Consider the following 288,358-nt stretch of genomic DNA (forward strand, 5'->3'; position numbering starts at 1 on the left):
AATAAATTATTAAAAGTATGCTGTGATTTGAAGTCACTGATCAAACTTTTATAAGTTATAAAATCTTGCTGTTGGATGGTTGTCGACAAATGAATATGTCAGTTTTTTGTCACAGGACAGCTTATTATCAGGAAATTACCTATCTTAAATGCAATAAAATACTAGCCTAGTCATTGATGTATTTTTACATTTGACCTGTGCCTAGCATGACTATCAAGTTGATAGGCAGCATTGATCAATAATTTATTTCCTCGTTCTTTCAATTGAATTTAAATATGCAATTAAAGCCAGAACGCCTCAGTGGAATTGCACCTTAAGTAAAATTCGAATGTACGTACATCATTGATTTCAATGAGAGTTATCAGTGTCAAAGAGCGATTTCTAATCGCTATCAGTTTGTTGTGAAGCAGAACAGAAGTAAACACTCAGGCGAGTTGTTTCTCCCCCACCAAGTAACTTGGTGAATCTCTTGCGTTCAGTTGTTTAAAATGGCGGCCGCAGATCAGAGGTGAGTCACAACATTCCTAATTTTAGATTTTTTAATTACTTTATTTACTAACTTATTGATTCGTCAATTGTAAAAGGTTGAAATAAGTTGTATTTTCTTCGATTCAGTGTTAGGTTATGTTGTAGACTGTAGTAGCGATATTATTACTAGCTTTGACGGATGTCAAATGTTTGTATTAGTGACAGTATGCATATAAAATATTTATAGTCAACTTTCAAACTATAGAAAACTACATTGTTCAACTGAAATATATTTCTCGATTTCCGAGGAGTAACTCACTTAATTTTTTTAATTTTCACTTTGAATCTGAATACAATGAAGGCTAAATCAACACAACCAAAACAAAGCTCATGTGGATCAGATAATATTGATAAATAATTATGAAGCTATGAAAAATGTTTTCTTTATGGAAGGTTAATCTTATTAATTATGTATTTCAATAAATCATGTCGTAAGTTAATGGTTTTAAAACCATGATTCTATGGATGAAATTTGAAAAGTTCGTTGAGTAGCAGCAGACTGAAGAACATAACCTATTTGGAAATAACGATTAGTGAATACTTTGCAAATTGAATTTTCAAGTAAACAATTCTAATAGGCATATTATAAAAAACACTATTTATGTCATGAAGGAACACTATTTTGGTTTACTCGAGAAAATAATAAAGAACAAAAATACGTTTTATTTTGACAGTCGAATGCAATTTAAGGTTATGTTACTTTTAGCAAAACAAAAACAGTTGCTTCAGTTTTGAGCAAAAATGTTTTTTATTATATTTGGATTAACAAGCTTATACTTAACTTAACTTTTATACTATAATAAAGGAAAGAACTACTGGTTTAGGCCAGAAAAAAGAAGTAAGATAACTATATTCCTATAAGTTATACACTTACGGAATAGGAAAATCATGTTTGACCTCTGAACTACTGGACTGATTAACTTGAAATTTTGCATAATTATAGATAGTTAACCGGGGATGGTTTTAGGCGTATTTTTAATTCTTCAAGATTTCATTACGTCAAGTTTTCAGTTTGTCAATTTTAAAAATAAACCCTTGCGGAACACGGGTTTCCTGCTAGTATTAACTATAATTATCATTATTGTCATTTATTACGGTTCAGTAATTTTTTTCTTATGCCAGTATTTTCATTTCCACCACTTCGTGGGTTTTGGCTGTGGTCTTGGTTTGTGCATAAACTGCCGACGTCTACCAGGACAGGCATTGTTGTCGGGTACCATTCTTAGTACCAGACTGCCAGTTGCACAAAAGCTGGTTAAATTTTAATCGTTATTAGTTCCACAAGAACCAATCAGAGAAGCCCTCTTTTCTAAAATCCTTCTCTTATTGGTTCTCGTGAGATTACCTATGAATTCAATACCGTTGTTCAATATGAATTACTGTAGGCCTACTAGGTATCACACATTGAATAAATTTGTTTCAATTATTAAAATCATAATTGATTGATTAACAAGAATGAAAAAACGGCCTTATAATCATCCTCGGTAAACATTGAGAATCTACGGTATCTATGCAAAATTTCAAGTTAATCAGTTCAGTAGTTTAGACATGATGATGTGTCATTTGTGCACTTCCTATCCCGTATGTATAAGCCAATTCTTTTTTATTTTAAATTATAGACTATAGTGAGGTCCACGTTATAATGGCAGTGTAGGAAGATAGGAGAATAGGGTTGCCAGATCTCAGCCTTGCCACCCAAACAGCTGATATTGGTATATCTGATGAATTTTACTATAATTATTGTTGAAAATAGTTAACATATTTTATTTGTCAAGAAAATATATTTTTTTAAAATATAATAATTCATGATTGAGATTAAATATTTTGTCAATTAGCTGGATTTCTACATTGTTGATAAAAGATGTGGCAATATCGCAAAGCGTGAAAGAGATAGCGCCATCTGCTTTGTTGAATGATAGACAAGGATAGCAACACCATTGCAAATCACACACTGTCATTATAACGTGGACCTCACGTATAGCAGGTAGCCCGTGCTCCACAAGGGTCCAATAGAAAACTTGACAAACTGAAAGCTTTAATTTTGCATAGAATAATAATGTCTGTAAGATGCAGATTTGCGAGATATATGCGAGAAACCAAAAAGTCGTACTTTTGTATCAACTTCACCTTCTTAGCACAGGGGGTTCGAGTGGGGACTTTTGATATGTTTGCAGTACCTCCTTACCACCCTAAACAGAACTGTGGGGTCAAAAATATTATTGTCTTCTCAACATTTACTTCTATACCCTTTATTTGAGCATTCATTGCCTGTACTATAAGTAAAGGCGCGTTTACACCGGAGTTTGAAACACGAGTTGCAAACAGAAGTTGCAAACATCTCTAAAAACGCGCATTTTTAGACAAAACATTTCGCTGTTGCAAACAGTTTTTCAGTGTTTGCAACAGAAATTTTTGTTTCCACCTGAAGTCGGTAAAGATCAAAGGGAGTTGCAAACTTTTGTTTGCAACACTAGTTTCGGTCACTATGTGCCGTTGAAACACGAAACAGAAACATTTCCCCGCCATCCCCTACGCTGCCACCTCCACTCTCACTCACGTGATCACTCGAACCACCCTGTCTCGACTCAAGTGTCAGTAACCCAAGATTTTGATATCTTGAACAGGTAACTCAAGCTTGTGTATGAATCTCCGGTAGCTAAAAAACGCAAGGTTACGGCTAGTTTTTCCGTTACAGAAATAGCCTTTCGGTAATTCGTATCCATTTTCGAAATTTTGTGACCAATCATTAAAGTTATAAGTAGTATAAATTTGGCGGTTCTGGTGCACGAGTGCACCAGAACCGCCAAATTCTCAAGGTCACCCCAGGTGATCAAACCTAACCTCAAGGTCACCCCAGGTGACCTAACCTAACCTCAGGTCACCCCAGGTGACCTAACCTAACCTCAAGGTCACCCATGACGTCATAACCTAACCTAACCTAACCTAACCTAAAAAAAAAAAAAAAAAAAAAAAATTAAAAAAAAAAAAAAAAAAAATTAAAAAAAAATTTAAAAAAAATTAAAAAAAAAAAAAATTAAAAAAAAAATAAAAAAAAAAAAAATTAAAAAAAAAAAAAAAATAAAAAAAACAAAATTAAAAAAAAATAAAAAAAAATAATAAAAAAAATTAAAAACACATAAAATCGGGAAAAAAGGGGAGAAAAAAGGGAAAAAAAAATTCCCTCCAGATCCTGAACTGGGGTATAAAAGGAGTTGTTCTACAAGGAGTGGGACATTGTGTCTTGTACAGTCGTGTCCCAATACATGTGTGTGCCACCAGTACGTGTGTGTGTGTGATTTTCATGTATTTGTTTGAAAGAAAAAATAAAAATAAAATAAAAAAAATAAAAAAGAAAAAAAAAATTAAAAAAAAACACATAAAATTGGGAATAAATGGAAAAAAAAAATGAACTCAGGGCTATGAACTCTGAACTTGGGGCTATGAACTCTGAACTTGGGGCACTGAACTTTCTGAACTTGGGGCTCTGAACTCTGAACTCTGGGCTCTGAACTCTCTGAACTTGGGGCTCTGAACTCGGGGCTCTGAACTCAGGACAAGTGGTGGTGGTGGTGGTGATAACCTTCCTTGTCAAAAGGTCTATGACAATGCCACCCCATCATGACTCACTTCTCAATTCTTCGTTAACATTAGTATGAAGAAGTATCATATTTCATATAAGTTAAGTCTTTAAACATAAATCCTCTATGGTGTAGTGGTTAGCAAGTCAGCTCATCAAGTTGGAGGTTCTAGGCTCGAATCCAAGGCGGTAAAGGTAAGTATTAAAGGTCAGTATCAACAGAACCAGAGGATATATTTTTTGTATGTAGTGGGTAGACTGGCCCACCACTGCCAGTCGCCCCGCCACCGGTCGCCCGGCCGCCACCAGTCGCCCGGCCGCCGCCGGTTGCCCCACCGGTCGCCCGGCTGCCGCCGGTCGCCCCACTATCGCCGCCAGTCGTCCCACTATCGCCGCCAGTCGCCCCACTATCGCCGCCAGTCGTCCCACTATTGCCACCAGTTGTACCACTATCGTCACCAGTCATCCCACTATCGCCACCAGTCGCCCCACTATCGCCACCAGTCGCCCGGCCGCCACCGTCGCCCCACCACTGGTCGCCCGGCCGCCGCCGGTCGGCCACCGCCGGTCGTCCGGCCGCCGCCTGTCGCCTGGCCACCAGTCGCCCCACCGGTCGCCTCACCGGTCGTCCGACCACCACCAACAGTCTACCTGCTGCGGCTGGCATTTGTCCCGCCGGCTGAGCATGAGCATTCTCAATGACCCTAGCTCCTCCTGCCACATGGACCATGCTCACCAGTATTCATCATGTCTGTGGCAGGATGGTAGGGTCATCCACTCAGTGGTCAGTCAGTCACTGTTCAGTCACTGATCAGTCTGATCAGTAACTGATCAGTCACTGTTCAGTCACTGATCAGTCTGATCAGTAATTGATCAGTCACTGTTCAGTCACTGATCAGTCTGATCAGTAACTGATCAGTCACTGTTCAGTCACTGTTCAGTCAGGAGCACTCAGCACTTGTTATAGGTCCAAAATGTATAAATAGCTGAGCTCAAACTCTCAGACCTCAGTATACTGATAAACACTGACCAGTATGTATATCAAACAAAGGAACCATAAGCCAACATTGGAGGAGGTTGCTCCTACCATATTGGAGATTGCTAGGTTGAAGCGTGAAATCAAAAGGAGGCATAAGGAAATCATGCTGGGTATACGGATTGCAGAAGAGAAACATGTGGAACACTTCAAACCTCTAGCTGAGCCACTAGTCAACCTAGTCGAAACCTTCCAACAGATGCCAGTTCAACAGCCACAACTACCTCCATCAAGAGCATCCAAGAAGCGTCCCAGGTATCTGAAGCCTAGAATAAAAATGCACTCCAGGCATGTGAGGGTAGGCAGAGACAATCCAAGCCAGAGTTGTTATCATCAGAACATCGTCCTTTCTCAACAGCATCAACACACCACACATATCCTACTCCACCAACAACACCATTTGTTAAAGATGCCACATATACAAGGCGTGGACTTACTGGTGCAAGTAAAGCAAAACATAAGCTCCAACTCTCCAGCATTGATGAAGAGTCACCAACATTTGAATCATATGGAACTGGAGAAGTTTCAAGTCCAATGGCAGGCACCTCAGGAGTTGGACGGCAACTATGGAAAGCAGGAAAGCAGGCATTTGAAGAGGATGAGGGTGAGGAGTATAATATGAGTAGAGGATATGATGATAGCAGTGATGAGGAGCTGTCTGGAAATGGACAGGATGATGATAAGAATGTTGAACAATTATTGAATGAAAGTCATGGTACAACAGTTCAGAATATCCTTGATCAAACTGATCTAGCTGGAAAACTTCAGAAGCGATTAGCACAAGGTGATCCAGGAATCAACAAACTTGATCAGGCTTGTAAGGAGCATGATATTGCCTATTCCAAGAGTGGTGATACAGCAAGCAGAGCAGTAGCAGACAGCATCTTGGCAGAGAGAGCCTGGGACAGAGTGAGATCTGATGATGCGGGGGTGTTGGAAAAAGCTGCAGCACTAGCAGTCACCAACATTATGAAGGCCAAGGCAAAATTTGGGGGAGGTATGAAAAGATCACTGAAGGAAGTCAGCAGGGTGGTTGAGAAGGGGAAGAAACAAAAGATTCAACCATCGAAGAAGAAATCAATGAAAGGAGGTTGAGGTCTTTACTTGAGACATCAGAAACCAAAGGTTGGTACAGGTCTTTACTTGAGACAGCAGAGATCAAAGGTCGGTCAAGGTCTTTACTTGAGAAAGCAGAGAACAGCAACACCTTAGACATTATATTGAGGTACAATCAAAATCATAATGCTATACAAATATGTATATATATTGGATACATAGCAGATTAGATTCATTGTGCTGAATCATCTGTGGAGAATAGACATTTTGTCGATCAACTGTGTATCTAGAACAATAGAGAAGATGGTACTCCTATTCTCAAAGTGGGCCGACTATGGTGAGTCAAATTTTACCATCAATCTCCCCATTTGATCTGAAGATGGTTGAGGATCATGTAGAAGATGAGGAAGAGGAAACTGATATGGAGGAGGACAATGAGGTAGAGGTGGAAGAGGAAGAGGAGGAAGAGGAAGAGGAGGAGGAGGAGGAGGAGGAGGGAGAGGAGGAGGAGGAAGAGGAAGAGGAGGAGAAAAAGGAAAAGGAGGATGATGTAGTGGTGAGAAATACTACTACACCTATACTTTTGACTCGAAGGAGCATCAATTACCTGAAGGAAAGAGATTGTGAGGTGATTCAACATCAAAGACAGGGTATCGTCTCTAACTGGAACAGTGTTCTAGAGGTATCACTGAATATCATCCGAAGACTATCAGACAACATAGAAGACTTGCCAAGGACTAGTGCTGGAAAAGGAGTCTACAAGGAAAAGGAATCTATGACATCACCTGCTTGACTTGGACCAAGGAGAAACATCATGGATACATCACTTTTCTGCATACTCAATATGATAAACAACTTGGATTTTGGAACAGAGATATACCTGCTTGTAGTAAACTTTTCAATGAAATGGATGTTGAATTGATCAATAAATAGCTAATTGTATTCCAAACTGTTTACTTATTACCTACCATCTCCTTAGATATAGTTTAGCTATAAGTATATTCTGAGTGCCACTGACTGCGCTCAAAATGCCCATGCTCAGCCGGCGGGACAATTGCCAGCGGCAGCAGGTTGACTGTTGGTGGCGGTCGGACGACCGGTGAGGCGACCGGTGGGGCGACCGGTGGCGGCCGGACGACCGGTGGCGGCCGGACGACTGGCGGCGGCCGGGCGACCGGTGGTGGGGCGACCGGCGGCGGCCGGGCGACTGGTGGCAATGGTGGGATGACTGGTGACGATAGTGGTACAACTGGTGGCAATAGTGGGACGACTGGCGGCGATAGTGGGGCGACTGGCGGCGATAGTGGGGCGACCGGCGGCAGCCAGGCGACCGGTGGGGCAACCGGCGGCGGCCGGGCAACTGGTGCGGCCGGGCGACCGGTGGTGGGGCGACTGGCAGTGGTGGGCCAGTCTACCCACTACATACAAAAAATATATCCTCTGGTTCTGTTGATACTGACCTTTAATACTTACCTTTACCACCTTGGATTCGAGCCTAGAACCTCCAACTTGGGGAGCTGACTTGCTAACCACTACACCATAGAGGATTTATGTTTAAAGACTTAAATTATATGAAATATGATACTTCTTCATACTAATGTTAACGAAGAATTGAGAAGTGAGTCATGATGGGGTGGCATTGTCATAGACCTTTTGACAAGGAAGGTTATCACCACCACCACCACCACTTGTCCTGAGTTCAGAGCCCCGAGTTCAGAGCCCCAAGTTCAGAGAGTTCAGAGCCCAGAGTTCAGAGTTCAGAGCCCCAAGTTCAGAGAGTTCAGTGCCCCAAGTTCAGAGTTCATAGCCCCAAGTTCAGAGTTCATAGCCCTGAGTTCATTTTTTTTCCATTTATTCCCAATTTTATGTGTTTTTTTTTTTAATTTTTTTTTCTTTTTTATTTTTTTTTATTTTTTTTTATTTTTTCTTTCAAACAAATACATGAAAATCACACACACACACACGTACTGGTGGCACACACACGTATTGGGACACGACTGTACAAGACACAATGTCCCACTCCTTGTAGAACAACTCCTTTTATACCCCAGTTCAGGATCTGGAGGGAATTTTTTTTTCCCTTTCTTTTCACTTTTTTCCCGATTTTATGTGTTTTTAATTTTTTTTTTTAATTTTTTTTTCAATTTTTTTTTTTTTAATTTTTTTTTTTTTTTTAAAAAATTTTTTTTATTTTATTTTTTTTTTAATTTTTTTTTTAATTTTTTTTTTTTTTAATTTTTTTTTTAATTTTTTAATTTTTTTTTTAATTTTTTTTTTTTTTTTTAATTTTTTTTTTTTTTAATTTTTTTTTCAATTTTTTTTTTATTTTTTTTTTAATTTTTTTTTTTTCAATTTTTTAATTTTTTTTTTTTTTTTTTTTTTAGGTTAGGTTAGGTTAGGTTATGACGTCATGGGTGACCTTGAGGTTAGGTTAGGTCACCTGGGGTGACCTTGAGGTTAGGTTAGGTCACCTGGGGTGACCTTGAGGTTAGGTTTGATCACCTGGGGTGACCTTGAGAATTTGGCGGTTCTGGTGCACTCGTGCACCAGAACCGCCAAATTTATACTACTGTTATATATTCAAAATCCTCACTGGTCATTCTTACAAAGTTTTTAAAACTTCCGTCCGTTCTCAGTTCACCTGATAGAGGGTCGACATCATCTCTATTTAAATCGTCCAACAGGTCGTTTCCACTGTACGTAGCTCTGGAATTCAGAGACGGCCTCACCCAGTATCGTCTCGGCCTACGTTGCTTTGACAACACGACACACGCCGCCGCGGCTAAAATGACATCCTCGACACTTGACATCCTCGGAAGGACTGATCCCAGGAACCAGAACATAGGCGAGTAAGGTCCCAATTATTCAGGCGTCTTTAGACGCGCTTAATATATTTCGCTCGTTAACCAGATTCATTGTTTCTTACACGAGCTTACGAGCCGCTCCCCATACGAAAACATGCAATCTGACGACACACGAAATAAATTCAGCGCGTCCGCTTCTAAAGCCGCGTTTACACCGGAGTTGGCACCATGATTGCCGACATTTATCGGCAATTTTGAGTTGCACGCATAAAACAACTGCAACTCGCATTGCAACCGTAGTTGGAGACCGATTTTTGCGAGTTGGCAACCGAAATTTGGTTTTCCGACCGGAGTCGGTAAAGATCAAAGGCGGTTGCCAACCCCGGTCGGCAATGCAAGTTGCAGCGGTAACTTGAGCTGCAACTTGAGTCTGCAACTACCCCGCTACCCCTCCCGCCTGTTGCTCCACGTGGTCGCGCTGCGTCAGTTCCTCAGTTCAAGCAGGCTAGTCGTCGTGAGTTGTTGTGTTTTGTGTATGGTTGTTGTTTGTGCTAGTGCAATGGAAAATCTTTCAAGTGAAGTGGAGTGGACAAATGATCAGGTCATTACTTTGATAGAGTTGTTTAGAGAGAAGCCTGTCTTGTGGAACCACACCCTTTCGGATTTTAAAACAAAAATTTTAAAATTATGCTTGGAATAAAATTCCCAGGAAATAAAGTAAACAAACTTGAAGTCCAGTCTAAAATGAGGAATTTGATTACAACATTCCAACGAATTAATAAGAAGGGAAAAAGTGGTTCTGGAGCCTGAGGGTGATGAGATGCCAATACATTAACTAAGCTATAATGTAAGCTAAGCTATACATTACTCAAGCTAAGTTATACACTTACGGAATAGGAAAATCATGTTTGACCTCTGAACTACTGGACTGATTAACTTGAAATTTTGCATAATTATAGATAGTTAACCGGGGATGGTTTTAGGCGTATTTTTAATTCTTCAAGATTTCTTTACGTCAAGTTTTCAGTTTGTCAATTTTAAAAATAAACCCTTGCGGAACACGGGTTTCCTGCTAGTATTAACTATAATTATCAATATTGTGATTTATTACGGTTCAGTAATTTTTTTCTTATGCCAGTATTTTCATTTCCACCACTTCGTGGGTTTTGGCTATGGTCTTGGTTTGTGCATAAACTGCCGACGTCTACCAGGACAGGCATTGTTGTCGGGTACCATTCTTAGTACCAGACTGCCAGTTGCACAAAAGCTGGTTAAATTTTAATCGTTATTAGTTCCACAAGAACCAATCAGAGAAGCCCTCTTTTCTAAAATCCTTCTCTTATTGGTTCTCGTGAGATTACCTATGAATTCAATACCGTTGTTCAATATGAATTACTGTAGGCCTACTAGGTATCACACATTGAATAAATTTGTTTCAATTATTAAAATCATAATTGATTGATTAACAAGAATGAAAAAACGGCCTTATAATCATCCTCGGTAAACATTGAGAATCTACGGTATGTATGCAAAATTTCAAGTTAATCAGTTCAGTAGTTTAGACATGATGATGTGTCATTTGTGCATTTCCTATCCCGTATGTATAAGCCAATTCTTTTTTATTTTAAATTATAGACTATAGTGAGGTCCACGTTATAATGGCAGTGTAGGAAGATAGGAGAATAGGGTTGCCAGATCTCAGCCTTGCCACCCAAACAGCTGATATTGGTATATCTGATGAATTTTACTATAATTATTGTTGAAAATAGTTAACATATTTTATTTGTCAAGAAAATATATTTTTTAAAGATATAATAATACATGATTGAGATTAAATATTTTGTCAATTAGCTGAATTTCTACATTGTTGATAAAAGATGTGGCAATATCGCAAAGCGTGAAAGAGATAGCGCCATCTGCTTTGTTGAATGATAGACAAGGATAGCAACACCATTGCAAATCACACACTGTCATTATTACGTGGACCTCACTATAGCAGGTAGCTTGTGCTCCACAAGGGTCCAATAGAAAACTTGACAAACTGAAAGCTTTAATTTTGCATAGAATAATAATGTCTGTAAGATGCAGATTTGCGAGATATATGCGAGAAACCAAAAAGTGTTACCTTTGTATCAACTTCACCTTCTTAGCACAGGGGGTTCGAGTGGGGACTTTTGATATGTTTACCTCCTTACCACCCTAAACAGAACTGTGGGGTCAAAAATATTATTGTCTTCCCAACATTTACTTCTATACCCTTTATTTGAGCATTCATTGCCTGTACTATAAGTAAGGTCCCAATTATTCAGGCGTGTTTAGACGCGCTTAATATATTTCGCTCGTTAACCAGATTCATTGTTTCTTACACGAGCTTACGAGCCGCTCCCCATACGAAAACATGCAATCTGAAGACACACGAAATAAATTCAGCGCGTCCGCTTCTAAGACGTCCGTATAGTTGGGGACTTGAAGTACTTTTAAACACTATCCACTACTCTTTAACTTTGCAGCTCCAGTATGTTTTGACCCTAAGTTTGAATAAATAGGAGTATTTCAAAACTATAATTTTGTTGTGCCTTATTCTCCATCCCGGGACCCGGGGCTCACTAGTCACCTTAAGTGGAAAAAATCCTTTCAATAGCCTATTGTTACAACAGTTTTTCCCTTGAGTTAAGTTTAATCAGTGCATTTGTACTGCACATCACCAAATACTGATAGCCTTAAGGCAAATGTACACAGCAACAGCTCATGCGCATCCAATAAACTTCTAGTATCATTCAAGTAAGTATGCAGAAAGACGAGGGAAGAATCCGTCTCCAGGTGTTCGAATGTTGCCACACACACATACTTCCGTCCGTCTGTCTGCATAATATTTCTGCTCATGTCTGCATGCGGGTTTTTGATTTTTTCTCCGTCTGTCTGTTGCTGTTTGCGTTGGCCTTTAACTACTTGTCTTTGGAAAATTGATTCAACAATGAAATATAATTATTCTCATAATTGGTAATATAGCCTAATCTGAAGGAGTTAAGTAAAAATACATGAAATAAAAAATCTCATGATATCGCACCTCATAACAGTTTTATCAGTTTGGTACTTATCCTCAGTATAGGTGCTCTAATAGGATAAGGGGTAAAACTATCCTAAAAGTTTGCTTATTTCGAAAGAAATTAACTAATAGTCTGTACATACTTCAGTTTGCAGCATTGATCTTATGGAGTACAGAGCTGCCAGATTTCACAGAATCCAGAGAGCTGATTGTGTGAGAGAATGAGCAAAAAAGAGAGCGTATGCACTTTTGATAGAATCATCAGCATGAAAATGGTATTCTTATATCGAAACGTGGGTTAAAGTCCCGTGCTGCAATCTAGGTTTTAACGGAATATAGTTTTATAGCATCATATTCAAAAATTTTACAATCGAAGTAGTCCAGTCAAGGAAAGGTTATAGAGGGAAAAGTTGGGAAGACAATTTTTGACCCCACAGTTATGTTTACTACCCTAAACAGAGAATTTATCAAGCTTTATTTTTGAATGGTTAATTATGTCGGTTAAACGCATTGTTCTAAAGATATGAGAGTCGAAGCAAAACGCTGAAAAATGCAACTTTTAAACCACCCTTATCCCTTAGCACATCAGTTAGGATTGGGGATTTTTTATATGTTCTCCTCCCAACTAGTCTCAACAAAGCTGCAATGTCAAAAATTTTGATTAAAACATTCCCTCCAAATTCCTTTGTCAATATTGGTCTATTGTTGCAAAAATGGAGATTTCACACTCAACACTAAAGCTGCGGCAAAAGGTGTAGGGCAATACGTAAATATGTGAATTTATACATCAAATTAAAGAGAATTCAATTATCTATAAGCTCATAATCAGTATGGATTTTTTCAATCGATTTTTAAAAAAGTTATAAGAGCAAAAATAGAAAAAATTGTTTTTTTTCAAACTTGTTTTTTTCAAAAATGTCACACCTTCAAGAGCGGATATCTTGAAAACTAGAGGAGATATGAAAAAAGTTGTAGAATGAATATTGTAAGAAATTATGTAAGCTTTAATTTGTTATATGACAGTAAAGTCCTTAGGATACATAGTTTTTGAGTTTTATGCGAGAAACCAAGAAATGGTACCTTTAAATCACCCCCACCCTCTTTGCACAGTGAGTAGGGGCGGGGACTTTTGATATGTTTACCTCCTTACTACCCTCAACAGAACTGCGGGGTCAAAAATTGTCTTCTCAACATTTCCCTCTATACCCTTTTTAAGCATTCATTGCCTGGACTAAAGAGAGTTGAATAGGTATTCAAATGATTAAAAAGCAGTTGTTTTCAATAAAATCAATGCTAATAATTAACTCACAAAAAAGTTTTTTGAATAAAATTCAAATCAGAAATCTCACTGAATTTTCACTGGATTCACTATATTGATGGAATTTAAAATTTAATTTAACTTTACAATTATTCGATTTCGAAAAATTATTTGTTTGAAATGATGAAACAATATTAATTGAACTTCTTATCTTTTATTGGATTGTAATTGACGAATTTCGAGTGCACTTGCAATAGAATGATAAATAGTAGACAGTGCAATAGAATTTTCAAGTGTGTAACAATACGTATTTATTGAATTAATGTAAGTAATTACTAAAAACGTACATAATCTAAGATTTATACCGGCACTTATTTGGGTTTATTTATTGAAAAGCGAAATTGAGATTATAAGGAATCATTATCAGGATGAATAATTGACGTAAGGGTCAGAGCTTTATTATTTCACCAGCAGGTAACCCGTGCTCCGAAGGGTTTAATCAAAAACTTGACCTACTGAAATCTTGAATTTAAATAGGCCTATAACTATCCTTGGTAAATTGGGAATCTGTATGCAAAATTTCAGTCCACTATAAGTTAATCTGTCCAGTAGTTCAGACGTGATGATGCGTCATTCGTGAATTTCCTATAGATTATCTAAAATAGAGTCAGTGTCTTATAATAATAATAATTTTTATTATCTTATCATTCTGATTAGTTGACTACTGTGCTCACAGTTCTTCCATTATTGTGGCTACTCGAGAACAGACCTATAGCTAGTAGTGAGGCTGAATAAGCTGTTTTGCTGATTCATGGGTGATGAGTTTTGACAGGAAGTGATGAAATGTATTTTATTATAAAAACTAAAATCTATTACCGTGTCTCAACCAGAAAGTATAGATTGTAGTATAGAATACGATCTATAATTTCTGGTCACAACTTCCTTTATTTCTTACTTTTTCCAGTGTGGAAAACATTAAATCTTGTTTCAATATCTCTTGCAACGATATTCCATTGTTTTCTATCTACTACTCTGGTTTTCAAGGAACACATCAGCTAATTGTACATAGAGGGAAATTCATGTTTATTTGTACTAAATATTTCTTAGCTACCTATAATTAGACCATCATCTCTAGTAAGATATCACGTTTTCATATTAGGCTAAGAAAGAATCAGACGTTGGATACGTGTTTTGCCCTGGGAGGGTTTTCTTTCCACACAGCTCCGGGAAAGCCCTGCTGTCATATTGAATTGGCCTAATTCCTAATAGCTGAGTCTACATTAAATATTTTCCACATTTGTTGCTATTTTTCCTTCGTGTAGTGCTTCACCATTCCATATTTCACAATTTTTCATATCCCTCGAACAAATTTGACAGACCATTGATCCAAATCTGGCTCTTTGACATCGTACTCTGAGTTGTTTCATTTCCCTTAGTTCCATGAAACTTGATGAAATCTGGTCTTATTTCTAGTGATGTCTTCATTAGATATTTTTTTGCTGAGCATGAGGGCCACATGAACTGGGTAATGAGGCGGTTATTGATGAGAAATGTGTGAACCTGAAGCTTTAGGTGGGATCACTGGGAAGTGATTTTTCAAACTCATAAATGGTGTTTAGAGGAGTTCGGTTCTTAGGCTCTAAGGCCAAATTGACCATGATATTATGGTCGTAATATTGTGCCATAATTATGACCATAATAATGTGCCATAATATTATGGTTAATTAAACTTGTGTTAATCAGGCGCTTCGGCTCTAAGGCTGTGGGAGCGGATTGAAAAATCCTTTTTACTGGTGATATTTTTCAAAGTTTTTCTATTTATATACTATCAAGTTAACAAATTAAAAAAAGTTTCTACAGGAGCCTTTATTTTCGGACTATTTCATTTGAGATACGAGTCATGTTTATCACTCAGATTAAGTTATTTTCAGTCATTTTTTTGAAAAATGGAATAACTTCCTCAGAAATTGATATTTTGAAGAAATTTGACTTTATTCAATCAACAATGTCATGAAGAATATATCCTCGAGATTGCATGAATTTATCTCTTACCAAATTTAAATGATCTGACCCAAAAATTAAACTTTAGGCGCTATATCTCAAATAGTAATCAACGGGGAGAAAATTTCATGAGAAAATTTATTCATTTTGATAACTTAATAGTAGGCCTATATTAATCAAAAAACTTAAAAAAATTATCACCAGTGAAAATCGTTTTTATAGCCGCTCACAGAGCCTTAAAGTTGCCAACCTTAAAACGGGAGTGGTAGGCACATCCAGCTCAACTTATCTCATTGAAACCATAAGATGACGTTACCAAAACCGTTTTGTACATGACGTTACCAAAAGCCAAATCGCTTCCCTTAGTTGATAGCTGTTTTCCGTTGTTGTAGTGCGTTTTTCTCGATGGGTGATCACACCCTGCAAGTGCCGATGCAGCTGTTCGCCGAGAACCGGCGTCGTCTCGCTGACAGACTCCGCGAAAAAGCCCCGCACAGCATCGTTGTGCTTCAAGGCGGCAGCGACGCTCACCACTATTGCAGCGATGTTGACTACAAGTTCCAGCAGGTGAGTTATTCTCATTCAATTACTAAATATTTTTAATTTTCAACAATGAAATGCATTTTCCATTTTCCTAACTAAGCAGTTCTTTCTTACACAATTTTGCATTTTCGTAGAATAGGCGGTTCTTGCTCTTATTGTCTCAACTTGTTCCACATGATTTATATTCTTAAAAAATCTGTAATAATCTATATAATCCAATCTATAATCTATATAACGTGATAATATATCTAATCTTTATCTGTAAAATGTATGATTTTCCATCGGACTAAAATCTATGTATTTTTGAACATTGATCACATTGGATTTTAAAATACTGGTAGACCCATTATTGAAGTTTTTATATTGCCAGACAGACAGAGTACGACAACGAATTCAGTTGAATTATATTTTATAAAACACAAGCAGTTAACCAGTGCTTTGCACAGGGGAAAATTTTGTGTTGTAAAATGCGATCTCCTTATGCCCAGGAAACATGAAGAATAGAATAACTATTCATTATTAAAAATTATTTGGATAATCTTCATCAGAATTGAAAATTTCGAACAAAAAAAGAAATAATTAGTTTGATTGGCCTCGAACCCGCAACCTTTCATTGATGAGTCGTTTGTGCTACCAATTAGGTTACGGAGTCTTTTGGGGGAAGCTCTTTTTGGTTGGGCTTTCATTGTTGAATCACGATTTGGATAAAATTGTTTTAATTATTAAATTGAAATTAAAAGGTTAATAACAATGAGAATAACCCTATCTATAATGGTAATGCCCATCCTCGGTAAATTCATAATCTTCCTGAAAAATTACAAGTTAATCAGTTCAGTAGTTCAGACGTGAAAATGCGAAACGTGAAACGAGTAGAAATCGTTTATTTCCTAACCCGTACATGTATAAGCCATTTTTTCCTTGATAATATTGTAGATAGATGGATGGAACAATACATAGAAGAAGAAGAGGAAGAAGAAAAGAAGATGATGATGATGATGATGAAAAAAGATAGAAGATAAAACCATTGAATACACTATTTTTATTTATGACCACTCAAGCAAAGAATCACAAACTGGAAACTTGAACTAAAAATAGGCTTACAACTATCCTCGGTTGATGAAGAATCTTTATGCAAAATCATCAGTACAAGTTCATCAGTATAGTGGTTCAGACGTGATGATGCGCCATTCATTCCTGCATTTCCTATTCTGTACTCGTATATAAGCCAATTAATTCCTTTTATTATTGATAACATCAGTAATTAACACGTCAACAACTTCATGTAATCATTAAGTTTAATAATCATCAACGTATGACCATAGTTCTGTAGTTAGAATACGTTTTCAACTAGGGATGAAATCATTGACCTCGTGTTGGAGCTACATTATTGGTTGGAAGAATAATTAAGATGATTTCACACTAATTAAAAACAGATTAAAATAAACGTTACAATCATTTCAGAAAAAAAATGTTGGGGACATTGGACAATGGAAACAATGTTATTGTATTTCATGTGTTCAAGTTATTATGAAGCTGAAAATGGCCATTCTATCAACTAACGACAGACCCTAAGAAGCTTTACAGTGTTACCACTTCAAACAATATTATGTCTGGTAGCCTACATCTTGTCTGATCAGTTCGCGTTAATAATTAATAATTATTATTATGAACAATGTAAATCATTCGAGTGTGTAAAATTTGAACTGTGAAGCTGAAAAATTACCCATTCCATCAGCCATGATTGGTGCTCAACATGAACCAAATAGTGTTGTGACGTCATAATGGAAACAGTACCCTTTGCATCCGCTGCCCGGCTTATTCCGCTGTATCGATTGTTGGTGGTTCCTGATTGTTGTTAGATAATTAAATTGATGAATTGGAAACGCAGCAGCGTCTGCAACAAATTGTGCAGTGCATGGGCGGGTATGTGCGTGCGTGTGTCCTGATTGTGTGTTTTGTGTGTCAGCAGTCTGAAGTTGGGCGCTCAATACACAACATAGCGTTCCACCCTGTTGGTGGGGGTGTACTGCTGAAGGGTGGAACGTGGAAGGGCTTGTCACAATGAATAGAACCAACAATGCCTTGCATTCAGCAATATCATTTCATATTGAAAACTCGATTTCTCACAAGAATTTGTCAACATACCAAATATGAAAATAGAAATATTTTGCAATGTTATATTTTTAACCAGTTATTTATTCTGGAAATATGAAAACCAACTGAAATTTCTCTGTAGTATTTGCAAGAACTTCAGCACTCTTCAAATTCCATACTATCTTCGCATTCGTGAAGATGTGGCTTGGCCTGTATGTTCAATAACTTGTTTAATCTTTGAAATTCATTCAAAGTAAGGTTTTCAACGATAATAAACAGATCTGGAGTCTGCTTTGTTTTATTCAGACATATTTTTTTGCCATTGTAATATGTCCTATAGGTCGAATCTTTTGCTTTCTATGTTTTCCTTGAACTCAACGGAAACAAATTTTTACTGAGATCAAGCAATCCTTGCATTTTCAAGAGCGGCGCCAACCTCTATGACACATTTTTATAATTGTTGTTGAATAAAATGACAGCTTATTGCAAACCTTTCGAGCTTTGTTTTATGTAGGCCTGTTTACTCGTTTCAAATGCGATGTCATATCATGCCCGATCACACTTATCGATCTGAGTCACCACCCTAACCAACTGCGTATCAACCCTTCAGGCTTATCACTATAAGCCTGAATTATGAAATAAATGTTTCTACGTTTCCATAATGTTCCTTCGTGACACATGTTTCTTCTTTGCATAAAACTATCTCGAACAACAAACAAACAAACAACTTCGAACTGAAAAATTCATTGATAAGAAAGGGAGGTATATATAAAACTACTATAATATGAAGGATAAATAAATTGTCCAATATTCTTCAATCAAGAAACTTGTATTGCTCGTTCTCATAGAACCAAATAATGCATTCATCTCATAATATTGTGAAAAAACAATATAGCAAATATAGACTAATAATTATATTCAAAACTAATTTATTGTAATCATCTCCGTACATAATAAAAATGAAAAAAAATTCTGTTTTACTGGAAATAAATTTACGATTTTAATTTTCATATAAAAAAGTCATCGTTTTTATTTTATTATTAACCTCAGAAAGTCATGCTTGATGCTTGCTGGTTGAAATCGTGCTTGAACACAATTCAGTAGTTTCTCTCAAGGCAGACATTTTCTTTCTCTTATTCCTTTATTTCTGGATTTCTTTCTCTGCTCAACTGAGCCTGAGCAGCTGTCATCTGGTCAGCAGGTGAGGATGCAATCATGTGCACATGCCTCTTCCTATTATTTTATTGTAACCTCGTTCATGAGTCACAATAAAATTACTCTTATTCAACGATCTTCTGGTCCTGTTGTTTTACTTATACGACAGCTGCAAGTCCACGTTATTCCTAGATCTAGAGACTCATGTCTTCCAAGGAACAATGAAGTAATACTTGTTCTTCGTAGATTATAAATCGGATTTCCCATGTAAGAAACTTCTTCTCAATTGTAGCCTATTTGCTGTACCTGTATCATCATCCTATTTTACTTTATAATCAATCCTTTGTTAATCTAATGATGTATAGCTATAGCATAATTTCTAGGGATCAGGTATTTTTGTTGATCAGCAAATATTGACTGTTTAGCGTACAATGCAGTTCTATTGAAATTTCCAATTCTTTGGTTTAATAATATTGGTATTTGGCAAAAAGGTTGACAGGTATATTATTGAATATTTTTTCATCAATAATAAAAAAATATAATTATGCGGAGACTCCGCATAGTAGAGGGACTCCGCATAGCGGTATCCGCAGTAGACAACTACTGCAAAGGTAGTGTGGAGTATTATAGTACACGAAGTACTTGAAACTAGAAAATATTTAACATTGATGTAGTTTTGACACTGTATCTTTGTAAATATTTAAAAAAATGCATCCCTCATTTCATCATAAAAAGTATTGTTTAAAAATATTTACAAAGATACAAAAGATAGAAAGATACAAAAATAAAATCTTGTTCTTTAAGTATTTACAAAGATACACAGTGTCAAAAATACAACAAAGTTATTTATAGTGTTTCGTTATGGAGAACAGCAAATATTTATTGAAGTACGCTTCACGTAACAGTAGCAATATTCTTGACACAGTTACTAGAGTAATAACAGAACATTCAAATAACAATGTATTCACATTGAATAGAAGGGCTTATTACTTTCTGTTTAAAGTAACGAAAATCTTATTTGGTTGTTTGTTAACTTCACAGCACGATCTCTAGTCACTATAATGTATAGTTTCTTATAGTGACAATTTCTAATCTCATACGATATTACACCACAATTTCTCCTTACCTCCACTGCAATCAAAAATAATTAACTATATTATACCCTTCCCAGAAATTCTATACTCATTTAAAAAGTATTCATTTGGCGAAAAGAAAGGATTCTTTCTTTTTCTTCTATTACTGCTTGCTATTATTGATTACAGAAGGGGGAATTTTTCAGAATTTCTTATCATTAGATTTTTTTTGCCTGCTTCAAAAACTAAGTTTGTCTCTTCGAGTTTGTTCCATTGTTGAAGGGCCATTGTCACAAAAACATAACGGAATTTGAAACCTGATGGGATTGTAAGAGAAAGTTGAAAAGAGGCAAGGATACCATAGTTTTTGTTGTTTCGTTAACCAAGCCAAGTTCACTTTGGGTTTGGGTTTGGACTTACTTGATTACCTGAATGGACATTTTCTTTGTGGAAACAGTTTCACAGTCACAGGTAGATAGTGAGTAGTAAAAGGTATCTAAATTAGCCGAGAATTCCGAGAAGGAAAAGGTATGATAATGGCTCTCCTATAATGCAGTCAGCAAGCGCTTCATTGTTGTTGCCCCTCGCTCTGTCTATTTATAGCTGTGTTATTTGTGGTCGCCTCCTGGAACGATTCATTGCAAAGATGCAAAGATTATTCACATGTCAACTTGCTAGTCGAAAATCTTGATTCACGATTCCTACATTCGCACAGATATCGATAAGTTTAGCTTGAGGCATTGCATGCTTCTAAATAATAATTTCGTGTGCTGCTTTCGCCCAATACGTCGAAAATTGTCCAAGAAAGGCATCGTCGTTGAGTGGAGTTGTGGAGGACATAATTATAACGAAAATAAGATGTAGTGTTGTTCTCATTGCACACTTTCACTCAATTTGCCTACAAAATGTAAACAAACGATTGTCATGTCCAATTTTGTACAAGTGAATGATAATTTAATTTTCTTACTCTTTAGATTTTTTTATGTTTGCAGGCTTTTATTTTGTTTATGTTTGAAAATGTATGGAAACTTCAGAAATTGAAAAGAGTTAGCTCTGCAGCTTGAAAAAAATGATGTTGGGCCACTTTGTTATTGAAAATAAACAAACTAGGAGTAGGTACTCTGTCTATTGTCTAAAATTTTTTTGGAAATTAAATAGATTAGCTCCACATCTAATGAACATTTATAAAATTATTCTTGTTCTTGAAGATAGGCAAACTATTCTTTCTATAATTCTTTTGGAGTAATGTTTCCACCTGAACTCTATTGTACTTCAGTTTACATCGTTCGTCTACGTTGTACGTGCATTTTAACAGATATGAACACTATCAATGAGTAATAACAATAAAACTTGAAAATGGTCATAAAATTCAATTCGTGTTATTAGAATCGTTCACCAAGTAAACTTGTTTACTACTATAGAAGGTTGAGTACTAGTTCAAGGACAAACTGAAATAGATAATCTGATGTGAGCAATATGGTTACTATCGGTTGCTTTATCAGTTTCAACTTTGATAATAATTTATTCTTATCAGTAGATAACAAAGTAAGTAGTTATTTCGTTTATGAATTTAGAATAGAGTGAATTATTCAATGCTTTGATGTTGTTGTATTCAGTTTATAATCTTGCCTACTGAAATTGAATTTAATATTATATTAATTTGGATATTAATTTTACATTGTGCCTGAATATTGAAAGAAAACGACGAAGATTCATATATATATTTTGAATGTTCCATTATTAGGTTACAGATTTTTTGTGTCTTTTTTTCAAGATTGGAAATTCATATTTCATGCAAAAATGTTATACTTATACAGTCTTTCTGCTGTTCAGGTTCTCCCAGTTATTACCTTACATTTGAGATTGGACAGTGCTTGGAATAGAGATAAATGACTGCAATTTGCCCTTCCATTCATATATGGTTTATTGTATGGTATATTTATTGGCATTGTTGAATGTCCAATTTCTAAGGTATAGATCTATTATTAGTTGTAAGATTTTGTCCTATTAATATTTCCTGCTATAGGCCTTCAAGTAGTCGAAGTAGAGGTCGATGAACTGTGGGAAGCAATGTTATGTTGTTATAATATTTACTTTCCATTGTTAGAAATGTATTGAATGGTAGGTGTTCCTTAGTTTCACTTTTACATGGTAGGATGCTACGATAAGAGTACCCTGAATATCCTGACGAGCAGAATATCCTGACGAGCAGAATATCCTGGTACTATCACAAATTTTCAGCGGTTATAAATGGCCGAAAAAAGATTCACTAGAACATAAAACAAGTCTTTCATTTTGTGGTTTTCCAAAATTGCTTTCAATTTCATTCTCACGGTAAGGAATGTTTTCGACTGAATTTCTACAGTACGAAAATTAGTGACTTGTTTCCGGCCTAAACTCTTAAATTATTTTTATTTAAGTCGATAATCAAGGGGATAATGCTTTTTTATTTGTATATTAAATCAATTAACTCAAAAGTTGTAAATGGTATGTTGTTCCACCCTTGGACAATCTTGATTTTTGGTCTCAAGAAAAGTGTATGTTTTGTAACTCTATCATAGTATTTTTTCTTATCAATTATTCTATTATTAGATTCTATTATTTATCATTATGTAAGAATCACTTTAGGTTTTCAATCTCCTAATTGCATGTAACTCCATGAAGTTACATGTCTCATACTTTCTATTTTTTATTTTGAATAAATAAGTGAACGAACTATTTTCTTATTATTGGAGCTTTATTTTTATTTATGCAGTGTATTAATCTACAGCTTTTTATTTTAAAATTCTAGGATTTTGTTACATTACAGTACATTTACATAGCAGTACTTCAGGTCTCTGTAGAAAACACTTTGTTGATTCCAGCATCTAGTTGAAAGCTATTTCCTGAGCGAAATAGCGTGAATACTGCGTTGCCAACTCTCGTTGTAGACGTGACGGTTGATGGTCACTTGTGACCTTACTATTCATGCTATCAGTGAGATCCCGTTTTTCCTTGCCTACTGCATTTATTTCCTTGTTTGAAGGCAGATGAGGGTGACCCTGCTCACTGAATACGTCACTTTACCCTCAGCAGACAACTTTCGAAATACTATAGTAGGGTGGTTTCTCAGTCTTGAATTACTTTTAGAATTCTTCACTTGTCTGTTCATACAGAGTCAATTTACTTACTCTTCCTGGTACGTGGCTAGTTGTACTTCCCTGTTTCAAACACCCCTGTTGAGGGAGAAATCACCCTTATTTACCACCCACTTCATCCCCCTACTACCAACTCTACCAGACCGACCGTTATAACATTAAGGGGTACAGCTTTGGAAAGTTGATTTTCTTCACGGATTTTTTTCACACGCTGCTATCATTTGGGTTACTGTTCAGATTTTGTGTTTAGAGTTTAGACATCTCTCCCACAGAACCTGAAAGCACAACAATACAAAAGGCTTATCAATAGGATGAATATACAAAAAGTAATTAGAAACAGAACTTCTCTTCACAAACAAAGATTCTCAGAACTCATCATAGAACTTGAAAGTCCTAAAATGGAGAATGATTATTAATAAAATGAATATACGGGCAGTAAATAAATACAGCCAGTTAAATCACATGCATTATATGCTATAAGTTTTAAATTTTACAGATCATACTACTCAAAACTACAGTTACTGAATAAAGTAGCTGTACTCAAAACTAGTTATGTTTTTTATGAAACAGCCACTTGACCTAGCCAGTTATCAGTTTTTGTATAATAACATTTGAACTAATAATCTAGTAATCTTTCAATTAATATTAACGTTGTAAAATTCTCCGTAATGGAAGAAATTTACTTGAAGTTGTCAACCACTATTATTATGTGATTGATAACAAAAGATGGTGGCTTGTTGGATGGTTTCATCATAAGAGTTATTTCCAACTTCCAATTCGTTTCATTCAACATTTGAACCTCCACATTCTCCATTCCTTTATTTTTCTAAAAATAATTATTGTTTATCTCCTTTGTCGATGGAAGGAGCAGATTATCGGCTGCTTGCAAAAACGTCAATCAATCTGATTGATTACTGGCATTTCATGAGAACTGCTGCTCATCCGATTTTGAACTCATGATACCACACTCACGGTATCGAGAAGAGAATTTCCCTGTTACCCTTAACCCTAAACAACTAATTGAGTCAATACAGTACTAAACTATTCATTCACTGTACATTTAATTCCAGCTCATTAAACTTTCATGATGTATTTTATTCCAATACTGTATCTTCAGTGCTATACCAAATTATAAAAGCTATAAACTAAAATTTATTCACTTATCAGAGCTGTATCCTAAAATCAGCTCGAAGCTGGTAATTGTTTGAACAATTGAAAAATAATACGTAAGTTACAGTACCTAGTATCTTTACAAGTAGCCTATGGAACGATTTTACAACAATTTATGAGTAAGCCTATTTTTGGACTTAGGTTTGGTGTTGCGTAGTTACTCTTTTCACTGACAATTTTAATAATCTTTTCCTTCACTTTCGACAATAAAACCGGTTCAGTTGTATTTTACTTTATTCTAAAAACATTTATTCATATTGTTTGGCTGACATTAAACTAGAACGAGAATAGGAAATAGAGAATAGGTTTTGAACTTTCCTATAAAGAAAAACATTCAACACAGTTGACAGTTCTTCCCCTTGTTGTTAATTCCTTTCTGGCACTCTCAGTCGTTTGCTACACATGGTTTGTGTCCTTCGACGTGTTTGTTCATTTCAAGGAGAAGAACTGGACGGCTTTGTTTCCTTGGAATTTTTTCAGATCAGGTCGAAGAACTGAGTTTTGTTGCCCCCCTGACTGTGATGGTCCTGAGCAAGGTCGTTCTCTGTTGTCATAAGCCACAATATGGAAGTTCGGCTGTTGTTGTTGTTTTCGTCTCCATTGTTCCATCTTGAACATGATAGCTTGGTTTCTCTTCGTGAGAAAGAAGCCCTGCCACTTTGTAGTTCAACGCCACATGATTTAAACTACTTCTCTGCTATACTTTACAAAGGATTTGGGAGAATTGATTTTATTTGCTTCTCTTGGGGGTTTCTCTTCACTTGCCTTTTCTAAACTATAGTATCATCAACCTATAATATAGGTAATCTATTTATAAAATAGACATTATAATAATGTGTATATTCTTTTTTTCAACAAAAATAATTAACGATACAGTAACTATCAACATTATTTGGGAGAAGAAATAAGGTTAACCTCCTACTACTTCTCTCCCGAATTTCATAAAATGACAAAGTCCAAATAGGACTTGAGGTTTTCACTTCAACCTAATTTACAGTCCAAAAATATTCATAAAAACTAGAATTTAGATGTATTGTATACCAAATAATCAAATTTGAATATTCCTCTCAACTCTAAATTAGATTGACGTTTTTAATAGAACTTAGAATCTGAATATGAGAAAAAAGTTTTATTGAAGTGAGTATATATGCAAAGATTGATAACATAACTTCTATTTATTCTCAATCTCATATAATTATGAACAGCTGAAGAGGACACAGTTTCTTGTGCTATTGAAGTGTTCCAATAGCAGAATGCTTATCGATTGATTGATAAACGAATTAGGCGGGAATTTTTTATCAACAGTTTCCCCACAGGCAACTGGGCAACTGTGTGGCATTATTATTCGCCTATGAACCGCATTCCCAAACACATCCTCGGGTGTGATGATGATGATTGTAACACTTCCTAGTTTTTTCTCTCGAATATCCTATTGTCCTTTTTAATGTTATCTTAGTAATCTTATAGTGATATAGTTTATGGAGTTTGTCATTGTAACGTATTAAAAACTCTTTGATATTTCCTATATATTTTTTCTCTATAGTTTTTCCTTAATAAGTAAAAATTTATTTCAGTACACAGGCCTGTTTGCACAGTCAAAGCTTAAGGCTGTGCAAAGGCTAAAAATAAACTTTCCACTCGTGATATTTTTCAAAGTTATTCGATTTTTAAATCATCAAGCTATCAAAATGAAAAAGCTTTCTCAGGAAAACATTTTTTTCTGATCATTACTTTTTGAGATATGAGCGCCTTAAGTTTAAATCGTTGGGACAGAACATTTCAAATTCGGTAAGAGATAAACCCATGAGATTTGGAGAATAGATTTTCCATGGTATTGTTGATCGAGTAAAACAACAATTTTCTGAAAATATCAATTTTTAAGATAGTTATTCAATTCATTAAAATAACCAAAAATAACTTTTATTTTTTTGGTAAAGTTATTTTTGGTAAATTGAATAACTTTTTCAAAAATTAATATTTTCAGAAAATTTTTGTTTTACTAGATCAACAATTCCATGAAGAATTCATCCTCTAAATCTCATGCCTTAAGGCTGTGCAAAGGCTGAAAATAAACTTTCTACTCGTGATATTCTTCCAAGTTTTTCGATTTATATATCATCAAGCTATCAAAATGAAAAAGTTTTCCCAGGAAAACATTTTTCCGATCATTACTTTTTGAGATATGAGCGCCTGAAGTTTGAATTTTTGGGACAGAACATTTCAAATTCGGTAAGAGATAAATCCATGAGATTCAGAGGATAAATCCTGCATGGTATTGCTGATTGAATAAAACAAATTTTCTTGGAAATATCAATTTTTGAGAAAGTTATTCAATTTACCAAAAATAACTCAACTGAGAGATATTTTTGGTCATTTTTAGTAAACTGGAAAGCTTATATTGCTTATAATTGGAAAGCTTGAAGAAGATAGGCTTAGAATTGTTTAGTGAGATAATTTCATTTGTTTGCCACTTAGAATTTCCGCCGTTAGGTTCAAACTTTGTTGTTCCCATTATTGACAGGGTCTCATCTGACAGGGCTTTCCGCGGGCAACATAAAATCTGCTCGCTGGCCGTATGCTTGAGACCCCTGCCCTAGAATATTGGTAGGAGTTCTGAAACACTCTCTATAGGCTACTAATAATATTATGTACTTGATAATACATATTAATAGGTGCCATAATTTTAGTACCGTATGGCAAGCGTCGAGAGTTCGTGCATAGTGCACATAAACTGATTTTTTAAGATTATAAGATGTTTTTGAAGTGTAGGTTAACAATTTTGATTTTTAAGTGTAGGTTACAATAATTATCTCACTAAGCAATTCTAAGCCTATCTTCTTCAAGTTTTCCAATTATAAGGCTTTCCAATTTACTAAAAATGACCAAAAACAACTCTCAGTTGAGTTATTTTTGGTAAATTGAATAACTATCTCAGAAATTGATATTTCCAAAAAATATTGTTTTTTCCAAAAATCATATATTTGATTTAGTTCTTGGAATGGGCTAAAATTCTTATTAAAAACATTTTTTGTTTGAACATCAAACAAAAACGTTGATGAGGCTTTAAAAATTAAATGTCAAAATTCTACTTTTTATCATTGTATTAAGCAATAACTCCTGAAAGCTCATATTAATTGCGTAAATCAATTGAAAAAAATTCTATACTATTATATTTTTAATACAATGGGATCAAATCTATAACTGAATTAGAAGCTGAGATATCAACAATCTAATCAACCTTAGCAGGGTGAAACTTAGGGGGTTATTTTAGTAAGACGGGTTAAACTACGTTTAATAGTTATCGATGAGGAAAGAATTGGCTTGTTCCGAATTCGTTCCCATATCAGGTTTTTTTGGCACTGCCACTGGACTGTAGTGAGGTGCACGTTATGGGAGCGGAGGAAGGTCGGAGAACAGCGTTGGCGATAACGTGGACCGCTTTGTATACAGCGAGTGATAGCGAATGTTGAAGCAAGCGGATGAGAGCTGAGCCAAGTCTCTGTCGTCTGCTTGCCGAGCTTCTCTTTTCTGCCACGAGTATTCGCTACATGTTCAGGCCGAGCATCGTCGAATGTTGATCGAGTCAAGGCGACGCCATTCGCCATTGTGGATTGTGTTGTGGCTTGAAGCTCGCTCGTCTCGTGTGTGCATCAAACCTTGACGAGTAAGTTTATCACTTATTATCAAACTTACTTCACATTTAATTAAATTAACTGAAGGGATTATTTCAATAATCTATTGATCTTTTAGTTTTTATGAAGAAACACTTTTGAGGGAGAGCTCAACTATAATTTGTAGCCCGATTTTTGGTTATCAAGTGTTGGCGTTTAGACTGTAGACTGTAGACTCGGTCAGCGCGTTCTCTCTGGCTTACTCGCCTCAGCTGTGAGATACGGCACAATGGCACTGAATAGGACAAGTATGTATACTGTGACAAGGGCACGTGCTAGCTAGCCTACCGTTACCGTACTCGTTCTCCATGCTCCAAGCAACCACGTGCTCTGCTCTGTGGATTGCCCTACATAATAATTATTATTTCATTTTTGTTTTCAATTAACTCAATCAAAAACTTAATTATGCTTAAACTGTTTTCATTATCGTTGGCTTATATTTGGTGGCTGTGTTGGTTTTACATTGATGAATTTTCTTTAGCGATTACATTAAAAATATAAGCCAACGTTGTCATTTATTATTTGGTGAAGATATTTTGGCACATGTCGCTTGCCATGGTGCATACAAATGACGACTAGCTTGAGAGTGGATGGCTACTATGCAAGCGCTCGCCTCACTTGCCTGTGCCTTGGCTGTTTATAATGAAATAATGCATCACATCACTACGGTAAAGCGAAAATATATTCACCAATTATTGGAGTAATTATTACAATCCAACGTTGGCTTTTATTTTTAATAAAACACATAGCACCATAATAATTTATTTATTCATTTAAATAACGAGAATATTCGGCCGTTACACAGAGAATTTATAGAGAATTAGCGAATTCATTTACCTTTCACTTTAAATTTTACTTGAATTTTGATAGGTCGGTGGAAGTTTTGCTCTTGCTATACACTGTACATCTCATCCTAATAATTCCTATAATATGTGATATAATCTGCATCAAATGATAGATTTGGCTTTTCATCGAATTTTGTCTTTGATATATTGGTTAGGTATTATTTTTTATAACTGTACTTATTCTACAACTGCAGCATTAGCAAATATCAGCCTTATAGACATTTGAGCTTTATTATATAGTCAAATAACATTCTTACGTCGATTTCTCCCAATTTTATTCATTGTTTTTATTCTCATTTTAAGGTTTTGGGGGAAGTTCCCCCTTTTCAACCTTTCCATTTGGATACGCCATTATTTCTCTACTTATACAGAATCTCTTCCACGGAAATTCAAGCAAATTTAACCACCGTACATGTATAAATTATATCATCAGTAGAACTTATACTATGAGAACCAATAATAAACGAATCTGATGCCAATACAATACTGCCATTTTACTCTGGTAGCATGCAATTGAATTTTTGTACTACTGACCCTTTTTAGATTAGGAAGTTATTTTATTTGTAAAATTTAATTTCTTTCTTTGCAGTTAATCATTGCTTGCGGACTTCTGTAACGTTAAAAATCTGTCAGTTTAAAATGACAAGCTTGGACATTATATCTTCGGAAGGCCTCTGTGATTTATTATAAGCTTCATCGTTTTTAAAAAGGATTATTTCTTTTATATTGTCAAGTTTCCGACAACAACATGGCGTTTTACGAGGGTAAGATTCTTCACTATCGGTAGCGTGGACTTTCGCATAGTTGCAACCAGTATAAATATTGGTCATAACGTGGACTTTCGTATAACTCAAATTATGATGGTGAATTTTCGTACACTATTGTTCTGTTGTTGTCCTGCTCTTTACCTGTTATCGGTATCTTTTATTGTGTAGTGAGCACCATCCAGTCAGTTACTGGCATTCTTCTACTTGTAACAGTTAGTTATTGTACTTGGTACGCTACTCCTAATTCAGTTGATTAAGCTCAACTAAACCCCAAAGAAATGTTGAAGTTATCTATGTAGATGGCTTGACAAAAACACAAATTCTCGTGCTCATATCGTTATTGTGGAACGTTTTAATAGTTGAAATTTTCTGATTTTGTTCTCAATTTAACTTCATTATTCAACACAGATATTTTTCTCGGGCCACTCCCGTGTTTCGGTTGGTCACGTCCAGCCGTCGGTCCCGGCTGCCTGAAAGCAGTCGTTAGCTCATGTCAGAAGCCCTGAAATTAATCAGGTGCGACCTGAAAACTCTGACACCAGACCTGAGCCAGCTAGATCACTCGATATTATTATTATTAATACTTAAAATTACAAATTGCAGTTTCGTTTTGAAACGAACACATCTTCAGCTGTTAGTTTCAATACGAAACTGAAATCTCTTAAGTTGAATTAAATGAGTTAAATTGAACGATTAATTGGATTTGACAACGAATTGTATGAGAAGAAACAATAACAACCCTAATCATTCAGTAACATGAATTGTTTATAAGGACAATTCAAACTACAAGTTTGGCTAGTAAACTACAAAGTCGCCAAAGAATTGGTGAAGAATGAAAATATTTTTTCTCTACTTTTCTACGAGTCTACCACTTTTTTATGACAAAATTGTTTTAATCTGTACCAATTCATTGTATCTCTTGAAGTTGAACAGAGACAATTGGGAATTTACTCTTGATTGATTTACAACTTGAACTAGCTTAGGATAGTCTTGTAGCAGAAAGCATTGTAGCCTTGTACCAGGTAGGGTAGGAGAAAATAAATGTAACAGATGATACCCCGATACATTATCATCAAATGTATTAATTATAAATATATTTAACTAAAATATGAATAATGAAAGTATCAAGTACGTATAATGGGATAATAGAGCAACATAACTAAGCCTTAACAAGAGAGTAGGCCTAAGTATACGAAATTTGAGTTAAATTTGTTATACCACTTATTTGTTGAATTTGTAGAAGATCTACCACTCCCATTGAAATGAAATCGAGGGACCTTATAATATGACATAATTGCATGACATGTTACTACTCATAATTTGTGATTCGAGTTATACGACCAGTAACACAATAAATATGAAAGTCCACGTTGCCTCACTATACCTAATCATTATGAATTAGTTACCTTCAATTATATCGAAATATTGATCGATGAATTATCATAGATGAAAATAATTTATTTTATCTTCAAATTACATTATATATTTTATATTCAAATTACAAAATCAATGCAAGCCTGCTTTCATTGAAAATTCCCATTCATGAACATTCCGTTCTATGGCTTTGACCATTGTTCCAAAATCAGAATTGGAACCATCAACCATGTTAGGAATCTTATTCACTTTTTATGTGAATTCTTGGCGATTTTTTTTTGAGAATCCAATGATAATCTATTTAAAAAATGAGCAACAACTATAGCCATTTGAATCTTGACCAAAAATAACTTTTACTTACCGATTCTACCCAATCTCTTCGTCAAGTGTCTTCCTTTCCTGTTTGCAGTAATAATTTTCTGAATGTTCAATCCTCCAATAGTTCTATGAATCGCGTGCATATTTTACAGATGAAGAAGACTCTGAAATGAATTGGTCAAACGAAATGACTCGAGAGTTCTTGGAAATTTATGAAAAGTATCCGATTCTGTGGTTCCCCGGTCACAAAGATAATAAAAATAGAAACGCTGTTAATAATGCGTGGCTGGGAATTCAGCAAGAATTCGGAATTGATATTTCGGTAAGAACTCTGCGAAGGAAAAAAGAGTCAATTATGGCAACCTACAGGAGTCTACGGAAAAGAGTTGAAAAGGAAGAAGCTGAAGGACGCAGTTATCAGCCCACCTGGTATCTCTTCACTTTGGCCGACAGAATTATGAAAAAAATCCGTGCCAAAGATTTGATGTACAATGATGAGGTAAGGTTACATTTGTTCAATTCAAATTACAAACGTCTTATATTTTATAAATAATGCATGACGTTTAAAATTAGGAGTTATCAGACTCCATAAAAAAATGTTGTCCTTGTTCTGCTATTCATTTATGTTTACGAAAATAATGAAATGAATCGAAACAATAGATCAAAGCTATCTCTTCGATATAACAGTAGTCAGAAAAATGGTGTTTTCAAAGTACGCTTAATATAATCTTTAGTATATGGTACGTAAATATTGCATGTATTTGATATGCATCAACGATCTTTCAAGTCCTTAAAAAAGCTTTTATCATTTTTTTTAATGTTGAATCTTTAGGTGGATAAATGAAATGGGTGGAATAATTCAGAATCTTTATTTGAAAGTTTTTACTTTCCTTGCCCTATTACCAAAGGTAAGGAAAGTATTGCCATAGATGAAGGATAAGTAAAGTACTACATTATTCTTGTCTCTGGTATTGCTTTCCGAAAAAAATTAAGGTACCCCAATTTTTAAATTTCTATACGTTTCAATGTCCCCTGAGTCCAAAAAAGTGGTTTTGGATATTGGTCTGTATGTGTATGTGTGTGTATGAGTGTATGTGCGTCTGTGTACACGATATCTCATCTCCCAATAAACGGAATGACTTGAAATTTGGAACCTAAGGTCCTTCCCCTATAAGGATCCGACACAAACAATTTCGAACAAATCCAATTCAAGATGGCGGCTAAAATGGCGAAAATGTTGTCAAAAACAGGGTTTTTCGCGATTTTCTCGAAAACGGCTCCAACGATTTTGATCAAATTTATACCTAAAATAGTCATTGATAAGCTCTATCAACTGCCACAATTCCCATATCTGTAAAAATTTCAGGAGCTCCGCCCCATCAATGCAAAGTGTGATTTTAGATTCCCAATTATTAGGCTTAAGATACAATATTAAAACAAAAAATTTCAAGTGGAAAAGATTGAGCATAAAAATCTCTACAATTAATGTTTAGTGACATTTTCAGTTAAAAATGAAAATAAGCTCGAAATTCGAGAAAATGAGTTTATTCAATCATGCAAATTGTTGGCAACTGTTGATTCTATTAAATCATTCACTATGAAGAGATAGCAGACTTCGTGTGTATCCAGCGTTATAGTCCTGTTACCAGCTAGCAGATCTTTGAATAGTAGACTTGAGATGTGCGTGTACACTTGCGTCAGGTGATAAATTTTCAAAACGGCAAGGAAAGTTGTGTGAGTGCGCCACACCAGATTTTTGTATTTTTAAAAGAGCATTTGCCTCTCTATTCTCTCAAAATTATCTATTGTACACTTAGTTTTTTTTTCAAACATGCTAAAGTCTAAAGAAAGGCATTTTTCACAAAATTGTGATTTCATAATTATGAAATCATTCGATTTCATATTGAGAATTATATATATAATTATAACGTAAGCAAACTGGAAATTAATGTTCAGTACATTGAAGAAAATTTAGAGTAGGTAATGTTTATCGAAGTTTTTGAAAAAATCACTGAATATGAACAAATCATATTCTCTTTCAGCCAGCTGAAAATGTTGAAGCAGAAAATAATCATGATGTGCGAGTCAAACGGTCTTCCGCTAAGAAACGATTGAAACTACAAGAACCTGTACTAGAGGTTGATGGAATTGTTGAGGATGATTCATCAAATCAGCCCTTAGGTACAGTCTACTATTTTGATTCTCAATTCGAAATTCATATTGATTTAACATAATATTTATTATATAATGTTAATTTTGAATGAGTGATAGCTTTTATAAATGATTTAATACCCATCCATAAAAATTCTAGCACAAGAAAAATCACACTGAAAATATTCAACGTGAGACAAATGATTGAGGTACTTGTGTTGTACCCAAAATTTGTGTTTTTGTTGAGTGATGCTATAATGAGAGCCGTATTCTAGATGAAACATTACTGCGTTCGTCTAGCAGTACGATTTGTTGACAATCAGTACGATTCGTTGACAATCAGTACGATTTGTTGACAATCAGTATGATTCGTTGACAATCAGTACGATTTGTTGACAATCAGTACGATTCGTTGACAATCAGTACGATTCGTTGACAATCAGTACGATTTGTTGACAATCAGTACGATTTGTTGACAATCAGTACGATTTGTTGACAATCAGTACGATTTGTTGACAATCAGTATGATTTGTTGACAATCAGTACGATTTGTTGACAATCAGTACGATTTGTTGACAATCAGTACGATTCGTTGACAATCAGTACAATTTGTTGACAATCAGTACGATTTGTTGACAATCAGTACGATTTGTTGACAATCAGTATGATTCGTTGACAATCAGTTCGATTTGTTGACAATCAGTACAATTTGTTGACAATCAGTACGATTTGTTGACAATCAGTACGATTTGTTGACAATCAGTACGATTCGTTGACAATCAGTACGATTTTTGACAATCAGTACGATTTGTTGACAATCAGTACGATTTGTTGACAATCAGTACGATTTGTTGACAATCAGTACGATTCATTGACAATCAGTACGATTTGTTGACAATCAGTACGATTCGTTGACAATCAGTACGATTTGTTGACAATCAGTACGATTCGTTGACAATCAGTACGATTTGTTGACAATCAGTACGATTCGTTGACAATCAGTACGATTTGTTGACAATCAGTACGATTCGTTGACAATCAGTACAATTTGTTGACAATCAGTACGATTCGTTGACAATCAGTACGATTTGTTGACAATCAGTACGATTCATTGACAATCAGTACGATTTGTTGACAATCAGTACGATTTGTTGACAATCAGTACGATTCGTTGACAAATCCGTACTCGGCTACTAACTTTGATATTGAAAATAGGTACCTAGTTCATGAATTATGAATACGGCCCAACATATTTGAAACTTGAATTTTAACGCTTATTAATCAATCAAAACAAATAGATTACGCTAATCAAATGAACTTTGTAACTAGCAACCATAAGACTACTTATAAGGAATGGGAAAGGTCTCTAGTCTACCTACAAGTATGTTGAAATGTTGAACATATTATACATTAATATCTTTGAATGAATTACTCATTCATGAATCATTACTCAGATATGAATCATTCATATTAGATAATTGAAAGAAATCAATAATTTTCTACTGTATGATGGTGAATGATCTCATTGAAAAACCAGTCTGACCACTGACGAATGTTCCAACATGCCAATTCAGAATACAACAACCAGAATGTCCTACGATTGGCTGTGACCTGTGAATCAGGAGGAGGTGAGAAGTAAGCAATCGGATGATATTCTGGCTTGTTGGACCGCTTGTTAGGCAGCCAGATTCAGATAATTATTTTTGAAAATAATTTTTTAAACTAACAAATAAAAATTCTAACTTTTATCATTTTGCAGAGTTTGTGAACGGAAAATCCGGTAGAGCTAGCTCCAGAAAGTCAGGAACCAAAAGAAAAAATCGTGAAAATAGGAGCGAATCGAATGTTATATTTGATACCGATTATACGAGCTGTGATCCTTACGATGTAATGGAGCAGATTCTACCTCAATCAAGTGCATCGGAATCGTACGATTCTTGCGCACTGTACTGTCAGCTGCTCGCCGATAAACTTCGAAGTTTGAGCAGTCGAAATCGAATGATTGTGCAGAATAAAATCGACAACTTGGTTTTCCGTGCTTGGATGGATGAAATTGGCGCTTCCTCCAGTGAACAAAGACCATTTTCCAAATCCGTGAAAGGAAGTGATGCTGAAGATAACCAACAGAACGAAATGCCTGTTATTGATTCTGATCCAATTGCTAAAACTACGGTTAATAAGCATTCAGATGCCTTGGATTCTGATTCAACTGCTATTAACTCGGTTACCAACATGGAAGATCAAACTGAAGATACGATTAATGAGCATTCAGATGTTTTGGGAAGTGAGTTTATTGAAGATCAATAACCAAGAAGTGCTCTTTTTTATTCAATAACCTAAACTTTTTAAAGGTGAACCAATGAATTTACTTTAGATTTGACTATATATATATATATATATATATATATATATATATATATAAATTAAAACAGGAGACACAAGATATAAATAGATTGAAAACACTTAAAAACTTACATTAGAAATAGGGAAATTTTTAATGTAAGTTTTTAAGTGTTTTCAATCTATTTATATCTTGTGTCTCCTGTTTTAATTTATATTACAAACTTTACAGTGTCTTCTGTTATGTGCTATATATAGGGATGTAATGGTGTGTTTTTTTTCATTAAACATTCTGAATTTTGTGTTTGAATAGAAAATATCTTGTACATTTAATCACGAAATATTGTTTACTTCTTTCCGGGTCTCTTTAATATTTTTTCATTATCGTCAAGTGAGCATTAATTGTGCAAATTATACTGCACGAAAATATTTGACTATAATCATCATTCCAATCGGATTATTTGCAATAATTGTGAATATATACTAAAAATCTATTGTGATACTATTGTTGATTATGGATATTATAAATTTGTAATTCAATTGAAAAAAGTCTTACTGTTCAGTAGCCCAACACCTGAAATATAAGATTCATTAATATTTAAATTTGCTGCTACATACTAGCTTATGAAACACTATAGTCCTTCCAACTTTAGTGGGGTCTTATAATATTCTTCTGAAGTTCTCATTCATGAGTTATCTTAATCTTCCACTTATAAAACTGTCTCATTTGGATAATTGAATGTAGACCCTGAAATAAAAAAACCTAGACTATAGAAATTGAAATAGACCTTTCATCCCAAATAGAGATCACAGTTCAGTCCTCAAAATGATTCCGAATAAACTGAAAAATGTTGCAGATTGACAAGGTATACATTTCATAATATGAATGTAACATTGGTTTTGATAAACAGTAAGTAATCTCAATTCTTTCGAATTTTGATCCATTGCAATTCCATCCTCGGAAGTACTGAACTGTTTAACTTGAAATTTTTATTCTTGATGCTTCCAAATTTTTTGTTCTTAATTTTTTCCCTCGAAACGTATTATTATCAATTATTTTTTGAAGGAATTTGTTTTCATTACAATTGAACTTGGATTTTATCAAATAATTATTTTTAATGTAAAATTTTGCCACCAGTACAAATGAAATGCACATAGTCTTCATGCTGTAGGCCTATCATTGGCCTTCGTTTGTAGCATTCGTGATGTAGGAAAATTATGTTTGACACATCATCACGTCTGAACTACTGGACTGATTGATTTGAAATTTTGCTTAAAGATTCTTCATTAACCGTGTATGGTTATAGGCCTATTTTCAAATTTCAAATTTTTTATTACGTCAAGTTTTCATTTTGCAGTTTTAAAATAGACCCTTGCGAAGCACGGGTTACCTACTAGTATGCAATATTTTCTCTATGTTAGTAAGTACCTATTAAGATTGCAGCTGTTGATTTGATAAGATGCTCTACTGTTTGTATTATGTGTTTTAATATCATTTTTACTTAATTTACATTCAAATATTCTTTCGATTGGAGTAACATTAGAATTACTTTTTCGTGAACAATAAATAGGCCTATATATTCAGAAGAATATAATCATAAATGATGCTGTATTTCCTGTATGAAATTACCACAACGTGCATATCTATCTGAAATGCATGCAGTTTACGTAATAATATATTTCAAATGAATAGGTCCTAGATTCTGAATTGTTTATCTCAACGGATTGAACGGAATATGTGTTATGAACTACTTAGATTTCATTCAACAAACTCACGTTTATACTACTCGTATTATGACGTGAATAATCTTGGAGATTCTAGGAGAGAATGCTTGATCAGTTTAGGATACACAGTTCCCAATCCAAATAATTCGAATGATCTAGAAAATATTGCGTGAGCTGTTCTTGCTACAACTAATTTTGACTTTGGTTGACACCAATTGAATTCTGAACAAAAGTATCTTGATTTATTCTCTTTTTGGTTGAATTGAGTTTTCCTTGATAGGTAGGAAGGATATTCTCATTTCTCAATTTCATATCAATAAACAAAATGTAGGATGCCTTTTTTATGAAAAATTTTCTATTTTAAGTGAGTCACTCTTCAAGATTATCAAGGTGAAAAGCTTAATTTCTAAACTTCAATAGGAGTAAAATATTCAACTATAAAAAGGTGAATACAAGAAGAAACCATTATAATATAGACCTGTTTCTTCTTCAACTATGACAATAAATTCCCCTTCAAAATTATTGTTTATTGCCCTAGTTAGTGTTCAGTCTATGATAATTGAATTTTTCACAATGAGATTGGAACAGTATCTCAACTTCTATTATATTATTAAATAATATCAAGCATAGAAAATCACATAATCTTTTTTAAATTTGTTAAAACTCCTAATATTTTAAATATGACGACGTTAAACTGTGTGCTTGTGTAATAGTACGGTAAGTGCACTGTGTTGAATGAATTAAATTCTTATTCTTATGTCTAATATCACTTTCCAGTAGAGACGATGGTGTAATGAACTTTTGCATTTTGTTTTTGACATTTTTATCAGTAATGATGAGTTTTTTACTACAAGTAATTAGTAAATATAAACTATCAAAAACAAACCCACACTTATGAAAACAAATTTCTATAATGTTGACAATTTTGTCACGTTTTCGCATGTAACAAAATTTATCTCTGTAATTCTGAGATAACAACGACTCATTGTTTCAAATGAAGAACGTTGTTTGTATAGCCTACTACAGTATCTAATTCTACTGAATGAGTGATGAAAATGTATCTTTAATGACTGCTCTTAAATGAATGACGCTTCGTAAATTATTTCCAATTAAGCTATTAATTATTTATACATTTATTTATATTTAATTTATTTGAAATAATTTTTTCTCATTGATGGTTATTTTAATTAGAAATTCTATCTCTAATGAATGCTAATTTCCCTAATGATAAAACACTTGAAATATTCTTATCTACATTTATAATGTTTTACATATTTACTCAAAACCCAATTCATATTTTGATCATCAAATTTTCAATATTGATATTATCAATAACTGAAGGATACAATATCAGTAGACTAATGGATGATATTCCCTATACCAGTACACCAGTAGTCTGAGCAGTCAATATTAATCCAATCTTCATTCATCATTCTATTTATTAATAAAAAAATAATAATACAATATTGATGAGAAAAAATAGTTGTCAACCAAGATATTTCTTTCCCAAAATTTAGAACTGATTGTGGACATGTTGTAGAAAAGTATTATCAAAATAATACAATATTGTGGGTCGCCCACTTGAAATCTAGTTCTTAATTCCATGCTGGTAGCAATTGTTACACATTTCAAAACCCGATAATCTTGGTTGACATCAATGTTCGATAAATTACGCCCAAATGGAGGCCTGAGGATTAGAGTGTCATAAAACATAATTTCTGTTATCAGTAAGAATGTGCACTCTAAATCGACCGAAATGTACAGTATTAATAAATAGATCCGCCTCCGAATTCATTACAAACACCGTTATCTTTTCGGTTTATGACTGTCGGCAGCCTTCGAGTTGACAGTTATTTTGCTGGTCGACTGTGATGATGTAACGGACATGCTTTCTTCCCAATCTAGCCATTCATTATTGATGTTAGCATGTCAACAATGACACCCGCTGCCTGATAGCGGTGGTCGGTCGCTCCCATCCAGTTTTATCCAGGAAATAGAAATTTGATTGTAGGATAAACTGTTAATGCACTCGTTTGCATATCAAATAACACAGTGGGAGTTTTCGGTGTATAGTGGATCCTTGAACAATCGTCAACTTCCAAGAGTTGTGATGGATACATTATAACATGAAAATAGTAATGATGTTTGATAAATGAGTACAATTTATTTGATACTACAATCCGAATACTATTTCCTTGTGCGTATTATATTTTTTAGCTGGTATTAGTAGCTTATGATTTTCGCTATTAAAATCCTTGGGATTTTTTATAGTATTTTACCAATATTGGAGTTCTGGGGGGAAATTTCTATGAAAATTCAGAAGTCATGTAACTCAATTCAGATGTATAACTGAATCGAACCTAGTTAATAGAAGGAGGTCTGAAAGAAAAATATTAGTCAGTAACAAGAAAATTGTTGTCAAGAACAACCAAGAATTAAATTTGTACATAATAAGCAGAAATATTATATTTGAAAGAATAAGACGTTGATGTCCATACCATATTATACTTTGGTATATATAGTGATAGCTGTATTTGAGATGCATAATGATATTGACAACATCAACGTCCTATTCTTTCAAGTATGGAGAAATACCACAACATATTTTCACATGCTATCAAACAAATTATAAGGTAAAAGAAGAGTTTTCAAAATGTTCCTGAGCTTTCATGTATGCATCTTGTGTTCCCAAATCTTGCGAGCTCCCAGTAAAAAAAAATAGATGAAATGTTATCATTAACGTAATTCAGAAAATACTGGATGCAGCTTTGTGGTTAACCGCGATATACTTTTATGCATGTAAGATTGTAACTATATACGTACTCACCGTGCACGTATTTCCTGTTATATTCTAAAAATATCCAACATCTTGCTCCGTTACTTGCTTTTTGTTATTCTATTCAGATATGTCTCTGGTTTTCATAAACTTAATTATTACAGGGCCAATATATTTTAAACTGGCTGTGAATTCAGGTCATAAATTGGGGCTCCCAAATATTCTGCAGTTCTATCATCATTACAAAAAATATACGTAACAGGTATCTGATTTTATAAGAATCCTATCACTACCTCCGTAAACAAAGCCATAGTGAATAACAGGTGGTTGATGGTGACGTCAGCACAGGTAGGGCTCCTACACCAATAAAAACACTAGCTGATATAGTTCAGCTGAAATCAACAAATTTTTATTGGTGTAGGAGCCCTACCTGTGCTGACGTCACCAGAATGCACTATGGCTTTGTTTACGAAGATCCTATCCAATTTGAATATCTTTTCTGTTGATGACACTCGTTTACTCTATTGAGAAACAAAGATATTGCTGAATTTTATAAACAGGGTTATTACAGGAATAGATGACGGATAGATAAAAGCCTTTACTGTTTCACTTTTACACTAACTTAGGACAGGAATGATTGCTTCTGAACAGTCAATAACTAAAGATCATTAATTTGTGCTCCTGAATATCATTCAGTTTTATAGGAAAATTTTGTACTTAACAACAGGAGTAGATAGAGGCGCATTCTTGTATCACACTTCACACAATTAACGTGCTCTTAAAGTGGCTTCATCAGGCATGAAGAGACATTAGTGAGAGGCTGACGCAAGCAAGAAGAGGCTAAATAGAAATCGGGAGACAAGAAGGTCCTAGTGAGATTCACTTTTCAGTGCCAGCATAGCTGAGCGGGAACGGGAAGCATTGATGTTTAGATGAGGTAGGGATGCTGACAGCTTAAAGTGATCTCACTATAGTCGATTTTTGACCTGAATTTCTCTAGTCACTGACAGACACTCCAGCCTGCGCCCAGCAGATTCAATTTTTTAGGCTGTCAGCATTCCTTATGAGTGGCATCAATGCTTTCCATTCAACCAATGCTGACTGGTTTAAGTGAATCTATCACTATAGCGGTTCAGCTTCGCGACCTTTCATGATCTTGTTCGGCAAATCGAAAGCGGATTTACATTCTGTTACAATGATAACTACTGCTGAAAATATTGACACTGATTCAAAGTCGGCAGTAGACCGTGGAGGAGGCTATACGATACGCCTCTCTCCTCCCACTCATATCCTGATATTTTTTATGTCATTATTCCATAGGTAGATGTTGTGATAACTACTGTCTGCTATAGTGAGGTCCACGTTGTAATGGCAGTGTTTGTTTAGCAATGGTATTTATTGCTATCCATGTCTATCATATCTCTTTCTCGCTTTGCTCTGTTGCCAGATTGTCTTTTAAAAATGTAGAATTAATCATTAATTAACGAAATATTTCATCTCAATTATGAATATCCATTATGAAATTATAGTAAAATATAATTTCTTGCTTAATAAAATATAATTGATCATTTCAAACAAGAACGAACAGTAAATCAAATCAATTTATTTTCTCATTGATGGTTATTTTAATTTGAAATTCTATTTCTAATGAATGCTAATTTCCCTAATGTTTAATATATTTAAATATATATATATATATATATATATATATATATATATCATAACCTATATTACAATATTAGATCAACAAACCTGTATCAGCTACCGTCTATAGAAGGCATTGACAAGACAGTGGATCGGCAACGTTGTTCTCCTATCTTTCTTCACTGCCATTATAACGTGGACCACACTATAGATATCTAGATAGGTGCTTCCTAAGCATGAATTATCTTGAAAGATGTAATATTATTTATTATATCAATCTGCATACATAAATGTAACAATGAATTAGATACCTGCAACTGCAAGTCACATTCTGAACTGCAACAACTGATTAGCCAATCGAAGCTTGGATAAACTGTCAACTAGTTGATAATGTTTTAATCAAATTTTTCAAAACTCTTCCCAAATCTATCACATTATTTATTTGTTATATTCATGAACACCATTATCTTAAAGAAAATAATACTAATAGTAATATTTAATCTCTTTTCTAATCCAATGCGAATTTTAAATAGAACGCTACTATTTACTGTTATAGTATCTTGCTTCACTAGATTGCAACCAAGCCTTTCAAATGATTACCGTAGATTTCACAGCCGAAAAAAGAAACTATGATAAACACGGAAGTAGGCTCAGCTGGAAGTTGGAAAGCAGATCGCGATCGAAACGACTGCAATGAGTGAGAAGGCAAACTGGAAGGAAAGGGGGTAAGAGAGACAAAACGAACGTTCAGTGAGAAAGTAGAAGGAGAGGAAGGAAGATTGCAGCAGGTAGAGTGAGAAAGGAGATAGATTGTCGGAGAGAGATGAATTGAGAGGTTTCAGCTGGAATGGAAGGGTTCGATGTAAACAGAAGAGCGTGTTGTGATGATATCGCGAGGGTAGACGTTTGAGAGAGAGTGGGAATATGAAAGGGAGTGAGAGAGAATGACTTCCGACGACTCCAGGGTCGTCAACCTGGTCTCTACTTTCTCAGGATTCGATTAGTGGCTGGTGTTGTGGTGTTGGCGATGGCCGTTGCTGGTTGGAGGGGATTCTGATCCTGATGAGACAATGATGCAATCGCTCTGTGCATTGGCAACATCAACAGCCATTCTCACTAACCACTGTCATCCATTTTCGTGCATCCTCATCCTCATACAACATTGGAGAGTCTTCAGCTTTCGAAAATGCTATGAAACAAGTGCCTATTTGCTCACTGTTTCGGTCGCTTCTGTGGAAGATAATTGCATATAACAATAGATTATTAATTTTCAACTTCTGAACATTATCCACATGAATATGACAATATAATAAAAAAATGTTTCTATTATTTTTTCCATGTGAATTTGAGTATAACGCTTTCATTGATGAAACACATTGAATTCAATATTCATCTTCACATCACTTTTATAACAGTATTCAAATTTATGGTTCAGCCACAGATTTTCACTCGAATTCTAATGCAAATACAGGATATTTCTTACATCAGTAAACAATGTTTCCATAAGATACATTGCTGTATATTGTCAATTTGTGGAAGAATGATTACAAAAAACGATATCCACCTAGTAGAAGTTCTGTAATGTAGAGTTTTGGAAAGAATCTTTCCAATGTGATATAGAGATAGTATGAACATTCAAATACTTGGTTACATAATAAAAAAAATAATTCATGTTTATAAGTAGACCTAAACAGGACTGTACTAGAAATAGAGAAATAGAGAAATACAGAAATCGTTACTTATTGGATGTGAAGACTACATAATAATGATACTTCTAAAATATATTTTTAATAATTTTGAAATACGTATATAAACTCTATATATTAGTAGTCAGTTGGTATTCTATCCGTACTGCTAGTTTAATAATGTGCATGTACTTATGCATAACACCTATGAGCTTATGAACTCTATTCGTCTGAATACTATACATCTTCTTTGAACAGATTTTTACTTGCAAATTTCCTTGTAACAAATCATTTCCTTTTTACAGTCATTCTATGCCTACAATCTGATGCAAGCAACAAATTTAAATTCAAATAAGCTCTGATGTAGCTGTAGTATTGAGTGAAGTCACAAGCGCAGAGGCCATACTAAAATAAGAACAGACTGTTACTGATGAGTTCACTACGTGAATTGAATGTTTTTGTAAGTCTGCTGTCGCAAAGCACCAAAAGTTGCCAGACTTTTCAATAACAAACTGCAATAAATCACATCCCGTGCCCGAACTCCTTGTTTGAACTCGAGAAAGGCTTATAATTAGTGTACTTTGTCTTCCAGCTCAAACTTGGGAAGAATGTAACCGAAAGTGAGGGGTGCTACTCGACCATTTTTCAAAACTATCGTGATCAATTAGTTGAAATTAATCCTTCTAGTTCTTCTCTAAAACTACAGTATAGGCAATAGAATAGGTACTTGCTAAATATTTTCTGTTTTTAATGATTCAGTATGCAATTTTTATAACAAAATATTGAATTTTAATGAGCAGTTACGATTTTTCAGAATTACTCTGTATAATTATAATACTGCTTTTATGACATGAAAAGCCTTCTACTTCGTGATTAGAATTGAATCTATTGCTTAAGTAGAAAATTGTTAACGCAATTATATAGACAGCAAATGCTGAAAGACTTGCATTATTTTTTCGAGAATGTAGTTGCATACTGAACTTGTTCAATACCTACTATTACTAAGTAATTGTTTATAGTCGAGTACGACGAGGTATTGTGCTAGCGCTAGCATATAGCCAAAAATAATATTGTAAATAATGTTTGTTATATTTTGACAACACTCACACAACAGAGAGTAAAAGATAGTATAAGTAAGTATCTCCTTAGGTAAGTGTGAGCAAAGAGGATCGAAATATTCCGATCTTCTTTGGTTAAGAGGCTGAAAAGTAGTGATAGGAGGAAGAGAACAAGGAGAAGAGAAGGAGTTGGAGAAGTTCTGGATCTGCCACTTTTTGCGTTCTAAGTTAGCTAAATGCATTAACTTAATCTCACTGCATGAAGTTGCGTAATCTATGTTCAACATTGTGCAACTGAAGATGGCATCAACGCTTTCAAAACTGAGTACCCACTGTACTTTCTACTCAACATCTCAAATGTATTATAGGAAAGAAATGTGATTATTTTTCAAGTATTCATTTCTCAAGTACTGTGCTCTTCAATATATCATATTATTGATTTTTCGTTGCAGCAATCATTACAGATAATGAGGATAAGTCCCATTTGCTTTATATATTGGAATAAGAAGTTTAATAATCTCAATATACAACAATTTCAACACAAACAGTAGTATTATTTTTAGTTTTTCGTAGTCTACTCGTGTTGCGAACAAAAGTTCATAATTTTCTTATTGACTCTGCCTTCAAGTTTCTTTAAGACTTTTTAGTCCTTTATTTTTACTTCTACTTCAGAATTCGACAATATATGTATAACAGTGTTTCTTTGATTGTGGAATACCACAATATCAACATAAATCATTGAAACTTCAATATATTATTATTTGAAACAATTGTTTGATAAGCCTAGCTTCAGTTTACTTTTCCCATTTTATTCCTGCAAATCCCTCAAGGTGTGTACTAGTGTACGTACATACTTATGCGCCGCTATGATTAACTGAAACAGTAAGATACAGATATCATAAGCATCAGCAATCAAGATGAAAAGCGAAATGTTTGTGTTCGTGGCGCATAAGTCTGTACGTACCTTGAGGGTATTGCAGGATTAAAATAAGAAGGTCAACTGACGCTTGGCTTATCAAACAACTATTTCAAAATGCGTTGCCAAAAACTGCAAAAAGGCTGAATTGTTTGATGTAGCTTTTTCAAAAGATTGACATTTTCAACATTGTTGGAGGGCGTTCCAAGGTCATAGTAGAACGCAGTTCTACAACGTGGCTGTAAAATCTGAATGACATTTTTATTATTTGTGTGAAGCGAAAGAGTGTGGAGTGGGGATGGTATTCGACTGGAAGTGGCCGTCTACAGTGCATTCATCTTTCCAAGCAGGTAGAACAACTTCGGTGTGAGACAAGGACAGGATAGCGAAAGTCAAGAGGAAAGACAGAGATGGTAGACCGGTTAAGAACGAGACAAAACAGACCGGATGGTGATGGAGATGGAGTAGTTGTAAACATCCGCTGTAGAACTCGTTGATAGCAATCCTCTCGTTCTGTCACTCTCTCTCTCTCTCTCGTAAATACTCTCATCTCTTTCAAGGATTGTGGCCTATGTTGAATCCCTGCGTGCTTATTGTGTTGTGTCATCATGTATGTTCTCCTTTTATGAGTCAGAATTCACGTTTGAAAATGTGGGTGTAATAATGTTATAAATAATATTTTTGTTTTTCAATTATTTTTCAATGTTCTATGATTTATTTAATATACTTCTATGATATTTTTCCGTTAATTTTTGTCTTTTAGGATTCAGTTGTCCTCGCAAGATAATGAATTTATTCCTAATTGTTGCAATTTGTTGAAAGCTGCGCTAAAGGAAGGGATTCCGAACTCAGGGGATTAGATTTCATATTTTCTAATCAATGGAAATCAATAAGGAAAACATAAACAATTTGAAAAAAATAAACAATTTAAAACTGTATTCCACACTGAAATGTACTGCATCAGTATTCTTATATTCATATATAATATTTTTTCTTTGAAAAATATTATAATTGTACTATCCGTGATATGAATGTTCTTAATCTTCTTATAGTACTGAATAATTAAATTATTATTGTAAATGAGATTCACTGGATACTCACTTGTAATACGGTTTTTACTCTTGTATTAGATACAAATTATATAGTATTTTCTATAGTGACTAATATTGCTTTGGTATTGGGAATTGGGGTAATGAGCAGGTGGTTGATAACCGTTTGGCTTCTGACTTTGGTAGGCTATCACATAAAGAGTAGAGGATATCCTGTGCCCCGTGCTTATTGCTTTGTTTTCAACAGTCATATGGGATCTCATCACCTGCCTTTTTCTTACTCCTCCTTGTCCTTGCATCGACTTTAAGTTGTTTTTCAAGTTTATCTTTGTAGTCGAGTATTATTCATTTTCTTCGTGTTACTTCGATATTTTTTCTACATGTATCATCCATTGGCTTGAAACGATTTTGTGATTTCAATGTTAAATACTACTATAACTCATGGGGTACCTCTAGACCTTTATTGTAAAAAATAATAAAAGACTGATGCAGACTTTCGTTGGGTAATATTTTGGAATGGACAATTTACAGGCTACCTACAAACTGAACAGTGGATATACTTTCACTGCCAGTATTGTTATGATTCTACTGTGTGCCCAGATCCTTCGATTTAAATATTGGTAGAGGCGACAATTCAACAGATTCCCCTAAGCAATAAATGCATCGTGTGTCCGGGGTCTAATTACTATTGTACGGTACTGTATGTATAAGTTTATACATACAAAAAATATCAAGTACAAGTTTTTTCATAATTTGTTACCTTCTAATTACCGTGAAAGTTGTTCATTTTCGCCATAAAAATGATATTGAAAAAATATCATATTGAATTAAATCTCAAACATTACTAATCCTGTCATCCCATAATTTTATATTCAATTTTTCCTGTAGCTTCCTTGTACACTGGCCGCCTACTAACCACTAGGGCACCAAGTTTCAAACCTCAGTAAATTTTTCATTGTAGTCAATAAATAATGATGTTGAATATATTCTCATTCTATAATATTGGTAATCACAAGCTATTAGTCTTGATAGGATCAATTTTTCATTCAATTCTGAAATCAATTTAAAATAGCAAATTGCTTGTACATCGCACAGCGTTTTCTCTTGTTATGTGTGAAGTCACCATGATGTTGATAGGGAGGGGCAAGCGGGGTTTTTGCCCTGCAAGGTTATGGTACTATGGTACTGGCTGTCGGCTGTCGGCATGTGGCGTTTTTTGTTCAACAAAGTTGGAAAAAATGAAAGCATGAAGGCGGATGGCACAAGAGAGACAGACCGATGGAATTTTGTTTTTGTTGTTGTTTGGGTTTGGACGTTGGCGGTTGGCGCTCGGCATGCACAAGTGAGACAGAAACACATCGCTACACACAGGAAGCTCACAATTCTCTCTCCAGTTACATTGTTGCATTGAACTGTAATTTGTGTGAAACTGTATTGTATTGATCAAGTAATTTTTGATAATAATACAATATAAGTGATTGTAGAATTTCAATGATATGATTACAAGAACAATTTTCAAAATACTACAAATTGGGGCAATTTTAATTTTGCACTTCTATAATATTGAGTAACTTACCTAGTACTGACAGTAAGTACCGTACAAGATGACAAGATAACATGATGTACAATTTTAATCCTAGAATGAATATTATAAAAAAATGAAAATTAGGCGTTTTTATTCATCAATAGCACCATACTTATGTATAATCTGTGCTTTAAAAAGTTTATGGCGGATGCAATACAGAATAAATTCAGCGTAGCCAAAAGCCTACTGGGAAGTGCGAACTTGCAACATAGTGGCATGCTAATTGGCCGAATCCCATTCGGCCGAAGAGCTATATTTTCCCAAACAGCCGAAAAATATTTTTTCCATTAATTTGATCGAATTGATGAAATATTGAAACTGGAACTTTCCCATTCAACCAAATCCCAAATGATCGAATATTCTCATTCGACCGAAAACGTTGTTAGTCGCATTGAGCCGAAAGTGTTCAGATTCTCTAATTCATATTCAACCACCATAAGATGATGTCTCATTTGACTGAAAGTGATAGGATTCCCATTTAACCGAAAATTTCTCTAGTTTGTCGCAAACGGTAGAAAGCATTCAGCCGAATGGGAAAATCAAGTTTTTGGCTGAATTGGAATTCTATCACTTTCGGTCAAACGGGATCCAGTCGATTGGCAATCACATTGAATTTCTTGTCAACTGGCAAAAGTTACCGAACTCTTCAGCATTTGTTTAGAGTATCAAAAAATTTTATTTCAAATTTTATTCTAGAAGTATGCAGTGAAGTATACGAAAGCCTTAGCAATTTCATTAACGTCAGTATTCAATACCAAATAAAAATAATATAAATTGTCACAACCACATATTTATGAGGCATTATTCTAATATCTTTATTAATGAGACGTTATTTTAACAAATGTGGTTGTAACATTTTCTAATCTTTATTCGGAATGGATCTTGATGTCTTCTGGTGATAGATGATGATGTCATCCTATGGTGGTTGAATTTTTTCTCGCAACATGTCATTATTAAATATCATGGATTACCATAAAAATCTTTCCTTGCCGTTATGAAAATTCCGGCAAAAACGCCTCGAGTGTCTCCAGCGTCGAGTTTTCGGAAATATAATTCAAAACTGATCAGCTGACAAAATCAATTATTCTGCTATCTCTTTCAGTAAATGGTTTTAATAGAATCAACAGTTGCCTCTCTTATTAGGTTTGCATAATAATTATATTACATTTTCTCGAATTTCTAGCTTATTTTTAATTTTAGGTGAAAGTGTTACTGGACATTAATTGTTCGAGTTTTTCGTTATTGTTTCTGAAGCCTAATAATTGGGAATCTAAAATCTAACTTCGCATAGATGAGGAGTAGAACCTGAAATTTTTACAGATATGGGACTTGATAAAAATCGTTGGAGCCGTTTTTGAGAAAATCGCGAAAACCCCTGCTTTTGGCATATTTTTCGCCATTTTGAATTGCATTTGATCGAAATTGTTCGTGTCGGATCCTTATAGTGTAAGTTTCGAATTTCAAGTCATTCCATTAATTGGGAGATGAGATATCGTGTACACAGACATACATACTCTCTCATACATACACAAACATACAGACCAATGCCCAAAAACCACTTTTTTGGACTCAGGGGACCTTGAAACGTATAGAAATTAAGAAATTGGTTACCTTAATTTTTTCGGAAAGCAATACTTTCCTTACCTTTGGTAATATGGCAAGTAAAGTAAAAAATGTAATGTTTTGTTCATTGCTGATTTATTACACAAACAATGATCATTTATCACATAAAAGTTATTATTTATCAAGCTAAACTCTAAGATAGAATATCTTAGCACAATAACACATCTACTCGATTATAGTGGATGTCTCAATTTATTCCTCAGATACGTCTTGGTAATCACTCATGTAAATGAGTGACTGTACAGGAATTGAACCATCCTCATGTTCAATGGGAATTGACTGATTCAACGAAAGATTTCATGTGGTAGATGGTGGTCTGCCAATGTATCAGACAAATGAGACAAAGGGGCAGCTTCTGAACACAACTGTAGACGATATTTAGTGAGGATGCTTTGAATTTCATGTTGTGCCATGATGGACTGTTGCAGTGGCAATGTGTTCAATGTCACTCCTACATATGCACCAAAAGCAGTATTGTCATTATCTTCTAATTGTGAAGCATTGGCAGACAGGCTTTCATGAATGTTACGAAGCTCTGCAACCCTCTCACGCAGATGTTCTATATTTCGTTTCTTGGAATACTTTGCTTTCTTGAACGGCTGCTTTGGGAGTTGATGAGGTTCTGATTCTTTTGAAGTCGATGCTTGTGCAGTTGCTTGTGATAGAGATGGTGTATCCTCATCATCAATCATGATTTCATCAATTACATCATTCTGCTGTAACAAAAAATAAAATATATGTTTTCAATTTAAGTTTCCATCAACAGATGCAGAAACATTGTAGTAGTTTCGAAAATGACTGGAATTTTCCCAACTGTTACGGCGCTGTTGACGGAAGGAATATTTCCATTGTTGTTCCATCAGTAGGATGTGGAAGTGAATATTTCAACCACAAAAGATATACCAGTGTTGGCAGTTGTTGACTCAAACTATTGTTTTACCTATATTAACGTTGATAGCGAGGCGAGGGATCTGAATCAGCTGGAGGTATTTTTCACAATGTGTCACTTTCGAACTCCCTTGAAAATGGCATTCTTCCTAATAGATGTTACTAACCTTGTTAAAACCTTATAAAAGTTATAGGAGGGCTCTTACTGTTCTTAATTACCGCCTGAGCCGTGAAGAAGAGTGGTAGAGAACGCCTTTGGCATGTTGGTAAGCAGATTTTTGTGTATTTGATAAAAAAGACAATTTGAAAATGAAAACTTTTAACAATATCGTGTTTGCTGCGTATGCTCTTCATAACTGGTTACGTTCATCATCACCAAATACATACATACCACCTGGTTCAATTAATGTAGAAGACACTGATACAGGAAATATTATCACCGGTCAGTGGAGATCTGAGATAGCACTGTGCACAGTTAAGTAATTTAGAAGGAATTGTGTTAGAAAAGCCAACAGCATTGCTAAAAGAAATCGTGATCACCTGAAAGATTACTTCAATAATGAAGGAGCTGTTCCGTGGCAGAACAGACATATTTACAAAGAGGGTAGTAATGTTAAAAATAACCTCCAGTATATATAAACTACAGTATATCAGTAATAATAATAACAAAGAAACAAATCACGAAGGCTTTGGGGCTATGTTGAACAGTTTTGGTTATGTTGTTATAGCATTCCTTTTTAATAAATTAGATAATTGTGTATACTTTACAAAATCATAAGTAATAAATTTCCATACTAACCTCAGGATTCGTTTTATTCAAATTATCCTCTGTTTCACTTGTTCCTTTAATTCTCGTCAAAAATGATTCCATGATATGAAACCATTTGAGTGCAGGTATGTAGTCTTTTATTCCAGCTCCTGATTTATTGGATTTTTTCACTTTTAAACATTCCTGATTGTACGTACATCTCAGATTTTTTATTTTTTGTTTCAACTCAGCTACACCAAAGTTGTCTTTGTTTAATTCAGTAACAATTGCTTCATAAGCTGAAGTACGCTTACTTTTGTTTTTATAATCCACGCTCGTAATATTCCATAGACACTCGAATTCACCATACAATTCAACTAACTTGATAGTTTCGTCCTCAGACCACTTCATTTTTCAACCAAAACACACTTTTACAAGACGTGTTCTGAACTTGATAGCCTACGGCACTACGACTCTACTCTACTACTCTTCCAGCTCGAGACTGTTTTCATTAGTGGTAGAGTTGAGTGAGAAGCGGTGGTGGGGGAAGGCAAGTGGTAGAGTGTGAAGCGGTGGTGGGGGATGGCAAGTGGTAGAGTAGAGTGTGAAGCGGTGGTGGGGGATGGCAAGTGGTAGAGTACTATCAGAGACAAGAAATTAATATAGTTACGCTCATCCTTTATCTATGGTACTATCCCACGGTGCTATGCCACTCTCCTCTACTAAAAACGAGTACTCTACCATGAACGGTTTCATTTCCATTGGGAGAGTTCACAAGATAGTTTGTACTTGCCCAGGGAACTCTACCACTAACTCTACAAAAAGAATACCAGGCTTATGGGTCTGTTTGTTCGATGATTAATTTACTTCCATTGTTTTCATCAATCAACTCCTAATATTCACCTCATATTTTGAAGAATTTTTATCAATATTTAGATTGGAATCTGAGCAATTTTGTATCATACGAGCTTCCTTGCGATAAGAAAATAGCAGCTGGCGACAGAGTATAGTGACTGCACTGCACATGGCTGTGACCTTGCCGGGTGTAAACAAACTATGGATAGAGTGACAGAGAGGGAGGATGTGTATAGAAAAGTTCAGACCAGACCTGTCGGCCCTATTCCAGTCATTTCCCCTCACAAACACTCTCTCTCTCTCTCCCCTTAATGGCCGCCGGCACCACATTCCCCGACATAACCGCTTGTTCCCACGGCTTGCATCAATACTACTACAAGAACTTACTGAAAGCGATTGCAGCAATCAGTACAGTCCAATATTTGATAATTTCCTGTTATTGTTGTTATGGTATTAGTTGCAGAATTGCCATAGATGGATGAATGGCAATGATTTAGGAGAATATCCTTTACATTTTTCTTCTCATTAAATTCCTCACTGTGATAGAGAAGATAATAATTTATTCAAGTGAAATATCAATAATGCTTTAAATGTTGAAATAATTACTGAAGGAACGGGGAAGCTGCGGTTACCTCTTTGCCCACAGCTAAAATATATGTTACTAGCCTAGGTACTACAAACAATACTATTTTCAAGTAAATTTTTAATTTAAATTTTGGATATATAATTTATTATTAATTGTATAGTTACTTTCATGCAGTACGATACTGTTCACCTGTAATTTATATAAGAGTAGCCTACAGTTTACCAGTTACTGTATTATAATTCAAGGTTGTTTAGTCTTCATAATGCAACTGAAATAGATTAGGTCAGAAAAACAGACCAACTTATACCAGAAAAAATCTTGTCCTGGAGTTTACTGTTATTAATTCTAGAAAAGAGCTATTTTGTTCCTTAGCATTATTTTACAAATCTGATTTGCAAAGCTTTCAAGTTGCAATGCAATCTTTGAAGTACCGTACTATTTTTTATGCCTTTTCCATCATTTGTATTGGTTATATTCCATGATTACTGAACCTTGATTGTGATTTGTGTTAGCTGTTCAAAGTTCAAACACAAGTAAATTTGGGCTGAAAGCAGTTTAGTTTAGTTTTCTCTTCATTACAGACTGAGGAATCGTCGAATTGTTGATATAGCATGTTGCACTTTTTGATGCTGTTTGGTAAAATCACAGTAAACCACAGGCTTAAACACAAGTTTAGCAATCACAATCTTAAATCTGTGGTCATATACAATAACATCCAATACATTCAATATTGATCAATTAAGGTAGATTAAATGGAGAAAATATAAATTGCGCCAAGAAAAATCTCAAATAAACTTTTTTTGTCATTTGTCTTCGCATATATTATTTGTTGAAAAGTTTCAGAAACTTATTATCTCTTGAATGTTGACACTAGCCTACTTTCATTTTTTTATTGATGATTACTCTTCCACCTTCTTATTTGAGTCAAATAAATCATTTAGTTTGAGAAAATTCATAAATCATTCGAAGTTTCTTACACCACAGTTATTAACAAAATGTTAATAACTTAATCTTTATAGATTCTATTAGATTGAACCATAGAGAAACAATAGCGTAATATGCTATCGTTTCTCTATGATTGAACATAACTTATCATACACATGATGAACATATGTGTTTGTCAAGTTCCGTTCAATCTAATAGAATCTATGAGGATTGAGTTATTAACATTTTGTTATAACTTTGGTGTAAACGCAGCTTTAATAGTTCAACTACAGATTCAACACTCTAGCCTCAATATTCATCTATTTCAATTTCAAGCCTGTGGATTTAGTTTATCGTTTAACTTTAACATGATTTGTTATTTGGGAAGATTCGGAAGTTGGCAGTACTTTTTGTCTGGAATATTCTGTTCCATAGAAGGCTATTATTCTGTGTTGGCGCTTTCCGTTTTTCTCCAAGGCCCCGCCACCCGCCTCGAAGGAACGAACATCTGCTCTCCTTCATCTCCAGCAGCCGTTAATTCCCAGGTCAACAACAATGAATGTCTTCCACTCCCAGCCGACGCTCACCTTCCGTCATTCTTTCACAAAGGAAACACTGTTGCATTGAAACGGCCACCATCCATCTCCGTGAATCTATTCATTGCGGTTAATCGCTAATGTAATGCTACAGTATTTCAGTGGATAATGCCTGACTGCAGAGTCGTTATGATATTCTATTTATTTAGCTTTTATTCCTCATAAATTACAATAGAAATCAATAAACTATACGATATGCACTGCAACATAAATTGAAATTATTCTACAAAATAAAACATGACAATGATATGTCTTCAATAGTTTATTTGAGCTTTAGTATGCCTCATATAAATGAAGACATATTTCAGGCTCAACTCCTGGCTTCGTGAGAAATTTTATCATATTAGATCCTCTGTTATTCAAGTGCTCTCAAAACATATTGATAAGATAGTGATTATTCTGCTTTCAAAAGTTAGTAGGTATACTGTCTCCATGTTTTTTTCGTCTTTTTCAAGTGTCCTCACAACATTTTCAAATCCCTTTTTTGTATGTGTCTCTATAGATGTACGTTGTAGATCATAATTTTTCACTTGCAATGAACAAGAATGTAGAATGTGCAACTAAAGATGCGCAGACAATCACATATAGAGCTGTGGATGTGCATTGTGCAACTGTGCAAGCAGAGGTGCATAGAGAAAGTATTTTCTCAGATATTTGTAAAGGTGAATACCATATGCCCTGATGAATATCTTATTCATAGAGAGGATTTTTTACCGTTGCATGAATGGAATCTTCTTTAAAATTTTGAGGTACTTATTTAATATACAATATGTTAGAATCATCACTTCAAACTGTTGATGTTTTTACTTTCCTTGCCCTATTACCATAGGTAAGGAAAGTATTGCTTTCCGAAAAAAATTAAGGTACCCCAATTTCTATACGTTTCAAGGTCCCTTGAGTCCAAAAAAGCGGTTTTTGGGTATTGGTCTGTATGTGTGTGTGTGTCTGTGTGTGTGTGTGTGTGTGTGTGTGTGTGTGTGTGTGTGTGTGTGTGTGGTGTGTGTGTGTGTGTGTGTGTGTGTGTGTGTGTGTGTGTGTGTGTGTGTATGAGTGTATGTGCGTCTGTGTACACGATATCTCATCACCCAATTAACGGAATGATTTGAAATTTGGAACTTAAGGTCCTTTCCCTATAAGGATCCGACACGAACAATTTCGAACAAATGCAATTCAAGATGGCTGCTAAAATGGCGAAAATGTTGTCAAAAACAGGGTTTTTCGCGATTTTCTCGAAAACGGCTCCAACGATTTTGATCAAATTTATACCTAAAATAGTCATTGATAAGTTCTATCAAATGCCACAAGTCCCATATCTGTAAAAATTTCTGGAGCTCTGCCCCATCAATGCAAAGTGTGATTTTAGATTCCCAATTATCAGGCTTCAGATACAATTTAAACAAAAAAATTTGAGTGGAAAAGATTGAGCATAAAAATCTCTACAATTAATGTTAAGTGACATTTTCACCTAAAATTGGAAATAAGCTTGAAATTCAAGAAAATGTGTTTATTCAATGATGCAAACTGTTGGCAACTGTTGATTTTATTGAATCATTCACTATGAAGAGATAGCAGACTTCGTGTGTCTCCAGCGTTATTGTCCTGTCACCAGCTGGCAGATCTTTAAATAGTAAACTTGAGATGCGCGTGTACACTAGCGTCAGGTGATAAATTTTCATAACGGCAAGGAAAGTTGTGTGAGTGCGCCACACCAGATTTTTGTAAATGAGTTTGATGCTGTGGACGAATAACAACTATTATCGAGAAATATCGAGGGAGATAGATAGGTTGTCAAAAATTGACAAATTGATATCAAATTTGGGAAAATGAGAGTGGAAACTGAAGTCATTTTAAATAAATGAATATTTTCAATTTTTGAATGCATATAATGCTAAGTAATGCCATTTTTATGAAAAAAGTATTTTTTTTCTTTCATTTCAGGTGAGCAATAATCATCCAGAAACGTTCCCATCTGCTAATTATCGAAGGATAAATTATTTGTGTATTATTGAGTTTAGCAGAAACCCATTCAATAAGAAGTCAAATATAGGAGTTTGGTGAGTTCTAATCTTTTTATTTAAATTTATTCTACAAATTCACTTTAACGTCATAAGGTTTTTGAATCAATTGGTACCGTCATAGCTGAATTGCATGTTTCAGACTAAAAGTATATTTCGACAAACAATTGCTATTTAAAAACCTTGATGGAATTAATTTTGTCTGTATAATGCTTTAGTAAGTTTTAGCTAGTGTAATAATATGAAAAACTCAAATGTCAGTTTGGAGTAAGTTAGTGTTTGAGACCTCTATTTTTTGACAAAATAGAGTAGGCCTTCATTTCTCATAGAGTAGCTTTTGCTACTATATGTATATATGCTATATATATTGCTATATATATATATATATATATATATATATATATATATATATTATATATATATATATATGCTTATAGCTTATATGCTATAAGCTATAGCTTTTGCTATATATATATGTGTGTGTGTGTGGAGTGGAGTAGCAAAAGCTACTCTATGAGAAATGAAGGCCTACTCTATTTTGTCAAAAAATAGAGGTCTCAAACACTAACTTACTCCATATATATATATATATATATATATATATATATATATATATATATATATATATATATAACACACAACAAAATATACATTATTATAACTGTGCTGCCATCCTACATCAACGCCATTATGTATCAGCACAACGCTTTTCCATTCATTACAGCCTACAACAGATAGAGCATGCATTCTTTGTCTCGTTGTAATTTCCAATGACGAATACTGCAACCCACTCACTGTCTTTATTGACTTATAATCAAGACAAATAGTGACTAGTCACTCTGTACCTAACTGGTTACCGTAAGCTGTTACCCACACTTTCCATTCTCACTTCTCATACATATTACTTTCAACATTTGAATTATTGTAAAATTTTAATGAATTACATCTTGAAAGGCAGCTGCAGTAACGGATTTGCCAACCTGAAATAATGTATTGTAGTTCCTGATAAAACGAGAACTACTTGAAATTTAGATCAAGGAGACAAACAGTAGTTGACAGTGAGCCATGAGGCAGGCTGAGCAAAGCACTTGAATTGGGAGGCAAGCAGGCGTATTACTGCAGCCATAAAACAATTGCTTGACGACCTCGTATAAAAATTGATTGTTTACTCAGCTTCTTCATCTGTCAAGCAATAGAGCAAATACATCACTCCCTCTGATAACCTTAGAGAAAATTGTAACATTATGATTTATCGTAGATTTAGTACATGCAAGAAGCAACAACAATCATGGATGACTTCATAATATTTCAATTTAAAAAACTTCAATAAGGCGAATTAAAAATACCCCCTGACCATTGCTCCTTACCATTATCAAGTAACGGTTTATGGGGGTTCGATTATATGTTGCATAAATATTGACATTCCGTGTAATCCTTGTGCATGATGTATTCGTTATAATAATCTTGAAAATTTATTGAATTGCAGAAATTAAAAAAAAAATAATTATTCATTACACATCGTTTTTTGCAGTTTGGCGGAGGGCATAGACTTGAATATCTATCTTATGTGGTAGGTGAGAGGAGAACATCATTTCAAGATGATTAGGTACATGAGGTGGAAAATACGAAGAGGATGAATATTTGTAGTTTCGAAGAAAGAATCCCTATTTTTCAGGGAAACAAGATTCTCTTTTTCTCTTTCAAAGTGAAATTCATATCCATGTCCATTAGATGAAAATGCTAGTAAATGGTTCTTTGAAGAAGTGTGAAGTATATGTGATCAGAAATGTGTATATAGTTGTAGTTTGTAGATGAATCTGTTTCGTCGATAATAAGGTTCAAAAGATAGCTTCAATCATTGAATAATGTATAATTCAAGGTAGCGTGAACTTTTGTTATTTAGATTTGATGCTTATTAAAGGGCACTCTTCAGTCACAGTTTCACAATCAGTTCGCTCACTTTGTTGTAGTTGTTGTTTGGCCAAGGCTGTTCATTTGTTTCTACAACTATTGATTGTGTGTGCGTTTGGCGGGTACCACATGACCGTATTTGTGGCAACCACTCCGCCCGCCCAAGGACGATTGATGACAATTACCTTTTGAGTCATCTCGCCAACGACAGATGTTGCCTGTTTGGTATCTCGCAATATGTAGCAATAGATTATTTTCTCTTTGTTCGAGACTACGCCTACATTGTAAATTTTGCAGATTTGATCTTATTATGCCTGAAATTATTTGGAATTTGAAAATTATCACGCAGTATACAACAGTATAATATATTTTCGTTTTCATTGTTTAAGACTGCGCCTATATTTCCAATTTTGCAGATTTGATTATGTATCAGATTTTTTAAAATTTCAGATTGTGGGAATGAACGTGATGTTATAATGATTTTTCATGGAAAGAATTCTAAAGTTCTGAAACTTTTATATGTTTGTGATTGCGCTTTACTTCAACACTTACCCTATGTTTTATTTCATTATAGATGAAAGCAACGAAATCACATTCTCCTTTATGATTCACTAGCAGGTGTAAATCATACTCCGCATTGGGTAAAAATGACATAGTTAGAAGTTAAAAATCTAAGTATCTCCTTAGAAGTTGAAAATTCGTAGCAAAATCGCATCTACATGAAGATCTTATTTTGAGCTTGATGCTAAAAGGTATTAACCCCAAGTATTTAATGTAGGTTTAAGTCACTTAGTAACATCATAATAGTTTCCAAGAATAGAATAGGTTCATACTTTTCATATTTATAATATAATTCTTGTCGACTCATTAAACAACTTATTGTTCACCCTGCAACCATATAAATAGTACTTATATAACATTTTACTATGTGGTCGTTCTGTTTATCAGTGATTGAGAAATGAATAATGTTTATAAATCTGAACCTATTTATGAATCAATACACTAAGCTCATGAAAAGATAATGCGTCGCCAAAGTACTTCATTTCCAATTCATCCTGTCAACTGGACAGTAATTGATGTATTGCAGTGTATTTTTCAGCTGACTGGATAAGGTGAATGACTTATTTGTTTTCGAAATCGCATTCAAACGATATTTTGCGTATGCAATGGTTGCGCAAAAAGGCATCGAACTTTTATCAGACTCCCTGCTAAGAACATAACAATTGACAATGGTGTTCTGTTCTGTAATACAAGACTCCGACATTGAGGTGTGCCAAATAATTGCAATCACTTGGTTAACTGTTCAGCACGTTTGTTCTATCAACAATGTATTGAAAATATTGCTATGAACCTTCTTAGTACATGAATGTGTCAGTAGAACTACAAAACTATGAACAAGAGTCAATATTCAAGAAATTTATCTGTCTTAAAAAAACAATGTACATCGTTGAAGACACAACAATAACACCGGCCATATATTTTAAGCAGAATACAGTATGCCTACAGTTTTCTTATTTGGAATATAATATTACTATTTCTATTGAGCATTCTTAAATTTCTATTGTGCATATCAAGTTACATTGGACTAGAGTATTGATGTTTGAACTATCTACAGACCATTTTTTTAAAATAAATATTGTTAGTGTGAGTAGGCCCACTCAAAATTGCAACTAAAGCATATAAGTTAAATTGTAAATAGCTAGGGTAATATTCACACTTTTTCAATTGTATATTTGAATTGTTACAAGTAAACCTATTTACTTCGAATTCCCTATTTTTATGATGTTTATAATATTATTACTGAGTAATATTTTAATCACTATGATGAAGCTAGGGACTCTGCCAACAGACTCGTGATGACAATCTTTTCTATACTTTATTAGTTTAGTAGTTCATGTTTCAAGTAATTTTAGCATCTGTGTACAATCAAATCCTGTATCACAATCAGCTGTTTATTTTCAAATCACACTGAAATATAATTTTTTTGGGACTTTTGAAGAAATTCGAAGGTCTGGAACCAACACTATGCCCAATAAGATATATCAATGCTGTTTCATTACACCTCCAAATATTATAGAAATTGATTGGCTGAACTCATGTCCTGTGGTGGACTCCATTTCACGATTCCGACAAATCAGAAACTAGCAGTTCGAGAACGACTTAACAAACATGAACCACAAATAGAGGGGTTTCTCCTGTTGCTATTGGTTGGATATTCTCTGATGTTTGCAGAACCGTAAAAACCGTTTTCTCTAAAAAATGTTGAACCGTTTTCTCTAAAAAAATGCAATGAGGGAGTTATATAAGATGAATTTTTGTACGAGAAATAGAATATTTTAGATCTTCGACTTACAATACTGATCAGGATAGTTGAAATCGTGCAAGAATGCATGAATGAAATGATTGAAATTATGTTTCCATTATTATATCCTAATTATAAATTATCATCGTGGATAGCTTTCAAATTATTCTAGAAAGGTATTTGACCTTTTCAAAGTTATCTATTGTGAAGATTGTTGATAATTCATTCATTCCGTTCAGCTGACTCTAGTTATCTGGTTGCAGTTAGCACTATTATAATAGGGCTACACATTTTGTTTCCTCGTTTGTAGGAAGATAATTCAAAAAAAAAAAAAATAATTACTTCTCTCTAACAGAAATTTGAAACGGCTAGTTTAAAAATTTGTTTGCACGGTTTAGATTTTAAAATTTTATCCTTTCTTGGTTCTCTGGTGTAGAAAAAATAACGTTATTTTTTTTAATTTTTTTCCACCACATACTCTTGCACTCTGTTTTATTTGCAAATCTTAAATATCATCTTGATCATTCGGAGTGACTATCACGATTGAATATGAAACCGAGCAGAATACTGTTAGAATTCTACATAAAGTACAACTATTTTTGCACAATAAAAATAATATACTGTATTCTTCATTTCAATACAGGAATAAAGGAAGATAAGTCTGTTTCAACCTATTTATTAATAGGGCCAGCTATCACTCCACGTATGACAAAAATGTAAACTTGATCATAATGTTAATGTATGGCCAAAATAATGTAATTATTGTAATGAGATCCACTGAAAAATTTATGAATTGGAAGAGTCATGGAATGATAATGAAAATACTGTAACAACAAAGGAAAGACTGTATCAACAGTACATGACTGGATCTAAAAGATTGGGCAGAGATGTAACCTATTTCATTGATGACGCACCGAGTGAGAATGATAAAATTATTCTCGGTTTACTGTGTACTGTATTTATAACATAAGAAATAAGATGAACTTCATTGCAATTCTTTTCATAACTGGATATTATTGTTCAATCACTTTTACAGTGCTAAAATCACAATACCTTATTTATAATATTACAATACTTTAATTCATATTATTCAAAATGTATCACTACTGTGATTCATAAATCCAGTTAAGTCTCTTCTATTGGAGTTCATTGCCACAGTGTTTCTTTCAACTTATCTTACTGTTCAATAACTTATTGTTGAAATAGTTATAGTCACATTCTGTTAGCATTTTCTCACTATTGGAAATTCAGATAGTGAGACCTGCCAGCATATCTCAAGTTATAAGATTACTAAACCATTCCAGACTTGAACTAAGTTTTATAATTATTGATGTGCCTTTGGAAACTGAAAATATGAATGAAAGTGCAATATGGTAATTGGAACTCTCGTCTAAACATTTTTCTATCTTTGCAAAGTATTGATTCATATTTCAGTATCAGCAACACATCTTAAAACCATGCAAAACTCTCTTCAAATTCATTTCTTCTTATTCTTCATGAGTTTTTCTCTATGTGGAACAATTGTTATCTTATACATAAAAACTATCATTTACTCTAATTTGTTTGCTGAGGATGATGCCCACATAAATATTGGACTTGTAAGTGAATGAAGGGAGATAAAGAGTTTTGAATTAGCCTACAGTTTCAGGTGGGTTCAGAACCATCACGGAACCAGTCGATAATATCAAGTGGAGAAATTTGTTACATTAATGCATTATTGAATTTATAATGATAGTTGTCATGTGGAAATGTGGTATTAATGAAATAATGCAGAATTATTTATTCTTAAATATGATTAATCAGTATTGTAGTATTGTAATTGCTTTCGTTCTACCCTCTTTATAAATTCAAGAATATTCTCTCAGCTTACAGACTGGAGAGCTTTCGAGTTCCATTAAAATCATCAACAGTGTTGAAAACCATCATTTTTATTGTATTTTTTTATCACTGATAGAGAGGCCTTGACCAGCACATTTTGGTGGAAATGAATTTCTATAAGTTTTTTTTTATTTCCAACTCTCCCTTCGGTAACATGATCAACCTTCAATTTTAGGTGGATTTCGAACCATCTGAAAAAATTCAATGATCGATGAACTTTTGAAGATGCTTCCCAGATTAGCTGTTTAGTTTGAGGAAGTGCATGAAGCGAGAGATGAAGAGAAGTTCGTGGAACAGCAATTGACTTGTAGTAAGACTCCGGATCTTTAGAAAGCGCAGCTACTTTCTTTCGCACGGCAAACGTCAGCTGGTTAACATTACCAATAGCTGGGTGACGTCACTAGTAGACTTATTTCCGGACGTTCTTTTCTATTGCACAGAACAACCTTTCCATCAACTTTCCACAATTGGCTGATGATATTCATTTTTATTCATCTCCAACGGTAGCCTACTACATACATCAATTTTACAACAACGATTACATTAGAAAAACCATACAATAATAAAAAACCATATAAATAATCATCTGCTAGAAAAACGAAAGATAAGACAGACACATGTTACAAGAGTAATGGCTGACGATCTGACTGATAAACATGAGAATATAACAAGTTTTTATAATAAATGTTTTCAAAAATTGTATTATTCAAAATATTTAATTATTTATTTCAAAGATCAATATTGTCTTTCGTGTATGAAAATACGTAAATTACAAGTAGTAAGGGATAGGAAGATAAATTTTATGATATTGAGGAAAAACTGAACTTTTGATCGGGAAGCAAAATTTTAGAATATAAATGTGTAGACCACCGTGATTACTATTTATATTGTTAATATAAACGTACAGTATAAGCTTTTCCACAAAACGAGGAATGTAATTAATTGTCGCTAATTGAGAAGGTCCTTCCTATATTTTTAAGAATACAAAGCAATGTAGTCTTTTTTCTTTATTGCTACATTTAAAATGGATAAAAATATAAATCTTAGTAACCTTTTAATTTTTTTTTTTTTTGACGACATGTTTCGGCTACTAATGCCATTTTCAAGTGATCACTAAAGCAATGTAGCTCTCAAAGTAATTTGATACATTTATATCGTTAACAACAGGGGGTGCCCACAGGTGGAAAGTGTTTAAGATGACGACTGAAGATTTTTTCACCAATTTATGGGGGACGGGGCACGAGCTGAACTAATTTCCAAAATTGGGAGGGGGTCCCTCATTCTTGGTGGTCAACAATAAGTCTGAAAAGAACAGAGTTGAGATGTATGGACGCTTAGAGACAATAATTTAGCTTGAAACCAAATAATATATATTTATATTCTCGTCATCATCAATTTCATTATCATTATCAGTTTTCCTTAGCGATTCAACTAGATACAAGTTATTTTTGATCTGAATTTCTATTTCAGAAACTTATGTTATCTCATAACTACATCCTAAACAATATACTCACTAATAGTTGAGAAAATTAACAAGAGGATGTGATAATTATTACAAAACTGGTCAGATATTTGTTTTCATTGGAATTATATTTCATAAGAAGCTTCAAATATTCAACCAAACTTTCCAATTAGTTTAACCTTTTCTTTATTGTTTGAAAATAATTTATGTACATTTGAACATGCTGTATTCAAATTATGGTGATGAGCATCACTTTTTCGAAAACATTTCCATGTTGAGCTGTTTTTTCTAATTATTGATGTTGATCTTCGAGTAGAATATAATATGAAAACATGTTCACTATTTGGTTAGTGCAAAGTCGAAATGAAACAGGTAGTGCTGCTATATTTGCTGTGTGAGTCATTTTCTCAACACGCGGCTGATAAAGCGCCTTTAATTATTGTTGGTTCTAGTTGAATGAACTGGAATGAGCACAATGAATTGAGTTTCGAAAACAATGCCAAGCGCATGGATGTCGTTTCAAAAATAATGTCAACACACATCTTTGAACAAATCGAAGTCGTTGATGTGTTTTGAAATATTTTATTTTACCGTATTGAGCTGTCATGACCTAACTCATAACTAATGAATAAAACTTTGGTAACTACAAAAAATACAGTATGCTCACAACCGCCGATTATGTAATTACATTGAAATATTATATTATAAATACAGAAATTGCATGCGATCTTCATTGTGAAGTTTCCATATCTTGTAAAATTTTCATATTGAAAATAAGTTTTCATATCTTGTTAAATTCGTTGAATAATTAGTGATATCATCTACGGTCATCTATTGTAAATAATTTACATTTATCAACGTATAAGTCAGAATGTATTGTTACTTACATGATTCATAGAATAAATAAATCATAACTGAAATCAATATCCCTCCTATGACCCGCGCATAAGCACTGGGCTCCTATAGAGAAAATCAAAGAAGATATCCTCAGAAAATACATTTGAACACATCGTATAAGAATTTTTGTAGCCTCTAGAGAAAGGAATGACTTTCCGGTTTTAACTGTAATTTTCAGAGTTGACGCATGTAATGATGTGTGTTTGTTTTGTCTTGGATTTCACATTTTATTATTGGAATATCTTTATGATGATTGTCACTTATATTATCAATCTCCTACTTGTACGATAATCCTATTTCAATCTTGCTTACAGTATGTTAATATCTCCAATTAAGGATATTGTTCTTGTTTATAAAAATAATAGAGTCAATTTGAATGACTGCATCAAGTGTAGGCGTTGTTTATGCAACTACCTCAACACGAAAACAATCTGATAGTTGAAAATTTGTTTATAAAAGTGACCTACATGGAGATTATTCACTCTGGTGTGGTTGCTCAATCCTCTCTCCAACTCCAAATCACGCCCCAGCCCCCAGCATGCTTATGCTCCTCTCTTATTGGCTGAATGTTTATCCTGTGAAAGGCTGCTGATGTCATATGCTTCCATTGAGTTATCACGGCCTATTGCATTTGCGCAGTGAAATATGAGCTGAATATGGAACTAAATTCACTATTTCTGCCTAATAAACGCGAATGTCAATTGTTTATTATCACAAAAGTGATGAGCTTTATTGCTGACTAGAAGTGAGTGTTCCATTTTTTCATTTCCAGTATTGTTTCTGCTTAATTTACAAATTCCAAAACTTCTACTGTAATTATTTGTTATATTTCCCAATATTATTCTCCTTGATTCAGATCGATCAAATTTTGTAATTATTCTACTGTATTTGATTGTTTCAACAGTGTTGGATACATATGCTGATTTTCATAAATTAATACATCTTATTCTTATTGTGAACGTATTGTTAAATTGGGAACCAATGTGAAAATATGTTCATTCTTATCTCTAATTTTACAAAAATAAGAATATATTCTGGCAAAAAAATCAATTTAATAAATGGAGGCTTAGTAAAGGGTACACTAATCAAGTCACTTATATAATCAATACTATAATGTATTTGGAATTTGAATGAGCTAGTTGGAAATTGTTCTCGCGAATCTTTTCACATAAATACAACCTCTATATTTCTATAAAATTTGTAGATAGGCGAATGGTAACTGTAAGCTGTACTCCGTAAAGTATGTCTCATCATCTTTTTCAAAAATAGCTTTGAGGAAGTGTTGGCCATTTTAAAAATAACATTTGGCACCGCATTAAATGTGGCATTGTACTGAAGACGGCAGGCTTAGGTAGAGCGCATGGGTGTATTTTTTAACGGGTGGTAAAAATAGTAGGTAGCAATTCTGACAAAGAATAAAGCAATTATAATATAAGAATTCGAGTACTCCTTGAAGTTAATTGAATATAAAATCACAATTTGTTTTAGCTATTTATATTTTGATAACGAGGAAAAAATTGTGATTTTGATTACAATTAAATCGATCATAATATTTATATTATGAGTTACGAAGAAAATTGGTAAAAAAAAGTTGATTTATCAGCCTTTTTACACAAATCCATTATGGTTTCGATTAATATCGGGAAAATAATTATTGAGTTGATCAAGTTAAGTTTAGATGTTCAGATAATCTACTGAGTTAAGTGCTGTTCAGTTCTGGTCCTGATCGACCTAGATTTTGAGAGATTCAAGGCTAATACAGTCTTGTTACTTATTGTAGAGTTACTGCCTACAGAGGCAAACTGCTATTATAAAGAAGTACTCACTCTTCACATTTAAAATATTGACAGGTTCCACAATGTCAGTTCTAATATTGACAGAGCACTACGAGATAATGAAAATGGTTGACATATTTTTTCTATTATTGATGTGTGGATGTATTCCGCTGAAACAATCGGACAAGTGAATAGGATGCTTGATTAATATTTATTTTGTAACGAAGTATTAGTTTTGGTTCATAAATTAATGTCATTTTTACAAACTGAGCTGAATAGTTTCGTTGATAAGTTCGTTGAGTCATAAATTACAAAACTCAATAACTTATTTTTCACTATAAATTCATTTCCACTATACATTTTGGTTCATGTGACGAAATTTCATTTTTGAGATAAATATATGCTACACATATTTTCGTTTATTCATACATCACTATTCATTAACAAAATTTATAGTAGGAGAATCAAAAACTAAACTATCAAAGATTCATAAAATTTCCAATTCTTCCAAAACCAGCCATTCACTTAAACATGGAAGATCTATGCTATCAAGTTATCATAAATTGGCTTTAGAGAAATAGAATTTCTACTTCTTTTTAAAAACTAATCCGGTAAAACCAGTTAGCAGTGTTCTTCATAACAAGCACTTATCAAGTTACGAATACAATGCTGTTAACTTAGACCTACCTGTTTCTAGACCTAAATTTAGTTACACCATGTCAAGGCAAGCGCTTTCTTGTATAACATTATATGAATTTTAAGTTTTATTAGTTTATTTCCATTAGCAATACCAATGCAAACTTACATCTAAAAACCTGCAGTTACGAGTATGATGAGAGTTGCGTGAATTCACATTGCGAAATAATTTAAATTTCCTTTGAAATTTAATCATTTATATGAATTATTTTATATATGTAGATCTATACTCATGCAAATTTAGGGAACAGTGAAAACTAAAGGAATTTTACGATTAAAATTCTTCATGAATCATTACCATTTTTAAAATGTTATGTCTTTCTGAAGGCATAACAAAACTGAACTCAACAGAACTGAAACCTGGATTTTTCCTCAGATTTGAGATGAATTCCTTTTTTATTATCAATCGCACATTAGAACTTGATCCATTTATTTCTTATATGTACAGTAGTTCTCTATCGCAATCTGGATCACCAGTTCTAAACAACCAATTCAAAATAGATAAATCATGCACCACAAAACTGAGTTTGAACCGGGATTAGCGTGCATGTAGAATGACAATAATCTGTGTGTGTCCTCCACACGCCTGTAACCTCAGTTTGCAACTTGTTTGATATCACAGCAGCTAGCTGCTAGACACGAGCTTAGTGATTGTTAGCGACCTACTTTGCTGCAGTTGTACTGGCATCATGAATCTTGTTCACGCTACAATCTGCCGCACTGTCTGTAACACAATACAGTAACTCCAACTGCTCTTAATAACTGTTTTTATTTGGGTTGTTTGCCGACTTGGCCACATTACTAGCATGAAAGTTGTATGAAGACTAGAGCCTGGTGAACTTGATACAGCTGGAGGTGCCTGGTACAGCAGGTCCGCAGCCCACAGCTCCTTCAGGTGGAGGACAAACCAGAAACCAGTGCAAATAGAATGGCTGAAGAGTGGAAGGATGAAGTAATATTCGCGATTGGAATTTGTGAAAATATAGTCAAGAAGGAGGATTGATAGGGGAATTAGCGTTTGAAGTAGGCTACTGTAGAAGGGATTTGTTCTTGTTGTAGGGAAGGGATTGTAGAATGACAGACTGGGAGGAAATTAGGGTTGAGTATTCAATTGCAGTAATAGTTATGATCTTATTATGATTTACCCATGTAATGTGGTACTGAGATCTGAGATGGTTATCTAATCTATGCTAGATGGTAATTGTAGATTGGTGATCCCAAACTGTGTAGAAATTTAGAAAGATTACATTACAGTAGGAAGTAGCAGAGAAATTTAGCTATACAATACTGGAAGTGTCAGATTGGGTATGAATAACAGCAGATATAGAATTAAAATCAACAAGAGTCTAGATTTATGATATTATCGGCTCTTTTATTCATCATTTATTCATTTTCGAATTAACTAATCTTATATTCGAATAATCCGTTGCAACTACATAGAGCAGCATTTTTCTATTTTATTTTTAGTGCCTTTGCAATTGATAGCTATGGAACAAACTGCTATCTAGAATTCGCCAATTATAATGAAATGTACCGGATGTTGCTATTTTTGAATATCAATAGTTATTGTTTTCCTTCAATACTTTCCCGTTGGAAAACCTTGTAGCATTTGTTAACATAAAATAGAGATAAGCGACCAATTGTCCCCGGAATTATCGCTTCGTGTGATACTTTTTTGCTGATTGGACGGAAATTGGTACGGCTTTTCTGATGGCCTTCTTTCAAATTAGGGATTGGTGACTATTTATTTAACTCAGGTCGATGACACGACGGTTAGCTCAAGTAGAACGAAACATTCGAGGGGAACCTTTTGGACCTACTGTGACTTGGCATTCTGTGAATCACTTACGTGTTGCTTCCAGTGAGTATAGAATGAAATTCATTACATTCTATACTCACTGGTTGCTTCTGTGCTTCACCAATGAATGTATTCATGACAATTGGAAAGTTTGTGTTAATTAGAAAAATTAAATCATCCATACTGAGTTTCTAAGTATTTTGAGTTTGAATCTTTGATAAAATTTTTCATGTGAGGTACCAGCTACTCGAACATCAACTCGACAACCCTAATATCATGTACATAGACTTGTTTGAAATATGGATAGATAAATGTCTTCCACCTGTACTTTTCAAATCCAGAAACTATTTCAATACTATTCAAGTACAGGCATTAACAGTTTAATGCAGTGGGGGAAGGTGGGGCATTGAGATTAAGACTCTCTCCTTCAGTGAACCCAGAATATTAAAAACACTTCATATACAATGCAGAAATAGATGATAATGCAACCACGTATCCTCCTATTACCATTCCAGTGATCTTTGCCAGTCAAAGGCCAAGGCTACACACGACCCGTTTTCCTGGGTTGATGATGACAATGATAACTTATGGTGAAAATCCTGTGCACAATAGAGTAAAGCAGTAGCGGTTACCCTGGGTAGATTGTTACTGCTTGCTTCGCGTGTTGGGTTCAAAATAATGTGTGTGCATTTCTCCCAGCGTTTTGCCCTATTTCGTATTATTTTCATCCGTCGAACACATTTACAACAATGAAATTTTATTCTCGCGTGCTATACAGTGCTGAACTAGTTTCTAAATAACTTCTCGAATGTGGAAACGCCTCACCACACTAAAATATGTACGAACTCACATTTACCAACAACAGTTGTGGATTTCTAAAACAGAAATGAAATCGTATCATGTGGCGACTTATTCCAGTGCCAGTGCAACTTTGTGTTTACATGAATTATTGTTGATTTATTAGGAACAACGCTGCGAACTAGTTCTTTTAGTACATTTGTGTGTATGGAGCTGCTTCTTTTGTTCAGAAGTTACCTCAATCTCCATGCATTGAAAAAATTGTATGATTACTAACTGTTTAAATGAATTATTGCGACAGATTCTAGACTGCTTGATCACAATAACTGCATGCAAATTCTTCTAATTTGAAAAAGCGGTATCTGTTTGGTACAATACCTCACATCAGTAGTACCTACTCATCTTTCAAAGGTTTTTCACCGATAAAAAACACTGAGACATTTATCTACTCATGAAAATCTACTATTACTATTTATCACTTGTAGTAATTATAATTAAAATTTTATTGGAAAGTGATCAAAACGATTATATTTATAGAATTGTATCGTAGAATATAATATGGTTTTTTTTATTGTCAATAAAATGTCATCATAATCCTTTTCACATTCTCTCTCACAGAGAAAATATCAGTGTGTGATAGGAATTAATTTGAAATATAATTGCCTACATCAGAGTTAATCATACAGATTTGATCATCCTATTTATTGTTGTTTATAATTATTGACCATACTTTTCACTATTTCCTCAACCATTACTGGGATAATCTCTATCATTCATTTTCAATAATAAACCATTCATATTTATAATGTATTGAAAACCCGGTTCTCTCGGATTCCAGATGCAAATAACAATCATTCGATAATTGTTTACAATTGGAATCCTTTTTATATTTTGAATCAAATATTGACTTCCATTGTATATTGTTGCAGCTGTAGGTCAACGAACATCGATAAGATTAATAAGAAATGTTCAATGGTCATTGAAAAGATAAATTGATTGAAATTGCTCTCCAACTGTGCATTGAATACAATTGCGACATCTATCAGTGACAGTGTTTCAGAATGAATGGAAATAACTGTGATATCTTGTCAAGCGTGTTGTTTTGTAAAGTAGAGCTGCTGTAATATAACTGGTTCTGAAATTTTCCCCATCACTCATTACTAATCTATTTAGAGATAGAAGTTTCGTAAAAAATAGAAATATTCCAAATACATGTTCATAGAATTAATATCATGCATTTGGAAAAAAATGTTACCCTTACAAGCCACTCCATTTCTTAATAAGTGTAGAATTAGCTGTAAACAAGCAGCGATCAACCATTGCGAGACATTAGCAAATGGTTCAACAAGTCAAATTCCACGTACATCCTTGTTTTTGGCCCTCCAAGCCTCCCTAGAATTAACAATGTGGCCCTTGGATGAAAAAGGTTGGAGACCCCTGGTCTATGAAATAACTTATAGAAATGTCAAAAGAAGAAGTGTAGCTTCCGATTGAAGAAGATGTAAATGATTATATAATTAATTTTAATATCAATTTGTAGAGTAATACAGTATTCTTTTATAAATTTATTGAATGATTTCCAGAATTCAATGATGGTTGAAATCAGCGACCACATAATGCAAATAATAATAAGTGAAAGGTAACAAAACCCAATTTTGTTGAAATTTTTACAAACCCCAATTTTGTACTAGGTGGTCGCTTGGCTAAATCTCATTTTAAGGGATCAATAACTTCTACCTTGGAGTTATTCAAATTATACATTTATGTTAATGCAGGTTTTAGTTCTATTGCAATAATTGAATTGATTTCAATATTGTTAAAACTAGTTTGAATTTTATGTGGAGTAATTTGGTTTATTTCATGTAGAGAGAATCAATTTTGAAGAGTATAACACACAAAGAACACACTGAAAGTATTTTTAGTCCTTCATCAATCGAAACAAGTAAAATGTTTTCTGTACATATTTAATGATTCATCAAAAATTGATCCAAAGAAAGACTATTACAGATCCTTGTTTTTGGATAAGAGGTGTTTCAATGTTAGAATTGGAAAACAGCCTCAGGTGATTCGGAGGTTGTCAACATGTTTCAAACATGTTTTGCCGGGATCGCATGTTTCCAGGAATGAAGTTAGTCTGATTCATGGTGTTTTCCCCTGCTAACTAATCGATTTGAGTCATTCTTGAATGATGCTTAATTTGAGCTACCACTAAAATAACAAGTGATTCCACTTCAGTTTGTCATGAATCATGGAAGAGTTCCGCAATCTCATCGAAAAAAATAAATAAACATTCAAACACCCTCTTATTAGAAAATCAATTTAATTTACTCTACAGTGAAGAATGAAAAAATCATTCATATCGACCTAAAATATCATTAATAAAATTGAGTTTTGTTAACATTCTTTATTCATTTTTCTTTCAATAGAATGCTAATTCAATTTCTGTGCGGTATTCCATATAACCAATAACATAATATAATACATTATACTTAGAACTGATCATATTTGGGAAACTATCAAGATTACATAAGCCTTATAATGTTTCTAATATATAAATAATCCATCATTTGTCGAACAATTTATTATTGAAAACTGTTTTCGAAATCGAATAGTAAATTAATCCAACAATTGCGTAGAAAAACGCATCTAGATCATGCAGAATCATCAATTTTGCAATTATTAGGAGGTTCGTGTTTGGCTTGCTTTTGTTATAGCTAACAGGGTTATTGACATTTGTAGGTTAACCGAACTAGTTCGTCAATAAACATTGCCGCATTTCGTAAGCATTGTGTACGTCCCCGTATTTCATCATAGATCAGGAGAGAATAAATACAAAGAATAGCAGTTAGTTTTCTGTAATCAGTAAACAGAGGCTGAGTCATCAACTTGCGTGGGTCATCGGGTGTTGCGAAATTAATGAGGTAAAGAGTGATATATATGCTAAGTTAATTGAGGAGGGAGAGAGGGATATGAGGAGGTATTTGGAGGTTCAGGAGGAGGAGGTGGAGGAGGAGGAGGAGGAGGAATTGAAGAGGAGGAGTGAATAATAATGATGACCAGCGCAGGTGATTGAACCAAAAGTAGATTCTGGTAAAGCACACTATAAACGTATTCAGTATCTGTGTCAGGCTTTTTTTACTAGTAGAGGGATCGATAGTCTTTGAACTGTGCCAAGGAGAGGTGCTATCGCGTCAGCGCAATTACTCTGTATACCTGAACAACGAAAACCAGAGCAGTGGCCAGTGGCTACGTCACGACCACCACCAACAGAACACGGTACTCTGCTCTCTGGCATTGGCTGCCCACCTTCGATATAATCTATTATTAAAATTTGTTTGTATACAACATTAGGTTCTGTTTCTGACGCTTCAATTTGTCTCGAATTGCAGTTTACCTTGTATGGAGTAGAATATTGTGCAGGCCTATATCCTGTTCAATGAGAGTACTGTACGCTTATTCCTGCATTACAGAAGTTGAAGGAGTATTATCTCTACTATCATACTAATAGCACTTGAAAGTGTTTAGGGGGAATTAGTCTAGATCTATCAGAATTTGACAAAAGTCATGAGGTAATGTGATAATTGGTATGAACATTGACCAAGAATAAATACTAATAGGAATTCAAAGAATGGAGAACCCAATGTTGTTTCATTTTTATCATAATTTTTCTTTTTCCATTTGTATCTGTACAATTTTTATTGTTAAGGAGACATATTTGGGGAAACCCGTTGTCTCCATTGTGAATAAATAAATGAATAAATGAATTGATGAACTATTTATTGCGTGCAATAACACGCATGCAATTATTAACTAAAATATACCATAGTATTGTCTCTCGAACTTTCTCTGCTTTGAACTTGGACTGTCCTGTTGCCAGTATGTCTTGAAGGAGATTAGCTTTTGATGTTAGCATTTTTGATACACCAACCCCAACAGCCATTAGCCGTTTTCACACCGATATCTCGCCGACACGACATACAGACAGGATTTACTCTGATGGACAGGATAAGAGGAGGCTGCGGTTTATAACTGCGCGAGGTCTACTGTTCACAGTACTACTAGTTATTCTAGAACATGGCGTCATATGTGCCTGGTGATGATGCAATATTGCATTCTTATATTTATTTATCACAGTGTAGTACGTATGACGGCATTATGAGTAAAGTGTAAATTATAACGATTCATGCCTATAATGCCTATTTTTATCAATGAGTTGTGTATTATTAAATCAATAGTAACTATAACCCTATTATCTTCCAAAATAAAATCCTCTCATTATTATCCTCAAATATTAATAGTCGGTTAATGAATTTTAATATTCAATTAAATGATCGTTTGATGGGTATCATGGAGGAATAGTCAATAAATAATAGATCTTCCTGTTCTACTATGGACTGCAATAATATAATATAGTAATATATTTTTAATATTGATTATAAAATATTTTTATTGATACATTGTAGAGTTCGTTATTGAAGAGAGAAAACTATACTAATTTCTAATCTATTGAATCATCACTGTACTATCGATCAGATCGTTTTTTGAATTACAGTATTGATAAGTATTATATACTCATAATTTGATGCATATATTGTAATTCACAGTACATAAGTGGTCACAGTACAACTTAATTATATTACATCCCTATCTGGCATTTTCCCTCAGCTCTTGTATTGATTAGACCTCAGCTTTTCAAAAGACCTTTGACTAATAAAAACTTTTTTCCAGTTGAATTATTTCATGAACTATTACTTCCGTGGAAATGTTGATTAGTAATGTTCATATTTCTTTTTCTAATTACGTTTAGTTAATTCAAAAATACAAAATGAAGCTCCACCTCAATACTGCTTGATAACTGAATACTCTTGACAGCTTGCGTGTCATGCGTGCATCACAACTGACAAATGGCCAGGTTTGTTAAAGTATTTGGCCAACAGTCACCGAAACCGGATAAATATTGTTAGCAACAAATCTCTCTTGATCGTCATGCGTGAAATTTATTTCCTCCGCGGAACTTAGGCCATGCTACCCAACCACCCAGCAGCTCCCAACTAGGAAGTACAGAGTACAGCACTGTAAAAAGTGTACCAGGCCAATGACTTAGCTAAGTGGTGTGACCATTAGAGAAAGTAAACTGTGCTGTATTTGTGAAGCAGCAGTAGTAGACAGACAATTGAAATTTGCAAGAGCATCGCTTTCACTATTCCGAATGTGTTGTCTTCCACTACCAGTGGAGTGAAGTCAACTGATAACTGGAATTATTGGGCTGTTATATCAGGAATGTAGACTGTCGCCGTAAACACGCCTAATTATTATCCTTGTTGACGTTCATGGAATTTATTATTTCCTGCATCAAAGTTTTCCTTAAAGAAAGTTCAAGACCTTGTCTCTAGGGTGGCTGGAGTTTCTGATAAACACTGTAAAGTATCCTGTTATCGAGCATGAGCTCATTAAAATAATGTATTCACTATCCAAGCTTAGCTCATGTATATTCCTAGAAACGCAATACAGCTGGTGGAGTGGAGCCGAATCATAGTTCCTGGAAGAAATTTCAAAATATTTATTAACTCATTTCCAATGAATAATCTACTTTGAATACATTTGAAATTGTGTATTTCTCATGAATAGGCAACAACTTTGTTGTTACGAAATGCTTGATGCGATGAGACCTTTTTTAAACTTTCTATTCTAGATAAAATTTAATATTGTAAACAAATCTGTCCCCATTTTTCAACTATGCTATAGAACTTTCGAATGATTGTATTTTGATGATCAGTTTTTTTATTTTGATGGCACTGACAAAAACATGTTATAACAATGTAAAGAATACAAACAATCTACTAGATAGAATAATTATGGCTTCTCTACAAATTTCAATCAAAGAAAAAGTAATACTGCATAATTTGCCAAGCAAGATCTGAGTACAATACTTGTACAACGTTAATCAATAGATTTTGAATCAAAGAGAATCAAAATTTAATTCATATTGTGAATAATCCAAATAGCACAAAAGGTTTAGGCCTAATTGTTCCTATTAAAATTTATACAAAATTCCAAATCTATTATACATATGGGCTGTGTCAAATTTTCATAGAATTTCTCTTCGGAACAAAGATGCAATAATACTCATTTGTACAATGTACAAGTGGTAAATAGATCTTCAACTTTCTGATCCATACTAAGTCATCTTTAAATGGTTTCAAGCAAATAAAATTTCCGTAACGAGATCAAGGCAAACGCTAATAAGTTGGGTGTGACAACAAATCTGTTCGCAAAAAAAACGTCTTCTATTGAACCAATGTGCAGATAATCTAAATAAATACTTGACAGTTGACACGTGCAGACAATAAACTTCAACTTGGCAGCAGATTGTTGGGAAATGGAGAATCTTCAGAAACAAGATAATTTAAATGAAGTCGGTCTGGTAAATTCTAGCAGAATTTTTATCGGTTTCTAGTCATTGAGTTATTTATTTGTAGAGGGAATAAATAATGTAATTTTTACTATTGAACTAGATTAATACGTTATTATACATGAAACTCTCTACTCTTCTGCAGTAGGTGTATTTTTTATTATTCTGATGTAGGTTTTCCATGTCAACCCTAACAAAGAATAATCATGAACCCTAGTAAACTGTTTTTCTTCCAACTATTTGAAAGGCTGTAAATTCATATAATTTGTGTGTTAAATTTTCAACTGTGGTTTCGATTAGTAAGTATATTCTCACATGATTTTAAACCTGCAAGTTAATGAAAATAAAATAACTAATTTTTCTTTTTAAATTTTTACACTGGAGATGGATGCTAATTCAGTGAATAACATTTCCCTCGTGGCTCCAATTGAATGTGATGCTATGGACATGCTGTAAAATGGACAGGAAATGGGTTGAAAAGCTGGTTGTGCCTGTAGGTGTAAGGTGAGGTGTCCAGATCATTTTCAAAAAGAAACCGGAACACTTTCCATCTCCACCTTCCAAACACTTCTTCCTCCCTGAAATTCTCCCCCTAGTACAAAATAGTGTTAATTCATGAGTGGGCCTAAATATTCATAGAGAAGAAAAAGAAGCTTTAAACAGCTCAAAACAATAATTACGATTTTGAATCTATGATGTGAAATAGCTACTTACAAATTCGAATGAGCTCTATCTCTACTGGAACTGAAAGCCACTTGTAAATTCAGAGGCAGTTGATTTATCTTCAGGAAAAGCATATTTTTCGTTATTTCCACCTTTTTTGACCATGTCTTTTCGTTTTAAAACGTAATTGTAGAACTCTACACGATTCATATTGGGAAAATTATGAAGACTTACAGGGTATTTCAATTACCGGTTTTCCGGGACGTCTGGACACCCTAGTGTGAGGCCTTAATTTAGATACTTTGATTACAATAATATATAATTCTGAAATAGGGAGAACATTCTCATTCTCAATCAAATGCTTGAAAATGAATGAGCCTATTCGTTCTGATTGAAGTGAATGCTAGTTTAGAACAGCACTATCGCCACCTTTAATTGCTTGTTCTACGCATGACTTTGAGTCGTATTATTTTGAGATGTTTTTTATTAATTTTGCTCATTCTTTATTACTATCCGTTCAATCTCATGAGGTATTTAGATTAATAATTATGAGTGAAATATAAAATATGTTTGATCAATGATGTAATAGGGTCTAGTGTATTTCGTACAATTATTCTCAGCTCATTCTAATCAGGAGTGAACAGGTCATTAAATCCTGAATGAGGAAGGTAAGTTAGAGGAAGTAAGACGCTTAGCGTAATAGCAGTGACCATTGCAGTATTTTTATTGATGCAAGTGTCGTTATAGGAGCGAATCGCCGGTAGAGCGTGGGGGAAGCTTAGTGAATAAGGGGAGGGGGGATGTAGACAAACACTTTCCAATGCAATCAATCGCTTTGTTTACCGTGTCTTAAACTTTCATCATTTTCTTATTGCAAAAAGTGAACGGAGCCACTTCAATTGGCTGTGGAAATGTCACGCGGGCCAATCTATTTCAAACCAATTTATTCAGTCGACTGTTGAATTGAATGGTTTTCAAATGTAATCAGTTGACGTGAAGATAAAAAATAAATTACTGTAGAAAATTAGAATAATTTGAAACTATGGAAACAGGAAAATGGATTATAGGAATATTTTGAAGCTATGGCAACAGGAAAATGCAGTATATGCTAAAGGCTTACAGAAAATTGTTCCTCATTTAAATTTTTTAATGAAATTATGAGCTATCAGTATGCAAAATTTGGGTATTGTTTGAATGCACCAGCTTCCACTCTATTCATGTACTTCTCAGTCTTCAAGGTTCTTTCTCGATTTGCCAATCCCAGACAACCTTCTCAAGAGGAATACTTTGATCTGTAATGTAGGATATCATTGAGAACAAGAGGAGTATCCTGCTGATTGTACTAGAAATAGCCGAGAATATTATTTGTTCAACAATACAATTTTCAATGCTCCTTAGTTTTGTTTTTCACTTAGAATCACATTGTTCGTCTTAAGGTGCGTACAGATATACTCGCCGCGGACATTAGCAATTCACTTTTAATCAGCTGATTATATCTGTATTCTTACAGAAACGGTAAGATACAGATATAAAAAGCTTGGCAACAGCTGATTAAAAGTGAATTGCTCATGTTCGCGGTGCGTAAATCTGTACGAACCTTTATAGTACTAATCTGGTATCAACCTTATTATTGTCCTATTATTCAGCTACTGTTGGGTTGTATTCGTTGTTGTGTTGAATGTATTCAATGCTACTTCATATTACCAGAGAAAACTTATACAACTGTTTTATTTTCTCTGTAAAAAACTTTCTGAAATCAGAGCTGAGCACTTGGAAATACTTTCATGTATGTTTAATCCAGGATACTAATACTCATTCACTCATAACCATTATAAACCAGGATAATTATTTTTTTTTAAATTTCTTCTGTTTTTTTTAACTTTTTAGGCTGTGATATCTTCGCCTGACTCTTCACCTTCATGTCAAACTCTAATTTTTGTGAAACTCTCTGCAAACTCTAATCGATTCTTATCTTATGTATCACAACTTGCCAATACATTGCTTTCGATACTGTCCAACTTATTCTCCCCACGTCTCCACTATTGTGATACATACCGATTTATATACATCCAATCTTTTATTGACTTCTCCATCCAAACTCCTGAATTTTAAAAAATGGATAGAGTGTATTGATGAAGTTCGATATTATTAACCCAAACATTAGTCCAATCTTCGTAGTGTTTGGCCCAATGACATTCTTTACTCATTCTCTTTCATTTTTAGTGAAAATTGGACGAAGATCCATGTTTTCCATCCATATTCCATAAGGCCAGAATTAACATACAACTGTACTTCAACTTGGAAAGTTTTTACGTTGATCATTTTATAAAACATTGTTGATTTTGAGTGTTTTATCGCCACGGGTGTTGTAGTGGAGGAGGAGGAGAAGCAAAATGCAATAGCATAAGCATTGCAGAATGTTTGCGCAATTTCAAGGCAAACGCACATTCGCACACACTTTCAAAACGGCGCGCTCTTCAACGCGCATCCCCACACATTGTTTGTACAGGGCCACTACGCAGGCGTACTAGCACCAGTTGTAGAAGCACGTGACTCAGCCTGGTTCTAGTTGTCGTGGGTCAATGAAACCTGTGTTGTAGGCATCCCCCCTACCTCACCCTCTCATAGTTCGTCAACATCCCCCCGACAACCCCCTTCCCTTCTCCTTTAGGAAAGCTTATTTTAGTCGCCACCAAAAGCGAGCACAACGCTCGGCTGTATTGATTTCCTTCAACCTCACTCACTCCATTTGGAGAAATAGGCAGCATCTAAAATTGAAAGTGACTGACATCTCTTCGAATCAGCCTGGATCGATGGCGTGCTCCACAAGTACTCATTCTCCGACTACTCAGTCGAATGAGGATTGAATGTCTCTGTGGAATAGACGTATAGATTGAGAATTTAAAATCTTCATCTATTATAACTTGAAACATTTTTGTAAAGTCTAAAAAATATCAATTAATTATTGGCTACACTTTTGACACACTAATGAATCGAAGTAGAAATATAAATTGGTGACTATCATGAGAATGTTTCCGCGAATTGTAATTTCGATAATTTGAAAAGTCAAAAAATCTGGTGTAGTACACTCACACAACTTTCCTCATTCGAGGCGAGGATAATCTAGGGGAATGACATTATGCCGATTGGCGGCTAAATAATTTTATTAAAACTACGATTATACTACTGTTATTGTTTTCAGCGTACATTTTCCTTTGTTTGAATTATGAAATTTGAGGATTTTTTAAAAGTTGTCAAAACAGCTGTTCTACAAATAAAATATCGACGTGTGTTCTTTTGAATAAACTGCTCTACCCACCTACCTCAAGCACTAGAAGGAGGTTACAAAGTAAATTTCTCAAGGATGGGGTGGATCCCCTGTTAGTTTCTCAGGGAGGAGACTCATGCTAGTTAATAGAGCTGATATATAACTAAACAGGGTATGAATTTGAAAAAATCGGTCAAGTCATTTTTGAGAAAATCGTGAAAAACATGGTTTTTTTTAGTAATCATCATCATCATCTTCACTTCAGGGATTAGGTTTATTAATGAACCTGTTCCGGTACCCATCTCTTTCTTGGTCTCCCTACATCTCTTTTTCCTGTAGGTCTATAGTTTTGGACTACAACGGGAATTCTTCCAGGTGGCATTCTATCCAAATGACTGCACCAGTTGCGTCTATTTTGAATAATTTTTTCATGTAGAGGAGCAACCAATAAAACCTGTCTTATATCATTATTTCTGATTCTATCAACTCTAGTGCAGTCGAATACACTTAGAAACCTCATTTCTGCAGCTTGACTTCGACTGTTTTTTAGTAATCATCCGCCATTTTTCTCAAGAATATTACGGAGCTCCTGCGATTTTCCCAGTAATGAGACTCATGTCAGTTGATAGGGCTTATTAATAGCTATCCATGGTATAAATTTGAAGAGAATCATTAGAGCCGTTTTTGAGAAAACGGCGAAAAACATGGTTTTCTAGTGATTATATGCCTTTTTTCTCAAGAATATTACGGAGCTCCTGCAATTTTCCCACAAATGAGACTCATGTCAGTTGATAGGGCTTATAAATAGCTAGCTATCTAGGGTATAAATTTGAAGAAAATCGTTAAAGCCGTTTTCGAGAAAACCGTGAAAAACATGGTTTTTTAGTTACTATCCGCCATTTTGAATTGAATTTTATTGAATTTCTTATTGTCGGATCCTCATGGTATAAGGACCTTAAGTTTAAAATTTCAAGTCAATCGGTTAATTAGGAATGGAGTTATCGTGTTCACAGACACACACACACACCACACACAAACACACACACACAGACCAACACCCAAAAATCATGTTTTTGGACTCAGGGGACCTCGAAACGTATAGAAAATATGAAATTAGGGTACCTTAAATTTTTTGGAAAGCAATACTTTCCTTAACTATGGTAATAGGGCAAGCAAAGTAAAAAGTGTGGAGATGAAAGTTTGCTACTATTAGCCTATTTAGAGATTTTATGAATATAATGGAGTATTGTTCAAATCTACACGTCTAGAAGGACTTGGAAATTTAGAATTCTTGAGTCTTTGAAGTGGATCTCTCGGAAAGGCAGCCCCTGACCCTTGATTTGTCAGATGGCGCTCTAGAAATCACAGTTGATTTATTAGATTTTAATCTCCAAACCTCATCCTAATTCGATGACACTACTGTATTATGATTTCAGTTCCAGTTCTATCAAGTCTTCTGAAATATTCCAGGATAATTTTTAGTAGATATGTAATCAACTAGATTGACGAATTCATGAAATAAAATTCAAATTACAGTATATGAAACTGAGAATACTTTATATGATATGCTTTTAATGTTTTATATTTTCAAATTAGTTCTCTATTATGGAATACTTTGTTTACATTAATGTGTAGTATGTTACTGATCAATGGAACAATTAGTGTATGTAGATGATGAAAAGTGGAAAGGATGTCGCATGAACCAGAATGCCGAAGATGCATAGGGAGACCGAGGAAAGATCACAGCCTAATCCATGAAGACGATGACCACGGTAGTTAGAAGAAGAGTCTTCTTCAATATACCGTGACGATGACGATGAAAAGTACACCTCGATTATAGTCCATGTTGAGGAAAGTTGAAACCAGAACCATAGAGTAAAGATACTGGTAAAGTATCTTTATCTTGTACCAGTTGTCTCTGGCTGAACTTAACCATCGAGGGAAGTTAGTTACCTCTTTGAGATAACTATGACGATGACGATGACGATGAAAAAAGTGGTTACATAAACTTTATTGGATGTACTTGAATTCTGTATAGCTCAATATTTACTCCCTATAGCAAAATCTTCAAAATGCTTCAAATATGTAGCCTACATTGTAATTTATCAATTAGGTAAAATACTGTTGTTTCACCTGCACCATTCAAGTTTCACATGGCCTTTTGAGGCATGAATAGTGAATTTAAATTCTATTAACTGTTGAAAACGTTCTCTCTTGTCTAATGCAAATGGCACAATATACAGAAACCGCAGCTTACATTCCCACTTTTGACAATGTTCCACCTAGTTATTGTGCTGTTTACAGTGTCCTTGTAGAAAATGTGCTGAAATTCGGTAGAAAAATATTTGCATTATCTTCAGAACTAATGAGAACAGTACCAACTTACAAGATAAGTCTTAATTCTCTCAGGCCGTAACTAAACTGATAGGCGAGAACGTGTCAAAGAACGCCTTGACCCACCTTTTCTCAGCTAACTAATTGAAACAGGATTGCAATAATTTCAGCCAAACTGAAAGTTATGTTTTGGCAGCTCACGGTCTGTTCAGGTGTTAACACTAGCTCCTAGCTGTCATGACGTCAGTCTTATAAATTTCTCATTCATAAATGCAACTTAACGACCGGTTCAACTATTATAATATTATATCAACACACTGCTCACCAAAGTTGCTCAACAGTCGTTCGTATTGAGATGTGAAGACGTTCTGATTCATGCTAATTAGAACTGACTGGTACTAGAACGCGGATACACGTATAATTCGCAAGTACTGGAAGGATGTTCCCTTTCTTATTCACACAGTATTTAGGATCTGCTCTACATGAGAATATAATTAACACAATTTCTGAAATTTCTTGTTTTAATACACGTCTAGAAATACGTAGCATAATAATGTTGCTGAAACGGTACTGTACCTAATTTTGATGCATTATTACTTGATGATTAGTGGTTTGTGTATAAGTATAAAAATACGATAAAAATGATTGGTAGCTATTCAATTCATATCATTGTCTTTTATCATACACCCCCTTTCTTTTAAATTGATTATCTTGTCTACGCTTATGTATTCCTATGATATTATTTCCAAGCAATCATTAAATATATCACTTTCAATAAATCCTTTACATCCCTGGAAGCCGAGACTTGTTGCTTTTGTAAAATACTCCATATCGAATTCATAGAATACAACATATAAATAATCTACACTCAATCAATCTGATTTGTTTGTTAGGCTTAATACGAAATGAATATGATGAAAGAAGCTGCCGTACTCTAAATTTTTGCCAATTCCTATTATATATTACTCAATTGAACACATCATTTAGTCAACTCTTGAAACGTTAAATGAAAAGTTCAATATTTTATGGGACATTTGGATTATTTTTAAGGGACCTTTAGGGAATAGGGAGCGGCTTGACTCAGTAATCACGCTGATAAGCTATCGTTTGGATAATATAAGAATCAAGTGCCTGCTACTCTTGTTGGAAGGGTGACCACTTGAACCAACTCCTCTGAATATGATTCGTGAGTTGAAAATCGCTTCCCGGTGGTTCGCACCCCATCTAAAACTGTAGGTCCGTTCATCTCTCATTATCATCCGCCTCATTAACCAAGCACAAGCCTAGTGCTCTTGTGGGCATCATCAGCATTATTCATACTGAGAACTTTATAGAACTGGCAACCATGAATGATTTGATAAGTAGTGAAACGTGTACCTACGTTAATTTGTTCTTCTCAAACACCTGCATTATTATTCCTTGATCTATTGATTTGATCGTGATCATAGCTGGTTTTCCACTGCACTTTCGACCTACTTGTGTCTCCTTCTAACAATAATTAATTAGTATTTAATCATAAATTCCAAGGTCAACACAAAGTTGTTCATGTATACACTATACAGCCTTGGGAAAACCTTCCTTCTGAATTCCTTTGATTTTTTCTGATTCTGATTTACAGTCTGACAACGCAATAATATTTCAACAGTAACAATAATTTATTATTGTACTCCTATGTGATGATTTTTCCAGACTTTAGAGGTTATTTACTGCCGTGGGAGTGTTCATTGTCATTGCTGTCTTTGAGTGAGTTATACTGTATGAATGACTGATTTCTTAATTTTCAATTGAAAAATGAATGATGGACTCGAAAAAATGATAAACTTGAGGCTAACATGAACATGGTAGACTTGATGGACATGGAGAATTAGAATATGTAGAAATCAATCTTGTTTTTTCTCTATTATATTTCAATACTCATTAAACTATAGAGTAAATAACTTCATGACTTCTTGTGTTGGACTCCCTCCATCTTACGTGCTGGATTTTATTTTTCTTAATAAGTAATATTCAATTTGGTTTGTGATTCGTTACTATGCAGTTCTGTATGTTATAAACTTGTTTATTTGTTTTGATATGCATGTTTTTTTTTCATTTTCTTGTATCACGCTTATTGAGAATAAAACTTCATTCATTCAATTCTCCACAGACGCTAATGTAACTCTCTCTATATATAGTAATTCATAATAAGCAACTTATTAAAGTTACGTTCTTATAGTATGAAATATATATAAGCTTTGTTTCGAGTACACTTACTAGCTTAAAGTATAGTGTACTATTTGTACGAGATTGATTGATAATATAGGGCCATTTTCGTTATCTATTTATTTTTTAGATGAATATACTTCAAAACAACGTTGAAAAATAACAATATACTTTAGTCTACTACCTGTTAGAATTTCTCCATAGAATTGAACTGATTTAAAACTGGAGTTTCACCTATTAATGCAATTCCTATTCTGGTTTTGCAGCTTTTAAAACTGCATTGAAAGTCACCTTCATCTCAATTACTCTAATTTGTAATATCATCATAACTTTACGAATTCGCTCTTCTAAAGGTTAATGCTTGAATTAATACAGCTTATCTCCTATTAAAAATCCGTAGCGATCAGATAACAATAGAGTTACTCTATTTATTACCTAGCCCTTCCATATTTTCCGCATTCACCGTTCTACAACTTTCTGGAAATAATTGCTTATTATCTCGGTTGTGAGTCGTGCTTGCCAGTTGTGAGTCTTGGGAGAAGAAAGGACTTTGGATTGAACCACTTAGATGAAGTTAGTAGTCTATTATGCAGCAGTAACCTACAAGATAATTTCGAGAGAAATTTCTCTGCCATAAGAGAATTTCCTTTCATGCTTGCAGTCATTTCATGAAAAATTCAACCAGTTGAAGGCTTTCCAGCTTCATCTACTCCACTCTAAAACATTATTGATAATGTTGTAATGGAGCTACTTATCCCAATTAAAGAAAATGCTACCTTATATTTTCCTTGAAATATCGAATATAAATTATTATACGAAATTAAAATTTAACATTGACATTATTTGATATGGAATTTCGTTTAATATTTTTTCATATTCATTATAATTTGAACAAATGCAATTACTCATTTATTTCTATCTATTCAATAATCTTTAATATATATATGGTCAGCATTTAACGAGTAAAGCTCTTCTCTGAACATCACTCCTTTGGCTGGGCTAATTATCGTATTCACTAGAACACTCCCAAAGCAAATTGAATATCACTAACTAGATATTAGTTAAATAAAGTTTGTTTCATTTTGCGGAGCTTTTGAGTTTCTAATTTCAATGTATCTGATTTCCACAACAATGAGGAAAATCTATGAAATTGAACATGACAAAATACAGTCAATATAGGATTATATATTGTTACTATAATTCTTTGCAGTGTTGTGGTGCTCTTGTGAAGATGTCACATTCCCACTGGACTTGTGACCCAAAGTGGAGTTTTGTACTGCATATTGAGCTTTCAAAGTTCTGGTAACACTCAGTGAAAAAAAACGTAAATGGAAAAATGGGATATAAGCTTCTGCTTCTAAGCTCAAGCTTCAATTTCAGTACCAAAAGTATTTATTTATTTTTTCTGTCATGTAACCCATGTCGGAGGTATTAATTAAACATGAAAAACAATACAATATGGAAAAAAGTCCTTTACATACTTGGATTAATTTCCTCAAATTATCGTGTAGCATCCCACTATAGAGTCTATGTGTCGGGATGAAAAAAATATTACAAAAAACATGTCATTATAGTTTGCTCTTGTCAAGTATCTTAATAAATAATTATGGATTATAGTGTCTTAAAATGGAAAAATTCACTGCATCCATGATGAACTCACCTCTATGTGATTGTATGATAAGGACGAGATTCCTCCCTCAACGTCATGAATTTTCTCTTCACTTTCCAATATTGCAGCTGAAGGTTTATGTGTCTGGAAATAGAATACCTGAAATCAATACATTAGTAATTCAGTCAGTCTTAACACTGTAATATTAAGGCTGAAGAGAATTGGCTCGTTTAGGACTATAATGCTCCTATTTCTCCCTTTTTTCAAAAAATATGATTTTATTGTATGGATAGCAATGAGGGATGATAAAGAACTAAAAGATAAGCAAGCCTTTTCTTAATAAGCAGATAAGATTGATTCTGATTTGTTATCCCGATCTGATAAGTGATTCCTTTAAACAATAAAGTATGCCTCATAAGACATATCAAACATTTTTCAACACAAAATGTTGAAGAACAGAAGTGAAATTTTAATACTTATTAATTTCACATTCCATGACAAACTGCTAGTAAATAAATCGTTTTTGAACCATTTTTCACGTCAAGTCAAGTTTTCTGAATTTCAAATCTGTAAATCGATAGGGAACTTAAAACAAGCAACCTTAAGAAAACACGGGGCTAAGCATAACCTCAACTTTATCTTGAGTTCGTACTACAGTATAAATTAGTTCTCAGTACTCCATAATTTGACTGCTTCTTTGTATTTGTATTGTTCATTTCCAGTACTACTGAAAAGTTTATTTTACTGTAATAACTAATGACTCAATAAATATGATAAACAGTTGTTTATGAATAATAAGATATATCCTCAGTCTAACGCGATTGAAACTTAGGTTGCTATATAGATCTATAGATTCCAACAGTTTAAATCAGATGATTCATTCATAATATTTGAATGTCCCTGACATATACCATAGCATCAGACCATCGACACAATAACATTTCTACGGGTAACTAGGATACTAGCAGTAATAGTAATAATCTTATTTATTGTCATTGTATGCTTCATGCCCTCAATGATTCCTAAAGAATGTCAGCTTTGATTAAGATCCCAGATTACAGCTAAATATCAATCATGGCCGCGAAACAGGTCATTATCAGCAGTCCAACAACACTTAATTAAACATGAATTTTGATTGTGCAAACTTGAGTGTTTATCAACCATTACCAGATAGGTAATGCTTCAAGTAACATAAATGCATACTCTGAGATAAATCATTCCCAGTAGTAGGTGATTATTGCTAGCATCCGTGTACTTATTTGAAATTGTGTTTGTTTTTGTCGAACTAATTACGAATCTTGAATTTCCTCGTGACCTCTATTAATTTCATAGTGAATTATGATCAATTTGAATGGATTGTTGGAGGCTACATAAATATTATTGTTGTGTGTCAAACATAGTATGTAGGCGACTTTCATTATCATTATTGCTCTTGTGGGTTGTGAATGAATGCTATTGAATGTTCGGAATTCTCCCTCAAGCTTTTATCAATAATTAGCATTACATGCGAGAACTAGCTATGCGTTGAGGAATGCGGGCTTTTGTATTAATTATTTTTATAATCAAATCGTGGTAAGGAAGGTTGAAGGCGTGGGAGAGATAAGATAGAAAGTTCATTTCCGCTAGTATTAGATTCGGCTAGAAATATACTATACTGTACTCTATTTTACTATGAAATAGATAGAGATTCTTTGCCGAGGATGATGCCCACAGCCCACATATAAGTCTTAGAATAGTGTGTGGGTGTCGGATGGACCAACAGGTTTTGGTGGGTCTGCATGATATGGCACCAATTTCGGGAAAGAGTAAGTCTAGTGTTATTTAGAACTCTGCATAAGTAGAATAATTCCTTTTAATGTGAATGAATAAGTACAATATGAAATTACAAATAAATACGATTACAAATTAAATTAGAAAGAAAAATGTTTCATAAAAAACATGTTGACAATAGTTTTTTAAACAGATAGTCTAATATGAACAAACTACTGTCTTATTACCCCTTTCCTTCTATATGAACCATTTTATTCTCAATGAAATTACCTTCTCACCCCATGTGACTTATATTTGAAGGTAGAATGGCTGAACATACTTAATTTAGGCGCAAGTGACTCGTATAGTGGTAATGATTAGCATACAATAGAACTCGTTGTAGGAAGTGGTGGATGCTTGCATCCGGTATTCTCAGTCTACCTACAGGCTGAGTAATTGAATAATAAATTGGCACGAACAGTTATTGACATTGGCGTTTGTTATTAAACTCGCGAGCTCTGCCTTGAGCAGTAAGCACTATATCCTTCGGCTAGAAACACTGCAAGTTTTCAGCTTGAAATGCAAGGGCAAGGCTGTGTTACCCCCTACCCGTGGATGTATGGTGTATGATATTTCAAAGTTTCTAGGCCCACCTATTAAAATGTGAACATGCCCTTAACGTTACTGCTTCCCTCGCTTCTAGGCTGAGCAACTGTTAAAGGTTAGGAAAGTACCTTGGCATTACGTCCCCGAACGTTCATGGGAAGGTAATGAATGGATAAAATTTATTTCCAGCAATGCTTGTACTCTTAAAATAGGATAAGTCTTTTCAACATTCGATAATGAGAGTTGAAAAGCTTCTTATTTAATCTATCGTCCCATATCCAAAACAAAAGCAATTGGAGTTGATTTCTTAATTGGAATCAAGAGGTAATAATTGTATTCGAATACTCATTTGAATTTGAATCAACAGGCCATAATTTACAGTTCTATAAGAAGCTGTTATTTCAATTCCCCATTGAATCAAATGATAACCCAATAGAGACAAATGAATGATTTCTTCATTTTTGTTCAACTCGTGTTTAGGTGAAGAGTGAATAATGAATTAATAATGTTTCTATTTGTTACTCAACTTTCTTTCTGAAATAGCTTTTGTTGATGCAGGTTTTACTATTTTGTAATTATATTCTTGATTTATTATAGGCTAGCAGGTGTAACCCGTGCTCCGCAAGGGTTTAATTAAAAACTTGACCTACTGAAATCTTGAATTATTTAGAATAGGCCTATAACCATCCTCGGTAAATAAAGAATCTATAAGCAAATTTTCAAGTCCATCAGCTCAGACGTGATGATGCCTCATTTGTGAATTTCCTATCCCGTACATGTATAAAAAGATTATTTTTATTACATTATTGATTATCAGATAAACGTTTTGAACCTGCATCATTATTCAAAACAACCAAACATTGTTCCATATGAAATCGGATCCACAGGAAAGCTATTCATGTAGTTCCATTTTCCCTGAAAGATTTCCTCGTATTGCATCATTTCTCGAGAATTAAAATAAACAGGTTGAATAAACATGCTAAATATAGACTGGTGATATTTTTCGAAGATACAATTCATCTTTTTGATGATAAATTCCATAATAATAATAGTATTCTATTGATATCAAAGTTCATAATCAAACAATAAGAACTAATCAAATTTCCAATTCATATGTTGTTATTCTAGAACTTGTTTGTGCAACTTTTGATCCCTGACCTCTGAAATGAAAGAGTTCAAATAATCTGTGGAATTAATTTCAAATATTTTTAAGGCTATTGAATCTCATAACAATGTTTTCCAATAGTTGACCATATTAATAAATAATTTCCAGCTATATGGACTTGCATCCCAAGTTGAAGTGGAACTAGAGGAATGGCTAGCAGCCCTAGCACATCAGTATCTTCGATCTTTTCCTCATGAAATCAATAATATTGTTTTCCGTGAATTTGAATTATTGGAATTTCCAATTGGAAATTTTTTCTTCGAACTTATCACGACTTCCAGACACGAAGGAATGACTGTAGCTGTGAACGATTTTTAATTGTTTTTACTTCTTAAACTATTCATGAATGTTTCTGTTTGTTTCTTTAAATGATTCAAGGATTGAACACTTTATTGTCTATATTGAAGAATGTATTAAGAAAATAATTTACAGATTTTTCTCGTATTGAGTGTGCTTTGATTCTATGATTTTTATTTCATTATATCATATTAGTTTGTGTTTTATTACTGGCTCAAAATTTTTCTTAATAACTGAATATTTTAAAGTTCTGATAGTTTATTGAATGTAATCATTTTATTATATTTGGTTTTTAATCAAATAAAATTCAAAATTTCCACTTTATTTATTTCGGGACTGGAAAGTGGACTCAAATCAATTCAAGTGGATAGCATAGCCTATAATTTTTATTCATTCATAACACTATCTTCAAGGCAATGAATTGTTCATCCCATCATCATCACCTAGGCTTAAAATACTTCTAGAAAGTCGCCTTTGTAAAATCAAAAATAATAAATAAATAAATAAATGAATAAATAAATAAATAATTAAAAAATGAATAAATTACTAAATTAATAAATAAATATTTATAAATAAATAAATAGGAATATCTTTATGGAATAACTTTCTGTTGATATTCAACAATAATTTAGCACATCAATATAGTATCAAGGATTATATCATTTCAATCATTAATCACCTGATGAAATACTTCTCTTCAAATACTACACCAATCGATTGGATCTACTCATAACGAGATTCTAAGATTTATGTAAATGTAAATTTATTAAATGTGATTTATTTATATAATAATTTCTACAGAAATATAGTATTTCCATGATTTATTTATTGAATGAAAATAAATCAACCGATAGACTTGCTATTTTTTTTCTATAGCTCTACAGCCCATTGTAGGCTTTGGCCTCCTCCACAACATTCCTCCAAACGTTTCTATCCATTATAAATCCTCTCCATCCTCTATAACCCATCCTTATCAAATCATCCTTTATCTCATCTTCCCATCGTATTCTTGGTCTGCCTTGTTTTCTTCTTGAGTGAAGATTCTCTTTAAGCACTATTTTTGGCATTCTGGTTTCATCCATCCTATAAATAATATGTCCGAACCATCTTAGTCTCTGTGCCTTTATGAAGCGTACTATACTACGGCCTTTTATTAATAGTTCAAGTTCAGCATTGGTTCTCCTTCTCCACTCTTCTCATTCTTTAACAGGACCGTACACTTTTCTAAGCACCTTTCGTTCAAGGTTCAAATACACTTAAATTATGTTGGTCTTCCTTAGTCAAAGTCCATGATTCAGAGACTTAGGTAACTACAGGTCTTATAAGGGTTTCATAAATCTTAAGCTTGCTGCTTCTACTGATGAGCCTGTTCTTTAGAAGCTTCATGTTCTGTAGTATGCTCTATTTCCCGACAATATTCTTTGTTTGATACTGGTGCCGATCATATTCTGATTATTCAATTCAACACCCAGATAGCTGAAGTTTTTCACTCCCTCAAACAACCTATTATCGATTCTCAGACTCTGTGGAACCCTTCGCGCTTGATTTCTTGATATTTTCATGTATTTTGTTTTATTTTCATTGACTAGGAGACCAATCTTTTGTGCTTCTCTTTCGAGTAATTTATACGTGTCCTGGAGGATATCTTTTCTTCTGGCAATTATGGCTACGTCATCGGCATAAGCACATACTTGATACATTTTATGAAAAATGCTGCCTCTCTTGTAAAGATTTGGTCTGCTGTCGCTCTTTCAGGACGGAAACTACACTGATACTCTCCAATGATTCGTTCTACATATATCGTCATTCTTTTGTTGATTACACTTGAAAGGATTTTATAAACTACACTGAGCAGAGTTATCCCACGGTAGTTGGAGCATTCTAGTTTATCTCCTTTCTTATAAATGGGACATATGAGGCCTATGTTCCAGCATTGCGGCATGACTTCTTTCCTCCAAATCATACATATAAGCTCATGTATGTTCCGCACTGTGAAATGACTAGCGTATTTTATCATTTCAGGAGGTATATTATCTTCCCCAGCTGCTTTGCCTTTTTGAGCTGCTTAAATAAATCAACCGATAGACTTGCTATTAGTGACAAAAATTCTACTTCACCAATTTGAAACAAGTGAGATAAGTCACTAGAAATACGATTATTGTGTAGAATACGAAAATAATTTATGAATATTGCATTTTGTATTTTCTTTACAGGAAGGCTATTTCAATTGGATGTTTGGAGTTCAGGAGCCAGACTTCTATGGAGCTCTCGATGTGGACTCTGGAAAGAGCATCTTGTTCATTCCGAGATTGCCTGAAGAGTACATCATTTTCATGGGTCGCATTAAATCCACCGCAGAATTCAAGAAGTACTATGCTGTCGATGAAGTTTACTATGTAGATGAGGTAAGCCCGTCAATTTTTCAATCATAGTTCCTCGTTGAGGAAAGTTGAAAGCTGAACCATAGAGTAATGATACTGTTAAAATAGCTTTATCTTGTATCAGTTGTCTCTGGCTGAACTTAACCATCGAGGGATGTAAGTTGTCTCTTTTAGATAACTATATTTAGAGGTATTAGATGCCTCTTTTTATTAAATTTCCAATCAACTAATGTCAAAACCCTCTTTGTACTTATCCCTCCACATTGAACTAGCCACCAGAGAATACAACCCTCGATTATATTATTTATTCAAGAATTATTAAAAATGTATGAAATACTTCATCAAAGCTACTTTTCTCAGTATATCTTGAATGATTTTTCGAAGCAATTTGCGTTTCTCATTGAATTACATGGAAAGGTTTGGGAGATGCTGTTAATAGAATCTGCTTCTTTGAGTAGCTAATGTCATTCTTGATTATTGTATTTACTTTTGTCGCTGTATGTCTTTTAACTCATACTGTATTTTTCTGTGTTATTAACATCGGTAACATTAACATTATTTATTTGTTACATATTCCACGATTCCTCTTCTTATCAATACTTGGAAGTTGGAGCTTTAAACTTACTTTTTTAGTCAATTGTAAATGTTTTAATAGGATTTTCCAGTAATGGTGAATTAGGCCATTTGCTTTGACATGTGGCTAAAACTGGAGATTGCCGGTATAGTAGCCTATAGCGGTACAGTAGTGGCATTCATCTTTCCTAGAAACCATAACCGTTGTTTTAGTTGTTATGCGGTTTAACCGTTTGTCGGCCGGACATTGAATGAATGGCGTGCGAAGCGGTGAACGCATTTCTTCCATTCTCCTCTTGTTTGTTGATTTCTTTCATTCTCGGCTGGTTTGTACAATTATTATTGGGCCAGTTACCAGACGAAATGACCCCGGCTGACCTTTTGTCCCTAGCAGTCAATTGTCCCAGATTTTTATCACCAGAACATAATTGTAATGGAATGTTTTTCAAAACAGTTTTTATTATTGTTTTATAAATGGTCAATCGATTTTATACTCGTGGAGTTGTGAAAGGAATCCAAAGATTCAAAATCAAAACATGATAGCAGTTTAGTAGTTTAATACATTTTAATGTATTAGATTAATAGAAGAATGAGAAATATAGGCTATCTTTTTTTTAATTGTAACTAGGATTCAGAAATGACTTGGATAGTTTAGGAGAGCTGGAAGAGTAGAGTAGAGTAGAGTAGAGGGTGAAGCCCATGAAAACACTCATTTTCAGGTGGGCACAGAATGACTGAGAATTGATAGAGATGTTTCCATATTTATTTTTATTAAGGATGAACATGAGCGCTGTAGATCGCTATAGTGAAGTGAGGTGCTCGTTTTATGACAGCACCATAGCGCTACATTAACAGCAGATAGCGCTATAATTTTCTAGCTCTGCAACGTCAAGTAAACTTTGCGGTGATAAATTAGTACTTTGTTTTATTAGTGCTTCAAAAACATATATATAGTAATTTGCTGTTTAAAAATGAATTTTAATTTTCTAATCACTCTCTATGAACTTTTGCAATTTTCACTGGAATTTTCATCTCATGTGTTACAGGAAAGCTTTGTCCCTACAATGAACTGACGAGAGTTCCCTGTGTTTGAACCATGAAGCAATTATTACTTGCAGTGGATGATTTCGAGAATATTCTGCTATTTTCGAAATCAATACAACTAATGTTAAGCTTTCTAGCAAGAAGGGGTGACTGGAATCCAAGTGCGTAGAGATAGAGATTTAAATGAATCAAGTGCTAAAAGTTAGAAGTATTCTCGTGCACCTCTTTCTAGTGTTAGGATGTAACATGAAATGGAGAATGTAGTAAACTCAGTATTTACTTGATATACAGCCATATATTGCTTGATGGTTAACTTGGAAAGATTGTTAGTTACTCTCGTATTTACAAAAATAAACCTAATTTTTTATATATTCTTCCTAGAAAGCCTTTGATCTGGAAAAAATATCTGAATCAATCCAAAAGTGTCTTCCTCTGTTGCGTGATAAGCCTCCACTTTTGATTTGATGAGTTTGCCACTGCTCAAAGCAGTATGGGTTTCCGCCCTTCGGCGATTAAATTGATAATAATGTTGCAAAATTGATTTGAGCCGCAGCAGACACGTGGAGCAGTTACGTCTGAAGCCGTCGTCGTCTCAAGGTGAAACTTGTTTACAGGAATAGGCCAGGCCACACCACAAGGTTCACGAAGCGGCAAGCAAAACCCATGTACCCCCCTGTGACGGGAGAGGGTTGGGGGATGTGGGTGATGGCACGTGGACGCGTGTGGGCGTAGAGTTCATCTCGTTGTCATGACAACGGTGTCTGTGTATTTTTTCGCTCCATTTGTTTTGTATTTAAAATTCGTGAGTTAATTAATTTTTGATGGTTGATTAGTGCGGGGTGATTCATTTCTTGTTGTGCACAATATTTATTATAGTGTTTGCATTGAGAGATTTACACTATGAAACCATACATGAATTATACATTTTACAAGAATTCAAAAATCGATAAAAATTGAGATTTTGCTAGATTTGAACGGAATCGAACTCAGTGAAAAACGACCACTATCACAATATGTATAAAACAATGTGAGGTTCACTATCTGAGAGTTGGTTATGTGGTTCAAAATCATTTGCCGGTAGTTTGAACCTCCTTTGAACCGCAGGTTCATTTATCTATCTACAGTGTCATCGCTCCCATCACATACACATAAGCGTATGTAGGCCTCACCATCTGTAAAAAATATAGGGAAAAATGTAATAATTATCAAACGAAAATAAGAATTAATTAATTTCAAATTAACCTGAAGACTTTTTATATATCTAATATTAATCTATACTTCTAATATCGACAACAGGGAGTACAGCTAGAAGGAAAATTTGACAGCCCCCTGTGAATTTTATTTGTTCTAAGTTGAATTCTATTCTATTCAATTCTATTTCAACACTTTCTATTATTATTCACAGTAATATTGATGTAATATTCTTATATAAATCTTTTTAATTGTTGTTCTTTATAAATCGTTCAATTTCCAATGGCTATCCCAAAATACATTGTTATTTCAATCTTCGATGGCTAACCCTTATCACACTGCTCAGCTATTTAGATATAAGGGATGTAAACTGACCAGGAGGACTCACACCTGAGACATGAGCCAACTATTCTTGAAGCTATGGCAGGTCATGTGTGTATTTCAGTTTGCGCGTCCTATTTAATGTTGGCACTCAACTAATTCTTTTTTTGCCCGGCCTTTGTGTCTCCATGTAGAGCAGAAGGCATTTCAAATACCGTTCACCACTTCACTGGGATGCCAAATGTTGTATTTGAGACGAAGTCATTTATTTGCGTCTTCAATGTTTTTTCATTAATGTGGCCCTGCACTCATTGTTTAGTATAATCTGAATAACAAAACACAATACTACTGTGGTCACTTGATGGTGCTTGATACGTGAATATGTTACGAGAGTTTCTAACTTCAAGGTAGCATACTTCTGTAAAGGTGATATACGTCCACGTATTTGAAGAGAGTTTGGAGGAGGTTTTAAAAGTTTGATATTGAAGTTTAATTAAACCAATAAAGGGTAGCCACATGACGCGTGAATAAAATGAGATAATTTCTTTTCTTTGCTAATAATAATAATATAATGTATAACTTTGATATTGTTATTCTATTTAAAATTATCAACTTTAAGCTTTCAAGTTGGAACAAAAATATTCTGTAAATTAACATATTCAATCCAAAACTATCATGCAAATTCATACCTTCAACTTGGAAAATAGCTTTCAAAATAGCAGATTATAGTTTTATTTCTTCCAAAGTTACTAAGGTTTCCAATGAAAGTTATTAGCGCGAAGTTAACGTTGATTCTGATTTGATCCACTATCAACTCATTTTCTTGTATTCAATTTAGAGAAAATATATTCTTGGCAATGTTATGAAAACAATAGAAAGTCTTCACTGCAAATTGATTCTCAATTCAATTTAATTTTTGATCTTGAACAGTGTAGAACTATTTCTATAAGAGTTCAATTTGATCAACATTTGATGTTTTTCAAGACATCAGTCTTTTTTTGTTTCCAATTGATGATTTAATTACAGTCAAGCAGATGCTTGAAGCTTCAACCAATCACGGAATTGTAACTCCTATTTAGCTCTTCTCTTCTTTCTACTCGTTATCTTTGATTCCAAATTCGCCGTTACTGGATTTTTACCTAAAGTTTGAAAATCACCATGAATTTAAAAAAAAAGGTCGCAAAACTCATCATAATATTTATTCATATAAGCTTTTCAGAGCTCATGGTACCCTTCATTGAAATATTGGTTCCAACCTCTTTTTTAATGGAGTAGCCTATTCAAGTTAATTTATCTTAGAATTTTAATGAATTCTCAGTTATTTAAATAGTGAAGGTAGTATTTCAAAATATTAAGAGATGAATGTGGGAGCTCTAGACAATTGAAATCTTGCGATACTAACTTGAACAATCTAAAATCATTTCAATAATATGGATATTGGAATATAATTAGATTCAATTGAGGAACTTCTAAAGAACTGTGAAACTTCTAAAGTTATATCTTACATTCCGAGTAAGATTCGCATTCAAACTCCTTGAGGAAAAAAGCTTCAATATAATGATATCGATTTATTTTAGGACTGACGATCGAGACGAATGAATGTGGGCCATGACTTCTTAGCTATCTGGTTATAATATGGATGAAGTATTTTTAAGAATTATTATGATGGGATAAAGTATTGACATAAGTCCAACCAACAAGAAACTTATTTCTAAACTTATTTTCTATTGTTTATTCCAGAAGGTAGAATGGATCACGGATCTGTTGCTTACACAAATTTTTGTAGGAATAAATAAATTAATAAAATAATACAGATCCAAAACTTATTCTGTAAGTAATAAGGGCTTGGTAAGCAATCAATATTACACCAGTAGGACTCAATCCTTGCAGCATGTGAAAACTCCACAAGGACTGAATCCTAGAACAAAAACTGACTGACTATGAGATCTGTAGAAGTAATAAGAAAAAAAACATGGAAAATATGAACTCGGGGGTTTGGGTCTAAGCTAATCAATTGATATTTTTACATTCTACTCTAGATTCAATCCTAATCTTCCAGTCAAGTAATCAACTGATTATTCTGTATTTTATTTCAGAATATTTCAAAATTCTTCACTTTTATAATTCAACACATTTTTCAGAGAGATGTTGTCATCCATTGTCGGTGTCGGAGTAGGTGTTTTCTGTTTTCTGCTAGCTGGATCGCCTGTCCTTGATCCAAGGTCTTTGCCACAAAGAGATGCCAGCAGGCAGGTAGAAGCCTGTGGACTGTGCAAGTAGTAGAGCAAGTCGCCGATCCTGACTGTCCTTCCCTCATCCCTAGTTGGTGGAACTCTACCTATATTGAGTTGTATGGTGGGACGGCGGGGCGGGTGTCTTTGAAAGCTGGCATGCCACAGAGGGTAATGCCTCTCACGGTTCAGGGCCGTGGCCGGTGCAGCCTCCTGCTGTACAGCGGAGTACACGCATTTGGCTATAAAGCAGTTGGTTGGTGATTCGTCAAGTTCGCTGTGACCTCCACTTCTCTACAATGCTTCTTCATTGTTTATTCAACCATCCTTTCGTCAAGTAATGTTATAACTATCAAAATAAAATTCGTCTCAGAATTAAGTAGTACTGCAAAATAATATTTAAAGCTATTCCACATTGCTCAATTTTATAGTGGGGTCTCTCAATTAGGACTGAGTTTATTATTAGCAACCTCTTTTATATGTTTATTATATCTATTATTTATTTATTTATTATATAGAGTAGACAATACAGTAATCGGAAAAGAAAAAAAAACAGGCTATTGCCCAAAACTTCTTCAATTTCCTAATTTAAAAAAAAAAATGTTCAAGTATTTTAAAATAAACTTCTCTGGTTGCAATTCATCGGCAATCAGATTCAGAGATATTATTATTATTATTATTATTATTATTATTATTATTATTATTATTATTATTATTTTAATGTATTGTCTGTATACAATAATAAAACAATTGAAGCGTACTTCAGTATTCTAGATTCTATGGTTTACTTTAAACTGATGGAATTGAATGGGATGCATTGGTGTAATGCATGAGGAATGCTCTCTCAGTGCGAAATAAATCTCACTTTGACGAGTGACATAAGCAAATAACTTTACATTTTTCTATGAATCAGTAAACAATGATCATTGTTCATGAATTTTCAAACCATAAATTGGTCAAAGGTTTCATTATTGTTTACCACACATTGCATTAATTTGAACTATATAGGATTTTTGGAAAAATGTGTTTTCAGTAGGCATGATGCATCGGTTGCATGGTTGCGTCGTTTTAAATGATTTTATAATTTAGAGATTGGAGCTGCTTTTTGCACTGAGCCTAGAGATATAATTAAAACGAGTTTCTACATTTGACTTAAGACTCGAGTTGTCAGTTGTGGGTTTGAGAGTTTTTTTTTGTATGCTCGACGATAACTTTCGTATCTTTTATCAATTAACCTTGAATTTTTCTAAATGTCCGTATGCTCTACAATAACTTTTGAAGGGTTCGATCAATCAGCTTCAAATTTTGAATACATATTCTTTAAACAATTATACAGATCGAGTTCGTTGATCTACGAAATTTATTAATCTCTTCATTCTTTTGGAGGATGTAACAGGATAACATTGGAAGTACATAAGAAAAATATTATAGTAATGCATCATTAGAAATAGAAAATCAGCTGGATTATTAATTGCATGCTGGATTAATAAATAACTTACTGGAACTACAGTATTTCTCTTTTGATTCCCACTGCTGTCAACAGAACAGCTTACAGAATATCAGCGGCGAGGTCTCGCCAGTAAGTGAGTTTTCAAATAAAGTAGATGAACTGATTACCCATACTCAGGGTGAAACTTTATTTGTCTATTGTCAAATCGCGTGTATAGAGTTTTTGAAATCTCTGTTAGTCTTTTTTCTTGTTCTGTTTCACTTGACTTTCATCTGTTTTTTCTGCAGTTTCATCTCCACATCCAAAATCATACGTCTAAAATCACACTGCTATACGATAAAAAAGCAACTCGTATCCGCGCTCAGTTTTTTCTTTGCGGGTACTATATTGTTTCCGAAGTGTATTGATTTTTAGTTTAAAATGTTGAAAACATTATTTTTGTATTATATCATATTGTATCATGTTTTACTGCATACTGCTTGTTGTTTTGTACTTTTGGAAATAAATAAATTTCAAATTTCAAATATTTCAAAATTCTTCACTTTTATAATTCAACACATTTTTCAGAGAGATGTTGTCATCCATTGTCGGTGTCGGAGTGGGTGTTTTCTGTTTTCTGCTAGCTGGATCGCCTGTCCTTGATCCAAGGTCTTTGCCACAAAGAGATGCCAGCAGGCAGGTAGAAGCCTGTGGACTGTGCAAGTAGCAGAGCAAGTCGCCGATCCTGACTGTCCTTCCCTCAGCCCTAGTTGGTGGAACTCTACCTATATTGAGTTGTATGGTGGGACGGCGGGGCGGGTGTCTTTGAAAGCTGGCATGCCACAGAGGGTAATGCCTCTCACGGTTCAGGGCCGTGGCCGGTGCAGCCTCCTGCTGTACAGCGGAGTACACGCATTTGGCTATAAAGCAGTTGGTTGGTGATTCGTCAAGTTCGCTGTGACCTCCACTTCTCTACAATGCTTCTTCATTGTTTATTCAACCATCCTTTCGTCAAGTAATGTTATAACTATCAAAATAAAATTCGTCTCAGAATTAAGTAGTACTGCAAAATAATATTTAAAGCTATTCCACATTGCTCAATTTTATAGTGGGGTCTCTCAATTAGGACTGAGTTTATTATTAGCAACCTCTTTTATATGTGTATTATATCTATTATTTATTTATTTATTATATAGAGTAGACAATACAGTAATCGGAAAAGAAAAAAAAACAGGCTATTGCCCAAAACTTCTTCAATTTCCTAATTTAAAAAAAAAATAATGTTCAAGTATTTTAAAATAAACTTCTCTGGTTGCAATTCATCGGCAATCAGATTCAGAGATATTATTATTATTATTATTATTTTAATGTATTGTCTGTATACAATAATAAAACAATTGAAGCGTACTTCAGTATTCTAGATTCTATGGTTTACTTCAAACTGATGTAATGCGTGAGGAATGCTCTCTCAGTGCGAAATAAATCTCACTTTGACGAGTGACATAAGCAAATAACTTTACATTTTTCTATGAATCAGTAAACAATGATCATTGTTCATGAATTTTCAAACCATAAATTGGTCAAAGGTTTCATTATTGTTTACCACACATTGCATTAATTTGAACTATATAGGATTTTTGGAAAAATGTGTTTTCAGTAGGCATGATGCATCGGTTGCATGGTTGCGTCGTTGTAAATGATTTTATAATTTAGAGATTGGAGCTGCTTTTTGCACTGAGCCTAGAGATATAATTAAAACGAGTTTCTACATTTGACTTAAGACTCGAGTTGTCAGTTGTGGGTTTGAGAGTTTTTTTTGTATGCTCGACGATAACTTTCGTATCTTTTATCAATTAACCTTGAATTTTTCTAAATGTCCGTATGTTCTACAATAACTTTTGAAGGGTTCGATCAATCAGCTTCAAATTTTGAATACATATTCTTTAAACCATTATACAGATCGAGTTCGTTGATCTACGAAATTTATTAATCTCTTCATTCTTTTGGAGGATGTAACAGAATAACATTGGAAGTACATAAGAAAAATATTATAGTAATGCATCATTAGAAATAGAAAATCAGCTGGATTATTAATTGCATGCTGGATTAATAAATAACTTACTGGAACTACAGTATTTCTCTTTTGATTCCCACTGCTGTCAACAGAACAGCTTACAGAATATCAGCGGCGAGGTCTCGCCAGTAAGTGAGTTTTCAAATAAAGTAGATGAACTGATTACCCATACTCAGGGTGAAACTTCATTTGAACTAGAAATTAACTGTAGATCTAATCACTATTACTTGAATATCAAGTAGCCCAGCCTTGGGAAATAAAACTGTAGCATTTAAACTGAAGATTCAAATTAATAATATTTCCATGTCATAATTATTATTATTCTTAGTTGTTTTTCAAAGGTGCTCAAACCAGCTTTGTTACTTATCTACTTATGCTTGTTAAATTTGATAATAATTACAAGTTGTTATTGCGTCCATCAAGAAGGATTGGGATAGATATCTGTAGTTTGACTTTGTGGTGGCAGATATTTCGTCATTACAGATATAAAATGATCGACTGATGAATTATTTAATACCTCGAGGAAAATTTCCTATATTGATTATTTATTTAGCAAAGCATAATTATTCTTCAAGCTAAATTCGGTTGAAAATTGAAATTAACCCTTCACTACACATTACACATGCGGTATGTAACCAGTAATATTTCGAAAGTTTCAATTCGTACTATAAAAAGTCAGATGTCTGTCGAAGTAGAAGGTCAATATGACATGACTTTGCATGGGCTGCTAAGAGAACTTCAAGGATCCGTCGTGCTTTTTGCTCCACACAGCGATTCAACTGTGAAGAGGAGAAAAGGAATTCAACATGTTCTAGATACATAATATAAATTCTATATTGTATCGTAAATTTTTCTATGGAAACCAATTCTAGCCTGTCAATATGATATTTTCAAAAGAAGTGTGTGCTTATTTCTCATATGTGGTTAACAGAAATGTGGTTGTTTGTTACCTGGCACCTCTATTTTCGGATTGCAATAACATGTTGTGCTTGTATTAGCTGTATGCATAGTTATTAGGTTCAGTCGGACTGTTGTTTGTTGTTGCCTATCCTGTGTACAGTATTTATTAGTGTGTGGCTGACATCCCACATGGCCTCGGTAGGTCGCTGCCTTCTGCCGTCTGCCATTCCAACATTCTATAGTGGATTCACTTAGAACTGGCAGCATTCCTCATTAATAGCATCAATGCTTCCCATTCACCCAACGCTGACAGTCTTACTACATATGTAATGCTGCCACGTGGCCTAATGTGACCGGTCGATGATGTCAAAAACTGGATGCGATCCGGCCACAACACTATTTCACATCGGAATCGATGAAACGCACAATTCGTGATACGACGCAATATTATCACGAGACGCAATACGTAGTAGCCCACGCCCACGGTATTACATAGTCATTGCAAAAATTGGCTGGTTTGCCACGATGACTCAGTATTGTATTATACGGTTTGTTCTATGATAGAAGACAGTATAATGTAGTGTTAGTATGCAATGGGTCTTGCAAGACCTGGCAATACATTGTCATTGTGATAAAGAATCAATAAACATCAGAAAAAATACAGAACTCTCTCAAATTTTGTACTGCGCATAATAATTAATTATGTACTTATGTGATGATGGGGTTTATTCCGAATAAATTAATTTGATATTGCACTGTTATTTATGAGGGCTATTCTGAAATGAAGGTTTTTCAAAGGCCAGGCAATCTCTTGTAATATAGAAACTCATCTTTCAAAAATATCAAGATATGGGTTTCAATGGTTATTTGTTTAAAGCTAGGAGCTGAGAGAAGTTGGAAAACAGTGATTCAATTATTTTAGTTGAACGAAATGATTTCAATCGTTTGTTTTTCAGTGCAAATCATGTCTGCTGGTGAAGCTGTAGCCTATATATACTTTAAGGACGCGTATTTAATGCGTTTACGTATATATTTTTATGCGTTTCTCCTTGTAGAATCAAGTAAATCACTCTTTTTTCAAATTCTAGTGGTTGGTTCATCAACCCTAACCTTAAAATATTCTATTTATTCTAGAATATGAGTAGTTGTTACATTATTAGATAGCTTGAAAATCACGCCTCGGAGATTCTGAACCAGAGAGTATAAAAAGTAAGTCTATACATTCGTTATTCTATAGGCCTACTCTCTCTGTTTGGAACCCACCTGAAACTGTTGGTACATTCATTTTCATCATCTCTCCACATGCCTGGATATCATGTTGTGGGCATCCACAATTCTCCACATTTCTTTCCTTTGAGCAAATCTCCCAGTTCAAGAAATTTACTATGGTATACCGAGGTTCAGACAAGACCGATCATCATTGAATATTGTATCAAAGTTTCCTAGTTCGTTCAAAAGTGGTTCGTCTCAAATTGTTTGTTTTAGATGTTGTTCATATTTTATGTTTATATTGCATCCAAATTCTAAATGTATTTCTTTTCAATTTTATAGTGCAAAAGTTGAGTAATCAGTAATAGAGTTTTATACTTAAGATCACATTTGGACTTTTTCACATATTAGTGAGATAAACTATAACCACTACTAACCAACAAAACTCCTTCAAACTATGACTTAATTCAATACCTTATTGATAAGGTATTGATCTCTATGATATCTCTATAACTTCTTAGGAGTTACTTGAAATTTCACTTACAATATTTACAGTATCTCATATTGTAGATTGATGGAGCATCACAAGACTACAAATCCTAAATTATTGATTTTAATCTTGGAAATTGTTTTCGAATCCTTTGGGTTTACATTATTTTTCGGTAATCGTGAGTTTGGTTGCATAATGCCAGTCACAATGAATGGGCTGATGGTAGTGAAGCGTCCGAGGTTATTGCTACGGGAAGCATGGCCAAATACGAATGACCTTACAGACCGTGGTTTGCAGACCGTGGCAACCGCTCTCTCTTGCTCACTCTCTCTCTCTCTCTCTCTCCGCACTAATTCTCCCTCCATTCACACCCACACAGGATCCATCTTCTGGTGCTAAACTATTTATTGCAACATTTACTTATTTTTTTAGATGTTCAGCTATCAGCTTCTCACCAAGATTTTTTGGACAGTTTGGTTTATATAAAAATTAGTCTCCTACCCTTCTATCTAAACTCTGATCTGATGCTTCATCTACACACATAGCCACATCTATCTTCTAATAAAGCCTAAATCCCAATTCATAGTTAGGAGATCTCAGTATTAATCTTCCCACCATTTAATCTTAGTTTCGATTCTATTATATTGATCGTAGATTAAATTCATTCTAAGATTTCAATCTTAGATTAGATTAATTAGATGTTAAACTTTCCATCATTATTTTCACGGTTCCGTATTTGCTATTTATTCTTCGGTGGTGTGACCTGACTACTGTGTAGAATAATAAATAAATAAATATCCTTATCTATTCAGCTTCAACTCAAATCAGTACAAAAATGTAAATATTGTTTAAATTGATCAGAAAGTTATCCATGTATTACAAAATGAATAATTTCGTAACTCTCTGGAATGTACAACAGACTTGAGATCAAAACAGTTAGTTTCCTATTATAATATTTAGAAAACAGTCCAAATTTGAAGCTAAGGTATAACCAATTTACTGATCACTCAACTTTTACACTTCAAAATTTAAAATTAATACATTTACAATTTAGATGTAATAGAAACATAAAATATCTAAAACAAACAATTTAAAACGTACCACTATCCAATGAATTGGGATAATTTGATACAATTTTTCTGGTTAAATTGTTACCAATATCCATGTATTACGTTTCATATTATCCATTTTAAATTATGTATTTTCACGTAATACGTGCAATAATTGAGATCGAGAACAGGATGCTCAATGCTCAGCAGTCATTCAGCACAGCTATATGAAAAGTGGAACGATCACTGGGAAAAATTGATTCCGTCCTATGAGTCATAGGATAACTTGAACTTTCCTTGTATTTTGCGTCATTGGATACATGTATATGTTGGTTTGTCTAAATATTAATGTCTGATCCACGAGCTGAGGTTCGCTCACATTCTGAAATTATGCAACTACTGTTTATTACTATTTCAACTTTTGTTGACCATTTTTTCACGCGCTGTCACACGTGAACACGGGGAATGGTTTCCAATTCTCCTGTTTACACGTTCCAAAGAAACGTATTGCTGGTTTTTGATCATTGTTTACTTGAAATAAGTGCTAAAGCGGATGGATGGCACAAACAAATGATTGAATGTTGTCTCGTCTGAGTGCTGATAATGTTTTAAAATTGACAGATCGGAGTTCGCAGATGCAAACATTTGGAACTCTCTAGAAACAGCATAACAAATAAGCCACTATCTACGTTTCCTGAACCGGGGTTTTTTATGAACTTTCGTGCATCACGTAGGCCTACACTGCACGACTGCAGTGATCCATACAACATAATAATAATAATTATTAAAACTATGGCTTTCAAAGCAACTTGTGTTATAAGTCATTTATAAGTTCTCAGCTTGTCTAATACTTTATTCTTATTTATCTTGAATAGAATTATTGTTCCAGTACTTGGCTACCAGCATCTCAAGTATATGATACTTTCAATATAATACTCTAATTCAATTTGAATTTCAGTATTCGTTTAGTACTTGGCCACTTGACCACCTCAAATTATTTGATTAATATTATTAAGAATATTGTATATCACAGATAAACATTATTTATTCATGATCTTCGATCATGATCAGAGAGTATAGAATGTAAGATGTATAGAATGCATAGAATGTTACATTCTATCTTCACTGATCATGATCAGGAGAAGAATGTTGCTTTATTTTCCTTTTTTCAACCACAATGTGGGTTTCTATGATCAAATTTCACTCATTCCATTATCGTTCGTTGATATCTTTTGTGATGAATGAGAGTCCGACCCGTATCTTCCAATAATGTGTACAATGAAATTCAATCTCCTTAATTCAGGAGTAAGTTATGATTAATAAACTGAAATGTTCTCTTCTCTCAATTTCCAACATGGAATGTGTTCTACTAAAAGTTTTTCAACTATGTAGTTGGTGATAAGACTTGGTGAAAACGTTATTCGGTTTAGTATTACGTGTTTGCTTTATCACTTATGTAGTTTTCTCTGATATCGAGTGTGTCAAGGGCATAAGAGAATGTGAAAATTTCTTACAACTCAGTACCTAAGTAATCAACTGGGAATGAATTATTTTGCTTGATGGCTGAATTTTCTCTCTTGAATGAAATCAATTTGTTACTTAGCTACTGCAGTATTTCATGGCCCGAAACACTGATCTACCTCACCTTGAAGTCATTGGGCCAAATCTATTTTGATTTGAACATGCCATGAGACCAGTGAAGTAAACATTGTTGACCTTCTTCATTGTTCTTCAATTAATTATTCAAATTTTGTACGTATTTAGCTTCCTACTCCGAAATAAACAACTATTTTCTAGCTGAAATGAATGGATTGAATGTAAATTGTCAAATTCCACATATGAGCTATGAAATTCGCCATATTATAATCTAAATCTGTAGATATATGGCTATTGAAGTCATAGTTTTATATTATAGATAACGAATAATTGTAATCTACTCTACATTGGATGATCGAATGGAATTAATCGATTTCTGATCTATCCATAACTAGATGATCTGTTCCTTAAAACTGTTTTTTTTCAGAAATGTTTTCTTTCCTGTTCAAAGTTTGGTATTGTAATCATGTACCATGTAGACCAAAAACCCCTCTAAAACTGGATACAAAAAACGTTTCAAATATCGTCAATAGTTTAAGATTAAATTAGCCTATACATACTCTGATTAAAACATTTAATTAATATATTGGATATTTATTTTCTTTAAAAAAGTTTCTGTATTATTCATTCCTTCAGCACGATCACTAGTCATACACGTACTATTTTAACTTTATCGCCGGGACTTAATGAGGAATTGATGAATTTTTGAAAATATAATTCTTCAAATATCCTATCCTATTATATTAAGCGAGCAATTTCTGTATATATATGTATATTTATATATTTATATATTTATATGGTTATCTGGTTATCTGGTTATATGGTTATATGGGTATTAATTTATGTTCAACGGATCTAGAAACGGCTCTAACGATTTTCACGAAATTTGGAACAAAGTAGGTTTATGATATGAAGATTCGATTGCACTAGGTCTCAACCCATGAATAACTCGCTGAAGGACATTAAAAGGATAAAAACGTCCTTGGAAAAACAGCTGTAAATTTTGTCGTCTGTCGATACCGTAATGGAAGAGAGTGAACGAGTGCATGTGTGTGGGATCATCCAGCTTCACGAGAAGAAAAATTCAGCAAGAGAAACTTATTTTCGTTTATTTCTAATTTTTTTAGAAAAGATGTTCACTTCAGAAATTCCAAAATAGTAACTAGATGCTGTTAGTGATACACAGTATATTAACAAATAATTTAGCAAACATAGTAGCTAAATATTGAGTGATAGTAGCTTAACCTAGATTTTGATTTGGACTGTAGTATAAATTTGAAAAGGGATAGTTTTGGGCATAAGCCTGTTATGCCTCCTCATATAACTGTAATAGTATATTTCGCACCTAGGGCCGAAAATGAGATATTTCCGGCTAGAAATCGGTTTTTAAGTCCGAGGCCGTAGGCCGAGGACTAGAAAAAATTGAGAGCCGGAAATGCATTTTTGCCCATGGTGCGAACGCTATTTTTCGCCACACCAAAAAAAACTTCCCAATATATAAGAAATTAAAAAATAAATAAAATTCGAACAGCCTATTTTGATAGTTTGAATCTTGGTTATGACAACTTTTACTGTCAATTAATTTCAATATTACTAATTAATAATTTACAATAGTGACCATATTTTTATACTATTAATATTAGGCGCAAAGCATTGCGCCCGGTGCAATATATCATGGATAGATGGATGAATAGAATTTTCATTACTATTTTGAAATAATGTGATGAAAAAATTAATATAATTGCATATTTCACAGTTTTGTCTCAAAATATATCTAAAAAATTGATTGAAATTTAAATTACGGTAACTAATATAAAAAATAGGTAATAAAAGTCGAAATTCATCGACAAAAAAAAGTCATTGACCGAGATTCGAACCTAGATCATGTTTGTTATTCTCTGAGCTTTGAGTTCTGATGTATTACACCTTTACGCTCTCGGCCATTGCGTACTTTTCAAACTAGGGGCCTGACTGATAACACTTAGCATACACGTAGGCCTAATACTGTACACTGTAAACTGGACTTCTAAAAAAGTTTACTTCACTCCTAAAAAGCGTACAACATACTTTGGCTCATGACTTATATTATTAAAATTAATATCATTATCTTTCTCACAATAAAATTTTCACTCTGAATCACCTAAGTCAGGTAACGTATGTAGGCTACTATAATAATATAGTGAAAGTTATAGCAGCAAATTTGAAGCCGGTTTGCCGGCATTTTCACAACAAAATATTGCTCTGAAAATAGTTAAATCATAGAGAAAACATTTGAAGATTCAATCTTGAGTGGGCCTAATGTTTTCTCTATATGGTTTAATATTGAAGAAAAATTACCTAAAAGTTTTAATAATGAATTACGAAAAAATTACTAGGAATTTTTCAGTCAAGGCTGAGTTTCACCAGTACGCTTACCTTAAACTTCAGATCTCTGCTGCATTTTCTTATTATTATTGTTGATTGTATTGCATTAAGAAGTGGAATTCGATAATAAAAAAGAAACAATTATTACTCTACCTCACTTTTAAATATTGATACAATTATTGTACTTTGATTTCAAAATCGATTCTTCACTTTTAAATACCGTACTTGCGATACGTACCTTTCTGACAATGGACAATGCAGCCAACATTATATTGTTGAGGCTATGGAGATATCATCGTATTCTATTGTTTGATATCAAAAACACAATAATAAATATTAAATTATGAAACAGTAATTTATAAAATATATTATAGACATAATACCGCGATTCACGATAAATAATTATATAGATTATTACAGTCGTTATGAGATTATCTCTCTATGATTTTTGTGAGATCGGACACGATCAGCTGTTATTCAAGGTCATTTTACAGCCCTAGGGCCGTAAAGTTTTACCGGCCTGGTCGGAGAACAATCACTTTCGGCCTCCATATGACGCACGTAAACCAGCTCATTACATCCAAGTGTGGCGAAAAAAATAATTGTACGACTAAGAAAATGAATAAATAAATATAAACTACAAATTCAATCTTTCAGTACAAATTTTCTATACTTTTACACTCCAGAGCAAAGCTCGGTCCCCCGATATTTGATACAGTATTACATAAGTTGAAGAACATGCTGTCAGCATGATCTGCTTCCAGTTATTATCCAATTACTCATTACTATTTGATTCATCGATCTTCTTAATTCAAAACTTTTCGGACCAAAACCGAATAAAATTCACATCGCCAAAACTTTGCATTTGAAATTCAATCAGGCTTGTTATTCAACTCTTCCGAAAATCGCAGAATCAATGAATGAAGCAGAGTTGGTTGGCATATTATTTCAGTGTTGTTTACGTAATGGTAACGTGGATCTTTCAATTCTTGCATGTGATGATAGTGATGAGAATTGATTGTCTGAATAATAATTAACGTTTGAATGAATAATGAATGTGCAGCCCAACGCTCTTTGTTGGCTATTTCTGAACATTCGAGGCAATTCATATCCATTCCCCTCAAACGGTACCGCTCTGTTTGACTCACCAAAATCTATTTTCAGTTCGAGCCTCAATTGTTGAATGATTCTCCAGCCGGGCCACGTTTCGGAGCCCGTGATAAGTCACATTTATTCACCACTCGTGATATTGTTCTGTTGCATGTATTTTATTCCCTACAGTTCTTGGAAAAAAGGCCTAATAAAGTAAGGTACTCTGTACCTGATTGGTCGCAGTACAATGATAATTATAGCACCTGTCCTTTAGATCAAATTAGTAGCAGTTTTGAGAGCAATTCACTGCAGTCGTGGGTTAGCGCACATAGTCTAAAAATATAATTATAATATAGTCACCCATCGAATCTATTCTACTCCGTCCTTATATTTTTTCATATTCTTGTTTGTATCATGTTCCTCAACATCACATTTTTCTAGTATTCCACCTTTGGTTACATTTTTGTTTTCGAAATTGGACTTATAATATAGAAACTGAAAATACAAATAGTTGTTTCGTCTGTGTATTTAGATAGAACATTTTATGATTGCTACTTTTCATTTTTTTCAGATAAAAGATGTGATCAAGAAGAAAGCACCAGATATGCTTCTAACATTGGTAAGAAGTTTTGTATAATTTTATCCGGGTAAAACGTTTCTCAATGGAACGGTCAAGAGAGAACAGTACTCCTCCTTCAACGCCGGTGGAATGGAAAACAATAACAACTGAGCTGCTTAGAATGAAAGTGGTCCAAGTCAAAAATGTACACTACTAGGCTCTTTACTGAAATGGGTTCATTTTTAGCTGCTCTATTCAGTGTGATAGTAGTCCAAGTCAATAGTTCAATACAATGAAACTGTTTCAAGATTATCACCTGGATTTTCTAACAGCTTGTTTTGATAAAACGCCAATTACTAAAAAGCTTGCTATAGTGCTTTATAGACCACTTTCATTCTAGGCAGCTCAACTGCCATATCAATATACAACAATAGATCTGTTCTTGCCCACAATTAGATTGTACATCAATAAAAACTGGTATATGCCTACACGATTTAGATATTTGTCGCATCTTGATAAGCTTTGCAAGAACTGAAATTAGATTGCAATTTGCAAGAGACCCAATTAGATTCTACAACAATAAAAACTTGTATATGCCTTCTCGATTTAGATATTTGTCTCATCTTTATAAGCTTTGCAAGAAATCCATGTTGCACCGAGAGCTGCAGAGTATAGACTATCCAATAGTTGGAAATTAAAACGTCGATGGACCTCTAAAGACCACGGAAAGTCCCCGAGTAAAATTGTAAGTGTGGAATAAAATCACTAAAAATGCTGGGGGCAAATGCTTCATTGCACAAGGATCACAAATGTGCTAAATCTACTTGCCAAAGGGTCTCGCAGTTGTATTATTCACTCTCGAACGTTTCATGCCCCCATTGAGATAGGTTTTACCCGTTGTAAAAACCAATTTGAATATCTTCTCTTGTCCAATATCCAAAACTGTCCAGTGTCTTTTCCGCCATGCATTATATTGAAGAGGGTATTCAGCCCAATATTGATCAAAAAGTTGAATTTAACTACCACAACATTATCTTTTTGATTTTCCAAGTATAATATTAGTTTCTGTACACGGTATTCTATAATCTCTACGCGAATTTACTTGGATTTTTCAAAATTCACCCAAATGTTCCACATTGATCATTTATTGAGAGCAGATATTCTTAACGTTGTACATTTTAATAATAAGGTACACACCAGAGATAAATGGCAAGTATTTATGAAATAATCATGCTCCAGTTATTATTGAGAAAAACAAGAGCAGAAGATTAAGAAACAACAGATTTGTGTTGTAATGAGTTTATCTGTTTATCAGCCTGAATTGAACGTTTTTATAGGCTGATAATAACTAGATCAACACTCATTATTAGCTCATAGTATTATCGGTAAAAACTTATTTTAATTATGTAGGGCAATTCCTTCCTAGCCTACAGCAGAGAGATCAATACTACAAAAACTACAGAGATCACCAAATTCAATTTAGGACTGATTCGTTTTTGGTGGTGTATGTAGAAATAAAAATCATCTGGATCTAAACAGACACTCGTAACATACTTTATCAGATTATTAAACTATGAACTCTGCTTATACATTCAAATACTGTTATCCAACAATACTCGTATAGGCTACTGATTCTGGAAATAGATGTTTATTCTCTTTAATATTCCATGTCCAGTGTATTATACTCTGAATAAAACAAGTGGAGACTTGGGAAAAATATCCCTATTGCCAAAGTATCAACCACTAATAGCCTATCCGTCTTTTTCTTTTTGTAATATAGGCTACGACTAGCTTCGGTTAACTCGAATAATTCATGTACCATTTTGTAATTCAAGATGTGTGTAATAAATATTAGGCTAAAGTACTCCCGTATTGAGGCTAACTGCGGAAATATGGTATATTTTTTACTCCAGTGATGTACTAAAAATCTTAATTTAGAAAGGAAGGGAGACTTTATACACATGTGGTCCTAGTCTTACTCCTACATGGTCATTGATGCTGAAGGAAATAGAAAAATTTATTATGAGAACAGGCTTCAATAGTCTGCTATCAGCTATATAGCAATGATAGTAGTAGTAGTAGTAGTAGTAGTAGTAGTAGTAGAATATTATACATAGTAACCTGCTATAGTAATATTAGTACTACTATACTAGTAGTAATGATATAGTAACATGTTATAGTAATACAGTAAGTAGTAGTAGTAGTATATATAATACAGTGATAGCCTTGTAGTCAGTAAGAAAAATTCAGCGCTGTGTACTGTGTAGCGTGGAAGAGCAGATAACTATAATTATTTTGTACTTCTTGTGTATTTATATACTGAATACTGTTCTATATATGGAAGAGCCGCGGAGTAGCGATCTTTAAATTCCTCAGTTCCACTTTCAACCTCCTCCTCCTACTCTTCCACTACCTTCTCCTTCTTGCTCATCATCTTCGTCTGGCGCTGGTGTTTGGTGTTTGTGGTGTGGACGGAGAAGGAAGGGGCTTTGTTTTGGTTTGGTCGAAGCTTCTCAAAACATCCGCAGACGAGCGTAGCGCCACCCATCGAGCCATCTGGCAGCAGACAAGCATTATTGCATCATTATAATGTTTACTATATGACCTCGCCCACTCCTTATCAGCTTATCACACATTCGATATTGCACTGCAGCTCTGTTTACAACAATGTTATTGTTGTTGTGAACTATAATATTATTAATTTTAAATAGCATTCAAGCAACAAACAAGGTTGTTTTCGAGTTTCATCTCAACGTAATGGAAGTGAATCACATTAAAATATATTATTCTCACCATACATGTACCTAGGCCTACTGATACCACCTTGGTTCACATCAACATTCCATTACACCATTTTATCCAGATTTTTCAAAAAATATTTTTCACACACCGTACCGTACCTGTTATATGTATGCTACATGTACGCTAGGAACATTTTTTCAGAAATAATCTCAGATAACTTTGGTAACATAAACAGGGAAAAATGTCACCATTGCAGAGTTATTTACAGTGTCACTTTCTTGTTGACTTGTGTTCGACTGTAACATCGAAACAGCCTCTGCAATTATTCTATTTAAATACATATAATTCTACAATATTTGAAGATTCATTTAACTTCATTTTTGAAAATGTTTAGTTTCCGCAGTTGACAAGGATAGTAATAATATTCTCTGTAAGAATTAATTATTGCTTGTTTCTTGGAAAATAATAGTTTTTTTTAAATAGCATTTTAAAAAATTTCTCCATGTATTTTTTTCTTTCTGGAGCAATTTCTCTGATGGAGACAACAAAACACTGTTCTTATAAACATGGATTTGATGTGCAGAATGTGCACTCTCACATTGGCTCATTTTGCAGATCGCTCTAACCAGTAGATTTATGCTCGGTTCCACCAAGTTCAGTCAAGACATTTGAACATGGTCAAGCCAGAAGCGATTTCTAGTAGTGTGCACTGGAAAGGGAATCATCGATAGAAGGCTAACTCTCGTCATAGAAGACATACGTTCCTGTTAGTGTACCTGATCTGACCATTTTCAAATTCTTGGCGTAACCGAACACCAATAGCTGTATTTTACAAAGCTATAGTGTAAATGTGTAGAGGTAAAACGTGTGATACAATAATAGATGTTGTGTCTATCATCATTCACTCCGACATGATGGTACTCCGATATGTGGCTGAGAGATTAGTGTGATACACACAAGGGGGAGTGCTGTTCCATGTAAAACGGATATTTGTTCATAAAGTGAGGGCATAGATAGTTCTATAGTGAGTACACTTCGATCTGTCAGCATTCAGTATGAGTAACGATAACATCTAATTATTTTCATTGGTTGAATAGTGACACTTTGAGGTGAATCTCACTTCATAAACAAACATCAGGGACGATTCAGTTGTAGGAAAGGTAGTCTTCCCAGTTTCCCTTCCATTTGATCTAATCAACAGAGCAGAATTTGTTCAGAATTCGTATTCACAGAAGATTCCTCTCAAAAATAGAAAGGGCTTCGCTGGGGGGTCTGGGGTCAAGGCAAAGAGCATGCACATAGCACATAGTAAAGCCAGCCAGGCTTTGTATTGATTTCCTCCACCCCTATTCTCTTTTCCCTCCTCTTCTTCCAACGCGAAGAGGATAAACGCAATAAAAGAGGCGTTAACTTAATGGACGCTTTTTATAACAGCACCCTCATCCTATTAACACTTTTTTGTCGAGTGAGCTTTCTATTATTACATTTTCTTAGCTTAGTACTGGAACAGAATATTCTTGAAAGGAGGATTGGGACCCAAGATAGATATTAATAAATGACAAAAGCACGCTACCCTACTATTCTATTTGTAACTAGAGTAAAAATATCATCATTTATTACGAGCCTTGAACGATTTTGAATATTAGAATTTCATTGGTATTGGGAGCATTAGGTTTTTTCAATTGAACTCCAATTTTCATAATTCTGATTATTTGTATTACACCGTACAAAATTACAACATAAAATTTATCACAATGCAAACATTCTGACGAATCATTCTAGCTTATATTGAAATTGAATTCCAATAATTTGATAATTGAGCTGAATAATTATTATTCCTATCTGTGATTATAGACTATATTGCTGAAATGATTCATCTTGAAAATGAGTGATTGTATTCTTCCTTGAAATATAGTCCTCTGGTACTGTACTCTGTTTGCTTATTATTATGGTGGTATTAATGAGTAATACACTCTACTAAATAATTTGTATGGTACTTTATCTAATTATATTTTGCAGTTTGGACTCAATACTGACAGTGGTCGCACCTGTCAAGAAGCTGTTTTCAGTGGCATCAGCGAGTGAGTATTAATATACCTACAGCTATTACACAACTTTCATAACTTTACTATTGTGAAGAAGATGGTTATCTATGTGATGTATATTTTGCACGAATAGTCATAATATACTACTAACCCCTGTTTTTTACAGATCTACTAGACCTATATTTACATCAATAATATTTTGTGGAATTAAAATACCGTAATAAGCTGGTTGAAGCTTGTAATTTTCCATCTATATTACCTTGAATATTTAGAGAGATGCTTTTGTTGAAAAAAAATCATTATTCAGTTTCCCATAGCCTACAGGTACCTAGTATAGGTGCCTCTGGGTATTATATTGTTCTGAATAAGAATAATTGTACGTATATGTTCATCTAAAATATCAATGTCCAAGTAAATAAATTAACTTATTTGAAATGTTCTATTGTAAGAGAAAAACATAGTATCCTACATTCTTTGATGAAACACTGTTTTATATCTCATTATATTATATCATGCAAATAGATAGGATTATAAAGTTTGTCGGCTGTTATTCCTTGCCGTAATACCTACTCAATGTCAATTCCTATAGTGACCTGTATTAGCTCTTTTATGTAGCCCTATAATTATCAGCAAATATTTGAATCATTATTTATGTCGCAGATGTTGAATAATACAAAAAAAACATAAATATGTGTATGGGTAATTAATTTAAAACTGTATATATAACATTTAGAATTAATTTAAATGGCCAATTGATCTTATTTTACAGATTCAATGTAAACAACAAGATCTTGCATCCTGAAATTGCTGAGTGGTAAGTTGTTTGAAGTTATATTACCTACTATAAAATATTGGTAGAACATAATTATTGCTCTTGTACAAATTCTTACCAAATAACTAAGTTATCCTTTTTTAATACCGTGCAGTCCTTTTAGTTGTTATTTTGTTGAGTGGTCAAATGATTTTTAAGATACATTATAGAGTGGACAGTGGACAACGTAATTATTGTTTTATGAGGGTTCTTTAACGGAAATGAGTTCATTATTATGGAAAATGGTTCAAGCGGATAGTCACAGTTTGAAAACCCCGGGCAAAGATATGGCTGCTCTATAGAATTTCTAGAACGCATTTATTACTCAAAACTTTCTTTCTCATCCTATTCCTATTGTATGATGAGAAGTTTTTCCTTCAAATTGAAGACTTTTTATTTATAGAATAATCACATTAATATTTTTCAACCTCCGATCAGATCATCAGATGAGCTCTTGTGGATTGAACGAATGTTGACATGATAACAGTGGCATTGGCGTTTGTCTTTCAGTAAACAGCTGATTAGTTTTGGTTGCTTCTGCTCCAATTTGTTGTTACGCAAGTTGTGTTATTGTTTATTTATATTTGTGATATTTTTGCATTTTAATTTTGTAATTAATTTGTTATGAAATGGCATGGACATCTTTATATTGCTCTAGGCTCCCCTTCTCAAAGTCATTACTGTACAAAACTATACAAAGTGCTTATCCATCTTCACCGGGCCTAACCTCAACACCACTAAAGAACTGTTTATCATTTAGTCATTTTCATAGAAAATCAAATAAGCTCTAATCGAATATTGGGAGTTCTTTCAAGATGGATAAATACTAATATTCATGCTGTTAATGAAGAAGACTTATTGAATATTGTCCATGGCTTTCGTGCTTTAGATTTCAATAATCAGGGTATTGATAAAGCATTAGAGAGATATGTTAAAGCAAAAAGTATTAAAATTCAGAACCCTCTATTGATGAAAAGTATAGCTGATTATTGTCTACAGTTTAGAATGAGATCCCCAAGTTTGTTGCAGGGCGCTGCTGAGTTTTTGGCTTTGAAAGGTGATACACTTTCTCCCAGTGCTCTAAAATCAATCTTCACATCAATTGGTTGCTTAGATTATAGACCAACCAACGGTCTCCAATTTTGGCAGGCATTTGAATCTGTTTTTGAACAGAAGTTTGTTCAATTTCGTCCCGATGATGCTTTAGACGTTCTCATGGCGTGTATCTACCTTGAAAAATATCCTCTCAACTTTGTTGCAAAAGTATTCAATCCTAATTTTCTTGATAGGATACATTATTCTCAAAATGAGAATGCTATAGATATAATGAGATCGAAATTAAAATTATTGGATGCAGCAATGACATTGGAATGCAGTTTATATGATGGTCCTCTTCTCCCAAAGGATAAATTAGCGAAAGGTATTTGGCATGACAATAGAATCAAGAGATTGCTTCATTTCATTTCAGACAACATCAATGATGTTTTCGGGCCTATGAATAAGATAAGTTTATTCAATGTGCTACCGCAGTTGCCCCTGAACAACATCTACCTGATAGATGCTCTTGTATATCCAAATAATTTGAGTCTTGCTATGAATGTTTTTAGAGATTGCAGAAAATTGACTGCAGTTCTGGTGATGCTACCTGAGTATTATTGTAGTGATGGCTCGTTGATAGGTCCCCAAGTAATGAGAAAGAGACATTTCAAGAAATTGGGATTTAAATTGGTTACTTTAGAGTATTCAATGCTTGCAAGGCTGAGAGTGCATCCTAAGGAGTTGAATGAGTACTTGAATGAAAGATTAAAAGTGGCTGAAGATGAAGCTAAAAATGATTCACAGAAAAATCAATGAATCAGTTACTGTGTCATGCGCAGTCCGATAGAAGTTGAATATTCTATTTAAATTTTTTAAAGATTCTGTATATATGAAATTAAACTTAATTTACTAGTGTATTGTAATGTCTTACAATGATTTTGACAATAATGCTTCCTTTTGAGTAAAGTGTGAATAGTAATAATATGATGTTTGATGAGCTTATCAAATATTTCCTAACAAAGAATATAAAATATCCAATTCAATCCAACATAAACCTGATAATTTTTCCATAATTAAATTTTTGGAGGTATTCTAAGGTTGAAATCTTCAACTTTTACAATTATCTGACAATTATCTTGGTAGTTTTTGCAACGACCTTCTACTTTTCAGTGCTTGTCAAATCTTATTCATTCATTATAAAAATATTCCATCTATGAGAATTATTATCATAATCTTTTTAAATTGGATTTCAATATCTACAAATTTATATAGCCTAATTGATTCCATTTGGATATACTAAAATTCAATTTGAGACAGTTGAGGTTCTCAATTTGATAGACTTATTGTTCATTAGATTATTTCAAGTTCTATAATTAAGGATGAAATCAGCCACTTCTATTCCCTTCTTTATTTTCCTTGATACCATTAACACTCAAATCAGTATTATTAACCGAAAATAGATTTCCAAGTTTTGTTTCACGTTGTAATATCTCTTAATTTTTTCAAGTAGTGTAAGTTGTTTCTAAAAACTGTGATACTGTTTTAATAATTATCATTTTTTTGTTTTACCGTCTGTGAGTGTAGGTAGTTTTGTAGCAACGTAATTATCATGCCTAAGTTTGTGAAACTGTATTTTGTATGTATATAGTCAATACATGATTTTGTGAAATTATTCTGTTTCATGATTTTCCATATATCATTAGGCCTATTACTATATTATTTTATGAATTAATGTAGCTAAGAATAAGTAACAAAAACAACCGCTACATTAATTGATTGAATATAATGAGATAATAAAGATTCTATAACCAAAATTTATTTTAGATGAATTACTAGTTGTAATGAGTTGTTTCAAAAGTAATAACAATAGAGATGCAATGATGATCATCTAGTAAATTATAAACAAAAATAAGAATGACTCTTTACTAGAAATTGTCTCAACATTTGACTCCTAATACTAATTGTTACTTGTGAACTTTATTATCAATATCTAAAGGTGCTATTTTAACTAGAAGAGTTGATGTATTAAAATCTGATGTCATTTTCCTCTAGAAATTCGTACTTATTTTTTTTGAAAATCAGATGTAAAGAATATATTTATCAAGCATCCATGTATAAATATCAGACATGAAAGAAGAGGTTTTCAGGGATTTCACCTCCAAATGGGATTGATGTTTAGCAGAAGAGTGATAATTCTTCTATTCCTCAGTAGCCTACCTATTCTATATTCAATCCTGTGTTCTATCACAACATACACATATGGTGAGTTGTTATTCAATTATTACAGTTATCAGCATTTTTTTCTCAATTGATTTATTGGTCAATTCTATATTTTTTATAAGTCATTTCTTACTTCTATTCACCCATCATGCTACTCTATCATTATGATTCGTCTTTTACTAGTAGCTGTTTATCACAATCACATAATATCGTAGAATATACTCAATCTGTGATATTCTTATTGATGAAATCCATCAAGAATTTAACTATTTACTGTATATAGTATTTATTTATCTATTCAACTTCCAACGGTACAACACCAATTTTACATAAAAAAACATAGAAAAACATATACAAGCAAGAAAATATTTATATGTTGACTGAGTGTATTCATACATTCCCATTTCCCAATGATATTCATTCCTATCCTTGATGTAGTTGACGCATTGTGTACGGCACTGTAAAAGACAAGTTCGATCATTATACCTTTCTTCTATAACCTATGTCTGTTTCTCTACTTCGATTAATTATGTATTCCTTACAATATCAATCTTCTACATTTTTTATTTGATTCTACTAATTCTTAGTTCTATTGTTTCATAAAATTCTTGAAGCAGTTTTAATGTCAGTGTTGCAGCTGCAGCTATTTCGCTATATATATATATATATATATATATATATATATATATATATATATAATATATATATATATATATAGATATATATATATATAGATATATATATATATATATATATCTATATATATATATATATATATATATATATATATATATAGATATATATATATATATAGATATATATATATATATAGATATATATATATATAATATATATATATATATATATATATATAATATATATATATATATTATATATATATATATATATATATATATATAGTCTAAATGTCTCCATCAAGCAAAACTTTTAAAATTATCTAACTATTCATTTCTACTATATCTATTTACGTTTTTTAATGATTATAATTGTGTTCCAGCCGAGTGGTGAAGACTCCATTGGAGATAGAGGTGATGCGCTACGTGAACAAAATCAGCTCTGACGCACACAAGATGGTGATGCAGAAGTTGAAGATTGGCATGTATGAGTATCAGGGAGAGGCCATCTTCCTCGACTACTGCTACTTCGTCGGAGGCTCCCGTGCTGAGGGTTATACCTGTATTTGCGCCTCTGGTGAGAACGGGGCTATTCTACATTACGGTCATGCGGGAGCACCCAATGACAAGAAAATTCAGAGTGGCGACTTGTGGTAAGTGAATTTATTCATTATTGATAATTACGCTGTAATTATGATGATGATTATGATGTAATAGGATACCTGATACCTCTACAACTATATAATATTTATTAAAACAGGATTTAGAATCAGCACAGTAGTTTGTATACCGTATTTGAAATGATTTGAGATAAGGATGTACAGTCATACTATTGAACGAACGAAGCAAAGTTCCAGTTCAGAATTTATTTAAGGTATACAAACATACCAATATATAGTATTCAATATATAGGGCATAGAGAATAATCGACCCAACCTGATAAATTTGACTGGAGGTGACTCGTAGCGATTAAATTTCTTATAATGCATTCTATAATTTTTTGTAATGTGTATTTATAAAGAGGAATAAATTAATTTGATTTGATTATAAATAGATATTTATCGAGGAGAAGACACAAGATCTTATATCAAGAATTATTCAGAATGTTCATGAATAATAATAATTGAAATAATTATAAATGAATATCTGAGTTTAAACTCTTCATAATATTTGTTACATTGAACTTACAGTTATCAATGTTCACAATACGAATAAAGTATTATACAGCAACAGTTTTGTAAAGAACCTTATAAACTGTTCTATATGACTACCATTTTTTTGACACATGGCATACATAAAGTCCTTAGTCGAGTCCTTTTCAAACATTGATTAAATGATTTTGTCTTCAGTATTTCAAATCCGTTTCTGAATTTTGCAAGGACAGTTGGTAGCGGAGACTCGTAAACACAAACCTTGATGAAACAACCAAGGAAAACATTGTATGGCGTTAGGTAAGGTGTTTATGTGGAGAACATGCACATGCGCATAGGAAGCTGTATCAGCTGGATTTTGACATTAGTGCCAGTGAAAGTGACCGGCACAGTGAAAATGTAATTTCCATTTGTTCTGATTGAACTGCTCCCACTCAGCACGGCCTTGCCAATATGAATAATCAAATTTGAACTTTTGGGAATAATATTTCTCACTGTCACGGTCACTGGTGTGTGGGAATCTAGCTTTAAGTGGCTCATAGACGAGGAGAGTAGAGACGACAAGTGACTGGCGGGCAGTGGTGTTCATTAAGTCACTTTTCATTCACAAATCATCGGTCTGGATGCATACTGGAAAAAAGTGACGTAGGTAATGCTCTAGCCTTCAGCAACTTGCTGTCTATAAGGTGCTTTACACCCAATTTCAACCAATTCTGGCGGATTGCGGCGAAGATATTGCACGCTCATGCGCAGTGGTGCCAACAAACGAAACTGTTCAACTTGATTTTTCTCTCAACATATAATTCCAAACTTAAAGTTCTATGTAGAACATATTATTAAGGGTTAAAACCCTGTTATTCATTTCTAAACACTTTTTATATCCTGATTGATTTTATTTCGAGAAACAATGTATTTTATAGTACTGAGCAGATCTTTGCTATTTCAGTCATGTATTGAGAGATGTGAATCTCTGGCCACTATCTCAAATATTTTGACACAGAATCTCCGTCAATGTAGGATTTTTAATTTATTTATTCAGAATCTCACCTTCTATCGATGTATTAATCTAGTCGGATGGACACGTTAAACTGTCGGTCCTGGCTGAAGTATAACAGTCGTAAGGCCCAATGACGGCTTAAATGATATAAATTCAGGCGAGGTGGAACTTCCATCAGGAACTCCCCACCAATAAAAGCCATTCGAATATTATTATTAATCTAGTCATCTAGTCTGATGTGATATCTCTGAAATTTTTACAGCTTGTTTGACATGGGAGCAAAGTATGCTGGCTATACTGCGGACATTACTGTCACTTTTCCAATCAGTAAGAAATTCACGGACGACCAGAAAGCTGTGTACAATGCTGTTTTGAACGCCAGAAATGCTGTTATCGCAGCTTTGAAACCAGGTAAGCAATAGTATTAATAATTGTGTATTGTGCAGGTAAAACCATAGAGAAAAGATATAAGAAGATATCGCATGGTATAGGGCGGTTATGTTCCAAATTTCATTTTTAACTCAAGTTAATAGTCCTAGTAGTTGTTTTTTGTAAAGCTATGTGACGCTGGTAGTCTCTCAGTGCTGTTCTTACTCTATCACCGGGCCAAAATAGTAATAATAGACAGTATTCGACAGAAATCGGCTTGAGTTAACAAAAATTAGTTTGAAACTTGGACCATAAACATCTTTTACTAGATGGGATATCTTATTATACTATGGGATATATCTTTTCTCTATGGTAAAACTGCTATCTTTTCTCTATGGTAAAAGTGGCTATTGAACCTAAATATTAGGTATCAATGAAGTATGCTTGCGCTAATACAGCAGTAAGTTGAGAGAAGTACCAGTGCGGGATGCATATACTTGAAAATTCAAATGATTCTATTAAACAGTTTGGAGCTGTCTTTTTGATCTGCTACTCTGAAGAAGGAATTGAGAAATTATTTCTAGTGGCTATTCAAATTTATATTTTCCAACCAAGATATTGTGAAAATCTTTATACTATTTTTCACTGATTATTATTTCAATTCTTGATAGCCTACTCAATTTAAATAAGTTACTATAACTTATATCTCATATCTCCTCTGACATACAGAAGAATAATAAGTCAAACTTGGACTGTATTATCTATACTTTATTTAGATGAACTCATTCATATACAATTTGCCTTCTTCAACCAGTTAGTAGTCGGATTATAAGACTATCCACGATTATTCAAATCAAAATCTGCTATGAATTACTAAAATTTTATCAATGATAAAGTCGTTTTGAATTTGAATATTCCAATTCAGAATCTGTTAAAACTTATAATTTGCAAATTAACATCTTGAACTGGCTTCTGTGACAACTCTAAAAATGTGTGTAAGCAGGGGATATTATAGATTTGGATTCAAGTATTCATATTTACTGAGAGAGATCCTTGGCGTTGTTCTTGTTGCAGCACAGTTTGTGTAAATTATTCATGGTTTGAGGTAACTTGTATTGAAATTCGTTTAATTAATGATGATATATGAATAAGATAATTATTTTAGAAATCCTATCAGTTTCTAGTAGGCTACTCCGTTATTCTTAAAAAGACAATTCTATCGAATAGAATGACAAAAATAGGTACTGATGTTGACAAAATACCTTCAAACCACCTATTCTATTCGGTACCATGTTGAAAATCTCAATTCTTGGGTTATTAATTAGTTGAATTTTTATTCAGGGTTTAAGGCATTTTTGTGTGAATGCCTGTTGTTTTATCTGAATTGGATACCTGGTTGTTTTATTGGAATTGGAATACTGGTACCTATGTATTAATGTATATGAGTAAATTAATAAAAATCAATCAATCAATTGATGTCTTATTAATTTTAGACCTGATGATTTATGCTGATTTCATTATTCTCTCAATTTGTATTACATAAATCATACTTATTGATGTGCTTTGCAGGTGTCAGTTGGGTTGATATGCACCGCTTGTCCTTCGAGGTGATACTAACCGACCTCAAGAAATATGGAGTTTTGGTTGGAGATGTTGATGAAATGATTAAAGTGAGTGAATTTTATTAATATCATGGTACTTCATACCTATCGTGAATTATTGAAGTCGTAGTGGTAAATAATCATAATATTATATGGCCTGGCTGACTCAGGCTTGGCGTGTCAAGCCTCCCTCAAGAGCTTTTAAGGATGCTTCTAGCTCTGGTATTTGAAGCTATCATTTAATATGTTGGGGAGAATTTTTTCAAGAAAGCTTTAAAAGGATCAGGTTTAACACTATGAATCCAATATTTTCTAATACCACGATGGTGATTTTTGTTGCCAAGCTTTTAGATTGTTAGTACGGTATTGAGATTGTTAGAATTGATAGCAGATAGAGAGTCTGCCATATATTTTTCTCTGGTCACTCCCATGTTTTGGATTGCCCCTTGAACCGTTGATCCCGGCTAGCTCAAAATAGTTGTTGATTCCTACCAGAGACTGTGGAATGTTTAAATGTTTATATGTTGCGCATTAACAGCGAAACGCGGAAATAGATTTTCAAGAAAATTTGACAGATATGTTTCTTTTTAAATTGCGCGTCGACGTTTATACAAGGTTTTTGGAAATTTTGCATTTCAAGGATAATATAAAAGGAAAAAGGAGCCTCCTTCATACGCCAACATTAGAGTAAAAATCAGACCATAGAATTATTCATCATAAATCAGCTGTCGAGTGGATTATAAATCGCATGCAATTCAATGGGCGGTGTGAACAAAACGAGTAGGACAAGTAAATACTTGAATGACAAGTAAACGCCAAAATTAAAGTGAATAAAACAAGTATTTACTCTTTCTCGCGAGTAAATAACTTGAGAGGCTAGTAAACCCCCGAAAAATTCCAATTTTGGTGTGAATAAACGCAAGTAAATACTTCTGTAGCAAGTAAATACTCGTCCATTTGCAAGTCAACCTGACCCCAGACTTGCAGTCGTACTTGTACACGAGAGATGGCTGCATTTATGAACCTGCATGGTGTGAAACGTTATAGAGACCGGCGTGATATAAGTCCCGATCTATCTAAGGGACTATAACGGTTTGAGAGCGAAAACGTAAATTTTCTCACTTCGTACTTTCTTGATGAAAACACTGATGCAAGTGGTGGAGGATTAAATGCAAGGAAAAAGATGGAAATTTTTCTGAAGATATCTTGGTGATCCAGGATTCCAAAGTAGTGTTGCCAACGACATGGGGGTTGAAAGAAGTACCGCCAGCAGAACATTTCAAGTGTATTGGATAAAATTGTGTCGAAGTCTGAGGATTGGATTAAATTTCCACGCACTATTGAAGGAAGATATGGATCAGGCCAAGGCACATTGGGCTTCAAAATTTCGCATTCCGACTGTCATTGGTGCTATAGATTGCACTCACGTGCAATCGGCGTTTAGCGGCGAAAACAGCACAAGTCACAACAGGAAATGATGCGTAGTAGTCTGTGTGGCGCTACAAGTATTTACTTGCCTTTCTTGTGAATTCAGTTGTCTCGCGAGTAAATACTTCCTAGTAAACCCTCGGGTTGGTGAGTACATGGTCACAAGTAAACTCGACGCTTTATTCACATCGGTTTACTTGGAGTTTAAATACCCGTTACACTTTACTTGTAAGTAAATACTCGTCGTACTCGTTTTTATTCACTCCGTCCATTATCTCAATGTAACTTGGTAAAAAATCAGCAGCTGTGTAGACTATAAATTTGCATGCCTCATTGAATGCAATTTTTATGCACTATTAAAATAATAGGATGCAAAGAACTTATAACAGCTTATCTGGGCGCCTAGATATCTTCTGGTTTTCTCGCGCTAAATTCCGGAAAGCGTTATATGATAATTAAATCTTGTGTAAGCATGATATGATCAAATGAATAGTTTGTGTATCAGTGTGGATGTGCATATGGTTTGGGACGTCGTTCAGTTATTTATTCTATTGATAAAATTTTTGTTCTTTATTTGTTATTATATTCTTTAATTTTTATAAGTTTTGAATTCTGTTTTAAATTTGTTTTATTTTTACTTTTTTCATAAGTATTATTGAAATCTTTGTATTTTTCATTTTTGAATTAGGTGGTATTTTTGTTGTTTGTATTATTTATTATTGCATAAGTTCGTATTATTTTTCTTTTTTCATTTGTATATGTAAAATTTTTATTGTTAAGGAGACATATTTGGGGAAACCCGTTGTCTCCATTGTGAATAAATAAATGAACTATTGATTGCGTGCAATAACGAACGCATGCAATTAATAACTAAAATAACATAGTATTGTCTCTCGAACTTCCTTTGCTTTGAACTCGGGCTGTCCTGTTGCCAGTATGTCTTTGAAGGAGATTAGCTTTTGATGTTAGCATTTTTGATACACCAAACCCAACAGCCATTAGCCCTTTTCACACCGATATCTCGCAGACAAGACATATAGACAGGATTCACTCTGATGGACAGTATAAGAGGAGGCTGCGGTTTATAACTGCGCGAGGTCTACTGTTCAAAGAACTACTAGTGAATAGTGAAAATGGCAACCTCCCCTCGAATAATCCAAGCAGTGTTCCATCACAAGAGGCTAGTTGCCTTTCTAGAGGCAATCCAGCTGCTTGCGTTTGAAATAATTCAGTCAAATATCTTGTAAATTGCTAGCCTTCAGCATACAATTTGGTACACAATGCATACCATGCAGCCGCTCTCCTAACTTTAAAATTCCTTGGAGAACAAAATACGATCTTCCGACTACTTTTGACAATTGGAAAAATAATTTCAATTATTTGTGAGAAACTTCTTGCTTTCACCACCTACTTATCTTTCGAAACAAGAAAGTTTCTAGCATGTCAAAAATTTCATGTTTTCTGCTCGAAATGTCTCGACATTGACGAACATAGTCAATTATTGAAAAATAACTATAAGTCGGATAAAAATGATCCAGACACCAATAGAAATGAGACATTCTCTCCGTTAATTTGATATAAAATTATTATTATGCATTACGACGCCCCATGATTTTGAGAGAAGTGATATTCAAAATAAAAACAAATCTTCACAATTTTTCCAATTTTATCATAAAAGTTAAATTTCCTTTCAATCCTTCAACCCTGAAGCTTTTTTAGTACTACTAGGATATCGGGGATGATATTCTACATCCAATTCTGAAGTTGAATTGGAAATTTGAGAAAGTTGCAATTTTACACGATTTGACAACCCTGTAATTTCTTCGGATGGTGGGCCAAGTCTCAACTAATTTCACACAAACTATAAACATCCAAACATATAAACAGAAATTGCTCGTTTAATAGTATAGGATACGAAGGGGTAGGCTAGGTGACTGGGTGGAACAGAGTGATTCACCCTAATTGGCAGTGCCTTAGGCTGGTTTTGCCTTATGACTGCTCAAAGCATTAACAGAACTGAAATTTTCTTGGGTGCTCCTAAATTAATAGGCTAGATTTCTAGATAACCTAATAGAGGTTAGATTTCTGCTTTTAAATGACAATATTATTCGGAATTTTATGATAATTTTAGATGAATGAACACAAAAACGAAAACGTTGATCAAACAGCTGATTATCGATGAACTGAAATACAGGATGAAGTGAATCTCACCCATATATCAGGGGTGATCTGGAGACCTGAGCCAGCCAGTTCACTCGATATCTATTTAATAATATCGGGGAACGAGCTTCGCTCTGGGGTACAAAAGCATAAAAATGTATTACGAAAGAAGAAATTATAACATTCATACAGATATGTTCTATCTAATCACAGTAAATTGAGATTAATTCCCAGAAGAATGCCAAAATTTCCCTCACAAAGGCCCAGTTGCATAAAAGCCGGTTAAATTTTAATCCTGACTAACTTCACGTGAACCAAATCAGAGGAGACCATTTCAAAAAGATGGATCTACTGGAATTAATGAGGCCGGGCAAAACCCGGCTTTTTTGCAACCGGCACTTAGTACCTGATTGAATGATTACAAAAGTTCAACAGCTGAGTTATAATTTTGACACAGTCCCACACACATGAACTCGCTCACTCACTTCCATCATCAACAGACGACGAAATAATTATTATCATCTGTTTTTCCAAGGATGAATAATAATTATCATTTTAATGTCCTTTAGCGAGTTTTCTCAGGGATGAGACCTAGTACAATCGAATCTTTATATTATAAACCTACTATGTTCTGAATTTAGTGAGAATCGTTAGAGCCGTTTTCGAGATCCGGTGAAATACAAACATATAAACATCTAAACATCCAAACATCTAAAGATATAAACAGAAGTTACTCGTAGTAGTAACTAGTATAGGATTTAGATTGCAGATACAGTTTACAGTAATTGATGATGAAGCATATTCCAAGGAGGGTTGTCTTCCATCTGACAACTCTATAATATTTATTTAAATACTTCGCTAATAGTTGAACAATCTGTTTCTTTGACATCTGAAGCAAATATAAAAATTTGAACTGGTATATACATTTTCAGCGACAAGACCAATGTTCTCAAACTCACATTATTCAGTACAAATAGTAAAACTCACAACAACGTGAACAAAATAATATTCTCATACAAATACTTTGAATAATCTACATTAGCCTACATGCTGTGGTTCATTCAGAAACTGTGGAGACAACACTATAATTCATAAATTTGTATTCTATTGAGAAATAGCAGGTAACCCGTGCTTTACATTGGGGAAAGTTTGTGTTGTAATATACTCACTGATATATCCAGGATACATAAAAAAACTATTCATTATTTTGTCAAAATTACGTTTATAATCTTCATCAAAGTTGAAAGTTCTCAATAACATACAATAACGAATTAAATTAATTTGAAAATTATGGCTTAGCCACATAGAGAGCGACCTCCGATCCCTAAGGCTCGTCACTAACGATAGGATATGCATGAGAAACATGTGTGTACATGCAAGTTTATCATGCTTCATATACATGCTATATCTGTCTTCTATCTATATCTATAGGCGTATAATATAAAAGCGAAGTGGCGCCGATTCATCCACTCACTCACTCATTCATTCATAATAAACAGAACTGAAAATCTACTGGACCAAATTTGGCATGTATGTCCAGTTGGCCATCTAGAGGCGTACTAAGATCGGATTTTAGAATATTTTTAAAGATACGCCAAAAACCTGTGTTTTCTCAGCTCTTTCAAGAACTAATTATTGGCAAAAAAGTTCAAACTTGGTACACAGGCTCAGCTGAGGTATAAAAATGTTCTATTGGAAGTTAAATTCCGCCTCAGGTTGAGACGCCTAAGCTCCGTCCAAGATCGGCGGTTTTTCAGCCCTTCTCAAGAACTATTGACAGATCATGTTAAAATTTAGTACAGACATTCAGCAAGGGTCTAGAAATTTTGTCTTGAGAGGACTTCGAAATTACACCAAAGATACGCCTCATATAGGTGCTTTTACAGCGTTTTTCAAGCGTTCCCCAGCGTTTTTTAGAGGTTGTCTTTTCTCAAGTTTTTTATTGAGTTTTCAAAGCATTTTTCTACATTTATCGAACAAATTCATACTTGATAGGGTTAGATATGGATGTTTGTTAAGCTCTCCATACCATTCCTGTTCCAAATTTCGAGGAACTATTCGACTGAAATACAATAATTCTCATAATATCCTAACCAAGTCTCTAATTGAGAAATAATTGAATATTTATCAATTATGATAAAAATAGAGGTTTTCGAAACCCGGCACTACATTCATAATTCAAAGAAAACTGGTGATTGAATCGAGCCTGAAAGTCTCTTTTGACTTTTCGATGGATGGATGAAAGCTCAAATGAAAATCCTATTATAATCCAGAGCAGTTCATTCATAAATTCAGCAACATTACATATTATTTTTTCATACATTTTCAATAATATAACAATATTCAAGGTTTACAAAATGATACCTCACTATATAATATATAATGTATCTAGGTTATCATCAAATTAATACAAATTTATGCCACAACAGATAAAACAAAAATTCCAAAAAATCTAAAACCATATCTATTACCCTAAGCATCACCTAGTACAATGATACTAAACCGAGGTACTATTTTCTACCTATAAATTATCCTATTTAAAAATAATACTACTTAAATCTAAATCCTACTTACTATTAGTTCCTCACTACTTTGTATCCCAATACTGCATAACCAATGTCTAATTTTTCTTTAGAATCTATTGAAATTTTCCTCTCCTTTGATTTCTAATGGTATTCTATTAGATATTGTAGGCCCTAAATATCCTAGTGATTTTTGCCCAAATGCTGTATTCATTCTTGGTACTTCTTGGTTGTAACGTTTTCTTATTCTAGTATTTTGTCTGTGATTTATGATATGGTTCCTATTTTGATGTTTTTTCATATACCCTAATAACAACAATATATACAACTAGCCGTGAGGCTCGCTTCGCTCGCCATATCCATCTAGCCAGGGGGCTCCGCCCCCTGGACCACCGACTGGATCGTCCAAAAATGAGATCAGCAGGCTCGCTTCGCTCGCCTGCATGTAGACGTCAGCGGAACCTCTTTACCAAATTCTGGACCCCCGACTGGATTGTCCAAAAATGTGATCAGCGGGCTCGCTTCGCTCGCCTGCATGTAGACTTCAGCGGAACCTCTGTACCGAATTTGAACGTATTATGTCAATTTGATCTCGAAAAACACCTGTTACTATACTGGTGTATCTTTGGCGAATAAAATTCTTCCACCTCAGCTAAACCTGTGTACTGAATTTTTTTAAATATAATGTCCATCAATTATTAAAAAGGTGAGGAAACGCAGAAAAGCTGAGAAAACGCTAATTTTGGGCGTATCTTTGGCGTTATTACAAATTCCTTCTAACACAACATCATTGCACCCCAGCTGAGCTTCTGTAGTAGATTTGAACATTTTCTGTTTATTTGTTCTCGATAAAGCTGAGAAAACGCTAAAAAACGCAGATTTTGGGCGTATCTTTGGAAATTTTTCCAAATCCGTTCTTATTGCGTCTCTAAAGGGCCAACTGAACACAGCTACCAAATTTGAAATGTTATGTCATATTTTTATCATAAATGTTAGGATGATCCAGTCGGGGGTCCAGACTAAACGTCTGGCTAAACGGATATGGCGAGCAAAGCAAGCCTGACGGCTAGTAATATAATATTCCCAGGAATAGCTCTGATTGAAGTAGCAGTACCCAATCAATTTTTCCGCGATAAATCAGGACCTCCTAAATAGGTATTTAGGAGGTACTGGATAAATTGGTATTTAGGAGGTCCTGGATAAATGCATTTCAATCTTCAACTTGGTGCCAACCTAACAAAGTCAACTCAACTTAATGCCAACCTGACAGAATTTTTAATTTAGTTACCAGAACAACTGTTTCGAAGAGGTACTCTCTCTAGATTATAGTTCTATTAGTGGGCAATTACAATTATTGTTACTATTTCTATCACAATAATGAAGCTCCATTGTTGCCATGTGTGCTTCTGTGCTATTTGTTAAAGAAAAAGTTAAAAATTTAGTTTTTTTCTGAATTTAATGACAATAAATTATTTCTTAACCAACTAGTGATTTTTGTGAGTTCTATCTCTGCTGTTTGGAACACTTCTTCCCAGTTCTTTCCTTGAAAAAGGAGTGCTGTATCGTCAGCAAAGGATATAACTCTACATTGAATTTGAATGGAGCACAACTCATTTGCAAAGATCGAATACAAAATTGGTCCTAAAACTGTTCCTTGAGGTATTCCGAACTTCATGGAACCCTCTGCACTCATATGGCTCTGCTAATATTACTGCTAATCCTATTACTGGATAATCTAGCCGGGGGTCCAGGCTAGACGGATAAGGCGAGCGAAGCGAGCCTGCCAGCTAGACATGAATAATATTTTTTTGTCATCGGCTTCTAACATAAAATAAGCAACCAATAACAATAAATAAACCACTGAGTAATTACAATTTATAATTACACAAAAATAATTCAACCATAAATAGAGTGGAGAAGAAATAAGCAAAACAAATTTAAGATACAAAAACCTAACCTCTAAAAATTTTGTTCGAAGCCTTTTGCTGTGATGACACATTTATGACGACTTACATTCATCATAGATACATACCTTTATCATTTATAATATACCTTTATCATAGACACATACCAGTGGTTTATTTATTCATAATACATCTCCTATTGTTATTGGCCAGCTTTAGGTAATCGTATACCTTAGATATAGATTCAAAAACCTAAAGTGTGGCTGGGCCCAATTCATATAATCTTGACTTGTTGCAGGATGGAATCGGCGCTATACTGATGCCGCACGGCTTGGGCCACTTGCTGGGCTGCGATGTGCACGATGTTGGAGGCTACCTGGGAAGGGCACCCCGCACGTCCCACCGAGGCCGGCTTCAACAGACTGCGCACGGCTCGCAGCATGCTTGCTGGAATGGTGGTCACTGTCGAGCCCGGCTGCTACTTCAATGATGTGGTCAGCTGATGATAAGTTTTCTACTGATAAAATAGTGCTCATTTTACTGATCGTTTCTCCGATTTGTTTCTGCTCTCTTAAGGTAGACGCACACAGATCGTCATCGGACGGACGGCACGCATCGGACGGATCGGATTATTAGATTTGATGCATTGTTTTCAATTGGAGTGCGCATACCTATATGGATGCGGATAGGTATGCGCACTCCAATTGAAAACATTGCATCAAATCTAATAATCCGATCCGTGCGATGCGTTTCGTCCGTCCGATGACGATCTGTGTGCGTCTACCTTTAGTAGCCTACACAGTTTTGCATTTGAAATTTGTCCTGAAATTTATGGTGCACTTTTGACCAGCTGAGATTAATCTTCTTCATTTATGCAGATTTTACAATACATGCTGGCTTGCACACTAATTAAAATAAATCACAATATAGTCGTACTTAACTTTTTAATTACTTTTACAAAGTATAAACTGAAGAATTATCAATTTTGATGCAGATGGAATATAGTTTGATTGACGATATGTAACTTTATATCAATAATGTTCTGTAACTTCATAAATCGACGGAGTTTATAACAATCGGTATATAAACATAGCATAAAAAGATGGAAACATTGAACTTACACTATAATCTGAATAAAATAAATTAATACTTGAGCTTCCAGCAAACCATATAACGTCGGCACTTAATATTGGTAATATCAGCTCCAATATATTTGGATATTGTACTCTCGTAATGCTACCTGGAGTTTAAATTAATATATTTTGAAACATCTATTTTTGTTTCGATTCCCATTTCTTTGATTGCCATCTTTATAGCATTGCATAGCATACTGCTTACAAGGGAATATTCAAATGCGATAGAAAATCACATTAATTGGAATTGTAGAACTCACAGGAATGATTAACCACAGTTTAATTTCTCTAGTAAAAATGAATAAGATTATCCTGACCAGCTATGCTGATCAGGTGATTCCTTTATCGTATTTTAATCTCAACATCAATGTAATGATAGTTTCTTTTACCACTGTTCTGAACAAAGCTCAGGCTAGAGCTACTAGAGGACTGTAATTTACTATTCAAATAATCAAATACATACAAGGAGCAAAATTTACTCTTCAATTTGAGCCAGGTTACTTGTACAGTTAAACTCTGCATTAATGAACAATAAAAAAGAGCAAAAACTCACCAGATTTAATCCAATTTTGTCTACTTGCCCTTCGAAGCCTTTATTAGGTGTTTTGGTCAGATTCGAGGTGGGAAGAAATCTGGGAAAAAGATAGGTTTTCGCTTCCAGGCTGTTTTTCCGTGTTCAACTTGCAGGCTCTGTATTGTATTTGAACAAAGCTCAAACTGGATTCTTTATTAATTCAAATCCGATTCAAATTAATTCAATTTAACACTATTTACGCTGTTATACTCAATTCACACACACTATACTCAAACAATTATCTACAAGAAATTTCCGATTGAAATTACATTACAAAATACAAACTCGGTCTTGCACAAGACGACGGGCTGGCAATACAAGACAAACTGAACGACTGACAAAAAACAAGATGACTACTAGGACGAAACTAAAAACATCCAGAATGCCAAGCAGGCAGGACGGTTTGCGCGTGCGCAAACACAAGCCTGCTATTCACAGAACCAGTCTGGCATTTGGCGCTACAGTTCGAATGCTCTGGCCGAACCATACCCCCGCCTCTGAAAAACTATTTTTCAGCCAAGTTACAAAACTGAAAAAACCAAGGAAGGGAAAAATCCAGACATGACAAAAAGAACAAAACACCAACACCAAAAAACAACACAAAAGAAAAACTGCAACAATCACCACAACTATCGAGTTGGGAGTGGATATAATTTCATTATTACTAGGTCGAACACGGAAACAACAATTACACTTAAAAACACAAATACAAATAATAGAGCGAGCAGACAGTATCCAGAATTTCTGTCTGATCAAAGACAACAATAACGAAGGTCCAGCATGACAGTTCTTCTTGTGATGATAATCAATCAACATCGATAACAAAGCGTCGGATTTTGGTAGGATCATCTGATGACAAGTCTCAAATTCAAGTCCAGCATGAGACAAACGACCGCCGACGCGAATCACACCTTTATCAATGAATGGAGACAGGCGACGTAGGCGCATAGAACAATCTTCTCCCTTATCCAATTGCACAAATTCAGATGAAAAATGTATCTTCTGTACCACTTTACATAGATACCTCTCAGCAACATCGAAATCTGAATCTTCTGATTGGGGTAAGATTCGTAAGAATTTGAGAACAAGAATTACAATTCTCAAAAGACGACCATAATCCGAACAACGACCAATCAATGAATATACTGCATTGCTGTTACAATCAGGAGATTTTGTGACTGTCAACACTGACGGTTTTTTCGCCTCCGGTGGATCCACTATCTCTTCCATTTGAGTTCGGACGGGCCAATCACATTCGTCCTCTGCTATCCATGATGGACCTGAGAGTCACAATGGAAAGTTCACAAGCTCAACTGGTGATAAACCTCTAGACAAACAGTCAGCGGGATTTTCAATTCCGGCAACATGCATCCACTCCTGTATACAAGAATCCTGTATTTTTGCGACGCGATTACCAACAAAAGTTTGCCATTTCGCGGATGGAGCATTAATCCAACACAAGGTGACTGTCGAATCAGAGAGTGCGACAATACGAGACACATGACAACGTTCACTAATAATAGTGACTACTGAATTCATGAGTTCTGCCAACAAGAGTGCCACACACAACTCCAAACGAGGTATTGAAACAACTTTAGATGGTGCTACCTTGGACTTGGAACACAATAATACAACTCTTGACTCCTCGCTCTCCTTCTGCGACTTCACATAGATAACTGCACCATAACCAGACAATGATGCGTCACAAAAACCAATCAAACTGATGTGAGAATCCTGAAACAAACCAACGTGACGTGGAACAGCAAATTTCAACAATAGAGGCAACTCTTTTTGACAATTCTCCCAAAGAGTGCATATAGACTCAGGCGGCTTCTCGTCCCAATCCACTCCTAATTTCCACAGTTTCTGGACAAGACATTTTAGAAATAATGTAAACGGTGACAAGAGACCAAGTGGATCATAGATACGAGCCATCACTGACAGAATAGAACGCTTAGTAGCGACGACCTCACCACACTTGACGGAAAACTGAAACAGATCAGTACTAGGTTGCCAATTCAATCCCAAGATAGCCAAGGAGTTGTCTGCTTCGAAATCCTTGTACGAAAACGATTTCTCTTCCTCCAAGAATTTCTCCAACATTGATGGTGAATTTGAAGTCCACTTTGTGAGCGAGAAACCTCCTCCCTCAAACAGCTGCTTGGACTGACAATACAGCTCCGCGGCCTCTGACTCTGTGGCGACAGATGTGACTAAGTCGTCCATGAACATGTCTCTTGGTATTCTCGCCTTGGCTGCTGGAAAACGATTTCCATCCTCCTCTACAAGCTGGTGGACGGTACGAAGCGCCAAATATGGAGAGCTTGAAACACCAAAAACAACACAATTGAGCTGATAAATTTCGATCGGATCCTCCGGCGAAAATCTCCACAATACACGCTGATAATGACGGCAGGAATCCTCCACTAATATCTGTCGATACATTTGTTTAATGTCGGCAGTTAGTGCGATTGGGAACAAACAAAAATTAACTAACAAAACAAAAATGTCAGTCTGCAATTTGGGACCAGCATGAAGAACCTGGTTCAATGACAAACCCGATGATGTTCTGGAACCAGCATCAAATACAATTCGGATGGGCGTGGTAGTGCTGCTTGCTTTCACGATGGCGTGATGCGGTATGTAGTAACCACCTCGGTCTGTCTGATCTGCTACAAACGACATGTGACCCTGACGTAGGTAATCGATCAATATTTCATGATATGAAATACGAGTATTGCTGTCAAGCTCTAGTCGTCTCTCCAAAGTCAGCAGTCTGCGTTCGGCGACAGCATACGAATCTCCCAAGCTGCTTGGCGGCTCCGCAAATGACAAGGCAACAACAAAACGACCAGAATTCACACGATGTACAGACTTCCGAAAATTTACCTCACACTCCAACTCTTCCGGTTTCAGTTGACAGCTTGGTGCAGGGCACGATTCCAACTCCCAAAAACGTTCCACAAAACTATCCAACGATGGACTATTAACGAATGGACTACAGATGGCTGTAAAACAATTCGACACATTCTTTGTTGAAGTGAGAATCAGCGCTCTCCCCATCAGAATGTGACCAAAGACACTATTAACAGTCATCAATTCGTGCGATTCACCTATACTAGGACTCCCACATAGCAAGTGAGGAACTAACTCCGCACCAATGATGCCATCTATTCTACTAGGAAGGTAGAATTTGTCGTCAGCCAGTGTGAGATTTTCAAGATGATGAAGTTTGGATCTGTCGATTTCACAAGAAGGCAACTTGTCGATGACTTATCTACCACTGTGGCATCCATCGAAAACTTGATGGTAGGATCCAACTTCGACTGAATCGACACACAAGTACGACCTCGAACTTCACTAGTACCACCACCGAATCCACGAACAACGGTTTTCATGGGCTGGAATGGTAGTCTCAAATGCCGACACAATTTGGCTGTAACAAAATGACACTGACTCCCGGTGTCAATCAAGAAACGAACATCACAAAGCTGATCATTACAATCTCGAATATGTGCAGTGACGGTCGACAACACAACGGTCGAATTTTTTACATCGTTGGATGTAGAACAACAACTAATAGGTGATGTGCCACCTGCCTTGGAGTTCGACGAGGATGCAACACCTTCATTGGAACTTGATCTGGAAAAGTGCAATAAAGAATGATGAGATTCTCGACATTGAGCACACTGAGTTTTACTACGACAATCTCTACTCAAATGATCCACATCAAGACAACGAAAACAACAAAACTTTCCTTTAATCAAACAATAACGATCCCAAGGAGTCATTTTCAAGAAACTAGCACAATCTACTAACTGATGACCCGGTTTTGAGCACTTCAGACAATTGGGCTTTTTACTAGATGCATCGTTAGATGAATCATTAGATTGAACTACAAACACCTTTGATTTATTATCCTTTTTGTGCCTCATATTAAACGATTCAGTCTGTTTCTCATCAGAAGGAAGAGTCTTAATTTGCTTTTCAATGAATTTGACATAATCGGTATAAGTTGGCATAGCCTTGTCACGGACGGCCGATTCAAAATTTCTACGAGAACTTGGATCCAGCAATCTCAAGCCATGATAGAGGAATATCGAGTCTGACAAATCAGTGAGTCGCAATCTCTTCACTGCATTGATTGAACTGCAAAACCCATCCAAAATCGCAATACAACCTGCTTTTGATTCTGATTTTATTGGACGAAATTCAAAAATTTGTTTGAAATAGGCATCAACTTGCGCCCGTGGATCGTTATAGCGGGTCAATAATGCCTGCCAAATTATTTGATAATTGATAGCCAATGGTGGCAAATGATGACAAATATTTGCTGCTTGTCCAGTAAGTCTACTTACAAGATATTGGACCTTCTGCTGATCGTTCAAACTCTTGTTGTCATGTACCAATGCCTTAAATAGTTCATAAAACACCAACCATTGAGTCTGGTTCCCATCAAATTTTGGAAGGTCGATTTTGGGCAGTACAGACTCGGACACGACCGGCTGTGCACTAGCTGCTGCAGCTGCCGAAGATTGAGCAATAGCATCAGTCGCCTCTTTCTGTTTGAGAGTGTTAGCCGCTACTTCAATATACTGAAACAGATCTAGGGGTGAGTCGTTGAATGCTACAACATAATCTTTATTCAACTCAAGTTCCAACTCATTAACCACTAATTCTGTCTTTTCATAATCTGAAATGGTCTGAGACACCCGAGGATACAACACTAAAAATTGCTCAGCAACTTTTAGATCAGAGACATTTTTAGACAGGTCATAAATTTTTTGCAATCCAGCATACAATTGTTCCAGTTTAGCGCGATGCACCCTGATTTGTTTCTGTAATTTTTCCTCCATCTTGAACTCATACACAAAACAATTCAGCCCCGACAATACAAACAACAGACAAAAAAACAATAATGAGTTCAAAACTAAATGGAAGGAAGAATCACGACTAGTAAGTTATCAAAGTTAAACTTTGATTATCAATTCACAAGACAAGTTACTGCTGAAGACAAAACTATATGATTAGATAATGTTCTTCCAACAACTCACAAACAAACGATAACTTGTTGAATTGAACAAACAAAATCATGCTGTGATTAACCTTCACTAACATGTACAATACAAATGGACAATACAAATTTCCAACAAACAAACAAATTCCTGAAAAAAGCACAATGAGCCTAGTTTCAGGAAAATTACAAATTTAACTGAAATAAATTTAATTTCAGACAAATACAAATTGACAAGAAACCTTGCTCTTAGAACAAGGCTACAACAAAACTAAGTTGAGCATGGATCAGACCATTCTCAACATGCCAACACTGGACAAATACGAAATTGCTTAAATCCAATGTGTGTGAATTAATCAATAAATTACAAATTTAAATTCATCACGGTTTGGAGGATCAAAAATGTTCTGAACAAAGCTCAGGCTAGAGCTACTAGAGGACTGTAATTTACTATTCAAATAATCAAATACAAACAAGGAGCAAAATTTACTCTTCAATTTGAGCCAGGTTACTTGTACAGTTAAACTCTGCATTAATGAACAATAAAAAAGAGCAAAAACTCACCAGATTTAATCCAATTTTGTCTACTTGCCCTTCGAAGCCTTTATTAGGTGTTTTGGTCAGATTCGAGGTGGGAAGAAATCTGGGAAAAAGATAGGTTTTCGCTTCCAGGCTGTTTTTCCGTGTTCAACTTGCAGGCTCTGTATTGTATTTGAACAAAGCTCAAACTGGATTCTTTATAAATTCAAATCCGATTCAAATTAATTCAATTTAACACTATTTACGCTGTTATACTCAATTCACACACACTATACTCAAACAATTATCTACAAGAAATTTCCGATTGAAATTACATTACAAAATACAAACTTGGTCTTGCACAAGACGACGGGCTGGCAATACAAGACAAACTGAACGACTGACGAAAAACAAGATGACTGTACTAGGACGAAACTAAAAACATCCAGAATGCCAAGCAGGCAGGACGGTTTGCGCGTGCGCAAACACAAGCCTGCTATTCACAGAACCAGTCTGGCATTTGGCGCTACAGTTCGAATGCTCTGGCCGAACCAACTACAATATTGCTGGTTTGAATTGAAAACGAACATACATATTATGTTATTAGATTATTTTTAGTTTATCTATTTTTTATGTTATATTTATTATCTATTATTATAATTATTTTTATATGTTTTATAACATTTAGTCTTTCATCGTAGTTTAGTTTATACCGGCATCAGGCTATCAAATATGTGATGAAATTCCTATAAAACCTTGGGTCAATTTAGCTGTCCATATAATTAACATGCATTTTTATCTTTTAATGTGTTAGTTATTTTTACATTTGACTTTTTATACTTCAAGATCAGTCTTAGAAGTCTCCTAGTTCCAGAAAATATCAGTATGGTTCATTAATGTGTGACTAATGGGCGGGCATCAGGGTATCTATTATGAATTATATTTCAACATAATTAAATTATTCAATCATTTTAACTTTTCTAATTATTAGTTTTGAAAGAGGCGGTAAGGTCAGCATAAGAAATGAAAGTTTGCACAAACAGAATGGCAAAAGTGTTGGTTGCTTTCAATCAAGAAATACAATTGATCACCTCAAAATGATCTGTCGATGTGAAGATATGATTTGATAATGGGGAACGACGCGAACGAGACAGACAACGTACTTCATCAACAAACCCTGGAAACGAGGGTACATGGCTGACAACTGTACAGGTCTAGCACATGATCGAATAGAATCATTAGTGTGTTTTTAGTCAACACATCGACTGCATAGACAACACTCATTGTAGGCAATACCTAACTCTGATAGAATATGTTAATTTCAAACTTTTTAGCATTATATCAAAGACCTTCAAATCATTCCAGTAAACCCCAATATGGCGTTTACATTATTATAGTTATTCTATCATGGACCTTATTAATTCATATTTTCCAAAGGATTTATCAAATGATAATTTTGTGTGTTTATTGGATTTTCTTGAATTTTGAGAGAATCTCGTGTTTTTGATGTCAGAAACTTACATTTTACATACGGTTTTCTCATTCCACAGGGTTGAAGAAATTGAAGAGTTTTTGGCAAAGGATCTGCAGCTTGATTTGCATTCACTCGTCAAGGGCTCTGTTTAATCCATTGATTTTCCTACGGGGGTTGCAGTGGAGCTCCTCTTGGAATATCCAAACGAAAAATTATAAACACTTTAAACTAGAGTTGGATTTTATCCAATTTTCACAAAATATCTCAATATGGCACTAAAACTGTGTTAAAAAATTCTGTTTAATGACCCATTTTTTGATGATTACATAATTAATTTATTCAGGAATTATTCAAAATGAATGGGAACATTATTAGATTTTTCATTATTCAATTTTTGCAACTATTATCCTTATTATGAAAATAATAAAATATTTTAATAGATATTTCGTAATTGGAATTATTACCTAATACAAATTAATTTTTTACCCATATTGATACTGGAGTATTTGCATGTTGATAGTCCATCGTGAACTGAGCTCTAGCAGTAATTTTGAAAAAGAAAGAAGCATCTGATACTTATGGACAAATCTTAAATGTTTATTGTAAAAAATCAGATGTCGACTGTGAGTTTTTAGCAGTAAAACTCGGGAGACCACCACAGCTTCGACACGACACAGCTTCTATATACAACGATCACCAGACGGGAGGCACAGTGGCGTGGAAGTGACATTTAAATTCTATTCAGGTTGTCATTTATTCCATTTAACAGGTTTTTGACCGTTGTCATTTTAAACGAGTGACGAGTAAGTCATGAGAGACGGCAAAAAAGCGAGAAAGCGACCGCCCGCACCACCTTTTTGGACAATTGTTTTACATAGAGTTGCGTACAGACTTGAGCGCGCGTTTTTCGCTTTTCACCAGCTGATCCTGAGCTCAGTTTATATCTTACTAGCAGGTAACCCAATGCACCTAGAATACTAGGTACCTTGAGGTAACCCGTGCTTTCTACTGGGGAAAATCTTGTGTTATGAAATGCAATCTTTTTATGTTCAGGAAACATTAAAAAAATAGAACAACTTTTTATAATTTTGTAAACATTTTGTGGATAATCTTCACAAGAGAAAATCTCAGCAAAAAAAAAAAATATTGGCAAAATAAAATGAATTGGGATAAATTGATAGAATAAAAAAATGAAAATAAGCTTATATTCATCCTCTGTAAATTCAGTAACTTTATGTGGAATTGCAATTGTTAATCAGTTCTTTCATTGAAAGAGTAAGTGATAATTCGTCAATATTGTACTTCCTATACCATAGGCTATTGTACGTACGAGGGTGAGCCAATACCTCCCTTTATAATATTAGGGATTTTATCTGTACAAGTAGCTACAGATATAATCCAGCTTTAAGTTGCCTACATTCTTATGTGCCACGAACACACGACTCACACCCCTTATCAGCTGTGATTATATATGTATTTTGTGCCGAGCACTGTTTTTACTTTCCTTGCCCTATTACCATAGGTAAGGAAAGTATTGCTTTCCAAAAAAATTAAGGTACCCCAATTTCATGTTTTCTATACGTTTCAAGGTCCCTTGAGTCCAAAAACATGATTTTTGGGTGTTGGTCTGTGTGTGTGTGTATGTGTGTACGTGTGTGTGTATGTGTGTATGTCTGTGAACACGATAACTCCATTCCTAATTAACCTGTGTGTGTATGTGTGTATGTGTGTGTGTGTGTGGTGTGTGTGTGTGTGTGTGTGTGTGGTGTGTGTGTGTGTGTGTGTGTGTGTGTGTGTGTGTGTGTGTGTGTGTGTGTGGTGTGTGTGTGTGTGTGTGTGTGTGTGTGTGTGTGTGGTGTATACGTGTATGTGTGTATGTCTGTGAACACGATAACTCCATTCCTAATTAACCGATTGACTTGAAATTTTAAACTTAAGGTCCTTATACCATGAGGACCCGACAATAAGAAATTCAATAAAACTCAATTCAAGATGGCGGAGAAAATGGCGGATAATTACTAAAAAACCATGTTTTTCACGTTTTTCTCGAAAACGGCTCTAACGATTTTTTTCAAATTTATACCATGGATAGCTATTTATAAGCCCAATCAACTGGCATGGGTCTCATTTCTGGGAAAATTTCAGGAGCTCCGTAATATTCTTGAGAAAAATGGCGGATAATGACTAAAAAGCCATGTTTTTCACGGTTTTCTCGAAAACGGCTCCAACGATTTTCTTCAAATTTATACCATGGATAGCTATTTATAAGCCCTATCAACTGGCATGAGTTTCATCTCTGAGAAAATTTCAGGAGCTCCGTAATATTCTTGAGAAAAATGGCGGATAATGACTAGAAATCCATGTTTTTCACGGTTTTCTCGAAAACGACTCCAACGATTTTCTTCAAATTAATACCATAGATAGATAGATATTCATAAGCACTATCAACTGGCATGAGTCTCATTTCTGACAAAATTCCATGAGCTCCGTAATATTCTTGAGAAAAATGGCGGATAATTGCTAAAAAAACCATGTTTTTCACGATTTTCTCAAAAATAACTTGACCGATTTTTTTCAAATTCATACCCTGTATAGTTATTTATCAGTTCTATCAACTGGCATAAGTCTCCTTCCTGGGAAACCAATGGGGGGTCCACCCCATCCTTGGGAAATGGACTTAGTAACCTCCTTCTCGTGCATGAGGTAGGTAGGTAGCGCAGTTCATAAAAAGAACACATAGTCGAGATATTTCATGAGTGGAACAGCTGTTTAAAAAAATGACGACTAAAAAAATAATCGAATTTCACAATTCACACAAAGAAAAAGTAATCTGAAAACAATTATATATACACATATACAGAAGTCTGATCATAGTTTCAAATATGAGCAAGGGAAGTTGTGTGAGTGTTCCACAACAGATTCCTAATATAGCTTTCTATTATAGTAAAAACGTACTATGTTAATAAAATAATAATTTTTCGCTCACAAAGGGAAAGGTTTGAACACTTGTAATTTTAGGTCTAAACATGAACATTTTTAAAACTTTTTTACTTTCCTTGCCCTACTACCTTAGGTAAGGAAAGTATTGCTTTCCAAAAAAAATTAAGGTACCCCAATTTCAAGTTTTCTATACGTTTCAAGGTCCTCTGAGTCCGAAAACATGATTTTTGGGTATTGGTCTGTGTGTGTGCATGTGTGTATGTGTGTGTATGTGTGTATGTCTGTGAACACGATAACTCCATTCCTAATTAACCGATTGACTTGAAATAATTAAACTTAAGGTCCTTATAACATGAGGACCCGACAATAAGAAATTCAATAAAATTCAATTCAAGATGGCGGAAAAAATGGCGGATAATTACTAAAAAGCCATGTTTTTCACGTTCTTCTCGAAAATGGCTCTAACGATTTTCTTCAAATTTATACCATGGATAGCTAATTATAAGCCCTATCAACTGGCATGAGTCTAATTTCTGGGAAAATTTCAGGAGCTCCGTAATATTCTTGAGAAAAATGGCGGATAATGACTAAAGAGCCATGTTTTTCACGGTTTTCTCGAAAACGGCTCAAACGATTTTCTTCAAATTTATACCATGGATAGCTATTTATAAGCCCTATCAACTGGCATGAGTCTTATTTCTGGGAAAATTTCAGGAGCTCCGTAATATTCTTGAGAAAAATGGCGGATAATGACTAAAAAGCCATGTTTTTCACGGTTTTCTCGAAAACGACTCTAACGATTTTCTTCAAATTTATACCATGGATAGCTATTTATAAGCCCTATCAACTGGCATGAGTCTCATTTCTGGGAAAATTTCAGGAGCTCCGTAATATTCTTGAGAAAAATGGCGGATAATGACTAAAAAGCCATGTTTTTCACGGTTTTCTCGAAAACGGCTCCAACGATTATCTTCAAATTTATACCATGGATAGCTATTTATAAGCCCTATCAACTGACATGAGTCTCATTTCTGGGAAAATTTCAGGAGCTCCGTAATATTCTTGAGAAAAATGGCGGATAATGACTAAAAAGCCATGTTTTTCACGATTTTCTTAAAAACGGCTCTAACGATTTTTTCAAATCCATACCCTGTATAGTTATTTATTAGCTCTATTAACTGACATGAGTCTACTTCCTGGGGTACTAATAAAGGGTCCACCCAATCCTTGAGAAATGGACTTTGTAACCTCCTTCTCGTGCATGAGGTAGGTAGGTTTTTACTTTTTCTTCTTCCATATACCGTGTAATCATCGAATTACACAATTTACATAAAGGAAAAAGTACTCTGAAAACAATTTTATATACACATAAGCAGTAGTCTGATCGTAGTTGCAAATATGTTGCCGTCAATTGTCATTATGTTATTCCCCTAAATTATTCTCGTTTGATAATGAGGCTTATAGTTCAATGAGCAAAGAAAGTTGTGTGAGTGTACCACACCAGATTTTTAATTCAGGCCTTTTCCCAAGTTATAATAGTAAATTTAATACGCAATAGGCTAGAACCATTATTGTAAGTGAGTTAGCGAAATAAATTATTTTCTCTCTCTATGATGAACGGCAATGACTTCGAGTTTCCCAGAATAGCTATTTAAAAATTGTGGCTCCGAGTCGTCGAGGAATGTAGATTATGGAATTATCTTTAAAACTTAGCCTTCCTGTCGCGATTAGAGTGCGATAAGTTGGAAAACAGCAAGTATTACAATTATAACAAACTAATGATTTGGCAGTTACTCTTTGGTCCTAAGGCTCTAGAAGCCACGCGACGATTGGTCAAATTGATTTCCTTCGCCCAATAGGAGACCTGTTTCTAAATACAGAAGTTGGGCGATTCCCCAGCCGAGAGACCAGATTACGTTTCGGAGGACACTCTGCTAGGAGCACTACGAGAGTAAAGCTGTAGTCATTTTGTTTCGCCCTTTTTGGGCAAGTTAATATTATTGGTTAATGTAGGAGTTAGTTTTATTACTATTAAAGTTTAAATTTTTTAGTAGTGTCATGTCCTGAAAAGTTTAATTGTGTTGCTTCATCATGTACAAATAATTGTTTCTTCAAATAATCGCTAAGGTACGTAAAATAAGGTCAAAATATAATTTAGGGAATCTAATTAATTGAAACTTCCACCAGAGTATTGTATCAACAAAGCCTGTTATTGTTCAAGTTGATAATTTTGATTGAGAATAGTCATTTTGATTTTATTAGTGATGGGAGATAATTTATTATATTTTTTTTCTAAAGAAGTAGTCTACAGAAAGTAGAGAAGAAAGTTTTCAGTTATGTTACATTTGAGTTATTGTTTCTGAAGATATATTATCGTAGAGTATTGCTGAAAATCAGGAAGATAATCTTTAAATTGGAATGTAAGTTTTAATATTATGTCAAGTTTGAGACTTTCTAAAGTTATATTTTTTCTGACTGTGTTTTCTCATGGCGTCAAGGCTTTTAACTGATCGCTAATTTATGAAATTATACCAGAACTTTTGAATTATTTGTGAAGGAAGATCCATTAATTCTGATACAAAGAATCAGTAGTTTAAAGGTGAAAATTTATATAAAATGAGGATTCAAAAAGAATGAGAAAATTTGAATAATATGTAATCAATAGATAACTCCTGTTTTAGCTTTTGGTGAATTGTAGGAAGAGTTGGAAATTAATGCTGTAATACATTTATTTACAGCGGTTCATGTGTGACCCCAAACCAACTTGCAGTTCACCCCAAGCCAACGAAAGTGCAGTGTAGTGAAACAAAAGGTTCATTCAAGAATTTCAATCAAAAGTGGGGATTCGAAATTTATGAAATGGGTTATACGGGCTATTATCGACGAAATTTGAGTTCAACGAGCGAAAAACACACGCTTGTGGAGCACAAGTCTGTAAGCAACTTAGAGAAACATGGAAGGGACAAAAGACTGCGCCGCGTCTTTAGCCGACACATTATTTTTTGTTAATATCACCAACTACTTTTTAGAGCTGGGTAAAGACATACGCGCCACGCATTTCTCAATCAAAAATGCGCCGCTAGCAAACAAGAAAGTAAGGTGCTCGTAAACAGAACGTTTCGTTCGTCAAGTTTGGACTGGCTTCGTTTCGTTCGTTCATTAAAACAGCCTTCAGCCTTGTTAAAAATGTTCGTGAAAAATTTTACTCATGTCATTTTTTTTCTGAGGGTGATACCCATATGAGTTCTAGGCTTGTGCGTTGATAATGAGACGGATGATAATGAGTGATGAGAGTTCTGGCTGGTTCTTCAAGACTATTTTATTCACATTGAAAACGACATTTCCATGACATTTTCACATTTTTAGACACAATATAGAACTCTTCATTCTTAATCTTTCATTCTGTTCAAAAAGGTGGAGTGATAACTTGTATTAGATGTGTTTGTAGTCTTATCTATTACTAGCCGTCAGGCTCGCTTCGCTCGCCATATCCGTCTAGCCCTGGACCCCCGACTGGATCGTCCGAAAATGAGATCAGCGGGCTCGCTTCGCTCGCCTGCATGTAGGCCTCAGCGGAACCTCTGTACCGAATTTGAACGTATTATGTCAATTTGATCTCGAAAAACACCTGTTACTATATCGGCCGTATCTTTGGCGAACAAAATTCTTCCACCTCAGCTAAACCTGTGTACTGAATTTTTTCAAATATATTTCCATCAATTATTGAAAAAGGTGAGGAAACGCAGAAAAGCTGAGAAAACGCTAATTTTGGCTAATTGGATAAATTGGTATTTAGGAGGTCCTGGATAAATAAATGCATTTCAATCTTCAACTTGGTGCCAACCTAACAAAGTCAACTCAAGTTAATGCCAACCTGACAAAATTTTTAATTTAGTTACCAGAACAACACTGTTTCGAAGAGGTACTCTCTCTAGATTACAGTTCTATATTAACATATGGTATGGACATTTTTTCAATTATAATTTTAAGATATTGGAATAAGAAGAATATACATGCTAAAAGAACTTTAAACCCTTAAAAACCACCCTTAGAGTTAAAATATTGCCAAAAGATATCTTAGTGCGCCTTTAAAGGGCCAACTGAACATACCTAACAAATTTGAACGTTTTTGGTCCGGTAGAGTTTTAGTTCTGCGAGTGAGTGAGTGCCATTTCGCTTTTATATAATAATAAGAATATATATATACATATATATATATATATATATATATATATATAATATATATATATATATATATATTGATATAGAAGACGTTTTCAGAATAATAATAATAATAATAATAATGTCTACAGATACTGTAGGCGAGTGAAGTTATCGAGGTCCACTAAGTAACTAAATTCAAGTGAATAATAGAGGCCTCCATCACAATGATTCTCGCCAGTTTATTTTGAAGGAAATTGATTGTAGCTCAATCTATAAAAAATGCTATCTAAATGGAAATGATTCTTATAGAATTTGATTCATAGTTTGAAGATTTTTCTTCCATTTCAAATTTGCGGTTGGTATTTGTGAAGAGCATCTGTAATGATAGCTATTTTTCACAGCTCTAAGGAACGGATGCATTTAGAGATGAATATTACATGAGACTCACATCCATTTTTTACAGCATCCTATCACGTCAGGCTGAGTTCATGATGTGGGGATGTTTTGAAGGAACATTAGATGAAACATATTTTCATGTTAATAATAATTCAAAGTTCCAGATAATATTCTCAGTAGGGAGTTTACATGGCCTTCATACAATATGTATTCTATTTGAATAGTTTGATAGAAATGTTCAATTCAATCGATCATCATCATCAATAATTAATCAATGTACATTATATGAATCAATCTATTCGACTAGACATCAGAATTTATTTGAAAATTTAACATTATCAATGTGGATTAAACTGTGGTAGGAAAGTGTCAAATATACATGTTCATGTTGTATTAGGAACCCACTAGATAAGCCTAGGCCTACTAGCGAATAATAATGCAATAATAGAAATGAGATTTTTCAATGTAAATAAATAGAGCATTACACCATTATAAAAAATACAGAGTTTTCATGATACAATATCCTCGCTTTGTTAGAATTTATTACGTTATTAAAGAAAAATTATATTACTCTCAGAAAAGAACATGTTGTTTTGTTCACAGTGGCAATCTTCTATACCTTCACTTGATCTGCTATGATTTGAGACAGATTTTATGAGTGCGCGGATGAAGAAAGGGTCAAAAACAGACCTTTTCGCAGTGTATTATCATAGAGAAAAGATAGCATAAGAAGATATCCCATGGTTTAGGGCTAATACTCCAAATTCCACTGTTAACTCAAGCTGATACTTCTGTAGTATTTCTTTTTTGTAAAGCTATGTGACGCTGGTAGTCTCTCATACTGTGTCGTTCTCACACTCTCACCCGGCCAAAACAGTAATAATAAATAGTAGTCGGCAGCAATCGGCTCAAGTTAACAGAAATCGGCTTGAAATTTGGAACATTAACAATCTATACCATGAGATATCTTCTTATGCTAAGTATCTTTTCTCTATTATTGTTTTAAACGTTTTAATTGAAATAATAAGAATGAGACCCGTATAGTGTTCTTTTGGAGGATTTGAAGAAAACTCATGCTCTGTTCTGCAGTAATTCCAAATTTAGATTTTTAAAACTATTGTTTCTCATACACTTTCCCAGAATCCATTTGAAACAACACAAAGACATTTAAAAAGAATGATTGTTAAAACAAAAACAAACATATAATGCTAATTTCACCAACCCGGGCATTTGTGTGATATTAAATATTGAAATTTATATAAGGCTTGCAATGTCTATCTTAAATAATTATATAATCAATTCAATAAATTAAACTCAGCTCTTCCATATAGACAACTACGAGTAGTAACTTGAGGACTCTTCAAATTCAATTAAAATGATTTACTTTTGCTGTCACTGTCAATCATCAACCCCACTAATTTTTTCTCAGAAGCTGCTTCTTTTGCCACTGTAATTTTGCACAGGTGCTTGTCAGGGCTCAGGGAGTTGAAGTGGCCAGTTTGTTTTTCTTCGGAATTGAACCACTCATTTTTGTTTGCTTTTTCTGACCTAGAACGTCGAAAGTTCCACAAGACCAGCTCTGACCGTTTATATTTCAGGCTACAAAAAGCGTCACTAAAGGAATTACAGAAGTTTCGCTTGCCATCCCATATCGACTGATAGCAACATGAAGCGAGCTTTAATGAGCTTCTTGCGAGATTCTCGGAGATATTTGCTATTTCTCGCGGACCTGGCAAGAAGCATCACAAGTCTCAAACTTCTGCATTCACCACTAAATCCCAAACTTCCAGCCAAGTTTCCCTCCTTATTAGCTCAAAGTATCTTATTGCACTTGAAAATGATATCGTCTGCCATAATGAGGAACATAAATTGATACACATGTCTCTCTGTTTACCGTGACATAATCTACTGATAAGATCAATAGATAATGATAGCAAATCTTTTCTTTTTTTCACTGGGAGCGGAATGGTGGTAATGTCAATTATATTTGTTTTTTCTTATTCAATTTTTTTCATCGTTTTTAAGCTATCTATATATTTATTAGTTTATTCTTTCTAGTTGATACTTTTTTCAAGTTATTGTTTTTATTTATTTATTTATATAAATACTCCCACCAGCGGGCAAGATTTTTTCTTTTGCTGGTGGCGCCTAAAAAATTCTACTTTTATCTTAGGTTTTCATGATTAGTCAAGTTCTATTTTATGTTATTTCTTACTTTAATATATTGTGTTTTTGTAAGTCTTGTCTATTTCAAATTTTTGTATTGTATGAATTTTTTGACAAATAAATTTCATTTCAAATGTTTTAAAAAGTTCCTTCTTTCAAAGAAAATTAATTACAAAATTTATGAACTCTATTGGAACAATTCTTTGAATGATATAATAAACATTGAGAAATTCTTTGATATTCATAAATATTACTATAATCAATTATTAGCATTTTCATCACCAATATCACTTTTATAGCAATCCTAACATTTTTCAATGATGTATCTGAAGAGATTTCATTATCATAACAGTTTCATTCAATTAACATATTTTCATAGGTTTTTTCAATAATATATACTAGTATTGATTCTTGTGCCCCTGAATGCTGGTGTTAATGTTTTATCTTCAGATGGTAAAAGGCTTTTAGATACAGTCATTCATCAATATACATTTGCCTATTTATTTATTCATTCAACCTCCAACGGTAGGAGTTTAACACCATAATTGAAGAGATCGACTTGAAATTTTGTTAATATTCCACTTTATTTCCATAAAATTCCACTCCATTTCCATTGGTGGTACAACACTAATTTTACAGGAAAAAATTCAATGAGTTCAAGATAATAAATTCATAACGATGTGAATTATGTTCTAGTATTATGATTGACCACCACAACAAAGTTAGTAGAATATTATCACTATTGAATCGCAACTATTATCAAATAATGTTTTTTTATAATCAGTGTATGAAGCTATTAGTTTTGTATAATCATAATTTGCCGAAGCAGCTTGAGCTTTTTTCTCATTGTTGTCCACTTGATTCGTTGTATTTCATATTGTTTCATTATGCATGTTGATATTGAACAATGTGGATAGGTAGCTATTTTTGTAAATAAAGAGCGTTAAAGACTTTGTTGCTTGAGCAAAATTGTTTGCGAAAGTAATAAAGAAGTTTTACGCTTTACGCTCGAATTAAATACATTTTTCTCCACAATTGCAATATGGGACTACAAAACAATAGAATAAAATAATATTATATTGTTGCCAAGAAGGTTGAGGCTGTGAATCTTAGCCATTATGGAGCTTGGATGACTACACTATTATTATGGCTAGAGCCAGAAATCAATCAGTTGATAATAGACAAAAAAATGGAAATCGCTGAAATCAGGAAGATGAACAAAAATTCAGGTTTTGAGGCATTCTGTATTCAGCAGAAGGAAAATTGCATACAAAAGTTGGTTCTGGACTTCTTTTATGTATCAAAACAACATATTGAAAAATCAGAACTACAATTTCAAGCACCAATCTAGGTTATATAGTGACTGGACAAATAAACACTACTGTGTAACATCGTATTTATCTCTTTTCTGTATAGGGCTACTTGTAATATAAATATAAAGAAAAATAAAAATCTCAGTACCCTTTTTAAAATATTTCAACATTGGTCCGGCCAGAGCATTCGAATCATAGCGCCAAAATCCCTGACTGCAGTTTTGCCAATAGCAGGTTTGTTGGCACCAGTGCCGACTGTCCAGCTGTTTTTGGTTTGTCAAGAAAAAAGCCCCAGTCATCTTTTTTTCGTCAGTCGTTCAGTCGTTCTTGCAGTCGTCCATTTTGGTCTTGTCTTGTCACCCCGTTGTTGTGCAAGAGCAAATTTGTATTTTGTCATGTAATTTCCATCGGAAATTTCTTGTAATTGATTGTTTGAGTTTAGTGTGTGTGAATTGAGTATAACAGCGTAAATAGTATTGAATTGAATTAATTTGAATCAGATTTGAATTTATAAAGAATCCAGTTTGAGCTTTGTTCAGAATACAATACAGAGCCTGCAAGTTGAACACGGAAAAACAGCCTGGAAGCGGAAACCTGTCTTTTTCCCACATTTCTTCCCACCTTGAATCTGACCAAAAAACCTAATAAAGGCTTCGAAGGGCAAGTAGACAAAATTGGATTAATTTGATTATTTAAATAGTAAATTACAGTCCTCTAGTAGCTCTAGCCTGAGCTTTGTTCAGAACATTTTTGATCCTCCAAACCGTGATGAATTTAAATTTGTAATTTATTGATTAATTCACACACATTGGATTTCAGCAGTTTTCGTATTTGTCCAATGTTGGCATGTTCAGAATGGTCTGATCTATGCTCAACTTTAGTTTGTTGTAGCCTTGTTCTGAGAGCAAGGTTTCTTGTCAATTTGTATTTGTCTGAAATTAAATTTATTTCAGTTAAAATTGTAATTTTCCTGAAACTAGGCTCATTGTGCTTTTTTCAGGAATTTGTTTGTTTGTTGGAAATTTGTATTGTCCATTTGTATTGTACATGTTAGTGAAGGTTAATCACCAGTATGATTTTGTTTGTTCAATTCAACAAGTTATCGTTTGTTTGTGAGTTGTTGGAAGAACATTATCTAATCATATAGTTTTGTCTTCAGCAGTAACTTATCTTGTGAATTGATAATCAAAGTTCAACTTTGATAACTTACTAGTCGTGATTCTTCCTTCCATTTAGTTTTGAACTCATTCTTGTTTTTTTTGTCTGTGTTTGTATGTTGGGGCTGAATTGTTTTGTGTATGAGTTCAAGATGGAGGAAAAATTACAGAAACAAATCAGGGTTCATCGCGCTAAACTGGAACATTGTATGCCAGATTGCAAAGGATTTATGAACTGTCTAAAAATGTCTCTGATCCAAAAGTTGCTGAGCAATTTTTAGTGTTGTATCCTTGGGTGTCTCAGACCATTTCAGATTATGAAAAGACAGAATTAGTGGTTAATGAGTGGAACTTGAGTTGAATAAAGATTATGTTGTAGCATTCACGACTCACACCTAGATCTGTTTCAGTATATTGAAGTAGCGGCTAACACTCTCAAACAGAAAGAGGCGACTGATGCTATTGCTCAATCTTCGGCAGCTGCAGCAGCTAGTGCACAGCCGGTCGTGTCCGAGTCTGTACTGCCTTAATCGACCTTCCGAAATTTGATGGGAACCAGACTCAATGGTTGGTGTTATGAACTATTTAAGGCATTGGTACATGACAACAAGAGTTTGAATGATCAGCAGAAGGTCCAATATCTTGTAAGTAGACTTACTGGACAAGCAGCAAATATTTGTCGTCATTTGCCACTATTGGCTAACAATTATCAAATAATTTGGCAGGCATTATGACCCGCTATAACGATCCACGGGCGCAAGTCAATGCCTATTTCAAACAAATTTTTGAATTTCGTCCAATAAAATCAGAATCAAAGGCAGGTTGTATTGCGATTTTGGATGGGTTTTGCAGTTCAATCAATGCAGTGAAGAGATTGAAACTCACTGATTTGTCAGACTCGATATTCCTCTATCATGGCTTGAGATTGCTGGATCCAAGTTCTCGTAGAAATTTTGAATCGCCGTACTGACAAGGCTATGCCAACTTATGCCGATTATGTCAAATTCATTGAAAAGCAAATTAAGACTCTTCCTTCTGATGAGAACAGACTGAATCGTTTAATATGAGGCACAAAAGGATAATAAATCAAGGTGTTTGTGGTTCAATCTAATAATGTGCATCTAGTAAAAGCCAATTGTCTGAAGTGCTCAAAACCGGGTCATCGGTTAGTAGATTGTGCTAGTTTCTTGAAAATGACTCCTTGGGATCGTTATTGTTTGATTAAAGGAAAGTTTTGTTGTTTTCGTTGTCTTGATGTGGATCATTTGAGTAGAGATTGTCGTAGTAAAACTCAGTGTGCTCAATGTCGAGAATCTCATCATTCTTTATTGCACTTTTCCAGATCAAGTTCCAATGAAGGTGTTGCGTCCTCGTCGAACTCCAAGGCAGGTGGCACATCCCTATTAGTTGTTGTTCTACATCCAACGATGTAGAAAATTCGACCGTTGTGTTGTCGACCGTCACTGCACATGTTCGAGATTGTAATGATCAGCTTTGTGATGTTCGTTTCTTGATTGACACCGGGAGTCAGTGTCATTTTGTTACAGCCAAATTGTGTCGGCGTTTGAGACTACCATTCCAGCCCATGAAAACCGTTGTTCGTGGATTCGGTGGTGGTACTAGTGAAGTTCGAGGTCGTACTTGTGTGTCGATTCAGTCGAAGTTGGATCCTACTGTCAAGTTTTCGATGGATGCCACAGTGGTAGATAAAATCATCGACAAGTTGCCTTCTTGTGAATCGACAGATCCAAACTTCATCATCTTGAAAATCTCACACTGGCTGACGACAAATTCTACCTTCCTAGTAGAATAGATGGCATCATTGGTGCGGAGTTAGTTCCTCACTTCTGCTGCGTGGGAGTCCTAGTATAGGTGAATCGCACGAATTGATGACTGTTAATAGTGTCTTTGGTCACATTCTGATGGGGAGAGCGCCGATTCTCACTTCAACAACGAATGTGTCAATTGTTTTACAGCCATCTGTAGTCCATTCGTTATAGTCCATCATTGGATAGTTTTGTGGAACGTTTTTGGGAGTTGGAATCGTGCCCTGCACCAAGCTGTCAACTGAAACCGGAAGAGTTGGAGTGTGAGGTAAATTTTCGGAAGTCTGTACATCGTGTGAATTCTGGTCGTTTTGTTGTTGCCTTGTCATTTGCGGAGCCGCCCAGCAGCTTGGGAGATTCGTATGCTGTCGCCGAATGCAGACTGCTGACTTTGGAGAGACGACTAGAGCTTGACAGCAATACTCGTATTTCATATCATGAAATATTGATCGATTACCTACGTCAGGGTCACATGTCGTTTGTAGCAGATCAGACAGACCGAGGTGGTTACTACATACCGCATCACGCCATCGTGAAAGCAAGCAGCACTACCACGCCCATCCAAATTGTATTTGATGCTGGTTCCAGAACATCATCGGGTTTGTCATTGAACCAGGTTCTTCATGCTGGTCCCAAATTGCAGACTGACATTTTTGTTTTGTTAGTTAATTTTTGTTTGTTCCAATCGCACTAACTGCCGACATTAAACAAATGTATCACAGATATTAGTGGAGGATTCCTGCCATCGTTATCAGCTTGTATTGTGGAGATTTTCGCCGGAGGATCCGATCGAAATTTATCAGCTCAATTGTGTTGTTTTTGGTGTTTCAAGTTCTCCTATTTGGCGCTTCACACCGTCCACCAGCTTGTAGAGGAGGATGGAAATCGTTTTCCAGCAGCCAAGGCGAGAATACCAAGAGACATGTTCATGGACGACTTAGTCACATCTGTCGAAACAGAGTCAGAGGCCGCGGAGCTGTATCGTCAGTCCAAGCAGCTGTTTGAGGGAGGAGGTTTCTCGCTCACAAAGTGGACTTCAAATTCACCATCAATGTTGGAGAAATTCTCGGAGGAAGAAATCGTTTCGTACAAGGATTTCGAAGCAGACAACTCCTTGGCTATCTTGGGATTGAATTGGCAACCTAGTACTGATCTGTTTCAGTTTTCCGTCAAGTGTGGTGAGGTCGTCGCTACTAAGCGTTCTATTCTGTCAGTGATGGCTCGTATCTATGATCCACTTGGTCTCTTGTCACCGTTTACATTATTTCTCAAATGTCTTGTCCAGAAACTGTGGAAATTAGGAGTGGATTGGGACGAGAAGCCGCCTGAGTCTATCTGCACTCTTTGGAGAATTGTCAAAAAGAGTTGCCTCTATTGTTGAAATTTGCTGTTCCACGTCATGTTGGTTGTTTCAGGATTCTCACATCAGTTTGATTGGTTTTTGTGATGCATCATTGTCTGGTTATGGTGCAGCTATCTATGTGAAGTCGCAGAAGGAGAGCAAGGAGTCAAGAGTTGTATTATTGTGTTCCAAGTCCAAGGTAGCACCATCTAAAGTTGTTTCAATACCTCGTTTGGAGTTGTGTGTGGCACTCTTGTTGGCAGAACTCATGAATTCAGTAGTCACTATTATTAGTGAACGTTGTCATGTGTCTCGTATTGTCGCACTCTCTGATTCGACAGTCACCTTGTGTTGGATTAATGCTCCATCCGCGAAATGGCAAACTTTTGTTGGTAATCGCGTCGCAAAAATACAGGATTCTTGTATACAGGAGTGGATGCATGTTGCCGGAATTGAAAATCCCGCTGATTGTTTGTCTAGAGTTTATCATCAGTTGAGCTTGTGAACTTTCCGTTGTGGCTCTCAGGTCCATCATGGATAGCAGAGGACGAATGCGATTGGCCCGTTCGAACTCAAATGGAAGAGATAGTGGATCCACCGAGGGGAAAAACCGTCAGTGTTGACAGTCACAAAATCTCCTGATTGTAACAGCAATGCAGTATATTCATGATTGGTCGTTGTTCGGATTATGGTCGTCTTTTGAGAATTGTAATTCTTGTTCTCAAATTCTTACGAATCTTACCCCAATCAGAAGAATCAGATTTCGATGTTGCTGAGAGGTATCTATGTAAAGTGGTACAGAAGATACATTTTTCATCTGAATTTGTGCAATTGGAGAAGGGAGAAGATTGTTCTATGCGCCTACGTCGCCTGTCTCCATTCATTGATAAAGGTGTGATTTGCGTCGGCGGTCGTTTGTCTCATGCTGGACTGGAATTTGAGACTTGTCATCAGATGATCTTACCAAAATCCGACACTTTCGTATCGATGTTGATTGATTATCATCACAAGAAGAACTGTCATGCTGGACCTTCGTTATTGTTGTCCAGAAATTCTGGATACTGTCTGCTCGCTCTATTATTCGTATTTGTGTTTTTAAGTGTAATCGTTGTTTCCGTGTTCGACCTAGTAATAATGCAATTATATCCACTCCCAACTCAATAGTTGTTGTGCTTGTTGCATTTTTTCTTTGTGTTGTTTTTGGTGTTGGTGTTTTTGTTCTTTTTGGCATGACTGGATTTTTTCCTTTCTGTGGTTTTTTCAGTTTTTTGTAGCTTGGCTGATTTAACTAATGTAGGCTACTACCAACAACAGGTGGATCCATAGAAATCAACCGGTGAAGTGCGAGGGAATTTGTTATAAAGTGTACCTTGAAATCTATCTGAGATAGAAAGGTCTACCTGGTGTCAGATTATAGAACACAAAATAACAGCCAGAGAGATTTTGAACTATACATTAATATAGTGAAAACACAGGTTATTGTTGATTAAAACCAGAAATTCATAAAAATGCAATCAATTTTTGAAAGATTCTAACTCAGTACTTATCCCAGATGAAGATGAATGATTTCATATTTATTTTTGTCCAATGGCTGGTTTTTGCGGAAATCGCTGAAATCAGGAAGATGAACAAAAAATTCAGGTTTTTGAGGCATTCTGTATTCAGCAGAAGGAAAATTGCATACAAAAGTTGGTTCTGGACTTCTTTTATGTATCAAAACAACATATTGAAAAATCAGAACTACAATTTCAAGCACCAATCTAGGTTATATAGTGACTGGACAAATAACACTACTGTGTAACATCGTATTTATCTCTTTTCTGTATAGGGCTACTTGTAATATAAATATAAAGAAAAATAAAAATCTCAGTACCCTTTTTAAAATATTTTAACATGTTTCAGACATTTTTGGAGTGATCCGTGATCTAGTGGATAGAGTGCTTGCGTAGCAGCATAGAGATCCCGGGTTCAAACCCTCTCAATACCAAACGTTTTTTAACCAGATCACTCCCGTGTTATCGGATGGGCACGTTAAACTGTCGGTCCCGGCTGAAGTATGACAGTCGTAAGGCCCATTGACGGCTTAAATTATATATTCAGGCGGTGGGACCTTCCCGCAAGGGACTCCCCACCAACAAAAGCCATACGAATTTACTTTTTTATGCCATTTTCAAGTGATATGAAGTAAATAAATAAATACTGCTGGAAGATTCTTATTTTGATCATATGTTTGTGTATTCATATGTTTTTATGAACTAGGACTGTAAATTTTGGGTTTAAATTCGCATGATTCTATCAAAACCAATAACCCCATTTTTGATAGATATGATCAAAATAAGAATCTTCCAGCAGTATTTATTTACTTCATATCACTTGAAAATGGCATAAATGTTTAAAAAATGTTGTGATAAAATATTTCAAAAAGGGTACTGAGATTTTTCTTTTTCTTTATATTTATAACACTACTCTGATATACCGGTAGTCAGAAAATGATCTGAACAATTACTACAATTTTAACTTTTGTCATGAATTTAAGTAGAAAGATATGAAAATACTGTATTCTAGAAAAACCAACTGGAATAAACAAAATACACCTTTTGTAATAAAGACAAATCATTCGAATGTCAAGCCCAGAGTTTTGGTTGGATTGATGGCTTGATAGATGGAAATTACTCGTTATTGTTCTCATCAACCAGCTTCCAAAACTGTTTCTGTTTATCGATGCCGTACCTATAAACTGGGTCAAAATAAGTTCACCCAGATCTGTCGCTATCCATGTTGCGTTTGTTCTAAAACAAGAAAACAGTCACATGAAATGATTTATTGATCAACAGACGGTAGGCCTAATAACGGTTGATTGGAGTGGTGGCTGTCTGGATTCGTTCTCATTGTCCCTGATCCTAATTGCATGTTCAAAATGCTAAATTAAGTTCAGTTAACGATGGCACAAATTACAATTAATCGAAATTATGACAAACGGTTGAAACTTTTCAAATACATTTCAATTGAAATGAAAGTATCTGTGATTGTGTATCAGGTTGCAGGAGATTGTTATGGGAGACATGTGAAATAGCTTATTAGTAAACAATTTTACAATACGCCTACCTGTCACTGCCTACTTTTCACTCGCTTACACATTTCAAAAATATATGAACCAAATTTATGAATGAAGTTGAAAAAACTATTAGAAACATCATCATTTGCTTTCATTAACTACGAATGCATGAAGATCAATAAGAATCTTCAAAATAGTTATTGCTATAATATATTATTCCTAGTTCTATTCTAAAGATTTTCATGATTCAGGTTAATTCAGTTTAAATCAGTATTTTTTTCATAACACCAGCTTTATGGAAGCAAACTAATTAACTATTAGTACTTTTCTATTGAATGCATTATGTTTTTATAGGTTTTCAAATGTTTATATTTTGTATTTCTTTATCTTGTACTAGTATAATAAACTCCACTTTTAACACACTTAATTCGAATTTTCACTCTTGAAAGAATTATTAGTTAGTATTACAGATCTCTAAAAATATTGAAAAGGAAATTTGAATTTCCAGTCTTATTTGAATATGTTTGTCTTGCAGTCCTCGGAGTATCTACGGATGAGGCATGGTGAATGGAGAGTACGTACATGTATTGAAATATATATATATTTAGTGAGCCTTCAATTCCTGTCTAAGGGAAATGCAGAGAGGGAGTATGTATGACACAAGAGGCTGCATATATTCAGCATAGCAGGCTAGGGAAGTGAGGTCCCATTGGGAAGGACTCGGAACAGTGTAGCGACGCTATAATTTCGGACGATTTATCATAAACGTCGGCCTTCATTGTAGCTGACTGAATGTGCACCTGCGGCTTGACGCTTTCCGCACTGTACTGTGCAGTGCAGTGCACATAGGTGATAGTTTACTACTTATTATGATCCACTGGGTACCTGAACTTGTCATTTGTAGTGTGCCCTGTAATAATGGACACAGAAACCTATGAATCTTATCACAATGTTAACTTAGTCTGTATAAGTTTGTGGAGGATTGACAGGAGGCCATTGAGATTGACCTGTTCTCTGGAAGTTTACTTTTCACCTATTCACATCAGATAATCACCTGATGTGGATCATCAATTTGAATCGTAGTAGTAAGATTGAAGATAATAATTTTAATTATATTAAATTGTATTCTTACTTCTACAGTATTTTCTAAAATAGTTTATAATCTCCTCCTTCTTCTTCTACCTTTCAGGGTTTAGGCATCTCTACCTTTTCTGAACCTTATATTGATCTACACGGTATCTTTTCTTTGAACACCCTCGGTCTCTCTTGCCTTCTGGGATGTAGTTGAGCAACCAACCCAGATAATAATTTTTAGGATAATATAATAAATATTTTTTTATTGTAACAATGATTGAAATCAATATAATGTAGGCCTACTATATTGATAATTTATGCAATTCACTTGGAGATGATGGAATTTTATCAATTTATTCTTTCTCTGTACTCAAATTGATTCCACTACATAAATAATAATGGAAATTCCAATTTCTGTTCTTACAAGGTGAATGAGAAATGAATTTTATTCACATGTCAGCAAATACAACACGACATGATATGAAAACCTTGATACGCTGAGACTTTCTCGCCCATTCCAGATATGAGTTTCCATAAATTCAGCCTTTGTTCAGCATACTTTCTGATCGTTCAGCCGAAAAACTCGCTTGCTCGCACCCTTTCATTATCGCTTAACCAGACCAACTTCGCTCCCACACCTGCATCCACTCTCCAAACCGCGGTTTCGCAAATCGCAACATCTTGACGCCGCAATACAGTTCAACGGTTTACGGATAAGTTTCTAATCGACTTAGCCATCAAAAATATTTCCTCTCACAGTTCTCCCGAGTTGCACTGCGCAGAAAAAAAACCAGCTGCCTGAGGAAATTGATTTTCTGAAAAGCGAGTGTTGTGTAGATAAACTTGTGTCAAGTGCTAAACTTGTTCACGGTTGAAAGTAGCAAGAATGCCCAACTTTGGCGAAACGCACACTCCACAGTTTTCCATGTAAAACGACAAGTTCGATCAGAGGCTTATATTGTTCGAAGTAGATGAGATTTCTCACATGTTTAATCTGAGCTCGGATATTTATCCTCAATCACATATCAGATACAATTTTTCTATAATTTGTTAGAAAAATTGTTCAAGTTAAAACTTCTTACACTAACTACTTTCAAGTAATTGTTCTAATTTTGCATTAACTCAATGAGAAATAAGTGTTATTGATACTGTTGGAAAGTAATGATTGAAACAGGTAATATCGTTACATGGATCAGTGAATGAGACTTTCTCCAAAACTATTAATCCTATTCGAGTTCTTCTGAAATCACTGACATGATTTTGTCACTCTTGCTCGTCAAAGTTATCAAATAATAAATAAACTCACAATGATGTGAGTGTGATTAATTCAAGGGTGCGTCATCGGTTTTTGGTGGGTGGGGAAGGGGGTTCTTCCTTCACTACCATAATAACGCGGTCCTCACTATAGTAGTATCGTGAACAGTAGACCTCGCGCATTTATAAACCACAGCCCCTCGTCCAATGTCATATTATAGAAGGGAGAATGGCAACGTTGCTAAGTAATCTGACAACTGGACAGTCCGAATGCCCGAGTTGAAAGCAGTGAAAAGTGAATAGTTCAAGTTGCATTGATTAACTGACATCCGATTTATTTAATTAATTCTATAGTCTGATTTTTGTAGTAGTAGATGAGAAATGGGTAGAAGGTAGAAGGGATTACTCTCCTAGCATTGCATAATATGGAAGAGATTCCTTTTCCTTTATACTATTCTTAAAATACAAAAATTAAATAAATACACCTACGTCTACGCGCAATCCAAACAGGAACATTCCTGTCAAATCTCATGAAAGTCTATTCAATCGTTCGGCCGAAAATGCGTCACATACATACAGACAAATGCAAATTTGGCCAAGTTGAAACGTAGACCTCACTAAGCTCGGTCAGAAATGATGATTCTGATGATCATAGACAGACGAGAGTGCGTTGTGGAGAATAGGCCTAGATAAATGATTATTTTTGTATTATACGAAACATTATTCACTTTGATTTAAATTAATCTTGCTTCCGAAATTATAGGCCTTAATCATTACATCTTCCTCCTCTCCACCTGATTCCTGTTTTACCACAATAGTTACATTCCTATAATCTCGCAGCCCCTGTGAAGAACCGGAAAACCCACCACTGGAAATATCTGCTCCAATAAGTCGTACTTTTTATTGCGCTTGTAAGAATCTGTTATTGTTGCTGCAGCCGTGATAAGAAGCGAAGAGGAAGAGGTATTTCGTTGTTTTGAGACGCCACCGCGGTTTTCTCGAGTGGCTCGACGCATACTTTTCAAGCAGAAACGCGCGTTGCTACCTTGAGTTTCACTTCAAACTGTCAGCATTCCTTATAGATAACATCAGTCCTTCTCATTGGAACAATGCTGGTCGAATTATCGGCGTGCATCCATGCGAGCATCTGAAGTCGAAGCCGAATCGGAGAATCCTCGCGCAATCTCAACCGCTCAGCGTCGCTTATCTGCGTGGGCAGGGGAAGGGGGCTTTCGCGATAAAAAGCAAACAATAACACGAGACGGTAACAGATTTGCCAGCCATCTTTCAGCCGGCGAAATTCACCAGCCATATTACAAACTTTTGCGGTGATAAAACTTCCAGCTCCCTTGCCAAAGTTTTCAACTTGGATTTATTAACATAATTGCTTTTCCATTGAATTGTTGATATTAAAAGCTTCACCGTTAGCAGCTGAAGTTTTCGTTTGAATCGATTTGAAGACGTCTAGGGACAATTTGCGTTGAATAACAACCTGAACACCCTACCAGTATAGTACTTACCAAATGGATAATACTTGAATTATGACAGGTACTCTACATGACTTAACGAGCTGCCGGCTCTATTCATCTTCTTTTATTCCTGTTTTGTTTTAAACTTTCAATTTGTGAGTACTCTTTGTAACTTAGTCAAATATCATATTTAAGTTTTAAAAGAGTAGTTACAAATCTTTCACAAATAAGTTCAAATTATCTAATTTCATCAAGATGTTCGAATCGAGCAGTAGGTGGTTACATTATGAAGTAAACAAGTTCTGTATCATAAGATTTTTCGAAATTTTAAACTATAGCAATCATTCTACGATTCTACTACTTTGAAAAAAATGCTTACTCAGTTATATGGGAAAAGAATTCAATTTGAAGAATATTTGCTGAAGAATATATAAAGAAGTAAACTAACAATATTCTGGATGATTGGAATCTTTGAAGTTTTATATTGAGAGAATAATATTCATATGAGTGCTATTCAGAAGCAACAGTCTCTGAGATGTTGAGGCGCAGGAGAGATTAAAATTTCCTCCACTTGCGTCATGAGATTGGAATAAGGATAAATAAACAAAATCATGTTTGTCAGTAGCAGAGGCGGTGGAGCGGCGAATATTAATATTTCATTTTGTGATCGACTCTTCTATACTTGCAGTATATTGCAATACTACCATTGTTTGGTTGATATCAATCTTGTGCTGGGAATATCATTTTATATCGTCAAACTAGAATGGTTTTTATTCATCTTACTCACTCGAGAACTAAAGTGCTACATTGCTGAAGACGGTAAGAGTTGCTACAGGGATAAGAAGTTGATTGTCTTTGAAATTTATTTAAAATTCCAGTATCTTGATGCAAAATAATTATCTTCATAACATCTCAATAATTTCATTCAAATAATGTCTAGTATGTACTCGTATGTAATCCATAACAGCTATTTCATCTGTCAATTCGAGTGATAGGCCTATGCGTTTTTTTTGTAATTTTTTCCCTGAATAACAATGCATTTGAACATAACAAAAAGTATAACATGATTATGCTTAAGTTTTATTAGTGCTTATTCTAGTTTTCTAAATTAGTCGATAATAGAAACCATTATGGCCTATAGCAAATTATTTTAAAAAGTTTTCCAGTGTATTTTCGAATACTTCAATACTTTCAATGGAACAAAGTTATTATATGATACAGTAACAAGGAATATTCATGAATATAATAGAGAGAACGATATCAATATCAAATTCATGTGGTTAGTATTGCCAATAAACAAATATTATTCAAACTAATTAAGAATTTCATTTATTCATTTCATTTTTTTGGCTTGTCTCAATTGAAACAAAAATTTCGTATGAGCCAGTAGAGATAGACTGCATTATTTTATATTATCAGTTGTGATTTAATTTAGCATTAAACTTGCGCGGCATGCTATAGATATCTCTACCCTTTGGAGAGGGCTCCAAGTAGGAGAGGCTATTTCCGGGTCGAAGGCTAGTTAGCTTCAACAGGATGACAAGTGAACTAGTGAAGAACATAACACATCGCATTTCTGGATTATACAGTCCACAAAATCATAAATCATTCTAATTAGTGCTCGTAGTGTATTTATGAGACATTAACAGGTTTGGGTAACCCAATCTCATTTTCCTATACTTATACCTCTTTACCTCCAACCTGACACATACAGAGTGGGTGAAAAGTCCGAGAATGGCTAAATATCTCATACACAAAGGTTATTTGAAGGTGGGTGTGATTGGGGATCCTACTCAAATTGAAAATACTACTTTACTATGACTTCAAAAATTTGGTCCGCCATATTGGATGCAACTTTTTTTTTTTAAATAGGTAGGTGGTCATGCAATACATGATTTCGATACGAAATTTCAAGAAAAAATGAATTGTGGAAACCGCATATCGATATCTCAATCGGTTAAGAAGATATTCACATTATTAATCAATATCATGCATATCAGAAATGAGATACTTAAGTGGTATTGATTAATAATGTGAATATCTTCTGAACGGTTCGAGATATCGATGTGCGGTTTTCACCATTCAATTTTCCTTGTATCGAAATCATGTATCGCATGACAACCTTCCCATTTAAAAAATAAAGTTGCATTCAATATGGCGGACCAGATTTTTGAAGTCATAGTATAGTAGTATTTTAAATTTGAGAGGGATCCCCAATCACACCCACCTTGGAATCACAATCTTTCATGAGATACTAAGCCGTTCTCATACTTTTTTCTCTCCTTTCTGCTTTGAATAATATTGATTCATAATATGAATATCTTCTGAACGGTTCGAGATATCGATGTGGGGTTTCCACCATTAATTTTTTCTTGAAATTTCGTATCGAAATCATGTATCGCATGACCATCTTCCTATTTAAAAAAATAAAGTTGCATTCAATATGGCGGATCCATCATGGTGGACCAGATTTTTGAAGTCATAGTAAAGTAGTATTTTCAATTTGAGTAGGATCCCCAATCACACCCACTATCAAATTACCTTTGTGTATGAGATATTAAACCGTTCTCGGACTTTTCACCCACTCTGTATAGATAACGATCATAAAGGCTTCAATAAGGCTAGCTACACACACACCGATTATTGTTCGTACGACATTTTGCCGTCTTTATAAATTCTATTAGATTAAACAGATGATGCTTGTCAAGTTCCGTTTAATCTGATAGAATTCATAATGACGGAATAATATCGTACGAACAAGAATCGATGTGTGTGCAGGGCTTATAACTTGCATTAAAGATGGCGACGACATTAGCTTTCTTAAGTTTGTAAGAAATTAACGTTTTTATTGCTTGCACTTAAACACGCGCACGTAAGAACTACTGGCCTTTCAAATTTGTTTAAAAATAAGTGCACTGTTTTAAAATAGTTTTCGCTGTTCCCAAGCAGATATCTTGTGAAATATCAATATATTTCCCTCTTATTAAACCTCCATACAAAAATACCTCAAAATAAGATCTACATTTTTAAGAAATTCTAGAATTTTTATAATCAAATTCAAAATTTCATGTTCTTGGTATCTTTTAAGTTTCGATACTTATGGAAATAAATTGGAAGTTGTATTAGCTCAAATGCTAATTAATGAATAATTATTACTAAACGAAAATCCCAATTGAATGCTGTGAATCACCCCGAAGACTTCTGCTACTGCAAATATTGACAACAGGGTAAACAATTACCCAGAGATTGTCTGTTTGGTGTAATGGTAAGCATTTCTGACCGGCAATTAGGAGGTACTGGGTTCGATTCCCGGGCTGACAAATAATTTTTATTTTAGTAGCGCTCATCGACTAGTTGTTCACCCTGTTGTCAAAATTGCTGTAGCAGAAGTCTTCGGGGTGATTTACTGCATTTAATTGGGATTTTCGTTTAATAATAATAATTATTTTAGATATTTTTTGGTTTCCGTGAATCAACGACTCTTGTGACTTCAGAACATACATTGCTTTAAATTATTGTATGTTTTTGAAGAGATTGCCATCTTGACAGCAACATTGGTTGGTCGTGACTGACTGACGACTGTTGACGTGGAGTCTCATTCAAAGCAACGCGCCAACAAACGGGCCGCTTCTCGTTGTGCATAACTGCCAATTTGGCTATTGTGATTCGCAGCCTGGCAGAAGAAAGATGGCGAATAAGATTGGCTGGTGACGTATAACATGGGGAAAAAGGCAACTGTTGGGAGCAGGTGGCGTCTTATCAATAAGAATGATGTCTTCGAGGATTTATTGGGTCGAATTTGGAAGAGAAAGGCGCTAGCTCCGATGGAAATTGACCTTTCAGATTTTTCTTTCTCTCCTTCTTATCTCGTTATGGACTACAATATAAATAATTCATGAATGACTCCCCATCGTCTGCTGACTTTATTACACCAGTTTCATTAATAGTACATGTAACAGCTTAGCGACTACTCTCACCAATCACAGGCCTCTCTAGTCCGAGATAAATTCATTTTTGGAGTCACATCCATGACATGGAGAAGGAAATCGCATTGCTCTTGAAATTCGAATTTTTTATAAAAATAATCCAAATTTAGAATCTCTGTTTGAAATTTGCACCCATAAAACGTTTATTGAAAAACATATTATCATTATGCTGGGTATACAATACAGGAACGGGCAATGGCTGTATTTGATGACGATTCGTAAAAACATTCTTAATTGTTGATCAGGATTCTTCTTTTCACGTACATTGAATAAAATTAAAAATAAATAGTTCCGAAATTAGTTAGGTAAGTTCAAAAACGCCGAAGATTCCAAGAAATTTTTCCTCTCTCCAGAGTTGAAGCCAATCAAATGAAGTGGATGAAGACAAATTCGAGACTAAAGGGCTTATAGAGGATAAAATCACCTACAATTCTATATCAATCACTTGTTTTTTCCAGCATCAATCTCTAGTCAGTAGGTGATAATTTGACAGAAAAAATGGGAAAATAAAAATTTTTTACTTTCCAATTACTTTCTTTGCAACTTTTTATGGTGAGTCAATCCTTGATGGAATCTATAAGAGCTCGAAGAGGATGAACTTCTCTACAGACTAGATTTATTCAGAATTTTTTAATTTGAATACTTCTTAAATGAGATCCATTAAAGTGAAATTGTGCATTATCAAATTATAACAGAACTTTCCAACACTGGCACTCTCCGATGCCGATTGAAGTATATTAATTATTTATCTTCATCCACTCCATTAGATTGGAAAATGGCTTGAACTGAGTAGAGAGAATACATTTCTTGAAATCATCGGCGTCTCTAAACTTACCTTATTCCAAAACTATTAATTCTTAATTCAATTCGATGCACGTGGAAAGAAGAATAATGGTTCACGATTTGATACCAAACTCATCACCAAATTTGATCACCAAGGGCCTCTTCCATATCATTACGGCCAAAAAATCGTTTGGATAGCCAAAAAAATGGCATTGACATTTCAAATCCTCCCACTAACTTCCTCCGAAGATCAACATTTTTCATTCGAAAAACATCCCTTGTCTTTCCAAAATGAAATTTGCCTTCTTTCTTCTAGGGAATTCTATTTTCTTCCATCTAGGGTCAAATCTTCAGCTCCCCTGAAATCACAAGCACATCCCACCGTATCGCTGAACTCGTTATAGTTAACTGCTAATAAAGCAATTGAATGTTATAGCTTTAAAAAATAATGTTTAATTCTATACACGGAAGCTGAAAAATAATTGTAGTGATCTTCGGATTATTTCCCAACGCCAAGCTTCAATGAAACATTTTTCTTCTAAATACCTTCAAGACAATCTAAAGCTGTTATTACCATTGAATCTGTGATCACTGTTTGAACACACAGATAATTCCATTCCTTATTCACGTTGCCAAATATGACAGCATGCCAAGAATAATTTTCAATGTCATATCCATTATCACTATTTATCAAACAATTCTTGTTGTGAATTGAACCACCTTCTATTCTGCAATACTTCCATGCTTCGCCACTCGCCATTGCGAGCAATGGCAATCATCATTTTGTAAGAAAAATTCTCTTGTGCCATATCAATATCTGATTGCTTGTACCTACGATGAGGGTATCGAATAGTGAGTTTTGTGCCAGGCACTTTAAAACCTAAACCTAAACAACCCTGGGTGTTGTACAGGAGAGAATTCTTGAGGATAAATCATACATTGAATTAAATTTTTGATGCACACAGGTATGGTGATTAGGGTAGAAATGCCCATCAAAACAAATAGCAAAGCATCAAGTTTGACTATTCTTCTCGGATTGAAACATTTTACTTCAACTTTGAATTTTTCGTTGCCGTCGACTTTCTTTCCTGAAAAATTTTCCGTCAGGAGTAAAATAATAATAGTTTATTCACGTAGTCAACATAAACGTCGTAGTCTAGGGCTATGTGCCCTGCCCACCAGAGGTCCTCTGAATTTGTCACAAGTGCAAGCCTGTTCACTCACTTGAACAAGCAATTGCACTCTGCCTGCCATAATAACCAATGCTCTGTTTAGCCATGACCACTGCTATACATGGCCTACAGTAAAGCCTACAGTGTACACTGAGTTACAATCTACTGTAAATAGAGTCTCCCACTTATAAATACATTGCAATGACGCCTCACCAATGCTGCTACATTCTGAATGCATGCAGTAAAGGATTCAATCATCATTAAGTGTAGAATCTAAGGTTGCATAAACTGAACCCCTACTCCTAAAATAACCGTACCTGAAAAAACATCTCTCCGCTTCCTCTTCATTGGCTAGATGATGATGTGGAATGGTAAAGGTTGAATGTCCTTCATGAATATATTTTTGGAAAACAGTGAGATAGAAGTCATGGATTTTACACTGATTGTTGATGTGTCTTTGACAACTGAAGTACAATTGAAAGACTTCTGACCGTTCCGAAAAAAGGACTGTAATTGAAAAAAATTATGAACATGACAAATAAATGATTTGACCTGCAAATTTTGTTGTATTCTAAACTGAAGGGATTTTGAAGCTGTTCATAATCGAGTTGACAGTAAGGCTAACTTGAAGTGGACACCCATCAAAGAGGAGTAACGAGAGAGTGTCTCATATCTAATTCGATTAGATATAGATTGCTAATAATTTGCAAGTTCTCTACATTTTCTTAAAATCGAGCATTCAATACTGAAACAGAAAATCTTGCTATTAATCGCTACACTGCTGTTCGAAATCAAACTGAACTCAAACTGTAGGTCCACTCATCTCAACATAATTCGTCTCATTGTCCACGCACAATCATAAAGCTCAAGTGAGAATCACTCTCTGGAAAAAAATAAATAAAAGTTGGGAAACCAGGCACTATATAAGATAGGGGCTGATATTACTGAATTCAAGCACACACTTTTAATACTAGTAGTCCCAGTCACATATCCATGGATTTGGAGCCAGCGGTTGGATGGAGCATGATGCAAGAAATATGGAGGTGAGGAAAACAGTGAGCCAATGTAGGGTTTCCTTTCCACAGCCAGTATCAAGCCAAGGCGGCTCTAATGACGATGAATTTGTCCTGAACTGGTTGATGGAAGCGTTTGGGTCGTATTGCCAACCCCGAGTAATTACATCTGTATCCGTGTCGTACGCTTCTCTCTCTCTTCCTCACTCACTTACACTCTCTTAACCCTCACTTCCTATCTATCTCTCACTCTCTCTCTGTTTGTAATACAGCATTCCATCCTTCTCGTTTGTGGCCGTCACTTGAGGCCGATCGAGCATGTCGACATATAACGATGAGCCAGCTTTCCACTCCAACCCTGCTACCCTGGGATGGATCCCTACTGATTTACAACACTCCCGCTCCACCCTGCACGGCACCGACTAAACGGCCCGAATAACACTATTTAGTCGAGCACATCTAGCATTCTGTCTTGCTTGTCACTCGTTGAGATGTTGTCTGTCTTGAAGACAGCCGCTTGTCACTAACCTCTGATCATTTCCGTGCGCCCTAATAATTTGCAGTCTTCAAAAATTTGCATAGTCATGAGGAATAGTTGATTCAGTTATTATGTAGAGCTCTCATCTACTTGATTCAATTTTCATGTGAGGTTTTCGTCTAGTTGATCCAGTTGTCAAGTCGGCAACTCTAGTTAGATTTAGTTATTATGCCTTGGCTTCATCCGTTTCAGATTCAATTATTATGTGAAAAACTCATTAAGTTATCAACTGAAGGCTCCATCCAGTTATCGAGTGAATGCTTTATGCAGTTGATTCAGTTAACTCGTGGAGGTTTTATCATAGAGAAAAGATATCGTAAAAAGATATTCCATGATGTAAGTCATTCATGATCCAAATTTCAAGTTGATTTTTTGAAGCCGATTACTGTTGACTACTGTCAACTACCGGAGTCCCACAAGGGTCTAATCTTGGACCTCTTTTGTTTCTTCTTTTAATTGATGATCTCCCTGATTGCATTAGAGAATCTGAAATCCTGATATTTGCAGATGATGTAAAACTTTATAGGTCAATAAAAAGCATTGATGATTGTGTCAGATTGCAGGACGATCTTGATCGAGTTAACCTTTGGTGTTGTCAGAACGGACCTAAGTTGAATGTATCTAAAACTAAATTCATGGTGTATACAAGGCAGATGAATTTTCAGCACCATATTTATATACATTGGGAGGTTACAATCTTGAGTGTGTTAATAACATCCAAGAATCTTGGAGTTATCATGGACCCAAGACTTGATTTCAAGAACCACATTAACTATACCCTAGGTAGTGCTAATAAATTACTGGGTTTTATATTTCGCAATACCAAACCATTCACTAATTATTGTGATGTCAGTTTAAGAATATTCAATGTACAAGTTCGCAGTAAACTTGAATATGCTGCAGTAGTTTGGGGGCCTTATAATGTGACAGACATTCAAAATTCAAAATTCAAAAATTCAAAATAGAATTCTGAGACATTTATACATAAAAAAATGTAATTGCTTTTGTCCCTTTAATTTCCCAACTAGTGAGTTAAGATCGATTTTTAAAGTGCACTCTCTAGAATTACGCAGATCTATAAATGCTCTATTGCAACATTTTGAATCATAAAGTTCATATTCCATCATTCATAAATTTATTGAATTTCAATGTACCTTATGCTAGGCCTAGAAAAAATATAGGGCCGGTTTCTGAGCTCGGGATCTATAAGTTCTGGACTTACAGAGTCCAGGACTGAAATAAGCTCTCGGGTTTAAATCAACTTTCTGAGTCACGGGTTTATGTTCTAAACTCCAGGGTCTATTGAGTTCTCGACTTATTTGAGTCCAGGACTTTAAGGCAGTAAACATGAGGGAAATTCTCAATATTTTGCTGTTGTATTGTTGGCATTAGGCCTTTAGCAAAACAGCTGATTGCAGCGGGATAATTCAAATGCTCTCCAAACTGTTTTGTGACAACTATTTTGTGAAAATACGTTTCGATTTCTTTGTATGGTGTAGATCTATAAATTTAAGCAAAACCTAACCTTTTGAAATATGAATAAAAAATAAGGATTTCATTTTATGTTATGCTATTATCCATCATTGATGCTTGCCATTGATTTTGGAATAAAAAATGTTGTATGTTTTTTTAAAAAAAAAACTGGAATAATAATTTATTATTGTTATATTATTATGTTGAATATGCCATTGATTAATAATATTCACATTGGGAGATGTGATGATGGCCATTCTAAGGCAATCCTTGTGTTATTTTCCTTTAAAATTTTTAGGTTATGTCACAGTCGTAAAATGAGGTTAGTTTTTTACACATATTTCTGATACAATTTTATTCCAAAATGAACTTGCAAACTATAAATTATGAATTTAGATGGACTAATCCAAATAATTCAGGTATTCCATGATGTCTATTTGGCTTTTTATCTACTCCAAAACAATAACTGAATTGTGTTTGCTCAGTTAAGTCTAGAAATTGAATTTAAACCCTACCGCAGTTGAGGGTTTAAAATCTCGCTGTTTTAAGTCCTTGACTTAACAATTTTTAATAAATCCTTGACTCGGAAAGAGGCGAGAATCTAATTCAAGTCCTGGACTTATAAGACCTTCACTCAGAAAGCGAAATTATAAACTCCAGGGTCTAACATGATCTCTAAACTCTCTAGACTCCAGAGTCTATTTAAGTCCTCAACTACGTTAACGCTCTGACTCGGAAAGCCAATTTTCTGACTCCAGAGTTTAAAGCCAGTTAAAGTCTAGAACTTAGCTAAATCCCGAGCTCGGAAACCGGTCCATATTGTTCAACATCCCTTTTGTGAGAACTACTCATCACTATAATTCGTTTCTTATTGAAAGTCTAAGATTATATAATACTTTGAATGAACATATAGATCCGTTTTCGTACTCATGTAATGTCTTTAAAAAAATTGTGAAATGAATTTATCTTTTAGCTCGTTTGAGTCATGAAATGTTATGAGCTCTGGCTGAAACTCTGATTGTTTTCTTTATCTTTATTATTAATTTATATTTTTATTATTATTTCAATTTTTGATTCACTTTTTATCTCATTCTCTTCTATAATTTTTCCATAATATTTTTCATCTTTCAAGTTTTCTTTATTATGTAGTATGGTTATCTATTAATTGTGTAAAAAAGACTTTTCATGGTATTGTCTGTGAGCCTTTATATGTATATGTATATCAATAAATAAAAAATACAAACTATTATTAATGTTTTGTTGGCATGAGAGTGTAAAAATGACACGTTATGAGAGACTACCAGCGTCACATAGCTTTGAAAGGAAAGCCTTCCTCCTTTGTGAGGGAATGCGTAAAAGGGTGCTGAAACTATACATGAAATTGTAGAGAATTCAATGCTCTATAAGTTTATAATTAGCATGGATTTCCATAGATTTTTGAAAAACAGAAAGAACAAAAACAGAAGAAAATGGAGGCAAACATTTTTTATAAAGTGTCACACCTTCAAGAGCGGGTACAGTTTGAAATCAAACGGTCGTGACCACAGAGTACGCACGGAGAATCAAAAGTCAATTGTAGCAGCAGAGACCACAGATTACGCGGTGCAGACGGATGGAGAGAAAAAGGGTACAGATTCAGGGGACATTATGGGGTATTTAGGGGTCGGTTACAAACGGGATATTTAAGATTTGAGTGGGTTATGAATAAGGAAAGGTGTAGCTTAGGAATTGATAGAAAAGAGAACAAGAATCAGTGATAGGACAGGTTTTACAGCGGGGGCGTTTGCAAGGTAGGGTACCAGGTGGAGTTGGGATTTCATCAGAGAGTGATTTGTTTTTACTGAAAATTTTCTTGAGGTTGGGAGGTTGCTTATAAATGAGGGTGGGTGGTTGCTGGAAAAGGTGTTTGGTAGAGGGATTGGAGGAGACGACATGAAACAGATCTTTAAGGACACCATTTCATTTCTGTGAAACTTTCAAATCAATTGAGGAATGAGGATAAAATGTAGATATGTGTAATTTTAATCTACATTATTTCATTTCATCTGTAAGATTAATTGTTTATTTCATCCATAAGAAATCTAGCTATATTAACTGGAATTATTGATTATAATGGTTGAAAATACTATTGATTTTATAGACATAGATCACTATAGAGCTATATCTGTTCATGGAATTAAATTTGTTGTTTACTGATGATATGATCATCTTCACTGCATCGAAATGAAACATGAACACAAACTCAAGGAAGGCAGAAAGAAAGAGAGACAGAGTGAGAGAGAGAGAGAGAGGGAGTGAGAAAGAGTGAGCGAGGAAGCCTGTGAAGGAGTAGTGAGTGGAGAATTATGTTTAGAGAATTGCAAATGTAAGCAGTAGTCAGACGCTCCCGCGAGCGTACTCAAGGTGAGTTGCTCATACACTGTTGCCAAATTTCTGGTTGCCATTTGTACAATAGAACCGTTTTTGTATATTTCTGGAAAAATATACATGGGTGATGATAGCCCTACCTGGCGGTAGAACGCTGAACTAAGATTTATACATTTCATACATCTTCCCAACGTATGGCAACCAAAAATAATTTTTTTACCATTTTTTATTGAAGTCCATTTACTTTGAATACCTTTATAATCAATTTTATCGAGTTCTTTGAACCTTGAAGATTACTGACCAATTTTATTTAGGCGTTTTTGAAATTCGGGAGATGAGTTATTAATGGAAAAACAAGTGGCAGCCGTATATGGCTACCATAAGTAGGGGCTACCACTTGTTATGGCGAAATTAGCATTATCGGCTGCCACTTGTCAAGGGGAAGATGTACGTAAATATAAATCATCTACTCTGAAGATAGGATTAATCAGACTATAGAATTATTTATAATCAATCAGCTGACAAGTGGATTGATTATTCATTGCAATCATTTAAAAGATGTCTGGAGAAGCCGTGTCTATTTCTGTAAGGCCCATGTTATACGAGCGCTAATGCCGCGGCGTTAACGCTGCGTTTTTAACGTCGCGTTAACTGGGCAATAGTACTTCCATAGTGCGCGCTAAGAACGCTGTGTATAACTTGGTTCAGCGTAGCCAACGCCGCGGCATTAGCGCTCGTATAACATTAGGTCTAAGGTCTATGGTTCCATTATTTTGTTTTGCAGTCATTGTATTATGATGCGTGCCTCCATCAGTATCAATATTCTCACATTTGAAAAAAACAAATTTAATAGGTGATTAAAAATAGAATACAAAATAATTTAATGAACTAAATAATGCTGAAGGAATAATAATATTTTTGATTGGAAAAATTATTTTTATCAGATGGAAAGATTATTAAGGAACTAGGTAACATATTGAATACAAATTCAAATGTGAACTGAGTTTGTCAACATTTCAAATAAGTGAGTTTTTGATCTTGGAGAAAACAAAAAAAGTTTTTAAGAGTAAATTATGATTCAACTGTGCATTGTGATCCAACTGTGTTTGTGAACATTACAAATAATTACCAGTGAGCTATTATTTTGAAAAAAAAAAATAGTTTTTAGTTTTCAATATCAAAGAAACATTGAAACAATGATAATGAATAACTTTGAGGTACAGTTCAATATCTGGGGTGCATTTTTTCCAATAGACTTATCATATATGAGATAATATCCAACCTAAGCATATATTCCGTCTACGAAGGTAATATAACGATGGTAGCTGACAGTGTGGATCGTACTCATATCAAAAATCCTTATTTGAAGTAAGTTAGATAATCTGGTTCTGTTTTGGGTGTAAGTGCACGTCCAGTGCCAACATACCTGTCATCAAATTTTTGGTTGGGATCGATTTAGTATGTTATTTTGAGCACAAAATCACAAAAATTAAACGGCGGTCACTATTGTTTTTAAAATAAACTAAGTTCAAAGTAGCACAATTTTACATGCATTTAACCTATGAGTAGCAGCCATTTTGATTATTGAAATCATCAAATTATGATATTCCTAATCTGAGTTTCCCTAACCCAAAGCTTTTCCTAACCTAAGCTTTCCTAACCTAAAGCTTTTCCTAACCTAAAGCTTTTCCTAACCTAAAGCTTTTCCTAACCTAAAGCTTTTACTAACCTAAAGCTTTTCCTAACCTTAGCTACTTATGGTTGCTACTTATAGGTTAAATGCATGTAAAGTTGTGCTACTTTGAACTTACTTTATTTTAAAAACAATTAGTGACCGCCGTTTAATTTCTGTGATTTTGTGCTCAAAATAACATACTAAATCGATCCCAACCAAAAATTTGATGACAGGTATATTGGCACTGGACGTGCACTTTAGCCCTGTTTTGCTATTGTGTTAATCAATTCGAAAAATAAACAGAACTCCAGTGCACATCTACTAGAAGAAAAGTGAAGATTCAATTGGTTGAATAATGTAAAGAAAATTTTCGTCATCTTTACCATCTCTGAAATTAAGGGAGTTTATAATAGAAAGTGAAACATATCACGGATATTTTAGAGAAAGACTGGTACCGCTGCAACTAAAACAGGTGACACCAGATACTTGTGGATGAGAAAACGGTGTAAGGTCTACTGTTTACAGAACTACTAGTATGCTAGAAACCAAATATTGTACTTTTTAACCACCTCCACACTCTTAGCACAGATGGTAGGGGTGAGGACATTTGATATTTTTACTTGTCCAATACCCCAAAATACCGCAGGGTCAAATATTGTCTTCCAAACCTTTCCTCCTATACCTTTTTTGAGCATTCATTGCCTGGACTAAATATGACCAAGCAAGCAAAAACTGCTACTGAAAAATATGCAGAATACACAGCTCGATTCAGTCTTCTCATTGATGTTGAATTTGAACTAACGACGATGACAATAATCTACTGTCAGAATTGGAAGTCATTACTAAAAGATTATAAGATATTGAGAAGAGATTCTTATATTACAGGTTCCAAGAGTCATCCAAAGTTTTCCACAACTGATCCACAATACAGTGCTTGTGGAGCGGATATTTCAAACGTTATTACAAGAAATCAATACTTTGAGAGTGGAGAGCTACTTTGGTTGAACATTTTTCAAAGAACACTGTTACAATTTTTCCAGTTTCAAAGTAATTTGAAGCAATCCTTATTATTAGATTTTCATTATATTGAAGTGTTGATAGCTCCTCTAGTCTTCAACTGCGTCTCATAGGAAAAAATCTGGTGTGGCGCACTCACACAACTTTCCTTGCCGTTATGAAAATTGATCACCTGACGCTAGTGTTCCCGCGCATCTCAAGTCTACTATTCAAAGATTTGAGCCAGTTGGTGAGAGGGCAATAACGCTGAAGACACACGAGGTGTGCTATCTCTTCATAGTGAATCATGTAATAGAATCAACAGTTGAAATTGGATAATCACATTTTCTCGAATTTCGAGCTTATTTTCAATTTTAGGTGAAAATGTTACTGAACATTAGTTGTAGAGATTCTCATGCTGAATCTTTTCCACTCGAATTTTTTTTGTTCAAATCGTATCTGAAGCCTGATAATTGAGAATCTGAAATCAAACTTTGCATAGATGGGGCGGATCTCCTGAATTTTTACAGATATGGGACTTGTAGCAGTTGATAGAGCTTATCGATGACTATTCCAGATATAGTTTTAATCGAAATCGTTGGAGCCGTTTCCGAGAAAATCGCGAAAAACCCTGTTGTTGACAACATTTTCGCCATTTTAGCCGCCATCTTGAATCGCATTTGATCGAGACTGTTCGTGTCGGATCATTATATTGTAAGGGCCTTACGTTCCAAATTTCAAGTCATTCCGTTAATTGGGAGATGAGATATCGTGTAGACAGACGCACATACACTCATACACACACACACACACACACACACACACACACACACACACACACACACACACACACATACAGACAAATACCCAAAAACCACTTTTTTGGACTCAGAGTACCTTGAAACTTATAGAAATTTAGAAATAAATGTCCCTGTTATTCAGCTCAACTGAAACAAGGTGCTACAATATTCACCGAACCACAATACAAATCACCCATGATATTGGAAAATTTAAATAAGTTTTTTCATGGGAAATATTCCATACTTAAGCTGAAAATCTGTTTGTTTCGATAAGATCAGTGAATGTTTTGATTTCTATTAACTATTGAAATGAGATAAATATTATCTATCTTGCGAAACTATATTTTCAGTTTTTCTGAGGCCACTCTACTTATTCTCCGTCAAGATTTGTAATTCTGTGGTCTTGCAGAGATCATGACGTTGTTTGACAAAAAAGTACAAAGGAAGGAATTTAATGTGAGTCGAGGTTAAAGTGTTGTTTGCGGTGGCTGGCAAGCTATGTAATATTAATAACGCTGGCCGCGCAGATACTGTGACAGCGACAGTTGTAGCCAAAGTATATGAATATAGCGAGCGCCCTCTGCAACAAAATAAAGTTTTAGGGCCGCGTTTCCTCCAAAGTGCAACTTTTCAACTTGCAACTTTTAAAAGTCTGCTGAAATTTTTTATATCAAATTATAAGTTGATAATCTCTCGAGAGAAGGGAAGTGCTCTCACGAAAAATCTTCATACATTAAATTACGACGTTAATGATAGTGATGGTGTTTCTTTCGTGAAATGTTGCTAAATTGATCTCGACTTTCTAATTTGAGAAGGCATAGCTTGCTTCTATTTTCATCTTATCCTTTCCACTCAAATTTTGTTCTCATTTTCTCAGTTTCTTTGAGTTTTGAGCGACCTTTCGACTCTCATACACTTAGTTCCCCGTTTTTGACGGAAAAAATGGTGAGACCAGAACTTTAAAACTAATTATCAGTCTTCAAGTTATTTTTTCAAAAAAAAAACAAAATAACAATTTCATTCAAGAATTCTCTGTGGAATCGATATCAATATTCTAAAACATGTTCATTGAATTATAGATTTGAAAACTTTTATAATATCCACATTCTATTATGGCTTCAGGAATGTAGTCTACGAATATGCTATCGAAATAATTCTGTTGGACTCATTTCCGGAATCATATATTACACAATTCTTATACTTTTATCAATACCATTAGATTTTCTTTCCAATTTCTATCGAGTAGGAAATACTTGGACATCTCCATTCTTGTATTGAATAGGTGAATAGGTAAGGTAGTATATTACCTTATAATTCAATGACTTTTCAAAAATCGAGTTTTGAAAACATTCTGCTCTAGCTTATCAATGAGTAAATGATTCTTGATTGTGATGACATTTAATATAATGAATAATTTAAAAATTGTTTCGTGTTTTGTTTGGTTGATTGAGCAGAATAAATTAATTTTTAATTTGGAGAATGTTCAAGAGGAAAGTACACATCCTGGCTGTGCACTTTATAGTGAGATTTTCACTGGCTGGGAAAGAGGTTAAGCGTGTGAGACACTGGGGAGTCCTTGAAGATAATATATGCATAGCTGCGCCATGCTAAGGGCACACTCGAGTTATCTGCGAAATAAAGACATTCTCCAGAAATGTCTTGCAGAAATATTTTCGTTCAGCAACTTGAAAGGAGTTTTCATAGTCGATAAAACTTTAAGAAATATTGTTTCTTTTCCATGCAGTATTTTATTTATGCTTTCACAGCAGTAGTGTAAGAGTTGCTTTCTTGAAATGAGTTGTAAAAAGTTTCCAACTCAATAACCAACATTTTTTTTATTTTCCATTTGTAAATTTTTAGGTTTAAGTTGATAGAACCAGAATCTTTCAGTATAATATTAATTATTGTGGTTGATTCAGACGTAGTAAATGAGATGATAAAAGCCATCAAATAACTATGAGTTTTGTCGCAAATTGAGACGCGATGCGTTGTGACATGAAGTGACGTGAGTCTGCTATATGAGTTAATATCATATTATAATGAGTCGTCCTAGCTTGGTCTTAATGTGAACATTATAATATGATAATAATATAATATTAACTTATCTAGCAGACTCACGTCACATCATTTCACTTCGCGTTGCGTCTCTATTTGCGACAAGTCTATGAGAGGTGAATTTCCCAATACAATGTAAATGTAACAGGGTCTATAAATTCCTATACTAACTTCTCAGATATCAATGTTCCTTTGTACTTGAGCAATATAAAAAGAATTCTGTTGTGCTGATAGAATATTCTTGTTGAAACCATTGAAACACAATTATTGTTGAACGAAAATAACCAAGAAAATGCTGGTATGACAAAAGAAGTGGAGCCTAGCGTTCGAAGAAATGATTAAAATGTTGATTAACAATTATATTTTAAACCTACTGTTGTATCTAGTTTCCTGGCAGATGATGCCAAAATTCACAATGATTAGTACTGATATGAATATGAAAATGTGATACAACGCTGCAATACTCACACTTCCAGCAGTATGAAGTGTGAAGTGTGATTCCAGAAATTAGATTACTGATAATCATTGAAGTAGAATTGGATTCATTTCAGTGGATTGAAAATCATTTAATCAATTTATAATCAAATAAATAAATGAATGGATGAATTTATTGTCAAATAATGAATAATAATGGTCGAAGAAGAAATCACACTTTGAAAATATAGTCTGTTGATGAGTTTTCTAATGTCTAAAATACAGGAAAATTATAATTTAAATCTTGCAGTCCTCATCAAGTCCCAAATAATACAATGATCTATGCGAAGGGATTACTTGAGATTGACAAGACTACACTACAAGAAACTTGTATTAACAGTGTCACTGAGCGATGAATTGAATGATCCGGGCTTAGGAGAGGGTTAGGATGTGGTGTGCATGTAAGCACATTGCAGCACAGCTGAAGAACAGGCCATTCTGCTCGATTATTGTGGTGTGCAAGGCAAGGCTTGTCTTTCAGAACGAGGCATACTTGGGTTGGCTATCATTGGGCGAGTAATTACGCCAACATCCTGGATTAGGCGCTGGGCAATAATCACTTGCTAGGGTCAGTCCAGCTCCAGCTAACCCATCGCATCGCATCGTACCAACCTCCAATTTCGCCTCACTCTCCTCTTATTATTATATCCATACACCCTCAGTAACCATTCACAGGTCTTGTAGGTCCTCTTTAACAGCCCTCATGACACCATCTTCAAAGTGGGAAGGAAACACGGGTTTCGAACGCACATTATGAAAGGATACCCTCAAAATGGGAAACGCAGTTCTCAAAAACATACGATAATAACTCAAATGGCATTGAGGGTCACATTTATAAACGTTTTTCAACAAGTTACTTATAATCAGGTCTTTTTTAATGGATTTCATATTTACTTATCCATTTGATGTACAATAAAACTTTATAAAAATCACAACATATTGTGAAATAACGTAAGTATTTCTTCCTTGAAAACATTGAAGCATTCAAAGAGCTAGCCTATTCAATTTATCATGAATACCATGATATTGTGGACAACATAATGTTTATATGATTCAATTATAATTTATTGAATCACTTTTTGCTTTTAATAATGTATTGTACTTTTTGATAATCTATTCCAATGTAATGCACTTGACAAGCGGTAAGCAGCTATGAATCAGAATCTATACAGTAATTAGTGGTTTAATATACTAAACATAACTAAACTTCTTAATTTTCTTATAATTGGTATATCCTATACTTTGTTGACATTTTCGTTCCGTAATCTCACGATCTGTAGTATCGCAACACGCAACACTAGCCTGCTATTGCCGCTCCATTGGCATCCAATCAACTCTTTCAAATACAAGCCTGGTAGCACTAAATCGATTTTTGTTATCTCTTAACATTATTATTGAAGCACAAACAATGAATTGTATAGGAAAGTGTTTATCAAACCTTTAGCGTCATAGGTTATCAACTATCTCAGATCAAACTACTTTAGAAAGTCTATTGTTATAATATAACATCACGCTGAACAGAAGCTACAATGAGATCATTACAAAACGCACAAAAATCTCAAATGTGTAGATTTGGTAGAAGAAAAACATCATGTCAACAAGTATCTGAATAGGTTCACTCGTTGACACATTCAAATTCTTCACCTCCAGCCCCATAAGCTGGTAAGCAGCAGATTATAAAAAACTTCACCCAGTTTGAACTCCCACTTTTCCAGCTTCATTATTCTAGCTAAGCTCCTTTTTCTGCATGAATATTCTCACTTTCACTTCTTTCTCTCGTTGTTCATCTGAACTAACTTTTTTCAGGAAGAGAAAAATCAATCCTATCACTGCGAATCTAATCAGTAAAAAATGAGCATCGAATAAAAACTGAGATTAAAATCTCATATAGACCAATACCTAAAAACCACTTTTTCTGATTCAGGGGACCTTGAAACGTATAGAAATTTAGAAATTGGGGTACCTTAACTTTTTTTGGAAAGCAATACTTTCCTTACCTATGGTAATAGGGCAAGGAAAGTAAAAAGAGTCAATTCCACTGCTGAGAACTGAGGTAACATAACAAATCTTACTCAATAAGGAAATAGTATACGGTAATATAATGGACAAATAGAGTCTTAACTCATAATCAATAAATGAAAAAGTAATTTTGAGTTACCAATAAAGAATGCTATCTTTCATACAATATACTAAGTTACATATATCTATTTTTAAAGCATACTATATTTTTAATGCTGAATCAACAATTTTTTGAATCAATATATACATACTTTTATTATATAAGTCAAGGTCGGGGTGCACCAGGGATCCACTCTTAGTCCACTGTTGTTCAACATAGTCATGAACTACGTTACCGCACACCTTCAGAAGCCAACCCCTTGGTCGCATCTATATGCAGATGACATAGTCCTTGTAGCAGAAACTTCACAACAGGTTCAAATAGATTTAACAGCATGGTGCACAGTATTAGAAAGTCGAGGGCTGAGAGTAAGTCGTACTAAAACAGAATACATGCACTGTAACTTCTCAGGAATCAGAACATCTAACATCAGCGTGGCACAACCTCAGCTTGATGGCACTCCTTTAAAACAAGTTGACCACTTCAAATACTTGGGATCTACTCTTGCATCTACAGCCTCCGTTGACATAGACATCAAGGACCGGATAACAGCTGCGTGGCTGAAATGGCGATCATTGACGGGAGTCATCTGCGATGCAAAAATGCCCATAAAGGTCAAAGGAAACGTATATAAGAGAGAAATCAGGCCAGTTTTAATTTATGGATCTGAATGTTGGGCTATGCGAAAGTCAGATGAACAACAAATTCATGTTACAGAGATGAAGATGCTCCGGTGGTCGGGAGGTGTAACCCTGAAAGACAAAGTTAGGAATGAATATGTAAGAGGAACATTTAAAGTTGCTAATATAACTGATAAGCTAAGGGAAAATCGCTTGCGCTGGTACGGGCACGTTATGAGACGCGGTGAGGATCACATGACCAGACTCGTCATGGAAATTGAACAGCCTAGGAGACGCCCTGGTAGACCGCCGACAACCTGGATGGGTACCATTTCCAAGGATATGGGGACGACGGATTTAGAGCCTGAACTGACTCAACAACGCCCGGAATGGCGGAAAAGGATTAGGGGGGCCGAGAGAAATGGGACATAGGCTCAGGAGAAGAAGAAGATATATATACTTTTATTATGTTCTCTTGAGATAAAAATCTATTCATTGTTTATTTCAAAGACAAGAAATTCCAAACTATAATCAATCAATGAAAACAAGAAATCTTACACAGCAATAAACCTCTATCCTGACAGCTTAATAATCTAACACAAAAATGAAGTACATATTAATAGAAATTCAACCCCCTTTTTCGCTTGGGTTCTCTTATTTTGAGATTATAATGAAAATATAACAATCAAATACACAATGCAAACATATATGAAAAAACTATTAGCTGCCTCTATAGAAATTCATCCATACATCAATTCCTTTCATAAAAGAAATATTCATGAAACATTATTCAGCATTTCACTATTCTGAGAACTGTCGTCTCCATTCTAAGATTTCAACTTAATTCAATTTTGAATTAGAAATATCTCAACAGCCATGGTATTTCATTAAAAAGATGATAGTCTATTAGTGTGTTATCCAACTCATTGTGTTTATCCAGCACGAACGTTACTTAACATGACACAACTGTTCTCTAACCGTATTTTCATTATCATTCCACAATAATATGATGAGCACCCTCCAGGATGGACGAATGGCCCAACTATAACCATAGTTAGCCACTAAACTTGTTGTAAATCAGATTTTACACAGGTGATGCACATAATATGAGTCCAAGATAGGACGAATAGCCCAACTAAGCATAGTTAGCTATTAAACTTGTAGAAACAGAGCTCAAATGATTGATGAACGAAGTTAAATACATAACCAATTGCAACATAAATGAATCTATAGACAATAAATTGCTAATAAATTCAATGGAATGTCCGTGAAATCTCTATACAAGAGATAGAGGTGACAAAGTCCGGTAGAAGGCTATATAACATAGTTAGTAAAAGTTAATACTTGAAAGGCTTCAGTTCAAACATCTTGTAACAAAACATCTACTAGTGAATGATTAACGAAAACAGTTAAGAGCAAAGTTCATTTTGCAACATTGGTAGGCTAGTTTTAAACTGTAACATGAGCCTATATTTTCAATTTAATACAAGTATACATGTAGGGTAAACCAGCCCACGTTGGGACACCAAAATTCAAACAGCTATAACTTGGACAAAAATGAAAAAATCTACATTTTTTAATTTTATATTTATTGTATCTGCTTACACTTTCATCCTTGAGGATGGCAACTGCATTGACAGTCGATTGATTTTTTTATTGCAAAAACAATTTTTTGGGGAGTGTCCCAACCTGGGCTTAAGATCGGCCCACGATGGGACATTCCTTGCTCAGGTTGGGATATTGAATTAAAAATAAACAAATCATTATTTTTGTTAATTTATAACATTTTATTATAATTATTGATAGTATAAATACATTATTTGATTTTTTTTAGTAAAAACTATTATTAAAAGTCATGTGCACAAAGTGTGTATGAAATGGCTACCTCTGAAGCTACATTACAGGCTATTATCATACATCATATTTATTTATAATTTATTTCATTGATATGTAGCCTACATTGAGTAAAATGAGTTTCAGAAGCAATGCTCATCGTTATAATATGAGCAATAATGTGATTGCAGTGTCCCAAAGTGGGCTGTCTCAAGGTGGGCAGATGGTCATGACTTTGTTTTAGACAGAATGAGTGGATTAAAAATAAGAGTACAATAATGTTCTATATGTCAGAATATTCATAATATGATACAGAATGCATATTAGCTGTGCGGCTCACCTTTAATGGTAAATGTTTAAAGTAGAAATTGAATTTCTCTTCTCAAAAAAAAACTTTGAGGTTACAAAAACATGTTTTTAATTTTTTCTTAATAACGACTGTAGCTACATCTGAAATTATTGTCTGTAAATAAGGCTATAAACAGCTGATAAAACATCGCAGTTGTTGCCAACCTAACACTCACTAATTCACAACTTGAAGTGTCCCAATGTGGGATTGTCCCAACGTGGGCTTGTTTACCCTAACCTCAAAGTTCGTTTCAGAGAGTTGAAATACGAATCAAACTATAGATATCACTTAAAAAGTTTAGGAAAGTAATTATACAAATTATCAGGCACCGTGTTAACTAACAGCTTCCAAAAAATATATAGTTCAAAGAACATAATTATTGCAAAATTCATTCACAAAACAGCAGCATGGTTTTAAATCGATATTTTCGATGTCAGGGATACACATTCAAATTCACAGTAGGATAAAAGTTCACATAAATGAAGGGTGTATATGTATAATATGTCAATTGATGAGAATCACACATAATAATAACTGAAAACAAAGTTTGACAAAAGCTGTCCACCTGAAAAAGATTTCACGAGTAACCAAGCAACACTAGAGACAGTCATTTTCAAAGAATATAGAATTGGGCAGCGTCGGATTCTAGGTTATGCATCACTGGAACATTCCAAAATGAAAGCCAGAAATGGATGCAAAAATGACCATGGCCAAAATGCACAAATGTTGCATAAATACTGTCAGATTTCGCACTATGCATTGTGTTCTTGTCCCAACTTGTCGCGTTAGTGCGCAAGTCACTTTGTCATCGGTCCACTTTCACTGTGTTTTCTGCAGTTCACGGATTACATCAGTTTTTTGTCATGCTACATTTGTACATTAATTTTATTGTACATTTTGGTATTATTTAATATTATTTTGGAGTATTTCCTACCGTGTCTAGACGTTTTTTACACATATCTTTTTCATCGACGTGGCTATACGTAGCTTCTTACAACGCAAATTTGTGCATGCACTTTCCTGTTTCCTTCTTCACACAGCAATGGCGTAGCATATCAACATCAACGTTTTCCAGTTCTTCGGTTTTTTGTCACCTTCAATTCAAAATTTTCAATTCTCAGTTTTAAATTTATGTTCATTCAACGTAGAATGTTTCTTCCAGTGCTTTGTTAAAGTTTCAGTATTTTCGGTTTGTTAGTTTGTGAAATATCTTCAATCATCAGTATTTGGTATGTCAGAGCACGTTTCATTCGTCACGATTATTTCGAATTTTTATCTTCAATCCAAATTTATTCACTTCTCAGTGTGAGAACTCAAATCATTTTCATATTACTGATTATGAAAATCAAGTTTTCAGAACATTCAACATTCAGCAACAAGTTTATGATTGAACTGAACATGCATTTAGCAGTAGGCATTTTTGGTAGGGCTTGAGGCCCATTTTCGCATTCATCGTTTCATTGAAGTAATTCTGGTCTCGCGGGACATTATTACTGGTGTGTTGCTTGCATTCCAAGATCACACTCTCATCATTTCACGGTGCAGTCAGACGTTCTGCTCTGTATCCGTTTTTGTTAGGTTAGTCAGCTAGCTACCTAATCATTCATTGCTAGATCGAAGTATTAGCAATTTTCATGTCTACCCTGTAGATGGTGTATCATTTTCAACCAGTTCTTTTAGTGATCTACGAACATTTGTTACATTTCATTCACCATGCCAAGCATTTGGATGGTTGTCTATTCAGACATTCACTTAGCATCAGTGTTGTGATTTTTGGCCGTAGCCAACTCAATTAACTTTGCATTTCATTCACCGTGCCTAACTTTTGGACGGTTCATTCAATTCAAATTCAGTGAATCTTCAGCTACGTTACTTTCAAGTTTATGTGTTGCATATCTCAACTGTGTCACACCGTCATTGTGTCAGTCTTGCCCGTATTGCACTGACAATAGTTAACCTGACATTACCCACTCATCGCTGTGTCGCCGCCGTTCCTGTGTCGTCACCACTGAGCCATCGCTGTTGGCTATCCTGATTTGTCACCATTCCAGTCCGGAGTCTGTCGCTCAGATTGATTCTTGTCCTGACTGCGGGTCATCCTAGTCGCCGCTCTTCATGGTTCGCCGTCCAGTCCAGCTCCGGTAGCTCGCTCTGGTCCGCTCCACTTCGTGGGTCCATCCAGGCCTCCACCATCGTCCGGTATCATCAAGGGGGTCTCTATGTACTGCCCATCCAATTCAAGATTGGATCTCATGCTCTTCATGCATTTGATAAGTATTCTGTATCAATTTTGAATCATTATCAGCATTTTTCATTATTTGTTCAATTGCCTTGTTTGTTTAATTATTATTTGACCTTTTCAGGGTTTACTTGGAATTATTTATTCTAAAGTCGCGATTCCCATTTGTAGACACAACCTTTTACCAATATTTTTGGAAGTATTGCAAGTATTTGTACTTTACATTTTTCATATTGACTTATTTAAATATCGATCAATTTCCAATTAACTTTTTGTTTGTGTATTTAATTTGATCACATTCTATGACTTATGACCTATGTTTTACTTTTATCTTATCATGATATATCTGATCATATCAGACTTATTGATCTATCATTTAAAGTTAGTCTAAGCCATTGTCAATTACGTTCTTGAATACAGTGTCTGTTTCATTTCACTGTACTACCTATTTTATATTGTCTTTAAAATTATTAATTACATTGAATATATGCTTTTCAATTGACGTTCAACTCATGATTTAGTGTATCTAATAAAACCTATCCAGAACTACAAAGGTTTTAATATGTCCTGAAAGCGTTTGTTTATTACTCAACATTTAGTATTTATATTTAATTGTTCTTTATTGTCAAACTACATTTACCTTTTGTATTTTTTGCGATTACTCATTGACCTGACTTTTCTCTATTACTTATTGTCATTTGAAGGTTTATTTTCTCTTTGAATTTATGCACTAGCTCATTACGGAGCATTACATATAGTAGGTTTATACTTATTCATTAGTCACAAATTGTTTTTTAATTTGAATGACGAACGATCTCAATGCTAAAATTATAACATTCAAGTCCCAGAATTTATTACTGTAGGCACTTTATTCATAAATGTATGTTTGCTATATATAATATATAAGTTTTTCAGTTATACATTTTCAGTATTTCAGTACATGCATCATGGTTTGTAATGTATCAATCAATTTCACTAGGAATTTGGTCTTGTACCTAAATTAAATTTTCCTGTTATCAAGTCAGCATTTATCAATTGACAATCTCAATTTTTACTGTTTCAATTTTTAACTATGTCATTTTTTATTTCTCGTCAGTCAACTGCCCTGTGTGGCATTTCCTAATTTAAGACAATATGTCACGTTTCTCAGAGTATATAATAAATCTATTGAATTGTTTTACTTAAACCTTATTTTTTTATCTGGCGTCTTTCCCAGCTACCAGTTTTATTATAAATTATCATTTATTTTTTGGCATGTCGGATTTGTGCAGTAGTACAATAAATATACAATTCATACATCTTAACAATTTTTATTTACAAAAGCATTTCTTACAGTCCACTATTATTTCATTCAGTGGCACAGATCACACAAATACAAAATAAAATAAAAACTAAACCAATACAACAAATATTTATCAGGAATATAATAAGAGTGAAAAAGTGAGAAAAAATTAGTGTGACCAGAAGAACACCTGTATGGTAACACTGAATTTGAAGCCAAGCGTGCTTCATTCAAAAAATCTATAACTTAAAGAAGAAAACATTGATGAAATTCCACATAGACCAGTCACCGTTATGTAATTCAAAGAATTATAGCCTACAACAAAGAAAAATAAAAAAGAATAAGTGAAGTGGATCAAACATTTTCTGAATCATCAAATGGCAATACTGGATAAAGGATGCTTAAAAGTACCTGATGCAGTGAAGACACCAACAATTCTAATCTTGTTATCTATACCAGGAAAAAGTTGTACAATGCATCCTTGTTCCCAGAGCAAGGGTGGAGTACCTGGGTCCTTCAGCAATACAAGGGTTACCACCTCGATATTTGGAGAAGCAGATGTCCATTTGTGCTTCTGTTGGAGTGTGACCAAATATTCATGGAACCAGCATTCCCACAAATCACGACTGACAGCAAGCCTATGCCAATGAGCAAGATGATTAACGTGTGTAGTTTTCTGTTGCTTAGAAGGCAAAGCATTTAGAGGATGGTCTATCAAAAAATGTCCAGGAAAGAGAGAAGCCAGATCATGGGGGTCCTCAGAGAGAGGAACAATAGGCCGCAAGTTCTGGATGGCTTCAGTTTGAGATGCAAGACTGTAGATTTCCTCAAAGTTCAGAATGCATTTGAAAGTAACAATTTTGAATTTACCTTTGAAATGTTTGATGGCACACTCCCAGATTCCACCAAAATGTGGAGCACTTGGAGGTATAAAGTTCCATTGGATGCGCAAAATGGATGCTGAATCCTGAAGTGATTGCTGATTCTAAGGTGAAGACAGAAATTCAAACAGCTCTTGAAGTTCACCACTTGCACCCTGAAAGGTAGTTGTGTTGTCAGAGTAGATGTTATGTGGTATGCATCTCCTTGAAACAAATCTTGTGAATGCACTCAGAAAGGTTGATGTGGAAAGCTCTGAAACAACTCCAATATGTACAGTGTGTGTCACCATACACATGAACAAAGCAAAATATGCCTAAAAGCAAAATATAATATGAATTGTCACAGGGCCCGCATAGTCCAAACCTACAGTGATGAATGGATGGTCAGCATTGACCCAAACAGCGGGGAGTTGACTCATTAACTGCTCAGAACAAAACTGAGTGAAACGGAAACATTTTACACAACTGTGCAAGATGCTTTTGATTGAGTGTCTAGTTGATAGGATCCAAGATTCTTGTCTAATGGTAGACATAGTTGCTTGAACTCCAGCATGAAATAAAGACTGGTGAGTAAAGAAAATGAATGCCTTAGTGAACTTGTGTTTATGTGGCAAAAGTATTTGATGTTGGTAATAAAATGAAATTTCTGCATTTTGAAGTCGGCTGCCAACACAAATAAGATCATCAGCATGTAAAAATAGTGATAAAGAATGGAAATTACTATCACCTTTCAAATCCTCATCTGACTGTAAAGCATGCAATTCTTCACTGAAAGCCTCTTGTTGAACAATTTACAACAACTGTGTTTCACCAGCCGTAATTTCTTCCACAGAAAGTGGGCCATGATGATGCTCAATAGGATGATGAACATGATAAATAAATCTAAGTATAAATGCAGCACTACAAATCATTTTCAAAGAACTAGAACAATGAAGGAATAAAATGGAAATTGGTGAAACAATCTTAGTGATAGCAAGAGATACATTAATCAGCTGTGCTATTATAACATTAGATGAAAAGTAATCCTAGTTTTCCTTGTCCTTTGTAAGCCAGGATGGGCCATGCCATCATAATTGTCTGTTGGCAAGTTTATCAGGCGACGAATCACGAGAAATTATGTCTGCAGGATTGTTAGATGTTTTTCATGGTTCCAAATAAATTTAGAGGTTTTCTGTTGAATTTCTGACATGCAAACTGTCACAAAAACATCCTTCTCATGAGGTGCAGCTTGGAGCCAGCTACAAACAGTTTTGGAGTATGACCACAGAAAAGTGTTAGAAATTGAAATGTTGAGCATTTCAAAAGCCTTGACAACTCTAGGAATAAGACTTGATAATACAAGGGCTCCAGATAGTTCCAACCTGGGAACTGTAAGAGTTTATAGTGGTGCAACTCGAGACTTTGAACATAAAAGATGAGTTTGAACATTACCATTGAAGATAGAACCTACATACACACATGCACCATATGCAGCAGTGCTAGCATCAGAAAAACCATGTAGCTCAATGACTGCTGCTTGATTGGCAATGGGAACGCAATGAGGAATTGTAATCTTGGAAATGTTTGGGCAATTGTCTGAAGATATTTAGCCAATGGAGAAGCAAATATTCTGGAAGTTTGTCATCCCATTCCAATTTTTGAAGCCACAACCTTTGAATAATTATTTTCAGAAAAACAACAACTGGACTTATGAGACCTGAAGGGTTGAAAATGCTAGCTATACAAGACAGCAATCCACGTTTTGTGAATGATGATTTGTTCATGACTTGATTAATATTTGATGAAATAGATAAAATATCCAAATTTGAGTTCTACAACAAGCCTAAAGCTTTTGTGATGCCATCAGCAGAGTCTGAAATGGGCTTTATAGATGTTGAAGTTTCAGCTAGATGTAAAAGAATTGAAGGCAATACCTATGGTGAATTGGACATGAATTTAAGAATTTCAAAACAGCCGTTTTGAAGGATGCTAATCATTTCCTGAGCCAATGAAATAGCCTGTGCCACTGTTGATGCCCCCGCTATAACATCATCCACATGAAAATCATCACAAACAGCTTGAAATACTGGAGAATCAAGACTGCTTTCAAGCTCAGCAAGCTTATCTAAAGTATGAGTTACTAGTCATGCGGCGGGGGTAGTACCATAACAGACAGTATTTAATTGAGATTATTAAATGGGCAATGAGGGATCCTCCCACCAGAAAATTCTTTGAAAGTTACAATCTGCTGGATCCAGCATCACTTGCCTATACATTTTGGTGATATCACCAATGAAGGCAATTTTATGCATACGAAAGGGCAAGACTATGTCGAATAAATCAGGTTGTATAGTGGATCCGACACAGAGAACATCATTGAGTGATACAAGTAGAAGATTTGGCACTGGCATCAAATACTACCCTCACCTTAGTAGTAGTGGAATCAGCTTTGAACACACTTCATGATGAGGTATGTGATCACATTTACCCTCTGAGGTGGATGGGGAAATGGGTGTCATGTGACCCAATTCCTGGTATTCACGCATGAAAGAGACATAATGCTCTTTCAATTCTGGTTGTCCAGCCAGTCGTTTTTCGAAGGAATTGGAATGTTTAAAAGCTTGAAATTTTGACTGTCCTAATGCTGAGAATTTGTCTTTCCATGGTAGTGACATCATGAAACAGCCATCCTCAAGACAAACCATATGCTCATTATAGTGGTTTTCCACCTTGATAGCCTCAAATGAGGGCGAAATAGGTGACAAGAGTTCTTCAATTATCCAAATTTTTTTAAGTTGTTTGGACACATCAATGGCTGATATGGAATTAGAAGTTACATTTTTTGAAATAGAGATGGAATCATTTGTTTTGTGAGATCCAAAGATAATCCATACCAAAAGGGTGTTTTGAATGACAGGTGAATTGGGAGAGAGAACAATTTGTCCATAAGACATGATTGATGCAAATACTGAGGTGCCCAATAACAAGTCAATGCTCTTAGATTGAAAGAAGTTGGGGTCAGCAAGTTTGATATTTTGGGGAATGTTCAACTCAATGATATTGATATCAACCTGGGGGGTATTGGGTGAAACTTTATTTACAATACAATTCTCATTACTAGACCAAGCTTGATCTGTAGATTTCACAAGCACTGAATATGCAACTGAAGATGTGGTCTGATTATCAGCAATACCATGAATTAGACTATCAATAGGGCGATGGAGGAAGGACCAACTGATTAACCAACTCCTGACTAATTAAGCAGTAATTTGAGCCACTATCAAGAAGTGCTCTACTTGTAATGGGTTTTCCACATGAGTTAAAAACTATGATCTCAGCAGTGACCTCAGATTGGAATAGATGTTCTATACTCAGTGTTCACAGCTGAAGGAGTATTTGTGTGGACAGTATTGATATTTGCATCTATAGCAGCTATACATACAGAATTAAATTTGGGCTTTTTGCTAGTTCCAACATGTTCAGTATTACCACATTCATTATGGAGACAGTACTGTTGGATGGTGGTCTGGATGATGGAGATACATAACCTGACCTAGTTGAATCCAATGTGGATTGAGATGAACTGATCCCAGAATTACAATTACCTGAACAAGACTTATTAGCATGTTTGGGCTGAGATTGTATGGAATTTGAATGGACAATATTCTTAACATTTGAACTGCTGTTTGCAAATGCTTCATGAAGAAGGGTGTTATGATTTTTAGAACATCTATGACAGGATCCAGAACAAGAATGACCACGCAAATTCAGCTGCAAGCAGTTGAAACACAACAATTTCTTCCTAAGTGCATCCATTTTAAGCCGCGTTTACACCGGAGTTGGCAACCAATGATTGCCGACATTTATCGGCAATTTTGAGTTGCACGCATTAAAACAACTGCAACTCGCATTGCCAACCGTAGTTGGAGACCGATTTCGCGAGTTGGCAACCGAAATTTGGATTTCCGACCGGAGTCGGTAAAGATCAAAGGCGGTTGCCAACCCCGGTCGGCAATGCGAGTTGCAGCGCTAACTTGAGCTGCAATTTGAGTCTGCAACTACCCCGCTACCCCTCCCACCTGTTGGCTCCACGTGGTCGCGCTGCGTCAGTTCCTCAGTTCAAGCAGGCTAGTCGTCGTGAGTTGTTGTGTTTTGTGTATGGTTGTGTTTGTGCTAGTGCAATGGAAAATCTTTCAAGTGAAGTGGAGTGGACAAATGATCAGGTCATTACTTTGATAGAGTTGTTTAGAGAGAAGCCTGTCTTGTGGAACCACACTCTTTCGGATTTTAAAAACAAAAATTTAAAAAATTATGCTTGGAGTGAAATTTCCCAGGAAATAAAAGTAAACAAACTTGAAGTCCAGTCTAAGATGAGGAATTTGATTACAACATTCCAACGAATTAATAAGAAGGGAAAAAGTGGTTCTGGAGCCTGAGGATGATGAAGATGCCAATACATTAACTAAGCTATAATGTAAGCTAAGCTATACATTACTCAAGCCAAGCTATACATTACTTAAGCTATAGAGTTTCTTTGGAGTTTTTCTGTTGTATACATTTATTTCTAATTTTATGAATTGTGTTACTTTGAAACATCAACCTAACTTTGTGTTCATATTTTATTTACAAGTCACTACCAGTTTGCAACTTTTTTGTCTAGATTTATTAACTCAGTGCACAACGTAAACAAATAAAAGGTATCTAAAAATAACAATATTTAGTAATTTTCATTCTTTGCCCACCTGTATTTTATCCTTCAGGAAACCTATAACAGCCTCACAAACCTCTGGCACTAAAATAGATATCGCACTTTTGGAAACTTTAAACAAATAACTGAGACTAGTATAAGAGTCGCCACTCGCCAAAAAGCGCAATGTAATAGCCAATCTTTCTCGCACTGGAATTTCTTTCCTGTAGTTAGTATCCTGTTTACTAATTATGTGTCCAATACCAACAATTAAACTTTCAAAATCGTCACTTGAAATTCTTAAAAAGTTTTTTACACTACCATCGCATCTCAATTCTCCCGTCAAAGGAACTGTATCATCACGATTCAAATCATTTAAAAGATCGCTGCCGCTATACTTTGCTCTTGCCTGCAATGAAGGTCGAACCCAGTATCTTCTCGGTTTTTTACATTTTGATAAAATAACACACGCTGCCGCAGCAAGAAAAAACCTCTTCAGCACTCGACATTCTACATACTGTCTGATTTTCCACATACTGTAAAGTTTAGTTGCAAGTTGCAGGTTGCAGACCTAAAAACAAACTATGTGCCCAGGTTGCAAGTACAAGTTGCGGACTTCCATCGGCAACTAGCGTCTGCAATCGAAGTTGGCAATTTTTTGTTGCCAACTCCGGTGTAAACGCGGCTTAATTAGCTGACAGTTGAATATTCAGGAAACAAGAACAATTGAAGAATGATGCTATGCTTAGTATCTTCACCAGAGTTGGCAACCAATGATTGCCGACATTTATTGGCAATTTTGAGTTGCACACTTCAAAACAACTGCAACTCGCATTGCCAACTGTAGTTGGAGACAGATTTTGTGAGTTGGCAACCGAAATTTGGTTTTCCGACTGGAGTCGGTAAAGATCAAAGGTGGTTGCCAACCCCGGTCGGCAATGCGAATTGCAGCACTAACTTGACCTGCAACTTGAGTCTGCAACTACCCCGCTACCCCTCCCACCTGTTGGCTCCATGTGGTCGCACTGAGTCAGTTCCTCAGTTCAAGCAGGCTAGTCGTCGTGAGTTGTTGTGTTTTGTGTATGGTTGTTGTTTGTGCTAGTGCAATGGAAAATCTTTCAAGTGAAGTGGAGTGGACAAATGATCAGGTCATTACTTTGATAGAGTTGTTAAGAGAGAAGCCTGTCTTGTGGAACCACACCCTTTCGGATTTTAAAAACAAAAATTATGCTTGGAATGAAATTTCCCAGGAAATAAAAGTAAACAAACTTGAAGTCCAGTCTAAAATGAGGAATTTGATTACAACATTCCAACGAATTAATAAGAGGGGAAAAAGTAATTCTGGAGCCTGCTCAAAATCAAAATGGTTTGCTTTTGACCACCTCATGTTCTTACAAGACAAAACAACTCCAACATTTAGCCGTGACGCTGGAATAAATGACACACAAGCACAGGTAAGATAATTATATTTACACTAATAATGACAGTAAAATTAACATACCATACCCAATTTAAACAACATTCAAGAGTACCTGTTAAATGTAACAAATAGGTAAATTGTTATATTGTTCAATGTTACAAGTAAACTGATTCACAGGTATAGCAGACAAATAACAGATTAATTTCTTGTTTGTAGTTTCCTTCATTAATAGTTGTTTTGCCAAGGGACAGACCCCTCAGCACTCATGAAGTACGCACTTAATCCCTTCCGAATTTCATTTGGGAGGTGTGAGGGTTTTTTAGGGATCCGTTTCAGTCTCAGTAGAGTAGTAGTAGGCATTCCCTCCACTCACCATACTCCAGGCACTAGTGCTGCTGTGGTCGTGTCTTCATAATCAAAAGATCCTGATGGACTGTACAAGGCAGTCAATGATTTACTTTTACATAAAAAATTATGTAAATGACAGCATGTCAACACAACTCTTGAAGCATTTTCTGGTTCAAGAAGCATTGGTTTCCTCAGAACCCTGAATACAACCGATACTATCCCGAATTCATTCTCGACCACGACACTGTTGACAACTCGTCGACCACAGCACTGTCGGTAGTTGAAGACACGCTTCAAGCTTCCCTTATCGTGGAGTCCCGGGAATGGCTTCATTATTGATGGCTGTAAGGGGAAGGCATCATCAGCCAGGAGCACAGAGGGTACAGGAAAGTTTCTACCTGGCAAGTATTTCGGTTTTGGAAAATGTAAAGCTGATTTTTGTAAAAGTTTTTGCAACGAGCTATGAGCAAACATGCCATCTGACAGTCATCCTTGGTTGCCTACCGAAACGTAGGTGAAGCAGTAATTAGCATCAACTACTGCAAATAAGACGATGCTGAAAAACGACTTGTAGTTGAAATACTCACTTCCAGTATTTATTGGGGCTTGTATAGCAACATGTTTACCATCCATGCTCCTGATACAGTGAGGGAAGTTCCACAGGCCATTGTACTCTTTTTCGTGATGTAGCCACTCCTCTTCAGTTGTAGGTAGCTGAAAATACCAGAGAAAATATAGTGATCAAATATTGCAGAGGTCATAACAAATAAAAACAAGTAACACAAAATTTTTAAAACAAGTAGCATGAAATTGTAATAAGCAACTTGTATTTGTCTTTTAACAACTATTAATTGAATATTGGGAATTTATTTACAAATACACACAAACAAATGGTATGCAGTGTAATGTATCAAAATCTGATGGGCAAGCAAAATCCCTATTTGGAAGAATTTTATAGGTCTGAAGTGGAATAATAGTCTAGTATCGCCAAATGCGATAACGTATTAGAAGATTAGATAATATCAGGTATCACAGCTAAAATTAGAACAGCTGAATAGAAATAGAAAGTTATTTGCTACTTATATTATATTATATAAAGTATTGGAAAATTTGAGGTTAGGCTTAAAATACCCACTGATCAGCGACATAATGATCGATCAAGTCGCATAACGTAAGATCTAGCCAGACACCTTGGCAGAAATTTATTGTAACTAAATGGTATGCAACTAGAGGACTTTAAAAAATGCACATGGCTAATTGTTATAAAGTGAGAAACAACTTATAAACCTTAGAAAAATATACTGTATGTAATAAATGTACTTAAACCATCAAATAAAAATAAATTAGAGTATTAAGGAAGTAGGAGGTTCATAGGCCCATGTATACTGTAGTGGATTTGCGTGAACCAATCAAATTGTAGTAATCGATGGGTGGCAATAGTGAGCCGATTCAAATGTATTTATAAATATTTCTATGAATGATAAGATTTTGTAAATTTTCACTATTCAGTTAATGTATTGGATATGGCCCAAGAAAGTATAAAATATTAGACCTAGGGTACAAGTAATAGTTTAGTAGATTGACATGGACTATTTGAAACATTAAATGGTGTAGTAACGGATTATTTAAATTTATGTAGATTTGCAAGTTGGAAATGAAAATTGTGGAAAGAAAAGTAGAACCCACTCACTTGCCTGCCAGACACTACCATGGAATGTCACCAAAATTTGTAGAGCACAAGACTCTTTATCATATTGTACCTTTTAAAGACTTAAAGTTTAAATCCAATTATTAATTTTCTATAAGACTTTGTGATGCTGCATTAAAGCGAAAGTCATTTAAATATTCATTTAATCCCTTGGAGGAGACGACTTCGGCCACCAACAATCCAGGACTACCAGGAAATTCGGATCGCCACCAACAGCGTATAAAAATTCAGCACGTGAGTGATAAATAGTCGAAATATAAAGTTAGGGCGCCCTCAGTGCTTCAAGTGAAATAAATATAAAAGCTAGCTCGTCAGAAGGTTATAAATATTAAGAAATTAATAGGGTATAAGAGTCTTAAGAGGGTATAAGAAATATTTTTCGAAATAAGAATAAGTCAATTTACATATCCAAAGGTACACCAATTAAAGGAATATTAAATTCTAAGCTTGTAATACTAACACTCATCCAATCGTTGATTTTATATAATAATTTGTAACAATATAATGTAGCTCTTGTTCACTGGATAAATTGATTTATCTATTTCCATCAGAGGCCGAACCTTCTGCCCTGAGATATATATATATATATATATTGATATATATATTGTAAGGTATCAAATTTGGGTAGATAAAAATCCCTAACCGAAACAGTAATAGGTCTGAAAATAAAGTAACTGGCTAATATCGCCAAATAGATAATAACTAAGATTAGATAGCATCAGCTTGTTCTGGCTAAACGGTACAAAAACCTAAAAAGGATTTGAAGGAATTTTATTGCTCATAAATAGATTATTATATAAAATATTTGAAGATTGAGGTTAGGTACATGTATTCACGGATCGGTGACCTAGAGATCGATCAAATCGAGAAACGTAGAATCTGACCAAAACCCCTTGGCAGAGCTCTATTGCAATCAAATAGTGTGCAATGTGAAAAAAACACCTGATCACGTGGCTAATTATTAGGTAGCATGGAATTAATATTAATGTATAGAATATTAGCTAGCATGTAAAGAGCATAACAAATAAACCAAATAAAAATAATTTAATGTATTCAGGAAATAAGAGGTACCAGGCGCATGAATACCGAATAAAATTTGCATGCACCAATAGTAAAACGGCAGTTAATAGGCGGCAATTGTAGGCCAATTCAAAAATATTTATATATATTTCTATAAATGTTCGGAATCTATGTTGAATTGTTGTATAGTCTATGTTATCGATATGGCTCGAAAGCAAAGAAATTATTAATCATACAATCTAAGCAATAATTTGATATTTTTTGTACGATCTATTTGAACCTAAATGGCGGAGGACTAAGATATTCAAATTTTATGTTAATTTGAAAGTCGGAAATAAGATTTGTAAAATTGAGAAAGGAGAACCAGCACTCGCCAACCAAATGCCACCAGGAGAGGACCCCAAATATTTTAGAGCGTAGTACCTTGATAATGATTTTGTAAAAGTTAAAGTTAAATTAAATTATTAAATTTCTTAAAAGACTTCGTGATGCTATTGTGAAGCAGAAGTCATTTTCATTTTTATATAAATTTATAACCCCTTGGAAGAGACGATTCCAGCTACCATATTCCCGGACCACATGGAGTTGGATCGACATCGGCGGCTTACAAGAAGATTTCGACACGTGAGTGATAAATATTGAATTAGTGATGGGCGCCCTAGTGCTTCGAATTAATATAATAATCAAAGCTAGCTTGCCGAAAGTGTTTTTATTATAAATTAAGAAATTAATAAGAGTAATACTTGCGCAAGTAAAATTTAGTATTAAAGGTATTTTATTGAAAGAAAAAAGATAGATCAATATTTCAGAAATTTCTATTAACTCAAAGAAGTACAAAATCTAGGCTATTAAAACATATGCATATGATATTTAATTTTTGCAATATAATTTGCGATTGTTTATTATAGCTCTAATTCACTAGATGAATGGCTCTACCTATTCCGTCAGGTGCCGAATCTTGCACCCTGAGATAAAAATATATATTCGATATAAAGAAATCTACTAAGTACTAGAGATTTTAATATATATATATGTGGATTATTAGTGGCTAATTTATCAAGCTGATCTTAAAGCACACATTTTTAATTGAATTGTCCAAGTCGACAAGTATTAGCAAGCGCCTATCGCAGCTACATGAAAAAGAATGCATATGATTTTAAGATAAAGGCACATGGTAATGATTCGTGCCATAAATCTAGAATATAAAGTTTAGCCTGTGATATTTTATTGATTTCAATTATTGTTCTATTTTTATATTATATTTTTTATCGCTCTTTATATATTTTTTGCCTCGATCTATTTTTTGCATTATTTGTTTAATATATGTATGAAACGTTTATGGTGTGCAATTTATTTATTATTCCTCATCACTATTGTATAAGTATCATATTTATATATATTTATTTTTTATTGAATTACAAGAGTTATAGGAGAAGCCCATACCTAGGCCTATCAAGATTTTTTAAGACTGAATACTATTAGAAAACCACGACCTAATTATATAATTATATCAAATCTCATGCTTTACCGACTGATGCCAAGCAGGAGGCTAATCGTTATTTAAATATAAAGAATAACGTCAGAGAAACATGTCGCCCAACGTGATAGGCCACGGATACGGCAGAGAAACATGCCGTACCAACGTGGGACTGATGATGAGAGCCGAGCTCATTGAATAATTATTTGAAATTAAGTCAATAACCATATTAAAAATTATAGATAACTTATACGAGTATTGAGGAAAACTGGCGAAGTGAAATTTGTATTACTCTTTGGGGAATCAATAGCTTTAAATAAGAAGAATTATATGTTTTAAAGAAAATTTTATATTATTAGTACTGTAAAAAATACATGTTTATAGAGAGAGATTATATTTTATAAGCCTAAACTGCTAGTCAGAAATCAATGAATAGTATTATTATATTATAAGAGCTTAAGTAATAAATAGGTTACCTGGCTTGTAATGTCCATAGGCCTATCCTCATTTGTGTCCTTATTAATGCCTTGTTGGCCAAAACTTTCACTTTTTTAACAAACACTTGACACTTAATCCATTTTTAAAATATGAGTCTCTTTTCGTCCACGCAAAGTAAGGTAGCAGACACACTGCAGACGGCAATAGTAGCGGAGATCGACGCTGAGGGGGGCGCGATGGAGTCCAACGCCCAGATCTCTTCAATCACCGCCAAGAATCCTGTGAACAGTAATAAACCGTTAAATGTCTCCCAAGAAGCAATAAGAAGGGTTATAGTAGAGGGGATGATCAAGTCATTTTCTAATAGTTTAGAAAAAACAATGACCATGGTAATGAAGGACTTGAAGGCGGAAATGAAGGAAATGCGGGAATCATTGAAGGATACATCGGTAAGAACGGGTAAGGAAACTACGGACACAATACCAGCATCTACCGCTGAAAATCAAGAACTAATTACAACCGATTTAACAGCAAAAATAGATACTATCACTTGTGAGTTAAACGAAAGAATAGATAACCTACCAGCACAAAACACTTCGCAAATTCATGAAATAGCTCACCCAAATTCTGATATAAATCAAAACATAGTACAACTTAATTCATTGGAGACAGCCATTGGAGAACAGCAATTATTTTCATCTGAATTAAATGCCGAAGTAGTAGATAATGAAACAGAAGCTTCTAGTCATTGGAAACAGGCCCAAGAAAAGTTAGTACAACTTGAAAGTCAAATACATCAATTTCCGCACGAGAATATAGAGCCTATTCCCATAGCAACGTTTGATTCACTACACAGTTTCAATGAATTAGGCCGTTTTGACAATACAGACCGCTATCTCCAACCTAAAGAATTTATAGATCAGATAAAACTAGTTCAATCATTAACACCCACCTCTTGGAATTTTTGGCGTCTTCGTTTGACTAGTTTATTGATTGGCGAACCCCTGATGTTCTTTCGGAGTAGAGTCCATGAATTTACATCATTGGATGAGTTTGTAGCTGTCTTCCTGGAACAGTATTGGAGCAGAAGTAAACAGTTGGACGTGCTAGCGGACATTATATCATGCGATTTCAACCCTAACTTAGACGGTGCATGTACCACTTTCGTCACTGCCCTACAGTTTAAAAATTCTCAATTGAGCGAGCCCATTAATGAATCGGCATTAGCAAGTATTATTTTAAAAAAGCTACCGTATCAAGTTAGAATGGCACTCGCCACACAACCCATTACTGATTGCAAACAGCTGATAAATCATTTATATGGCATACAGTCTGTGATGGCAAAATCAAACCACCGTTCAGACCAGAGATACGCACAAAATCAACATAACTCAAAATTTAATCAGTATAACAGCCAAAATTATGAACCGGTATCATATGATCGCTACCGATCTGCCCCTCAATTTGAACGTCGCTATGAGCACAGGCAAAATGGTAACTGGAATAATGAAAAATTTCAAAATCGCACAACCAACCACTATGCCCAGCAGAGCAATCGTAAGAATCACTATGATGGCCGTGATCGATTAAACTCAAATAATAATCACACACAGAACAATTACAACAGAAATTATAAACCGCCACCTCAACAAGTAAGCACAAATTATACATTAGCACATGCAATAGGATTGAATCAACAAAAAACCCAGAACCCAGCACCCAACGACCCGCCACCAGATATACAGAAAACTACAGCTAATAAACCAGGACTATATGATACCCCCGATATAACAAGCACAAGCTCAAATGAAACAAACCAAGAAAATCAAGATATTTCAACATCATACACCACCTTTAGAAATGATTTACCGAAAATATTATTAGAAGAACCGAAGCCAATACAAGACAGCCTACCACAAAAAACCGCCGCCCACCATGCAATTAAAACCAGCCGCAAGCATCAATCCCTACTAAGTATCCTGTTCCCCGCCGAAGAGCAACCCGCCACCAAAGAATCACTACCGGCCACAACCCTACAACAAGAACCGATACACTATAATAATGCTGAAATCCCACCACTGCCAAAAATAAACAGTCGCCAGGAGGAGACCGTCACCATACTACCCGCCTTGAACGTCACACTCGCGCATCAAGAGACCGCCACCGCACCCGCGCATCATTCGACCCCACAGCACCCCAAGGAACCCAGGATAGAGGACCAAGAGGATTACACCAGGGAGGACGGACTACCGGACAAGAGGAGCGACTACCGCAAGGCCCGGAGACGGAGGCGCCTGAGGACACCCGACCGGCATCAAGAACGAGAGGACGGCATTCGGGAGAAGAAGATGCATCGCAAGGCCCGGAGGCGGAAGAAGCGACGAAGGAGGAACCGCGCGCGCGCATACCGGCCGCATGCACGCTTCAAGAGGCAAAGGAGGACATCGAACCAACACCGAGGAGAACAGGAACAGAACATGCATCCGCGGCACATACGTTTCAAGAGGGCAAACCAGCTATGTGACCGGCAAAATGGACGTGATGAATGGGATAAAAACGGAGCTACTAAAAGGACTACTACGGATTCATGCATGGGCAACAACGAAGTGGACTACTTGTGGAGATTAATTAAGGATAAACGGTGTTTGAGAAGAATGGAAGAAATAAAAAGTAATATAAAGAAAGTGAAAGTACCTGGATATGATATGATTAGAGATTATGTTATTAAAAAGATGATAAATGTTTTGTTATGGTGTTTAATATTTGTTATGATGGCTGTGATAATATTGAAAAGTGATGCTATAATTAAGACCATGTTATTGTTGAAAGAATTTATTAGTGTTGATTGGAAGTGTTATATTATTGAATTGTTTATTATGATGATGAAGCCTAATAATGAATTTAAGTGGAAAGTATCGGATGAAGATGATTGGAAGCTTTATATTATAAAGTCGTTTATTGGTGTAACTAGAATTATAAACAATGCCACTAAAGTGGAAATATCGATACTCAACGGAATAAATAGAAATAATAAGGAAGAAAACAGAACCAGATCAAGGAATTGTTTGAAAGAATACACAAGATACAAGGGCTTTAAATTTATGATGAAAAAATTATCAATTAGGACAGCCTCAACAAACAACAACCGGACAGCAGATAACCCAACCAGCCTACAGTGTAGCTACAAGCAGAAAGCCTAAAGATACGGGCAAACCACAACAATTCTACATGAAATATCATCGAATTTGAAGTAAATACGATAAGCAATCAAAGAAAACACCACTATCAAGCCAATTACTAACCTTTCGTAATAAATTTAATCTCGGCATAGGACCGCATGGCAACAATCCAGTGTTTTAATTCCTTCCAACCGTTAGAAGCCTGCAATAAGAAAGAGAACAATTTTTAAATATGTAATTAAATTAGCTACATCAACTAAAAAAGGACACAAGCGGGGATAGTATGTTTAAAAATTGTTAATTACCTTTGAAAGGAAAAAAATGCAGCAATTAGGTTAGTTATGAAATTCGACAGCAAATTCTGTAGAGCCAGTGACCAGCTGAGCAAAGCCACCTGAATCAAATATGTAATGTCTGTAAACATATGATTATGAAAAAGTATGGTAACCCCAAAATTGTTATTTATTATTGTTATTTATTATTGTTATTTATTATATTTATCAATGTTAGTACATTTATTTATATGTTTTATATTTATTGCCTTTAGTTATGCCACGTTTGTTACCTGAAAAAAAAAAACTAAAGTGAATACAAGCTACCAAAAAACCAAAGAGCCATTAGCAAAAGAAAAGTATTGTACCTGATGTATAGAAAATTATTTATATTAAGACCTAAGAAATACTATAAGATATGAGCCCAGAAGTTTGTAAATTGAAATTATTGTCTGAAAGGAATCGATTGTGAGAATCATGAAATGTGTGTAGTTAGGTTGGCGGCCCTGCAAGCGGCGAATTTAAAAATATTATGTTTTAAGTGTTGTCAGGAGGAGTGCGTTTAGAAGTTTATATTTATGATATTTTATGTGTGTTGAGGAGGAAAATTTGTTAGTGTATTTGATAAAGATATAAAGGAGATGCAGCAAATATGTCTGCGAACTGTGATAGAAGTATGAGAGTATAATTTATAAATAAAGTATAGTGTATATCTATGTATTGAAGGGTGGGTTTTCATTAAAAACATTGTGATTCTCAAATATTTTGAATTCAAACCCAGGGGCGCGTGTAAGGTATCAAATTTGGGTAGATAAAAATCCCTAACCGAAACAGTAATAGGTCTGAAAATAAAGTAACTGGCTAATATCGCCAAATAGATAATAACTAAGATTAGATAGCATCAGCTTGTTCTGGCTAAACGGTACAAAAACCTAAAAAGGATTTGAAGGAATTTTATTGCTCATAAATAGATTATTATATAAAATATTTGAAGATTGAGGTTAGGTACATGTATTCACGGATCGGTGACCTAGAGATCGATCAAATCGAGAAACGTAGAATCTGACCAAAACCCCTTGGCAGAGCTCTATTGCAATCAATAGTGTGCAATGTGAAAAAACACCTGATCACGTGGCTAATTATTAGGTAGCATGGAATTAATATTAATGTATAGAATATTAGCTAGCATGTAAAGAGCATAACAAATAAACCAAATAAAAATAATTTAATGTATTCAGGAAATAAGAGGTACCAGGCGCATGAATACCGAATAAAATTTGCATGCACCAATAGTAAAACGGCAGTTAATAGGCGGCAATTGTAGGCCAATTCAAAAATATTTATATATATTTCTATAAATGTTCGGAATCTATGTTGAATTGTTGTATAGTCTATGTTATCGATATGGCTCGAAAGCAAAGAAATTATTAATCATACAATCTAAGCAATAATTTGATATTTTTTGTACAATCTATTTGAACCTAAATGGCGGAGGACTAAGATATTCAAATTTTATGTTAATTTGAAAGTCGGAAATAAGATTTGTAAAATTGAGAAAGGAGAACCAGCACTCGCCAACCAAATGCCACCAGGAGAGGACCCCAAATATTTTAGAGCGTAGTACCTTGATAATGATTTTGTAAAAGTTAAAGTTAAATTAAATTATTAAATTTCTTAAAAGACTTCGTGATGCTATTGTGAAGCAGAAGTCATTTTCATTTTTAAATAAATTTATAACCCCTTGGAAGAGACGATTCCGGCTACCATATTCCCGGACCACATGGAGTTGGATCGACATCGGCGGCTTACAAGAAGATTTCGACACGTGAGTGATAAATATTGAATTAGTGATGGGCGCCCTAGTGCTTCGAATTAATATAATAATGAAAGCTAGCTCGCCGAAAGGGTTTTTATTATAAATTAAGAAATTAATAAGAGTAATACTTGCGCAAGTAAAATTTAGTATTAAAGGTATTTTATTGAAAGAAAAAAGATAGATCAATATTTCAGAAATTTCTATTAACTCAAAGAAGTACAAAATCTAGGCTATTAAAACATATGCATATGATATTTAATTTTTGCAATATAATTTGCGATAGTTTATTATAGCTCTAATTCACTAGATGAATGGCTCTACCTATTCCGTCAGGTGCCGAATCTTGCACCCTGAGATAAAAATATATATTCGATATAAAGAAATCTACTAAGTACTAGAGATTTTAATATATATATATGTGGATTATTAGTGGCTAATTTATCAAGCTGATCTTAAAGCACACATTTTTAATTGAATTGTCCAAGTCGACAAGTATTAGCAAGCACCTATCGCAGCTACATGAAAAAGAATGCATATGATTTTAAGATAAAGGCACATGGTAATGATTCGTGCCATAAATCTAGAATATAAAGTTTAGCCTGTGATATTTTATTGATTTCAATTATTGTTCTATTTTTATATTATATTTTTTATCGCTCTTTATATATTTTTTGCCTCGATCTATTTTTTGCATTATTTGTTTAATATATGTATGAAACGTTTATGGTGTGCAATTTATTTATTATTCCTCATCACTATTGTATAAGTATCATATTTATATATATTTATTTTTTATTGAATTACAAGAGTTATAGGAGAAGCCCATACCTAGGCCTATCAAGATTTTTTAAGACTGAATACTATTAGAAAACCACGACCTAATTATATAATTATATCAAATCTCATGCTTTACCGACTGATGCCAAGCAGGAGGCTAATCGTTATTTAAATATAAAGAATAACGTCAGAATATTTATATATATATATTGATATATATATATATATATATATATATATATATATATATATATATATATATATATTGTGAAGTTGTGCTCCTTGGAGGGCTTATCTCTTATGATAGAGCCCCACGTTGTGAAGCTATTATTATGTGAAGTTGTTAATTGTAAATCCTTCACAGATGATACGATGTTTCTGATATTTATAAGAGCAGTCTCTAAATTCCCTCTTTTGCGAATAAATTCACAAAAAATTAAGGCCGTCCGGCTCGCAAAATTACTGGGTTCAAACCTCAGCTCTAGCTCAGTGGTAGAAACATGAATTTTATAAATACAAATAATCACCATAAGGTTCAGTGACCGGTGATTGGTAATTCTTACCGCTGCTTCTATGAAGTTCTTGAAGAATACCAATACGGAAAATAAAAGAATATTTGATGATTATATTATTGCTAATAATATTTGATTTGAGTTGATTTACTCTTTGGGTAGGTCTAACCTTCTTTCCAATTTTATAGTTCTATTACATTTCATTGGCTCATTTGAAAATATTTGGTGGTTTTAAATTACCACGTGACAATATATATATATTATTGAGAAATATATTGGAAATTACAGAAATTAATATATTCATAATCTATGATCTATCAATTTTTCATTCTATGATTTATGAAATAAGATATAAAGTGAGATTACTTAAATCGACAAGAAACAGCAAGTCGATACTGAAGCTGCATGCAAATGAATGCATATTATCAATGAATTGAAAAGCACATGGTAAAGTTTCGTGCTATAGAGCTAAAGAATAGTGTACTAGTCTGTGATATTTTATCTTGATTATGTATTCTTGTTTTAATTGTATATTTTGTTGCTCTATATATTTTTCCATATTTGTCTGACTCTAATATTATTCATACAATATATGTATCAAATTTTTTATGGTGTACCATTCATTTTATTCCCCAATACCACAGAGTACAAATCTCATATTTATTTATTAATTATCAGTATTAAATTATTGGGAGAGTTACCATCCAATTTTATCAGTAATAGAATAAACTGGTTTTCACAGCCATATACTGTGTTGTCGATTAAATCTCTGGAAATAATACTTTCTAGAAATTTCTATAAATTGTCCAAGCAATAAATTGCAAGAGCTCCTGAATGAGCCTATAAGGATTTTATCGAAAGTGTATTCTAGAAAACCACGACCAGACTTATATAATTTAACTCTCATGCTTTACCGATTGCAGCCAAGCCGAGGCAAATCGTTATTCATTAAAAAATAACGTCAGAGCAGTTAAACCTGTGAACTGTTTTTTTTTCAGGTAACAGAAGACAACAATGTTTACGTGAACCTACACGAAGAATTGCCCACTCAGACTTCACGAACCTCAAGTTCCACTGGCGAAACTTCTTCTTCGATCGTCTCTGCTCCTCCTCCGAGCGTAGCCCAGCATAGGCCTTCAAATAATAGACGACGCAACACCATGGCTGATGATGCTTATTCCGTAATGAAGGAAGTGGGGAGCAATTTAAAAAAAAAGACGAATTTGATATCTTTGGTGATCTTGTTGCTTGTGAATTACGTAAATGTTCTGATAAAAGGTATGGAGCACTTGCTAAGCGAAGAATTAGTGACATATTATTTGATGTGGAAATGCACGAATTAAATAGGCAGCCACAATCAAATTCTGGCTGTTCCAGTTCACTGTCCCTACAGGAGTCGTCTTCATGCCTGGCTGGTAATCAGGAAGATAACTTTCAAAACTCCCCATCAACCTTGAACCCGGTGGTGGACACGTGGGGTGATGACTTTTATGGGGGTGATGAAGATGCCAATACATTAACTAAGCTATAATGTAAGCTAAGCTATACATTACTCAAGCTAAGCTATACATTAATTAGGCTATAGAGTTTCTTTGTTTGATTTGAAGTTTTTTGTTGTATACATTTATTTCTAATTTTATGAATTGTGTTACTTTGAAACATTACCTTAACTTTGTGCTCATATTTTATTAACAAGTCACTACCAGGTTGCAACTTTTTTTGTCTAGATTTATTAACTCAGTGCACAACATAAACAAATAAAAGGTACCTAAAAATAACAATATTTAGTCATTTTCTTTCTTTGCTCACCTGTATGTTATCCTTCAGGAAACCTATAACAGCCTCACAAACCTCTGGCACTAAAATAGATATCGCACTTTTGGAAACTTTAAACAAATAACTAAGACTAGTATAAGAGTCGCCACTCACCAAAAAGCGCAATGTAATAGCCAATCTTTTTTGCACTGGAATTGCTTTCCTGTAGTTAGTATCCTGTTCACTAATTATGTGTCCAATACCAACAATTAAACTTTCAAAATCGTCACTTGACATTCTTGAAAAGTTTTTTACACTGCCATCGCATCTCAATTCTCCCGTCAAAGGATCTGTATCATCTCGATTCAAATCATTTAATAGTGTTGTATCTTGGAGCTTCCAGTAACGCTACAGCGTAACGCTACGCAACGTAGCCCAAGTAACGCTACGCAACTTGGCAGTAGACTCAATGTTGGCAGCTATGTTTCGGATCTATACTGTTATACTCGACAACATTAACTGACGATCTTGCCACAACAATTACAGGACGTTTTGTGAAAAGTATGAGCTGATCAGCTTTTTTGTGTCTTATGATATGTAATCGGAGGTTGAAAAATATGACCCTCGTACATTCATTATTCTATCCGACTCCAATGTTTCTTATCTGTAACTTTATTCGTTTCTCATTCACTTATCAATTCAGGAGCGATTATAATTATTATTCCAATGGAGGTGGTGAAACAGGGAATAGCCATATCTGAGAGGGATGTAACGGCAAAATACTCACTATCTCGCAAGTTTAAACCAGTTTATTTTCAAAATCCATAAATGAATAGATGAATTAATACTGTAATCGGGAAAACTGGGTGACTTCTGTTTGCCATTCAAATCTAACAGGATTGTATTGGAATTAATTTCATACCTTCACAATTGAGTGATTTCTCTATTTTTGTTCTGTCATCTTGTACGAGTATGACAGTATAATGAAATCAACTGAATAATTCGTACTGAAATAACTTCTTCGAATAAGCTTGTTTTCACCCATTAAACATTCTAATTTCCTTTCCAAAATAAAATATTCTCATTCAGTGTGATATAATATATAAACATAAACTTTATTCATCCTGTGTACTAGTGCACCTATTTGAATAGTATGAAAAAACCATTGTGAGAAGTATCTACAATATTTTGTAGATACAATAGTTTGCAGTTTCCACAATATTTGAAGAAACTATAATCTATTGTATCTCTATTGATTCCGAAAACATTCTTGTAAGTTTATTATTGTGTACTTCATTATTATTCAACACTATTAGATTCTTCCAAAGCGAGTATCCATTCTTCAACAATACATTTCTTCTCAACAAATCTCATCGAATATGCTACTAGGGAGAAATCAAATGGCAGAGAGCTTGTTACCACTTCTGCTCGTTTGCGAGAGGCTTCCGCTTGCGAGGTATTTGCGCGTTGAATGGCGCTCAGAGGAATTCGACAAACGCCCGCCGATTTTGGCAGAGCGCAAGGGTGTTTCTCAATGAGCAGTAAGCCGGGTGCAGCTGAAGCACATGTAATGTATTCGGCTCTGCGTGTCCTCTGACTTGGTCGGCTTAGTTTGATTGATATCAGCTGATGGGGCAGCCAATTGCTGTAGAGGAAAACGATCCCCTTTGACATTTCCCAAATGAAAATACGAGTGCGGTTTGTAGGTCAGTGGGTACGGTAGAGGCATATTGAAGTAAAGGATGAATTACAGCTGGAGTATGCTTCATAAGGCTCTCTGAAATCAAATACGATTTGTGATTTTCAAATGTGATTTTGTGTTTGGAAATAGTTTTCTTGATTTTAAACCTTATAAAATCCTATACTATTATGTTTATATGTTTTATATGTTTAGATGTTTGGATGTTTATATGTTTGCATTTCACCGGATCTCGAAAACGGCTCTAACGATTCTCACGAAATTCAGAGCATAATAGGTTTATAATATAAACATTCGATTTCCCTGGCAAAACTCGCTGAAGGACATTAAAAAGATAATTATTATTCATCCTTGGAAAAACAGATGATAACAATTATTTCGTCGTCGTGATGGAATTGAGTGAGCGAGTTCATGTGTGTGGGACTGTGTCAAAATTATGACTCAGCAGTTGAATTTCTGTAATCATTCAATCAGGTACTTAGTGCCGGTTGCAAAAAAGCCGGTTTATTTTCAATCCAGATTAATTTCAGTAGATCCATCTTTTTTAAATGGTCTTCTCTGATTTGGTTCACGTGAAGTTAATCAGGATTGGAATTTAACCGGCTTTTGTGCAACTGGGCTTTCGTGAGGGAAATTTCTGCATTCCTCTGGGAATAAATTGTGATAAGATAGAAAATTTTTATATGAATGTTATGATAATTTCTTCTTTCGTAATAATTTTTTTATGCTTTTGTACTCAAGAGCGAAGCTCGATCCCCGATATTAGAAACTTAGGAAGTGAAGGTGAACATTTTTAATGAGAAAAAATGAAGAACCCAATACATAACCTATAAACTTAAGTGTTGAAAGGAAATAACATTGGGTAATACGGCAAGGTAGAACATCCGAAAGGATTTCTCTGCCGATAAAAGCCACAAGAATGAATAAAATCAAATATGATAAGTTTTGATGATAATAATAGAAACATTAGTGGTAGTAATCAATGTAAAGGTAAGTGGAAGTTGATGAGTTAAGTTACTGAACTTATTTTTCAGCTCGATAGCATCATTTCAATTTCCGAAACAAACTATATGTTCCAATCAAATATAACGATATACATCCTAGTTCATAATGAACGATAGAGCTTTTAACTTACACTGTGCCGAAGACCATGATGAATTAAAACATTGATGTATGAAAACATTGCTGTACTTGAAATTGTTGAATAGAACTGCGCACTTGGAGGCAAATTCGAGCGAAGTATGACGAATTATTGGACAATGGGTATCAAGCACAAGTGTAATTTCACGCTCAGAGAAAAATCAAGACATCAATGAGTGATGATGAAATTCTGAGTCTGAGTGATGATGATGAGATTCAATGAGAAATATTTCATGGTGAGAAAAGATAATTAACACATTAATTGAATTTTACTGAACTAGCACGAATCAGCGCAGTTTTCTCCATCAGAGTATGGGAAACCTGTAGTTTCAATAACATTTTGAAGACGTATCATACCATAATTTTGTTGTCTTCGTACTGTCAATGACTAATTTATAGATGAAATAGGATCAACTTTTCTAGGTCCTTTCCAATATCATAACGTGCCAAATGAGTCTTCTACTTCACATTTTTTTTTGTGTTTCCCTTGACGACCAGTATAGAACGTCATTGAGTACCATATAAGCATCCTCCAAGTGAAAAGCTTCCATTTCAAAACTCTTCCTTCGATACCTTTATGTTGAATTATTCAAAATGAAGATTATATCAGTTTCAATTTTGTTATTGAACTATTAAATTTCTATACATTTCTACACATTTCCGAATAAAATACCTTAACTCGGCTTTCCAACATCAGGTACTGTGAGGAAATTAATAAAATAAGCAGCATCTGAAGTGCCGGCTGGACCAAGAGTGTGCCAATCGATGCGCTAAATAATTATAGCTTTGTGACGCAGTCGCAGCGGTGATCAACCCAGCAGCTATGAGAGGGAGCTTGAGGCAGTGCCACCGTGACGTGGTTACATCAATCAGGCGACCGAACCCTGCCTCTGTCATGCGGAATAATTCAGTGTCTCACAGTTGATAGAGCTTATCAATGACTTTTCTAGGTATGATTTTGATCAAAATCGTTGGAGCCGTTTTCGAGAAAATCGCGAAAAACCCTGATTTTGACAACATTTCCGCCATCTTGAATTGCATTTGATCGAAATTGTTCGTGTCGGATCCTTATAGTGAAGGGACCTTAAGTTCCAAATTTCAAGTCATTCCGTTTATTGGGAGATGAGATATCGTGTAGACAGATGCACATACAGTCACACATACATACACACACACACACACACACACACACACACACACACCACACACACACACACACACACACACACACCATTGTAAGAAGTATCTACAATATTTTGTAGATACAATAGTTTGCAGTTTCCACAAGAATCTATCAAGCAATCGATGATGTAAAACTAACTGATGAAAATGGAAATGGGAATAGGCGAGGATTTGAGCATTCTTTCAGAAACAGATTTTTAGAATAATCAACAAAATAAAAGAGTCCAAATAACTATGTGAATGAGTTCATGTTCATGTTCGTGTGATCAAGTCGCATAACGTAAAATCTAGCCAGACACCTTGGCAGAAATTTATTGTAACTAAATGGTATGCAATTAGAGGAATTAAAAAAGCACATGGCTAATTGTTATAAAGTGAGAAACAACTAATAAATCTTATAAAAATATATTGCATGTGATAAATGTACTTAAAACCCAAAATAAAAATAAATTAGAGTATTAAGGAAGTAGGAAGTTCATAGGCGCATGTATACCGTAATAAATTTGCATGAACCAATCAAATTGTAGTATATTGTGCTCCCAGTGTCTAATAGTGCCAATGTATCTATTCCATTAACACGTATAGGAACAAGACATTTTGAGAGGTCAGTGCTGGTATTTGCTGCTGAAATTACTGTGGCAGATACCATTTGGTTTTTTTTATCGTTTCGTGCTCTGCATACTTTTAAAAAATGGCCTATTCGATTACAAGTCAGGCATGGTTGTCCTTTTGCTGGGCATTGGCTATTATCAGTATGATTATTATAGCCACAAAATCTGCATTGAATCTTCTTTTGGTAAGAATTACGGACTAAAGTCGTTTTCTCGGTATTTTTATTCTCGTTTGCTAGGACTGTGTTAACATATTCTGAACTGGTTTCGTATTCTTTAGCAATGTTTTCAGCATTCTCTAACATTTGTGCTTGTGAGATAGCGTCTTGCAAAGTTAGCGATTTCATTTCGAAAAGATGTTGTCTGATTTTCGATGATTCTAATCCGGAGATGAACGCGTCTCGGATATATTCACTTTTGTTATCATCAGCCGTGACTGCTTGAAAGTTACATGGTAAACTTAGCCGTTTTAGTTTATTATAGAATTGATCAATTGATTCTCCATGGGTTTGTTTTGCTTTAGATAAGCAGTAACGTGCATGTACTACATTTTGAGGTTTTATAAAGCTTTCTTCAAGAGTTGTTATAGCTTCTTCAAATGATATACAATTGCAAATACTTTCAAAAATATTCGGTGACACATAATTGATCAAAACATTCAATTCATCCTTTTTCGGGATTGAACTGTTTTTTAAGAAGTTTAAAAATGTTACCTTCCAATGTTTCCACGTTTTCGGTGCTTCATCTGAATCTTGGTCAATCGATAAAACTGTTGGTTTCAGTATTTTTCCAAGCATTTGGTTTTGCGAATCATTTTCTCCTTCACTGACTAAATCTTGACGTTTACTCGTTTTTCTTTTCGGACCCATTTATTTTTTATTTAATGTCGAATAAATTGTAATAGAATTGGACTCAACACGAGCTTTATTCGACATTAAATATGTGTCTTAGTAACAGAGATAACAGATTATAAATATTACAGCTGTTTTATCATCACACACAGTCTGTAAGCTAGTCAGAAACTGACAATTAAATAGAAATAGTATTTATATATTATAAGAACTTAAGTAATAAATACCTGGTTTGTAATATCCATGGGCCTATCCTTTCTTGTGGTCACTTTAAAGCTTTGTTAGCCAAAACTTTCACTTTTTTAAAAACTTTTGACACTTTATCCTTTTTGAAATGACTCTCTTTTTGTCCGCGCAAAGTGAGGTAGCAGACACACTGCTGACGGCGGTAGTAGCGGTGGTCGATGCTGAGGGGGGCTTGATGGAGTCCATCGCCCAGATATCTCCAATCACTGCCAAGAATCCTGGGAGCAGTAATAAATCATTTAATATCTCCCAAGAAACAATAAGGAGGGTTATAGTAGAGGGGATGATCAAGTCATTTTCTAACAGTTTAGAAAAAACAATGGCAATAGTGATGAAGGACTTAAAGGGAGAAATGAAGGGAATGCAGGAATGCAAGGATGGGTAAGGAAACTGCAGACACAATGCCAGTGGTAGAACTTAAGTTGGATGCTATTGATAGCAAGGTAGAAAATTATAGGGAGGAATTGAAGGTTATGATAGATTCACAAAATGGAAATCAGGAAATAATTACAACCGACTTAACAGCAAAAATAGATACAGTTACTTGTGAGTCAAATGGAAGAATAGATAACATAACAGCACAAAACACCGCGCAAATTCATGAAATAGCAAAAAACATTAAAGCCGATTGTCAAAAAGAAATTCAAGAGCAAGTAGTAATTGAAACACAGGACATAAACTCGACAGTAAACAGGAACAATAGTCAACTTATTTCCATAAATAAACAACAGAATAGTAAATTTACACAAATAGCTCACCTAAATTCTGATATCAATCAAAACAAAGTACTACTTAATTCATTGGAAACAGCCATTGGAGAACAGCAATTATTTTTATCTGAATTAAATGCTGAAGTAGTAGATGATGAAACGGAAGCTACTAGTCATTGGAAACAGGCCCAAGAGAAGTTAGTACAACTCAAGTGTCAAGTACATCAATTTCCGCACGAGAATGTAGAGCCTATCTCCATAGCAACGTTTGATTTACTGCACAGATTCAATGAATTAGGCCGTTTTGACAATACAGACCGCTATCTTCAACCTAAAGAATTTATAGATCAGATAAAACTAGTTCAATCCCTAACACCCACATCTTGGAATATGTGGTGACTTCAATTATCCAGCTTGTTAAGCGGTGAACCTCTGATGTTCTTCCAGATCCATAATCACAAATTCGGACATCAGACAAATTCAGTGCAGCTTTCCTGGAACAATTTTGGAGTAAAAATAGACAAATGGATACACTAGCCAATATCATTGCTTGTGAATATAATCCTAGGACAGACGACATATACATCAATTTTGTTACTACCCTTAAACTGAAGAATGCTCAATTAGATGAGCCAATAAGTGATTCTGTTTTAGCAAATATAATCTTGAAAAGCTACCTTTCCGAGTCAGAACAGCATTGGCTACACAGCCAATAACTAGTTGCAAACATCTGATAGATCATTTATACAATATACAATCTATGATGGCAATACCAAATCACCAATCAGATCAATCATATTCACAAAATCAATACAATTCAAAGATCAATCAGTACACCAGCCAAGCTTATGAACCGGCATCATATGATCGCTCCCGATCTACTCCTCAATTTGAACGCCGCTATGATCATGCACAAAATAATAATTGGAATAACAGAAGTTTTCAAAATCGCCCAACAAATCATTACTCACAGCAAAATAATCACAGAAATTATTATGATGGACGTGATCGATTGAACACTAATAATGGTTATATTCACAATAATTACAATAGAAGCTATAACCCGCCACCACAACAAGTTAGCACAAATCACACCACTGAACATGCAACTATAATAAACCCACAACAAGAGCATACTGATCATAGAGGCAATATATCACCAAACACAGAGAAGACTACATCTAAACAATTATGTCTACATGATACCCCCAATATAACACATACGAGCTCAGAAAAAATAGACAGAGAAAATAAAGATACTTTAGCATCATATACTACTTTTAGAAACGACTTACTGGAAATACTATTGGAAGAACAGAAACCAACACCAAAAACCGCCGCCCACCATGCAATTAAAACAAATCACAAGCAACAACCCCTATTAAGCATACTGTTCCCCATCGACGATCCATCACCGCAGGAGGAGCAACCCGCCACCGAGGAACATCAGAATGGAGGACAAGGGACCACCACCATGCATCCGCGCACCAAACCTACACCCGCGCATCAATCGACCCCACCGAGGCACACCAAGGATGGGAAGGATGACACCAGGAAGGACCGAGAGGACGGCATCCAGGACCAAAGAAGCGCCCACCGCAAGGCCCAGAGACGAAAACGCCCGAGGAGGACACCTGACCAACATCAGGATAGGGAGGACGGACTACAGGACCGGAGGAGCATGCATTGCAAGGCCCAGAGGCAGAAGCGACACAGGAGGAACCACGCACGCGCATACAGGCCGCATGCATGTTACAAACGCCCGAGGAGGACACCGGACCGACACCAGGATGGAGGACAGAGGATCGACGTCATGCATCTGCGGCACATTCGCTTTTAAGCTTATAATCAGTGATGTGACCGGAAAAATGGACCTAATAAATGAAATGAAACTGGAGCTACTAGAAGGAATACTATGGATTTATGAATGGGCAACAATAAATTGGATTACTCGTGGAGATTAATGAGGGACAGAAAGTGGTTAATAAGATCAAGAGAAATAAGGAATTATATTAAGAGAGTGGAAGTACCTAGCTACTATATGTTGAGAGGCGATATTATTAAAGAGATGATAAATGTTTTGATATGGTGTGTAATGTTTGCTATAGCTGTGATATGGATAAAAGACTGTGTTGTGGATATGATGAAAAATATTGTATTGTTATTATTAAAAGAATCTACTATTGATAATTGGAAAACTAATATTATAAAAATGTTTATTGTTGTGAGCATAATGATTTATAATGAACTGGAATTGAGAATATTAAATGAAAATGAGAGGAAAAATGCATTAGGACTACAGGATGATTGGGAAAAGAACGAATTGAAAGGAACTACCATTAATGAAGCAAGGAATTGTTTAAAAAGATACACAAGATACCAGGGTCTCAAGTTCATGAAGGATAAATTATCATTTGGACAGCCTCATCTATCAATAACAAATGGATAACAGATAACCTAACCGGCCTACTTCAATGTCGACAAGCAGAAACACCAGAAGATACGGGAAAACCACGACAATTCTACATGTAATATCATAGAATTTGAAAGTAAATATGATAAGAAGTGAAATGAAATAACATGATCAACCAATTACTGACCTTTCTTAATAAATTTAATATTGATGGAGTACCTCGTGTCAACAAATCCAATTTTCAATTTCTTCCAACTGTTAGAAGCCTGAAACAAACAAGAGAACAATTTTTAAGTATGTATTTTCGTAATCAGCATTGTATAAAAAAGGGTACACGCGGGGATAGTAAAGTAAATTAAGTAAATTACCTTAGAATGTAAAAATTGTGATGAATAGGTTAACTTGTATCGCTTGGAGTATAAGCTAGAGAATTATTACGTCAAAAACAGAAATCCAAAATCCAGTCAACTGGCCAAAGCCACCTGAATCCAGTATGTAGCTTTCATAGATATGTTTATGAAAAGTATTGTAACCAAAAAGATATTTATATGTTATTTAATGTATCTTTTAATGTTAATATATTTATTCATATGTTTTATATTTTATTACCATTATTTATACCATGTTGTTACCGAGAAACCTCCATTGAAACAAGTTACCATAAAAAACCTAACCCAATGTATAGCAAAAAGAAGAATTTGTAGCTGATTCATAGAATATTATTAATATTTAAGACCTAGAAATTGTAATGAAGTATGAGCCCCAAAAATTGTTAATCGAAATTATTCTTGAGAAAAATTTATTGTATGAGAATCAGATGTTTATTGTATGAAGATAAGTTGGCGCCACTGCAAGTGGCAGATTTGAAAGTACTGTATTATGTTGTAGAGGAGGAAATGTGTTTAAGATGTTGTATTTATGGTATTTTTTGTGTTGATAAGGAGGAATTTGTTATCATTTTGATGGAGGTTTAAGGGAGGCTAAGCAGATAAGGTCTACAAATTAATATGATATTGAAAGCGTTTTTGGTGGATATTTATAGGTTATGTCAATGTGTTGAAGAAAGAATTTGTATTAAAAACATTGTTGATTCTCAAAATATTTTGAATTCAAATTTGGGGGCGTGTGTAACGTATTAAAATTGGATGGGTAAACAAAATCCCTATTTGAAAGAAATTTATAGGTCTGAAGTGGAATAATAGTCTAGCATCACCAAATGCGATAACGTTTTAATAGATTAGATAATATCAGGTAACACAGCTAAAATTAGAACAGCCAAATAGAAAAAGAAAGTTATTTGCTACTTATATAATATCATATAAAGTATTGGAAAATTTGAGGTTAGGCTTAAAATTTCTATTGATCGGCAACATAATGATTGATCAAGTCGCATAACGTAAAATCTAGCCAGACACCTTGGCAGAAATTTATTGTAACTAAATGGTATGCAATTAGAGGAAATAAAAAAGCACATGGCTAATTGCTATAAAGTGAGAAACAACTAATAAATCTTATAAAAATATATTGCATGTGATAAATGTACTTAAAACCCAAAATAAAAATAAATTAGAGTATTAAGGAGGTAGGAAGTTCATAGGTGCATGTATACCGTAATAAATTTGCATGAACCAATCAAATTGTAGTAATCAATGGGCGGCAATAGTGAGCCAATTCAAATGTATTTATATATATTTCTAAAAATGATAAGATTTTGTAAATCTTTACTGTTCAGTTTATGCATTGGATATGGCCTGAGGAAATATAAAATACCAGATATATGATATAAGCAATAATTTAATAGATTGGCACAAACTATTTGAAACTTTAAATGGCATAGTAGCAAAATATTTAAATTTATGTAAATTTGCAAGTCGGGAATGAAAATTGTGAAAAGAAAAGTTGAACTTGACCACTTGCCTGCCAGACACTACCATGGAATGTCACCAAAATTTGTAGAGCACAATACTCTTTATTGTACATTTTAAAGACTTAAAGTTTTAATCTAATTATTAATTTTCTATGAGACTTTGTGATGCTCTATTAAAGCAAAAGTCATCCAAATATTTATTTAATCCCTTGGAAGAGACGACTTCGGCCACCAACAATCCAGGACTACCAGGAATTTTGGATCGCCGCCAGCAACTTATAAAAATTCAGCATGTGAGTGAGAAAATAGTCGAAATAAAATTAGGGCGCCCTCAGTGCTTTGAGTGAAATAAAAATAAAAGCTAGCTCATTGGAAAGGTTTTAAATATTAAGGAATTAATACAAAAAACTTGCACAAGTCTTAAAAGGGTATAAGAAATACCTTATTGAATAGGAATGAGTCAATTTGTATATCAAAAGTACACCAATTAAAAGAATATTAAGTTCTAAACTGGCAATACTAACGTTCACCCAATCATTGATTTTATAATATAATTTGTAATAATGTAATGTAGCTCTGGTTCATTGGATAAATTGATTCATCTATTTCCATCAGGTGCCGAATCTTACACCCTGAGATATATATATTTATTATTGAGAAATTTATTGGACATTATAGAAATCAATATATTTATAATTAGTCTATTGATTTGTCAATTTATCATTCTCTGATTTAGGGAATAATATATAAAGTGAGATTCCCTAAATCGACAAGCAACAGCAAGTCGATACCCAAGCTGCATGCAAATAAATGCATATTATCAATGAATTGAAAAGCACATGGTAAAGTTTCGTGCTATAGAACTGAAAAATAGTGTACTGATCTGTGATATTTTATCTTGATTTTTATTCTTGTTTTATTGTATATTTTGTTGCTCTATATATTCTCTATATTGATCTGACTTTGAGATTATTCGTTCAATATATGTATCAAATTTTTTATGGTATACCATTCATTTTACTCCCCAATACCATAGAGTACAAATCTCATATATATCTGTTAATTATCAGTATTAAATTATTGCGAGAGCTTTTGAATGAGCCTATTAAGACTTTAGCAAAATTGTATCCTAGAAAACCACGACCAGATTTTATAGTATTTAATTCTCATGCTCTACCGATTGAAGCCAAGCAGAGGCAAAGCATTATTCATTAAAAAATATACGTGTCACCGATGATATTAGGTTAGCTTTGGATCAAAGAAAGTGTACTGTCCTCTGTCTGTTTGACTTCTCAAAAGCATTCGACACTGTAGATAATGAAATTCTGTTGAACAAACTAGCTATTCTTGGGTTTTGTTATCAAACCCTTGCATGGTTCAAATCCTATCTCTCAGGTAGAAAGCAATGTGTCTCTCTTAAAAATAATAGGTCTAATTGGTTAAATGTTAACCATGGCGTCCCTCAAGGTCCTATCTTAGGCCCCCTACTCTCCACTCTTTATGCGAATGACCTACCCTCTGTCTTGAAATTTTCTAGTTTCCATACTTATGCTGATGACCTTCAAATTTATGCAAGCTGCCCAATCACTAAAATTAATGAAACAGTAAATAAAATGAATCACGATATAATTTCAATAGTAGAATGGACAAAGAAAAACGGACTAAAACTCAACCCTATAAAAACTCAGCCCATAATAATTGGATATTCAAGACTAGTAAACAACTTCGATTTAAACTCACTTAACAAAATTAATGTTGATGGTGTCGAAGTAGCTTACTGTGATTCAGTTAAAAACCTTGGAATGATTATGAACAAAAATCTTGACTGGTCTGATCAAATTAATAAGACTTGTAAATTTATATTCTCTGCCATGCATTCATTGAAGAAGATGCAAGATATTCTTCCTAGGAAAATTAGATTGTTACTAGTCAAATCGCTCATATTCCCACATCTTATGTATTGTAATTCTGTGCTCAATGATATAGGCAAGTAACCTTAAACGATAAACTTCATCGATGTCAAAACTATTGCCTCAGGTTTGTTTACTCTCTCCAGCGCCATGAACGAATCACTCAAGCCGATATTGACAGTTCAACTTTAAAGTTACCTGATCAGAGAATGCTTCGTATGATCAAGCTTGTTAGGTACATTTTAAAATAATGGTGAACCAATCTATTTCAAAAACGATTATAAATTTGTCTCTGAAGGTAGGAGAATTGATGCTTCCCACACTAGAACAGGTGAAAATACTCTAAGAATTCCAAATCATCGAACAACTATTTATAAATAATCCTTCCTTGTTAGCGGTTGTCGTGCATGGAATGCACTCCCAAATCAAATTAGGTTCATAGAGAGTCGAGCGGGCTTCACCCGTACATTGAGACATTATCTTTTAGAAAAAATGACTGAAACCGTCCAACCCTAAAGCAGCATGAAATTCAATTAAACCTTCCTCAATCCCTATCCTTATCCTTTATAATTATTTCCCTCCACTCCCAAGTAAAAATGATGGGGTTTCCCTTTTTATTTCATTCATGTAAACTTAACATAAAAAATGTACATAAGTTTAGCATAAGCTTAGTGCATAAATTTAGCATAAGATTGTCTCTTATTCAAACTCTTCCTCGAGTGGATCTTAGCAGCCTCATTCTATATCCCTTACCCTCTCTTTTGTATTATAATTTCCCTTCACAATTCCCTAATTAGAATTATTATTATTTCTTCATGAACTTTCATAATCATATTATCTTGTTATTTACATGAACTAATCTCTTCTGTACAATAATTTCCCTTTGTTATTAACATTATTTTTGGATTATAATAATAACTCCACTCTAATAATAACTTTCACTTCTTCATTATTCCAATCATTATATCAGATCGATTTTCTAATTATTGGGAATGAACTTTTTCTTTATTTTTATCCTTATTATTATTTACTCTTCTCTGTCAATTTATTCAACTCTGAATGATTCATCGTTTCTATGATTTGGTTTTTACTTATTGATATTTTTAGTCTTAATTTTTTTTCCGCTTAGACATAATATTTCGTTTGAATTTTTAACTTTATTTTTTTTACGGTTAAGTGCTGAAGGGGAGGGTATCCTTGATACCCTCTCTGAGAATGGACTTCTTAAGGTCCAAACTTCACCGTTTCATGTAAAAACATTACAGTAGTACCTTAACTTTTGCATTTTTCCATCATTTTTCTTGCTCAATATTATTGGAGAACTCATTAGTTTAATATGATTCGCCATGTCATTTTTCCGCTACTGGTATTTATTTTTAACGCTAGAACGTAAGTTGAATTATGTTTTGTTAAACACATGAATAAAGGAATCTGAATCTGAATCTGAATGACATTTTTATTTACTGACACTGTTATTTTCTTGGTTACCTGGCTGCTCTGATGCACTTCCCACGCTCAACTTTTTCACTTGTTCACTGTTCTTGAGTTCAATAACTGGTGTTCCGTCTTCTTTCCTTGCTAGAATCTTCCCTTCCTTGATCCAAAGGTATTTGATGTCGCCTCTTTTGAAGATCTCTCTCGCCATGGTGAAAATCCTTCTTCGCGTAGGTGCTAGTCTTTCATTCACATAGACTGGATGGTCCGTTGTTTCTCCCATATGCTTTGTAGAAAACTGCCTCGTAACCTTCCTTTCATTCAATATTATTTGTTTGTCTGTTCTACAAACGAACTTAACAACGATTGGTGGAGGTAGGTTTTCATTTCGTTGTTTAAGTCTGTGACAAATGTCGATTGCATCTGCTTTTATTTTGTGTCCTAATGCTTCGCTCATTCTACAAATGATTTCTGTTACATCTTCATCCTGTTTTTTGGGTATACCATTTATTTCCAGCATGTTCGATCTTGAGTATTGCTCCATATCCTCGACGCGTTCCTTCAGTTCTGCATTTTCTTTCCTGAGGCTAGCTACTTCTGTTGAAAGCTTATCGATGTTGATGAGGCATGTGCTAATTTGCTTGTTTTGCTCATCAAACTTCTTATTTATGTCGTTAATCGCCTGATGACATGATTCAATCGATTTCCCAAGCTCGAAATTTTCTTAATATTCTCCTTCATCGACGTCTGATTTCCTGCAATTACCTCAAGAACTCCTGCGAGTTCTTGGAGAGTCACGTCGTTGTCTCCTGTTGTCGATTCACTCACCATACCTTTGCGACGTGTAGAGGAACAGCTGCTACATCTCCAAATTTGTTAGTTTTTCTTTATGTAGTCCGCATCGTCCTTGGTCATTTTCACACATCCTATATGAAAATTCGCTTCACAGTTGAAACATGAAATCAGCTCACCTGAATTCCGAACGGATTTAGAGCAGATAGAACAAGACATTTTACTTTCCTTGCCCTATTACCATAGGTAAGGGGAAGTATTGCTTTCCAAAAAAAAATTGAGGTAAAAAATTGAGTGTGTGTGTGTGTGTGTGTACACGATATATCATCTCCCAATTAACGGAATGACTTCAAATTTGGATCTTAAGGTCCTTACACTATAAGGATCCGACACGAACAATTTCGATCAAATGCAATTCAAGATGGCGGCTAAAATGTTGTCAAAAACCGGGTTTTTTGCGATTTTCTCGAAATCGGCTCCAACGATTTTGATCAAATTCATATCTAGAAAAGTCATTGATAAGCTCTATCAACTGCCACAAGTCTCATATATGCAAAAAATTCAGGAGCACTGCACTATCTATGCAAAGTTTGATTTCAGATTCCCAATTATCAGGATCCAGATACAATTTAAACGAAAAATTTCAAGTGAAAACGATTGAGCATAAAAATCTCTACAATTAATGTTCAGTAGAAGTTACACCTAAAATTGAAAATAAGCTCGAAATTAGAGAGAATAAGATTATTCAATTGCAAACTGTTGGCAACTGTTGATTCTATTAAATCATTCACTATAAAGAGATAGCAGACTTCGTGTGTCTCCAGCGTTATTGCCCTGTCACCAGCTGGCTCAGATCTTAGAAAAGTAGACTTGAGATGTGCGGGAACACTAGCGTCAGGTGATCAATTTTCATAACGGCAAGGAAAGTTGGGTGAGTGCACCACACAAGATTTTTTACTTTCCTTGCCCTATTACCATAGGTAAGGAAAGTATTGCTTTCCGAAAAAAAATTAAGGTACCCCAATTTCTAAATTTCTATACGTTTCAAGGTCCCCTGAGTCCAAAAAGTGGTTTTTGGGTATTGGTCTGTATGTGTGTGTATATGAGTGTATGTGCGTCTGTGTACACGATATCTCATCTCCCAATTAACGGAATGACTTGAAATTTGGAACTTAAGGTCCTTACGATATAAGTATCCGACACAAACAATTTCGATCTGATGCAATTTAAAATGGCGGCTAAAATGGCGAAAATGTTATCAAAAACAGGGTTTTTTGCAGTTTTCTCGAAAACGGCTCCAACGATTTTGATCAAATTCATACCTAAAATAGTCATCGATGAGCTCTATCAACTGCCACAAGTCCCATATCTGTAAAAATTTCAGGAGCTTCGCCCCATCAATGCAGATAGATTCCCAATCATCAGGCTTCAGATACAATTGAAACGAAAAAAATCAAGTGGAGTAGATTGAGCATGAAAATCTCTACAATTAATGTTCAGTAACATTTTCACCTACAATTGAAAATAAGCTTTAAATTCGAGAAAATGTGATTATTCAATTGCAAATTATTGTTGATTCTATTAGATCATTCACTATGAAGAGATAACAGACCTCATGTTTGTCTCCAGCGTTATTGCCCTGTCACCAGCTGGCTCAAATCTTTGAATAGTAGACTTGAGATGCGCGGGAACACTAGCGTCAGGTGATCAATTTTCATAACGGCAAGGAAAGTTGTGTGAGTGCGCCACACCAGATTTTTAAATCTTGAAATAAAATATTCACTACAGTACGGTTCACTAGCACGAAATATTTTGTTACGGAACATTTAAACTTTGCACAGCTGACGCAGCAACCTCTCTGATACGACCGCTCTCGTCGAGCTCTCAATCATTACTGATCTATCATCATAATCTCTCATCATACCCTCTATGAACCCTTTAGAAAGAGGCCTCAAATATAGTACTCAGTAATGAAATGTACAGGAACGAACACATGAGTGTCATTCATATCAACTGAAGATCCAATTCAGAACACTTAAAAAATATTTTCCTTCAAAATGTTACCGGAAAAGAAATAATGATGCACTTGTCCTCTTAGAAAAATGTCCCGAATGGGAATTCCGCTCTTGTGAGCAATCTTTACAGAATGAAGGATCCACTCCACCCATGTGTTGGGAATCACTATTCTCAGGCGCAGTGTGAATGGGACAAGATGCTTGGGCTCAGGCTCTAGGTTTGAGGATAGGGTATTGAGAAGTGCATATTCCATTCACACTTTTGCACGCACGCACACGAGCAGTGTGAATGTGAAGAGACCGGAAGGGTCAGATTGAATTACCGATTTTTATGAAGTTTCCTCGCCTGCTATGGAAGCCACCTCCAAGACGTGCTTGCATCGACTTCTTTTGTGCTATGGTCTCTAGAAAGCTATCACCTGAAAACCCCCCATAGAATTGTTTGAGTATCCTACTGCAACAGTATAGTAGCCTATCTATAGTAGTATTAGTGGGTTTTTCTGAGCTGTCTACAAGTAAGGGAGTTCGTTCAAGAATATAATATGATTTTGTTTTTTGACAATTAGAAATAATTCATAAAACAATTATATAATAAGTGAGATTATATCATACCCCTATTATACCCGTTGTTATTGATTCTTCTTCTTCTTAGGTCTATGTATCCATGACTGTCCATGTGTGATTGACTGTTCTTGTGTGATTGATTCGAAAAGCTCAAATTGTCGTTAATCTAAGTGGCTGAAGACTATTGTAGTGACTCGACTATTATAGAATAAGTTCTATCGAACGATATCAATTATTATATTCCTGTGAGTATATTATTATATCAATGTGAACCACTATGCTATAATCAATCACAAGAAAGTAAGAATAGAAAATGGATAGTGTGATGAATTTTTTAAATAGACCTCATGAGAAGAGAGGAAAATTGTGATTACCTTTTAAAATGAAAGAATTTGCTAAAGGAATAGTTAGCGACCGAGCGATAAAGCTTACTTATCAGTAACTGTATATTAGATAAGAGTACCGTTCTGTACTGAATATTTTCTAGAGAATTATTTAATAAAATTATAACTATTCTGCAAATAAAGTACGAACCATTTATGAATTGCTCATTGAATTTTGAGGTTACACTTTGTTTACTACCGATCAGATGTTTTAAAGCAGCTCAAACACAGCTGACTGATTCAGCGAATTTTAAAATGTCATGCCAGATTCATGCAAGCTATAATTTTATGTCTAAAAAAGTAAAAACTATCAATAAAGGACCAAGAATTTCGAATAAAAAATAAAATGTATGTATTATTGTTGAAATTATTTATTACTTAAAAAATTATATTATAATATCAAGTATTATTGTAACTAACTAGGTCGTAGCATGAACATTATATTATTGATAAAAACAGCAGAAATTAATTATAACAGTCTCAGACATAATAAAAATTGTATAAGAATATTCATTTATTAATTATTACTTCAACTGAACCACATGGTGATTGAATCTCTTTGGCAAGTCTAAGCCAATCATAGTGCATAGAAATAGCACCAAAAAGGTGATCGTTTGAAAACAACATATGTTAATCTACTATCAGACAACAAACCTGCCTTATCATATACGCTAGCACATATACATTGTATAAGAGGAACTATGTCTAGGAGATTAAGCAGTTTTAAGAATTATATAAATTGAATTATTATCGTAATTAAAGGAATTATATTCTATTGCTTGCCACTGACGTCACGTCTACGTCACAATCGTTCTACCAATGGCAAATTTTCATGCAAATTTATTACACCGAGATTCTCAGAGAAAGGTTCTAGCCAAGAAGCTTGGAAGAAGACGTTGCACTTCCCTTTTGAAATCCTCACCGTTCAGACCTCGTTAAAGTTACCAAGACCTATTTGTAAGATTTTCGTTCGATTTTATATGTTCTATTTGTGAGCCAATATTTTAGGCTAATCTATTTGTTATTTGTAAATCTATTTTCATCAATCGATAAATTAAAAGTTTAAAGTTAAATCATCCCTTAATTAATTTGGTGAAGGAAATATTAAATTAAAATTCCCCACGTGCTGAGACCGAAGCTAGGACCACCGCCGATCAAACGATTTTGATCTAAAGAAGAAAACCACGACCGCCAAGGAATTTCACGTGAGTTATAACTTTAAAGGGGCCCCAATCTATGCTTCGAAAATATTTCAGTGCAGAAAAATATAAAATTTTCTTCGTTAAATTATTGACCACGCCGACAAGCGCTTTTAGTTATTAAGAGCCTAGAATTTATTCATATAGAATTTATAAAAACTTGTAGTTGATTGACTATCCTCCGCTGCCAGAACCACGACCCCGAACGATTTTAAAAAACATTTTTTATTCATTTTTCATTATTTTCTCAAAACTGTTAACTTTTATCAATTGTAAAATTCTGTCGGATCACGCATGGTATCATGCAAGTACAAGAAAATTGCTAATCTTTTGTTAATGCTAAATTATTATCAATCCGTAAATCAAATTCTGAATCTGCACTGTGTGATCATATATTTTATTATAATATATTTCAATTTTGTTAATTCGTTTTCTGAGTTCGATTATTTCTTAAGCCTGTCAATTATTGTGTCTGATACGTTCTATATCATCAAGAACCGATCGAATACGATCATTGAAATAATTGAAGTGAGCTGGATATTGGAACAGGTCTAAGTGGATGTAGTGAGTGGGGTCAGATCGAGATATTTGTTCTTTGTCCTTACCTGCTCATATATCAGCTTTTATCTGTTACCAACCTCGACTTAGGAGCGAATACATCAACAGTACAGCAGATGCAGCCAGAGATCATATAATTTCCTACAATAGAGCTTAAAACCCGACAAGACTCTGTTCTCAAAATATATTCTGAACGATATTTGGTCCAAGTACCGTATTTTAATCCTCCAGAACTTATTAGAGACGCAGTCCCGTAAATTATCTACATCGGGATTTTTGCTCGACCTGTATGATTTTGTATGCTCATTCTTCACAGGTAATAATTTTAAGGTATCCGTATTCAGTGTTTAGCGTCCGCTACACTATTTATAGAAATTTCATCACCATACAATCTGTCATAAGAAGAATCAAGGGTGAGCGAGCATTTAGGCCTCCTGCGATTCCGACAATTGTATTGAATCTTGTAGTGAGTCAATCAGTCTGGTGTACACTTAGCGTCCACGCACGCAGTTACAAAATTTATAACCTCAACACCGTTGATTTAGTACAAGATTCACTCTACGTATGAGAGGCGAGTAAAAAACTGCTTTACATGATTTGCCGACACAACGTGAGACATTTAAAAAGTAGCATTACAGGATTATACATATGTGAAGCCGTCAAAAAGCACTACAATAGCTAGAAAAGTTATACCTCAACTACGAAGTGTTGTAAGAATAATATAGAAATATTGAAAGATCAGCCCATACTGATCACCTTAACTACTTATTTGAAAGAAACAATAATGTACCTTTTGCACTGGATCAGGTATGTATGACTAGAATAGAATATACTACTTAATAAATATATGGATTCTATAAACTTGATAACTCGGAGTATGAACTTATACAGTAGCCTGTTATAATCCTTATTCTATGACTCTAAGTTCCCATTAATTATCCCTCTGGGAAATACAGCAATCAGTCTAGTCAGTGGTATTTGTCCTTTTTTGGCTGTCACCAAAATAGAAGAATAATGTTGATTTCTATGAGAAAATATATTACTTACTCTTTAAATTACAAATTGAAAATATATTTCTATAAAATATTCACCGTCTGTCATCGCTAGTGTCTCATCCTTTAAATCAATTCTGTTGGAACCTACATCTCAAATCACAGTCAACAAAACTGAAGTTCAATACCACTTTTGATGGTAATGAACCCGGAAATTCCAGATAGGAACAAAATATTTTGGATAGTCAATGAGTGTCAATTATCGAAATTGAATTTCTCTCCTCTATAATAATGGTGATGGGGAATAATATCAAATGATATGATGGGAAAACTGATCGATACTCGAATGTAAACTGTAGGAGCGACCCAATTCGATTCGCTCTGCTCGCTTGTGTGATCGTTCTCGGCTTGATTTGCATAATAGTGGCTGATGCACTAAACCAAACCCACATTTAACAAAATTGATAGATGAGTTCAGGTGCTAATTTTGGCATTTTGTTCACTGGTGACTGCGTGGTTTCATGCATATATATGTCATTACTATTCGGAGCATTCATTAGCCATCATACTGAGTTGCACCGATAAGGGCTCGCTACCTGGAAATAATCGAGAAACAATTATTTATACCTCCCGATCAGGTCGTGCGAGATATTAGAGGACGCTCGGAAAAGGCGCTGGGAATTCGATTTCGCCGGAATTCATAAAATTATACCGGAGATTTCGGCATCATAATTGATGGCGCTCTCGTGAATGGTGACCGAACGATTATTATTTGATAGCGTTTCCATGAAAAATTGCTCAGTTTCTCTGGGTATAGGGCAAAAATTCCGTGACAGTGAGGAAAATACCTTGCATGTCACCGATTATCATCATGTGGAATCTATAGTATAGTCGATACTATAGAAAAGTCAGGACAAACTGGAACGTGAAAAGATGAAAACTTAGCTTAGTACTCCGAGATATGATACATGTAATGTGGTAGAGTAGATTTACGAGAAACCATTGAGGCTCGAGTACGCATAATCTCTATTACCTTATACTCTGTATAAATAAAAAATTAGAGTACAGTTATTATATTTATCCTTCTTCCCCTTATTTCATCAATTCTCGGATCGGTCAGTTTGATATAGAAATATCAAGAAGTATTTCATAAATTCCCTCAACAATTCCTCCCAAACTATTCCTTGGAGTTACTCTTAATAATATAATAGACTTTTCAATAGAATATATTTTCATTATAGATTTTCTGTGTAACTTTGGATTATTTAATTTGAATAAAACAATTTTTTCAAGTACAATCAAGTACATATATATTATCATGTTGAATTATGTGAGATATAAATTGGTAAAAGTTATTATCCTGTTACCTAGTACTACGTAGAAAGTGATATCGCAAATATATACTGTACTGAAATAATATAGTTCACAGTTCATACTCCCTTTCTCTAGAGAGATGAAACAATGTTTCAATTTGTACAATTTTCCAATACTTAACTTGGCAAACGCTTAGCAGTTGCTTTCATGAAATTTGGCAATGTGCTCCTCTTTTATTTAATCCACTAAAAGCCTGGTCGAGAGTGTTCCGCGAACCTGAATAAACCTGTCCACAGCAGACCTCCGACAAAGCCGTCTCACTTTTTGAAATACCTCAGTCCACAACAAAGACGATTTTGCTTTGTTTTTACCGAGCTTATTAATTGAGGAATAATGGTTCACTGGAGGGAAAAGTGGAAAATTGTCTAGAAAATAAAACGGAACATTTGGATTGACCAGTCATTATATGTGGAATTATCTGTATAATAAGAGATAGTAGGGTTGTGTTTATTCGTGTGTTCGTGTGTTTGTGTGTTCGTTTGTTCGTTTGTTCGCATCAAAACATGTCAACTTGTGGATTGCATACCGGAAAAACGGGAACGATTTAGATCTCCAAATTTTGCACATAGATTCTAAAAATATCAATCTCGTGCACCTGGAAGCCCAAATTCCAATTTTCCTTCTAGATTTTTCATAATTAATGTTCAAATTTCATTAATGGTACATTCGATTTCATTAAAAATCACCAAATCATATGGTCGAAATTAAAAAAGGAACATCTGTTTCTATAGACTATTGCTTTCTACCTGAAATACATAGTTTTGAAACTTCGTTTTCCTGATGCAATGTTTATTTGCATATGATGCAATGTGAAATTTTGCATATAGATTCTTGCTTAATCGAGGTTGGTTATAGACCAATTTTGAATTCTCCAAGATTTGATTACATCAAGTTTTCAGTTTGTCAAGTTTTCAATTATTTGTCATGCTTCCAGTTTGTATGGAGATTTCTCTTAAAAGGGAAATTAGGAGATAGGTATGATTGGGGATCCTTTTCGAATGATAAAAACAGGTTTTCCGTCACACCCGAATTTTTTCCGCTATTTTCGAATCAAACTCCTTTTTTTAATGGAAAGGTGGTCATACTGATTCACTTGAAATGCAGCATATAAATTCTTAATCAACCGAGGATTCTTATAGGCCTATTTTGAATTCTTCTAGATTTCATTACGTCAAGTTTTAAGAAAGACCCTTGCGAAGCACGGGTTACCTGCTAGTTAATAAATAAAATTCTTTGATGATGACTTACTAACGGTACCAGAGAAATATTATTTGGATCGTTCTCAGAAATGTCATGATGTGCCTCTTAGCTCGTTAAAATCGATGTAATACTCGTATTATTAGAAAATATCATTATCATCATCATATTCCAACAGGATAATAACAATTAACAATAGACTGATAATAATGTGTTCTTCGAATGAATCTTGTGATTAATAAATACTAAATCACCGTAAATTTTATAGGAAGCTATAAAGATCACTTCATCAGTTGACAGTCACTTCATTATAACACTCCAGGTAATTTCAGCCTAACTTTTTGAAAGTACTGTTCTTCAAAATTTAAAAGTCCTGACCTCAACAATTGAAGTGATTGTCAATCATTCATAACTATTTTTAGTAGTTTATAGTTTCAAAAAAATTAATTCAGCAATGAAAAAGTGTAATATTTTAAGAATATCAGCCTGTTTTGAATAGAAAATAAATGCAAAAATTAATACTATGGTAACTTAGTAGCCAATTCAAGAGAGTAGTAGTGATTTCGAGCACCATATTACTATCCCATAATATCGATACATCATTCATATAAATTTTGTTATAACTTTAAACCATTTTTGCGTAAAAAAGTTTGTTGTTTATAATTATCAGTTGAATCATATTAAACTTTGTATAGAAATATTATTATATATAATCATACTATAGCAGTTCACCTTGCGACATCCTCAATTTGGATTTCCATATGGAAGCTTTTCCATACGCATCAATCTGCAATCAGGGTATTGGAATCACACAGCAACTTTTTCTCAAAAATTCGAGATGAAATCCAGAGATCGCATAAAAGTACCGATTTTATGTTCCCGGGAGTTTTCCCCGATTCCAACTTTCGTTTTATTCCAACAAGACTGTAAAATAGAAGTTTTATTGTTTGCAAGCTTCAGGATTAATGCAATAAAAAGCGAATCTGGAGAACAGCTTTTGAGGCCGCGCTTCCTTGTTCTGATTCATGATGTAGCCCAAAGCACACTCTACCATAACATTCATTTCCAGCAACAAGGTTATATAATAGTAATGATGATTCACTTGCTTGCCTGCCTGCAGACGTTTCATTAAGCTTCCACAAATTGAATCATAGTTATCTTTGCAGTCGCTCTTCTCAGAATCTCCTTTTAATTAACAATACTCGAGCTTCTAGTCAGAAACAATTATCCTGGCTACATTGCAGTGTTCAACAGCCCTTCAAGAAAAAACTTAATGTAAATATCAAGAGTCTTGTGAATGCAACCGTGAATCGAACAGATGAACTACACTGAAAAACTATTCTCACCAGTTTTAATGTGACTGCAATCATTAATCGAGTTCTTGAACTCAACTGAGGAGAACTTTACATTCTGTTCTATGAACCATATCTTTGAGGAGATGTTTAATTATGACAGTGATTAGACAGTTTCACGTAGGCCTACTTAAGCCTTTTTTATGAGACACTAATTCAAAGTTATTATGATTAGAAGAGGCTTTCAAGAGTTCTATTTTACTTTATTGAAGGACTTACTTGTACTTCATAGAGTTATTGATTACGGCTTCTGAAATACATACTCCTTGGAAGCAGCTGATCCTACTTTCAATATATTGTACTCCCAATAACAAATTAGAGCTTATTAAACTCCGAAGCTTAGTTGGTAGCGAGCACGGTTATGAAACAAAGGTTGCGGGTTCGAAACCTATCAAACTCACTTTTTTCTGTTCACATCTTATAAAGATTATCCATGTAATTTGGAAAAAAATGATGAATAATAATTTTTTTATGTTTCCCAGACATAAGGCGATTGAATTTCAAACATCAAATTTTCCCATAGTGCAAAGCACGGGTTAAATGCTAGTCTAGAATATATTTATCCAATGATGCCTGATTCTCTACCCGTCATATCTGTTTGTCTGATCTGATAAGAAATTCAAGATCCATTTTATAAACGTCACCTCATATAATAGTTATAAACATTCCAACAAATTCCAGATTCACTTCATAAACGTTATCTTCTCATTTTCTATACTATTTTCTCACTCTCATTGAAGCCTCTACAATGGCTAAGAGCATACTGAGCTTACTTAAGCTGAAGTCTGTAAACATGAAATAGACAATCATAACTGTTTGTTCTCGTATATAACTCTCCAAAAAATATAACTGCAGTATATGTTGATAGAATTATGAACCATCAAATATCCTCTACATGAATCAACTAATTCCTCCATTGAGACGTGATTGCTTTCAATTCCCTAATTTTTAATTTCATGTTTCCAATATGCAGAAGTATTATTTCCAACATTTGTGTATTATTAGTAAATACAGTCTGCAACAGCAACTCAAAGTCAACTCAGAAGCCACATGAAGCCAATGGCATACATGTTGTACAGGTTTAAACATCGATGATAATATTGATCTTGTATCATTATTAAGCTTAGATGCTCTATCTTGTGTACACAATACTTCCTCTCGCGTCGCTGAGAAGGCTCAAGTAACCAAACTTGAAGTTGCATAACACCATAAATGGGCGGCTAGACGAGCAGTCGGTTGATTTTCCACCCCGGGGCCCATTAAAGTTTCTTATGACGGTGAGTGGTAATCTTAGAGAGGGGAATTCTGGCTATTAGCATACCAAACAAGCTAAACGCTCCATCCCCCATCAGTATTACACAGATCACTGTTTACTTCTCTCGTTTCGGCCATGTACTAGATTTATAGAATCATGAATAGTGTTTTATACAATATTATTCTCCTACTCTACTTGTTCTTGATTATAAAACAACAAATATCAGCTTCTATTGACTGGATTTGTGTGGGAATATACTTCGAGAGAATACTTAGTGTCGTTGTTTCTTCAAACATCGAACCCATTTCTGCTTCTTGGTATTTTTAATAATATGGATGTAGAGGGAATCGTTTGATGTTTTTATTAATCAGTACCGTATCTGCCAAAGGGATTTTAATGTTGAACCTCAGATCTGTTGACTTAGTTTATGGTTGAACACAATACGAGTACTAAGTTACAGCCAATTCAATCTGAATGATGGATAAAATAAAAAAACGAATGTATAAAAATGAGGAATAATAGGATGAAATATTGTATCGTGCGTTTGATTCATCTTGAGCTATGAACCATGACTTTAAAGTGAAAACTATCTATGGTTTTCCAATCAGTCGTGCAGAATATTCCAGTGAATGTTATTCGGCTGGTGTTTTTCAAAGTTTGAGGTTATGCTAAATATGTTCAAGAATATCAAAGTGTAACTCTCTTCTGAATACTGTTGATTACATACTTTACAGAAGTAAATTTACATGAATGGAATACAACACTGTTGATTAATTTCCTATTAAAGTTGATCATTTAGATGGTCAAATGAAAAGTTTTTTTTTATTCAACACTGACAAAACAAATAATCATAAAATGATTGGAAATGAAAATAACAGGCTTATAGCCCTTACTATTCCATTCCCGAATTTTAGTTGAAAATTAATCCCTAGAGGTTATGATATGTCAGCAATTCCAAACATTTTTGGTCCCAGAATGATTAAAATAAAAAACCAAGCTGGTCGACGTTGACCAACGACCTTTGACGCAATATCTAAAACAACACTTCACGAGGTATACTAAACTCTAATCACATAATGAAATAGAAGAAAATGTTTTATACTTATGATGAAAGATGTAGAGATTGAAAATCATTTGGAATAAAGTACAGAAGTAATTCTGTTGCAAACAGCATTTTAGACTAATAAAATTGAAATTCAATTACTTCTCTTGCAATATAATACTTACCATTGAAACACTTTTCATCTACCTATATCGTTCCGTGGCCTTGTTGCAAGAATTGGGTCTCAGCTATCCAATTGCAGAGCGACTGGAAATTTATCCTCTCTAGCTTCTTATTGGATAATAAAATCAAATCGTAGAAAGTCAGCGAAGAATGATTAAAGTTTCACAAAAGAATTAGTCGAGACGACTTTTTAGCCACGCGAAAAGCTTGGGAGGAACAGTGCACGGTACAGTGATCGCGTCAGAGATAGGGAGGGAAACTGAGTGTTTTCTTTTTATTTTGAATGCCGAGAAAAGGAAGAGGAGCTGGCATTTCGGCTACAACTATAGCTGCAACACAGCTCTCATTGTGCTTTTAGACAGTAGTAATTCATAAATTTCATCTGGCAGACAGCCAGCATTCATCTAATTAGACAGCGCTTTACACAAGACCGCTCATCTGACATGCAACCTTAAAACTTTGATAAGGTTTCGCAGTTTTCAGAAGAATTTGCGAATAAAAAATTAGTACAAATGGCCGTGCTTAGTATGCTTGTCACAGGACGACTGGAATTACACTTACAATAAAAAAACATTGCGCATTTTCTATTGCTCTAGTCACGAGATTTATAATAAGACCATTATTCAAAGAACTTGAAGCGTTGGCAGAGATCATGTTTCAGGAGCTACTTTTACAAAATATGCGTAAGCTTGAAAGCCAAAATTCATGTGTGACTTCTTTAGTGTATGGTAGGATAAATGAACTCCTTGAAATATAAGATTAATATAAGAGCTCATTTAATTGATTGTTGTCCATCACATTAATAAATGTTATTAGTTTAGTCTCCATCACTAATTATATTCCTCTTATATTGATATGCTACCCTTTCACGAGAATAGGCTTTAACACAGTAGAAGTGAATAACTGGCGAATGATGTTTCAAGTTTTGATAGAAGTAGTGACATTGCCATACAACACTCTCATCGCCTCTTGAAACAACTGAAATTAATAAACAATGTTTAGACTCGAGAATCGACTTTTCCAGGCACCTCACATGATAAGTCTTGTGAGATGAGATTGAAGCAAGTTTAATTGCAAATGCAGTTTAAAAAATTCATGCCATTCAGGCTCAAAGACAATTACTTGTTTACGCTCCGGGCCGCTCAATCTCCTGATTCCTTCATCCTTTAACTCGTATCCTTGTTTTTGCAAACTAGTCTTCTCAAGGTCATTTCCCCTCTCCTAGTACAGAACTGATTGTGTCATAAATTTATTCAGTTTTTTGTAAGTTTATTGCTCTATGGAATTATAACTTTTGAAAAAAAGAATTATGGCCGAGTATAATGTCCACACCTAAAGTACACACTCTGTTAGAGAGATCTACTTGGTCATGAGGTGAGAATTGTCAGTGCAAGATTTATAAGACCAGAAACGTCTTTTCCCGTGAATAAATTTCAAACTTGTCCAATTTAAAAGCTTCTCCTGATGTAGAAGGTCTTTCTTTGTGTGCTCGTGCGAGTTGGGGAGTAGAGTGCCATTATCATTACAATGCATGTTGAGAGCTGAGGCACTTGCCGTTGAATATTATTCTAGAATTGGAAATTCACCTAGTAGGAAACTCAGCATCCAACTAGTAGCAACTCTTTTATCTACAACATCAACGTAATGGCCTTCATGTTGACAGTTAATACTTTTGGAAGATAAGTTTGAAGTTTATTCTGCAAACTTTAAAACCCAATTACTTTCCTACTCTCCTTAAACGAATCTAAGTTATAGGGCGCTGAAAAAATTTATGATGCAAAGAAGTTTACAAAAAGCACCTACAAGAGTAGAATTGATCAGTGATCATTAGACGTTGACGAATTTCTGCTTTTCGCTCGAAAAATAAACTTTTATTGAATGTTGTGTTTGATTAAATGAGGTTTATCAGCAAGTTATCCCAGGGTTGACACCTAGTACAATCAAATTTTTGCCGTAAATAAAGGTGATTAGCAATTTTTCTTCAATTTAGTTCATGTTAAATACTGTTATTTGTATATTTGTTGTCTATGCATTTTTATAATGAAAAATAACTTTATTGAACTGTACAAATAATAACAATGAATAATCATGAGTTCGGAGACATTGAATACACAGAGAAATAACATACTAGTAAAGGAATATATAACAGCCCTAAATAATGCTCAATGACTCAATTGAGCATTATTAAACAATAAATCTATCATAATGCCTCATGATTGCAATATATTTGTATCAATTCTTGATGGGAATAAATATTTATTAAATAATTTAGTTGTAGGCATGATCAATGTAGTCGGCTCTGTCATGGGCAGCTGACAGGCGCGGGAAATAACTAACAAATATAAAATTGCCGGTGAGTTGGCTGTCACAGATGGCTCATATAGGCCCATTAATTTCTAAATTCTGCAGGACAGAAAATAAAAACGTTCTATAAAGCAACAGTGTCATTTCAAATAGATGAGCCTTCGATGATAAGCACAGATGAAATTCGTTTAGGAAACTATACAATTTTAAACCTTATTGTTCTTTAATTTTAAAATTGTATGTTTGGTTCCAAGCGTCATTGTGTCACAATGTGACAATCACTCATAGATAGAATCGTAATGGCCAGTTGGGGTTTGGACTCATGTTTCTTCAACCATCATTTATTTGAAAAATAAATATTATTACTTGCTATGTTGTCATATCCGATGAATGATAGTCCAGTCACTATATACATTGGTGCATGCAATTTATATTGTAGTTATAATTTTCTAATATATTATTTGGGTACATAAGAGAAGTCTAGAACCAATTTCTTCATGCAAAATTCCCTTGTGCTAGATACAGAGTGTCCAAAAACCTCGTATTTTCGGCTCATTTTCCAGTTTTCAGCTATTTCTTCCAAGTCTCGCAATCGGGCAAAAATATTTTGCTCCCGCCTTTTTCTAGATTATGAAATTCAGAATCAAATGAGATCATTCGGAACTCTGTATCTTCAATAAGTACTGAGTTATAATTTTCCAAAAATGAGTAAAATTTGAAGAAAAATTAATTTTGATTAATTTTAGGTTTTGATCAACAATATCTTCCGATTGGAAGATACCATTTAGATTTATAATTCAAAGTCACTCTGGACGTATTTTTGTAAAATCATAACTCAGTACTTTATGGAGATAGAGAGTTCCGAATGATCTCATTTAATTCGGAATTTCATAATGTAGAAAAAAGGCGAGAGCAAATATTTCTGTCCGATTACAAGATTTGGCAGAAATAGCTGAAAACTGGAAAATGAGTCGAAAATACTAGGTTTTTGGGCCATCCTGTCTCTAGCACAAAGAAATTTCGCATGAAGAAATTGGTTCTGGACTCTTCTTATGTACCCAAATAATATATTTAAAAATCATAGCTACAATATAAATTGCAAGCACACCCCCTTTTTTATGTCTATATTGACTGGACTATGAGTGAGATCCTCAAAAATGATTGCCGCACATTCAAATTGGAGAATATAATGAAACAGGAGTACAAATGTAATGCAACTATCTTTTAATCGTTTCAAATTCATGTATCTGGAACTACTTACAGGATTTTATCTATCGAAATAATTGGTTTCTCCGATGAGGAAATACCAAACAAAATGTTTGGACAAGTATACTAGAAGTACAGTAGTAGAACTAGGGAATTCCCCCATTCTGAATTAATTGTGTTGATAGAAACGGACTTCTCAATTAAAACTTACTTTGTCATTAAAGCTTACTATGCACATTTAAAGTTTTACTGTTACGCTGCTAGTTATATAGCCGATATAGTAGCGATATAGCGCTTAACATTAACGCTCTGTAATTATCTTTCAAGCTTGGAATTTCTCTCACCTTTTTCAAGTCATCCAGCTTTTCCCAGATGCTATTAAAAAGACTTTCATTCTAATCCAATTTCTGGCCAGGAATAAATCCTCTAGGGTTTAAGGCGACTTAGCGAAAGTAGAATACTCATTACGCGTTCTCTGCTGGTCCTTTCTTCTTTTCTTCCTCCTGTTTTTATCTCCTCAAGTCTTGTAAGCGAATCTTTTTCGATGATAATATAGCCGGCGACGAGCTTCTAAAATAAGCATGACAAAAGTCCGGTGTTTAGGTTGGGAATTAGGAAATGTTCAACAACAAAAAAACAATGTTGGGATTATGTGGCATCTCAGCTTTCCATCGTATTTTACAGTCAGCAATTTCAGAATGACTGAGAGATGACATGAAGCAAACATGAGAGATGACAAAAGCCTTCTTCAGTATTAATGTAAATCTCACATTATAGCGACCCCGATGACAGAGGCTATGTGAAGAAGAAATATTATGGAATTGAAGTTTTCTTGTTCTATTTCAGTAATTGCGATGTTGGGATTTGAAATTCCAATCTTTAAGAATTACATTTATTCCAAGTAATGTATTTCAAGACATTATTACATGCGGGACAAATTCAGAGTTTTATGGTTGCGTTTTCAATTCTTTGATGAACCTTCCATTTCCAAATATTGTGATGAATATCAATGGAAAATATCATTGATGTATTTAATCTAACATTAGGAGTTCTCTTTTAAAATATTTCAAAATCAAATAGCCAATGTGTTATTTTCGGAAAACTGGGAACTTGATTGATTGAATATGTTAGTCTAAATTCTAAATGGTGACAATTGAAATTAATAACATAATAATTCAGAGTGCAGTAAGAAATACTGGCCTTAAACTTGGAAGCTGATTTAAACTAGGAAGAAAAAAACATGTTTTCAATCACAGTCATTCTTGGAATCCAACACATCTCTGAGCAAAAGATGGGGCTTTCAATCATGCTTAAGATGATAATTATTGCTGCAGCTTCTAGAAATAGTTCGGAAATCAAGATATATCCAGAGTAAAAGTTTGGGTTGGGTTATTGTCCTTCCAAAGATATTCAAGACTTGTGAATTTGTGAATAGATGAAAAGTATTAAAAAAAAGATAAGATTTCGTGGATAAATTCGAACTTCAAGAGGGATATCCTCATGAATTGTGAAAGAAACAGATCTGAGCAGGAATGTTTCTCTCCAAATGCAACTATACTGTACATTGCTGAAACGGTGCAATGAAGAAAAATATTACAAACTACATTTATTACAATCAATGAAAAATGGATTTCTAACTACCTTACTCTCCCTATAATGATTATAAATTCTACTCAAATTTATATTATTCAACGCTGCTATGAAGAAGAGAAATGTACCAACTTATCCTTTCAAGCAGTAGAAAATAATTTCATTAATTTGCATTCCACTCTGAAGAAAAATATTTGCTATTACATTGGTCAAAACTAGAGAAGGAATGACAGTTTCAACCGTCATTGATCTATGATCCAATTAGGATTTTCTAATGGAGAAGTTGATTCGTTGGTCGCAAAAGCTTTTAATCTATCAGCTAACCCTCTGCGATGATTTCTGGAGAGAACAGAGTTGGGCTTTGGAATGGAGATCTTTGGCTGGCAACGCTTAATGCGAATTGAAGACCTTGTGCCTCTTAGCCGATTTATTGCCGGCTAGCAAGGGATGGAATAAAGGTGGTGGGGATGAGATGAATGGGAGCATGCAGGTCCCTGAAAGTTTTCAATCTCATGTTTTTTCCATGTTGGTGGTGGGAGGTAAGGAACAACTCCAGAGCTGGCGAAGTTAGAAAGGTTCTTATTGGAGGAAGAGAGAAGAGGTGATAAAGAGAGGATGGAGAGAGAACAAAGAAGGATAGAGACAGAACGCCCTGAGAAAGGCAACAGGGCGACATGCCAAAAGTGCAACTCAGACCAGGGTCTTCTTCAACCTTCATCGGATGCCAACGGCTGGCTCTTGATTTGATTTAATCCTTGATTTTATAGCGCTCACGTATTGGGATAAATGTATTACTACTCTAAATCACTACACAAACCATATAGACTCTACTACTTTCAAAACGAGCATCCATGATAGCTTGACACCAATCTTCAATACTTTTAACAGTATTACACCCATGAATATTATTCACACTCATGTGAACTATTTCCGCCCTGTTTCACATATCATAACCCTTGGCAAATTTTTTGATTCATTGTTCTGTGTGTTGGCATTTTGTTGTTGTAGGAAGTAACAAAGGGAAGATGGAGTCTTAATTTTTTATTGTGCCTCTTCATAGTATGAAATCATTCTTTATGAAAGAATAAAACTATTTTCATCTGAAACTTTTTTCTGTCTCTGGAAGAGGGGTGTAGTGAATAATATGAAGTTGTAGTTTTTTGTTTGAGTTACATAGCGCGATGTAGATATTATGAAGATAATAAATTACGTTGTAGAAATGGTAATGCGAATAATGATAGATATACAGTATTATAGCAGAGAAATAGTGGTAGAGGAATAGTATGTGTTAGAGTAATCCTATTATATTAAGCGAGCAATTCCTGTATATATGTATATATATATATATTTATATGGTTATGTGGTTATCTGGTTATGTGGTTATATGGTTATATGGGTATATATCTATGTTCAACGGATCTAGAAAACGGCTCTAACGATTCTCACGAAATTTGGAACAAAGTAGGTTTATGATATGAAGATTCAATTGCACTAGGTCTCAACCCTTGGATTACTCGCTGAAGAACATTAAGAGGATAAATACGTCCTTGAAAAAACAGCTGGAAATTTTGTCGTCTGTCGATACCGTAATGTAAAAGAGTAAACGAGTGCATGTGTGTGGGATTATCCAGCTGACCTCACGAGAAGAAAAATTCAGCTAGAGAAACTTATTTTCGTTTATTTCTTTTTTTTTAGAAAACATGTTTTCTTCAGAAAGTCCAAAATAGTAACTAGATGCTGTTAGTGTAGAATAGTACATAGTATATAAACAAATATTGTAGCTAACATAGTAAATCATAGTAAATCAAAATTCATAGTATATCTATTTTTAATTGATTATGTGTTTGTTTTTTGAAGTGTGAATAAATTGTTTTTTGATGAGTGATAGTAGCTTAACCTAGATTTCGATTTGGACTGTAGTATAAATTTGAAAAGGGACAGTTATGGGCATAAGCCTGTTGTGCCTCTTCATAGAACTGTAAAAATAATTGTACGACTGAGAAAATGAATAAATAAATATAAACTATAAATTCAATCTTTCGTTACACATTTTCTATGCTTTTACACTCCAGAGCAAAGCTCGGTCCGATATTAGTAATAATAAGTGCAGATTAATTATTGAGTTCTGGTTTTTCGATACATAGTATACCAACTCATGATGCTTTGAACCAACTTCCTGACTATTGCAATATCACCCGTTAAAGGCATTCTGTTGTCAAGTTCATAGTGTCTCTCCTTCCAGTGTGAAGGTTTTAGTTATGACTGGAATTCATTTTCAGCGACATAGATTTTCTTCAATTTTGTACACATAAAATTAAGCAATGAAACTATCTGTAATGATGTTTGTGTAATTTGAATTATTTATTTATTCATTTATCTATTCATCTATTTATTTATTGATTTATTTATTTATTTATTCTTACAAAAATCTAGGAGTGCAACATGCATAACAGCCCAAACGCACTCATTAATACAGGAAATACATTATTACAAAAAGAATCATATATTAATACTAGAAAAGTAATAAAAGAGAATGATTGAAATGGTACATGAGAAAAACAGACAAGAAAAAAAATATTAGAGCTACTTGGAGAAAGAAAAGATTAATATTAATGTTAATGGTAATATTGATAAAAATGAATATTGATTATTCAATAAGATCAATTATAACCACATAAAATAACAACATATTATAACCTACGTATTACATATGGTAAATTCTAAGAGAAGTAATAAAAGAACCAGAAAAAAAATGGTGCAAAAGGGATGTGGGAATATATTAGAAGTGAGTTAGTGGAAAAAGGGTGACCATGGAGAGAACAAAGAAAAGGCCATTGTGAACCAGAGTAAATTAAGAGCAACATGTCTATATAACTCTTCAATTGAAGAATGGTGAATTTTTTCTCTTTAAGTTACATTTGGACAAGGAGAAGAGATCCACCTGACTATTACAGCAGAGGAATATATGAGGGATACGATTCATTGGTGAGTGATAATGACCAACCGTGTTACATCCACAGATTGAAAACTCTTGCCGATTAAGATTATTGAAGACAGGAACCCTAAAATTCAGCCTTGTCAACAGATTAGGACTGCTCACGGAACCGTTCACAAGATAATAGAGGAATAAACCAGAAATTACCTTCCTTCTGGATGCCAAAGTCTCAAAGCCAAACATGCTGCGCAACACACCAGTTGGAAACCCCAAATGACAAGAACGATTCTGTTTTCTACAAAATAACAATCTCAAAAATTTATTCTGAACAATTTCAATCTCATGTATGAGACCCACCTCATGGGGATCCCAAACCACCGCGCAATATTCAAGAAAGCTCCGAACAAGGCTAGGAAAGAAAGCCATCAAGGCTTCAACATCTCTAAACCAAGCCGTAGATCTCATGATCAAACCTAGCATCCTATTAGCCCTACCAACAAAGAATGGACATGGGGAGCAAAACTCAGAGAAGAATCAAACAATACACCCAGATCCTTGAGACTATTGACCAGAGAGTTGAAAGCCGTTAATTTTGTAATTGAAAATAGGATAATTCAGCTTACGAGTGAAGACCATAAATTTACATTTGCCAACATTGAGATCGAGGCCGTTATCCGTGCACCACTCCAAGACAAAATCCAGGTCACATTGCAGCAGAACAGAATCATCATGGCATTCAATCCTCCTGTAGATCTTCAAGTCATCAGCAAACATCAAACAATTGGATTGCAACAGGCAGCCAGGTAGGTTATTAATAAACATTAGGAACAACAAAGGACCCAAATTAAGGCCAGTTTCACATGGCAGAATCCTCGCTCCTGAAGATCATATTACTGAAGATCATATTTCATATTTTGCAGCTCTCCTGTGCTTTCACATGGGGATCTTACGAATAAGCCGACAGATCTAACAACTATGCCGACGTTTGCTCAAAGTATGACTCATCACTTTTTCTAAAAGTCCAACTTCCTAAAAAATATAGATAGAAGATTTCTGATTTCGGATTTGAATTCAGCGACCTCAAATTCATTAAAGCGTAAGTCCCATTTTCAAAAATACCCGAAAACAAGGGAGTTATAGCTGTTTTTAATATAGCTTTCCATTATCATATGATTATATAGTAAACGTACTAAGATAATTATACTCCTGCCTCACAAAGGAACAGGCAAAGGTTTCAAACACCTAAAAAGTTTAAACATGAACATTTTCAATTTTTAAAAGTTCAAAAAAAATTAAACTTTTAAAAGATGAATCCAAATATGAACTCATAAATCATCTCCACTCATCACCCAATAAAATACGAGGAAAAGGACAAGTAAACTTCACTGAAACTTAATAAATTGTCATTCAACAATCTAATTTATCAGGTTCAAATAGTTGAATATAGCGTAACTCCAAAATACCAGTAAGTATTTCTTTGCAACTATCAGAAAAATCTATTATGAACATACAGTATAAACATTGTGGTGATCTGAATCGATCTATGACAAATAGGAACTGAAAGAATAAAAAATGTCATTCCATTCGAACTTAAACGAAACTGATGTCTGTGTTTGTATTAGAACTGCTGAGTGGATAATGCATACTGAGAAAGTCATGAATAGTCCAGACCAACCTGGCGACTTTGATGCTTTTGACACCGGAATCTCGATTTATTTTTATTAAAGAATGAAAACCATTTATCATAGTGAAAAGCAGTTCTATGCTTTGTTTTATTATATGAGTATTGATTAACATAATCATGGCTTGTCGATTTTAGTCGCTGAGCTGAATCCTCAGTCGTAGAACTATGGACCAAGCGCGAGCTTTTGCTTTCTATGTCGTATACCGTCGACACAAGCTTCGGATTTTTTGTTGTTCGATTTTTTGCCGTTCCTATAAATTCTGTTGAATCAAACATAATGATATTTAACAAGTTGCGCTGAACCTGGTAGAATTCAAAGGAACGGTAAAAATCAATTTTACGGGAATCGATGTACATGTAACTGGATTTAGAAGATCAATACGATAATGTGTTCTATCAAAATTTAATAATATTATCACATAAATGTTCAAGTGAAAACGTTGGGCGCAAACCCAACCCTACTGCCATGGGGAGACAAATAAATTTATGAAAAGCTTGATAGCTTGAATAGTGATCTGATATTTGTTACACGTTTTAGTCTAAGACATAATATGTCTTAGACTAATTTTTTTACATGTTTTGTCAATCGGCAGTAAAACGTTGGTTTTTCAAAGTTATCTTACTCCCTCTTTTTTGGGTATTTTCAGAAATCAAGATAAATATCCCGCCAAATCTCCTACACGAATACAGAGTAAGTTGTATTATAATAGCTACAGTACATACGTACTGTATAGCACAGTACCTGTTCGTTTTTACCGTATGATAATAGAAAGCTTTATTGAAAACAGCCATAACCTTGTTTTGAGAAGAAGTGAGGATCGGAGAGACGTAGAATCACCATGTGAAAGCGGCGATATGTCCGCTAGTATCTCGATCCAAACGGGTTTCTGCTTGCCTCGAGGGGAGAAGACGTGACAAAAGAAGGTTCCTGGCTGGGAGTCACCATGTGAAAGCCACAATTGGACTCAATGTACTTCGACAAAAAAACGTGAACACTGATCAGTGTTCAAGTTGCACGTCTCCTATCGTGTGAAAGTGGCCTAAGGCACACCAGAGGAGCTGACATAAGTGTTAGATTTCAAATTCAAGACAGAAACATAATAAAATTGAGACGATCACTCAGGTAGTCAGAATAGAAACTAACAAGCCGAGGCACCAAACACACACACACACACACACACACACACACACACACACACACAATTTTTTTCGGAAAGCAATACTTTCCTTACCTTTGGTAATAGGGCAAGGAAAGTAATAGTTCACTCAATGCAAGAGATCAAACTGATTGTTCATTTTAAAGTTTATTCAATTAGAATAACCAGTTATTGCGAAATGTCAGCAAATCGAGAAAAGGGCAGCAAATCGTCGTCCGATTGAATCACAGAGACAGGTCCACCGTCCACAACTCTTGCCTTGATTCTTCCAACTCGATCTACCCACAGGTATTTGATTTTAGCGGCTTTCACCAGCTGTCTGGCCTTCCCTAACAGAACTCTACGCTCTGCCGTCAACGATGTGTTGATGAATATGTGATTGGCTCCAGTTAGACCAATATCACGTGTAGTTAGAACTCCCTTATCCTTCAACTGAATGAAGTCCTCCGCATCCTCCCTCCTTGTGAACTTTACTATTATCCCAGGTGTAGCTTGATTTTTGCGCTTTTTCAGTCGATGACAACAGCTGACTGCCTCTTAGCCCTTTTTGAATTTAATTGCTTTCTCTACATCCTGGAATAGCTTTTGCAAATTTTCATTTCTCGCCTCGGGAACACCGTGTATTTCGATAAATTCTCTACGCGAATATTGTTCCAAATATTCAAATTCACTATACTACTGAGTTTAATCGCTTTATGCTTCAATTCTTCATTTTCGGAACGGAGACACTTGATAGTTTCATCCTGACTAGCGATAGTCTTCTGCAACTCTTTTAGGAGCTCATTATTACTAGCAAGACTAGCACTAATAGGAAGCAAGGAGTTGGTGGTTTTTTCGTCCATTTGAACAATAAACTCTTTCAAACAGTCCGAGATCAACATTTTGACTCCATCCAAAGTCAGCGGTTTAGTCATGAAAGCATCAGTGTAATCAAATGAATTGACATTACTCACCGAAATATCACCTTCCGTCAATGAGCGATTAAGTCTCTTCATTTTAAGGCATTTACTACACGACCACGGCTTACCAGCGATATGTTGAAATTCTGCAGCGGTGCGATTCACACACTTAGCATGGTACATGTCCTTACATTGACCAATTTTGATTTTATCCTTCTCAGTCCTCGCAAGGACTACGGAGCAAATCCCGCATGCACTCTGTCACGTGGTAATTTAATACCACCAAATATTTTAAAATGAACCAATGAATTTTAATAGAACTATAAAATGGAAAGAAGGTTAGACCTAGTCAAAGGATAAATCAACTTAAATCAAGTATTATTAGCGATTAGGAGTAATAGCATTATCAAAAACGATAAGAAAACATGCATAATTGTGATTCTATAACTATGAGAACCCATTGGTAAGATCAAGAAAATTATAAAGCGGCTTACTTATTATTGGCGGATTATAAAAAAATAAAAGTGCATGAACATTGAGGTTAGAATTATTTGTTTATGTTTTGAAAAGAATTAGTCGATCTTGAATAAATCGATAATTATTAGAATCAATGCTGGACGAATCAGCTGATTATTCGATCAACCAGTATAATAGGTTGAATTATATAAAATTTACTCACAAAGGATATATTATGTATACTAAAGGAAGTCGATGTGTAAAAATACGAACAACCATTATTTCTGTATAAATATTTATTATAATCTAAAAAAGCATGATAAATCAAGAGTATACAAAACTCATATAAAAGACTAAATGTATTAAAATCGTATGTTATGATTTATTTATGAAATCAATTTAAGATAAACACTCCATATATTTGAATAAAAAACTTTTTTATTTAATTTTTTCTATTATAAAGTCGAGGAAGCCCTGTTTCCAAGCCGACCAATTGTATTGAGTTTAGTAAATTGAAGACCAATCAGAGAGTAGCTTACAGAATTATTCTTGGAAGAGACAAATTTTTCTGAAAACCTCCTTCTTCTGGCTTGAGATCTTGACCTGAGAGGATGCACATGGAGTTTAGGGTTCTTTCTTTCTCTTTTTTAAATTTTAAAACTATTAAGCCAAACCCTTTTAAATGTGAAATATTTGTATTAAATGTTAAATTATCTGTGAAGTCAGTGCTGTCAAAGAGTTCGTAATTTGTAACTATTCCCCATAAATATATCTTTAATTCGGAAAGAAACTTATAAAAATCTGGATCACGCGTTAGCCCAGCAGAGACGAAAGGAACCTACCTAATTAGTTATTGGGAATAATTAATTCAATCCACGAGACCGTCAAGAACTTCATTTAAGTGAGTGATAAGTCAAACGAGCTCGTTTTAGATTTTCTGCGTATAGTGGGGGAATTAATCAAAAGCGCTATTCAAATTGACTTAAATTAAATAAAAAGTCACCACGTGTTAAATAATATCACATAGTTCATAAGAACATTTTATAAATTTATTTGATATATGTAGGAAGCTTACTTCCACGCACGGCCCGAATTCATATAAATCCCTGAGATCTCATGTTTGAATAGTAATTTATCAATTATTAATTTTGTTAATTGAACAAAGTATATCATATCAAACCTATAGACCAAACAGGTTTTTATTTGTAGAAATTTGTATTGACTGGAAGTCTAAGTATCAGTATTAAATATAATATATTTATGAATTTGAAACATACTATTGTGAATATTGACAAAACCTGTGATAATTATTCAGATTTTAGAAAGCATTTATTTAAGAAAAATTATAGATATATCGAATATTTTATACACACATTTTTATGGGAATATATTTTGTGTTTTATGTCAGCATACAAATCGTAGAAATTTATTTTATCCTAGTTCATCTCGTGATATACAGCTTGAGCTGTTTTGGTACCAATAGTTATTCAGCAGCACTTAAAATTGTTGAATCAAGTAATATCAATCTTATTCAGAGCACTCAATATTTATCATCCTTTGATGATATTCATTTTATCTGCCAGAACAAGTATATTAAAAAGTTATATTAATAAGGTTCCAGTTATATCATATAAGGATCCAGAGAGCTTCAAGAACTGGCGCTGTAAGTTCTAAGGGAATTTGGGAGGATATATTGGTGAATACCTGTATTCACGACGAGCGTTTTAAGAATCAACTAGAAACAACTATAGTTGGTCCTTATCATTCTCTAGTGGTACATGGTTACTGTTAATCAGTCATCGAATATTCTTTTAGTTTACTCACTGGTATTCTTCAAGAACTTCATAGAAGCAGCGGTAAGAATTATCAATCACCGGTCATTGAACCTTATGGTGATTACTTGTATCTGTAAAATTCATGTATCTATCACTGAGCTAGAGCTGAGGTTTGAACCCAGTAATTTTGCGAGCCGGACGGCCTTAATTTTTTGTGAATTTATTCGCAAAAGAGGGAATTTAACAACTGCTCTTATAAATACCAATGTCATCGCTCTATCACGAGAGGTAATCCTCCAAGGGCAAAGGTTTACAATTTGACAACTCATACCGTCTACCAGTGGAAGAAGTAATTACAGTGAAGAAATAGTCACTTCAACGCATTATATTTCAGTATGGAATTAGGTTAGATTTACTAGAACAACATTGAACGAGTGAAAGACGACAGGCACAAGTTAAGAGATAACAAGATAACGAGAGCAAAACAAAATTCGTCCGTTCTTCACAAAGTCCATAGACTGACTGTGTCGTTAACTATGAAGTTATGATGTGTAATTATCGTTATTGTTATCCATAGTGATTATTTTCATGCTATGGTTTTTCAACATGGAATATCACTTATTGTGAAGCTAGTTGATTCAAGAAAACTTGGAAAAATCCACATATAATCATTGCAATGAATATTTTCTGAATTATATATAAAATATAATATTATATTATATCTATATTGTAATGAGCTTCCTGGGGGTTACCTCTTGTGATGATCTCCACGTTGTTTGAGGTTCACCTCCGCCCGGGAGCAGGAAGGTCAATACAAAGAAAAAGTTGAATGAGTCTGGAATAATTAGTCTGGGAGGTGGTTATTCTCTCCTTTAGACTCAATTACACCGTCCTCATAAAACTCAATAAAAATATCCAAATAATATCCAATCACAGATGACGGAATGTGGTGTAACGTGGCGCTTGCGAATATATCAATAAGCTCAACACTTCTGGTTGACTCCCACAGTCAAGAATATAGTTCAGGAAGGCCTTTGCTCGACTTATAACTATACCTTGTGAGTTTGCCAAACACGGGATAAAATGAATAGCTATAAGTTGATAATAAACTGCAAATATATTGCGCACAAAAAATCCACACTTTATACAAATAATCACAGTTTAACGTGTGCAACACATTCAACACTCTGATGGTACTTTGAAGAGTTACTCTATTCAAATTTTCCAGCAGGATATTTGATCCAACAAAGTCCAGATATTGAATTGGAGAGATTTGATAATATTTGATAAATAAGTTAATTACTAGCCTTGAGCAACTGAGACTCAGGGGGCTGGCGTGGAAAGCAAGGAATAAGATTACAATTAATACAAGTTTCATGTATTGTCGGAGACTCACAGTTTCAAATAATTCGTCGTTAGCGCTTTGCTATATTTTATCGATGCACTGCACTGTGCATTGGGCCCAATACAAAATGATGAAATGCAATTACTCACTCGATGCCTTCGGATAAAAATTGACTGGACCCCGGATATGGACCGCTCACGGTGTGGCACAGGTAGGGTGTCGGTGGCTAAGTTCGGTGACGTTTTAATTTTTTATATTCCACTTCACTCCGTAATTGATCAAAAATATATAAGAGACGGTACTTGGTGCTGATTTACAGTTGTTTAGGACATTTAATTCAACATTGAAAACAATTAAACAGGGAACATTCAACCATGGTTGTTTACCGCTAGATGATCATCTCAAAAGTGGTTATTCTCGAAAATACTTAAATTCATACACCCTTGAATAAAAAAATCTGGGCTCCTGATTGGTTGATTAAATTAAAAATTGCTTTCGTCACGATGACGTTTACAAATAAAGAAAGTAGTTCCCAGATGCAGTGATTCAAAAACAGTAATTTACATAAATTTGAAACAGGGATATTTTTTAATAAAAACAAAAGTCGAACCTCTTATCACTAAAACATACCCTATGGAGCTGACATCACATACACGTGGTGATTACAAGAATCACTGACCTACGATAGCATTAGCACAAGCCATATGATACAGTGATGTGAAGTGCGAGGAAATAAAAAATAATTACAATAAATAAATTTTAATTCTACGAAAGAAAATAAAGCAATAGCAAGGGAGGCTTATTTTGATAATAACGGTACAAAGATAAGCGCTTGACAGGTGATTGTCTGCTTATAACCACAATTCAACTACTATATACCGGTGAGTAAACACAACTTTAATTTATTTATTTTATTGCATGTTGTCTTTCAATATTTTCTTAATTCAACATCTTCAAGATATTTTATAAATTCAAATATGAAAAATAAAGAACATTCCTCTCGTCTTATTGACAGGTGAATAATTTATGAGGCTGTGTTCCTTTGACATATTTAAAAAAAAACATGTTGACTAAATGAGGTTAGTTTTACAATAATTCATATTCAATACAATAATTTTATACGGAAAAGAGTGCATAATAAATTCATTATCATATATAAATGACATACAAAATAAGATGCATAGTGAAACATTATAAACATAAGGTGAGATAATAGCAGTAGTTACATTAGCTAGGTCTTGTATCGGTTTACAAAAACTTCTCATGATAGAAATATTTTTATTTTCTATAATTTGATTTTTCCATAATTCGTTTGTCAATTTCAGTTCCTTAAAAAGAAAGAATATCGTGACAATATATTATATAAATATATTTACTTCCAAAATATATTGAAAAAAATGCATGAACAACTTGAATAATTTATTCTGTCGCACTCCTTGCAGAGCGTTACTTCGCATAAATCAATCTGGAATTCACAAGGAATTATTTCAAACGTAAACTTTCCATTACCTTCAGTATTTTGAGAATAAATTGTTTATAGAATTGTGAATTGCGTTTATATTACTGAACATCTGCATTCAAGCTATAGAGCAAAGCATACTCAATTCATTCAAACAGAGAACGAAATACATTCAATGTCACGATCTCTGGATTTCATCCTGATATTCCCAGCTTACAACAATATTCATTTCAACTGTATATTCAAAATAATAATAAATTATTGAATTTCGTAAACTTACAGTTTCATCGCTGTGTTACATTATAAAAATGCAGCATTATACTTTGTAATGAAATTCTCTCATGATTGAGATACTTCTGATACTAACTAATATTACTTTATGATAAATATTTCAAATATTCGATGAAATCTATATGAATAGAACTAAGGGCTTTTGCTACTTCAAATATTGACCATACTAAATAGCAGAAGGGAAATAGTTCTTCGGTCAATATTTGCAGTAGTAGAATTCCTTAGTTCTATTTATACAGATGTCATTGGATATTTGGAATGATAATTATTATAAAGTAATAATATCCTATCACTTGGTTAAACTGAAGTATCTATGAAATCTTTCAACTTCTGATACTGCATAAATATTTCCAGTTGATACCTTATTGATTTGTATTAAAGAAGTGGATCTCAAAGAGAGAAATAATTAATTCAAGATATTGACTAGAGAATTATTTAAATATGATTCACTATTGCATTGTTCTGATCATTCTTCTAATATTCTGATTCTTCTAATTAGATGTTAAACTTCATAATAAGAGAATTATTACTATACTCTCTCCTGATACAAAATTGAAAAAAAATAACTCTATACATCTATAACTATCCATGATTACTAAGTTACTAAATTTCTAAACCACTCTAATAAATTACCAACATTCATTTGTATACTTTGAATAAATTACTAAATTATTCATGACTATGAAATATCATGACTTGTTATATTTCATGGTCAATGAAAAAGACATTGGCGGAGATATCGGACATCTGACATTGCTGCGGGAACCAGAAGTCCATCTCCGATCCAGTTGCCACTAGCTGGATGCCGGGAGGCTAATCACACTCCATCCCCCTCTATCACTCATTTGAAAACCATACTCACAGATCCTAGATATCTAGGTACTTGATACCCCTCACAACAATATCAAAAAATGTAAACCCCGTTATTTTTGGCATCTTAAAGATAAGTTAATTTGAGTCTTCCACATAAAGAATTTCTTGCAATCAATTTACTATTTTTATTACTATTGAATAGCAGTAAGTCAACCGCAAACTATGTTCTCTTTTTCGAAACCTTCAAACCACTAGTAGACTACATTATTGACCAGATCGAGTTCGGCGACCTCTGGACACGACTTTCAACAAAGTTGATTGTTATTAGGACGGTGCACTAGATTTTTCAAGTGGATCAGAACTTTGAAGGGTAAATATGAATGTTTTTCAATTTCTGTACATTATTAGTTTCAAAGAACTAACTGAAATACAAATTTCTCACATCTTGAAAACTTCTCTCCATGGTGAAAGATATATATGTTTGAATGGACATAAATTGTTGCAATCCTGAGCTACACATTACATTTTGTCGAGGACTTATATCCAGGAAACGTTCAGATTTGTACATAAACGTACAGAGGCTTAGCTAGGACACAAAAATTTTTTGTACAGATCTTCCAAAGTTCGCCAGGGATACGACCTTAATTAGCATTTTCCAGCGTTCTTCTATGTTGTTCAAGTCAACTGGTGATTGAATCGAGCCTGGAAGTCTGTATTCCACTATTTGACTGGAGGAAGCTGTCTTCAGAGATGGAGAATACAGGCGAGCAAAGCGAGTCTGCTGTACTCAATTCTGGATGATTCAGCAGGGCGGGCATGGAGCCCCCTGATTAGCAGATAAGTAAGCGAAGCGAGCCTGCCAGCTAGTATCCCATATAATCATTCTCATGGAATTATACAGCTTCTTACAATACATCAAGATACTCTGAATTCATAATAACAAAGATATTGTCTTATTTGGCTTCCTGCAGCTGAGAGGTAGGCTAATTAAATTTGAAGAAAATTCATATTCGTATAATATGTTGTAACATATTTTATTCCTCAAGATTCACAGTTCCAATTATTCTCACTCTTGGTAATCACATTTCCACATTTATTTCGTTTTATTCCAGATGCATATATGATATTCCTCACCGCGATATAAGATTCAATTCTGAACGTGAACTTCAGAAGTACTTCATTCAACACTGGTTCCCATTCTTCATACTATATCCACATACTATAAGAATAAGAGTAGGTTTAAATATTACATCTCTCATACTTTCTCGCTTATTGAATATTATTTCTAGTCGTCTGGAATTTTCCAACAAATAAGAATGAACAAGAGCTTTTTTAGAGAAACGCTTTTCCTCATCACTCTTCATAAAATATTCACTTGAAATTCAATCCAATTTATAAGTAGCTAGACTCGTTGAATAAAGTTCAAGTTGAAAATATTAGTTCAACGATTAGGAATAACGATATTCTTGAGGTTTATACCATAATTAATACTCGTACCAGAGTATAATTCCAAATATACTATATTCAAAAGTATAACTTATATCAAAACTACTCATAAAAAATCATTGAGGAATACTGTTCAATGATATAGCTAACGAATGAAACAATAACAAATAATAATAACATAACAATTTCTATTCTAGATCTATTTATTTATTTACTCATTTACCTATTTATTGGATAGAGAAAACAATGTAGGTTTAAAGTCTTTGCAATATTTTCCCTCTCAACTTGCCGTCAACATAATGAATTTTCATCGAAAAACTTTATAATTGGGGATATTTGCATGTGGATTAGTCGTCAGTACAGTACCATTAGGATGATTTCGAACAGACGATGATAAGTTACTCAAGAGGTGGAGTTGATGGAGTACACTGATGAGAGTAACCCGCTCAGAGTGCTAGTGGTTCGATGACGGAGAGCCAAAATTAAAAGATGAAGAGGGAGAGAGAGCAAGTGTTCTCTTCCGTATCAAGAGAGTGAACAAGGGGGTAAGAATGGAGATTGAAGGGGGAAGCTAAAGAAGAGAATAGAGAATTATTGCAATTGATCTTTAGGAGAGAACGTGATCAAAAGAGACATGAAATGTAGTGAGATGGATGAAAGGTGATAAGGCGAGGGAAAATAGATGAAGAGGGCAATAGAGGAGTAGGAAGAGATTGATTAGAGGGAATGGGTTAGGAAGATAATGAAAGCTAGTTTGGATTTAATTAGACTTCTTTATTCATGCAGATAAAATTTCAGTTATGAAGACATGGGAATACAAAAATTTCAAAAATACAAGAAATGAATTGAGTGAAGAAAAAGGACAGAAATGTAACCAGAGGAATTTTGAGTATAGAGAATAGGAGATCAAGAAGGAGAACAAATACGTGAACAAAAGGAGGAAGCTAAAAATACAAGGAAGAGCATGAGAGAATAAGAAGGAATTGAAAAATTATAGATGATGAAAGATGGAAGGAGATACCGTGAGAGAAAATGACAGACCGCCAAAAACTTCTTTGAAGAAAGAGTAGTACAGAGAGAACAGTAGAACAAGGTCGATGTAAAATGAAGCAGATCTTTCTAATGGGTGAGTTTCCAAGATCTTGGCAGAACGCCCTAATCGGAATAGCGTTCTCTCTTCCAGACCTCTCCTCGGAAAATCAGCCCCTCTTCCACATCACCTCCTACCCATCCTTAACGGAAAATCTGTCTCTCTCACAGTCTCTCTTCGGAAAATCACCCTCTTTCCTCACAGCCTCTCTTCGGAAAATTACTCTCTCTTCCTCGGAGAATCAACCTCTCTCGCAGACCACCTCTAAGTACCCCTCCCAAAGGGTGCAGTAGTGTCCATACATACTTTCTCAGGCACCAGCAGCACTCAAATCCTAGCCCAGAGTAGGCTTGGTAATTACTTGCATGCCGAAGGCCGTTCTGTTTCCTAGTTGCTCACTTATTTCCGCACGACAGGCCGACGCAACGCAGAGCACAGCAATGCAACGCAACTCTTCCACGTGACTTGGGTCTTAATTACTTTCTGCAAAAGTCGGCACGCCACAAACAATGCCCCTGCTCACTCCACCCCCCTCAATCACACCTCCCTCCTCCTGGCTCATCTCTCCGGTCAATTTAATTTTCATCCAGTCATCAATCTTCCATACGAGTCGATTGCAGGAAGGAGAAAAATGTTTGTACTAATTTATGAATTAATCAAAGGTGAGGAAGAGCTGGAGATGTAATTAATCAGTTCAGTGGACCTTGTAGATGTTGTAATGGAACTTGATGTCTTCATCCTGTATTCTACCTTGTATAGAGTATTAGAGGGTCATCTGAAATCAATTAAGATGTTACTAGTGGGGCTCATGTATGAAATAAATCAGTAGCGCGAAAATGTTGGAAATCTGCAGCAGTCCGATCTACAGAAAAAATATTTCTTCGAGTTGAAATAAATATTGAATTCTACTTCTATAAAATCAACAGACTCACATATCATTCTATCATTTCACTAATTTGTTTCATCAACGAATTTCTTATATTACAAACTTTTCAATCACATTGCAAATTCCATTGTGAATTGAAATGTGTGAATTGTAACAATTCCATCTAATCCTCGAACTATTCAAATGATTCGCTATTCAGGGTAGGATGGAAATGTACATAAATGTAATAAATCATATTATATCGAAGAGCTCAATCATTAGGCATTTCATTTGAACCTATACCCACTAGAAAAATTACAATTTGTTGTCAAACATATCATGAACAATAGTTACAAATTGTTGAACATTTTTGTGCTACATAATATCAGGAAAAGCAATTGGTTGGTGAACACTGAAAAATCTCAAAAATTGGTGAGCGACATGTTAATCATTTATCACGACTTCTGTCTCTGTGCAGAATCCAACTTTCCACAAATCTCTATAGATTAGCGTAATTTATTCTTGAAATTTGGGACGTTATCGCTAACTAATTGACTCTGACACCAATTTTCTCGATAGTTTGATTTATGCAAGTTTTCTCATGACTGCAATAAATATTGGAGATTCAACGCATCGATTACCTAGTATTCGAAAAACTAGTTCAGCTGCCTATGAGTTTACAAGGCTGCAACCAAGCTCAATTCCTTATTTTACCTAAATGTAGATCAAGCTAATCAAAAACTTTCATTCATCAACTACTTTCCCTTCAGATCAGTACTTTAAGAATATTAGTGTGGGAACCAAATTAATGCACTATATTGCCGTTACCTTTTAGAATTTACTCAACGACTTTTCAAAGTTCTTGTTGACTCAGCAGTCAGACACATCATTCAAGAAATAATTGTGTTCACTAGAATTGTTCAATCATATTTCTAAGATTTTGTTATAACACTCAAATCTCAAGAATTTTTAAGACTCAATTATTATTCCACGGAATTAAAATTGAAAATATTGTATTCCAAAAACCATACAACACCTTTTCAAAGACTGTAGTGGTTCTTAAATCGTGAATATGATAATACCAGTATTTTGTGTATGTGTCTATTGCTGCTTGTTGTTGAGATCCTCTAAATTCATAGCAGAGCGCTAGTCATAGCTAAGAGCTAAGACAAAGTTAAGGAGAGAAGTTGTAGGTGTTCAGGGCCTGAGAACTGACCCTGTCAGCTTCCATAATCACTCCAACTGAAGATCACGAGGTGCAGCACTATTAGCGTTCAGGATCACGTTCCTGACGCCACTATTGATGTTGGGCTAAATCAACCTACAAACTTTCTTCGACGGGACTGAAATCTTCAAGTAGTCAGGTTCGGACTGATAGGAATAGGAGGAGCAGTTATATTGGGCCTAGTTTGGACAAGTGATACTATTCTATGATACCTAGGAAAGTTATTATTTAAAAATCCATGAGTCCTTACAGTGATTGATGAAAACAGCATTTTATACATACAATTTACATTAATTTCGATATCTATATAAATAAAAATCGAGCCTCAAATTTTGACATTCAATAACTTTTTTATGTGTGCACCGAATTTGATATTTAAAAAAAATTTTTTTTGTTATGTTCAGGATCGAATTGATAATTTTTTTTTAGTTTTTTTTTGGTATGTTCAGGACCAGGTTTATGGCTTATCAAATTTATAATCCGACTTCAGGACTCTTTCCTACGGTCCTTCAAAGTTCTGGCCACACACAGAAATAAAAATCAGCTGTTATGATAATTGCTTCGTTTTTTCAATCCTACTGATTCAAAAAATTTCAATTCTCAATAATGCTGCGGTACAAACGACGTCCAAAATTGGGTCGTGGAACTCGAAATGCTGCAAATTTAGAATATGCACAGGAAAATCAGGAGCAAGGAGATATATCATCCAATTCCCAGCAAGCTGCATTCAACTATAAATAAAAATACAAACTGCTGCACAACTAACTAAGCACATAGGAAGTCCATATTGAGATATTAATGTAAATAATGATTGTTGAATGATTTTCATAGAAATATAGTGCATCAGATTAAGTTAAGGCTAAGCACACCACAGAGGGAGCGGCTTGGTGATACAAAGTGTTGATCTTATGGAGATCGCCTAATCTCGCCATGCCCGATTTAGTGTGTGTGAGTTCTTCCATTCAAACCAATAAGCAAGAAGCACCTGGATGCAAAATGCCTCATCGCGCCTTCTCAGGTGTGCATCCAGCTAAAACTTGTCATGAGATGCATTAACCATTTGGCGGTACGAGGTTCGCCGGGCCAGCTAGTTCACAATATAATAATTTGGGAACTGTAACAAGAGAATCATGATGTGGCTGAGGAATGCTATACATATAGTTCTCAAAGTTGATAATAATATTGTTATCTTATATCAGTGAAAGAGTGGAAATAGTGTTGCTCATGTTATATGTATTTATTGTTGAACATTCGTGTTGAATATTAGCTATTTATTTAAAATATTATGTAATAACATTGATAGATAAAATAATAAGGCAATCCTTGTGCTATTCTTCTTCCAAATGTAGGTGATGGCACAGCCGAAGATAAGGTTAGTTGTTCAAGTATAATTCATCACAATTTTAGTTGAAAATAGAACTGGAAACTATAAATTTCAAACTTAGCTTAAATTGATTGGAGATACTTCGCTCAATCACCAATACTTATTGATTGATTCATACATACAAACAATATAAACTTGAATACAAACGATATAATACTAAGGGTTTTGGAAAAAATTAATCCATGGAAAAACACAAACTTCTACATACATTTGTACATTAAAATATTATTTGTGATCAAATTAGTAACAAAGCAAACATGTCTCTTGTAGAGTACACCTTCAAGTACTGTATCGCCCTTGCACAGTGATTCTTGGAGCTTACATTTCAATGTGAAATGTAAGGATTTTATAATGTGGATGTAAAATATTACATATTGAGATGTTTCTCTGTTGATATAATCATATTACAATGATATTGATTCATGATCACCCCAAAATAGGCATAAGGCTCCATAACTCGTATCAAGCTATTAATACTATCAGGGCTCTATCTCAAATACCCCCAATACCGTATTCATCTTATACCTGGTGGGAATAGCAGACCAAATACCACTCGTACTTCATGAACATATCCTATCAATTACATTCAATTTCTCAAAGAGAATCACCGCTTCAAAAAAAAAAAAAACAATTTTTCAAATGACATTTATTCATACTTCCTAGAAAGAGAAGTACACCAAGAATAACACGTGAATATTTCATTGGACTATTCCTCAGATATGGTCCATTTCTCCATTCAGCTCACGGTATGTCATTGATTGGAAAGCCAGCAAGGAGAGTGCGACTTAAGCATAGTGGAAGCCAGAAGCCGGATCCTGGAAAGTTTCTCCATTATCTGTGCAATCGCGGAAGGCCTATACTACTCGGCAACTTGGTAGCTTATGCAGATTCTCAACGAAAGAGAGAACACTTGCCACAAACTTTGCGGTATTGGATGTTCGCCAATACTGGCTCCAGCTCCAAGAATACATTTCAAAATAACATCAATATTCCAAATTGGAAGCCAATTTTGTCGGTTGTTGAACCTCTTGTGTACTGAGGAATTGTAACAATGTTCGTTTACAAATCATTGTTTCAACTACAGTCCAAGTCGAAGTTCTTATAACTCTAGTGTTATCAAAAGTAATATAATTGATTAGTTGTGTGGACACAGACTAATAAGCCCCGCACACACACACACACACACACCACACACACACACACACACACACACACACACACACACACACACACACACACACACACACACACACACACACACACACACCACACACACACACAACACACACACACACACACACACACACACACACACACATACACACACACACACACACACACACACACACACACACACACACACACACACACACACACACACACACACACACACACACACACACACCTATTTTTGTTCGTAAGGTATTTTGCCGTCCTTATAAATTCTATAAGATAAAACAGATGATGTTTATCAAGTTCCGTTTTATCTGATAGAATTCATGAGGATGTGTTCGTGAGGGGCTTAATGGGTACCTAAAATAGTAACTACTCGATGGAAAAGCGATTTTTTCCATTCATAATGAACTCAATATCCTAGGATACAGTCAATATATTTTTTCTTGTTATGAAATGTAGTAGAATGAATTATCTAGATGGTTACATAAGATAACGTAACTACCATCAACTACCTGATACACATGATAATACAGTGTGTTTATTATGTCGCGCACATCAAAATAAACATGCCTGTAGAAATTAGTTCTTATGTCTAGTGTGTGGCTACCGCAAGATTCATGTTTAAAATCAAATCAAATCAAAAATATTCTTCATTGAGAGATGGCAAACATATTATTGAAACAAAGATATGAGTCACTCAAAAAGTATGTCCTCGATTTTACTGGTAATTATCAATAGTTCTTTTTTTAAGTAATGAAACAGAATTTTGATTAATATGCTCCGTAAGGTAATCTGGAATTTTATTGATTAATTTATCAGCTAGGTATTGTCTCCAGCAAACATTAAGATCCACTCTTATATTTTCAAACTTATTTCTGGAAGGTCGTAAATAATTGAGGTTTGATTCACGGAATAGAAACATATCTTTATTATTTCTAATGAAAATTATGAGATTTTAAATATATAATTGACAGACAGTTAACACTTTTAACTCGTTGGATAAAGACGAGGTTCACCTAAAATAGTTTTTGGAAATAATAAGATTTTTAAATGTGCATTCAAAGCACCCCCCTCAAGCCCGAATGGCATACTGTAATGCAGATTGAGCATATGAGTGGTAGATTAGCTTTGTTATTCTAAGATTTTTCTGTTGTTTGATTTGATGAAATTTGTAAATCAGAAATCTTAGTTCTTTGCACATGTCGTCAATATGACTGTTCAACCGTAGATAAGGATCTATTGTTATACCTAAATATTCAACATTATCTTTTTTATTTTTTTTTCGGACAGGAACATAAGCTATCATTATCGCAATTTAGTAGTTGGATTTTGATGGTGTTGAGTGCATGTGGTTGAGTTGATGCGTTTGGGGAAAAAGTCATGAACACGCTTTTGTTTGTGTCTAGTGTTAGAAGATGTTCAGTCAGCAAAGAGTGTACCAGTCTCAGACCATTCTCTGCTGTGATTTCTACATCCTCCTATGTGCGTTCTGTGAAAACCAAAGCGGTGTCATCTGCAAAGGATATAATATTACAATTTCTTATTTTTAATTTGAGTAGATCGTTTATGTTAATTTGAAACAGAATAGGAGATAGAGCCGTTCCTTGTGGAAGGCCATACTCGGTAAGCTTCTTTATTTTTACTAATAGTGAGTATTTGATACCTATCAGACAGGTAGAGATGGAACAATTTTAGTGGTAAACCCCGAATTTCTAGATGTTCCATTTTTTCCAAGAGCCTGATCTGAGAGAAAGTGTCGAAGGCTTTGGCTAGGTCTAGAAAAGTTGTTAATGTTTAATTTTTGTTATTAAAGTTTTTCGTAACCAATTCCAAAAGTTTTGATATAGCATCTTCTGTTGATTTTCCGGATTGAAAGCCATACTGGTTGGTATTGTAAGGGATTTTTATTATTGGTCACTGTTTGTGAGCCATGTTGTAAGGTTTTTTTATTATAATATCACTGTTTCGGGAATGCTATGCGTAATGATTTCTATTTTTATCAAAATTAATAATATTTGTAGACTTTAAAAGAGGCTATGATGACTGGAATTGAATTTATTTTCAAAATACAAGAAAATTTAATTAGGGAATTTGATATCATTCAAATAATAATAATGATACATTTGACTTTATTTCTGCGTGAAAATATACAAAACAAGTGAAAATTAAGAGTAATAGAAAACTAAGCATGCAGTATTATCATTCTGCTAGAAATACATTGAGAAAAAAAGAAAACAAAGAAACAAAAAAAAAATACAATACAGCTAATGGCTGTACTCTACTAGAGCTACACTGCGAACGAAAAATACATCAAAAAGACTACTCTACTAGAGATACAATAAAATAACAGTGGACAGCAACTCAAGATAGGAATCCACAAGTTACAAAGATTATAATGCATGTACACCATGCAGAAATAAGTCATTACTGTATGCAAATGACCTTAAGAGAGAGGTCACGTCCGCCATACAGGAGCACCGGACAAAACAAGCGTTAAATTAAACTGTTAGTTCTATGAAAAATAGAAACTAAATATATATGTATATATATATATATATATATATATATAATATATATATATATATATATTATATTGTGAAATGGTATATTGCCATCCATGTTGGGTGACATTCCTACATGAAATAGTATATTTGATATATACTAGTGTAGCTGTTAATATCCCTAGCTTGCAAATAAATTTGCAAAAAGTTAAGGCCGTCCGGCTCGCAAATATACTGGGGTCAGACCACAGCTCTAGCTCAGTAGTAGATGCATGAATACTCTCAATATAATGAACCACCATGGGTTTCAATAACTGATGATCAATAATTCTTACCGCTGCTCTCGTGAAGATATTGAAGATTACCAATAAGAAAGTCAAAAAGATAGGTAGCGACTGATTATCAGTAATCATATATTCAATCGAGAATAATGAAAATCAACTGTGGTTTTTCTAGCTGATCCTTAAAACGCTCGTCATGAATACAGGTATGCACCAATTTATCCTTTCGAAATTCCTTGAGACTAACAACGCCAGTTCTTGAAGTTCTCTGGATCCTTATATGATATATTGTAGACTTATTAATATAAATATCAGTAAGATTTTGCTGGTTGAATAGTATTACTATCATAAAAGGATGATAAGTAATAAGTGCTCTGGATAAGATCAATATTAATTAATTCACCAATTATACAGGGTGATTCATAATTATAGTAAAATAATTTAATACGTGATAGTAGAGGTAAAAATAAGAAAAAAAGTTCTTATAAACATATCCATTAACGCTTCATTAGCGAGCTATACAGGGTGAAAGATTTCGCCCGGAATTCAGTTCCTCTGGTGAAATACACCGATGCTGAATTTTTTAGGGACTAGTTTTTGAAAAACTTATGCTGGATTCATATGAAAAAATATCTGAAAAACTGAATAAAACTATTCTGGAAGCTGTAGTGTGAGTAGTTTTTGAGAAAAAAGTTGAAATATGCAAAAAATTTGAGTAGAAAAACACAGACTTCTACGTTTGATCCCCAATAACTTTCTTTAATGACCAGTAAACAAATAATTTTTCACAATAAAAATTGTAGAGAATTTAATTCTGAGAAGAATGATGTAAAATGTGTAAACTAAATTTGGATAAAAGTTGGATAAAATGTATTCTTATGTAGTACATTACACCACAAAAATTTGCTGTTTTATGAGGAGAGAACTAATAACTCATAAGTTGTACCTGATTGCAAATAAAATATTCGGTTTTTTATGAAAAGTTTTTTTTTATATGAAAGTGGCATACCTAGATGATATTAAACTTATACCAAAAGACTAGTAGATTATGCCATTAAGCCTAGAAGGAAGCTCGAACAGAAGTAGATGATCTCCTATGATTCCTGCCCAAATGTTTACTGAAAACTGATGTTGTGGAAGATTGGGATTGATGGCATGAGGATTCTCAGCTGCCCAAATATGTTAGTTGTGGACGTTAACGATAGCTGTTCTTGTAAAGTGTGCCTCGTCGGTAAATAAAACGGTTGTTAAAAAGTTTGGGTAAACAAGGTTTACTAAAAACCATCGGCAAATACCAGCATGGAGAATACAGCCTCAATAGAGTATGAACTTCCTGGAGGTGGTATGGATGTAATTGTTGCTATTTTAGTATCCTCCGAATGATAGATTGATTGACATTAAACTGCACTGACAATTCTCTTGTGTTCTTCTCGGGATGTTCATAAATTTCATTAAGAACTTGTTCTTCTAACTCAACAGTCTTAGTAGATCGGGGTCTGCCTGCATAAATGTGCTCTTTGGATATCAAAGAATCTGTCTCAGACAGACGTTGATGAATAGTGGCAAAAAACCTTGAACTTGGACATACTCGGTTGGGAAAGTTCGCTTGATACAAACGTCTTGCTTCAGTACTATTACAGTAGTGTCCCATTCCATACATTAAATGCATGTCAGCTAATTCGGAGTATGAATAATGTCTAAATTTACCTGCCATTTTTTAAAAAGTTAACACTAAACACAAAAGCAAAGTGAAATGGTTACAAATAACTGGTTAATAGGTTGAAAAAAAAACACAACGCGGCTACAGTAGGCCAAACTTACAGATTGTTTTTTTGTTCAACAGTGAGCTAAAATATTTCTGAAAATAATTTTCAGCTGATAATTTCATTTAAATATTTTTTTATTTAAGACAAAATATATCAGCTGTTTTGTTCCAAAGGCCTACTGTAGCCGCGTTGTGTCTTTTGTTTAGCCTATTAACCAGTTATTTGTAACCATTCCACTTTGCTTTTGTGTTAAGTGTTAACTTTTTAAAAAAGGGCAGGTAATTTTAGACTTTATTCATACTCCGAATTAGCTGAGAATACATTTTATCCAACTTTTATTCAAATTTAGTTTACACATTTTACATCATTCTTCTCAGAATTATATTCTCTACAATTTTTATTGTGAAAAATTATTTGTTTACTGGTCATTAAAGAAAGTTATTGGGGATCAAACGTAGAAGTCTGTGTTTTTCTACTCAAATTTTTTGCATATTTAAACTTTTTTCTCAAAAACTACTCACACTACAGCTTCCAGAACAGTTTTATTCAGTTTTTCAGATATTTTTCCTTATGAATCCAGCATAAGTTTTTCAAAAACTAGTCCCCAAACAATTCAGCATCCGTGTATTTCACCAGAGGAACTCAATTCCGGGCGAAATCTTTCACCCTGTATAGCTCGCTAATGAAGTGTTTATGGATATATGTTTATAAGACTTTTTTTTCTTATTTTTACCTTTTCTATCACGTATTAAAGTATTTTACCATAATTATGAATCACTCTGTGTCTGTATATGCTGCAGAATAAGAATGCTTGGTACCAAGACTGCTCAAACTGTATATCACGAGATGAATTAGGAAAATAATAAAAACTTCTAGAATTTTGTATGCTGACATAAAACACAAATATATCCCCATAAAATAACATAGACAAAAATATTTCTTGATAAAATATAATTCTCTTTGAATAAATAAATTCTCTAATATTTTAACAACTATCACAGGAGTTGTTAGCATTCACAATATTGTGAGCCGTAAAAATATCTATTCATTTATTAATACTGATGATGTGAAACTTCAGGTTGATTCAGAATTTGACAAATAGGAACCTGTTCAGTCTATGGGTTCAATATAATATATTTAAAACAATAATTAATAATAATTAAAATAATCATTCAAATCTCAGGGTATGGATTCGTGCCATGCATGGAAATAAGCTTCCTACATATTATAACAAATATATTCATAAAAAGAGTTCTTGTTAAATATATCATAGTGTTCGACACGTTGCGAAATTTTCAAACTTGAACCAAATTTATATAGCGCTTTTGAATAATTCCCCAATTCACTAAAAGGCCTTAATGTTAAATGAGCTCATTTAAACCTAACACCCACTCAAACGACGTTTGCTGAAGTTCTTGTAGAATAATTAATTATCTCCAATAATTAATTACTCGAATCCTTTCGACTCCACTGGGCTCATGTATGGTCCAGATTGTTTGCAATTTTCTATCAGTATTAAATGTATATGGGAATATTGTACAATTAAGAACTCTTATACAATCACTGAGTTCATAAACAGTCAAACATTAATTACAAAACTTAACATTTAAAAAGGGACTGGCTTGATGATTTTTTAAAAAAAATAATTGGAAGGAACCCTATCCTCATGTGCTGCCATATCGGTCGAGATCACAAGCCAGAGAGAAGAAGTTCTCAGAAAATTCTCACTGGATAAATTTGATTTATCTAATTTTCCACCAGAGGCCGAACCTTTAGCCCTGAGATATATACTGAGATATATACATATTATTATATTTGAGATTTATAATTTATCAATTGATTATTTTTATTTATTTGGAAAGAAGATATATTTGAGATTTTTGTCGACAAGTAGCAGCAAGTCGATAACTGAGCTACATAATATAAATGAATATAGTTGATGATTAAGAAGCACATGGTAACGATTCGTGCTAAAAAACTAAAAAACTAATTTTGAGCTAATCTGTGACACTTTCTTTTTTGATATATATATTTTGTTCGTACTTTTACTATATTTGCTTGTCGCTCTATACATATCTATATTTATTTATTCGTTGATTTTTGTGTAATATATATATATAATATATATATATATAATATATATATATATATATTATATATATATATATATATACATTTTTACGGTGTATCCTTTATTTGTTTCCCTACTTCCATGCATGACAAATCTCATTTTTATCTATCTAGTTACCAGTATTGAATTATTAATAAGATTACCATCCACTTTACTCTTCACCGAATAAGTTGGTTAAGACGGCGATATACAGCATTGATAGTCAAATCTTTGGAAATAATACGTTCCAGAGATTTATATAAATTATCCAATATCATTAAATACGACCAGAAGAGTCTCAACTTTATAGTATTAAGTTGTAGCAGTGCAAGTTCTCGCATCTATACTTGCGGATCTCGACAAATCAGTCACAGAAATTGTGAACTGTTGGAGCAGCCGACGTCAGTAACGGCAAGAGCAGAGAATTGCGGGAGCTCCTGAGCGAGCCAGTAAGAATTGGTATAATTTATATTCTAAGAACCACAACAAAGGTTATATATTTTATTACTCATGCTCTATCGACTGCAGCCAAGCAGGGCAACCCGTTATTGAAAATAAAATAACGTGGCAAAGTAAAAAGTATATATTTTAATTTGACGTATCCGGAATCCCTGCAATATCCAAAATTGTCCTTACGAGAGTATTGTTGAAGTTCGTTTACATCTAATTCACAGTTAAATATTTTCTATTTCCAGTTTCTCACACTTGTGAAAATACATATCCGTAGTCATTTTTTCAGCATTCAATTTGGATTTTCTTTCAATAATAATACTCATTATGTGTACAGTTTAGAAAAGGTTTACGGTATTAATCAGTGTATTATGATGTAGAAACTGGGGATTTTATATTCGGAGTGTGACTATCGCAATAAAGCATCACTATCTTTGTTTAAAAAACATATTTGAAGTCATTGAATGTACAGGTAACAACAGGTCTACAGTTTTAATCTGTGTACGATAATGTGAAAAGTGGGGTTCTCATATTCGGTGTGTGGCTACTGCAATATGAAATACTACTTATGTTGAAAAATATTTGTAACTCAATTTAATGTGTACATGCTACAGGAAATCTACAGTTTTAATTTCTAAGCGATAATTTAAGCATGTCGTTTTATCGAAAGCAAAGAGTGTTTCTTCTTGAACTGTATTTTACCAATTCAACACCCACAGAATTTTTCTTCTGGGATTATCTCATAGGGTCCACTGAAAAATCATTATACTCTGAATAAACTTGAAATGGACATTAAAACGGAGATCAGTTATAGTAAGTAGTCTAGAGATACTCCATAAAACATCAACAAGTAGTGCTGTATGTTGGAAAAGTTTTTGCGTTTATTAGTGAACAAGGCATACATTCTAAACTGATGTTATAAAATGTTTCTGTCATAGCTTTCATAAGCATATAAAACTTATATTCATTATCAATTGATATTACTATTACAACATTTTGAACATTCGGTAAGTTCAAAATGAATTATTCATTAAAGCGGACAAAGATTTGTTTCAGCACACTTGTTGACACATTATACATATCCCTGACCTAATTGTTAATAACGGTTGTGACGTTCATTCCTAGTTCATTCAGATTAGAGAGCCTATTTTGAAACCCTTCGAGATGAAACGATAGACCTTTGAAAAACGATATTCACGCATTATCGTATACAAAACAATACTGCATACCTGTTGTGATCTGTACACATTAAACGAGTTCGGTTATTATTTATTGTAGTTTTTCAGCTTATCGGATTGATAGTTAGACATCTTGTGGGACCGGACTCCCCAAATGACTCCACATATTTATTTTAAACATGGATAGTGATACTTACCTACGGTAGCCACACATCGAATATAAAAAACCCTACTGTTCAAAGAAATTATAATTTTCATGTGCGCGACATAATAAATGCACTGAGGAATGTGGAAATTTTGATAGGATGCAGAAGAAACAGTGTATTGATAAATTGAACATTCATTATACACGAATCTCATTCAAATTAATATCATGGTAGTTAGGCATTTTCTGAGTTTTTCATCTGAATTTTAATTGTTGAGGTAAACTGTTTGATGTAAAGTTTTCCAACAAGAGACGCTACCAAACGAAACAGATACACGAAACAGAGCTTTATGACTTACAATGGTAGATTATTTGAACAAAAACCAGATTATATTGGAAGAGAATTCTATAACAGGTTACCACAACTCCTTGAAAGTTATGATGATTTAAAGATCTTCAAAAAACATTTGAAAAAGTATTTAGTTGATGGAGTATTTTATAGTGTGCAAGAACTTTTAAACCAAGACCAGGTTTGATTTACTTAGTGTTGAATTATGTAAACTTAGCGTTAGTTATATATTATGCAAAATTATCGACCTGACTTGTCTCATATTCCATAACTGGAGTCCTTAGGACGTAATCTTTGGAAGAAACCATTATGGTGTCTGTATTAGATAGTATAGTTGATTTTTGGATTGTTTTCATTTTTTACGGTTACATTGTGATTATAATTCATCGCTATCCATTTCAATCTATCTATGTGCAGTGAAGCAGTTATACTATGTTGAGTTATCGTCGCCATTTGTTCTGAACAAAAAATGAAAAAGCAGAGGTCATAAGCAACGGTCAGGTGTGTTCTAAGAAAGATGAATTGAATATGAGTCTCATAAATGTATGTCATCTGATATCTTCATGGGATCCTCTCTGACACAAACACAATATATTATAAGGTAGCTAGAAGCTTTAGCTGAAATGGTTTCAGGAGCAGCAGTATTCCTTCCTTCCATCTCCACTACACACAGAATGAGCGACTGTATCAAATAGAACTCGACACTCGAAAACAGTTGTTAGTTTCATGCCCAATTGGATGTCAATTTCATCCTTCTTTCTCCGGGCCGTGACATAATAGATCGATATTCCTGGTTATTTCTTGTGAGAACTGTTATGAGCATGTTATTTCTTGTCGATGCATCTGAGATATCAACAATGTTATCAACGTTATCATAGGCCTATCTTATGGAAACTTTTTCTCTCTCGTCTATAGGAAATCTATTCTTCTCTCTCCGCTCTATATGAGTATACAGAGATGGGAATGAATAATGTTAAATTGCAGGGAGTCAATATTCAATGTTATTTTCATATGAACTTCGACCATTCTCTAGCCACTAAACTGATTTTCTAGGAATTTTTATAAGACATTCTTCTCGAGTGTATAACACCGTGGTATTATATTTATCGGTGGGCTATCAAATACTTGTTATCATTGTCCATTTTCAATACTACAGATTGTAAAGTTACTTCATCACTGTTTATCAGAATACTCATTACTTCTCCCTCCTTCTCTTTAAATTGTAGGTATATCGAAGTTTGTTCGAAAACTGTCAGACAAAGCGAAATTTTGGAAAAATAATCTTCTATCAAATACAAGCAGATATCATCAACTTCTAAAGAATAAATAATATTGTATGAGCATCATGTGATATTTAGAACTCATATGTAAAATATATAATTATAAAAATGTTCACGATTATTTCTTCATGGAGTTTTCTATAAAAAGAACGCACTTCTTTTTATTGAAAGACATCAACAAAAGCCCACTGGTTGGACAGTTTTGGACAGGGATTGTTCATAAAAACTTCAAAAAATGGCAGCTTTTTCCACTTCTGACATTTCATATTCTATTATTTGGGTTGCGACGATCACATTGTACCATGTGTCAAAATGGAAAAAGTTACTTCTAGCTGAGCCAAGTTTCTCCATTCAATGTTTCAAAACATTTGGCCAGAGACTTTTCTGGAAACCGTCAGTTCTCTCTCTCTCTTTTTAATAAAAGCAGCTAATCGATCAATCAATCAATCAATCACTCTCTTTAAATTAGAAGGTTCACTGAAATAATAAGATCTATCCAATATTCATTATGAAATATGTTACATATTTCGTAGACTTTTCTATATCAATCATTTCCATATGATATTCATACTTTGTATAACTTAGAATAATATTGATAAAATCTAAAATGAAAAAAGAGAGTCCAGCTCACCGACCTTCTAATCTCTTATAAGAAAAGCGTTTGTCTTCTGCTATTTTATTAGAACAATAAAACAATAACATGGACTGTCCACACTTTCGATGGCGATATAATAGTATCCTCAGCTGACAACTGAGCCTGGTGATAGCATCAAGTCAAATATCTCCAGTCTCTCTCCTTTCAGCTCTATTACCTGTCTCTATCATTTGCACACCATCTTTCTCTCTTATGACATCACCATCAACCTCGAACACCTTTTAAACTGAGTCCCTTACGAAGTGACATTATTTATTGAAGCTTTTAGCCTTTTACTGCCCTTATCCTAATGCTTTTGAAGTGCCTACTTTAATCTTGGAACTTCTACTCTGCTCTAATTATGAAATGTGTAAAGGATAGTGTGAGGTGTGAGTGCTTTTTTTCATAGACAATTATTTTGTCTAGTCGATATTCCACATCTACCTGGCCACATGAAAAATATTCCCTCTCTAGGCTTTGAATAAGCGACACATTGAATGGAAAGTATAAGTACAATTTGATATTATAAGGTTGACATTCTAAAGTTTTCATAAGATAGAAGTGGTGTTTATAAAAAGTATCTAGATTGAAAGCTTCTCAAAACTATTCAATTTCTCTTATTATTAAAGTAATTTGACCATCAAATGATTACTTTCTCCTCTATACATTCATTCATTTACCCACACAGAAGAACACATTCTAAGAGTGAAAAACAAAGTATATCTTGTACATATTTTTCCAAGTCAAGTCCTAAGCCTGAGGAATTTATCCTCATTCGCAGAACATTATCACGATCAATATCTGAACAAATGAAAATTCGTTAATTTTAATGATGTAAAGTTTGAAGTTTGAATTTTTTTGTACAATTGATGAGTATATCCACCAATATGATATTCATAGAGCAAATAGGTAAGTATGACTCTATCAGGTTAAAACATGACTTGGATAACTCTCTCCATCAATTCAATATTAACTTTGTGAACAGGTAGCTTTCAGTTTAATAATCCTAATGAAGTTACAGTTTTAAAAGGATAGTTTTCATGAATAGTTAATAAATTATAACAAGTGATAGAATACCAAACTGCAGTATTCGAATATTCGGACTTAGAAGCGAGAATATCCCTCGTTCTCACTTTTTCCCTCCTACTTCACAATCATCATCACCCCTCAGTGCCAGTTTCACAAAAGCCGGTTAAATTTTAATCGTGATTAAATTCATGAGGACCAATCAGAGAAGCCTTTTTTCGAAATACCTACTCTGATTGTCTCTCGTGAAATTAATCACGATTGAAATTTAACTGACTGCTGTAACCGGGCCTCAGTCTTTTCACCCCTCCACCAATTCAATGGAGTATGAAGCTGTGTTGCAGGTTGCCTACATTACTCCTGCATTTTTGACAAAGCTACTTGGAGGGATGTAACTATGTACCTATTATTATTAGTCTACGAAATTCCAAATATTATTAAATCGCAGCAATACAATACAATTCTTTGATAAAGGAGATTCATGTAGTTTTTCTGTAATATCAGTGACAAAAACGACCATTATTCATGGAAAGAGGGATTTCACAGAAGAGTTATAATTTTTTGGTTATATCCCTCAAACAATTGATGCATTCTGACGTTTTGAATGATGAGATAAGAACTTGTAACGCAGCCGTCATGTGAAATGCTCAAATACCGATCATTCCAATACTCTATGTTGAATAAACTAAATGAATTTAAAATTCAAAATAAACTTTGTAACGTTATTTTCTCTATAACGTGTGCCCTGCTTGGCCGCAGTCGGTAGAGCAAAGATTTTGAATATATAAAGTATTTTTTATGATTCCTGAAAGAGATTCCTGCAGTAGAGATAGACAGATATAAGGGCTCTGATTATCGTACTAGACAATGCGGTACCGCCACTAACGCCACCCGCCACCATTCGCCAAAGTGGTCAGCAATGAAAAATGATACCGAGCGGAATCAAAGGCGATGCTCCATCAGAATACCTTAAAATTCTATTAATTTATGTTGCTGCAACTTAATACTATGACCTTTGAGTTTCTTCAAATCGGATGCGATGGTCCTGGATAATTAAAATAAATCTCGGGAATGTATTATTTCCAAAGATTTAATAATCAATGCTGTATATCGCTGATTTATCCAACTTATTCAGTGAAGAATACAGTTGGTTGGCAATTCCAATGATAGGTCAATTATGATAATAAAATAGAATATAACAAGATTGGTCATGCATGGAGATAGGATAATAAATAAAGGGTACACCATTCAAAAAACATAAAAATATGATTATTACATGAAATATTAACGAGCAATAATAAAAAATAGAGCAACAAATATAAAAATAATAGGAGAACAAGTATATATATTGAAAAATATCACAGACTGCTCACTAATGATTGACTTCGCTTTTTAGCACGAAATATTACCATGTGCTTCATTAATCAGCAAACATATACTTTCAAATTATACAGCTCAGTTATCGACTTGCTACTGCTTGTCGAATAAAATTTATAAATCTTACTTCTAATAAATATGAAAAATATCATAAAATATCTTAGGGTTCGGCCTCTGGTGGAAATCAGATAAATCAATTCATCTTATGAACATGAGCTTCATAAAACTCTTTTTAATCTACTGATAAAAAAGATGGTTAAGTGACCCTATAATATAATATCAAAAATCAATAAATATTTCATCTGTGCATACTTAAACATGTAAATCTCATAGAGTGTTCTTAATAATATTCCCTCTACATTTTAAGACTTGCACAAGTTTTGATATTATTTTTAATATTCAAATAACCCTTTGATGAGCTAGCTCTATTCAATCGTGATTATTTCGAAGCACTGAGGGCCCCCTTAATAACTTTCAAATTGAACTCACATGTCGATTTTCACAATAATGATGGCGATCCGGATTTGTTTCGATGTCCTAGGCCTTTCTGGTGGACTGCTGTCGTCTTCTCCAATGGGAATATTTAAATTTAGTGACTCATGTCATACTACAACCTCACTGAGTCTTATGAAATAAATTTTTAATTATTCAACTTTAGATTTTTTAAACGTACAATTATTTTAAAAGGGATCATGTGCTCTATAAATTGGTGGCTGTTCCCGGTGACCTCTGGCAAGCAAGTGGTTTAGATCCACCCCTATTTTTTTCACGACCATAATTCCGTATTTTTGAATTTGCATATTATTTGAATATACACTCTGATTGGTGCTATCCCTAGCCTCACTACTACGCAATAATGTGATTCAATATAGTCCGTGCTAATCTGCTAGGTTACCGCATAAAGAGCAAATATTTAGTTTTAAATATTCATTTTTTTTGTTACATAAACTGGGCACTGTAAAGTTTACAAATTCTTTTCATTTATATAATAAATAATGTATATTTTTGAATTAACTCGCTTTTACCGCCGGTCAGTTACTGTATTTTGATTGGTGTATTCTAAAATTACAAATCTATTCATGCGCTGAGTAGGATATATCACATTTCCTCAATATTTTTATTTATTTTATACATTTTGTCCATGCTCGTATGACATAAAAAATATTTTTGTATTTTCTAAAAAGTTTTTTCTTTCACATTGACATGCCATGCTTGTTACTAACCCTCTGATCACAGTTTAAGCGAATGCTATTTGTATGCAACTAAATTTGTCACAGGTGTCTGGCTAATTCTCAATTTATACGGCATGACCAATTATTTAGGTTGACAACCAGTAAGTACCAAAGAACCTAACCTCAAAAATATTATTTTATATTATTAAATAGATAGCAATAATATTTTCCTTTTCATTTGGCTGTTCAAAACTGTAGCCTGGATACCCGTTATTATCTAATCTCGAGTTTGTTGACATCGTATCTAGCGATAGCAATACAGCTTTTTGCTTGAGACCTATAAATTCTTTCCATTTAGTGATTTTGATAACTATTCAAAAAATCTTCTTACAACTTATTTTGAATTTTCTTGTCCTTGATAATGTAGCAGAGTACTGATGTCACAAAGTAAAATGTGTCGAGAAAATAATAGTTATTAAATATTATTGAGAGACGCTCGTCTATCAACAAGCTAGCTGACCGCGGAGATAAGGAGTGTACCGATAGCGCATCATCTTCCGCGCATCGAGAGGATTCTTACTGCCTCTGGCGGCGGCTGATCTCCATCCCCTCTATAATGGGAGAGTATATAAACGCCGGACGAGCCCCAGACCATAGCCACAGAATATACAGAATGGAAACTTGTAATCAATCGCCTATCTAACCAATGCTTTTTACATGACGCCAATACTAAACACGTCACGTGACCTTGGGAAGTTCCAATCCTGGTCTTCTGATTGGCTCATAGCAGTGAACGAGATCAATTGATCCGGATCATTGAAGTGATCCGAACCTACCATCAATACTATTACAATGCGGCGCTTCCTAACAAGATGGCGGATTTTAGCGTCAGGGTACTAGCAAAGTTTCTGTACTGTATGTATACTGTGCCATAGCATTCCGCTCCCAACCTTCCTCCTCCTTGTACAGCGGCCAGTTGGCTGCCGTACGGCCCGTTGGCTGCCGTCCCTTCCCTCCCGGTACAGTGACCCGTTGGCTGCCGTCCCTTCCATCCATCCTCCCCGGGCACAGCGGCCCGTTGGCTGCCGTCCCTTCCGTCCATCCTCCCCGGGCACAGCGACCCGTTGGCTGCCGTCCCTTCCGTTCATCCTCTCCGGGTACAGGTGCCCGTTGGCTGCCGTCCCTTCCGTCCATCCTCCCCGGGCACAGCGACCCGTTGGCTGCCGTCCCATCCCTCCCGGTACAGCGGCCCGTTGGCTGCCGTCCGTCCTTCCTCTTCCTATTAAACTGGAGCGGAACTGAGGCCGTGAGGCCAATACAAAATTACCTCGAAGTGGTGTCATCAGAGTAGAGAGCGACCTTCAAGCCGCCAGAAGCACCAGGAGGTGCTGTCCACGCCAGCTAAGGTACAGAGAAGAAAGAAGAGGAACTTCGACTACTTGCTTCCTTTCCCCGCCCACATTACGGCTGAGCTAAGTCATCCAGGAGCAACACTTGGGTATCAATCACCCACCTCTGAAGGTACTCAGGGTTTACTTGATACTGCGAATCGAATGAGCTATGGAAAATTGAACACTTTAAAAACAAGCTAGAATATTGATGGATGAGGAATACATTCGTCTTGAGTAATTTTACATTTAACGTGAAAAAATCAAATAAGCAAATCGAACAGGAAATTGAATAGGAAATATTCATCCAGTATCGAATTGATATTCAAAATGTTGTTTTAGCCAGCTAAATGCTATTTGATAACTCTGGATTGTGAACGCCCCATCTAGAGCCATCTGCTATTAGCTAACTGCAGTAGCGATCAAGCGGATAATTGTATAACTTGAAGTTAGTTTGAAAAAGTAAGATTATAAACATATGACTGCCGTTTTAAAAGAGATAGCTAGAGTAAGCGGACTCAAACCTGTGCTATCTGCTATCTCGTCTGTTATTTTTTTCTAACGTACCACTATAGCATCGAGTTAACACAGACTTAGCAAATAGCTGGAGATAGCGAATAGCTCGACTTAGCCAGCTAACTCCAACTTTGTGAATACCCCTATTGTATCGATTATTATTTGTGAATTTTGAAATTCCTTCTCTGATTGAAATATAAATAGAATTTCCTGTATAAGAATAAAATATACGATGTGTGAATTTGGAGCTATGGAGTAATTGTTAATTCTAAAAAACAATGACAAAAACTATTTCAGCTAGTGAAGGCTGTCTGGAATTGATATCGAAGTGGTATCCATGCATTCAAGCGGTACATGAAACCATTAGAATTTTTAATTTCAATCCTTATTAATTGACATAAACAAGGCGTGACGGAGGCTGGAAATAATCTGCAGCAGAGCTCATTTTACAGGAGTATACGTATATTTGAGAGGGATTCAATGTTTCAATTTGCTGATGCCTGTTGAAAATATCATCTGGAAACAGAAATAGGAATGAATTTTCGAGTGGAGCATGCTTTCTGAATATGAAAATTTTATCGCTTTTGATCCGGCGTAAAATTATAGAACATGTTGAATGAACTAACATTTCAAGTTTCAAACCAGTTTTACTGTAAATTAATGAATGTGAATTATTCATTTATAGAATGTTTCAATTTGGAGTTTTGCTGTGAGCTGAATCTGGAAGGCAGGGCAGGGCAATGTTTGTTTTTTTGAAGCAATTACAAGAATATTATTCACCTAAGTTTTGAATGATCATGAAATGTCAGAATTATAAGAGCGCATGTCTATATAAGTGATTTTAACGCATTAATTTATGATTTGTCCTAAATATCAACTGTGATGAATGTATCATGTTATGCAATAAAATGTTCCACTATTGATACTTTCAACTCACCAACTCCACTATTGTTCTACTAATGTTCCACCATTGATAGCTTCAATTCTGCTTTACACATTTTCCTTTCTCCATTGAATGACATAGCATGGCCGCTTTGTATGAAGTGATATCTTCAAAGCAAATACACAGAGGATTCAAATTAATTTTGCGAATCATAGCCTACGTGCCTGCGGCTATTTTCCATTTATTGCGTGAGACTCACAAGACAAAAGCAAATTCTAGAGTTGAGGCTTATTTGTATTTCATGGCTGAATTCCCAGTCCCAGTCCAATATGACTTTCATTATTATTTTCTCAGGAGTTGAACGAGGCTTCAACCAGAGGGAAAATTTAGAACTCGATTGTAATAAAATTGATCAAAAACGCCATTTCCTTATGAATTAACTCTTCAAAAATTTTGATATACATTTGATGTATATCAACAAATCTACATTAATTCAATGTAGAGAATATTCAATAACTGAAGTTTCATGTTTAGAGTTTTTTGAGGTTTTGACAGTATCCTATTCTGGAAAATAATGCTGTTCGATATTACTGCATCATTATTTTTACTCTGTATAAAGCATTCAAAGCCCCAAGAAGAAATACTGATGTGAGTCTATTTTCTTATCCACTATCGGAGGTTTACTGGTCCATAATTTCTCAACCACAATACTGTCCAAAGCGGATCTTCATTACCTCAAGTAAATTCATATTCTTCTTCAGGGAATCCATTCTAAGAAATACATAACTGGAATATAGTAATTACACTTTGGATGGAAGCGTTCTCTCCAAAGACCTTAAAGATGCATAGACTCTCACATGCAGCGCTAGTGTCGTACTTGGAATTGAAATCCGCCATTGAGGGGGCAACCCATAAGATTATTACATACCAATGCCACCAATGCCTTTGCGATCTATAGTATTACAAATAAATAATATATAATATCTCGTGCTAAAATACCCCAATGGCGGCCTTCAATTTCAAGTAAGAGCTATCATTGGGAAGGCATAGGCATTGTGGGTCTATATCTCTCTAAGGTCTTTGGTTCTCTCCATATTGAAGAATTTTGAAGTGACACATAACCTAGGTACATTTGTTGTATAAATTAGAATTGGAACTGTTCTGGGCGTTTTAGCCTGTGATACTTTTCTGAAAGTTTCGTAATTCTGAATGATTGAATGAAAAAATAAATGAATATCGATTGTGAGCCTTGCACCCAGGTTCAGTGCCGGGCCCCCTCCCCACCATATCAGGAGGCGTATCATAGGCGTACCTTGATATTTTTCAATTATTTTATTAGGTGAGGAAGAAGGGATTTTAGATCAATATATCAATGAAATAGGATAACTTATGCATCATGCTGAGTTCACATATTCGAAGTATGTGACTGATTTAAGCGAAAATTGGAATCAATATATATATATATATTTAACACTTTTATATATATATATATATATATATATATATATATATCTAGCTTACTTATAGAAAGACAAGAGTTTTTTATATTTGTTCAATAAAAACTCATCGTTGTTATAGATAATACAAAAATTATATTGTTGCACAGAGGCATTATACAGCCTTATGAAGATTTGCAAAGATTCAAGAATTACATTGTATTCAGATTGAAGAATACGTTGAGGAGAGCGTGCAGAAATTAACAAAAAAAGCTTTCTATAATGAGCTTTATCCGTCTTGCCAGAAGGCTCCTCCGCTGGACCACCTGTTGGATCATCCAGAAATAAGATCAGTAGGCTCGCTTCGCTCGTCTATATTCTCATTTGAGCTTGCATTCTTCCGTCAAGAGAAGAGACTCTCAGGCTCGATTCAATCACCAGTTTTTTAAATTGGGTAGTTAGCGCATGTTATCAGAATTGATGAATACTCAGCTATTTTTCAATTAGAGACTTGGTTGAGATATTATGAGTATTATTGTTGACCTATTCCGATCTAACAGTTCTTTGAAATTTGGAACAGGAATAATGTGGAGAACTCAACAAACATCCATATCTGAACCTGTTGAGTATGAATTCACTTGAAATGTAGAAAAGTGCATTTAAAACTCAATGAGAAACTCGAGAAAAGAAACTTTCTAGCACCGTCATTACTTGTGCTCATTACTATGACAGTGTTCACACTTTCAAGTTCAGTTGCTCCTGTAACCACTGGGAAATCGTACTCAAAACCCCAAAAAGTTTCAGACGGACCTGTTTAACAAAATTGCACTTTTTTGTCTCTAAAATAATGGAAAAGCTAAAATATTAAAAAAACGCCAATTTTGAGCGTATCTTCGGCGAATAAATATTAATTTAGTCTTCTGAACATGAGAACCTAGCTAAACCTCTTTACTTAATTTGAACGTTTCACTTCAATTTGATCTTGTAAGAGCTGTGATAACGCAGAAAAAAACGTTTTCACAGATCTTACAAGATCAAATTGATATAAAACATACAAAGTAAGTAAAGAGGTTCAGCTAGGGTCTTATGTTGAGGAGACTAAATAATATTGATTCACTGAAGATACGCTCAAAATTGGCGTTTTTTCTGAATTTTTAGCTTTTTTTATTATTTTATAGACACAAATTGTACAAATTTGGTACACAGGTTCATCTCAAATATTTTGAGGTTTCGAGTACGATTTCCCAGTGGTTCTTTGGGCTTCGGCTATTTAAAAACGCTTCTGATACAACATTGCTCCACCATTGAGAAGTCTTTTAAGAAAAACAATGTCTATACCCTAGCTGAACTTCTGTACCAAATTTGAACATTTTCTCTTGATTATTTTCTAAAAATCTGAGAAAACGCTGAGAAATCTGAGAATCTGGGGAACGCTTGGAAAACGCTGTAGAACCGCCTATTTCGGGCGTATCTTTAGCGTGGGTCGCCGGTTAGGTGTCACCCCGGACTACCTGACTCAACTCTATCCGAGTAGACTTGACTACCTCGTGGTGGCACCTAGTCGCGTTCCCTTTAGCGTAGTTCTGAAGTCCTCTCAAAACACATTTTCTAGACTCTAGCTGAACTTCTATACCAAATACCATCATGATCTGTCAATTGATTCTTAAAAAGACCTAGAAAATGCAGGAAAACGCTCAAAAACCGCTGATCATGGACGGAACTCAGGTGTTATGTTAAAACCCTTCAAATACAACATTTTCACAGTTCAGCTGATCACCAAATTTGAACAGTTTTGCCAAATTAGTTTTTCGAAAAGCTCAGAAAACGCAGATTTTCTGCTTGTCTTTGGAATTTTCATCGAATCCGTTCCTAGTGAGCCTCCAGAAGGTCAACTGAACAAACCTACCAAATTTGAAAGTATTCGGATCAGTATATTTTTAGTTCTGTTGATTATGAATCATTGAGTGAGTGAATGGATCAGTGCCATTTCGCGTTCTTATATAAATAGAGATAGATATTGTTCAAAAATTCGGAATTTGCAAGATCACTGTTCCATTCCAGGAATGATGTTGGTTTGAGTTATGATTATGTTTTGATCAATGTTTGCTGTTTCAATTGCTGTAGATAGCATACATATAAACTGCAAAAGACGATAAATATAATTCTATTTTGTCAGTATCAGTTTAAACTGTATTGAACAGTTAAATTTTCTTCTGTGTTTGCAAACAGCAATTTTTGCGAAAAATCTCTGGCCTCGAACCAGACCCTCTCACCATGTGGCTGAAGGTTCACTATTTTCGAAGGAGATGCAGATATGAGTATTCCCAAGTGATTCATTTCCCAACAGAGATTTGCAAGCCCATCATTTCCCATCTCAATTCTGCCAGAAGCATTTTGCGAAAAGCCTCCTGAAAATTAAGATTCCAAAGAATGAAAATATTTAATAAATGATTTCCTGGAACCTGAATAACGCTAACGCACCTCTCAAAAGAAGTCTTTCCTCATCACTTCCTTAGAAGATGGCGCATTATTCATGTCACTTGTCATGCCGCATTCATTGAATGCCGTCATTAAATATGCTTCACCTTCCTCACTACTGTCCAGTTGAATTGATTATATGGTTGATTAGTAATATTTTATCCGAAATTCATAACCTGTCTTATTTCATATACAAGATGCAAAATACATCACAAAACACAAAATTCTAAATTTCCAATTACCTAATATTGTATTGAAACTTTGAACGTAATCAGCGTATTCATCGGGAAGATTGATTTATTTCTTAACTTGAAGACATAATATAGAAAACATAATTTCGAACGATATGTGAGCTCACTTACCCTAATGTATTTGCACCTCCACTCTAGATTTAATGTCTTACTACTACACCTGCTCAAGAAAATGGGCTTCCTTTAGTTGAGTAGGTTTCTGAAAAAATGCAATCTATTATTATATTTGTAATAAATTTCATATATTCTATTTTCGAATATTATGTACATTCTATTGATAAGATTGCTTATTTGTAAATCAATGGAAATAAATCTTAATACTATTTTTTTTATCATTATTGTGGAATTTAGAATAACTACATTCAATATATCAATTTATATTAACACATCTGGTGATCATCAGAATGATACATTTTATCTATCAAGAAGATTAATTACAATATTCAGAATAGTCGATTCCATTGATCGGGAAATTCATATTTATTCAGCTCGCACAGCTCTTGAAAGATTCTCTTACAAATTTACAGCGGTATCTCTTCTGCTATCATTGCCAGTCTTCAATCACGCTTATTTGTGGAAAAGATAACGACTAGGGGGGATTTAGAGGAAGAGTGAACAGTTGATGATATTGTGAAGCTATAATCTCTGGAGATAAGCATGACGTTTATCGACTGTGAGGCAGCAAGCCTTTTGTGAGCCGAAAAGCCGTTATTGCATTAAACTGACGGAGTATCTTTCGAAAAGTTTGCAAAATCAGTTTGGTCCTCATTTCTTAGCACTTCAATGGGCTATCAATATCCTTTGCAAGTAGCTGCAAGTTCTTATCAGCTGTTGCTAAGCACTTTGAGGGATTATCTTACCTCTTTGAGTATGCTGCTATTGAAAGGCAATCCATAATACCTGGAGTCAACGTCTGCGTTGCTGATGCAAGGATCAAAGCGATCTTGTCAGTTTCCAAAGAGAGTAATCTTTAATTAGATAGAGTCCGAATTATAAGAAGTAAATTTAGGTCGATATAATGTTTGCTGTTTGAACCTCTTATATTATGAAAATTTGCGTTTTTCTTAATAGACATTCCTTAATAGAATAATGCCCGATTCCTAGAACTCTTGATAAAACTTGAAGAACACACAGTTACTATTTATAAAGACAGTTTGGTCATTGACCATTACGATTCTGATCGATTGGCTAGCTCGATCACGTGGTATACATCAGCCATTAACATTCCAAACAAACTTAAAAATCATATCTTAATGCATTACTATTATAGGAACTTATCACTTCTTATTCAAATCAGAAACTTGTTTTGAACGCACGATGAGTTCTGTAAAGCATTTTAAGAATTGAACTGATTATATTGCAATATAGAACAATATAAATAATTTTTGGAGCATTAATAAATTGAATAGATAGGTTATATTCCGCAATGACATACGAGAACATGCCCAGTCAGATAGTGAATATTGCATATTTTTACTCTTAGCGTAGTCTGCAAGTCGTCATTTTAGTGTTAAAACTAGAAAAATAATATAGCAGTTTGTGATGAATTAATAAATTCAAGACTTCAATAATAAAATATGGAATTTTCTCCACTTGGACGCTTCACAGACCACATCTAGGGCTTTTGCAGACCACCTGTTGGGAACCACTGATCTGGAAAGATATATTCAAATAGAGATTTCAATTTTATGTGAATTCTATTGTATTTTCCAATCCAATTAATTGGATTTAACTTTCAACAAATCATTTTCAAGAGGGTTATTAATTTAACAAGTGGTACTTAAGCTAAAACAATACAAGCTCTTCCACAGTTCGTAGTCAAGGTGTGCATTACTTTGATCATAGGCATATTCTGTGCAAGGCTTTTGACCATGTAAAAGTAGAAAATATCAAAAGAGATATTGCAGTTTCAGTGATGAGTGACCGCTGGAGGCTTTTGCCAGTGCACGCCAAGGTGTGCTGCTCAAGTCTGCCTCAATAATGCAACAATTTTTTGGACTTTTCAGACTTTCCGATAGTCTGAAAATGATATTTAGATATGTTTCTCACCCAGGAACAATGCTCTAGAATATTGCTAAGGGGTTTTGAAACACTCTGTATATAGGAAACAAAATGTACAATAAATTATAATCTATTCAATTGGTTTCCAAACGTCAATTCAATGACAATTTTTGAACCCATCAATAACAAATAATATTATCCTGCTGATTTAGTTTTTTTTTCGAAATGAATAGTGCGATTCAATGTCTTGGTCATCCTTTTCTTCCTCAGAATTACGATAAAGGATAAATTCATGATTTATTCAATAAGATCTCGTGATTAGAATCGGCATGTTGCTATTTAATAACCTATGGGGTTCTTTTGGAGTTTGTATACTTGAACAAGACTCTGATCAGGTCAGTACGGCTGCACCAGTTTAATAACAGTCATCATCCCAGGTGTATTGGTCTGCAAAGAGCCGTCCCACATATTGGATTAGCCTCAGGCTGCATCTTAGAGATAATGAAACTTCGTGACCTGTATACTGTATTCAAACTCTGTGTGATAAACAGCGAATGCATTATTAGTCCGATAAGGTCTTCATCAATTATTAATAATTTGTATCCAAGTCTAGGGAACTTACCCCATTATGGATGTACCTCTCTATTCTCAGCTACTATCTCAGTTATAGCTCCAGTATCACATACCACCTATTCCCATCAATGAGTATGATAGTATATGAGAATAGTATTAATGAGTGAATATGAATCATCATTGAATGAAACGATTTGACATTATTACAGCCAAATTTAAAAATTCAAACAATAATTTCGCAAACTCAAACATTATCAATATCTATTGAACTTAATACGGTATATTGGAATATAACTCCATACTAAAAATTAAGATAAAATGTACTTGATGGAACTTCCAGACGTTCATGACATGGATGAACCAAAAACAGATTACAACATTTGATTTTGTAGCAATAGCATTGACAAAAATATGTAGCAAATAAATACATTTCTCGATAATAAATACTCTTTCTCGATTTGCTCTGTTGCCAGATCGTCTTTTAACAATGTAGAATTAATAATTAATTAACAAAATATTTCATCCTTATTATGAAATTATTGAAAAATATAATTTCTTGCTTGATAGAATAGAATTGATTATTTTAAACAAGAATGAATAGTTAATATTCCATCAATAAACCTGTATCAGCTACCGTCTATAGAAGGCATTGAGAATACAAAAGCAACGGCAACGTCGATCTCCTATCTTTCTCCACTGCGATTATAACGTGGACCTCACTATGGAGTGAGTATTTTCACTCTACTACACATTGTCTCCTCAACTTAACAGCTGTACTTTCCTACCTGTAATGTCTGCTACTTATTTATTGACTCAAAATTTATGTTTAATCCCTGCTTCTAGTCATTTATAGGAATCCAATCTCTTATATTGATAAACCTTTTCAATCTGAACAAATATTCATGTTCAGTGGAAAAGAGTCCATTCTTATCAAATTCATTTATGATCTCTAGTACAAGTACTACGTGTAAGATTTTATTTTTGTCAAACATTCCCGTGCTGTATGGAAAGCAATTCTGTTTTCAGTCTTGAAAGAAGTGAGTTGGTGGAGCAAAGTCTGTTCAGCAGTTTTCATATCAAACATCGTGGAACTTATCAAGTCTAAACTTATATAGAATATGGGTGCTTGGTCTAGATTTTATTCGTTCACAAAGCATGCTATTCATATCAATATGATTTTCTGTCACGAAAGTGTTATCTTGAAAGCGTGAGAGAATGGAATGTACATTGGCTGTTAAATTTGTTGAAAAAGGTGAAATTGATTTAAATCGAGCATCACAATGGTGAATGAGAGTCTAAGTTGTTAGAAAGATTCATGAGAGACTGCTCAACTTAAGGCTGTGCAAAGGCTAAAAATAAACTTTTTACTGGTGATATTTTTCAAAGTTTCTCGATTTGTATAATATCAAGCTATCGAAATGAAAAAGTTTTCTCAGGAAAACATTTTTCCTCGATTGAATATCAATTATTGAGAAAGTTATTCAATTACCAAAGATGGCCGAAAATAACTCAACTAAAAGTTATTTTTGGTAATTTTCAGTAAATTGAATAACTTTCTCAAAAATTGATATTTTTTGAAAATTTTTGTTTTATTAGATCAACAATACCATGAAGAGTCTATGCTCTAAATCTCATGGATTTATCTCCCACCGCACTTGAAATGTTCTGTTCCAATAATTTAAACTTTAGGCACACATATTGTAACGCTCCTTGAGGGCTCCTGGTTTTTGACTTGAGTAATGCCCCAGACGGAGACGTCACACAGGTATAAAATCTTACACTGAGTCCTCGGTGTTGTAATCTCAAATTTATGAGTGTGTGGATGAATACTATAGAGCACCAGGCTGAGAGATTCAGTATAAGATTTAATTTAATAGTCCAAATCGCGGGAGGCACAAACTCCTGCACACCCTTGATCTGTTCAATGACTATCTGTCTGAGAATAATATTCCTTGCAGGTATAAGTCGAAGTGTAGCAATTGCAAGACACTAGATTCAGAGATCTTAATTATTACCTATACTGTAGACAGTGTACAAAATCAAACAGGTCGAACAAGGAACTTGATGCATATAATTTGCGGGATTGCGCCACTAATAAATTCCGACGGTCTAGGATAGGTTTGATAGACCAAACGCCGTTCGAAGATACTTCGCGGGCAGAATATTTCCAAGTTTCAGGCTCTAGTAGATATTAAAGGCGGGTCCTGGCACACAAGTGTGCCAGAACCCGCCTTTATCTCAAGGTCATCCAGGTCAACCACCCTAACCTCAAGGTCATCCAGGTCAACCACCCTAACCTCAAGGTCATCCAGGTCAACCAACCTAACCTCAAGGTCATCCAGGTCAACCACCCTAACCTCAAGGTCATCCAGGTCAACCACCCTAACCTCAAGGTCATCCAGGTCAACCACCCTAACCTCAAGGTCATCTAGGTCAACCACACCCACCTCAAGGTCATCCAGGTCAACCACCCTAACCTCAAGGTCAAAAAAAAAAAAATTAAAAAAAAAAAAAAAATAAAAAAAAAAATTGAAAAAAAAAAATTAAAAAATAAAAAAATGAATAAATAAAAAAAATAAAAAAAAAAGTGAAAAGAGTGATCAGTGACTGAACAGTGACTGATCAGTTACTGATCAGACTGATCAGTGACTGAACACTGACTGACTGACCACTGAGTGGATGACCCTACCATCCTGCCACAGACATGCTGAATACTGGTGAGCATGGTCCATGTGTCAGGAGGAGCTAGGGTCATTTAGAATGCTTATGCTCAGCCGGCGGGACAATTGCCAGCCGCAGCAGGTCGACTGTTGGTGGCGGTTGGACGACCGGTGAGGTGACCGGCGTGGCGACCGGTGGCCGGGCGACTGGTGGCGGCCGGACGACTGGCGGTGGCCGACCGGCGGTGGCCGGGCGACTGGCGGCGGCCGGGCGACTGGTGGCGATAGTGGGGCGACTGGTGACGATAGTGGGACGACTGGCGGCAATAGTGGGACGACTGGTGACGATGGTGGGA

General features: G+C 34.5%; 7 protein-coding genes and 2 long non-coding RNA genes across 12 annotated transcripts; 6 read left to right on the plus strand and 3 right to left on the minus strand.

The window, feature by feature from the left end:
* The first annotated feature begins 347 nt into the window (after positions 1 to 347).
* LOC111044022 (xaa-Pro dipeptidase) lies at positions 348 to 133,083 on the plus strand. Its single transcript, XM_039421097.1, is given in 11 exon segments — positions 348 to 508; positions 15,699 to 15,873; positions 92,653 to 92,844; positions 110,955 to 111,002; positions 115,704 to 115,765; positions 116,499 to 116,543; positions 120,817 to 121,086; positions 122,844 to 122,992; positions 124,520 to 124,620; positions 132,864 to 132,944; positions 132,946 to 133,083. Coding segments are annotated over 11 exon segments (1,266 nt in total). The 5' UTR covers positions 348 to 488; the 3' UTR covers positions 133,069 to 133,083.
* Positions 20,071 to 22,306, plus strand: LOC120349862. The gene is made up of 2 exons (XR_005570470.1): positions 20,071 to 21,716; positions 22,005 to 22,306. It is a non-coding gene; the product is annotated as an uncharacterized LOC120349862 (long non-coding RNA).
* Positions 27,605 to 36,646, plus strand: LOC111044023. 2 transcript variants are annotated; one of them, XM_022329073.2, is made up of 5 exons: positions 27,605 to 28,142; positions 29,584 to 29,758; positions 31,606 to 31,952; positions 33,496 to 33,634; positions 35,364 to 36,646. In XM_022329073.2, exons 2-5 carry the CDS (start codon positions 29,743 to 29,745, stop codon positions 35,909 to 35,911), a joined length of 1,050 nt encoding a protein of 349 aa, XP_022184765.2. In that variant the 5' UTR covers positions 27,605 to 28,142; positions 29,584 to 29,742; the 3' UTR covers positions 35,912 to 36,646. The 2 variants fall into 2 exon arrangements, with proteins under 2 accessions (XP_022184765.2, XP_022184766.2); XM_022329074.2 differs by having other exon boundaries at positions 27,605 to 28,397; positions 35,364 to 36,493.
* On the minus strand, positions 50,072 to 65,166 carry LOC111062626. 3 transcript variants are annotated; one of them, XM_039421101.1, is made up of 2 exons: positions 65,058 to 65,166; positions 50,072 to 50,721 (listed from the first exon to the last, which is right to left on the minus strand). In XM_039421101.1, the coding sequence occupies exons 1-2, from the start codon at positions 65,064 to 65,066 to the stop codon at positions 50,290 to 50,292; spliced, it is 441 nt and encodes a 146-aa protein (XP_039277035.1). In that variant the 5' UTR covers positions 65,067 to 65,166; the 3' UTR covers positions 50,072 to 50,289. The 3 variants fall into 3 exon arrangements, with proteins under 3 accessions (XP_039277035.1, XP_039277034.1, XP_022206013.2); XM_039421100.1 differs by lacking the exon at positions 65,058 to 65,166 and adding an exon at positions 51,693 to 52,155 and having other exon boundaries at positions 50,072 to 50,718; XM_022350321.2 differs by lacking the exon at positions 65,058 to 65,166 and adding an exon at positions 51,693 to 52,153.
* Positions 50,699 to 58,161, plus strand: LOC120349863. Its single transcript, XR_005570471.1, has 3 exons — positions 50,699 to 51,159; positions 56,541 to 56,656; positions 58,149 to 58,161. It is a non-coding gene; the product is annotated as an uncharacterized LOC120349863 (long non-coding RNA).
* A 50,024-nt stretch (positions 133,084 to 183,107) lies between the features above and the next one.
* Positions 183,108 to 183,938, plus strand: LOC111044674. The gene has a single exon (XM_039420059.1). It carries the CDS (start codon positions 183,108 to 183,110, stop codon positions 183,936 to 183,938), a length of 831 nt encoding a protein of 276 aa, XP_039275993.1.
* Positions 183,939 to 195,469: 11,531 nt separating this feature from the next.
* Positions 195,470 to 209,619, plus strand: LOC120349864. The gene is made up of 2 exons (XM_039421102.1): positions 195,470 to 196,210; positions 208,722 to 209,619. The coding sequence occupies exons 1-2, from the start codon at positions 195,839 to 195,841 to the stop codon at positions 209,064 to 209,066; spliced, it is 717 nt and encodes a 238-aa protein (XP_039277036.1). The 5' UTR covers positions 195,470 to 195,838; the 3' UTR covers positions 209,067 to 209,619.
* LOC120349865 lies at positions 196,977 to 211,202 on the minus strand. The gene is made up of 2 exons (XM_039421103.1): positions 210,898 to 211,202; positions 196,977 to 197,238 (listed from the first exon to the last, which is right to left on the minus strand). Exons 1-2 carry the CDS (start codon positions 211,150 to 211,152, stop codon positions 197,011 to 197,013), a joined length of 483 nt encoding a protein of 160 aa, XP_039277037.1. The 5' UTR covers positions 211,153 to 211,202; the 3' UTR covers positions 196,977 to 197,010.
* Positions 211,203 to 218,588: 7,386 nt separating this feature from the next.
* LOC111044676 lies at positions 218,589 to 224,372 on the minus strand. Its single transcript, XM_039420060.1, has 3 exons — positions 224,307 to 224,372; positions 223,596 to 224,223; positions 218,589 to 218,596 (listed from the first exon to the last, which is right to left on the minus strand). The coding sequence occupies exons 1-3, from the start codon at positions 224,370 to 224,372 to the stop codon at positions 218,589 to 218,591; spliced, it is 702 nt and encodes a 233-aa protein (XP_039275994.1).
* Positions 224,373 to 288,358: the final 63,986 nt, after the last annotated feature.

This window comes from Nilaparvata lugens, chromosome 2 (assembly GCF_014356525.2).
Source record: "Nilaparvata lugens isolate BPH chromosome 2, ASM1435652v1, whole genome shotgun sequence".
Lineage (NCBI taxonomy): Eukaryota > Metazoa > Arthropoda > Insecta > Hemiptera > Delphacidae > Nilaparvata > Nilaparvata lugens.

What these genes read in the sequence shown, in the direction of transcription:
- LOC111044023 (XM_022329073.2), top strand. An exon ending in ATTTGATGTACAATGATGAG is followed by an intron (nt 31,953 to 33,495) that starts GTAAGGTTACAT and finishes ATTCTCTTTCAG; the next exon opens with CCAGCTGAAAATGTTGAAGC. An exon ending in TTCATCAAATCAGCCCTTAG is followed by an intron (nt 33,635 to 35,363) that starts GTACAGTCTACT and finishes ATCATTTTGCAG; the next exon opens with AGTTTGTGAACGGAAAATCC.
- LOC111062626 (XM_022350321.2), bottom strand. Translation starts at nt 52,052, where the DNA reads ATGAAGTGGTCTGAGGACGAAACTATCAAGTTAGTTGAATTGTATGGT. An exon ending in TGAATAAAACGAATCCTGAG is followed by an intron (nt 50,722 to 51,692) that starts GTTAGTATGGAA and finishes TTTTTGTTACAG; the next exon opens with CAGAATGATGTAATTGATGA.
- LOC111044674 (XM_039420059.1), top strand. Translation starts at nt 183,108, where the DNA reads ATGAACTACGTTACCGCACACCTTCAGAAGCCAACCCCTTGGTCGCAT.
- LOC120349864 (XM_039421102.1), top strand. Translation starts at nt 195,839, where the DNA reads ATGGTTGTTGTTTGTGCTAGTGCAATGGAAAATCTTTCAAGTGAAGTG. An exon ending in TAAATGACACACAAGCACAG is followed by an intron (nt 196,211 to 208,721) that starts GTAAGATAATTA and finishes TTTTTTTTTCAG; the next exon opens with GTAACAGAAGACAACAATGT.
- LOC120349865 (XM_039421103.1), bottom strand. Translation starts at nt 211,152, where the DNA reads ATGTCAAAGGGGATCGTTTTCCTCTACAGCAATTGGCTGCCCCATCAG. An exon ending in CTCGCAAACGAGCAGAAGTG is followed by an intron (nt 197,239 to 210,897) that starts GTAACAAGCTCT and finishes TGGTATTTTCAG; the next exon opens with CTACCTACAACTGAAGAGGA.
- LOC111044676 (XM_039420060.1), bottom strand. Translation starts at nt 224,372, where the DNA reads ATGGTGAGTGAATCGACAACAGGAGACAACGACGTGACTCTCCAAGAA. An exon ending in AACTCGCAGGAGTTCTTGAG is followed by an intron (nt 224,224 to 224,306) that starts GTAATTGCAGGA and finishes TCATGTCATCAG; the next exon opens with GCGATTAACGACATAAATAA.